Source organism: Anabrus simplex, chromosome 13 (assembly GCF_040414725.1).
Source record: "Anabrus simplex isolate iqAnaSimp1 chromosome 13, ASM4041472v1, whole genome shotgun sequence".
Lineage (NCBI taxonomy): Eukaryota > Metazoa > Arthropoda > Insecta > Orthoptera > Tettigoniidae > Anabrus > Anabrus simplex.
Genome location: NC_090277.1, coordinates 56,413,383 through 56,701,740, shown reverse-complemented (window position 1 = coordinate 56,701,740; position 288,358 = coordinate 56,413,383). Strand labels below are relative to the sequence as shown.

General features: G+C 41.3%; 1 protein-coding gene across 1 annotated transcript; it reads left to right on the top strand.

The window, feature by feature from the left end:
- The first annotated feature begins 72,497 nt into the window (after positions 1 to 72,497).
- On the top strand, positions 72,498 to 206,308 carry LOC136884744 (uncharacterized). The gene is made up of 10 exons (XM_068230017.1): positions 72,498 to 72,604; positions 95,881 to 95,929; positions 119,998 to 120,095; positions 121,515 to 121,595; positions 153,115 to 153,247; positions 167,013 to 167,197; positions 183,457 to 183,585; positions 187,669 to 187,869; positions 189,489 to 189,571; positions 204,637 to 206,308. Exons 1-10 carry the CDS (start codon positions 72,521 to 72,523, stop codon positions 204,938 to 204,940), a joined length of 1,347 nt encoding a protein of 448 aa, XP_068086118.1. The 5' UTR covers positions 72,498 to 72,520; the 3' UTR covers positions 204,941 to 206,308.
- The last annotated feature ends 82,050 nt before the right edge of the window (positions 206,309 to 288,358 follow it).

Genomic DNA, 288,358 nt, shown 5'->3' with positions numbered 1-288,358 from the left:
AAGAAAGGAAGGACAGTGAAATAGGTCTGCAGAAAAACTATAAAAGAATAATACACTAAGCAATGGATATCTCTGTAAACAAACTAGCATAAATATGGCAAGCTGAGAATGGCTGGAACAAACATCACCCAGAGAAAGGATAAATAGAATAAATGCTTCGAGACTGAAGTAGTCATATTCACGACTCTAAACTTTGAGAGCCATTTAAGATAATGTTTAAATCGTTTATAGTACCATCTGTACGAGTTGAAAGCTACCTCACAGGTCAACGTCTCCATTTTTTTTCCAAATCTTATTACAATCAGATGACCAGGGATAACTTGAATCAAAGGTAAGCTAGAAAGAAATGCTCTGGCAATCTTCCGTTACATGAGGTGCCATCTGTCTGATCGGGACGAACTACACGTCAAGTCTGGCATAGAGAATACTAATCAGCCATAACAGACTGACCTATGATATAGCAAAGATTGCGATATCTGTAAAATACAAAAGCAAGATAATTATGGAGGTAATGAAGTGCGGCTCCTTTTCATCGCTTTCTCCATCATATTATTATCTGTTGAACATCTCACAATCGGTCGCAATCCTGTAGGCTTACCTCATTTGCTACTATATAGTCTTGAGGGATAATTTTAAAACAAACCAGAGCTGGCGGATGAGTGGTCAAATTCAACATCTGGAGCTAAATCCAACTCGAAAACTGAAGGGATTCGACCTCCCAAGAAAGCGATGGCGTCGCCTCAACAGACTGAGAACTAGGCATGGGCGCTACAATTTATTACGCCATAAGTGGGGTTGGATGGAATCTCCAATGTGTGAATGCAGTGAAGAGGAGCAGAGCATGGGACCATGTCATCCTGCGCTGCCCTTTTCATGCCTACTCCGGAAGCCCCAGCGACCAGTTTAATCTTTCAGAAAGTGTTGTAGGGTGGCTGAAAAACCTGGACCTGGACTTATGAATTTGTTGTTATAATCACTACACGATTAAATAAATAAATAAATAAATATTCTAACAGTGTAACATTATGCGCAAACAGCCTTATCTTGATTCCAGTTCTTTACTATATCATTTATATAAGGAAACATAAAGGTTCAATAATATTGCTCCGTGGGACCCTCCTCTTAATCATTACACTTCACCTACTCTAATTCTCTGAGTTCTATTTTCCATTCACCCACTATTTTGTCTAGTCTATTTGTCCTCATTTTCGTCAGTATTCTCCCATGATCTACGCTATCAAAAGCCGTGGCTACAGTCCATTTTACCTTCTGAATTTAAAATGTCAGCTGTACCTTGCTTGAATCCTACAAGTCACATCGAAAGTCCAATGATCATCAACAGACTCGAATAAGGAGCTAGTCCACTTGGAGGTCGAAAAAGCACATCTTTTGATATTGTTGAAAGTTTCACACAACGTCTAATTCACGTGTCCAGTATTGGATGCTTATGGAAATCCTCCTGCGATGATAACTAAATCAGAATGACGGAGGTGTTGTGCAGTCCCTCACAGATTGCCATTTAGTGCTTTCATCAGCAAGGTGTCATGCAGTACATGCAAATCAGGTTCCACATTACGCTGCGTGACAGGTTACAAATTGAATTATGGATTTAGTAGGAATATTAGCATGTGGTAATGAGCATCTAGTTCACGTTAATTGTTACTAACACAGCCCTACAGTGATTTTTACATTAATATGCTCGGTTAGTGTAACTGAGTTGGAAGAAAATGTTTAGCTTCGTTACATGTAATTAATCTCATAATAGAACCGTATTGAGGACAATATATTAAAATTATAAAATCCTTTTAATAACAACCACCTACTCAATACATTATATTACTCATTGAATTATAAAATAATCATGAGGTGTCTTAAATAACGGAACATGTTTCTTTCGACATAGCGAACATCATCAGCCTTAATTTACAAAGATTAGGTCAGGGCCCTGAGCTGAATGATAAAAATTGTTGATTCACGCAGCCAACGTTAGCGAACACCTCACACTAGTCCCAAGGATTTCTAACTCCAATTGTGCCATAATCTGCTCCATCTGCTGGAACTCTCCCTACTTTCAAGTTATAGTTACTTTTTAACGAGTCTACATTGGTGTCCTACGTTGTATAAGATTAATTCTACTGCTAGCGTGTAAATACGGACTAGTTCAACTTGTATTTCCTTCTGGCATTGTGTTGGCTCTCCTACAGAATTCCTAACTACTGAAGTTCACGCCATTTCAACCTTAGTGTCGTCGCCATGCGCCTTTTAACTGACTCAGCTTGACTCGTGCTATTCAATAAACTCTATTTCAACTTTTGTTTTGCTCAATTTTAGAACTCCATAGTCAATAATTAATCCACGCTTCACGCATTGACATATATCTTAAGATCCACTATATCTATATCTTTTTACTTTAACAACCTCATGTTTGTTTTAACTTTATAGACTGCCATCGTTCAAAGTATTCCTCTACAAATGCTTGCTGTTAATTTGTAAATATTGTTATAATTTCAAGTCTAGTGTTATCATTTTACTTTTTATTATGGCTTTGTCACTCTTTTAACAATTTTTATCATTCAGCTCAGGGCCCTGACCTAATCTTCGTAAATTAAGGCTGATGATGTTCGCTATGTCGAACGAAACATGTTCCTTTATTTAAGACACTTCATGATTATTTTATAATTCAATGAGTAATATAATGTATTGAGTAGGTGGTTGTTATTAAAAGGATTTTATAATTTTAATGTTTAGCTTCAGAAGAAATTTAGAAAAACCTGAATCAATCTTGACTTTACGCCTGATCTTAGAGGATGGAATTAAGGAAGACAAGCCTATGCACATGACACTCGTAAATCTAGAAAAGACATTCGATGATGTTGATTGAACCAAGCTATTTGGAATTATGAAGCTGATCGGGATCAGATACCATGAAAGATAAGTTATTTAATGTACAAAAATCAGTCTGCACTGATGAGAATCGAAGTCTATGAAAAATAACCAGAAATCTAGAAAGAAGTGAGGCAAGGCTGAAATTTGTTCCCTCTCCTTTTCAATGTTTAAGTAGAACAGGCGATAAAGAAAATCAAAGAGGAAATAGGAAAAGGCATCACTATCCAAGAAGAGGAAAATCAAAACTCTGAGATTTGCCGATGATATTATTATTCTCTCTGAGTGTGCAGAAGATCTGGAGGAATTGCTGAATGGTATGGATAGTGTATTGGAGAAGAAGTACAAGAGGAAAGTAAATAAATTCAAAACAAAAGTAATGGCGTGCAATCAAACGAAATGAGGCGATGCAGGAAATATTAGATTAGGAAGTAAGGAGGACATAAAACGCAGCGTAGCGAAAGCAAGGAAGGCCTATCTAAATTAAATAAATTTGCTCACTTCGAAAATTGATATAGGCATCTGTTTTTGAAGACTTACATCTAGAGCGTAGCATTGTATGGAAGTGAAACATGGACGATAACTAGATCAGAAAGAAAGAGAATAGAAGTTTTTGAAATGTGGTGTTACAGAAGAACGCTGAAGATGATGTGGGTAGATCGAATTACAAATAAAAGAGATACTGGACCGAATTGAGGTAGTTGCGTGAGGGTTTGGTTGAAACGTCCCGATTTTTGGCAGAATGGGGACTGGTTCTTTCATCATGACAATGCTACAGCTCACACAGCCATTTCTGCGCGTGAATTTTTGGCGAAAACCCGCATGTCACCACTTTCTCACCCACCCTACTCACCAGATCTCCCACCTTGTGATTTCGTTTTGTTTCCCCGGATGAAAAGAGAGCTGGAAGGGAAACGTTTTGGGGGCATTCCGGAGGTGAAAAGAGAATCGAAGGCAGTGCTGCAAGGTATCCGAAAGGAGGAGTACGAAAGTTGTTTCGCGTAGTGAGAGAAAACGTTCGAACAAATGTATAAGTTAAAGAACGTAGGTTTTCGTGACTCATTGTATTAAAATAAATAATTAAATATGATTATCTGGATTAAATCCACTTTTTATTACTAAAAAATGCGAGCTTTCCGCCAAATTACATTGGCCTTCAACAGGGAATGGAAGGTCTGCTTCTGACAGTGATAATAGAAATTCCTAAAAAACTTGGGAAGTCACGACCATACTATCCACGGCCTCCTCACTGACTGGACTCAGGTATCATCGCGCTGTGTTGTGGTGGTTGGGAGTGAAGTTACTGATTCACCGTCCTCTGTCGACATTTTCTTGAGTGCGTCGCGCTGTGCCATGGTGGAGTTATGGATGTATTTATGGAATACAGGTCTCCAGGTATTTGATAATTTGAAGCCGTCTTGGCGTCTTGCCTGTTGAAGTTATTTGGGCGCAGCTCTGTCTCTATTACCCGGGTGCGTCAACTTAGGTTACGACTTAACCGTGGCAAAATGGTGGTGGTGATGATGATGATGCTTGTTGTTTTAAGGGGCCTAACATCGCAGGTCATCGGCCCCTAATGGAGCGAGATGGACGACATGATATATGACAGTTAAAATTTTAAAACGTATCCACTGACTGGAATTAGAAAGAAATGGTGATGAAAAATGAGTATGACTTAAAACAATCAGTGGATCAGATTCTCAATGCCTTATTTTCTAATAAAATAAGAGAAAATGCAGGAGACAAAGGAATAAGGCATTGCCTGCCAGTACAGATATATATATGTATACTGTAAGTTAGATGTTAAAATAACACATTAAAATACGCAACACAAACTAAAATGAAGTCAATAGGATAAGGACACAATTGATTGATTGATGTTTGTTGTTTAAAGGGGCCTAACATCGAGGTCATCGGCCCCTAATGGTACGAAATGAGACGAAATGAAATGACAACTTAAAATTCCAAAATCCTCCACTGACCAGAATTCAAAGCATGAGGACGAAGAATGAATGGATGGACGGAGATGAATTTAAAACGATCAGTGGATCCGACCCACAGTGCCTCACATGCACAGAAGCTGGCACAAAACAATCGTGTTGCCGACCAAGGGACTGCTTCTATAATACGATGCTGAATCGATTACGCGTATAGTCGAAAGGAGTCCAAAATCCAGGTCATCAGCCCCTCATAATGGTATTTATCGCTAGGAAAGTAGAACCATGCTATGTGTAATGTTGCGGTACTAATCAAAACTAGCGGAGACTCGCGGTATTCCACACATTATGGTACTATTCACAGGTAGTGTAATGCGCACATGTAACAGAGACCTATGGTGTTTCGCACATTGCGCCGCTATTTACAGGTAACGCAAACCTATGGCGTTCCTCACACAAGTGGACTAACCACAGGGACCCGTACTATCCCGTGGAATTCCTCACACAGTGGGAACTGAGCATAAGTAAGGCAGAAACATGGTGTCGCTCATCCCATGGTGTCGCTCATATAGGGGTACGAAGCACAGGTACTGTAGGACCCACACCCTGATTCACACACTGTCGCTACTAATCACAAACCTATTGCGTACCTAATAATAATAATAATAATAATAATAATAATAATAATAATAATAATAATAATCGTATGGCCTCAGCTACCGTGTACAGACATTTCAATTTGACGCCATCTGGCTATCTGTTCGTCAATTTCGACGTTCCGTTTTACTCTAGGACCCCACTAGATGGCAGACCGAGTAAACCGAAACTCTCTTGGGCGTCTATGGCTGAGATTTAATTAATTTTGTCGGGTAAACACCAAATGTGTCACCAGAGATCTTTTACATGCCAACATCGTACGACATGGAGTGTCGAATGGACTTTTTCCCGCCCTTCAAAAATCCGACTACCTCTGCGTGATGGTACTAATTACAAGTAGTTTCATGGTTCTAATTGGATCATCCCTTGATCGCCCCTTTTAGTCGCCTCTTACGACAGGCACGGGATACCATGGGTGAATTCTTCGTCTGCTTCCCCCACCCATAGTGGGTGTGTGTTTTGTCCGCGAGAGGTATTTTATTTCCCTGAAGTCCGCCACCTGGGACGCGCCACGCGGGAATATCACCTCTCCCCCTGCAAAAGGAGAGCTTATCGTGGTTAAATTGATTTTCTGCTGCATCAAACCCGGTTTTGAAATTTGTGACGTTTTAGCATGGTTAAAACTGAACAGGTCGTGAACGAGCGATATAATGTCACATTGCGTGTATCCAAAGTGCCCTGATGTTATCGTTAAAATGGATTTGGCACCACCGATCGTATATCTACAGTATCTTGAGGATGATGAACAGAGAAAAAGAGACCGTGGCGTCCTTGTTACAATTAATAGGCGACTGACTCGATTTCCCAACTCAAAGAAATAATCCTCTTTCGCCAAGAAGTAATCTGTCAGTGAGCATTTCACTTTCAAATGTACTAAAATTTGGCGTTCTCATTCGCCCTTCCTTTTCCACATCGCTTGAATCTGATAACCTAAAATGGTGGTGGTGGTGATTATTGTTTTAAGAGGAAGTACAACTAGGCATCCATCCTCTATATAACAATAATCAGAGAGAAACACTTGAAGGGATCTGAAACTTCGAAAATGAAGGTATCGGCCAAAGGAATGCAAGAGGCACGAAGGGCGTGAAAATGAAAGACTCCTTAGCCCTCGCAAACCTAATAGCGTCGGGGTCGGAAAAGAACAAGAGTTGACCAAGGGAGGTCGGATAGGATAGATGAAAGTGAGGAGCCTGGCGTAAGTAAGTGGAAGCAATGCCAGGATTCAGGTAAGGGCCCCGTGGTCGCCAACCCGCGCTCCAAAGTTCAGAGCCCCTGGGTCCCTTTTAGCCGCCTCTTACGACAGGCAGGGAATAGCGTGGGTGTTATTCGACCGCCCCCCACCCATAGTGGGACTGATGACCTAAACCAACCGAAAGAAACAAAATTAATTAATCTTAGAAATAAAGGACTTTAATAAACGATAGCTAACAATTACTAAAACGATGCTGACAAGAAAAAATGATTATAAAACATGTTTATACAAGCGTAAAATAATTTAAATAATATTCGTCCTAGAAATATAAAGATACATGACTGTCGAAAATATCACTGCCTTCTGGATAAATTAAAGACAAGTGACTGTCAAACTCATCACTGTCTGTTAAACACTGCTTTGAATTACTTCCGAGGGGAATAACAGCGATAAAAACGGGCGTCAAGAAACCGCCGTTGCAAAACCAAGGATTAGCAATGGGGCAACAGGTTAATGACAATACCACGGTAAGTGTTCCACCACGGTTTCGTAACGCCTGATATTTACCGAGAATGGTGCACCCAGGCGTTAGACTTCCCTCGCAAGTCGAGCATAGAAGTCTATGTTATTCTCTATAGAGTAATAAATAAGTTACAAGATTGTGAGCAACTGCAACGTGACCTCGAAAATGTTGTGAGATGGACAGCAGGCAATGGTATGTTGATAAACGGGGTTAAAAGTCAGGTTGTGAGTTTCACAAATAGGAAAAGTCCTCTCAGTTTTAATTACTGCGTTGATGAGGTGAAGGTTCCTTTTGGGGATCATTGAAAGTATCTAGGTGTTAATAAAGGAAAGATCTTCATTGGGGTAATCACATAAATTGGATTGTAAATAAAGGGTACAGATCTCTGCACATGGTTATTAGGGTGTTTAGGGGTTGTAGTAAGGATGTAAAGGAGAGGGCATATAAATCTCTGATAAGACCCCAACTAGAGTATGTTTCCAGTGTATGGGACCCTCGCCAGGATTACCTGATTCAAGAACTGGAAAAAATCCAAAGAAAAGCAGCTCGATTTGTTCTGGGTGATTTCAGACAAAAGAGTAGCGTTACAAAAAAGTTGCAAAGTTTGGGCTGGGTAGAACTGAGAGAAAGGAGAGCTGCTCGACTAAGTGGTATGTTCCGAGCTGTCAGCGGAGAGATGGCGTGGAATGACATTAGTAGACGAATAAGTTTGAGTGGCGTCTTTAAAAGTAGGAAAAATCACAATATGAAGATAAAGTTAGAATTCAAGAGAAGAAATTCGGGCAAATATTCGTTTATAGGAAGGGGAGTTAGGGATTGGAATAACTTACCAAGGGAGATGTTCAATACATTTCCAATTTCTTTGAAATGATTTAGGAAAAGGCTAGGAAAACAACAGATAGGGAATCTGCCACCTAGGCCCTTAATGTAGATCAGTATTGATTTATTGATTGATTGATATTACAGGCGCGATTAGCCACGCCAGGTCAAAGAGGATTTGACGCTCTGTATCGTGGAAATGTTCTGTTATGGCAATCTCGCTTATAGAATTTTACGTGGAGGATGAAGAAGTGACATTCTTGACTGACCTGATGTGTTCTTTCACCCTGGTGCTAACAAGCCTTTTTGTAGTGCCAATATATGAGCAACCACAACCACATGGAACTTCTTAGACGCCCGATGTTTCAAGAGGTGGTTTTTCTTTGACTGGTCGAAACAGGGATTTGAGGTTCCGGTCTGTGGTGAAAACTTCCTAAGAATGCGCTTTATTCTGCCAGTTATACCTGTCAGGTAAGGAAGGAATACTTTTTTCTGTAGTCCTGGCTTGTAGCATCCCTGTTATGCTCCTTGATCTTCACAGCTCGTGCTATTTCTCCTGATTTATAGTTTTCTTCATGGATTTTGTCAGTTCTATTAATGCACTCGAGCGGTTTCAGCGGCTGCAACGTTATTCACCCTAGTAAATAACTCACGAAGAACTGCGTTTTGGCAGGGGTGGTGGTGTGAGGACTATTCAAGGTATATTTCAGAATGTGCAGCCTTTTAACACATTGCATAACCCAGTGTGTTATCGTCCTTCTTGTAGACTTGCACGTCAAGAAAAGATAATTTACCTTCATTTTCCATTTCTATTGTGAACTTGATCTTCCCCTTAATTTAGTAATAAATAAGTGACTTTAATCCAGATAATCATATTTAATTGTTTATTTTAAAGGTGTAAGTTTTGATGGAGCGTACTTCGAAGGTGACTAACGTTTGTAATTCCAAAACCATAAATTTTGCATTTTTTAATAAATGGTGTCCGGTTATTTTTGGGTCTCCCTTGGTATCTATAGGTTCATTTGGTTCTGAGAAAAGTGTACCTGCGACAAACATATTATTCACAGCATGTGCTCATTATTTTTTTGAGCAACTGTACACATTGGTCTTAATTTATGTCTTTGTTATCATGACGAGTGCTCTCTGTATTGTGGGCACTGTACATGACTAATATCAAGGGAGTGAATTGAATTAGCGCTGAATGAATTACTTGCACTTCCTTCTTTGAACTTGGCAAGCCTCCTCGTCGCTTCTTAAACGGTTCTTTCGAGGCAAGTGAACCGTGCGAACTACCTTCTCTTCATTTATCTTCGTCTTGAGTGGCCAAAAGTCACGGGAGGACACTGAATGTGATGTTAATGAAGATTTGCTCCTCCGCGAGCCCTCAACGCGACAGCAATACGGCAAGGTATCGACTCTACAAAGTGTTGGAATCGTTCTGGAGGGATCTGGACCCACGCATCTTGCGCTGCTGCCCACAATTCGTGTTGTGTACTTGGTACGGGGTTCGTGGAGCGTACACCAGCATGGACAGCATCCAATAAATGTTCGATTGGATTAAGATCGGGGGATCTGGAGGGCCAATCCATGGTCGTAACTTCACTGGAGTGCTCCTCCAACCACCTGCGTGCCACCACGGAACGGTGACATGGCGCATTGTCCTGTTGAAACATGGCGTCACCATCAGGGTACTCTAGTGCCAGAAAGGGATCCAGATGGTCTGAAAGAATGTCCATATAACGTGCACCTGTCAGCGTTCCCTGCATCCAGAAAATGGGGCTAATTGCGATTATAAGAACGCCGCCCAGACCAGAACTGTGTCACTTTCTGCATGGACACAATCTTGTTGACACTCTGGATCAGGGCCTCTCAGGGTGCATGCGCGTGGTGCATGCACTGTGCACGGTGCAAAAGACGACTTGGCTTGGTTGACCAGAGAGCAGACCCCCACTCCTCGATTTGGAGCAATAGCGCTTACTCTCTCTTTCCTCACGCCTGTCTCGCTCGCTCCGCCTGTCTCCCTCTCCCCCACTTGCGCCGTAGCGCTCCAAATCCGGGCTGAGTTGAGCCGACTATAGCCGAGTAGAGCCGAGCATAGCCGAGTAGCCCAGAGACGAAGCGTTGATCCGAGCCATACCGAGCGGCACCGATGCACAGTGCACGGAGCTCTTGCGCCTCGCTCTGCACGCGTGAGATTTTGGGCGTTTGAATGGCCCTGCTCTGGATCCATAGCTTCATGCGGCATACGCTACACTCTCACGCAACCATCAGCTCGGTACAACTGGAACCGGGAATCATCGGACCATGCCATACGCCGCCACTGTTCCATGGTCCATTGCTGATGATTGCGGGCCCATGTGTCGAGCTGTCAGCAAAGGGACACCACGAGTTGGTCGTCAGCTGGTGAAACCTATGCCGTGCAGTTGCCTCTTTACAGTCCTGGTATAAACGGGTTACTGACTCCCAACATTCAACTGGACGGTGATCTGACTCACAGTAGACCGTCGGGCACCCAGTACGGTTTTGCGAAGGCATCGTGCAGTCCGTTCATTAAACACCTGTGGTCATCCCGTGTGGCGGTTTCCGCGGTACTGGAGATCCACCCTGGACATTGTTGACATCCGAAACCCGAATTCGCCTGTAATCTGTGCAATGCTATGACCCATGCGCTGTGAGCCGAAGATCATTCCACGTTCAAAGCCGGTTAATTCGCGACGTGTTGCCATCTACACGACACTGGTGCCTGAGACACACTGCTCAGCTACGCCCCAGCTAGTCGCAACGCTCAGGGGTCATACACGGTATATTTTCTAATGTGACTTTTGGCTACTCAGTGTAGTTCCTCGCCATATATCGCACTTCTCGCTCCCCTTCAGCATCTCTTTTATCTTAAATAATAACGTATTTATTTATTATTTCATTAAATATTTAATGTAAAACAGATGTATGCCCTAAAAACGTACAAACCGGGCGAGGTGGCCGTGCGGTTAGGAGCGCGCAGCTGTGAGCTCGCATCCGAGAGATAGTGGGTTCGAACCCCACTGTCGGCAGCCCTGAAGATGGTTTTCCGTGGTTCCCATTTTCACACTAGGCAAATGCTGGGACTGTACCTTAATTAAGGCCACGGCCGCTCCCTTCCCATTCCTAGGCTTTTCCTGTCGCATCGTCGTCATAAGACCCATCTGTGTCGGTGCGACGTGAAGCAAATAGAAAAAAAACCGTACAAAGATAGTTTAGTGTGATTAGCTGCCACCCCCGGAGGTACGGGTTCAATTACCGGCTCTGCCACGAAATTTGAAAAAGTGGTACGAGGACGGGAACGGAGTCCACTCAGCCTCGGGTGGTCAACTGAGTAGAAGGTTCGATTCCCAATTCGACCATCCTCGAAGTGGTTTTCTGTGGATACCCACTTCTTCACCAGGCAAATGCCGGGATGGTACCTAACTTAAGGCCACGGCCGCTTACTTCACTCTTCCTTGCCTATCCCTTCCAATCTGCCCGTCCCCCACAAGGCCCCTGTTCAGCATAACAGAGGAGGTACTCGTCCTCCTCCCCAGTTATATCCCCGACCAAATGTCTTACGCTCTAGGACGCTGCCCTTTAGGTGGTAGAATTGGAATCCCTCGATGAGGCCGAGCGAAATACCAACCCTGGACGGTAAGCAGATAAAGAAATAAAAAAGAAAGATTTAATGCATTTAAGGGTTAATACTGTTGATCTGTAACGACACAGATTGTTTGAAGTTTGAGCTCTTTATACGTTGGCATCAAACTTCACATGGTGTCGGGTTGCAACTAGTGAAGCATACATAAAGACTTGCGAAGGCGAAACAGCTACTTTTTGCTTTCGTTGCGAAGAACGTGGGCTAAGTTTGAACTAGTAGCCGCATGAACTAATTCTTCCGGCTCATGTAAAAATTCCACCAGTCTTCCTTAATTTAAGGTGGTCATATAAGTACGACAAGGATGAGTATTATCTCCCCTGCTGTCCGGCTCCATGGCTAAATGGTTAACGTGCTGGCCTTTAGTCACAGGGGTCCCGGGTTCGAATCCTGGCAGCGTCGGCAATTTTAACCATAACTGGTTAATTTCGCTGGCACGGGGGCTGGGTGTATATGTCGTCTTCATCACCATTTCATCCTCATCACGACGCGCAGGTCGCCGAACTTGTCCTCGGACACAACCGGCACTAAAAGCCATACGTCATTTCATTTCATTTCCCCTGCTGTTTAATCTGTAATCTGAGCAGATCTTCCAAGCTGCTCTTCAAGAAGCGGAAAATGAAGTCATCTTGGCTGACAGTCAGCGTCTGGTAGACAGAATCATAGCAGAAGGGGATTTAAAAAAATGCTATCTGTTCGGGGCGTCGACCTATAGAGATCTTTTGCACCTAATTGCACCATGCATAATTATTATTCTTTATAATTATTTTTCTCAAGATCACAGTAAACAAATACCCAATCGATCCGTTGAATGAGAAAAATAACATCGTTCATCTTAAGCTACACACACAAACTACTACTAACTTTAAAACCAACAGACATACATAGTTAATATACATAAAAGAAATAAAAGGACACCACAGTTTATAAACAATAAAACAAAAAGAACACCACATAATAACCTACCGTCCGGCCAAGTCATCACCCCTGGTGAGGAGAAGGCCACCCTCCCAGTGATGACTCGACCGGCCCTTCCCGTGGAGACCTCCTGAAGGTCCCAAGATCTAACCAGATGACAATTTTTTCCTACTCACCATTCCACTCCTAATAGGTATATTGGTCTTGGGCCCTTCCCACCCCGACTTCTTACGGGTGAGTCCATCTCACCCATTCCCCACTTTCCTTGCCATCTACACCATCATTTCTCCATACTTCTCCCTCACCACCTTTCAACATACATAATAAACGACATACATACTTAGAAATAAACAAATATTACCACCTATGCAATCCCGGAGCAAGACTACACCATGCATCCAACTGTCCTTGTTGACACATCACATTCCATCACCGCCATTGCACCATGTGATATGAACCTGCGTGTAATTGGAATGGTGGAAGTGTAGAGTGTTGAATGTGAGGAAAGGAACGTTAAGGACGACACAAACACCCAGTCCCCAGGTCAGGGATATTAATCATTTACAAGTACCCCTGACCGAGCCGGGAATCGAACCCGGGGTCGCCGAGTGACAGGCGGACGCGTTGCCCCCTACACCGCGGGGTCGGACATCAGAAGGGGATAAACTTGGACTCAAAATTAACACCGATAAGACAAAAGTGATGGCCTTTACTAGAACTCGTAACATGCACATTCTTATATGACCACTTATCTATTGCTCAACAGTTATATAATTTACTGTTCCCAAAGGGAACTGACACCAGAAGCACTTACTGAATTAACAGGTGCATGGTTGCCCATACTAAATGGCCTTAATGACAAAAGAAAAGGTTGGTTGTAACCGGCCATACACAAAATATAAGGACGCGTAACACCTGAACTCCTTCTAGAAATAGTTGATCAAAAGCGAATTTTAAGTACCTTGGCAACTGGATTACTGAAGACTTAGAGCTTGATTTGGAGATCTGTGTACGAATAGAAATGGCTCGTGCTAGCTTTCTGAAAATAAGAAATCTTCTGTGTGACAAAAGCGTCAGCTTTGTGACATGTCACAGATTCTTCAGATGCTATGTATAATTCAGTGCTTCGGTACGGAGCTGAAACGTGGATTCTGAAATTTAACACTGTTAAAAGAATAAATGCCTTCGAGATGTGGGTGTTCTGAAGGATGTTATGGATCCTGTGGACTGACCACGTCCCCACTACTGTTGAACTCAGGCTCATGAGAAGGGAGCGAATATTGGTGTGTACAATCAAGAAGAGAAAGACAGACTACCTTGGGTAAATTGTGGGGAATGATAAGTGTTCCGTGGTTTCCGTGGATCATAGAAAGATAATAATCACCTTGAGTGAATGGGTGGACAATAAATTAACTAGAGCAGAACTTAACAAATTTTAAAATTTTATATGTTTCCCTTTTTTTTCTGAGTTTAAGAAAATCTGACTGAATAACAACTATATAATAAGTTTGTCAGCTCTAACAGTATATTGGACTTAGAAGTCCGAATGTCAGGTACAAAATTGGGAGAATTACCAGTGTTAATTTACACAGAAAAGAACTGAATAGCTCTTGGTAGGTACAACATTTACAAGAGCACGATTTGCTCCTATCATTTATACTACAGAGGAGTCGGGTTTCCAAATGTAGTCCAGCCTCGCAGAGGAATCAGTTTCATATGGTGCACATAAGTTTCACCTGACAACCTACCGGTTGTCCTCCATTAGAGTATTTACACAGAGCTTCCCCGATGTAGGCTTATCTAGTTCTCAACAGTTATATGATTTACTGTTCCCAAAGGGAACTAACACCAGAATCACTTACTGAATAAACAGGAGCATAGTTGCCCATACTAAATGGCCTTAATAACAAGAGAAATTATTGTTTGCAACCGGCCATAAACAAATTAAAAGGAGGCGAAACACCTGGATTCCTTCTAGAAATAGTTAAAATCCTAAGTGGGCTTATGGCCGAAAGATACAGAGGCTAATCCTATACTACACCGGGGTGACTAAATGAAAACATTAATGGCAAATAGGTATTAAGAAATTTACAGGTTTAGAAACTTTAGTCACCCCATGGCAAGTTGAATGGGAACCAACAGAGGGTAATCACTCCTTCTTCCCTTACATTACACATTTCCGAGTAGGGAATAGCACCGAGTCCTCAGACTTGCCGAAAATTCTACATTTAAACCACCAAATTTAGATATTTACATTAAATAAATGAGGTTGAAACCTTCCCCTCAAAGTATCTGCAGGAGCTATCGCATGTTTATGAAAATTCTGCCATTACCTTGAGTCGCAGGGTCTTCCTCACGCAGGCCACGCCCCTGCCTCCTGGTTCACGTCAATTCACCCTCCTCACACGGGAGCAATTCAGACCATACGGTATTCTTAAGGGGAAGCTTCCAGAACTCTTTACTGATAGGTCGGATTCCTGTACGCACCCCCAGTTTTAATTGCCTAGGGACCGAGCTCGATAGCTGCAGTCGCTTAAGTGCGGCCAGTATCCAGTATTCGGGATATAGTAGGTTCGAACCACACTGTCGCCAGCCCTAAAAATGCTTTTCCGTGGTTTCCCATTTTCACACCTTAATTAAGGCCACGGCCGCTTCCTTCCCACTCCTAGCCCTTTCCTATCCCATCGTCGCCATAAGACCTATCTGTGTCGGTGTGACGTAAAGCAACTAGCAAAAAAAAAAAAAAAAAATGCCCAGGGAACAAGTTTCTGATAGGTTGAATACTATTGAAGAAGGAACCAGCCGGAGAGTTGACAACTTTGATACAAATATAAAACAATCCTCAAAACCTAAGGTTTGCCAACTGCAAAAGTAAAAAAATAATTAGACTTCGTCCCGCTAGAGGTAGCAATGAAAGCGATGATAGAGACATCTAACAGTTGAATACCAAAGTATTTGTATTACACCGGTTTAAGTTCGTTTACGCAGATGGCCTTATAGAAGGCACGCAGTTTAACTGGTCGGGGAAGGCGTATCCCCGGTACAATAAGTACAACCTACTAAATCTGATTATGCAGGGTAAAATTGAGGTCGGCGGATGCAGAGTGAGTCTCGGCCCACAAGTGGCCACGGCTGGTCCGTGGTCCGACAGCTCTGCAATCTGACCGGCCAACTGAGCAGAGTAGGGGTGACTACGGCTCTACCGTGGCTCTACGCCTTTGTATTCTGGAGACACCGTCGGCTGTCCTGAGAATGGTTTTCCGTGGTTTTACGTTCTCCTGCACTAAGGTGAATGCCGGGGCAGTTCCTAGTATAGGCCACGGCCGCCAAGCCTCTCACCTTGACCGCACATCTCCTTCTCCGATACAAATCTTCTGGCCGGAGAGACGGCATTACTGTCTAGGAGGCCCGCCTTCCCCCTTCAGGGCAAGCAAAGCAAAGCAAAGCAAAGTCACCTCCGTACAGGCCATGAAGGCCCTTGGAGGAGTAGAAGGTAAAGGCTTCCACCATTGTTAACCTCGGCACAAGATGGGGTAGAGTGGTTAGCTCTACGCCCGGCCGCCTTTGCCCCCAGGAATTAACCTGGTACTTTTTTTTTGTGTAGGCTGAGTGAACCTCAGGGCCATATGCACCTCCGGAAGTGGAAATCTCGTTTCTTAAATTTTACGACTTCCTGACGGGGATTCGAACCCACGTCCTTCCGGGCGGACCGAGCACTCCTTTACAGCCTCGGCCAGACAACCCCTCCCCCTTCAGGGCAGGAATGTAAATAATTTAGTAGCAGTAAAATCACCGCCATCTCGATCCTCTTACACTGTCTGCTCTATGCCACTATAGTTGGGCCCACGAGAGTTGAAGTCTGACGTTTGAGCGGCTAAAGCAGTAACTACGAAGTACGCTGCGTTTTCATAGTTACCTCAGTCTGCGGCATATCACCCTTTCGTACAGGCTGAATATTTAATCAATTATGCTGGCCAAATGCAATCTTAGATTTTCCGTGTTGTCTCCTGTTCGCGAGAAAAAGAACAGTTGCCATGACTTATGATTCGACCTACGTATTATTATTATTATTATTATTATTATTATTATTATTATTATTATTATTATTATTATTATTATTATTATTATTATTATTATTATTATTATTATTATTGTACCAGGGGTACACCTTCATCCCGTTGAATTGCGTGCCTTCCAGAAGGTCATCTGTGCTGTGAATCCTGAATTAATAATTCAAAATACTTTGGCCTTTAACCTTTAGATGTCTGAACTATCGGCCTATGTGCCCCCTCTGGCGGGATTAAGGACAATTCATTTTAAGGGAATTTTCAATGTTTGTAAACCTTAAGTTTTTGTAGATTTTTTCATATGCTAAGGTTGTCCACACTCCTACGGCTCTCTAGCCAATTAAAATTGGGGGTGTGTACAGGCAATCTGCCTAGCTCAAGAGAGTTTTGGAACGTTCCCCTCTGAGATGCTATAAAAGCTGGGCGCTTTAGAGCCGTATTGCCATCTTCATCACTCCGGTCTAGTGAGTGCGGCGTATTATTAGGAGGCAGGGGCTGCCTGCCGTCGTTCGGAAGGCCCAACTACTCAAGGTAATGGCAGACATCTCTTAACATGTGATAGCTCCAGGTAGATAATTTGAAGGAAAGATTTCAAACTTCTTTGATTAATATAAATTCCTAAAATCTCTGTTTAAATGTAGATTTTCACCAAGTCTAAGGACTCTGTTCAAGTCCCTGCTGGGAAATTTAGGGAACAAAGAATGTTCACCCTCTGTTGATTCCCATTCAACTTTGTATGGGTTGACTAATATTTTCTAAAATTCTAAATCCTACACACTGCTTTGGTATTTAATATTTCGTATCTAGTCATCCCTCTGTAGTATAGGCTTAGCCTCTGCAACTTCGGGCCATAAGTCCATTTCAAGCGTTTTTCAAAACGAGTGCAAGAGTTTCGCCTCCTATCTTTCTGTTCATGGCCGATCGTCTGAAATCTTTTATTTTTTGCATTAAGGTCATTTAGTATGGGCATCCATTACCCCTGTTTAAAGTGTAATTACTGACTGACAAATGTGTAAATGACTGATGAGCAGAAGCGACTGTAAACACAATTTTTGAAGTTCATCTGGCGTAATTCTGTCACCTCAAAATTAAGTTGATAGGGAACACGAAAGGGTAGCGCACTCTCTATTCCCTGATTACGTCTAAGTTCCTTTGGTTTGTTTGAGATTCCCACTAGAAGTTTGAAATGTACATTTTAGAAAATCGAAGTTACATTATTAATGGAAACCTTCCCCTTGAGTTAGCTGTCAAAAAACTATCACTTAGTTAAACCTGGACTGCCATTACCTTGAGCTGATGGAACACACACACACACTACTGGAGCGATGAAATAAGACAACCTGGCCGGAAAATGTGCCAGCTCTGCGAGGCTGGACTGTAGTAAATTTTGGAGCTCAGTCTCCTAGAATGTAAATGAGTGGAGCAAATGTGCTCTTGTAAAAGAATGTACCTTTAGATCTACGATGCTCATTCCTTGTACACTATTGTGTCGATATTCTTCTCTATTGTACCTGACTTTTGACCTTAAGTCATTGTTATTGTGAGAGCTGGCGATCTTATGTTATATTATTGTTGTTCACCCAGATTTTCTAACTACCAAATTTTAAAATAAAAAAGGGGGGAAGAAATGCAATTTTCAAACTTTACTGCTTTAACTTATGCTCTGATTATTTTACTGTCCCCCCATTGACCCCAGCATCTTCTTACACCTTCCTGGTCCACAAAATCACGGTAACAATTATTATTATTATTATTATTATTATTATTATTATTATTATTATTATTATTATTATTATTATTTAATGATAGGCCTATTAATGTTTGATGTTTTACCTTAGAGGCATTCTGTTGTATTATTTTACTCATTACATAGTCTTCTTTTTCTTCTTAATCTGTTTACCCTCCAGGGTTGGTTTCCCCCTCCGACTCAGCGAGGGATCCTGGTGTCCTCCAGATTGAGAACAAGTGGGAAATACCAAGTTGCCCAACCCGCTTGACTAGAAATCTTGACTTGGATATGAACAAAATTCTAATTTGACAGGCTGCAGAAAAATTAATCCTCACTTGGTACACCAAGTTCTGGAAGTTCTGGTACACACAATTGGAATATTGGATAATACCAAAAAAAAGAAAAAAAAAAGTAAAAGCATGTAAGAAAAAACCCAACTTGTTTCCAAATAAACTGACTATTTCACTTCTTATGTATTATTTTGAATAATAATATTAACAATAATAATCAATATTCTAAAGGCTAATGCCTTGTCGATGCAACCACTCACTTCTTTCATTGGCATAATAATAATACCGGGCGAGTTGACTGTGTGGTTAGGGGCGCGCGGCTGTGAGTTTGCATCCGGGAGATAGTGGGTTCGAATCCCACTGTCGGCAGCCCTGAAGATGGTTTTCCGTGGTTTCCTATTTTCACACCAGGAAAATGCTGGGGCTGTACCTTAATTAAGGCCACGGCGGCTTCCTTCCAACTCCTAGGCCTTTTCTCTCCCATCGTCTCCATAAGATCTATCTGTGTCGGTGCGACGTAAAGTCACTAGCAAAAAAAAAGAAAAGAATAATAATAATAATAATAACCTATTAATAATACAACTCTCACTAATCCACCATAAACAATTACCTTCCTAGTTATGTTATACAATAAAAAAGATAATCTTCTAAATGGTAAGGGGATTACCTCAAACTAAATTATTAAACCTTTTCAATAAGAAAAATATTTTTAAAAAATATGGTTAGGTTGTCCGAAACAACCCAATGTACCAGTTAATGTTAATACTACTAGAACAAAAATTACATATGAGACTGTTTTGAAAATTGTATCTGTTTTATGTTTCTCACGTCAACACCAATCTGTTATTTTCGTCGCCATAAGACCTATCTGTGTCGGTGCGACGTAAAGCCCCTAGCAAAAAAAAAAAAAAAAAAAAAAAAAAAAAAAAAAAAAAAAAAAAAAAAAAAACCAACTGTTATTTGCAATCTGGGCAGGGAAAATTTAGTTGTTCGGAATCTGCACGGTTTTTGCCTTGTTCGCAATCTGGACCGTTCGTAATCAAGACACAACCGGATCCTACCTCTACGGCCTCAAGGGCATTGTCTTGGAGCACGAGACTTTGGGTCGGGGATAAAATTAGGAAGGAGGACCAGTACCTCGGCCAGGCGGTCTCACCTGCTATGCTGAACAGGAGGCTTGTGGGGCGATGTTACGATTGGAACGGCTAGACAAGGATGAGGGAAGGAAGCGGCCGTGGCCTTAAGTTAGGTACTATCCCGCCATTTGACTGGAGGAGAGGTGGGAAACCACGGAAAACCACTTCGAGGATGGCTGAGGTAGGAATCGAACACACCTCTACTCAGTGGACCCCGTGACTCGTTGGCTGAAAGGTCAGCCTACTAGCCTTAGGTTCAGAGGGTTCCACGTTCGATTCTCGGCCGGGTCGGGGATTTTGACCTTCATTGTTTAATTCCATTGGCTCAGGGCTGGGTGTTTGTGCTGTCCCTAACATCCCTGTAACTCCCACACCACAGATAACACTATCCTCCACCACAATAACACACAGTTACCTACATATGGCAGATGCCGCCCACCCTCATCGGAGGGTCTGCCTTACAAGGGCTGCACTCGCCTAGAAATAGCCATACGCAATTATAATTATAGTGGACTCTGCTCCAGCCCTCGTAGCACTTTTCAAATTTTGTGGCATAGCCGGGAATCGAATCCGGGCTTTCGGGGGTGGCAGCTAATCACGCTAACCACTATACCACAGAGGCGGACATAAAAATAATAGTAATTGCAATTTTGCCTTATTAAGTTTAAGGAAGGGGAGCGCAAAATTATTTGTGCCTAGAGGCGTTGCAGTAGTTAAATTCAGCTCTGGCTGGACTTGACTGTACATCCTGCCGGTCCAGAAGCCCAATTAGCTTCCCGGGAAAAGTCAATTCTTCCTTCCAAGGAGATAAATCTTGAAGACAGTGACGTCACGGCGATAGAGAGTCGCCGGTTAACCAATAACCGCCCTCACAACATGGCCATGAGCTTCAATAACACGACTGTCTTCAATTACTTTTTGAGTGACTCTGCTACTGGCTGATACTTTAAATTGCTTTGAGGGCGATAACACGCACGCTAGAGTGCCGGACGCTGTATCCACGAGTACTAGAGGAATCTGAGAGGAAGAAAGCGTTCCCGTAGTGTCATAAAACTGTGCATTCAGGTGTCCAGCACCATTGTTAAATGGTTAGCGTTCTGGCGTCAGGTCCAGATGATCCCGGGTTCGCTTCCCGCCCGCGTCAAGGATTTTAACATTTTCTGGCTCGGGCGCTGGATGTGCGTGCTATCTTAGTAATCAGAAATTAACTTAGGTAGGGCCCCATCCTTATAGACATGCAGGTCGCTTATAGGCCTTCTACTAGAAAAAGACCTGCACCAAACGCCATTATTATTATTATTATTATTATTATTATTATTATTATTATTATTATTATTATTATTATTATTATTATTATTATTATTATTATTATTAATCTGTTTTCCCTCCAGGGTTGGTTTTTTCCTCGGACTCAGCGAGGGATCCCACCTCTACCGCCTCAAGGGCAGTGTCTTGGAGCGTGAGACATTTGGTAGGGGATACAACTGGGGAGTATGACCAGTACCTCGCCCAGGCGGCCTCACCTGCTGTGCTGAACAGTGGCCTTTGCGGGGGGATGGGAAGATTGGAAGGGATAGACAAGGAAGAGGGAGGGAAGCAGCCGTGGCCGTGGCCGTAAGTTAGGTACCATCCTGGCATTTGCCTGGAGGAGAAGTGGGAAACCACGGAAAACCACTTCCAGGATGGCTGAGGTAGGAATCCCCGAGGCTGAGTGGACCCCGTTCCAGCTCTCGTACCATTTTTCAAATTTCGTGGCAGAGCCGGGAATCGAACCCGGGCCCCCGGGGATGGCAGCTAATCACACTAACAACTACACTACAGAGGCGGATATTATTATTATTTTCTTTCTTTCTTTCTTTCTTTCTTTCTTTCTTTCTTTCTTTCTTTCTTTCTTTCGTAATCTGTTTACCCCCCAGGGTTGGTTTTTCCCTCGGACTCTGCGCTGGATCCCACCTAGACCGCCTCAAGGGTAGTGTCCTGGCGAATAAGACTTTGGGTCATTGTAAGCGAGGCCATAAAATCGTGTTTTATTTGTCCTTTTTTTTTTGCCTTTTTCGCCGTTGTTGGCTTATTGGCCCCATTTTTAGTCCTTTTCCTTAGGTCTTAACGTCACCTTCTTTCGGCTAAATTTCTACAGCGCATTCTCAGTTCGAATCATCATTCGTTCATCCATTACTTCTTCAACGTATTTTCTCCAGTAAATACATATATTTAAATCATATCGGAGAGAGAAAATTAAATGGAAAATGAAACCAGTGCTTGAAACATCCAATAGATAAAATTATGTGCAAAGTCAGATATTGGAAGGAGAACATTTTGATGATAGTGTTTTTGAAAAGGAAGATGTGACATGCTTCAAGTGTGAAGTGGGGAGAAGTTCTTGACTACATGTACCGACTGAAAACTGACGATCCTTTACTACTAAGAACCTGGAGATGACTATTGTGATATACTGTAAAGCGAACTGAGGTGCTGTTCCGAATTCCAATTTCTGTAACCCTAGTATAGTCAAGCAAAATGTGATTCAGTTGTGGTGGTGGTGATTATTGTTTTTTAAGAGGAAATACAACTAGGCAGCCATCCTCTATACAACAGAAAAAAGAAGAGATCCGACACTTCGAAAAATGAAGATATCGACTAAAGAAAGACAAGGGCCACGCAGGGCGGGAATATGAAAGACTCCCTAGGCCTCGAGTGCTCTAATGCCGTCGGGGTTGGAAAAGAACAAGAGTTGACCAAGAGAGGTCGGATAAGATAGATGAAAGCGAGGCGTCTGACACAATGAAGTGGAAGCAATGTCAGGAATCAGCTGAGGTCCCCGTGGTCACCAACCCACGCTCCCAAATTCAGATACCCTGGGGTTCCTTTTAGTCGCCTCTTACCGACCCCACCTACAGGAGTAACCAAATATGATTCCAGTTATACTAATTTCAATGTCTTTCCCGAGGATATCCATTTCGGGTTCATTGAATTCATTCTAGGTGGAAAAAAATATTTCATTCTAAATTCTACAAGTACTTTAATAGTACATCATCGACCCCGCTGTTCGCTTTGAAAACCATAAATCGCAGCCTTCAGATGTCAACCTCGAGAAGAGGAATATTTATCTACGAAGAGTTCCTTACTACAGGGAGAAATACCAGCTAGAGGAAATCGACACAGTGGGTCTGATGATTGGAGCGAGGGGAACAATTCTCGTTTTGGCCGCCAATTTTTGGAAACATATATCTCTGCCAGTTACAACGTTAGGGGAAATCGCCATCATAGCCTTAAGGGGTTCATTAATAATTCTAAGAAATCGTTGTTATAATTAGGTTACCATCAAATTTTCTCTCAAATATTTCTACTGTATTTCTGTTCTAAGAATGTAAAAGTATACTTTGTCGCAAGGCAGCCTCTGCTTAAGAGGAAGTATTTCATAAAATAAAATAAAATGAATAATGTCCGATAAAAGAAGTATTTCACCCATTTTTGCTACTGTTTCGCAATTTTAAACCTTACATTCATTATATATGCGTCTGTGGTGTAGTGGTCAGTGTGATTAGTTGCCACCCCCGGAGGCCCGGATTCGATTCCCGGCTCTGCCACGAAATTTGGAAAGTGGTACGAGGGTTGGAACTGGGTCCACTCAGCCTCGGGAGGTCAAATGAGTAGAGGGGGGTTCCCCCCTCAGCCATCCTGGAAGTGGCTTTCCGTGGTTTCACACTTCTCATCCAGGCAAATGCCGGGATGGTACCAACTTAAGGCCACGGCCGCTTTCTTCCCTCTTCCTTGTCTGTCCCTTCAAATCTTCCCATCCCCCACCAAGGCTCCTGTTTGGCATAGCAGGTGAGGCCGCCTGGGCGAGGTACTAGTCATCCTCCCCAATTTTATCCCCCGACCCAATTTCTCACTGTCCAGGACACTGCGCTTGAGGCGGTAGAGGTGGGATCCCTCGTTGAGTCTGAGGGAAGAACCAACCCTGGAGGGTAAACAGATTAAGAAGAAGATATGCAAGATGAACCGAAATTCGCGCACTCGGGCGTCGCAGCGCGACTTCTCACATGCCAGCATTAAAAAATGTCTCTCACAAAAGTCCTGCGAGTATATCCGGCAGAAAAAAAAAGACGTTGAAGTGTGGCAATCTGGCAACACTGTAACCATATGTAGGGTAACTATCTCTGCCAGCACATGTCGGTCGTGCTGTACAGTTGGTGCAGGGGGTAGAGGTTTGGGTTTAGCGTGCAGGAGGTCGCGGAGTCGATCCTGGTTTGAGCCATATGTTTTTTATTTCGTAAATGTAGTCCAGGTGGTATGGTACCTGACATCTTAATCATCAACAGCGATTGCAGCGGGTCCTTTAGAAACCATTTGCACTTACACTACGATTCTAGAAATGGTCGAACAATTGTTTTCATTGGTCAGCTTTGAAGGACGCCCTTTCCACGTCTTCTTCTTCTTTATCTGTTTACCCTCCAGGGTCGGCTTTTCCCTCGGACTCAGCGAGGGATCCCACCTCTACCGCATCAAGGGCAGTGTCCTGGAGTTTCAGACTCTGGATCGGAGGATACAACTGGGGAGGATGACCAGTACCTCGCCCAGGCCGCCTCACCTGCTATGCTGAACAGGGACCTTGCGGGGGGGGGATGGGAAGATTGGAAGGGACAGACAAGGAAGAGGGAAGGAAGCGGCCGTGGCCTTAAGTTAGGTACCATCCCGGCATTTGCCTGGAGGAGAAGTGGGGAACCACGGAAAACCACTTCCAGGAATCGAACCCACTTCTACTCAGTGACCTACCGAGGCTGAGTAGACCCCGTTCCAGCCCTCGTACCACTTTTCAAATTTTGTGGCAGAGCCGGGAATCGAACCCGCGCCTTCGGGGGTGGCAGCTAATCACATTAACCACTACACCACAGAGGCGGACTTTCCACGTCGTGGGCGTGAATTTATTCGCTGTTGACGATTGATATGCCAGATACCATAGAAACTGGACTACATTTACGAAATAAAAAACATACGCCTCAATCTAGGATCGACCCCTCGATCTCCTGCATGTTAACCCAAAATTCTATCCACTGCACCAACTGTACAGCACGACTAATATGTGCTGGCAGAGATAGTTACCCTACATGTGGTTACAGTGTTGCCAGATTGCCACTCTTCAACGCAGGACGAACTTTTGTGAGAGACACTTTTATTGATGGCATGTAAGGAGTCGCGCTGCGACGCCCGAGTGCACGAATTTCCGTTCACCCTGTATGTCCGTTTTAGGTCTTTTTTGTTGGTATTTTAGGTCCTTTTGTAGGCATTTTTATGCAAATTATAGTTCTTTAGCTCCCGAGCCCTAGTTATGGCACACGCGTCATATGGGATATGCAGCAGTCTTTCTTCACATGCATGTATCTGTAATTTACACCCACACGAGTTGCTCTTTCTGAGAATGATGAAACCACTTAGCGTATGCTGTCTTATTCTCGTCCTTAAATTTACAACAGACAGATGTAAATTAGCACTACCGAGGTGTGGTAACAGCTCGCCATTCAGTAGGTGAAATCATGAAGTGCCGGAGGTATTGTAACCATAAGGCGAGAAATACTTGCAGAGCAGAGCAAAAAGTTGTGTTGGGGCTGGTTACAGTTAGTCTGATCATTAAGCTGAGGATATGGTTTCGTACAGCAAGCTTGGGCTAAATTTAGAAATGGGGAGTCTAGGACAGGCATGGCAAACCTTTACCGACTGGCGTGTAAATTAATAATAATAATAATAATAATAATAATAATAATAATAATAATAATAATAATAATAATAATGTTATTTGCTTTACGTCCCACTAACTACTTTTACGGTCTTCGGAGACGCCGAGGTGCCGGAATTTAGTCCCGCAGGAGTTCTTTTACGTGCCAGTGAATCTACCAACACGGGGCCGTCGTATTTGAGCACCTTCAAATACCACCGGACTGAGCCAGGATCGAACCTGCCAAGTTGGGGTTAGAAGGCCAGCGCCTTAACCGTCTGAGCCACTCAGCCCGGCAGCGTGTAAATTAAGGTTCTGTTTACTACTTTTCACTGTCTAGTGTGCCACCGGTTATTTTCCTTCAAAATCATCATGAAACCCCTCATTTGACTTTAATTAGGTCACAGGTGCTCACGCTGGGCATTCCATCCCGCGGCCGCCCAGTAGTGATGGGATATTCGATTCATTTTACTGATTCGATTCATTTGATTCTGTTCACGTTACTCAATCGACACAGTGATCCGATTCACGGCACATCAGAGTCACCGTTCCTATTGCATCTGTGTAGTGTGTACTGATAAGACAGCAGCAACAACAATGAATGCTTGCTGCCGCCATCTGGTCTTCATTCTATGAACCGTTTTCCTACGCCGCGTCATCCAGCTTTCAATCAGGTTTCTCTTGCAGCCATCTCTTCGCATCAAATTTTGATGTTACAAAGCCTTTCCCCCACAGTGACAACTCCATTAAATAAGTACACAGAATTAGTTGAAAATATATCGGTAGACACAATCATCAGTGATCTGCATTTTAGAGCTGTCGCACCGGTGGGGGGTTCCATATGAATTGTTTGCCTAGTCTTATCTTAAAATATCTCAAAGAACATGGCAATTTCATTTGTATTCACCTTAACTACATAATACAAAAGAAGTAAGTTAAAAATGAAATGCAGGAAAAAGTAGGTATAGTTGGGGACAAATCATGACGACCTCGCCTCACACCACTACTATCCAGCGGCAGCTCGGTGTCTATTAGCGACTTATAGGATTTACTACCTCTACTGCAGCCAGAGTTGTCAAATCAGCTACTGCTCTCTACACGAAGAAAGGATAAATACTACAGAGAGTAAGCAAGAAAGTGGTTTGGCAGCCTCTCCAAAACAAACAAAGATAAGTTAGAACACATTAACTCAGCAGGGTGCAGGGTGTGATTGACTACTGGCTTCCAGCTCGCTTCTAGGAACTGAAGCCGTCATGTTTTGTCCCCAACTATACTTGTGCAGTAGTATACATGCTCCTTATATTACAGTACAAAACTTCTGAAAGTCACAACTCTGTTATATATAGGCCTACATAATTAGTTGTAAAAATGCATGTGTTCGCAATAAGTAGCCTACATATTAAATATAAATCAAACAAGTTGCTTTATCTCGCACCGACACAGACAGGTCTTATGGCGACGATGGGCTAGCCGTGGAAAGGAAGTGGCCGTGGCCTTATTTAAGGTTTAACAGCAGCATTTGCCTGGTGTTGGAATGGGAAAGCATGAAAAATAGTCTTAACGGCTGCCGACGGTAGGATTCGAACCCACTATCCCCCGAATGCAAGCTCATAACTATGCGACCCTAACCGCATGGCCAACTCCCCCGGTCATCTTTGGAAATATGTCCCTTTCTATCAGTAGAGGATTTTTTTTAAATCGTCATATTTTGTATAGAATACCCGAGATATACAGTTGCCTTGTGGTTTTCTGATTCAACATCTTTTTATTTAAATTATGCGTCAGTCGGCTCACTTACTGTCCACGTACACCGGTGATCTCGTGATTCAATGATTGAAGTCTTGTGCAATGGCAATTTCGAGTGGTCGTGAGCATGGCTTTCAGTCATATGGTAGGTTGGAGAGTTGAGCTGAATTAATTGTTGACTGTCAACTAAGTTATACCGTAATACTGATTCCTTAAACTAATAACGTAAACAGGGATGAAAGTTGGGGAAAAAACAGAGACGGCACGGACGAATAATTGATGTTTATTTCAAACCGATATGCAGGTTACACAATGCGCACGGCATCGACTCAGTAGGATGTAGGACCACCGCGAGCGGCGATGCACGCAGAAACACGTCGAGGTACAGAGTCAATAAGAGTGCGGATGGTGTCCTGAGGGATGGTTCTCCATTCTCTGTCAACCATTTGCCACAGTTGGTCGTCCGTACGAGGCTGGGGCAGAGTTTGCAAACGGCGTCCAATGAGATCCCACACGTGTTCGATTGGTGAGAGATCCGGAGAGTACGCTGGCCACGGAAGCATCTGTACACCTCGTAGAGCCTGTTGGGAGATGCGAGCAGTGTGTGGGCGGGCATTATCCTGCAGAAACAGAGCATTGGGCAGCCCCTGAAGGTACGGGAGTGCCACCGGCCGCAGCACATGCTGCACGTAGCGGTGGGCATTTAACGTGCCTTGAATACGCACTAGAGGTGACGTGGAATCATACGCAATAGCGCCCCAAACCATGATGCCGCGTTGTCTAGCGGTAGGGCGCTCCACAGTTACTGCCGGATTTGACCTTTCTCCACGCCGTGCCGACGCCACACTCGTCTGCGGTGACTATCACTGACAGAACAGAAGCGTGACTCATCGGAGAACACGACGTTCCGCCATTCCCTCATCCAAGTCGCTCTAGCCCGGCACCATGCCAGGCGTGCACGTCTATGCTGTGGAGTCAATGGTAGTCTTCTGAGCGGACGCCGGGAGTGCAGGCCTCCTTCAACCAATCGACGGGAAATTGTTCTGGTCGATATTGGAACAGCCAGGGTGTCTTGCACATGCAGAAGAATGGCGGTTGACATGGCGTGCGGGGCTGCCACCGCTTGGCGGCGGATGCGCCGATCCTCGCGTGCTGACGTCACTCGGGCTGCACCTGGACCCCTCGCACGTGCCACATGTCCCTGCGCCAACCATCTTCGCCACAGGCGCTGCACCGTGGACACATCCCTATGGGTATCGGCTGCGATTTGACGAAGCGACCAACCTGCCCTTCTCAGCCCGATCACCATACCCCTCGTAAAGTCGTCTGTCTGCTGGAAATGCCTCCGTTGACGGCGGCCTGGCATTCTTAGCTATACACGTGTCCTGTGGCACACGACAACACGTTCTACAATGACTGTCGGCTGAGAAATCACGGTACGAAGTGGGTCATTCGCCAACGCCGTGTCCCATTTATCGTTCGCTACGTGCGCAGCACAGCGGCGCATTTCACATCATAAGCATACCTCAGTGACGTCAGTCTACCCTGCAATTGGCATAAAGTTCTGACCACTCCTTCTTGGTGTTGCATTTGCTCTGTCAGTCAGTGTACTTCCCTGAAAGAAGAGTACAGTGAATGCAAGTGTGGTTTATTTCCAAATGAGCTGAGAGCGGGAGACCGTTATATCGTACGATTCTTTCAGTGTGCTATGGCTTTGTACGTCTCGCTGCAGCGGAAGTTCGGCTCCCCGCCAGTGTCCAGTGTGCCGATAATGAACTGTGTGTGTTTTGAGTCTCACTGATCCGTGAGTGAGCCACTCAGCACTGCATGCTACGAGTCAACTGAATCGCGTGCCGTGAGATCGCCGTTCCTGTGAATCGATTCATTCGGACACTTGAATGAATTGATGCACTGCTTCGAATCATACACTCGGTAGCCAACACTAGCGCCTAGCACTGGAAGCGGGCGGGCGGGCAGGCGATGAGCGTATGCTATTCAAGCACAGTGAGGTTATCGTTACGTCACAGGACGTGAAGGTTGGGCAAAGTTCTCCCAGTCACTCTTGATCACTGTAGCGATACCGAAAGAAAGAGGGCAGAAATCCAAGTCAGTTTCAATTTACGCTGTAAGAAATAAGTTATTTATGTTCATTGTTGTTTATGTATTTTGACCAGATACAATAAAGTGTTAAGCCTACAATCTCAAATACTTTCATAATGTACGTAATGAATTACAATTTTCACTACTAACATTTTAAGATTTGGTTTAGAAATAGTCCTAATATAATACGGAGTTAAGGTGGATATTTTAAGCTGTGGCTTGTGGTTGTTTGGGTTTAAATTATCTGATAAACTCGCCAACAATGCAGGCTATTTATTTGAAGGTATACTGTACCGGATATTGAAATTGTTGTTGTACTTTACTAGCTATTATCATCCGACGTTTGTTAAGTTTTAAATACTATTTTCAGAAATTCAATGAACAGAGAAAGTCACCCACCACCACAACACTATACAAAATCAACCAGTAAATTTGTTAAATTATGCAATTATATTACTTTTTGCTTAACGAATAACAGGAATTTTACTGTTTTAAAAATCGTAGCTTGTACACTTAAACCCTGTACCTTTGTAGACAGTAACACAAAAATTATAACGTGTGCGCTTTCTTTGAATGAATAAATATAAGAAAATAAAACTGAATATTTATAATCGAGCGCAGTATAAATCAAACCTGAATATATTGAAATGGTCGGTTTTTCTTGCAATTGTAGCATTTTATTTTAAATACTGTATCCCAATCAGCATTTCGCTGAGTAGTGTGGGAGAGCTTCGTAATCAAAATCGAACGTCAATGCTCTCTCCCTTCCCTTCAAAGTGTGTCCGCTCTCTCGCTTCGCTGTGACGTACGCTTGCTACGTAAGCTGCCCGCATTTACGTCACGCCAGCCCGGCCGCACTGGGCTAGCCTCAACGGGCGCCCAGCTGAGCACCTCTGATTTAGATATTAGATTGCATTACATTTAAATGCATTCGAAGGAATGTTTCATGATTTTATTATGCAAACATCACAGAAAATTGCATTTAAAAACAGATACACAGGTGCGCCATCCCCGGTCTAGAAGATCCGAGACAGAAAATGTGTGGTTAATTTCATTTACAAAATAATAAATTCGCAAAATGATAATCCTGAGTTCCTTTCCCTCCTCAACTTCCATTTGACGCGCCAAAATTCAGGATTCATTTTAAGATACTACTACTAATAAAAATGTTTTCATTCCTCCCCTGAAGGGGGTAGGCGGGCCCCTTAGACGGTGACGCCGTCTCTCACGCCAGGAGATTTGTATCGGAGAAGGTGAGAGTGTTGTCGGTCGTGGCCAATACTAGAAACTGTCCCGACCTTCGCCTTTGTGCAGGAGAATTGAAAACCACGGAAAACCATTCTTAGGGCAGCCGATGGTGGAGACCAGCCGCTCTCCGTGTTCCGAATACAGAGGCGTAGAGCCACGGTAGAGCCGTGGCCAGCCCTCCTCTGCTCGCTTGGTCGGTCGGAGTGCAGAGCTGTCGGACCACGGACCACCCGTGGCCACCTGTAGGGCGATCCACTGTGCATCCGCAGGCTCAATTTAACATTTTAAAATAAAATGGTGTCCGCTTCTGTGGTGTAGTGGTTAGCGTGATTACCTGCCACCCCCGGAGGTCCGGGTTCGATTCCCGGCTCTGCCATGAAATTTGAAAAGTGGTACGAGGGCTGGAACGGGGTCCACTCAGCCTCGGGAGGTCAACTGAGTAGAGCCATCCTGGAAGTTGTTTTCCGTGGTTTCCCAATTCTCCTCCAGGCAAATGCCGGGATGGTACCTAACTTAATTCCACGGCCGCTTCCTTCCCTCTGCCTTGACTATCCCATCCAATCTTCCCATCCCTCCACAAGGCCCCTGTTCAGCATAGCAGGTGAGGCCGTCTGGGCGAGATACTGCTCATTCTCCCCAGTTGTATCCCCCGACCCAAAGTCTGAAGCTGCAGGACACTGCCCTTGAGGCGGTAGAGGTGGGATCCCTCGCTGAGTCCGAGGGAAAAACCGACCCTGGAGGGTAAACAGATTAAGAAGAAGAAGAAAAAAATAAAATGGTTAGAACATCTAAAGCAAAGCAAAGCAAAGTCATCTCCGTACAGGCCATGAAGGCCCTTGGAGCCGTGGAAGGTAAAGGCTTCCACTATCCGTAACCTCGGTACTTGATGGGGTAGAGTGGTTAGCTCTACGCCCAGCCACCTTTGCCCCCAGGAATTAACCTGGTACTCATTTTTGGTGTAGGCTGAATAAACCTCAGGGCCATGTGCACCTCCGGAAGTGGAAATCTCGTTTCTTAAATTTTACGACTTCCTGACGGGGATTCGAACCGAGCACGCCTTTACCGCCTCGGCCAGGCAGCCGCTGGTTAGAACATCCGCCATTCGAAATTCACCACTTTACAGACCATATAAACAGTGCATCTCGGAAAAATAATGCTCTTGTTTTCATGACAAATATGGCAATACTTATAAAATAATTCATGGCTAATATTGATAGATTTAATATCGTGTGGCCTCCGGAGAGGCCTCGTGCAGGTATTTTGATTTGACTACTTGTTGTTTTCGGAAACGGCGAGGTGCCGGAATTTTGTCTCTCGGGCGTTTTTTTACGTAAAAATACCGACACGAGGCTGTCGTCTTGGAGCACTTTCAAATACCAACGAACTAAGCCAAGTAGGGTTGCCACTTTTTGCTATAAGAAATAAGAGCGATTTACCTAAAAAAATACGGGAATTTTCCCCAAAATACGGGACAGTTCATAAATACTTGAAAATCAAACGTTAGATACCAATTTCAATTAGATTATAATTAGTTTCATTAACATAATACGGTAATTATTGCAATTTATAAAATAACCAAACTCTTTCTTTCTCTTTCTTTCTTTCATTTCTTTCTTTCTTTCTTAATCTGCTTACTGTCCAGGGTTGGTTTTTCCCTCGGACTCAGCGAGGGATCCCACCTCTACCACCTCAGGGACAGTGTCCTGCAGCTTCAGACTTTGGGTCGGGGGATACAACTGGGGAGAATGACCAGTACCTCGCCCAGGCGGCCTCACCTGCTATGGTGAAGAGGGGCCTTGTGGGGGATGTGAAGATTGGAAGGGATAGACAAGGAAGAGGGAAGGAAGCGGCCGTGGCCTTAAATTAGGTAACATCCCGACATTTGCCTGGAGGAGAAGTGGGAAACCACGGAAAACCACTTCCAGGATGGCTGAGGTGGGAATCGAACCCACCTCTACTCAGTTGACCTCCCGAGGCTGAGTGGACCCCGTTCCAGCCCTCGTACCGTTTTTCAAATTTCGTGGCAGAGCCGGGAATCTAACCCAGGCCTCCGGGGGTGGTAGCTAATCACACTAACCACTACACCACAGAGGCGAACCAGAAACTAACCTACACCCTCTTAACTGTACATACAGTACAATGCATTAGGTATGACAAAAAAATATTAGAACTACCTTATTTTCTCCATCTGTACTTCACATTTGACATAGCTGATTTTAAAAGTACGCTGTCTAACTGCATCATGCCACGGAACTCTCTACAAGACATGTTCATCTTTACAGTAATTAGTAGTTCACTTTTAATCAGTCCGACTCGTTAGCTGAATGATCAACGTACTGGCCTTCGGTTCAGAGGGTCCCGGGTTCAATTACCGGCCGGGTCGGAGATTTTAACCTTCATCGGTTAATTCCAATGGTTCGGGGACTGGGAGTTTGTGCTGTCCCCAACATCCCTGCAACTCACACACCATACATAACACTATCCTCCACCACAATAACACGCAGTTACCTACACATGAGACTTTAAACAGCAAGCATAATCAGCATCATCATCCTCGTTGATGTCCGACTCGTTGGGTGAATGGTCAGCGTACTGGCCTTAGGTTCAGTGGGTCCCGGGTTCGATTCCCGGCCGGGTTGGGGATTTTAACCTTAATTGGTTAATTCCATTGGCCCGGGGGCTGGATGTTTGTGCTGTCCCCAACATCCCTGCAACTCACACACCACACATAACACTATCCTCCACCACAATAACACGCAGTTACCTACACATGGCAGATGCCGCCCACCCTCATCGGAGGGTCTGCCTTACAAGGGCTGCACTCGGCTAGAAATAACCACACGAAAATAAAAACTTTTAACTGTTAGACATTAAGAAGAAAATGCGTTCAACAAACGCATTTGACCCAGGAACACTCACTGCAAAAGACACAACTTTTCTAATTTTATTAGTTGCTGTTGTCTTTGATGACTACTAAACATTGACAGCCACTTGTTTGCGGCATCTTCTACACTCTCCAAAATACTGACAGGAATGTTCCCAACAAGATAAAACTCTGCACCATATCAATTATTTCAGTTAATTGGAGGGATTGATAACTTCATAATTTACGTAGATTTAGTTTAAAACAGCATGAACAATCACGTTAGAAAATGGAATGGAAGAGTTATGGAAGTACGCGGCGGAATACGAGGTAAATAATCCAGCGTGCTCAGCTTTACCAGCAAATGGCGAGACATCACGAGATTCCTTTCTTTTGAGACTCCAAAGAGAAAAAAAAAAATACTAATGGAACTACCTTGAACTTTAATGGCGCTCAAATCCAATACGGATTTAAACATATTTAGAGACAATAAAAGGGACAAATACTTGTTTTCACGGGACAAGAGTCAATAATATGGGACGCACAATTTTCACCTCAAATACGACCAAGGGGGAAGTTTTCCCGAAGGGAAGGGGCGGGCCACCTAGAAGGTAACGCCTTCTCTCTGGCCAGGAGATTCGGCGGGTTTGGAGGATTGCTGGAGTTGGAAAAGAGGGACGGAGCTTTGTATTGGTGAAGGAGTTGGGAGGGAAATGTCCCGCCAAGTTGGACTCAGAAGGCCAGCACACCACCGTCTGAGTCATTCGGCCAGCGGTGGAAATAATGGTCGACACAGCTAGAGTCACCGTAGTCGTTAACCCCCTGTGGCTGGGGTACGTAGACGAAGAATACACCTACGGTATCCCCTGGCTGTCGTACGAGGCGACTGAAAGGGGCGACTAAGGGTTGATTGAATTAGAACCATGAGACTACTTGTAATTAGTACCATTACACAAGGAACACTATGGGTCGCCTTTACTTGCGAGTAGTACCACTATGTTAGGTACACAATGGGTTAGTGATTAGTAGCAACAGAGGGTGAATCAGTATGTGTTTGACAGTACCCTTGATTAGTACCACAATATGCGGAGCTTACGTTGCCCATTAATACCATTGTGAGAAACACCACGCGTCTGGGCGTTGCCCGTGATTAGTACCATTGTGAGAAACACCACGGGTCTGGGCGTTGCCTGCGATTAGTACCATTGTGAGAAACACCACGGGTCTGGGCGTTGCCTGCGATTAGTACCATTGTGAGAAACACCACGGGTCTGGGCGTTGCCTGCGATTAGTACCATTGTGAGAAACACCACGGGTCTGGGCGTTGCCCGTGGTTAGTACCATTGTGAGAAACACCACGGGTCTGGGCGTTGCCTGCGATTAGTACCATTGTGAGAAACACCACGGGTCTGGGCGTTGCCCGTGGTTAGTACCATTGTGAGAAACACCACGGGTCTGGGCGTTGCCTGCGATTAGTACCATTGTGAGAAACACCGCGGGTCTGGGCGTTGCCTGCGATTAGTACCATTGTGAGAAACACCACGGGTCTGGGCGTTGCCCGTGGTTAGTACCATTGTGAGAAACACCACGGGTCTGGGCGTTGCCTGTGATTAGTACCATTGTGAGAAACACCACGGGTCTGGGCGTTGCCTGTGATTAGCATCATTGTGAGAAACACCACGGGTCTGGGCGTTGCCTGTGATTAGCATCATTCTGAGAAACACCACGGGTCTGGGCGTTGCCTGTGATTAGCATCATTGTGAGAAACACCACGGGTCTGGGCGTTGCCTGTGATTAGCATCATTCTGAGAAACACCACGGGTCTGGGCGTTGCCTGTGATTAGTACCATTGTGAGAAACACCACGGGTCTGGGCGTTGCCTGTGATTAGCATCATTGTGAGAAACACCACGGGTCTGGGCGTTGCCTGTGATTAGTACCATTGTGAGAAACACCACGGGTCTGGGCGTTGCCTGTGATTAGTACCATTGTGAGAAACACCACGGGTCTGGGCGTTGCCTGTGATTAGTACCACTATATGGGCGACACCGCGCATTTTCGTTGCAGATGAGAGGTGCCGTAACGTGAGTGCGTAGTACATTACCTGTGAGTAGTACCACAATGTGTGGAACACCGTGAGACTACGTTACTTACTAGTACCGCTACTTGAGAAACACCATGGACATAGTTCTACTTTCCTAGCGATAAGTACCATTATGAGGGGCCGTTGACCTGGGTTTTGGACCCCTTTAGACAGCAAGCATCATGGTTACCTGTTTTATCCGACATCCATTCCCCTCACATACGAAGAGAACTGGCTCTTGTAAGAGAATGGCAGAAATGTCGCAGTAATCCTCAACTGTCCTTACATGAAGACTGTAACCCTCAGAAACCGAAGAGATTAAAGTCCAGAAACCCATCATGGAACTTAGGCGAGAAGCTCCTGGAAAAACATTTTGATGCTGATGAATGGACCTCCTCAAATCCTGACCACCTGGGTTTAATCCACCATCCTTGTAGAGCTCCTCCTGGTTTCAATTTACCGAGAAGGGAATCGACATCTCTAAACAGAATCAGGACAAACCATGGAAGGTGTAAATTCTGGCTTCACAAGTGGGGAAAATCTGAAGACCCATTCTGCGACTGTGATAATGTGCCTCAGACCATCCAGCACGTTGTCATGGACTGCCCAAAAAGAAGATTCAGTGGATCTGTTCAAGAATTACATAGCGCCTCGACAGAAGCAGTGGACTGGCTGAAAAGTCTGGACATTAAGTTTTGAATGCTGACCTGTAAATTACGTACTTATTTAAGAAATATGTATTTATATGTATTTATAATGTATCCTTGTTTTGCCATACGAAATAATAATAATAATAATAATAATAATAATAATAATAATAATAATAATAATAATAATAATAATAATAATAATAATGATAATAATAATAATCGATTCAGAATTGGTCTTTAGAAGCAGCCCCTTGTTCTAAGATAGTTTCTGGAAACGTGGGGCAGTGCGGGTCGAATCCACTGATTGTTTTAAGTTGATAATCTCTGTTCATCGTCTCTTTTTTAAAATTTTAGTCAGTGGATTAATTTTGGCCTCATTTTTTACTTTCAATATTGCGAGTTGGATCCGCTGATTATTTAAAAATCATATTCATCCATTCATTCTTCACCACCACGTTTTGAATTTTGGTCAGTGGATGAGTTTTGGACTTGTAATATTGTCATTACATTTCGTGTCATTTCGTACCATTAGGGGCCGATGCCCTAGTTTTAGGCACCTGTAAACAACAAATATCATCATCATTATCATCATCGTAGTCGTTAACTCCACGCACACTTGTGGAGAGCCACTGGGAGGAGATTGTAAGAGAGAAGTGCTCATCGCACCACCATCTTCTTCTGCTTCCCGACAACGGGTCGAATGTGTCCCTCAAGGCCCACATGTAATCTTTGCCAGAGCTGGTAATCGAAGCCGCATTCACCAGGATTGGTACACATTGATCGGCTACAGATATTCACAGTGCAGGATTTACCAGCCTGTGACCAAAGTGTGGCGGAAAACAAGCGAAGGTCGTTCTGCACATGTGATTTACAAGGTCTGAATAATCCACAGAAAGGAAGTATTGCATAGGTATGTAATATTACCTCACCGTTGTCACTGAATTTGAGAAACCATTTCCCATCACATTAATGACACTTAACTTCAGGTTGCTTGGAAATATTTTTCAGGAGAAAATGAAACACAGCTTGAATAATAATAATAATAATAATAATAATAATAATAATAATAATAATAATATAAAAATGGCGTATGGCTTTTAGTGCCGGGAGTGTCCGAGGACACGTTCGGCTCGCCAAGTGCAGGTCTTTTGATTTGACACCCGTAGGCGACCTGCGAGTCGTGATGAGGATGAAATGATGATGAAGACGACACATACACCCAGCTCCAGTGCCAGCGAAATTAACCAATGAAGGTTAAAATTCCCGACCCTGCCGGGAATCGAACCCGGGACCCCTGTGACCAAAGGCCAGCACGCTAACCATTTAGCCATGGAGCCGGACAATAATAATACAGATATTGGTCCAGTGGAAAGAGTAACGAAATTCAAATATCTGGGAGAAATAATTCAAGAAAATGGCTTAGACGAATCTGCAGTAGAAGAAATGGTGCACAAGATGGAAAGAACAGATTGTATCACAAAGAATTTTCATAACGAAAAAAGGTCTATCTAAAAATGTTAAAATAAGACACTACACTACAGTGGAGAAACCGGAATGCCTATATGCAAGTAAATGCCTGGTACTAAACTATAGATTAGATAAACTTGAGGTACTGGAAAGGACAATCATGAGAAAAATCTTAGGCGCTGTGAAAACAACAGAAGTATGGAAATTAAGATCTAATGATGAAATATACAGGAACATAGAAAACATAACAGAAACCATAAGAAAAAAGAGATAGCAATTTTTCGTACATATTTACAGAATGGAAGCTTCCGTGGCTCAGACGGCAGCGCGTCGGCCTCTCACCGCTGGATACCGTGGTTCAAATCCCGGTCACTCCATGTGAGATTTGTGCTGGACAAAGCGGAGGCGAGACAGGTTTTTCTCCGGGTACTCCGGTTTTCCCTGTCATCTTTCATTCCAGCAACACTCTCCATTCTCATTTCATAGCATCTATCAGTCATAAATAAATCACTGTGGGAGTGGCGACCCCATCGTACTAATAGCCTACTAATCCCTGACCCGGTCAATGACTGGAAAACAGGTTGTAGGTTTTCATTTACAGAATGGATGATTCTAGATTAACAAAAAGGATTTTCATGCACCTTTGGGACAAAAAGGCAACAACTAGTTGGATTCAAGAAGTAAAGAACGATTTAGAAAGGAATAGTATAAGAGAAAAAGAAATTATGCACAGAGAGATTTTTAGAAAGAAGATAGTAAGTATGGAGGGATTCCAAGGAAGAATGAACATGAAACCTGGTGCGAAGTGACCCGAGGACAGAAAGAAACATCAGAGTGAAAGGATGAAAGAATATTAGAAGGAACGGAAGTGTATGTTGTTGTGTGTATGTTGGGTATTCAGCCCGAAGGCTGGTTTGATCCTCTGCAGCTCCGACAACAGCAGTCATAAATAGCCTAGGCGTCACTGAAGAGGCGTACTAGGGAAACGAGGAGTGAGGTAGTTTCCCGTTGCTTTCCTCACCGAGCCAGCCGTTGCTATTACATATCAGTCTGCCAAGCCCACTTGAAATGCATGCACCAACCGACACTATGTGTGATATTTTCACACCATTCATAACAGGGACTGGCTGCATAAGCAATGGTATTACTAGCATCACTTTCAGTCACTTTCATATTGTCAAAGCCAAGGATGAGACTGAGACAGGTCAATGAAAATAACAAAGTTGATATAGCCCATACCAGAAGACACAGCGCACTGTAAACACTACATCTTGCCAGCAAAGGCATAACGGAAGTGAAAACAACAAAAACAATGTATGAAGAACTGAATTGAAATTCAGGCCTCATCGGAAAGTAATAATAATAATAATAATAATAATAATAATAATAATAATAATAATGATGGGTGTTTGAGTCATGATGCAGCTCTCCATGCCACCCTGTCCTGTGCTAACATTTTCATTTCAACATAACTACTACATCCTATATCTGCTCTAATGTGCTTGTCATATTCATATCTTGGTCTACTCCTATCGCTCTTCCTGCCTATACTTCCTTCAAAAACCAACTGAAGAAGTACTGGATGTCTTAAGATGTATCCTATCGTTCTCTCTCTTATTCTCGTCAAATTAAAACAAACTGATCTTCTCTCACCAATTTGATTCAGTACCTCTTCATTCGTGGTACTCAGCATCTCATCTTCAGCATTTTTCTGTAACACCACATTTCAAAAACTTCTATTCTCTTTCTTTCTGAGCTAGTTATCGTCCACGTTTCACTTCCATACAATGCCATGCTCCAGACGAAAGTCTTCAAAAACATCGTTTTAATTCCCATATCAATGTTCGATGTGAGCAAATTTATTTTCTTAAGAAAAGCCTCCCTTGCTTGTGCTAGTCCGCATTTTATGTTCTTCTTACTTCTGCATCGTTAGTTATTTTCTACCCAAGTAACAATATTCATCCACTTCTTTTAAGACTTCATCTCCTAATCTAAAATTTTCTGCACTCAGTTACTTTTGTTTTAGACTTATTTATTTTCGTCTTGTACCTCTTCCCCCAAGACTCTGTCTGGACCATTCAGCAATTTATTCAGATCATCTGTCCGACTGGTTGGCTGAACGGTCAGCTGGCCTTCGGTTCAGACGGTCCCGGGTTCGATTCCCGGCCGGGTCGGGGATTTTAACCTTAATTGGTTAATTCCAATGACACGGGGGCTGGATGTATGATTTGTCTTCATCATCATTTCATCCTCATCACGACGCGCAGGTCGCCTACGGGAGTCAAATAGAAAGACCTGCACCTGGCGAGCCGAACCCGTCCTGGCATATCCCGGCACTAAAAGCCATACGACATTTCATTTCATCGGCAAATCTCAGGGTTTTGATATCCGCTCCTTACTTCTCTTACTTCTTTTCCCAAATTCTCCTTTGATTCATTTACCGAACGTTCTATATGAACAATGGAATGGAGTGGGGACAAAATGCAGCCTTGCCTCACGCCTTGCTGTACTACTACTACTACTACTACTACTACTACTACTACTAATAATAATAATAATAATAATAATAATAATAATACGAGGGTTGGGACGAAGAGATTTGGGAAGCTCCGATACATTGCCGCATGATGTTCTCCGTCCCCCAGAATCCAACGACCGAGAAAACCTAGTGCAATCGCTAGAGCCTGGGGTAGTTTCTATGTCAGCTGACACTTCAGTCATGCTAAAAGGTTGGAGGTAATGGGGAGACCGCCAGTTGTCGATCTCGCTGTTACAACTAAGGTAATGAACCTTAGAGGTTGCCTCAAGATGGTTTTTGGCTGTTCTACGGCTTCTGCTCGTCAGCCACCTGTAATATGTGTTTGTTCCGCGAGAGCTACTTTATTTCGCTGACGTCCACCGCCAAGTCGGTTAGGACCCCACTATTCGCCACCTGGGACGCGCCACGTTACGACAGCGTAGTAGGTTCGTCCCAAACGCAAGCATTTTGTTGGTACCATCAACATAAATACCCTTCTCAAAACTGGCAAACTGAAGCAATTAACGGACATGTTGGACAGACTAAATATCCAAATTTTAGCTCTTCAAGATACCGGATATATGGATGACAATCACTTCGAGTCAGGCAACTACAGAATATACAAAGGTAACCCAGCATTCCCAGTCCTTAACACACCATTGCAATTTGGCACTGGGTTTGCAGTAAGAAAGAATATCATAAATTCAGTTATGAGTTTCACATCTTTCTCTGATAAAAAATTCAGAGCTAGCAATCAAATCAGGGAACAAAGCATATTCACTAATCAGTGCTCATGCATCGACAAATATTTACAACCAAAAAGACCCAGAAAAGGTGGAAGAATTCTGGGAACTTGTAGAAGAAACAGTATCCCAAATTCCTAAACATCACGTCAAAATTTTGATGGGAGATTTCAATGCACAAATAGGCAAAGGAAAGAAGTACAAAGCCACCGTAGGACTCTACCATGCCCATAAAAGAACCAATACAAATGGAGAAAGATTAATCAACTTCTGTGAGACCTTTGATCTGAAACTGTCAACTCATTTTCTAGCACGCCCGCAGAATAAAACATCCTAGAGGTTCCCGAACATCCATTTAGGAGAATTTCAGATAGACCATGTGGCTAATACGAAGAGAAACCAAAAGGAGATCTTGAATGTAAGAGTCAAGAAGTGCATCATCAACTCTGATCACCACCTATCTTTAATCAAAGTGAATTTTCAACCTAACAGACCCAAATGTAGACAACGGCGAAACCCACGACTTGATCCAGAGATTCTGAAGCAAACCTCAAGCTCTTTACTGGCCAATATCTCCGAGCAAAATGCTACTATTTGGTTAGAACTTAAAGAAGAACTTGTAAAATCAGCCGAGTGCACTAACACGCCACCAAGGAAACGTAAACGTAACTGGTGGAACTATAAGAGTGATAAGGCCTTAGAACTCCGCAAAAAAGCATGGCAAGATCAGAATTCGCAGAAAAATACAGGGAATGGCATGCCTTCATTAAAATCCAGAAGGAAGATCAAAGATTATAAAATTCCAAAAACGTCATTATGGCCAGATCAGACTGGCAGAAATCGAGCAAGAGTTCAAGGAAAACAATACTAGGAACTTTTACAGAACATTTAAAGAAGAGATGACGAGTTATTGGGCACCCAATCTATGTTTTAAACGACTGAATGGGACTTCAGAAATAAATAATGAAGAAAACTATAAACTTTTGGCGGATCACTTCAAAGACCTTCTGAATTGCGAACCTCCTACTGACCAACTCACTTTTGAAACATCAGAACCGAATCCAAATTCAGAGCCTCCAACAATAGAAGACCGAACTCGATAGCTGCAGTCGCTTAAGTGCGGCCAGTATCCAGTATTCGGGAGATAGTGGGTTCGAACCCCACTGTCGGCAGCTCTGAAGGTGGTTTTCCGTGGTTTCCCATTTTCACACCAGGCAAATGCTGGAGCTGAACCTTAATTAAGGCCACGGCCGCTTCCTTCCCACTCCTAGCCCTTTCCTGCCCCATCGTCGCCATAAAACCTCTCTGTGCCGGTGCGATGTAAAACAACTTGTCAACAAACAAATATCTTCTCCGTTCCTGCCCATCCCTTCCAATACCCCCCCCCCCCCCCCGTCGCACAACAAGGTCCCTGCTCAGCTTAGCAGGTGAGGCCGCCTCGGCGAGGTACTGGTTCTGCTTCCCAAATGTCTCACGCTCCAGGACACTGCCCTTGAGGGGGTAGAGGTGGAATCCCTCGCTGAAATCGGGGGAATAACCAAACCTCGAGGGTAAATAGATCAAATAAATAAATAAAAAGCAGATAGTAAAATACTAAGTAGTGTGGTCAGTGAGCATAATAAGAGGGTTGGTCATACTGGTAAGTAATTTGAAAAAAAAAAATCTCGTGCCCTTATTTTGTCAGCTGCTGAAGTAAACCAAGCAGATCACTTCGCGGGCGAATTCCAAAGCGCTTTGTAACGCGGAATTGCTAAATTTGAACATAGCTTAAGGGTGGCGTGAGGGCCACGCTCGCTCGGACGCTTTCATTCCCCACCCTGACGGGGTGGGGCGGGCCACCTAGAGGGTGTCGCCTTCTCCCTGGCCAGGGGATTGGACGGGGTTGTTTTGGATTGGAGGAAGAGGGAGATGGGGAATGAGAGGCATGCCGAGAAACAGCATCAAACATAAACAGCCTTTGTCACCTTAAGTGTACTTGCTTTGGCGCAATCCTGTCAGGTTCGTGTTCAAATCCCTCTCCTGGTGAAGTGAAGTGCTTCTCTTTCCTTTCACTATAGTTCATTCTACGTTAAGAAAACAAATAATGACGAAAGCTGTAAACTTTTGGCAGATCGTTTCAAAGACCTTATGAACCTACAAGGAGTGAACACACACCCTCTGAGACACCCATAATTCCTCGTCATTAAGAGACCCCGTTCCAGTCCTCGTAACACTTTTCAATTTTTATTTCATTCTTAGAATTAATTTGGACCATGCATGATGGCCAAGATCGTTAAGACATAAAGTCTATATGGTCTGACATCGTGGTTAGCAGATTCGTGTCCCTTTGGTGGAAAAAAATAATTACCATCAGAATTTTGGCCAGCAGGGTAGGAGAGGTGGTCGTACACAGTTTCTAATAACGTAAATTTCGTGCCAAAAACCTGGATTCAATTCCAAAACTCTCCAGAATACTCATATGTGACGCTGGTGATGTGATTCGTCCGTCGAATGGGGACGTTAAACCTTGAGCAGACGCCTTGGTGTTATTCAACAGGAAATAAATAAATAAAATATCATTATAGACCGTTATGTCTTTCAGCGTTCAGTCTGCAAGCCTCTGTAAATTTACTACACGTCGCCACAGTCCTCTATTTGTAACTAGTGCTGTGGCCTCATTTAGTTCTATACCTCTTATCTTTAAATCGTTAGAAACTGAGTCTAACCATCGCCGTCTTGGTCTCCCTCTACTTCTCTTACCCTCCATAACAGAGCCCATTGTTTTCCTAGGTAACCTATCTTCCTCCATTCTCCTCACATGACCCCACCACCGAAGCCGGTTTATGCGTACAGCTTCATCCATCGAGTTCATTCCTAAATTAGCCTTTATCTCCTCATTCCGAGTACCCTCCTGCCATTGTTGCCACCTATTTGTACCAGCAATCATTCTCGCTACTTTCATGTCTATTACTTCTAACTTAACCGAGCTCGATAGCTGCAGTCGCTCAAGTGCGGCCAGTATCCAGTAATCGGGAGATAGTGGGTTTGAGCCCCACTGTCGGCAGCCCTGAAGATGGTTTTCCGAGGTTTCCCATTTCCACATCAGGCAAATGCCAGGGGCTGTACCTTAATTAAGGCCACGGCCGCTTCCTTCCTTCTTTCCTATCCCATCGTCGCCGTAAGACATATCTGTGTCGGTGCGACGTAAAGCAAATAGAAAGAAAAGAAACTTCTAACTTATAAGATATCCCGAGTCCACCCAGCTGTCGCTCCCGTAAAGCAAAGTTGGTCTAAAAACACACCGATGTAAATAAATAAATAAATAAATAAATAAATAAATAAATAAATAAATATTTGCTAAACATGTTATCAATTTAATATTGAATGGGTTTCTCAGTACTGGGAAGTCAGGCAAGTTGTGTTGAATATAGGTATGAACAACGTAATTACCGTTTTCATAACTGATAATTACATAAACACGTGCATCTATCTCTAGTTCTTATCCGGTCTATTTAAAGGGGGACTAATAGGAAGTAAACTGATGTATTGTCTCTTTATTGTCAATGTCTTTCCAAAATTCTCTTTCCAAACTTGATCATCGATTTGAAATGTCTCACTTTTAGGAATTAACTAAAGTTTAACCTCAAGGTCAAATGTCAGTGAGAGTTAAAAGCCACTTCTCGATCTCATGACCTTCTATTTAATCGTTCCAGTTACTTACCTAACAAGCATAAAAATAGAACATGTACTTCAACTTTAATTAGCATGTTAAGCTTTTAAAAGCTTATCTGATTCTGGAAACAATGCGACATATAATCCCTGGCAATATTTCCTTCACTTACCTTGACGAAGATGGTGATATCACTGGTTACAAGCACAGCCACTTGAATATTGACTACACAAAAAATTAACACATACACACTAGGATAAATTTCTTTCACCAATAATACACACGATTTTATGTTTTAAACGCTAACGAAACAGTCTTCAAAACACGCGAACGAGAACACACACACACGAAAATTTACTGGAACACGCCGCTATGTTGTCATCGTACAATCGCATTCGACCGGACCGCGTCAAAGAGATTCATAGCGCACTCGCACGACTGCTACTGTCGTGGCGTGCCATCCTCATGCTTGCTTTGGAGTGACACAGGAGGCCCTGGAGCGAGCATGCAGGCAACAACAGCGTGTGTTTTTTCCTGCTCAGTGTAGTGTTTTTTTAAATTGGAGTTAATAACTACGCAGGCGACTTCTGTTAGCACTTATAGTCTCCGTTTTTACCCGAACATTTCTATTGGAAGCTTTTAATTTGCATGTTACTCGTTCACAAGGTATGATTGTATTTCATTTCAGATAAATTCCTGCATGTGTTAGGAGGGAATGTTGCTCTGTTAACAATGACACTGTCGCATAGCTTTTATCGCCAGCAGAGGAGGAAAAGTTCGTTTGTATATCATGAGCAGGCCCTGATTTATAAATGGGCGGACTGGGCATTTGCCCAGGGCGCCAGTTTTTGTAGGGCGGCAGCCGGCGGATCGAGTAATTATGGCCTGAGTGAATTACGTCTTAAATTAATTCCACTCAAATTACTTTTACATTCCACAAATTATTCCAATTATTTTATTAGCCTATATAAAACCTTTGAACTATTCTAACTTTAAAACCTGAATTTAATCTATATATTTAAATTTTGTGAAGAAAATGTGTCTTATTTCCAAAATTATTCAGTTACATGCAAACTATCAAACTGAACCAACGGCTTTTTAAATAAAAATAAAAACAGCCTGATTCTTATTTGGCTTGATAACTTTAATTATGAGAATTAACTGTATTTGCATAATGTGCTGTTTTAAAACTCATAATCTTGAAAACTGTAATATTTAATTTGTAAACAATTATTTTTTAGAGGAACAGGAAAACGAGCAGAGGTGGGGTGGGGGGTGGTGCTAAATATTGTTTGCCGAGGGCGCTAACTACTTGAAATCGGGGCCTGATCATGAGCATGTAAAATTAGAAACGTGATAGTCTAGTCTCTCAACGAGAACGGGCAGGATTTGACTCTTGGTAACGGCAGTCATTTCCCACAATTTCTAAGATCTATTCTTTTTCCTCTTACTTTTTGCCGCCGCATTGCTCTAGTAGCTTCCTGTCTAGTCGACCTAAGTTCGGTTCCCGTCTTTGCGACTATGCCACAAATAAATTGCTAGTTTGAGGGTTTGAAACGAAACAAACTCAGTTTTTGAACACAACGTAAAAGATAATCTAAATCAATTCCGACTTCCACAATCCCTGAGGCGTTTTAGTTTTGTGGTTCTCACACAATTATACTCCAGGGGAGTGCTAGGTTGGTTCCTAATTAATTAATTAATTATTTATTTACAGGTATAAGCAATGAATGTCATTATTATAGTCCGTATTGATGGATATGACGTATTTCGTAATGAAGGTTATTTTTAATAACTATCTAATCGATACAATATTTGCATTAATAAAAACCCTTCATTAAGAAATAAGTTATTTACAGCGTGTAACGAAATCCTAGGTAAAATGCCTCTTTTTTTCTAGATGGATATATCGAAGTGTCAAATAAATAAATAAATAAATAAATAAATAAATAAATAAATAAATAAATAAATAAATAAATAAATAAATAAATAAAGATGTTTCTGAATATTTGGGAAACGTAAGACTAGTTATTATTTTGCCTGTTTTCCTAATTTACCTTCCATTTCATATTTAGAACTTAAATACTTTAAATTGTGTTTTTTAAAGTTATTATTGGATATTTGATGCTGTTATTTATTTATTTATTTATTTATTTATTTATTTATTTATTTATTTATTTAATCTGTTTATCCTCCAGGATTGGGTTTTCTCTCGGACTCAGCGAGGGATCCCACCTCCACCGCCTAAAAGGCAGTGTCTTGGAGCGTGAGACATTTGGTTGGGGATACAACTGGGGAGGAGGACTAGTGCTTGGCCAAGGTGGCTCCACCTGCAATGCTGAACAAGGGCCTCGTGGGGAAGCGGAGGATTGGAAGGGATAGGCGAGGAAAAGGGAATGAAGCGGCCGTGGCCTTAAGTTAGATACCATCGCAGCATTTTTCCTGGAGAAGAAATGGGAAACCAAGGAAAATCACTTCAAGGATAGCTGAGGTGGGGATCGAAAACCCTCTACTGAGTTGACCTCCTGAGGCTGAGTGGACTCCGTTCAAGCCCTCGTACTGCATTTCAAATTTCATGGCAGAACTGGGAATCGAACCAGAGCCTCCAGGGGTGGCAGCTAATCACACTAACCACTACACCACAGAGGCGGACCTGCTATTATTTATTTCAATCTTTCTTAATCCGTTTACCATCCGGGATTGGTCTCTCTCTCGGACTTAGCGAGGGATCCCACCTCCACCGCCTCAAGGACCGAGTCCTGGAGCGTGAGGCATTTGGTCGGGGATAAAACTGGGGAGGAGGACCAGTACCACGGCTAATCTGTTATGCTGAACAGGGGCCTTGTAGGGGATTGGAAATTACAACTATTCTTCCCATATTTTGAAGAGTGGATGTGATACAAGGCCAAATCAGCTGCATGTCTAGTTTGATACCTGTGGTTGTCTGAATTAGTAGAGTTGTGAAATACTATGTTCCTGCATCGCAGTATTTCATAACTTTACCCCAGAAATTAACAGATTCTTGGCTTGAGACCCTTTTATAAAGGACACATTTTTCTAACTGATATATTAATCTTTGCGCTGGCGTCCAAGTTGAGATTCAAGAAGCGGAATAAACGACTCTTTAACACTCGTAAGTGGAAGAAGTTGCACTTTACAATGAAAGAAGGAAGAAAGACTAACTGACACGTTCCTTGATTATTTTTAAAGGAATCTCCTACAAGTCAGTTTCGCCTGCAGTTCAGGTCTTTCCCGGCTCAATTTTTGATGGCATCACCATTGTCAATGTCAGGATATTAAATTTGTACTATTACATTATTACACTCTCTATCATATTGCGGCTTCTAGGGACAACATGACTTCGACGGTTTGGGGGCTTGTGTGCTTGTTGATTCCGAGGGCTGTGCCAGCTCGAGGATACCCATGCTGGATTGGCCTCTGTGTAGGGCCAGACTTAAAAGATGTCCCCCGAGTTGCCTGAGAAGACTGTACTCTTCTTAATTTCTGTTTCCACTTTTACTATCCTAACCTTCTTAATTTTAATTTCTCTGACTATTTAGCAAGCCTCTCTCCCTCGGGTAGCCTTCGGTGTATGGGGGCAGTAGAATACATCCACGGTATCCCCTGCCTGTCGTAACAGGCGACTAAGCAGGCTCTAGGAGATCTTAAGTTGGGGAGCCTGTGTTGGCGACCACGGGACCCTTAGCTGAGTCCTGGCATTGCTTCGACTTAATTGTGCCATTCTTTCCGATCCCGACGGTATTATGTATCGAGGGCTAGGGAGTCTTAAATTTTCACGGCCTTCGTGGCCCTTGTCTTTCTTTGGCTGATACCTTCATTTCTCGAAGTGTCGCATCCCTTCCATTGTTTCTCTCAGATTAGTGATATAGAGGAAGGTTACCTAGTTGTACTTCCTCTTAAAACAATAATCACCATCACCATCATCACCACCACCACCACCACCTCTATCACATTGCTAGAGCTAGGAATTTTAGGTGCTGCACCTTAATCCTTTTTCGCTACCGTATTGAAATGCCCAAATTAGCTTTTCTTGCAAAGAAAACATAAAATGAATACCCCTAACTGTGTTTTAGTTGCATTTGTGTGCACCTTTTCTCAATGCAAACACCTTTTCTTAATGTCCGCGTCTTTCCCCACTTGTTTAATATCTGTTTGGATCCTTTGCCACATCTTATTCCTAAATAATATAAACATGAATTACCGTACGTTTCATCTGTAAAGCTTGGTTCTATGTACTTCCTCAATTCGCCGCTAGGATCGTAGGCTCCCTAATCAGAAACATAAGTACGAAACTGGTGATTGTTGAACAATTAGCTTGCAGTTTTTTGGGCGTGTGATTTTAATAATATTGAGGCCTAAGACTGGTTTCAGGCAGAATTGTAATACATGATGATATGAGTGAATGTTATGTCCTTATATATGATGTGAAATTTTTAATTTTTTTGCACCTTTTTAAACCAAAATTTTGCACCTTTAATTCCTAGCTCTACGCATTGCATATAGAACTTTAATTGAAAAACCACCAAAATATCTACTGACATAAGCATGGGCAAGACTATATTTCCCACTGTCCACTGTGAGTTAAAATTTACCTACTTTCAAAGAGTGTAAAAACCTATATTTAGTGGGAAAACCACCATATTGGCAACACTGTTACACTGCTCGTTACACGACGATACTCTGACTCCGGTGGGACACTGACGACAACCAGCAGTACAGCCGTCCCAGTCCAGCTCCTCCATTACAACCACACTTCGTTCGCGGCGGCCCTGTATTTATATCTCAGGCGATGAACTACTGGAACCTTCGCGATGTATTTAGAGAGGGAAGTTTCTCGTTTCCCTTTCCAGAAGGCCCACGGTGAAACCAGTCGTAAGCACAATGTAACGAGAGGCCGGAATGTCGCTGGTCAGACTTACTAATCCCTTCCAGACAGTACCGAAGGAGCTACGACAGGGCTGGTACGTAACAAAACTTTTATTCCCCTAGAGACAGTTCATGGCTTGCCATTCTTGAAAGCCTTCTCCATGTGCTTCAAAAAACACAAATTTGTGATACATGTTACCAAAGAGTGCATACTGACCCTAAAGAACCTAAACGAAGAAATCCCAACTATTACATTATACGATGCTTTACTTCTTTTAACATGGATATGTTTTGGGGCCGAGGGTCTTTATGAAATTAGCGTAAGCAATTCAGCGTCGACAAAGAAAGCGATACCGGGCGAGTTGACCGTGCGGTTAGGGGCGCGCAGCTGTGAGCTTGCAGCCGGGAGATAGTGGGTTCCAACCCCATTGTCAGCAGCCCTGAAGATGGTTTCCCACTTGGCAAATGCTGGGACTGTACCTTAATTAAGGCCACGGCCGCATCTCTCCCACTCTTAGGCCTTTCCTATCCCATCGTCGCCATAAGACCTATCTGTGTCGGTGCGACGTAAAGCAACTTATAAAAAAAATAAAATGTGTAACGTGACGCGACAAAATGTGTGACGGAAGTGTAACCGTAGCAACCGTGTAAGCAGTGATGTAAGGTATAGATGGATGGTCAGACAGTGTTACCTAGCAACCGTGCAAGCAGTGGTGTAAGGTATAGATGGATGGTCAGACAGTGTTACCAGGCAACCGTGTAGGCAGTGATGTAAGGTATAAATGGATGGTCAGACAGTGTTACCAAGCAACCGTGGAGGCAGTGATGTAAGGTATAGATGAATGGTCAGACAATGTTACCTAGCAACCGTGCAGGCAGTGACGTAAGGTATAGATGGATGGTCTGACAATGTTACCAGGCAACCGTGTAGGCAGTGATGTAAGGTATAGATGGATGGTCAGACAATGTTACCTAGCAACTGTGAGGCAGTGATGGTCAGACAACGTTACCAAGCAACTGTGCAGGCAGTGATGGTAGGAGAATGTTACCTGGCAATCGTGCAGGCAGTGATGGTAGGAGAATGTTACCTGGCAATCGTGCAGGCAGTGATGTAAAGTATAGATGTGGTCATTATTTTGATTTTCCCAAAGGTAGATAAAATTATTGTATGCAACTAGTGTGGCGTGAAGTTTTGGACTCGTATAATAAGATGTTTCAAGTGTTGCACTTAGAGAAAACAGTGAATTTTACAATACTGTTGTTTGTTGCTATTGACGAGGGGAATTAAACGAATGAACGACGTTTTCATTGTTTTACCGAAAGGAGTTGGTTCCATTTAAGAGAGGCGTAATGGAACTTCGTATAAAACGTGTGAGAAAGTGGTGAATTATTCTGAGAAACCGGAAATATCAATTTACTTGAAAGGGAATTAAGAATGATTACACAACAAAGAGGGCGGTTTGGTATACATAGGGGTTGTTTCAAACTTCCTCAGTCACACCCTCGCATACTATGATAAATTATATAAAGAGTTCTGACACATTCTTTCTCACATGCTTTGACGTTAATTTCTTCTCCCTTAGTGAGAGCAAACACTTTTTTATTATGGGCCAAGAAGGCCGCCGCGGGAGTGGAGCGAACGAGGGGGTCGCCACAAGTTAGGAGGCACCGCGAGACGCCCCTATTAAAACAATTTTTTCCTGTTAAGACGGCCTCCTACCGAATATTTTTAAAGTCACCATAAACTCCAGTTAACACTGATTTAATTCTATATCATATTAAAAGAGTTCATTAATAGAGCTTTGGCAAATCCGTCAGTTCGTTCTACTGGACCGATATGCTTCATTTTTATTTTATTCTATCTGGAATTATCTGCCGATGAATCATGAAACATTGATGTGTCTCTAAGATCAGCCAACTTTGAGTAATCATAAAATCAAATCCTTAAATGATCACTCCAATAATTACAGGCGAAGGCTTACCCTAACCCGCAATACATTCTGTACTTAGCAGGTTGCTAAGCGACTAACACTTAATAATCTGATTAAATGATCTTCATTCTTAGTAATGTCTTTGCATGCAGCCATGTTTGATTACTACCTGTCAAGCCAGGGAGTATGCATTTCCTCTAATCAGGGAAGAATACTATTACCTGCTAGATACTCTTTGATTCTCTAACCTTTAAGTTTGTTCGGGTCTCTTCGTTCTTTATATATGAACAAGTTGTTAACAAATAGTACACCAAATTAATAGTCCTACACAAATTCCAAATAATGTTTCTGAATTTTTAAAAATTAAAAATTTAAACAAAATGTCCATTGTTAAATTTGGTTCTTCTTCTTAATCTGTTTACCCTCCAGGGTCGGTTTTTTCCTCGAACTGAGCGAGGGGTCCCACCTCTACCGCCTCAAGGGCAGTGTCCTGGAGTTTCAGACTTTGGGTCGGGGGATACAACTGGTTAGAATGACCAGCACCTCGCCCAGGCGGCCTCACCTGCTATGCTGAACAGGGGCCTTGTGGAGTGATGGGAAGATTGGATGGGACAGACAAGGAAGAAGGAAGGAAGCGGAGGAAGCGGCCGTGGCCTTAAGTAAGGTACCATCCCGGCATTTGCCTGGAGAAGTGGGAAACCACGGAAAACCACTTCCAGGATGGCTGAGGTGGGAATCGAACCCACCTCTACTCAGTTGACCTCACGACGCTGAGTGTACCCCGTTCCAGCCCTCGTACCACTTTTCAAATTTCGTGGCAGAGCCGGAAATCGAACCCGGACCTCCAGGGGTGGCAGCTACTCACGCTAACCACTACACCACAGAGGAGGACTAAATTTGGTTCACTGAAAATATATTTCATTTTAATTAGGTGCATAGAGCGCTTTTAGGATTTCATAAATCATCGGTCGGTTAAAATTAATATCTCCAGAACCATAACGTCTATAAGGCTGCGGTTTGATTTAGATTCTATGCTGCATATGTTGGTTGGTAGTACTGGATTAACAGATTCGATTATTGTTTACGTTCTGCATGCGATATTCTTGGTGTAATGTGTGTGATTGTTTCCATTCCTTGTGCTCTTGTGCTAGTGTACTATATTGACCTTGTGTCTTAACTTATCTTTTTCAGACAAATACACCTTTTTCCCAGGAACTGTAAAAGATAAGGCTCTTGATTTTTCACAGTTCATTTATAATATTCTTCTGATACCATACCTCTAGAATGGTAGAGTTACGTTTGTATATTTCAGTAAAATGCACAAAAAAAAAAAAAAAAAAAAAAAAAAGTAAAACATGTTTTTAAAAATACAACAGAAAAATAATCCTAAGTCCTGGAACATGTACTTCAATCAAACTAGAGGAGCAAGTACATGAGTCATGTATGAGCAACTTGTAATGAGTTGAAATAAGCAGCCTAGTTCTTGAGGAAATGGGCCATGAACTTAACAAATTTAACATTAGCGGGATACTCCCCTTAAATATCGATACTCTACATCTCTTTCTTAGTCTTCCAACCGATCTTCTGCATGTTAGTCCTCTTTCTATATAAGCACTTGATAATATGGTGATATTCGTTCTTTTAATATGTACACACAGTTTAAGTCTCGATGACCTAGATTCAGTTAATCATAAGTTTGTTCAAGTTTCTTCGTACGTTATATATGATCAAGTCGTGTTTTCTGGAGGCCAGTTCTAAGACACTTCATCGCACAAGCTTGCTAATGTCATTTGATGTTAGCAAGCAAGTTTTCAAAAAATATGTAATGGCAGACTGTGCCGAAAACCCGCAGTCTAATATCTTGGAACTTGAAAAAAGGTGCAATGAGTATGGTATGAAAATTAGCCTCTCGAAGACTAAATTGATGTCAGTAGGTAAGAAATTCAACAGAAATGAATGTCAGATTGGTGACAGAAAGCTAGAACAGGTCGATAATTTCAAATATTTAGGTTGTGTGTTCTCCCAGGATGGTAATATAGTAAGTGAGATTGAATCAAGGTGTAGTATAGCTAATGCAGTGAGCTCGCAGTTGCGATCAACAGTATTCTGTAAGAAGGAAGTCAGGTGCCAGACGAAACTATCTTTACATCGGTCTGTTTTCAGACCAACTTTGCTTTACGGAAGCGAAAGCTGGGTGGACTCGGGATATCTTATTCATAAGTTAGAAGTAACAGACATGAAAGTAGCAAGAATGATTGTTGGTACGAACAGGTGGGAACAATGGCAGGAGGGTACTCGGAATGAGGAGATAAAGGCTAATTTAGGAATGAACTCGATGGATGAAGCTGTACGCATAAACCGGCTTCGGTGGTGGGGTCATGTGAGGCGAATGGAGGAGGATAGGTTACCTAGGAGAATAATGGACTCTGTTATGGAGGGTAAGAGAAGTAGAGGGAGACCAAGACGACGATGGTTACACTCGGTTTCTAACGATTTAAAGACAAGAGGTATAGAACTAAATGAGGCCACAACACTAGTTGCAAATCGAGGATTGTGGCGACGTTTAGTAAATTCACAGAGGCTTGCAGACTGAACGCATACCAGTCTATAATGATAATGTATGTAATGTATGTATAAGTATGTATGTAAGAATGGGAATGAGATATGACTTGTAGAGAATGATTTTGTTACTTTGAGCAAATTTTCTGTCCCACTGTAAGTTTCGCACGGACTGTATAGTCGTAATATTGAAAGATGCGTTCTGGCAGTTCGTAGAAAGAAGTCTGGTCACTTTCTGCCTGGGTGGGGAGAAGGGAGTACAGGTTATGGTTGCCAGGGAAACGAAGGCTGACCCACTGCGGTTGCCATGGAGATAAGCCTGCTAGCCGGCTCGTGTTGCTTGGAGTTGTCAAACCTCTCACTTCTTAGTTACGTACAAGTGGTGATGATTATAGTTTTAAGAGGAAGTACAACTGGGCGACCATCCTCTGTATAACACTAATCAGAGAGAAAATAATGGAGGGGAACCGACACTTGGAAAAATAAGGGGATCGGCCAAAGAAATGCAAGAGCCACGAAGGGCGTGGAAAGGAAAGACGTCCTAGCCGTGACTGCTCTAATACCGTCGGGGTCGGAGAAGAACAAGAGTTGACCAAGGGAGGTCAGATAGGATAGATGAAAGTGAGGAGCCTGGCACAAGTAAGTGGAAGCAACGCCAGGACTCAGCTAAGGGCCCCGTTGTAGCCAACCCACGCTCCCAAGTTGAGAGCCTCTGCGGACCTTTTAGTTACCTCTTACGACAGGCAGGGGATACCGTGGGTGTAGAGGTGGGATCCCTCGCCGAGTCCGAGGGAAAAACCGACCCTGGAGGGTAAACAGATAAAGGAGAAGAAGGCGAAGAAAAAGAAAGAACATTGATGCTTTAACGGCCCGTACTTATAGACATGATATGGGCTTTTGAGCTTGTATTGTGTCGATAAAACAAGGTGAAAATCTTAGGTTTGTCTTCTGGACACGGCTTATAAGCCCAAAAACCCATATCATGTCTATTTTTGCAATGTCCTATGTTGATATGGTAAAAAAAAGAAAAAAGAGAAAATGTATTGGATCCCCTTGCACGACGCCGTTCGTGTTTGTTAGCCTACCTATGACTTGTGAACGTTGTTGTTGTTGTTGTTGTTGTATACAAGTTGTCCAGGTGAGTTGGCCGTGCGGTTAGTGGCCCGTAGCTGTGAGCTCGTATCTGGGAGATGGTGGGTTCGAACCCAACTGTCGGCACTAGAGAAATGCTGGGGATGTATCTTAATAAAGGCCACGGCCGCTTCCTTACCATTCCTAGGCCTTTCCTGTCCCATCGTCGCCATAAGATCTATCTGTGTCGGTGCGACATAAAGCCGATAACAAGTTTACAAGTTGGTTTGCGGCGCACCGACACAGGTAAGTCTTATGGTGACGATGGGGTAGGAAAGAAGAAGGACGAGTCCGTGGCCTTAATTGCCTGTTGTAGGAATAGGAAAACACCGAAATCCATCTTCAAAGCTGCGGGCAGTAGGGTAGGAACACACTATTTCCCGAATGCAAGCTCACAGCTGCGCGCCCCTATCCGCCCTAAAGGCACGGCTAACTCGATCGGTATATTTCTTTTCAAATAGACATGCCATCACTAATATTGGTTATGTTACATCCCAGTATATTCTTTAATATTAGAGTGATACTGTGGGATTCTTCCATCATTCGTGTTAATTTCTCTAAAAATCGATTATTTTTTTCTTATTAGGCTTTCTAGACTTTCTCAATTGTTTCCGTCTTGCAACATGTAACGAGATGTACTTATGCGCCATCTATTAGCGAGAATGGTGGACGAAAGCACCACCTATCCGTCAACGAAGTGTTACCTAGTGAGTGCTGGTACCTAACGGAGAGAGCGTCAACTTCGTTCAGCATGGCTCCAATTCCACACGAGCGCATTCTGTCTGTCAACACGCTACACTGGCTCAAAATGAATCTCGTACTGTGAACCACCATACTAAATACAATATCTTTCTTTCTTTCTTTCTTTCTTTCTTTCTTTCTTAATCCGTTTACCCTCCAGGGTTAGTTTTTCTCCCCGTACTCAGGGAGGGATCCCACCTCTACCGCCTCAAGGACAGTGTCCTAAAGCGCGAGACTTTGGGTCGTGGGTTACAACTTGGGAGGAGGACCAGTGCATTGCCCAGGTGGCGTCCTCACGTGCTATGCTGATCATGGGCCTTGTGGGGGCGGGAGTTGGGAAGATTGGAAGGGATAGACAAGGAAGAGGGAAGGAAGTGGCCGTGGTCTTAAGTTGGGTAGGTACCATCCCGGCATTTACCTGGAGAAGAAGTGGGAAACTGCGGAAAACCACTTCCAGGATGGCTGAGGTGGAAATCGAACCCCGTCTACTCAGTTGATCTCCCGAGGTTAAGTGAACCCCGTTCCGGCCCTCGTACCACTTTTCAAATTTCGTGGCAGAGCCGGGAATCGAACCCGGGTCTGTGCAGGTGTCAGCTAGTCAGGTGGTGGTGGTGATTATTGTTTTAAGAGGAAGTACAACTAGGCAACCATCCTCTATATAACACTAATCAGAGGGAAAAATGGAAGGGATCCGACACTTCGATAAATGAAGATATCGGTCAAAGAAAGACAAGGGCCACGAAGGGCGTGAAAATGAAAGACTCCCTAGCCCTCGCAAACCTAAGAGCGTCGGGGTCGGAAAAGAACAAGAGTTGACCAAGAGAGGTCGAATAGTATAGATGAAAGTGAGGAGCCTGGCACAAGTAAGTGGAAGCAATCCCAGGACTCAGCTAAGGGCCTCGAGGTCGCCAACCCACGCTCCAAAGTTCAGAGCCCATGAAGGCCCCTTTTAGTCGCCTCTTACGACAGGCAGGGGATACCGTGGGTGTTATTCTACCGCCCCCACCCACAGGGGGTTGTCAGGCTAACCACTACACCACAGAGGTGAACTGAAAAAATATATAATTCATATTTAAGATTCACTCCTTGGAAGTATACTATGTAATGTTTTGTCTCAAGTAGAACGTTTCCCCTCTCAAAAGTAAAACTCGTAAACACTGATTGCAAGTAAAGGTATATTTTGCCAAAGCAAATCGTGTAACTAGGCTACAATTTAAATGTATTATTAATATGTGGGGAACGTTGCTGTTTTGATTTCCACGTAACTACCACATCTCTTCTAATCTGCTTGTCATATTCATACATGCGTCTACCTCTACCATTCTTATCACCTACACTTCCCTGAAAAACCAATTTTGAAAAGTCCTGGGTGTCTTAAAATGTATTCTATCATTCAAACCCTTGTTTTCGTCAAATTTAGCCAAATCGATCTCCTCTCATCAATTTGATTCATTCGTGATTCGATCTATCCATGCACCCTGCAGCCTTAAAAGTTTCACTTGGAGTTCCTTATTTTTGGCTGATGCCATACTCATCAGGGAAAAGAAGCGTTTTCCAGCACTTGTATTTTCTTCTCAACTCATTTCTCACTGTTTCAGTGTTACATTTCTTACCTAATCACTTTTCTCCTCTAAAGCCACCGTACAGTAGATGCAGATAATATTGGATCGGTCCTCACTTTGTTGAGCAACCAGCGTGCATCCCTATTACTGAACAGGTGAACAGTTTCATAGAGTGAGGTCTGTTCACCAACCTCACGATTTGTTTTGGAGATTTTCCTGCCGATGATGGCCGGTAATCGGTTTACTTTTGCTTACGGAACTTACTGGGGAACACTGTGATCATTTGTGGATTGTTTACCATTGTTTTGCGTTCTTAAAAACGTTTTATTGGCACCTTTTCATAGAGTGAGGTCTGTTCACCAACCTCACGATTTGTTTTGGAGATTTTCCTGCCGATGATGGCCGGTAATCTGTTTACTTTTACTTACGGAACTTACTGGGGAACACTGTAATCCTATTAACGAGGGGTTGTTAAGAAGGGAACACACTTCTTTTCACATGGTTGGAACTATATAGGGGTTGTAGTAAGAAGACAAAAAGAGCAGAATTGCGCAAGAAAAAGTAGCCTTCAGGACAAACGGGTGCCTCTTACATCAAGGAATTTAAATGCAGAGTCCAAAGAAGCATTTATAAATGCTATGTCTGGAGTGTGGCACTGTACGGGTCAGAAATTTGGACACCTGGCACATGCGATAAGAGAAGACTAGAAGCATTTGAAATGTGGTGTTGGAGGAGATTGCAGAAAATCTCGTGGACGGCAAGGCTTACAAATGAAGAAGTTCTTAGAAGAGTTGGTGAAAAGAGAGCCCTATTGAAAACAATAATGAAGAGAAGAGACCAGTTAATAGAACATCTTTATAGGCACAACGATTTTATAATCAATGTTATGGAAGGAATGGTACAAGGCAAAAGAGGCAGAGGAAGATACAGATTACAATACATGAAACAGATTCAAGGAGATATAGAGGAGCAGAATCATATCAAAGAATGAAGAGACTATTGGAGCTCAGAGAGGAGTGGAAGAGAAGAATTGCTGCCACCCAATCTTCGAATTGGGAATGAGAGAGTAAGAAATTAAAGGAGAGGGCATGTAAGTATCTGGTAAGACCCCAGTTAGAGTATGGTACCAGTTTGTGGGACCTACACCAGGGCTACTTGATTATTATTATTATTATTATTCTCGTGTCAGATACATTAAAAAAAAGAACAGTTACAATAATTTCAAGTAACATTTAAATAATCTTGGACCAATACAACGCTACTTCGAGTCCTCTCTTCGTAGCTCGATGCAGGTCATCTTGCGTGCACAAAGATGGACACAGCGGGCACTGAAGCATATGCTGGATGGTTTGATCTTCTCCGCAGTCACACTTGGTGTTGTCGCCATTGATGAAGCCCCATCTTGCCAAATTAACTTTGGACCTTCCCACTCCTGATCTCAACCTATTGAGAGTTTTCCAGATTGTCCAGCTCTCATTGCAACCGGGTGGCAAACGTTCCTCAACCGCCATCTGCTCAGAGCCTTGGGGGATCTTCGTCTTCCATAGCTGTATCCTTGCCTTCTCAGCTGGTACTATAAGTTCCTGAGATGTTCGTAGGAAGCTCTTCCTAGTTTTCAGTCTCTGTACTGGAAGCTCATGTCCATGCAGTAGATGAGTACTTTCGTGCTTAACCTTTGTCCTTTCCGTATTTGCAGCTACTTCTCTTCGCACACCGGGTGGTGCTATCCCTGCAAGACGATAGAGTTTTTCAGTTGGAGTAGACTTTCGACAACCTGTAACAAGTCTGCAGGTCTCATTAAGTGCTATGTCTACCTGTCTGGCATGAGATGAATTGTACCAAACAGGGCAGGCATATTCCGCTGCAGAATAACATAGTGCCATGGCGGAAGCACGAATAGTTTTTGGTTGACTGCCCCATTCTGATCCAGATAATTGATAAGAGAACTGGAAAAGATCCAAGGGAATGTAACACGATTTTTTCTGGGAGATTTCCTATAAAAGAGTCAATCAATCATTGCCTAAAGGCAATGCCTTGTCGATTCAACCATTGTCCTCTGTCTTCAGCTGGTCGTTTCATCTCATAGTAGGAACTACATCCAACGTTCTTCATCAATACTTGAAGGAATTGCTTCCTAGGTCGACCTCTTCCCTTCTTTCCTAAGATCTTTCCTTCTAGTAGATTGGTTAGAAAGGTATTATGACGCACTGTGTGTCCAATTAATTTAGCTGTTCTTCTATGTATTGTTATCATCAGCTGTTTGTCCAGTTCCATGGCTAAACGGTTAGCGTGCTGGCCTTTTGTCACAGGGGTCCCGGGTTCGATTCCCGGCAGGGTCGGGAATTTAAACCTTAATTGGTTAATTTCGCTGGTACGGGGGCTGCGTGTATGTGTCGTCTTCTCATCATTTCATCCTCATCACGGGCATCAAAAAAAAAAAAGACCTGCATTTGGCGAACCGAACTTTTCCTCGGACACTCCCGGCACTAAAAGCCAAACGCCATTTCATTTCATGAGCTGTTTCTTCTCCTGTATTTCTCGCATTCGCCTCCAGACCCATATCTCAAACGCTTCAAGCCGTTACTAAAATACTGCAAACTTCGGGGTTGGAAGACTTGAGAGAAAGGAGACAAGATGCTCGACTAAGAGGTATGTTCCAAGCCCGGGGACTGGGTGTTTGTGTCGTCCTTAAAAACAAAAAATACAAGACAAACAAAGAGAGAATTATAAAAATATATCGGTAAAAAGTCTAAAAAATATAAATTTAAAAAAAGAAGTAAAAAATGGAAAAAATATAGAGGACGGGTGTGGGGAATAATTTAAAAAGAAAAAAGGCTTATAAAAAACTTAAAAAAACGAAAAAAGAAAAAAAAGGCTGTCAGTGGATATATGGCTTGGAATGACATGAGTAAACGAAGTGGAAAAGGATTGAGCGGAGCTTTTAAAGGTAGGAAATATCGTAATACGATGATCAAGGTGGAATTCAAGAAGACAAATTCGGGCAAATATTAATTTACAGAACGGGGAGTAAAGGATTGGAATAATTTATCAAGGGAAATGTTCCAGAAATTTCCAAGTTCTTTGAAAACGATAAAGAAAATTCTAGGTTAACAATTAATAGGGGATCTGCCACCTGGGCGACATTGATTGGCCCTCCAGATCCCCCGATCTTAATCCAATCGAGCATTTATGGGATGCTGTCGATTGATTGATTGATTGATTGATTGATTGATTGATTGATTGATTGATTGATTGATTGATTGATTGATTGATTGATTGATTGATTGATTGATTGATTGAGTGATTGATTGAAAATGATCTCTTATATATTCATGACGTATTTTGGAAATATCCATGTGGAGGATGGATGACAGGGGAGATGGTGGTGGTGATTACTTTTAAGAGGAAGTACAACTAGGCAACCATCATCTATATAACACTAATCTGAGAGAAAAATGGAAGGGATCCGACACTTCCAAAAATGAAGGTATCGGCCAAAGAAAGACAAGGGCCAAGAAGGGCGTGAAAATCAAAGACTCCCTAGGCCTCGAGTGCTCTAATACCGTCAGGGTCGAGAAAGAACAAGAGTTACCAAGAGAGGTCGGATAGGATAGATGAAAATGAGGAGTCTGGGACAAGTGAGTGGAAGCATCTCCAGGACTCAGCTAAGGGTCCCGTATTTGCCAACTCAAGCTCCCAAGTTTAGAGCCGCTGGGGCCCCTTTTGTTCGTCTTTTACGACCGGCAGGTGATACCGAGGGTGTTATTCTACTGCCTCCACCCATGGGGGTGTGGTGATTATTGTTTTGAGAGGATGTACAACTAGGCAACCATTCTCTATTAACACTAATCAGGGGGGGGGGGGGGGAGTGGAAGGGATCTGGCACTTCGAAAAATGAAGGTGTCGGCCAGAGAAAGAGAAAGACCGCGAACGGCGTGAAAATTAAAGGCTCCCTAGGCCTCGAATGCTCTAATACTTTCGGTGCCCTGACACAGAATCCAGTTCTGTTCCCAAAGCATGAATATGCTCTTGAACGAGAGCGAATCTCACCCTTCGTAGAATTATACGGGTATGTGGAAGTTCAATAGGATGTTTTAGCACCGCGAATTTAGGGACGACGTTGTTGTCCCGAAATCTAACACAAAAGATTCGAGACGAAAATATACGAGCCATTTTCATTCGAAGACGTCCAGACCGTTTCATGTCGTTGTAAATACTCTCCCCGTAGAGTTCCGTAATCTTAAATTGTTAGATTTTCACGGCCACTAAATGACGTAATAATATTTTATGGATGGTAGGTCGTGTTATAATTATTATTATTTGCTGACGCGTTTCAATCTTGCAGAGCAGAGAAGTAATACCGACTCTCGGACTCAGCGAGGGATCCCACCTCTACCACCTCAAGGGCAGCGTCCTGGAAGAATAAAAAGCACAACTGGACTGAAGACAGACCCTGTTAGAAATATAGTTCATTCCAGGGCCTCCAGAGTCAAGGAGAAAGACGTTGAAGAGTTACCTATGGAGGGTTGCCATGATCTAGCGAGAGCAATAATGCTCTAACGGGAGCAACTACAAGACACTGATAAAACACGGCTGTTGTACTACGCCAAACCTTACAAGGCCAGGAATAACCTAATAATGGTCGTGAGAATTTTGTAGAACGAACGTGTTTATCGACAATTTTAAAAATTAAATATGTGGCATATGAAAGAACAATAGTAATTTTACGTGCACTTTATCCAGGAGATTGTTGTTGTTGTTAGGGGCTTTACGTCGCACCGACACAGATAGGTCTTATGGCGACGATGGGATAGGAAAGGCCTAGGAGTTGGAAGGAAGCGGCCGTGGCCTTAATTAAGGTACAGCCCCAGCATTTGCCTGGTGTGAAAATGGGAAACCACGGAAAACCATCTTCAGGGCTGCCGATAGTGGGATTCGAACCTACTATCTCCCGGATGCAAGCTCACAGCCGCGCGCCTCTACGCGCACGGCCAACTCGCCCGGTTTATCCAGGAGAGTAAGATGCCTTGAGCGGATTAAAAAAAACATGACTTCAAAGATCAATACCTAACAAACTTCACTTAATGAACATAAATGTGGACTGGTTACTGGTTGCGCTGAAAAGGACAAGTTAAAAATAATCTTTCTTTCTTAAGCTGCTTACCCTACAGGGTTGGCTTTTCTCTCGGACTCAGCGTGGGATCCCACCTCTACCGCCTCAAGGGCAGCGTCCTGGAGCGTGAGAGGTGGTGGTGATTATTGTTTTAAGAGGAAGTACAACTAGACAACCATCCTCTATTGGAGCGTGAGACATTGGGTCGGGGGATACAATTGGGGAGAATGACCAATACCTCGCCCAGGCGGCCTCACCTGCTATGCTGAACAGGGGCCTTGGTGGGGGATGGGAAGATTGGAAAGGATAGGTAAGGAAGAGGGAAGGAAGCGGCCGTGGCCTTAAGTTAGATACCATCCCGGCATTTGCCTGGAGAAGTGGGAAAATTTAAATTCAATTTTCAGATTTATATATTTTATACGTGAGTGGAGAAGTCGTAGTGTGCTGTAAAGCAGGGAAAGTGAAATTTCAAACGATTTTCAGAAAGAACACAGACTGCCTCGATAGAGAACACTGTGCTCCTCGGGGTGCTGTTTTAAAAGTCACATCAGAGGACTATCAGTAGTTGATGCTGACATTTTTCTCCGCATAATGAACAGTACAATTTCTTCTCAACTGTTCTTAATAAATAGCCATCAATCATCGCCAGTGAGGACAGCTCCATCGTTACTGGTTGCACTCAATAGGATAAGTTACAAATAATATTCAACAAAATTTATGAACATTTGTATAGCAATATTTGAAATTTTCCCACAAAGAAAATGTGTCGGGAAAAGTCGACACCATCAATAGTTGCGGAACGATTGTCCTTTGTTTACTTCTCGAGGAGGGCGTATTCGGGCGGTGCAAGAGGCTGCCGACGCTTCACTTAGGAACTAAGTCCCCCGATCAGAGCCGCGAAGCCTGGACAAGACCAATGGTGTGGACTGGATAGGATAGGGCCTGGACAAGACAATTGGTCTGACACCATATGGATGTAGAAATATAATGGCACCGCCCGAATACGCTCTCCGCGATAAGTAAACAAAGGACAATCGTTCCACGTGGTGAAAGTTTGGTAGCCAGGAAGCAAAAAAACGGTAGCAACTATTGATAATATGTCATTAAGTACAGTATCATGATTGTAGTCTACTTTGCACCTACAAGCTGTGGGTGGTAGGTGTGAAAATATCGTTCATGTCACATGAGTACCGTAGTTTTCAAGTTTACCCTTCCGAGAATTTGAAGTGAATTTGCAGTCTTAAATAAACATTCCAAGGAATAAACTGTCATAACCAATGAACTAATAATAGTTTGCAATGTTTATTCGTTGCATATAACAATTTTTCCTCCTTAATTAGCATTTCTGTCCAAATTATAATGGTAAAAATAATGATTTTTCACTACTTTACTGTGGTTTTCACAGCCAGGTGTCCTTAATCAAATGGTTAAGTTGTAGGTTGATTTTAATATTAAAAATAATCGAAGACCTCCCCGAAATAAGGATGAAAAGTGAGATTTCAGTGGAAATAGCGTGTATTATCACGCTTCTATACTGTGGCGCCATCTTGTGTCTTATGTTTAAACTTCAAGCTTGTTTTCAGCTAGTGTTCTCTGTGCTGTAAGGATGGAACATAAGTCAAGATGGTGAACAGTGCTTGTGTTGTTGGTTCATCGCTAGGTGTAATAAATAATTTAAATGAAGGCTGTAAACAAAATCACATCTACATTTTGAAATATATTCTGTCATAATAATTTCCTGACATTTTTATTGTTGGTATTTTTATTATTACATTAATATTATTTGGTGTCATTTTTGTATTCCAAGTGCTTGTGCAGGATTTCTCTTCTGTTATATAAACATCTAAGAAATATTTCATACTTGCAGATTATTTTGTGGAAAATTATACAATACATCATTTTTTCCATGGTATCACTTTCAGTTCATATGTTATTTTTAAAACCTTAAGCTGTAAAAATGCAATATAATTTTAATAGGTGAACTCATCTGTGCGCTTGCATGTGGTTCAAGTGGTGTATACTATGAAATAAGCGCCGAAAATAATTTTTCACTCCCATGAAAAGTTACTGATTTTTAGTAACATCCTTATTCCGGGGAGGTCTTCAATTTAGTGTCATCCTACCTACCAGAAGCTCGTCAAGTAAATTCAACATTTCCGTAGGAGGACTATCGGAACTGGAGACCTTTCCATCGAATCTTTTTTGGCGGATACTGCCTAATATTGTAAAGGTCTTGCTTTCCACATTTGATATATCAGGGATTAAGTTTTCAAAGTTAATTTCATTGCATAAATACGAGATCTCACATCCATCATACCATCGCATCCTCACCTCCTTCGTACGGTATTTCTACCTAGAATGGAGTGGAAATGAATTGATGACAACTACAGTACTTGATGCATTTCACTGTTGATTTAGTCGTGAGAGCTAGAGCTTCATACGTTTCTTGCCCCATTGGATCATACTCTTCTTCTTCTTCTTCTTCTTCTTCTTCTTCTTCTTGGGCTTCGCGTATACATTATACCACCCAGCCACTAATCGTCATATCACTTGGATCTAAATCTACGCAGGATGTTATATAACTGTGAGTGAAAGATATAACCAGTGGAATAAAATAAATGTAGATAACGTATACTGTTCCGAGAAAAGAAAACGAAGGAAAAAACAACAAAAGTCTAGGAGTTATAAAACACAGGGACACGAGGTTCTAACCTTCAGGCCAGCGAGATCCATCACGGCGGCTATCTACACCAACAAAACAAGACCGAATCAACATATAGGCAATGGGGCCTTAAATTCCAATATTAGCTCCCGATGAAAACATAGAGAGGGATTCAGCAATATGAGGGCCCATTACCAGACAAGAGATTTGAGTAAGAAGAGGAATTTTTTTAACGTAGGAGTGTATTTAGTGTACGTTTGCGATTGGTTCAAGGAAGGGACATAGACAAATAATGTGATTAATCGCACCTATTTCTGTTCCACATTTACATTCGTTTGACTTCACCATTTTTATTCGAAACAAGTGAGACAGTTCACATGTGATTTAATTCATCCGTATCAGATTGGTGGTATGACGTCTAGTGTAGCCTAATAGTGAAATAAAACCAAGTTTTTTCTTGGAATCGTTGGTAGTATCATAAACAAGTGTCGACCTTTCCCCATCGCGAGTCTACTCCAACCCGATTGCCACATCTGCCAAATATGCGATTTGCAATAGTCCCAAAAGTTAGTGTATGGTGAAGCCAAAATAAAGGATAGCCCGTGTCCATTAGCTGCTACGTTAGCGAAGGTATCGGCCTGACAATTACCTGTGATGTTGGAATGACCGGGGACCCAATCTGACGCCTAGATTTAATTGTCAAAAACATACTTGTAGAAATCTATTCCGCTTCCCATCTCACCATGCAACATTTCAATTAGCTGCCATCTAGCGGAGAGATTATGAACTCGATGAGCTCGGTCACAGCGAACTAGTTCTTTGCTGGGCTTCTTGGTGGAGCTAGCTACAGCGATGCATTAAGTCTGCCGTAGCCCGCTTTCTATGATCGAATCTGCGCCTCCTTTCCTGGCCTCCTGTATCTCGGAGGCAAAGGTACCCAATGCCTGTATCGAGTGTGTAATGTGAAAGCAATTTATAAGAGCGACTATGCCTGTCTAAATTTACTCCATCAAGATTATGTTATGAGCTCACAAGAGATCTTTTCTACACGCAAGAACTCCGAAACGAAGTACTTTTCCCATCTACAGCCGCATTCTGTCAACTACAGGTAGAGCTTCAAGCCAAGAAGAATGAAATATGAGTACTTTTAATACCACAGAGTCCATGTAACTATAGAAATAAAGTGACACTGTGACATGTAACTTACTAAGAGGCCGGCTGGACTAAAAATTTTTGTTTAACATTTTTTCTTTCTTTCTTAGTCCGTTCAGCTCGGACTCAACGAGAGATCCCACCTCTACCGCCTCAAGGGCAGTGTCCTGGAGCTTGAGACTTTGAGTCGGGGATACAACTGGGGAGGAGGGCCAGTACCTCACCCAGGCTGCCTCCCTTGTTATGCTGAACAAGGGCCTTGTGGCGCGATGGGAAGATTCGGAAGGGATAGACAGGGAAGAGAGAAGGAAGCGGCCGTGACCTTAAGTTAGGAACCATCCCGGCATTTGCCTGGAGAAGTGGGAAACCACGGAAAACCACTTCGAGGATGGCTGAGGAGGGAATCGAACCCCCATCTACTCAGTTGATCTCCCGAGGCTGAGTGGACACCGTTCCAGCCCTCGTACCACTTTTAAAATGTCGTGGCAGAGCCGGGAATCGAACCCGGGCCTCCGGGGGGGTGGCAGCTATTCCAGGGGCGTGGCCAAGGGGTTTACTTCGGGGTTAGACTCCACCCCTCGCCGCCCCATCAAACGTTTACAAAAATAAAGTAAACAGAAAGTGGCAATAAACTAAATAAGCGTTCAGATTCATGTTCAGACATAGTCGTAGAACCAACGGATCTGTTGAATCTATTTACTAAGAAGCGTCGGATTTTAGATAGTAAACTGATCATAGCCTACTAGTGTGATTAGCTGCCACCTCTCGAGGTCAGTTGAGTAGAGGGGGTTCGATTCACACCTCAGCCATCCTCGAAGTGGTTTTCCGTAGTTTCCCACTTCTCCTTCAGGCAAATACCGGGATGGTACCTAACTTAAGGCCACGGCCGCTTCCTTCCCTTCTCCTTGCCTATCCCTTCCAATCTTCCCATTCCCTCATGAGGCCCCTGTTCACAATAACAGGTGAGGCTGCTTGGACGAGGTACTGGTACTCCTTCCCAGTTTTATCCCCGACCCAAATTCTCACGCTCCAGGACACTGCCCTTGAGGCGGTAGAGGTGAGTTCCCTAGCTGAGTCCGAGGGAAAAACCAACCCTGGAGGGTAAACGTATTAAGAAAGAAAGAAAGAAAGAAAGAAAGAAAGAAAGAAAGAAACTGAGCATAGCTACCATTCGCTGTAAAACTATTAACCTTGATCGTATTGTTCTTGTTCGGTATTTTAATGTAAGATTTTGTAGTGTACTGGAATCTGAATATCAACATAATTTCTTAGCATCATTGTCCTTACAATGACAAGTCGTGTATGCATGCACTACACACGCACAAGCACCTTCATTATGTTCTATGATTATTTATTACTAGCTGATGTACCCGTGCTCCGCTACGGGATTCTCAGAAAGACTGATTTCTTGGTGGTTTTCCTAACTGAATTCAACATAGGTCATTACAAAAACGTCAGTAGGAATGCAGCGATTGAAAGCAATGTTATCATATAAAATACTCGATCAAATGAAAAACTACACACTTTCTCACTTTCAACGAACAGTACTACGGTGCCGATCTAAGAGTCCAAAGTTCCAGAGCTGGAATAACCAGGTCGCAGACTGCCGTGAACACTCCTCTGTCATTATTCCGTTAAATATGCACACTACTCATTCCAATCAGTGGCTCAGAGTAGGGATTGTATAGCTCGAATACTATGATGAACCAGTGTGTTACGTACCAGATATATCAGAAAATGTATGAACCAGAGGAATGGCATGCTAAAGAAGAAAGTTATCTTACTCCCCAGCTACTTCCCGCCAATATACAGGCAGGCTGTTACAGTCGATACGACCAGGCGAGTTGCCCGTGTGGTTAGGGGCGCGCAGCTGTGAGCTTGCATCCGGGAGATAGTGGATTCGAACCCCACTGCCGGCAACCCTGAAGATGGTATTCCGTGGTTTCCCATTTTCACACCAGTCACACCAGGTTGTACCTTAAAGCCAAGGCCACTTCCTTCACACCACTATTCATTTCCTATCCCATCGTCGCCATAAGAGCTACCTGTGTCGGTGCGACGTCAAGCAAATTAAAAACCTCGGTACGCTGCAGTATTCCTATCTATCGGGTATGAGAGAAAACAGAAGACAAAAAACACATCACAACAAACAATGGTCAATGTATTGTTATTGTTGATAAAGTTTATGAGCTTTCTATATTGCAGGCCTTCACATTAATTTTCTTTCAACTCTGTGATATTAGGGTGTCTTACAAAATTATTTATATCGTAGACTGCAGTTCCTTATTCTCAGACTTTACATACCGATTTTCACTCAATTCCGTTTACCCATTTTCTCGTGACTCGGCGCTGATATGGACTTAGTAACAAAAATCCAAATTCATGAATATCTCTGATTATATGCGGTGCGGTAACAATGTATAAGACATAAGTGATCGGAAATTGAATAACTTCTTACATAACTACTACTAACTTACGACATAACTAAAATTATGTTAGTTATGTAGTATTTATCGATACGACCACTAATAACATAAATAACTTATTTGAGAATTACATTTCAGGCCTTCCCCTAAACTACCATTTCACTCAGCGTGATTAAAATAATTTATAGCCTAGATTGTAGTGGTTCATCACCCGACTTTACATTCCGAATTTCATAAAATTCTCTTCAGCCGTTTTCTCGTGATGCGTGTACAGACAGACAGACAGACAGACAGACAGACAGACAGACAGACAGACAGACAGACAGACAGACAGACAGACAGACAGACAGACAGACAGACAGACAGACAGACAGACAGACAGACAGACAGACAGACAGACAGACAGACAGACAGACATTACGGAAAAGTAAAAAATGCATTTTCTTGTTACTGTGGACATGACCGATACAGAAATACCATTCTTTTCAAATTCTGAGCAATGTACAGACAAAACTCTTATTTTATATAGATAGATAGATAGATAGATAGATAGATAGATAGATAGATAGATAGATAGATAGATAGATAGATAGATAGATAGATAGATTTTGTAACTATAACCCCCACTGCCCCCATCGGCCAATCACACTAACCACTACACCACAGAAACGGACGTTTAACGTAATTATGTAATTTTAAGAGTAATTTATTGCCATTGGCTGAAATAAATTCTTTAAATGTGAATGGGATCAAATGATCGAAGCAGTAAAATCAAACAGATGTCCTATAGACGCCATAGGCTACATCGCTGTTTCCCACACGTCCCTATAAGGAATGGCGGCACTTTCTCCACTAGGCTTCAACCAGGGAGTAAAGAATACAGGGAGATCACTTGGAGCTCTGAGAGTGAAGTCCAACGACTGAGCTCTACATAGGGAGCGTGGTCGTATATACTGTAGGCGTGAGAATGCATGTTGACAGTCAAACCCATCACAGTTCACTGAAGTGAAACGAAATGGCGTATGGCTTTCAGTGCCGGGAGTGTCCGAGGACATGTTCGGCTCGCCACGTGCAGGTCTTTTGATTTGTCTCCAGTAGGCGACCTGCGCGTCATGATGAACATGCTAGGGTCTTTAGGTCGCACCGACACAGATAGGTCTTATGGCGACGATGGAATAGGAAAGGCCTAGGAGTTGGAAGGAAGCGGCCGTGGCCTTAATTAAGGTACAGCCCCAGCATTTGCCTGGTGTGAAAATGGGAAACCACGGAAAACCATCTTCAGGGCTGCCGATAGTGGGATTCGAACCTACTATCTCCCGGATGCAAGCTCACAGCCGCGCGCCTCTACGCGCACGGCCAACTCGCCCGGTATGATGAAGATGACACATACACCCCCCCCCCGTGCCAGCGAAATTAATTATGGTTAAAATTCCAGACCCTGCCGAGAATCGAACCCGGGACTCCTGTGACCAAAGGCCAGCACGATAACTATTTAGCCATGGAATACAGTGAACGCAAATATATTGTAATTGGGGGAATTTTCAGACGTGAACACTGTAAGAGACACTAAAACGTAAAAGAGATACCCCTACTAATATTAAGTTGGTGTTGTAGCTATTATAATGTCGTGTTGTGCGTTTGATTGCACGAATTGGAAACCCAAAAATATTCCTGGAACAACATTTCACAGCTAAGATTATAAGTATGATTTATAATAGTAGTTTGTTATAGTCTATTGCCTCCATTGTTACTGTGATAGTATTTTGGAGTTCCAGAAGCACTGTCCACATTTCGTGAGAATTTTTAGGTTAGACTCTACTTACCACCTCTGAAATATGTATCACGTTGTGGGTGGTGGCAGTAGGAAAAAACCCAACGTATCACCTGCTTGTCGTTAAAGGTGACTAAAAGGGGCCCAATGGGCTCTTAACTCAAGGAGTGTGTTGGCGACCACGGGTCCCTTAGCTGAGTCTTGCATTGCTTCCACTTGTATCAGGCTCCTCACTTTCATCTATCCTATCCAAGCTCCTCTGGTGAACTCTTGTTCTTTTCCTACCCCGGCGATATTAGACTACGTGTGGAGGCCTAAGGGAGTCTCATTTTCACCCCTTTAGACCCTAGTCTTCCTTTGGCAAATACCTTCATTTTTCGAAAAGTTCGACCCCTTCCATTTTTTCCCTCTGATTAGTATTAATAGAGGATGGTTTACTTGATGGTTGTACTTGCTATTAAAACAATAACAACCACCACCACCACCACCACCAAGCCCCATGGCGCAACAGCCCCAAAGAGCCATGACCTACCAAGCTACCGCTGCTCAGCCCGAAGGCCTGCAGATTATGAGGTGTCGTGTGGTCAGCACGACGAATCCTTTCGACCGTTATTCTTGACTTTCTAGACCGGGGCGTCATTTAACCGTCAGATAGCTCCTCAATACTAATCACGTAGACTGAGTGGACCTCAGACTAGCCCTCAGATCCAGGCAAAAATCCCTGTCTTGGCCGGGAATCGAACCCGGGGCCTCCGGGACCACCACCATCACTTGAAAATATGCAGTATCGTTGGCGATATATTGCACATTCCCCTCAAGCATTCAGATTGCGGTATGCTGTTATTAATTGCCTATTTCTTGTCTTTACCAATATCTGGTGAAGATTTACATCTCCTATTTTCGAGATGCTCAATTTATAGTACAAATAGTCAACTACCGGGCGAGTTGGCCGTGCGCGTAGAGGCGCGCGGCTGTGAGCTTGCATCCGGGAGATAGTAGGTTCGAATCCCACTATCGGCAGCCCTGAAGATGGTTTTCCGTGGTTCCCCATTTTCACACCAGGTAAATGCTGGGGCTGTACCTTAATTAAGGCCACGGCCGCTTCCTTCCAACTCCTAGGCCTTTCCTATCCCATCGTCGCCATAAGACCTATCTGTGTCGGTGCGACGAAAAGCCCCTAGCAAAAAAATAGTCAACTAGCGCGAGTGTGGATTTAAGCCTGCGAGTGATGAGAAACTCTTCTGTAGAGCTTGGTAATAAATCATTAATAGGTCTGTTGGCCAGAGAATTTTGTTACAGTTAATCGCTGTGTTATTCTGAAAACAGTTATACATAATTGTGCGATTCGAAGTTTTCATACTCTCGAGAAAATGGCTTAGTTTGTATAATATCCACAACGTAAGAACTGCTACGTTTGCTCTACATAGGGGGCGTGGCCAATAGCTTTAGGCGATAGCCTTTACTCCCTGGCTTCAACCAACTTGAACAGCAGTGATTCCGTGTCCTGCAACGACATTAAAATGTCGTTGGTGTCCTGCATACGTAGTCATTGCTATATAGAGCGGGTGATGGTGCCAAAATCACGTGACTTGTAAAATGCTGACACTTGCGCAGTAGACCGAAAGCAGGTTCTGTTTATCTTTATTCTAGGGTCCTGACGGGTTTTATAATCTACACTGTAGTGACTGTGTTTAGACAGCTGGAATGTGGCAGGAAAATGCACACATATGAAGTATCATTCGCCTGCCAGTAAAATATATTTACTAATAGAGTTATTTTTTACTGCTCCTTTTTATTTCATTGTAATGCTCAAGGTTATGAAGAGAAAACTATACATGCGTTATTCGTGTATTCGGCGAAGACTGTTGTATGAAATGTAGGTAATATTTCTTAACTTCTACAAGGTAATAGAGTATTTTAGTGAGAAGACCGCTATATACTCTCCTCTTATATTCGTACTTACAGGTTATGAGCGACCATCGTGCAATTTCGATATGCTACTCATTTTACTGTTGCTTTTCTGCGCCTTGACCCCTGAAGCACTTGATAATCCTTGTTTAGAAGACTTGAAAGTTGTGGTAAGTTTCTACAAGTTCAATTAATTATTTCGTAAGATTGAATACCAATGCAAGAAGTATTCACGTTTTATTTCGTGAGGTTTAATATACATTATTTGTTTGCACGTGAAGGAACGGCATGGTTACTTAGAAATCAATGAATTTGGCATTGCTTCCACATACGCGTATGTTAATTACTCTCTCGACCAATTCTTGTTCTCTTCCGATCTAATAATAATAATAATAATAATAATAATAATAATAATAATAATAATAATAATAATAATAATAATATTTTTAACTTCCCAATTTTCTGAAGTATGTTGATGTTTAGACTACCAATGAAAGTCTTAGATTTTGGGCAAAGAGATTTGGGAAGCTCCGATACATTCCTGCATGATGTTCTCGGTCCCCCAGAATCCGATGACCGAGAAAAACTAGTATGTCTTCTAGTGCCTGGGGTAGGTGCATCGTTGATAAATGACATCATACTAGGTTGAAGGTATTGGGGAGATTGATTGTGATCAACCTCAATGTTACAACTAGGGTACTGAGCCTTAGAGGTTGCGTTAAGATGTTCTATGGCTGTCATTTTACGGCATTGAGCCAACCCTCCTCCTTTCACCGGGCTTGGGACCGGCAACAACAATTACTGAGTTACTCAATGGAAGAAGCTCAGCGAGAGGATGAAGAGATTTTGGGAGGAGAAGAAGGCCAACACATCAGCTAAGCTGATTCAATCGAGCTCCTAAGTAGGGTATAACGATGTAAAAATAATAATAATAATAATAATAATAATAATATGTCCGCCTCTGTGGTGTAGTCTACTGGTTAGCGTGATTAGCTGCCACCCCCGCAGGCTCGCGTTCGATTCCCGGCCCTACCACGAAATTTGAAAAAGTGGCACTAGGGCGGGAACGGGGTCCACTCAGCCTCGCGAGGTCAACTGAGTAGAGTTGGGTTCGATTCCCACCTCAGCCATCCTGGAAATGGTTTTCCGTGGTTTCCCACTTCTCCAGGCAAATGCCGGGATGGTACCTAACTTAAGGCCAAGGCCGCTTCCTTCCCTCTTTCTTGTCCATCCCTTCCAATATTCCCATCCCCCCACCCACAAGGACCCTGTTCAGCACAGCAAGTGGGGCCGCCTGGGCGAGGTGCTGGTCTTCCTTCCCAGTTGTATCCTCGCGACCCAAAGTCTCACGCTCCGGGATACTGCCCTTGAGGCGGTAGAGGTGGGATCCCTAGCTAAGTCCGAGGGAAAAACCAACCCTGGAGGGTAAACAGATTAAGAAAGAAAGAAAGAAAGAAAGAAAGAAAGAAAGAAAGAAAGAAAGAAAGAAAAAGAAATAATAATAATAATAATAATAATAATAATAATAATAATAATAATAATAATAATAATAATAATAATAATGTTATTGGCTTCACGCCTTGCCAACTAATTTTACGGTTTTCGTGGACGCCGAGGTGCCAGAATTTTGTCCGCAGGAGCTTTTTTTATGTGCCAGTAAATCTACCGATACGAGACTGACATATTTGAGCACCTTCAAATACCAACAGACTGAGCCAGGATCAAACCTCCTGAATTTGGGTCAGAAGACCAGTGCCTCAACCGTCTGAGCCACTCAGTCTGGCAAAATTAAATGATTGACGTGTTATCTAGGTTGCCTGGGAAAACAAGTATAAGTCAGAAAATGACTTCTACTCTTCTACCCTAGATAGATATTTACAGTTTTTTTTTTTTTCTACTTTTAGGATCGAATGAAATATAGTTTAGTTCTGAGTTATAGGCCTACTACTTAGATCAAAGATCGGAATCCCTTCCAGGATTCACACCGTACGCTTACCTTACTTTGAAAATCTTCGGACTTACACTCGTTTTAAAAAGTTTCTTACAAGTTGCTTTACGTCGCACCGACACAGATAGGTCTTACGGCGGTGATGGGACAGGAAAGGTCTAGGAGCGAGAAGGAAGCGGCCGTGGCCTTAATTAAGGTGTGAAAATGGGAAACCACGGAAAAACGTCTTCAGGGCTGCCGATAGTCGGGTTCGAACCCACTATCTCCCGAATGCAAGTTCACAGCTTTGCGCTCCTAACCGCACTGACAACTCTCTCGGTATTATTATTATTATTATTATTATTATTATTATTATTATTATTGAAATGAAATGGCGTATGGCTTTCGAGGACAAGTTCGGCTCGCCAGATGCAGGTCTTTTGATTTGACTCCCGTGGGCGACCTGCGCGTCGTGATGAGAATACAATGATGAAGACAACATATACACCCGGCCCCGTGCCAGCGGAATTAACCAATGATGGTTAAAATTCCCGAACCTGTCGGGAATCGAACGCGGGAGCCCTGTAACTAAAGGCCAGCACGCTAACCATTTAGACATGGAGCCGGACATTATTATTATTATTATTATTATTATTAGGATTACTTGATTCGAGAACTGAAAGAAAGCAGCTCAATTTGTGCTGGGTGATTTCCCACAAGAAAGTAATGTTACGAAAATATTGCAGAGTTAGGGCTGGGAAGACTTGGGAGAAAGGAGACGAGCTGCTCCAGTAAGCAGTATGTTCCAAGCTGTCAGTAGAGTAATGACGTTGTATGACATTAGTAGACGAATACGAATTAGTGTTGATTTTTGATTTGAAGATAAGGTTGGATTTCAAGACGAGAAATTGGGGCAAATATTCGTTTACAGGAGGAGTTAGGGATTGTAATAATTTACCAAAGGAAATACTGTACACCATAAATTTCCAAATTCTTTGAAATTATTTAAGAAAAGAGTGGGTAAGCCACAGATAGGGAATCTGCCATCTGATCAACTGCACTATAAATGCAGATCGGTGGTGACTGACAAGGCCTGCAAACATAAGGACTGTAAGCAAATACAATACGCGACACTTACGGATTTCGCCTTGCTAAAATGGGAGACAATTCGACGGTGGCGCTCCTAGTGACTTGACCTGAACAAATCGCGCTAAATTCAAATATCAATGGAAATGTATATACGGAAGTGGATAAATAAATTACGTCTAGAAAGAAAGTGGTATTGAGATATTAACTTCGAAGTTGCTGAAGCACTTCTGGATGAGTGAATTAAGAATTATTTAAAAGGTTATTATTCAAAGACTGAAATTAGACACATAAACAAGATATGAAATGGGCTGCTGTGAAATGGCTTGATCTTTCATTTATGCGTTACTTTTTCAGCTTTAGCATTCCTGCCTGAACTTTTACGGTTGGATTTGTCTTTTTTCTCATTTAAAAACATTGTATGATTACATTAAAACACTTCTCAATAAAAACATCGACACATTCCTTACACACATGATGCAATGGATTAACATTTAAAAGCTGGACAATTTTCCTCTTAACATGAAGCCTACTAAAAAAACTATAAAATTCCGGTTTTAATCTGAGAAGAGGGATTAAAGAAAGAAAAGTATGAAAATGTTATCGATAGTGATGCTTTGAGGAATATTTACGTACAATTAGAGTACAAATGTAACATACCCTTCGCTGTGTAGTCGAGGATTTTTAAAGTCGCTGGCATGGAAATGATCTGAACAGATCTTATAATTCTTATATAAGCGTAACGTTCCTTCTTTCTTGTACACCTTATCCAAATCACTTCTGTGACATTTCAAAACCCACAGATCACACCTACAACAACACATCGGTATTGAAGGTTAACTGCTGCACTATACAATAAAATATGCGTATTACATTTTATGCCAGTTAAAATATGTGTCGAGCAGGTCAGAAGATTATGAAGTAATATAAAAATCTCTGTCACTGGAAGAATATATATGCAAACACAATATTACTTACATGTTCTTGTCACGAGGGAACCTGAAGAACGACCGCGCATTTTTCTCTACTTCGTAATTACTGCAGCCAAACACAGCACATACCTTTCCCCTCGTGTTGAGAGGAGATATCAAGGAATGACACACACTACTATTTAATTATGTCAGATCACTGAAAACGCATAAAAAACACCAAAAACTTCACACAAAAATACACGTGCTCTTATGACAGAATCAGTACTGTTCAGGTCTATCCGCTAGAGTGAGCTCCAATAGCTGTCCCTCGATATCTCGCTCAGTGTCGCGTATTGTCTCTGCTGTATTTGTTGTAAGCAATATCTTGCTTGCTCGTCGACAAACTAAGGACGGATGTCTGAATTATGCTGCCATCTAGCAGCGCAATATAAAACTATTTCCGCCATTGCCGGTAAAGTAACCATGCAGCTATATCGACAGATGCGATTGAGATCAAAGCAATTGTTTCTTCAGCGACCACGACCGTGACTGGGACGGCAGATATTTAAAAGAAACATTTTTTTTACATCTCTATTTTATTTTTTAAATCTGTGCATTTCACTTAATCAAAATGAAGTTTGTATGCCAAATATACATTAATTAATGTCATTGGCTTTACGTCCCAGTAACTATTTTTACGGTTTTCGGAGACGCCGAGGGACGGAGTTTAGTCCCGCCGGAGACCTTTTACGTGCCAGTAAATCTACCGACACGAGGCTGACGTATCTGAGCGCCTCCAAATACCACCGGACCGAGCCAGGATCGAACCTGCCAAGTTGGGGTCAGAAGACCTGCGCCTCAACCATCTGAGCCACTCAGCCCGGCTATTATTATTATTATTATTATTATTATTATTTGGGGCTGCCTGGCCGAGGCGGTAAAGGCGTGCTCGGTTCGCCCGGAAGGGCGTGGGTTCGAATCCCCGTCAGGAAGTCGTAAAATTTAAGAAACGAGATTTCCACTTCCGGAGGTGCACATGGCCCTGAGGTTCACTCAGCCTACACCAAAACTGAGTACCAGGTTAATTCCTGGGGGCAAAGGCGGCCAGGCGTAGAGCTAACCACTCTACCCCATCAAGTGCTGGGGTTACGGATAGTGGAAGCCTTTACCTTCCACCGCTCCAAGGGCCTTCATGGCCTGTACGGAGATGACTTTGCTATTATTATTATTATTATTATTATTATTATTATTATTATTATTATTATTATTATTATTTACATCGTTATGCCCTACTCAGGAGCACGGTTGAACTTGCTTAGCTGATGTATTGGCCTTCTTTTCCTCCCAAAATCTCTTCATCCTCTCGCTGAGCTTCTTCCTTTGTTCTTCTGACCAAGTTCTTGTTATTATTATTATTATTATTATTATTATTATTATTATTATTATTATTATTATTATTATTACGGAGGGAGTTGGCCGTATAGTTAGGGTCGCGTACCTGTAAGCTTGCATTTGGCAGATGGTGGGTTTGAAACCACCGTTGGCAGCCCTGAAGAGGGTTTCCCGTGGTTTCCTATTTTCACACCAGGCAAGTGCTGGGTCTGTATCTTTATTAAGGCCACAGCCGATACCTTCCCTTACAATGTACCGATTCTCGTTTTACCATCGCACTGCTCGACTCTGTAATAACCTTCCTCAGTCAATCGTTCATTCATTCAATCAATCAATCAATCAATCAATCAATCGTCTGCATTTAGAGCTGTCGCCTAAGTGGTAGAGTCCCTTTCTGTTGTTCACCTAGTCTTTTCTTAAATAATTTCAAAGAATTTGGGCATTTATGGTACATTTCCCTTGATAATTTATTCCAATCCTTAACTTCTCTTCCTATAAACGAGTAGTTTCCCCAATTTTCCTCTTGAATTCCAACTTTACTTCATATTGTGATCTTACCTACTTTTAAATTAAAGACACCACTCAAACTTACTCGTCTACTGATGTCATTCCATGCCATCTCTCCACTGACATCTCGGAACATACCACTTACTCGAGCAGCTCGTCTCCTTTATCCCAGCCCAAACTTTGCAACATTTTTGTAACGCTACTCTTTTGTCGGAAATCACCCAGAACAAATCGAGCTGCTTTTCTTTGGATCTCTTCCAGTTCTCGAATCAACTAATCCTGGTGAGGGTCCCATACACTGGAACCATACTCTGGTTGGGGTCTTACTAGAGATTTATACGATCTCTCCTTTACATATTTACTACAGCCCCTAAATACCCTCATAACCATGTGCAGAGATCTGTACCTTTTATTTCAACCTCATTTATGTGATTACCTCAATGAAGATCATTCCTTATATTTACACCTAGGTGGGCCTATTTACATTGTTCCCGACAAGGTACTATCACTTCAACAACACTGTAACTGAGAGGACTTTTCATCTTGATGAACTTACCACCAAACTTTCCACCCCGTTTACCTTCGTACCCTTATCTGCTGTCCATCTCACAACATTGTCAAGGTCCTTTTTACAGTCGCTCAGAATCTAATATATTTATTACTCCATAGAGTAGGCCCTATAACACCATCCGAAAAAACGCCTTATCTGTGATTTCGAGGTCAAATAATACTGCCCTCAGTTAAAATAGTAGAATCACAACCACTACTCTTTTCTTAAAGTACAAAGAAGGCGGTAGGCAGGCGACGGTCTTAGAAATTGCAGAAATCTTTGTCTGTTACTTCTTGTTATGGAACACTCTACATGCCACTATTCGATGTGAGGGAAGGCGATATAAGAAATAGACTCACCTTTTCAATACAATATATCAAGTAAGTGATATTACATCAGTCTTGGGACTAGTTTCAGCCACTTAATGGCCATCTTCAGCCAAATAAAAATTAAACAGATCATGTGATAACTAAAACACATGTATAACAGACAAAGACAATGTTGCAGGAATAATTATAACATTAAATTATTATTATTATTATTATTATTATTTTATTATTATTATTATTATTATTATTATTATTATTATTATTATTATTATTATTATTATTATTATTATTATTATTATTATTTACATTTTATGACCTTCATCGGACCACTCTAGCTAACTTTATACAAAGAAATTTTCAGTTTCCTGTCAGCCCAGTATTTCTTTATTCTCTCTGATCTTATCCTTCTTTCTTTATCGGAAATCACCCTTCCTATTGTCTGTTTGTTGATTCTGATTTGCAGTCTGGTTTGCTTGTCAACGAGTTTCCTGATTTTGTTGGTTTTGTTTCTTAGGTCTTCCACTGTAATTTGTAGTTTATCCACATCTTCCTTGATTTATGTAATCCACTTAATGTTGCACTTACTATTCCATAATTTTTCTATTATTTTCTTGATGATCCTGTTCTCTGGTGTCCTGATTAAACTGCAAAGAGGCCTAGGGGACGGCCTAGAATGAGATAAAGGAGTTATGTTGTGGACTCTATTGAAAATAGCAAAGTCGGTAGCAATAAAGTACTAGAAGAGGAATGGTGGAAATATCGAGTAAGATGGAGGGCTTTGGTACATTACCCAACCCAGAGAGAATCTGGAAAATGGAATGGATGAAGATTAAGAAGTGTTTTTTTGGAATCGATGTAAATAGTGTATTTGACTGAGATCAAGCGGCATATAAACTGTATATTATATTTGTAAGGGGCTAGGAATTGTGTATGTTGTTGTGTATAACCGATATTTTGGAACGAAGGAAGTACCCAGTACTTCGGGTTATTTTATGAATCAGATGGAATATTTCTTTTATGCAAGGAGATAACGCTTGGGTTGCACTAGCTAGTTCTGCAAACCTAGACCGTGTCCGTGTCTACAGGCATAAAATAAGGAACGTGTAATCAGGAAGTGACTTATGGCACTGTAACAGTGAATGAGTGAGGTTTTAACGTTGCTCACGTATTACATACTTCTTTGTGGAACAGTGCAGGCAAATGTGAGACGATGGAAACTTTTTATTTTGTGAATTCATGTTGTTTTTCAAGCATTTTTGCGTAAAACATAATTCTACAGCGCGAAAGTTAGTTTGCTCTCATTTAGCGAAAAGCATCATGTAACCGCATTTAGTATATGCCAATAATCTTCAATATTAATATCTCATTTTTGGACAACCGTCTGTATGTGTTTCAATGAGCTGCGAGGATCTTTTTTTTCCCTAGTTGCTTTACGTCGCTCCGACACAGATAGGTCTTATGGCGACGATGGGACGGGAAAGGGCTAGGAGTTGGAAGGAAGCGGCCGTGGCCTTAATTAAGGTACAGCCCAAGCATTTGCCTGGTGTGAAAATGGGAAACCACGGAAAACCATTTTCAGGGCTGCCGACAGAGGGGTTCGAACCTACTATCTCCCGAATACTGGATACTGGCCGCACTTAAGCGAGCGAGGATCTTAAAAGGCCGAAGTTTTCAGTCAGCAGTAGGTAAAGAGTGTTGGTTACAAGGATAATATCCAGATAGAGGAGGAGACTAAAACTAAAGAGGTATTAAAATTTACCCATGACAACAATGACATTTACAGTAAGATACAAACGTTGAAAACCAGAAAAGCGGTTGGAATTGACAAGGTTTCGGGGGATATACTAAAGACAAATGGGTGGGATATAGTACCATATCTGAAGTACTTATTTGATTATTGTTTGCATGAAGGAGCTGTACTAAATGAATGGAGAGTTGCTATAGTAGTCCCTGTGTATAAAGGAAAGGGTGATAGACATAAAGCTGAAAACTACAGGCCAGTCAGTTTGACATGCATTGCAGGTAAGCTTTGGGAAAGCATTGTTTCTGAATATATTAGACATGTTTGCGAAATTAATAACGGGTTTGATAGAAGGCAGTTTGGGTTTAGGAAAGGTTATTCCACTAAAGCTCAACTTGTAGGATTCCAGCAAGATATAGCAGATATCCTGGATTCAGGAGGTCAATTGGACTGTATCGCGATTGACCTATCTAAGGCATTTGACAGAGTAGATCATGGGAGACTACTGGCAAAAATGAGTGCAATTGGACTTGACAAAAGAGTGACTGAATAGGTGACCTTGTGAGATGGACAGTAGGCAATGGTATGATTATAAACGTGGTTAAAAGTCAGGTTGTGAGTTTCACAAATAGGAAAAGTCCTCTCCGTTTTAATTACTTCGTTGATGGGGTGAAAGTTCCTTTTGGGGAACATTGTAAGTACCTAGGTGTTAATATAGGGAATGATTTTCATTGGGGCAATCATATAAACATGATTGTAAATAAAGGGTACAGATCTCTGCACACGGTTATGAGGGTATTTAGAGATTGTAGTAAGGATGTAAAGGAGAGGACATATAAGTCTCTGGTAACACCCCAACTAGAATATGGTTTTAGTGTATGGGACCCTCACCAGGATTACTTGATTCAAGAACTGGAAAAAATCCAAATAAAAGCAGCTCGATTTGTTCTGGGTGATTACCGACAAAAGAGTAGCGTTACAAAAATGTTGCAAAGTTTGGGCTGGGAAGACTTGGGATAACGGAGACGAGCTGCTCGAGTAAGTGGTACGTTCCGAGATGTCCGTGGGGAGATGGCGTGGGATGACATCAGTAGACGAGTAAGTTTGAGTGGTGTCTTTAATTTAAAAGTAGGTAAGATCACAATATGAAGATAAAGTTGGAATTCAAGATGACAAATTGGGGCAAATATTCGTTTGTAGGAAGGGAAGTTAGGGATTGGAATAACTTACCAAGGGAGAAGTTCGATAAATTTCCAATTTCTTTGCAATCATTTAAGAAAAAGCTAGGATAACAACAGATAGGGAATCTGCCACCTAGGCGATTGCCCTAAATGCAGATTAGTATCGATTGATTGAGGTTAAAAAAATTCTTATCGAGTCTGTTGTCGGGCATTCTTGAAATACAGTATATCCAAAACCCTTCCTTTACGTTATGTACGTGAAATTCTGCCTCATGTTTTATATACTTCTTTGTTACTGCGTAATCGATATTTGTGGGCACATTTTTTGTCCGAGAATTTTAAAAAAATTCCTTCTTCTCGATTTCTTTAATGCTTTTTTGTTGTTAAATAGTCCTAGTCATTATGAAGCATACAGGCATTCTGGTTGGATTACTGTATTATTATTATTATTATTATTATTATTATTATTATTATTATTATTCTTTTACAAATGACGCCCAACTGTTGGGCAAGTGTTAAAGTTATAATTTTTGCCTACTACAATTGATGAGCTTATTTCCAAAGCGACGTAACTTCAACGTGTATTTATTTTCAATGTGCCTTATATTCGTTTTGACTAATCCGCGGGCTCTCTGGACGTTACGTTATATGACACAGAAACATGGCTGCCTAAGATGGTGGATGTATATAGTGTTTGTGACTTATGTACATCCCGTATTTGAAAGAATTGAAAAGAAGGTGCGGAAAACTGAAATTGTCCATTTTACCTATTGAGTATAACAATATTTTGCAGTAGTTGCCACTGTACGTGTTCTTGGCAGGGACTGGAATCTCTACACGTTGAAAAACTTAGTTAGGGAACATGTTAAATCAAAACTGTATTTTAATATATCAGGGTTTTAATCTATTGAGGTAAATACAAATAAAATGTTCTGGAAATCCACGTTTTTCAGGGTTGACAGATTGTTTTTATACATTGTTGAAGAGGGGGTAAAAAATGGTCGTCTATCGTGCCCAGTCTTAAACAGTTAAGAACATTCTGTGAAAAAGGAGAAGATAAAAGACATAAAAATTCTTCTAAATGAACATGAAATACCGGAGCACCATCCTGCAATGCCGTTTTATCAATGTGTATTCGTATTTGCTCCAGCGGGCAATATTCATAAAGATAGTGACAGTGATGGCGATTTTTTGAACATTATTTTAAAATTTATTTTACCCGTGTAAGTGTTGTAATAACAGTGGTGATGGTGGTGATTATTGTTTTAAGAGGAAATGCAACTAGGCAACCATCCTTTATATAACACTAATCAGAGAGAAAAATCGAAGGGGTCCGACACTTCGAAAAATAAAGATATCGGCCAAAGGAAGACAAGGGCCACGAAGGGCGTGAAAATGAAAGACTCCCTAGCCCTCGCAAACCTAATAGCGCCGGGGTCGGAAAAGAACAAGAGTTGACCAAGGGAGGTAGGATAGGATAGATGCAAGTGAGGAGCCAGGCACAAGTAAGTGGAAGCAATGCCAGGACTCAGCTAAGGGCCCCGTGGTCGCCAACCCACACTCAAAAGTTCAGAGCCCCTGGGGCCCCTTTTAGTCGCCTCTTACGACAGGCAGGGGATACCGTGGGTGTTATTCTACGGCCCCCACCGACAGGAGGAGTTGTAATAACAGGTGTATTTTCTTTATAATCAGTATTTTAAATTTAGGTAATAATCGTTATGTTTAAGCAATTTCAGTGTTGATCAATATCACTAGCCGCCTCTGTGGTGTAGTGGTTAGCGTGATTAGCTGCCACCCCCGGAGGTCCGGGTTCGATTCCCGGCTCTGCCACGAAATTTGAAAAGTGGTACGAGGGCTGGAACGGGGTCCACTCAGCCTCGGGAGGTCAACTGAGTAGAAGTGGGTTCGATTCCCACCTCAGCCATCCTGGAAGTGGTTTTCCGTGGTTTCCCACTTCTCCTCCAGGCGAATGCCGGGATGGTACCTAACTTAAGGCCACGGCCGCTTCCTTCCCTCTTCCTTGCCTATCCCTTCCAATCTTCCCATCCCTCCACATGGCCCCTGTTCAGCATAGCAGGTGAGGCCGCCTAGGCGAGGTACTGGCCATTCTCCCCAGTTGTATCCCCGACCAAGAGTCTGAAGCTCCAGGACACTGCCCTTGAGGCGGTAGAGGTGGGATCCCTCGCTGAGTCCGAGAGAAAAGCCGAACCTGGAGGGTAAACAGATGATGATGATGATGATGAAGATATTTTGAAAATGCAATGTCAAGATGTGTATAGAAGTAATGAATGAAACTACGTTAAATTCATAATCATATCTACATGCAATTATAAGAAAATAAAAATATCGTGATTTCTGAAGTTTTGCATTTCGAGGAGTTACGTCACTTTGGACATAAATTCTTCAGTTGGCGTTCGAGCTAATAAAAGTAATATTTCAACCTTAAACTCTAAACCTCAGTACAACTTTCTTTAACTGTGATACCTGGTATTATCTTACGAAAACAAAAAATAGTAAGACATAAGAACTTAAACTAAATATTGGAGCCAGAACTTTCTAATTCTGAGATGCTCTGTCTCGTGTTTGAATCTCTTATGTAACGGTTCTCTTTGTTAAGAGCTCTAATTTGGCTTTTCCTCTCTCGACCTGAAGAAAGAATACTGTATAATATGTAATTCAGCGATCATGGCCGAACACAGTCCACAGTTAATCACACGCCACAAGCGCTGTCAATCACAGCAGATCGAAGTGAAGCCCTCTTATTGGGCGCCTGGGGGTTGACATACTGCACGCAATGGACTAATAACGACCATTAGAAGATGCCTTAGTCAGATTACTACTTACATTGTGTTTTGTATTATTTTTTTAACGAAAAGTGGAACTATAGACTGTTCCATATAAAATGTTGTTGTAGCACTTTTGATATTTATTTCTTCTTCTTCTTCTTCTTCTTCTTCTTCTTCTTTTCGATTTTGGCCGTGTAAGGATCACTGACAGTAACCCTGTGAATGCATCTTGACTCTTCTTTTCTTGACTTTCAATAGTTCTTCAACTTTGCTGTTTCCCCCTCTCTTGTGTCCAGATGTTATTACCTTTCCTCTTAATAATAATAATAATAATAATAATAATAATAATAATAATAATAATAATAATAATAATAATAATAATAGCCGCCTCTGTGGTGTAGTGGTTAGCGTGATTAGCTGCCACCCCTGGAGGTCCGGGTTCGATTCCCGGCTCTGCCACGAAATTTGAAAAGTGGTACGAGGGCTGGAACGGGGTCCACTCAGCCTCGGGAGGTCAACTGAGTAGAGGTGGGTTCGATTCCCACCTCAGCCATCCTGGAAGTGGTTTTCCGTGGTTTCCAACTTCTCCTCCAGGCGAATGCCGGGATGGTACCTAACTTAAGGCCACGGCCGCTTCCTTCCCTCTTCCTTGCCTATCCCTTCCAATCTTCCCATCCCTCCACAAGGCCCCTGTTCAGCATAGCAGGTGAGGCCGCCTGGGCGAGGTACTGGTCATACTCCCCAGTTGTATCCCCTGACCAAGAGTCTGAAGCTCCAGGACACTGCCCTTGAGGCGGTAGAGGTGGGATCCCTCGCTAAGTCCGAGGGAAAAACCGAACCTGGAGGGTAAACAGATGATAATAATAATAATAATAATAATAATAATAATAATAATAATTATAATGTTATTTGCTTTACGTCCCTCTAACTACTCTTTTACGGTTTTCGGAGACGCCGAGGTGCCAGAAATGAGTCCCTCAGGAGTTCTTTTACGTGCCAGTAAATCTACCGACACGAGGCTGACGTATTTGAGCACCTTCAAATACCACCGGACTGAGCCAGAATCGAACCTGTGAAGTTGGGGTCAGAAGGCCAGCGCCTTAACCGTCTGAGCCACTCAGCCCGGCACCTTTCCTCTTCTCCTTCTCCTGGAAGCCCTTGGCATTTTGTATATCTTCCGAAAGTTGCCAACGGCCGTAGCCATGTTGAAACACCGGATCGCGTGAGATCTGCGCAGTTAAGCAACGTTGGGCGTGGTCAATATTTGGATGGGTTGCCACGCACGGGAATGGAGGAGCGGAAAGTAACTGGCCACCCTACCGTCCGTAAACTCCGGCTCAGTCACACCTCTGCGGAGGCTCGGACGTGCGTTTGGGTAGAATGTATCCTTACCTCTGAAAGTTGGTCAATCTTATATTATATCGTCTCTTAGTCCAATCTCTGTCATCATTTTTTACTCCTTGAATCCACTGGTTGCCATTCTTGCTCCTGTAAATGAGGAGTGCCTGTTTAAAAGGCACTGTTTCACCCTAAGAAATGTGTGTAAAAACGCAAGGGAACGTATAATACAAGACACGTGCAACATGCCCTGGTGCTATTTTATTTTATTACCTGTTAATTATGTACGAAGCGGATCTTTGTAGATTTCTTTAGTGGGACGTTAATTGGCATATTACGAACTATTTTATAGTTTTATGTGTTTAATATTTAGTTAAAATTTTAGATTATTTTGTTTCACGTTCATTGAATGTTGTCCTTATGGTAATCCAAATTCCCCGTGATGTAGGAGTATTGTGCTTGCCTCTTACCCGAAAGCCCCGGGTTCGATTCCCGGCCAGGTCAGGGATTTTTACCTGGACCCGAGGGCAGGTTCGAGGTCCATTCAGCCTACGTGATTAGAATTGAGGAGCTATCTGACGGTGAGATAGTGACCCCGGTCTAGAAAGCCAAGAATAACGGCCGAGAGGATTCGTCGTGCTGACCACACGCACTCCAACCCCTCACCTTTAGAGGTGATGAAATGAAATGGCGTATTGCTTTTAGTGCCGGGAGTGTCCGAGGACATGTTCGGCTCGTCAGGTGCAGGTCTTTCGATTTGATCCCCGTAGGCGACCTGCGCGTCATGATGAGGATGAAATGATGATGAAGACGACACATACACCCAGTCCCCGTGCCAGAGAAATTAACCAATGATGGTTAAAATTCCCGACCCTTCCGGGAATCGAACCCGGGACCCCTGTGGCCAAAGGCCAGCACGCTAACCAATTAGCCATGGAGCCGGGCTCTAGAGGTGATTAGCAGTGTCTTATCCCCACAATATTTTTTTTCCAGATAGTAAGTAATATATTGTAACAAGTCTTGTTGAAATCGCTCCTGTGGTTTAGGAGGAGATATGGAACAAACCCAGATATATACATACAAGCAATGCCTTTTATTTATTTTATCACATATGAAATTGAGGACTCGGGAAAAATTGTGCGTCGGCTAATAACAGACTCAGCTACGGGATCCGTGATTACCACTACAGTCTCTTCATTTGAGAGATGCTGGGGAGTCACCCTTTTTAAGTCGACTCTTTTGAGAAGCATGAGATAATATGATGTGTTCCATCCTTGCCACAGGGCGTAATCGTAGACACTAACATGAAGGTATTAGGTGTCGAGGCTTGCGTAGTCTTTCATTTTAACGCCCTTAATGACCCTTGTCTTTCTTTGGACGATACTTTAATTTTTTCTCTCTGTTTAGTGTTAACAGAGGATAGTTCTGGAATCTGAAGGATGGATTAAGGGAATTAGAGAGAATACGGAAGACCTGCAAAACTCTGAACGATTTGAAAAACAAAACATAAAATTTAAAGTAACTGAAAAAAAAAAACAACATAAAAATAAGACGTAAACCAATAACAGACAAACGACATACATTGAAAAGGGTATTTACAGGTGGTGGTGATTATTGTTTTAAGAGGAAGTACAACTATGCAACCATCCTCTATATAACACTAATCAGAGGGAAAAATGGAAGGGACCCGACACTTCGAAAAATGAAGATATCGGCCAAAGGAAGACAAGGGCCACGAAGGGCGTGAAAATGAAAGACTCCCTAGCCCTCGCAAACCTAATAGCGTCGGGGTCGGAAAAGAACAAGAGTTGACCAAGAGAGGCCGGATAGGATAGATGAAAGTGAGGAGCCTGGCACAAGTAAGTGGAAGCAATGCCAGGACTCAGCTGAGGGCCCCGTGGTCGCCAACCCACGCTCCAAAGTTTAGAGCCCCTGGGGTCCCTTTTAGTCGCCTCTTACGACAGGCAGGGGATACCGTGGGTGTTATTCTACCGCCCCCACCCACAGGGGGAAAGGGTATTTACAGATGAGGAACGTCAGGAAAGATCAGACCGAATGAATAGCTAATGGGCAATTCGGAAAGAAAAAACATATCGAAGAAGATGACTAGAAAATGCTTGACTGAAGTAGTCCAATGTGGTCGTAAAAGGAGAAGAAGAAGAAGAAGAAGAAAAAGAAGATAGTTACCTAGTAGGCGTACTTCCTCTTAAAACAATAATCACTACCACCACCACCTCCCTCCATCTTGTTCAGTCTTACGTTCTGTTGTCTTAGTTCCTCCTGCGCAAGCTACCAAGTGCGTCTTCGTCTTGTCCCCACCTCCTTCTGACTTTTTCTGGTAACAGGCCGTTTCTGTTGTGATATTCTCATGGTCTCGTCTTCCACTTGGGTAGTCCTTTCTTGCCATCTATTTCTCTCAAGTATTCTTTCAATATTTTGCTTGATGCTTTTTGCCGCATCTTCGCTTTGAAATGTACTTCTCTCATATTGAAAAATCCACAGCCTGTTTTCCAGTCATTCCATCGGGTCAGGAATGGAATGAACGAAGCCCCCATCTAGCGGCGATGATATGAATTGTGCCGGCTGCCGAAGCCTGTCGCACTCCCCTGGTGCAATGATTAATGACTGACAGATGGAATGATATCGGAGAGTGTTGTTGAAATGAAAGATGTCAGGAGTATCCAGAGAAAAACCTTTCTCGCCTCCACTTTGTCGAGCAAAACTTCTCACGTGAATTGACCCTCCTGTGGGTGGTGCGGTAAATTAACACCCACGGTATCCCCTGCCTGTCGTAAAAGGTGACTAAAGGGGCCCCAAGGGCTCTGAACTGGGGAGGGGGTTTGGCGACCACGGAGTCATTGCTTCCACTTACTTGTGCCAGCTATCCGACCTCACTTGGTCAACTATCGTTCTTTTCGATCCCAACGGTATTAAGTTGCGAATCCTAGAGATTATGTCATTTTCACGCCCTTCATGGCCCTTGTCTTCCTTGGATCGATATCTTCATTTTTCGAATTGTCAGATCCCTTCTATTTTTTCTCTCTGATCAGTGTTAATAGAATAGCCTCCGTGGCTCAGGCGGCAGCGCGTCGGCCTCTCAGCGCTGGGCTCCGTTGTTCAAATCCCGGTCACTCCATGTGAGATTTGTGCTGGACAAAGCGGAGGCGGAATAGGTTTTTCTCCGGGTACTCCGGTTTTCCCTGTCATATTTCATCCAGCAACACTCTCCACTATCATTTCATTTCATCTGTCAGTCGTTAATTATTGCCCCAGAGGAGTGCGACAAGACTCGGCAGCCGGAACAATTCCTATCCTCGGCGCAAGACGGGGGCTTCTTTCATTCCATCCCTGATCCGATCACTGACTGCAAAACAGGTTGTAGGTTCTCATTTTCAGTGTTAATAGAGGATGGTTGCCTACTGTAGTTGTACCTCCTCTTAAAACAACAATCACCACCAACACCACCACCATCACATGGATTGACTGGGATTTGAAACACGGAACCCAAGCGGCGAGAGGCGGCGTGCTGCCGTCTGAGCCACGGAGGCTCTTATTGCTCTCTTATTATATTCCATTCGTTTACCCTGCAGGGTTGTTTTTTTCCTCGGACTCAGCGAGGGATCCCACCTCTACCGCCTCAAGGGCAGTGTCTTGGAGTGTGAGACAACTGGGGAGGAGGACCAGTACCTCGCCCAGGCGGCCTCACCTGCTATGCTGAACAGGGGCCTTGCGGGGGGGGATGGGAAGATTGGAAGGGATAGGCAAGGAAGAAAAAGGAAGCGGCCGTGGCCTTAAGTTAGGTTCCATCCCGACATTTGCCTGGAGAAGAAGTGGGAAACCACGGAAAACCACTTCGAGGATGGCTGAGGTGGGAATCAAACACCCTTTTCCCCCTATGGGTGGGAACGGTAGAATAACATCCACGGTATCCCTGTCTGTCGTAAGAGGCGACTAAAAGGGGGCCCCAGCGACTCTTAAGTTGGGAGCTTTGGTTGGCGACCACGGGGCCCTTAGCTGAGTCCTGGCATTGCTTCCTCTTACTAGTGTCAGGCTGGTCCCTTTCATCTATCCCAGAGCCTCTCAGAGTGCATGCACTGTGCAAGTTGCAAAAGACAACTTTGCTTGGTTGACCAGAGTGTAGACCCCCACTCCTCGATTTGGAGCAATAACGCTGTCTCTCTCTTTCCCCACGCTTGTCTCGCTCGCTCCGCGTGACTCCCTCTTCCTCACTTGCTCCGTAGCGCCCCAAATCCGAGCCGAGTTGAGTCGAGTAAAGCCGAGTAGCCCAGAGACGAAGCGTTGGTCCGAGCCGAGCCGAGTGGGATCGATGCACTGTGCACAGGAACTCTGCGCCTCAATTTGCACGCGTGAGATTTTGGGCGTTTGAGAGACCCTGATCTATCCTATCCGACCTACCTTGGTCAACTCTTGTTCTTTTCTGACCCCGACGGTATTAGAGCATTCGAGGCGTAGGGGGTCTTTCATTTACATGCCCTTCGTGGCCCTTGTCTTTATTTGGTCGATACCCTCATTTTTCGAAGTGTCGGATCCCTTTCATTTTTTCTCTCTTATTAGTGTTATATAGAGGATGGTTGCCCGGTTGTACTTCCTCTTAAAACAATAATCACCACCACTTGAACCTCCTGTACTCAGTTGACCTCCCGAGGCTGAGTGGAGTCCGTTCCAGTCCTCGTACAACTTTTCAAATTTCGTGGCAGAACCGCGAATCGAACCTGGGCCTCCGGGAGTGGCAGCTAATCACATTAACCACTACACCACAGAGGCAGACTGCTGCTGTCATTCCAGAGTCTATTCTCATGTCATCCCGTTTGCATTCTTCCAATACGATATAATTCTGGCATGCAGCTGTCAAGTTCCAGGATCCACTTTAAGAAACACGCTTGTGTTCTTTCCAGCTTTGATTGCTCTTCCCATCCCCATATCTCTGCTGCATAGAGTACGATGCTCTTTACTAGATGAAGTCATGAAATTCATCCATTTTTCAGTATCATTTGAATTGGATCACCCTATAGTCTGAGAATACGAGCAGAGGGAAATGCAGCAGTAATTACATTGTAACAACGAAGAGTTTATTTTTTTCCTTCCTTCTTCCCTTGAAAGGAAGACTGGGAATTGTGCAGTAATAATACTAATATTATTATTACTCATAGTTGTTTTGGTGGCGCATGTTTTTCTCTAAAAAGAAGGGAAAATGTGAAGCGAAGTGGATTACAGGGGGCCTTCCTCTCTGACGTGTCCTCGCTTCTGACAGCTAAATAAGGGGGCGGTGCCCAAAGCCACCTGAACATAGCTAGTCCTTTCTTCCATCAATACTCTTCAATAGCTTGCTTTTTTCAGTGTATCACAACGATATATTCATCATCATCATCATCATCATCATCACCATCATCATCATCATCATCATCATCATCATCATCATCATCATCATCATAATCTTCTTCTTCTTCTTCTTCTTCTTCTTCTTCTACGAAAGCCAATGCCTTGTCGCTGTAGCCACATCTGACGATTTCCTGCTAGCCTCTTCACGTTGCTGTATGAACCACATGCCAGTTCACCGATGGAGTTCCCAGTCCTTTTTTCCATCAATACTCTTCAGTAGCTTGCTTTTTCAGTGTATCACAACGATGTAGTCGACGTCGTCATAATCATCATCATCATCTTGATGTTCTTCTTCTTCTTTTTCTTCTACTAAAGGCAATACCTTGTCGCTGTAGCCACATCTGACGATCTCCTGCTAGCCTCTTCATGTTGCCATATGAACCACATGCCAGTTCACCGATGGAGATCCTGATGTATGACTTCCATGTCGTACTCTGGGTCTCTTTCCCATTACTTTACCTTCGATGATGGTTTGGTGAAGAGCCTCATGTCTCAGTACGTGTCCAAGGAACTTTGTTTTCGTTTTCTTTATCGTATTTAATAAATATATCTTCCTTTGCGTTTTTTAAAACAAAGTCACTTGTTTTTAATCTTTTCAACTTTTTTTTTTATAATTCTTCTCCAAAACCACATTTCTGCAGCCTCAAGTCCAGGTTTCGCACCCATACAGTAACACACTGCAAACAAAGGTCTTGAAAAATGATTTTCTGGTCTCCAAGCTGAGATGGTTGTCTAGCAATAAGTTTTTCTTATTTCGGAAGGCTTATTTTGCTACCATTATCCTTTTTCTTGATTTCCGAAAGGGACATATTATCAGAGGTAATTACACTACCTAAATAGGAGAATGCTGTGACTTGTTCTATCGGCGCGTTATTTAATTTGTTTTGTAGCTGTAGGTTTCTTTTTGTCTACTATCATGAATGCTGTTTTCTTTATATATTTTTTAGTTTAATCTTTCTAACGATTTGTTGAATGTTCTTAGCACCTTAGCATCTTTTCAGAATTAGCTAAAACAGCAGTATCATCTGCGAAGCGGACACTGTGCACATGAATACCGTTAAAAATTCACGCCTTTAGTATGTCCTTTCATATCTCTAACTGCATTTTCTCTGAGCAGGTTAAAGAGATATGGTCACAGTGGGCAGCCTTGTCGCACTCCTCTTCCAGCTTTTGCTTCTCTTGTAGTACAGTTAATATTAACGTCCGTCTTTTCAGCTTTAAATAGATTCAGAATAAGTTGCCTACCTTTCCAATCAAGTCCCATATTTCTCATTACTTGAAAAAGCAATTTCCACTCAACATTATTGAAGGCTTTTTCCAAGCCAATAAATGTTACATAAGTTTACTTCCATCCTTCTTTCCAAAATTTGACGTAATGCCAATATAGCCTCCCTAGTTCCCTTTTGTGTTCTAAAGCCTTATTCATCGTTGTGCAATTGCTGTTCTATTTTTCTTCTAATTCTCTCTGTAATGAGGATAAGCAAAAGCGTGACAGTGGATCGCTAATATCCTATAATTCGAGCAATTGCATTAATTTCCTTTCTTATGCAGTGTAATTGTTCTACTTCTAAATAAAATCAGTCGTATATAGTAGTCTGTGCCTATTATCAAGCGGAAGTTGTGTGGGTAAACATTCATAGACATTCACCAGTCCTGACTTAGACCCGACTTAGGTGGCACTAATTACAGACTAAGGGAACGTTATTATTGTTCGTTTCCTTGACAAAAATAGTCAATATCACGTAAAAAGGGATCCAGGAATACGAATATGACATCAGAACACTAGTTTTAATAACAAACGCAAGTTGTTACAGATGTCTCAATAGTACACTGATAACATTGGTCATTAAAGACAGAATTAGAAGAAAAATAGAAAAATTGCACAATGATCAATATGGAATCAATCAATCAATCAATACTGATCTGCATTTAGGGCAGTCGCCCAGGTGGCAGATTCCCTATCTGTTGCTTTCCTAGCCTTTTCCTAAATAATTTCAAAGAAATTGGAAATTTATTGAACATCTCCCTTGGTAAGTTATTCCAATCCCTAACTCCCCTTCCTATAAATGAATATTTGCCCCAGTTTGTCCTCTTGAATTCCAACTTTATCTTCATATTGTGATCTTTCCTACTTTTATAAACGCCATTCAAACTTATTCGTCTACTAATGTCATTCCACGCCATCTCTCCGCTGACAGCTCGGAACATACCACTTAGTCGAGCAGCTCTTCTTCTTTCTCTCAATTCTTCCCAACCCAAACATTGCAACATTTTTGTAACGCTACTCTTTTGTCGGAAATCACCCAGAACAAATCGAGCTGCTTTTCTTTGGATTTTTTCCAGTTCTTGAATCAGGTAATCCTGGTGAGGATCCCATACACTGGAACCATACTCTAGTTGGGGTCATACCAGAGACTTATATGCACTCTCCTTTACATCCTTACTACAACCCCTAAACACCCTCATAACCATGTGCAGAGATCTGTACCCTTTATTTACAATCCCATTTATGTGATTACCCCAATGAAGATCTTTCCGTATATTAACACCTAGATTCCGTACTTACAATGATCCCCAAAAGGAACTTTCACCCCATCAATGCAGTAATTAAAACTGAGAGGACTTTTCCTATTTGTGAAACTCACAACCTGACTTTTAACCCCGTTTATCAACATACCATTGCCTGCTGTCCATCTCACAACATTTTCGAGGTCACGTTGGAGTTGCTCACAATCTTGTGACTTATTTATCACTCTATAGAGAATAACATCATCCGCAAAAAGCCTTACCTCCGATTCCACTCCTTTACCCATATCATTTATATATATAAGAAAACATAAAGGTCCGATAATACTGCCTTGAGGAATTCCCCTCTTAATTATTACAGGGTCAGATAAAGCTTCACCTACTCTAATTCTCTGAGATTTATTTTCTAGAAATATAGCAACCCATTCAGTCACTCTTTTGTCTAGTCCAATTGCACTCATTTTTGCCAGTAGTCTCCCATGATCCACCCTATCAAATGCTTTAGACATGTCAATCGCGATACAGTCCATTTGACCTCCAGAATCCAAGATATCTGCTATATCTTGCTGGAATCCTACAAGTTGAGCTTCAGTGGAATAACCTTTCCTAAAACCGAATTGCCTTCTATCGAACCAGTTATTAATTTCGCAAACATGTCTAATATAATCAGAAAGAATGCCTTCCCAAAGCTTACATACAATGCATGTCAAACTTACTGGCCTGTAATTTTCAGCTTTATGTCTATCACCCTTTCCTTTATACACAGGGGCTACTATAGCAACTCTCCATTCATCTGGTATAGCTCCTCCGACCAAACAATAATCAAATAAGTACTTCAGATATGGTACTATATCCCAAGCCATTGTCTTTAGTATATCCCCAGAAATCTGATCAATTCCAGCCGCTTTTCTAGTTTTCAACTTTTGTATCTTATTGTAAATGTCATTGTTATCATATGTAAATTTTATTACTTCTTTGGCCTTAGTCTCCTCCTCTATCTCGACATTATCCTTGTAACCAACAATCTTTACATACTGCTGACTGAATACTTCTGCCTTTTGAAGATCCTAACATACACACTCCCCTTGTTCATTAATTATTCCTGGCTCTAGATCACAAAATAACTACTTGTTTAAATACCCCTTCCTCATTTAGAAACTGGAAATTATTTCAGTTCTGTTCTATTAAATAAGTCGCAACTTTCTCTTTCGTTCAGAAAATAATAATAATAATAATAATAATAATAATAATAATAATAATAATAATAATAATAATAATAATACCGTGAGGCCTCTGGAGAGGGCTGGTGCAGGTTTTTAGAGTTGACGCACTATAGGCGACTTGCTCGTCTGTGAGAAGGGGGCCCTACCTATGTTGAATTCTAATGATAAAAATAGCTTAAAGACCCATCCCTCAGTAAGAGGAATTAACCATTAAAAGTTAAAATCCCAACGTGGCCGGGAATCGAAAGTGGGTCCCCTTAAATCAAATAATAATAATTTTATAGTTTTTACGTCTCACTAACTACTTCTACGGTTTTCGGAGTAAATGTACCGATATGAGGTTGACGTATTTGAGCACCTTCAAATACCACCGGACTGAGCCAGGATCGAAACTGCCAAGTTGGAGCCGGAATACCAGCGTTTCACCGTCCCTTGGACCAAACGTCAGCACGCTAACCATTTAGCTATGGAGCCGGACACAGAATATAATAATAGCGGAGAAGTGTCAGTCTCTTCAGTCCTCTAATATATTCCTCTCCTTTGTTTCAGGATGCTGGGTATGGAGATATCAGGCGAAACGACGTGGGAATCGTATTTTGTAAGTTATAATTGATTCATGTATTTTAGGCTTATTATTATTGCATTTATTTATTTATTTATTTATTTATTTATTTATTTATTTATTTATTTATTTATTTATTTCGTTAGAGCCATCTATCTGTTTCTTGATGTCATCGTCGTTGTTTGCCACAATTGGTGTTCTTAGCGGTTGGTTTGGCAGCTGTTTTTTTGTTGGTACCTCGAACTTTTCTGATGGCCCAGTAGTCCTTCATTTTCCGGCTAAATTCAATCTTACGTTCCTCAGACTATTTCCTGGTCTCGTCTTTTGGTCTGAGGGTAACTTCTGTGAAGGTTGTTACAAAGGATTTAGTTTTAAGAGTTGTGTGATAGTTACTCCGATCAGCTATATCGTTTTGATTTATATGGAGTTCCGTAAGGTCCTTCTCCACTTGCTTCATCCACACGAATCCAGTAGCTTTGCCCTTGTTAGCAGCCTTGAAGATCCTATGGGATAACCTATTTGAGTCCATTATTTATTTATTTATTTATTTATTTATTTATTTATTTATTTATTTATTTATTTATTTATTTTAAAACTGTCTCCCATTGGGGTATACTTTAAAAATCATGTAAAAAAAAAAGAATCATTTATGTATGTAATGGACTAAAATTTGGTGCGACATTTGCGTCTCGTAAGGACTGAGGTAATCCAAATTTCTCCCGAAACAATTCCAAAAATTTCGGAATAATACCTCGAGACTTTATTGGAAGTCCTATTATTTTAGATGTTTCAGGTGACATTTTCCTTGAAATAGCCAATTGTTAGCTCGTATACGTTTTTCTTTTCGCCATTTATTTCTTCTGGGCGATTTTTTTTCAGATGCAAATCTTCATTGTTGTGTCTATAATGATTCCATTTCTGATGACCTTTGAATATGTGATATTCTGTGTCATATAATAATATTTTAAACTCTTTGATTAAATGTATAAATTATGAGTATATTGCACTATGTCAAAGCTTTTATCATATATTATGACGCAGTTCTAGCAAGATAGATACACAACAGTTCTATCCATATGCGGAAACTGTTGAGATTGGATAACGAGAGGTGACACATAGGGCATCTATCAAACTATCCTATACTAAGTCAGGTCGTGAGTTTCACAAATAGGAAAAGTCCTCTCAGTTTTAATTACTGCGTTGATGCGGTGAAAGTTCCCTTTGGGGATCATTGTAAATACCTAGGTCTTAATATTCTATAAGGAATTATCTTCATTCGGGTAATCACATAAATGTGATTGTAAATAAAGGGTACAGATATCTGGACAGGGTTATGAGGGTATCTAGGGGTTGTAGTAAGGATGTAAAGGAGAGGGCATATAAGTCAATGGTAAGACTCCAACTAGAGTATGGTTCCAGTCTTTGGAACCTTTACCAGGATTACTTGATTCAAGAAGTGTAAACAATCAAAAGAAAAGCAACTCGATTTGTTCTGGGTGACTTCCGACAAAAGAGTAGCGTTACAAAATGTTTGCAAGGTTTGGGCTGGGAAGACTTGGGAGAAAAGAGACGAGCTGCTTGACTAAGTGGTATGTTCCGAGCTGTCAGTGGAGAGATGGCGTGGGAGGACATCAGTAGATGAATAAGTTTGAGTGTGTCTTTAAAAGTAGGAAAGATCCCAGTATGAACATAAAGTTGGAATTCAAGAGGACAAATTGGGGCAAATATTAGTTTATAGGAAGGGGAGTTAGGGATTGGAATAACTTACCAAGGGAGATGTTCAATAAATTTCCAATTTCTTTGAAATCATTTAAGAAAAGGCTAGGAAAACAACAGATAGGGAATCTGCCACCTGGGCGACTGCAGACTTGAAGCAACGTTCTCTGCGAAACTACAGAATATCACCTTGTTTTCTTGACACGGCATAAGCCCAACAGGTACATTATTATATTTATAATCAAAGGCCATGGAAGCCTCAATCTGAATATCACAAACATGTCGTTAAATGCCACTATCTTTAAGGGATTGTTCGACCCCGTTATTAACACATTGACCGCCGCAGCGCGCACAGAGCAAAATTTTAAAAAGTGGTGCCCAACGTGGGCTACGTTTTTGTTCAAGGGGTCCTGGTTTCGATTCCGTTTCGTGTGTCAGGGATGCAGTCAGAAAAGTACTGCTCGGGCTGATAATATCATAAGAACCAGAATTATTTTAACAATGCCTACATGGGGAAACACGGAAAACTGATGAGAGTATTACCCACTTAATTCGGTCAATAATCCTCCTAGAAAATGTTTGACCAAGCTCGAAAGCTGCAGCCGCCTAACTGCGTCCAGTATCCAGTAATTGGACGATGGTGGGTTCGAGCCCCACTGTCGGCAGCCCTGAAGACTGTTTTCCGTGGTTTCCCCATTTTCACACCATGCAAATGCTGGGGTTGTACCTTAATTAAGGCCATGGCCACTTCCTTCCCATTCCTAGGCCTTTCCTATCCCATCGTCGCCATAAGACATATCTGTGTCGGTGCGACGTAAAGCAAATAGCAAAAGAAACAAAGAAGAGAATGTTTGTGGGCATACAAACTTTGCACTTCCTTATTTAAGACGCACTAACAACCAGTGTGACGTGTAAAGTATTGAAGGCATTAGGAATTACACTTGGGGTGAATAGCATATGAAAGGGAAATGAAAAAGCAGGCCACAACAAGTCTGAAAAGAAAACCAAAAAGGAGGCTTTTAGGAGATGAAGAAAAAGACTCCCGCAACTCATCCTACAAGGCAAGAATATACTGACAAACTTTAAATGTTATTTCCTGAAATATAAGAATTTCAAGAGTCCCCTTCTGCTGTGTGGTTGTTAGTTCGATTAGCTGCCACCCCCGGAGGCCCGGGTTCGATTCCCGGCTCTGCCACGAAACTCGAAAAATGGTACAAGGACTGGAACGGGGTCCACTTAGCCTCAGGAGGTCAACTGAGTAGAGGGGTGTTCGATTCCCACCTCAGCCATACTAGAACTGGTGGTTTTCCACTTCTCCAGGCAAATTCTAGGATGGTGCCTAACTTAAGCTACGGCCGCTTACTTCCCTCTTCCTTGTCTATTCCTTCCTATCTTCCCATCTCTCACAAAGCCCCTATTCAGTATATCAGGTGAGACAGCATGGACGAGATACTGGTCCTCCACCCCAGTTGTATCCCCAACCAAATGTCTCGCGCTCCAGGACACTGCCCTTGTGGCGATAGAGGTGGAGTCCCTCTGGAAGGTAAACTCTCTAAATAAATTTAAAAACTTAAAAAGTTAAGAAACATGTTCTAAAATGGAACTTACATTACTGTAGACGAATTACATTTTTATAGAACCATGGTCTTGAGCTCGCATCCGGGAGGTAGTGGGTTCGAATCCTACTATCGCCAGCCCTGAAGATGGTTTTCCGTGGTTTCCCATTTTCACACCACGCTTCCTCCCTATTCCTAGTCCTTTCCTGTCCCATCGTCGCCTTAAGACCTGTCTGTGTCGGTGCGACGTAAAGCAAATATTAAAAGAAAACATGGTCAATATTTTAGTTTTAACACAGTTATTTTGCAAAAATTTAAGTAGTTTAGATGAGATATAAGAATAATGTCACCTTTAAAATGAAAAATTCGGCTCATAAATTAAAACAATGTCGTATACACAAAAACTAATAATAATAATAATAATAATAATAATAATAATTTCGTGTGGCTATTTCTAGCCGAGTGCAGCCCTTGTAAGACAGACCCTCCGATGAGGGTGGGCAGCATCTGCCATGTGGAGGTAACTGCGTGTTATTGTGGTGGAGGATAGTGTTATGTATGATGTGTGAGTTGCAGGAATGTTGGGGACAGCACAAACACCCAGCCCCCGGGCCATTGGAATTAACCAATGAAGGTTAAATTCCCCGACCCGGCCGCGAATCGAACCCGGGACTCTCTGAACCGAAGGCCAGTACGCTGACCATTCAGCCAACGAGTCGGACACAAAAACTAATAATAACTAATAAAAAGATTTTCTTCCATCAAAATCACAAAAATGAACCTCTGTGTATGCTACTGTATAAACATTTCAAATTAATGTTTAATAACAATTTATACATAAATGTTGCTTAAAATGTAGTAATTTTACATGGTAAGCAAGGGAACTTCCGGATTCTCTTATGTGATCTTTTAATTAGTTCACAACAGACATTGTTAACTTGTACAGAAGTTCTGATCATAGTTCCCACATTGTAGAAATTCTAATTTATTAGGTCATTTTTTTTGACATTTTGTATTTTTAGGTCATTTTCTTAAGATATACGTCATTATTTGGTCATTATAGAGTCATTTTCTTAGATGTTTGAGGATTTTTGAAGCATTTACGCGCGAGTTATTAGGTATTATCGCAACTTAAGTCAGCATGAATACAGAGACTTGAGAATCTTCTCAACGCTTTGTCAATCTGGGGACTAGTGGAACTTTGTTCACCACTTACTTTTTGGAAATGTCCACGTTACAGGGGAGACACCTCCAACTGGAGAAGTCTTCCTCGTAAACAGTCGAGAATTTCTTCTGAAGACGTGGAGCAAAGTTCTCTGCGAAACGTAAAGAATTTCACTTTGTTTTCTCGACACGGCAGAAGCCAAAACGCGTATTATAATGTCTATAACATAAATATAGGCTCTACCAACTCGATTAGTAAATTGACTGTAACATTTTATTTACAATGTATGTCTTTTTAAAGTTTTCGGATCTTTTTACCGGATTTTTGTCGTAATTTCATAGATCACTAGAGGACCCGTGCTGCTTCGCAGCATTCATTATAAAAATGAATGGATGAAAACCATAACGGTATACGTGACATTCTTTAAAAAATGAGTTACGTGCAGGATGTAACTCCGGGAGGATGTATCCTTTCACCAGCAAAGAGGTACAAGTGATAGCGGTAATGTTCTGCGCTGTAGAGATGGGTGGTATAACTACAAATAGCATGCTTTATATGAGTGTTGAAGATGTTTAAATGCCTTTTTTTCTGAATGACCAAAATGCTACTTATACCGTTATGGTTTTCATCCATTCAAGGTGTTCCCAGATAATGTCTAAGGCGTATGCCACGATGGGGGTCTGTTTGTACGTAGACTTTTTTTCTGTTAGCAGCATGTAAGTTATTAGAAACGCTCTATCATCTATTGAATATATTTGGAAGCTGGGAAAGGTTAGAGAATCAAAGAGTATCTAGCAGGGAATAGCATTTCTTCCATGATCAGATGAAATGTATACTCTCTGGCATGATATGCCGGTCGAGGTCATATTGTTTTCAATGGTTTTTATGAACATTTAATAAGAAGCGAGTTACGGTACGCCGCAGTTCGTAGTCAGAATTAATCCATTCTGACATCATCATTCCGTCTGTTTGGTAAAAATCTACCCATATAATCGCTTTTTTTTAAAAAAAATCCTGAAGTTGTTGGTGTAAAGCTTGGTGGAATTGTGTCGTAGAAGGCAATGGTATTTTCTATATGGAACGGTTGTCTTGTGAGCTCATAGGTTAGTCTTGAAGGAGTGTTATTTGCCAGGCAGAGAACTTTTTATGATACATGGCCTTCATTCACTCTTTCTAATGTAGCTAGGTTATCTTTCGATAGTTGTTCCCAGATAATGTCTAAGGCGTATGTCATGATGAGGTCTGTTTGTACGTAGACTTTTTTCTGTTAGCAGCCTGTAAGTTATTAGGAACGCTCTGCCATCTGTTGAATATATTTGGAAGCCGGGAAAGGTTAGAGAATAAAAGAGTATCTAACAGGGAATAGGGAACAGGAAGTGTATACTCTCGGGATTGACAGGTAGTATTTAAACATGGTTGCATACAACGACATTATTGTGCATCAGAATATTCATGAAAGTGTTGTCACTTAGCAACCTGCTAAATACAGAATGTATTGCGGGTTAGGGTAAGCCTTCGCCTGCAATTATTGGAGTGATCATTAAATGATTTGATTTTATGATTACTCAAACTTGGTTGAACTTAGAGACCTATCCATGTCTCATGATTCAGCGGCAGGTAATTTCCGAGAGAATATAACAAAAATGAAGCAAAACGGTCCAGTAGAACGGACGGATGAATTTGCGAAAGCTGTTTCCAGTGAACTCTTTTAACATATAGATAGAAATGATCTTAGGCACCATCCGGAAGAGAAGAGCCATGTTCTTAGGACTCATCTACAGAATGGACCCGAGAAGACTGACCAACCAGATAGTAAGGCTTTTTGAAACCAGGAAAACTGTGGTACGCTGGTATCAGGAAGTGAAGAAGGACCTGACAGAAATGGGAATACAAGGATCGGAAATAAGCAACAGGGAAACTTACAAGTCGAAAATAAAGAACACAAAGAGTTTCCAAGAAAAAATTAGTTTGCGGACCCAAACACCATGGACGGAAGAGAGAAGAAGGTTGCAGAGTGAAAGAATGAAGGATTACTGGGCGCAGATCAAAGCCCAGAAGCAGCTGAAATCGAATTAACGTGGTCCACACTTGGCCTAAACGAAGGAAAGAAGATATAGAAGGAGAATTGCGTATCATCCCAGATGCAGCAGTAGGGCCTATATCAGGAAATATAACCTATAACGGATTTGATAAGAAAGAAGAAAATATCATTCTTTGGCCAACTGTTGATAACAGCTGTATACAGCTCCAGAATTTTGGAGAAGCTTTGGAAACAAAAAGAGCAACCTGTCTGGTTAAAATAAGATGCATAAGAATTAGACATAACATTGGAGGATTTAAAAAATAAATCAAACAAATAAATAAACTGAAGAATAGTAAAATCAAATTCCTACCAAAAATTGATAAAGGAGAAACAACTAAAAGGGTATTTTCAGAAGAAGAACGACAACGAAGATCAGATAAAATGAAGAAATGCAGGAAGAACAGAAAGGAATAAAACATCACAGAAGACCGGACAGAAATTGACTACATTGGTCCAATGCGGCCGTAAAAGCGCAATAATAATAATAATAATAATAATAATAATAATAATAATAATAATAATAATAATAATAATAATAATAAAATAAAATTCTGGCCCTGATGATCTGTTTCTATCTTACACAGCATAAATCGTAGAAGAGTTTCTGTAGTGGCAGCAGTGTTAGCTGGAGAAAATTGTTGTTTTATGTCAAGCTTGCTATTTTGCGAATTGTGATGGCTTGCGAGGCGAGAAATTTTCTGTGCGTGTCCAAGGGTGGATGATGGACTTCGTGTGCGTGAGTGTCGGCGTGGTGTTGGTGGTCAGGCCCCCAAGACGAAGAAGAGAAGAATCATGTGAAAAGACGTTCACTTCCTAGTGTCCGCAAGCTCTCTTGTATCGTGCATGCACGCAGCGTCCAAGCATGACATGTCATAGAATAATGTGAGGAAGGAAGACAGGGGATTGGTCGTGTGTGTGTGTGTGTTGGGATACTAATAATTAAGGTTCGTCCATTTCGTTTTCCACGGAATAGCAGTATATTATCATTTGACATTATCCCCGCTATCCACAGTATTGAAGGATCCGGCATTTGGTTTACTTCGTTCGGTTCTACTACTTGGTTTCCTGCCGCCAAAGCATTGTGTTTCAAGTCAGTGTGCGAGCTGGTTTCTTAAAGTGAATCAGTGAGAACTTCGTGTATTGAATGTGCTGCGTGATGAATTGTCGTAGTGACAAGAGGAATTACTTCTGTGTTCTCCTCAGCAGGATGTGAGCAAGATAAATACGGTCAGGTTGACATTAACGTACATTATTCGGTTTGATATAAACTCAGTACACTTATTACCAGTAGCGACGATTGGGAATTGGAAGTGTGTGTGGGTCGGGGGGGGGGGGAGAAGAGGCTGAATATTTATAGAATATTGCGGGAGCTAGACAAGAAAATGAAAAAAAACTAGGGTCAACGTTCCATCAGTCACTTATAAATTAACATCTAATTTAGTGAACCCCGTTTGAGTATTATCTCCCGTTGTATTTTCATCGTAGTTATTTTATAAGTTTTAATTCCCCAACCTGAGGGGTAGGGCGGGCCACCTAAAGGCCAAGAAATGCGGACGGGTTTAAGAGATGTGATAGAAAATTGAGGTGGGTAAAGGATGCGAAAAGTGAAGGAGATAGAGGGAGGCTTTACCCTTTGGTTAAGGTTTTTAATTTTTTTAAATAACAAAGCAGAACATTTGTTGATCAAATAATGTTACAAAATGGTAGGATTTTGACGCTCTCTGAGCGAATTTCGATAGAGAAAGAAAGGTTGACCAACTAAACTGCGATAATATATATATATTTGAGATTTTGATTCAATAATATACAATAAAACTTTCACCAAAGGAACCATAACACATGTGCGCAACTAAGGTTTTGTACCATCAGATGTTAATCGCACTTCCACACGTTGTTGCGCGAGTCTCCACTACTTGCTGTGGCGCTGTACGAATTGGTTAGTTGCGTCGAATGATATTTTGTGCGTAATTCCGCCAAGTATTCTTTAAATATTTTAGTAAATTAAGGGAAAGAATTAGATAAAAGACTAGTGTGTTTGTACAAATTGCTTTTTTTTTATAATTCCTAGTTTTAGTTGGATAAAATGGAATGATTTTTTTAACGTAGACTGATGTTCCTTGACAACGAGTATATGGACATAAATAGTGTTTGGGAATAGCGCGTATATCGCTGAGAATATTTAACTTACGATTATGTTTAATGTCTCAATTGACAGATAAAAAAAGAGGCTACATGTTACGAAAAATAAATTGAAAATATGAAACTTAATTTTCGTGAAATAGCGCTTTAAAGTAATGCAAAATTTGTACCAAGTATGTGACGTCACACGGATACTCTGCTATAAGATGGCCCTGTGTAGATTCGCGCGCTCAGGTGGAGGTTAGCTGAAACGGCGAAAACAATTGAAACCCTCAAAAGTCTGCCTCCGTTTCAATAGTGACAGCCTACCGCCAATATTTTTTTTTCCTCCGTAAATTGCGGGGGAGCGACTGCACCCCTGTCGGCCCCGTAATCCCCGCCACTGCTTATTATTTCGTAAACCTAGTACAGTGACATCTGCTGTAATGGAAACTAAATTCATCCACTGTGGATGAGGGTGGTCTTCCTTTATGTCTGATACGGGGAACTCCCAGGCTTTGAGAGCGTGAATTGGCGACGTCTGACTTCCCTTGGTCAGCTCTTTCGATGCCGACGGTATTAAGTTTGTGAGGTCTCATGTCCCTGCCCTTTGATTTTGCCGATACCTTCATTTTTGTGAAGAGGAAAAAACGCTTGCACTTTTCATTTCTGATTAAGAGACAATAGTTTTTAGATTTACTACCTCTTAAAACAATAATTACCACCAGCAGCATCTCACACCTGCCTATAACGGACAACAGTATTCAAAGGAAACCAGCCCAAGACGGAACCGGACCTGTATTCCACGGAAACCTGTCTAAAACGGAATCTGTATTCGGCGGAAAACTTCCCTTAATGGAAAATTTATCAGTGTGAAATAACATGTACTCTACGGAATCTTTATAACATGGAAGTGCACTGGATTCTTTATCCTACGGCACTGCATTAATGATTTCACGGTCAGAAAAAATGTATAAAATTACGAACCGATATCAATAATTCACAATAAGTTCAAAAAGTTATCAACTGCAGAGGAACAAATCTAATTCTGTTTCCTTTAGTGATATATTTTCAAGTGTTTGTTAATATTGGAGAGGAGCAAAAAATAACACAACAGTTATTTTGGAACTGTTACGGACTCGGAACTGTTCTTAAAATGAACAGTACGCCACAACATCCTGTTCCGAAATAACAATGTTCCGTATCGCCTGCATTCCAGCGGGATTGGTCTAGCAACATCCTGTTCCGAAATAACAGTGTTCTCTATCACCTGCACTCCATTGGGATTGGTCTAGCAACATCCTGTTCCGAAATAACAGTGTTCCGAATCACCTGCACTCCAGCAGGATTGGTCTAGCAACATCCTGTTCCGAAATAACAGTGTTCCGTGTCACCTGCATTCCAGCGGGATTGGTCTAGCAACATCCTGTTCCAAAATAACAGTGTTCCGTATCGCCTGCACTCCAGCAGAATTGGTCTGGCAACATCCTGTTTCGATATAACAGTGTTCCGTATCACCTGCACTCCAGCGGGATTGGTCTAGCAACGTCCTGTTCCGAAATAACAGTGTTCCGTATCACCTGCACTTCAGCAGGATTTGTCTAGCAACATCCTGTTTCGATATAACAGTGTTCCGTATCACCTGCACTCCAGCGGGATTGGTCTAGCAACATTCTGTTCCGATATAACAGTGTTCCGTATCACCTGCACTCCAGCGGGATTGGTCTAGCAACGTCCTGTTCCGAAATAACATTGGTCTAGCAACATTGTGTTCCGATATAACAGTGTTCCGTGTCGCCTGCACTCCAGCGGGATTGGTCTAGCAACGTCCTGTTCCGAAATAACATTGGTCTAGCAACATTGTGTTCCGATATAACAGTGTTCCGTGTCGCCTGCACTCCAGCGGGATTGGTCTAGCAACGTCCTGTTCCGAAATAACATTGGTCTAGCAACATTGTGTTCCGATATAACAGTGTTCCGTATCACCTGCACTCCAGCGGGATTGGTCTAGCAACGTCCTGTTCCGATATAACAGTGTTCCGTATCACCTGCACTCCAGCAGGATTGGTCTAGCAACGTCCTGTTCCGTAATAACATTGGTCTAGCAACATTGTGTTCCGATATAACAGTGTTCCGAATCGCCTGCACTCCAGCGGGATTGGTCTAGCAACATCCTGTTTCGATATAACAGTGTTCCGTATCACCTGCACTCCAGCGGGATTGGTCTAGCAACGTCCTGTTCCGATATAACAGTGTTCCGTATCACCTGCACTCCAGCGGGATTGGTCTAGCAACATTCTGTTCCGATATAACAGTGTTCCGTATCACCTGCACTCCAGCGGGATTGGTCTAGCAACGTCCTGTTCCGAAATAACAGTGTTCCGTGTCGCCTGCACTCCAGCGGGATTGGTCTAGCAACGTCCTGTTCCGAAATAACATTGGTCTAGCAACATTCTGTTCCGATATAACAGTGTTCCGTATCACCTGCACTCCAGCGGGATTGGTCTAGCAACGTCCTGTTCCGATATAACAGTGTTCCGAATCGCCTGCACTCCAGCGGGACTGGTTTAGCAACATCCTGTTCCGAAATAACAGTGTCCCGTATCGCTTGCACTCCAGAGGGATTAGTCTAGCAACAGCCTGTTCTGAAATAACACTGGTTTAGCAACATCCTGTTCTGAAATAACATTGGTCTAGCAACATTGTGTTCCGATATAACAATGTTCCGAATCGCCTGCACTCCAGCGGGATTGTCTAGCAACGCCACAGTCTAGGTGTCTTCAAGCACCACTGTTTGGCTGATTATTCCGACTCCGGAAGAATGTGAGTGCTAGTTCTCTACTTTGGTTTCGATGTTCTTTGAAACTAATGTAGTCATTGGATGTAGTGAACAGCAGTGGACACTCAGCGACCAGAAAAGGGAACCCGCGTAATATGAATAGGCCTATGTAAGAGAAGCACGTCTTAGTCAGCAATGCGATAGACAGCGAATTCGCGGTAAAAGAATAATAATAATAATAAAAATAATAATACTAATAATAATAATTCACGTTAAGTATCCAGGGCATATACTGATTATTAATGTTTGTTCCTTTTAGTTCTGCGTTTAGCCACGTGCATCGTCAACCAGCGCTGGTTTTTACTGCGGTTTATGGCTGTTCCTGTTGTACTATCCACAGCAATTTGTAAATGAGAGGTATTAGAACATATTTTAAATTTATTTTTCTTCTTCAAGTGCCATCTTCTCTCAGAAGGTCGGCTACTCTCATAGAGATTCTTGTTTTAGATGATGCATTGCGAAACAACTCAACAGTGGAACTGTTGAACCAAGTTTCCAGATTATCAGTCCAAGAAATGTGTGTTCTTCCTGGTCTTCTTTTGTCTTGTATCTTCCCCTGAAAGACCAGCTCCAGTAGATGATATTTCTTTCCTTGAATCACATGACCGAGATACTGCAACTTTCTGATTTTTACAGTATTTAATATTTCCTTTCTCTTTCCCATTCACCTCATTGCCTCATCGTTTGTGACCTTATCTGTCCAACTCAACCGCAGTACCTTTCAGTACGTCCATAGCTGAAATGCCTCTAATCTGTCCATTTCTCTTTTCGTTATGGTCCAGATTAAATGCATAAATACCGTCAGATTAGTAAAGGTAATTATGTGAAAGGCATATTTCTTGTTCCACAATTGAGCTTCGCCTAACAAGTCTCACGTCATCAGTTAACTATTCGCTCTGAATTCCTGTGATGCTACTCTTATTGCTCCTAGTACCCTGTGGATTAAAACAGGTACCATTTTACCTTGTTCAGGCTCAACTACCCTCAAGTGCATCCAGTTAAAGCAAAGCATGACAATTGCAGTGAGAATTAGGATACACGAACACGGGGTTTGCTGATATATTCTAATTCTCCACCTCCTAAAAGCGGGACTGTGTTATTTTGGAACTGTTATTTGGAACATAGTACTTTTCAGGAACAGGTACAACTGGAACTGTTCCACAAGAGGAACAATTTCGCCCATCTCTAGTTGATAACTTATAATATTACATTCTATTACCACAACAGATCATGCATATTATTCCATTACATCGACATTTTGCAACTTTGCTATATGAATGACGTAATACACTGTGGGTTAAGTCTGCGGGTTAATAATAATAATAATAATAATAATAATAATAATAATAATAATAATAATAATAATAATTGTAATTGTAACATTTCATTGCCACTTCAATCAACTAGGGCTATACAAAGAAAATTTAACTTTTCTATCCTTCCAATATTTCTTCCTCCTCTCAGATTCCGGCGTCCTTTCTTCACTTGAGAACACTCTAACTTTTCTATTTTTATTAATTTCGTTGAAAATCTCAATTTTTTCTGTTTTGTTCTAAAGATCATTTAGTGTTATTTGTAAATCATTAATATCATTCTTAATTTCTGTGATCCATTTAATTCTGGTATTGCTATTCCGTAATTTTTCTACTAATTCTAGTTTCCGGTGTTCTAATGAGATGTCCAAAAATTAGATGCGCTTCTTTGTGCTCAATACTGGTTCGATTTCCTTATAAACTGTGTTATTTGAAGCTATTCTCCAATAGCCATTAACATGATTTTGTTTTAGATTATAAGTTATAATCCATCACAAGTTTGGTAGCAGACTATATACAGTATATATTTTATTTTCTTTATCTCCTTTTCTTGTCTCCATTTGGCCCTTCATCATGGCCCATTTTTCAGACAATTTTTCCCCTCTATCAGTCTGATACTTTGCCTACATCTCTTTCACCTGCTTTCAATTTATCGGCACCAAATTCGCGTTGTGATTATGATTTATTGTCCTGCATTTCTTCTTCCAATATTGATTCTACGTTGTCTTCTGATCCGCCCTCTTATGTTACCTCTTTTCCGCAAATTGAACCCTCTTTTGATCACACAACCTTTCTTTCTGAGACCAAACCAAATATATGCCAGTCTCCTCCTTCTTCTCTCAACCATTTCAAACCGGCTTCTCAATTTGATCCCACACCACCACCCACCCCTTCTTCACAATTTCTATGTGGATCTCCTGTCGCTTCTCCCACTTCTTCCCCTTCTCAAGCCTTAGATTTTCATCTTATAAAAAACAATGTTTAGATTCTGTTCCTCATCTTACTTCCTCCCATCCCAAAGATTTAAACCTTTGGTTGTTGGTCCCTCGTAAATTTCTCAAAACGAATTTGGCTCCATTTTCTCAACTACTCTCTCTTTTATACTCAAAAACTTCTGGTCATTTCAGTAATTTCTTTCTACAGCATACGTCTGACTTTCAAGACTGACTTCAGTTCCGTTCTGTTTTGCATAATTATTTTTTACCATATGAAATCCGTCAGCAGTTTCTAACTGCCCCTCAATTTTTAAATTTATCAACAATTTCATGTTCATCAGTATTCATTTTATTTTCGAATGATGGATCAGTTAACATGATTTCATTTTTCAAAAATACTAAGACCTATTTTCTGTGCTATTTCCTCCAGAGATGTGATCTGATGCTCAGTTTCCTGAATAATAATAATAATAATAATAATAATAATAATAATAATAATAATAATAATAATAATAATAATAATAATAATAATAATAATGCCAACGGTCGTAGCCGTGTTGAAACACCGGATCCCGTGAGATCTCCGAAGTTAAGCAACATTGGACGTGGTCAGGAGTTGGATGGGTTGCCACGCGCTGTTGGTGGGGGGTAGGGGAATGGAGGACTGGAAAGGAACTGGCCACCCTACCGCACGTAAACTCCGGCTCAGGAACACCTCTGCGAAGGTTCGGACCTGCCTTCGGGCAGAATAACCCCTTACCTTACCAATAATAATAATAATAATAATAATAATAATAATAATAATAATAATAATAATAATAATAATAATAATTCCGTGTGGGTATCATGAGGTTGATGGGCTAGGTTTGCTGTATTATAGAAAATGGTGCGCTAATGTGGTGTAGGATAGAGTTGTATGTGGCGCGTGAGTTATAGAAATGTGTTGGGAACAGCACAAAACACACAATCCTTGACACAAGGATGGACGTTTGACGCTTTGAAGATATCACCGGTTCTCTCTGACTAAGTGTCAACAAAAAATGATGTTGCCGACCGTCAAAACGGGCATCGGTTCCTGTTTCTTGCGTTTAAATTCACATGCAGAAATCAATTGCAGATTATTTTCACAATTACATGCCAAAGAAATCTTCTGCGAATATCTTTTAAAGGTGAAACAAAAATGGTGAAAAGCCAATTAAGTGGACAATGTTTTTCTTATGTGAAGATCTGTAAGATGTAATAAGTGTGGAAGTGTTTCAATCGTAATATAGGTGGACTTAAACAGCAAGTCATCAAGTATTTAGGAGAGCATCTCATGGAACTCTTTGGAACTTCAGTACATGAAAGGTATGTAAACTCTATGTTAAATTATAATTATTTGCTTCCACATAACGGAAAACTGTGTACAGCGGATATAAAACGTGACAACAGAAAATTCCATTATGGACAGGTTTAATTGAATTTTATTAACATGCCACTATCAAAGAATCACAATTTAATAGGCCTACTTATTTGAAAACCAGAATTATTTAATTTCAATTGTTCCTATTTATGAATCGTATTAGCCTATTATCCGAAGGCCATTTCTCTAATGTAATAGGGCCCACATTGCTTTGACAAAAAAGGGTCATGTTTGAATCTCTAACCATAAAATTGTATTACGATTTTGGCAAATAATAATAATAATAATAATAATAATAATAATAATAATAATAATAATAATAATAATAATAATAATAATAATAATAATAATAATAATAATAATAATAATTTATATTAATAGTATTTATGTTTATTTATGATATAATAATGCATAATTTATAAGACGTTTTGCATTTCTATCAGCCCAATAGTAGCCTACTTCATTCTGAGAGATGCTGCTTACCTTTCTTCAATTGAAACTTTGAAGACTTTTTATTAATCTTGGTCTGTTCCCTGATGTGTGTGTGTCTTGAAGTATCTTAATTCTGTCTGTTTTGTTCTTAAGATCATCTATTGTTATCGTCCTTAATTTCCTCAATCCATTTAATCTTGGTCTTGCTATTCCATAAATTTTCAATTATTCTTCTGCTAATTCTGGTGTCAGGTGTTCTGATACAATTTCCAAAGAATTACAAGCCTGTGCATTTTTTCCTAATCATGTTCAATTCCGGTTCATTTTCCTTATAAACTGTTTTATTTGATGATATTCTCCATTGTCCATTGTCCGGCTTCCTGGCTAAATGGTTAGCGTGCTGACGTTTGGTCGCAGGGTTTCCGGGTTCGATTCCCGGCAGAGTCAGGAATCTTAACCATCATTGGTTAATTTTGCTGGCGTGGGGGCTGGGTGTATGTGTTGTCTTCATCATCAGTTCATCCTCATCACAACGTGCAGGTCGCCTATGGGCGTGAAATCATGCCCTCGGTCACTCCCGGCACTAAAAGCCATTTCCATTGTCCATTAATGTGATATTCTTTATGCATGTTCTCAGTTTACAAGTTATAATTTCTCCTAAAGACTTAAATTAAATACTTAAGATACTTTTAGCAGTTTTTTCAAAGCATATTCTAAGACCTAATTTCCGTGCTATTTCTTTTAGAGATTTAATTTGGTGTCGAGTTTCCTGAATATTGTTGGACAATAGAACTAGGTCATCAGCAAATCCTAAAATGTTTACACTTAAATTTTGTTTGGAACTTCCAATTTTTATGTTCTTTGGGTTGATCTTGCACCGTTCCCTAATTATATATTCTAATGCACAATTAAATAATAAAGGTAATAAACAGTCTTCTGTCTTAAACCTGTTTTAAAAAAAAATGGTTCAGAAACTTCTCCTCTAAACTTTACTTCCAATGTGGTATTAGTTAAAGTAAGTTCTAGCAGTTTAATTAATTTTGGATTGAGTCCAAAATCCTTTAAAATGTTTAAAACTGAAGGTCTATATAAACAATCATAAGCCTATGCCTTCTTAAAGCCAACAAATGAATGTTATTATTAATATTGGCTTGCTTGTTTTAAATGTTATTATTAATTATTTGAGTGATAATCTGTTCAGCACAACTTCTATAGGTTCTAAAGCCCAATAATAATAATAATAATAATAATAATAATAATAATAATAATAATAATAATAATAATAATAATAATAATAATAATAATTGGTTAATTCCCCTGGCACGGGGGCTGGGTGTAGGACTATGTGTCGTCTTCATCATCATTTCATCCTCATCACGACGCGCAGGTCGCCTACAGCCGTTAAATCAAAAGACATGCACCTGGCGAACCGAAGTCCTCGGGCACATCTCGACACTAATAAAAGCCATACGCCATTTCATTTTTCATTTAATAATAATAATAATAATAATAATAATAATAATAATAATAATAATACATTAGGTTTTCCGATCGCGTAACGATTAAGTTGCGGGGAGGGGGAGGTGAATTCTCTCAAGACAGTGTATTATTGGGCCTTATTATTTTCTTATATCAAATCCTCACTGTCCTCTATTTCCTATACTACATCTTAAACCATATTATTTTCTGCGTGGGTAAAGAACTGGAATCGGAGACAAGGAATTTTGCGGATGATTTTAAACTAGCCTACATAGAGAAGTAAATACGTTGTAGGATTTTGAGCGACTGCAAACAGGTCTCAGCAATGTAGTGAGATGGACAGCAGATGGTAAATGGGGGTTAAAAGTCAGATTGAGTGTTTCACAGTGAGGGAAAGTCCTTTTGGTTTTAATTACTGTGTTGATAGGGTTGATAGTACCTCAAGTACTTAGGTGTTAATATAAGGAATGCTCCTCGCTGGGGTAATCACATTAACGAGGTTGTTAAAAAAGGTTACAGATCTCTTCACATGGTTAAGGGGGTATTACGGCATTGTAGTAAGGATGTAAAGGAGAGGGCATATACGTTAGAGCAGGGCCTCTCAGGGTGCATGCACTGTGCACGGTGCAAAAGACGACTTGGCTTGGTTGACCAGAGTGCAGACCCCCCCCCCCCACTCCTCGATTTGGAGCAATAGCGCTTACTCTCTCTTTCCTCACGCCTCTCTCGCTTGCTCCGCCTGTCTCCCTCTGCCCCACTTGCGCCGTAGCGCTCCAAATCCGGGCTGAGTTGAGCCGAGTATAGCCGAGTTGAGCCGAGTATAGCCGAGTAGAGCCGAGCTTAGCCGAGTAGCCAAGAGACGAAGCGTTGATCCGAGCTATACCGAGCGGCACCGATGCACAGTGCACGGAGCTCTTGCACCTCGCTCTGCACGCGTGAGATTTTGGGCGTTTGAGAGGCCCTGCGTTAGAGTATGGTTCCAGTGTATGAGACCTACTTGATTACTTGATACAAGAACTGGAAAAGATCTAAAGAAAAGTTGCGCTGCTTGTTCTGGGCGATTTCCAACAAAGGAGTAGCGTTACGAAAATGTTGCAAAGTTAGGGCTGGGAAGACTTGGGAGTAAGGAGACGAGATTCTCGACTAAGCGGTATATTCCGAATTGCCAGTGGAGAGATGGCGTGGAATGTCACTAGTATACGAATAATCTTGAGTGGGGCTTGTAAAGGTGGAAAAGATCACACGCACTATGAAGATAAATTTGGAATTCAAAGGGACACACTGGGGCAAATATTCATTTGTGGAAAGAGGAGTTAAGGATTGGAATAATTTACCAAGGGGGGATTTTTTGAAATAATTTAAGATAAGTCTAGGTATACAATTTATAGGGAATCTGCTACCTGGGCGACAGTCCTAAATACAGATCAAGGATGAATGATTGCAGTAAGAAGAAGAAGAAGAAGAAGAAGAAGAAGAAGAAGAAGAAGAACTGGTAGCATATAAGATGTATTATCATGGCGAGAAAGAAGGGGAAAATAGTTTCTTATATAGTAGAGAAGATGGCGGCTTAGAAACACCTGTTAATGCGTTGAACATTGTAGCGATTCTCTGCCTAATATAAAGCCAGAGACAAAATATGAAATCGTTCTCGAAATTTCAGCAGGAATTCTCCTCCAGCAGAATCGTCTATGGAGATAAATATTTCAGAGCACTAAATTACTTCACTGTAAAGATAACAATCTAAAATATAATTCATTTATTGTTGGTTGCCAAATTAAATAACCTAACACGTTATTAAATTATCACATTCCCTGTCATCTTTCCAAGCGATAAGTCTGAGGGTTAAAAACAGTGTAATTTCCATTTAAACTTTCTTCAAATTTGTTTTGATAATCTATGAATAACGTTTCTTTGTTTTGAATCTCACTTTATTATTAGCAATTATTCGGAAACGCTGCGACGGGAGAGGGCTAAAATTGGGAATGTGGTGGTAGTGGTTTTAATTAAGTCATAGCCACAGTTTTTGCCTGGTATAAATGTAAAAACCACGGAGAATCATTTTCAGACCCATGATTTCTTGAATGAATGCTTGCAGCTCCACGGCCCGTATCGTACAGCCAGGTCACTCGGTTACTTACATTTTTCTTAGATTAAGAAGGGGAGATATCGATTCATAAGTAACCTAAAGTTATTCATAAGAAAGTGCTGGAAGGCGTATCTACTTAAGAGTAATGACACTAAGAACCATCCTCAAAAGTTAGATTATTAAATCAATATTAGGCCTATGCAAATATAAGGTTAGTAACAATACAGCTTAAATTTCGTTTTTAATCATAGTAAATACTCCATTTTCATTTAATAATTTTAAAATGAGTTTTATGATCATTTATATTTCAATTAAATTCCATTTCAGGCTAATTTTAAATGTTATTAAATTTAATTTTAAATAGTTTTAATACTCAGTATATTCTGTTTATGCACGTGTATAATTATATGGTTTGGCATAATAGCAGGCTTCGTAGCCTGAGCCCAGCCATGTTCATAAATAAATAAATAAATAAAAATAAATAAATAAATAAATAAATAAATAAATAAATAAATAAATAAATAAATAAATAAATAAATAAATAAATAAATATTTCGCTAAAATTCTAATTACTGCCTGGATATTTAATCAAATTTGTATATTGATTGTTTAAGCTAAGTGGGGTTTGAACTAATTGAATACTTACATATTATTTTTCTGAAGTGTTTTAAGGACTTCTCTCAACAGTATTTTCTAGGGTCTCCAATGCAATCGTTCATAAAAGAGTGAATTTCTTAAACAGTTACCTTTTCAATTTAAGAATCTCATATTTATTCCGTATTGAATTTACGGTAAAGAAAATAATTTAATCAGTCCACCTTGACCAATACATTAAAAAACTAAAAATATCTATAGATGGTACATGTTTCGACGCTATAGGGCCCTTTTCAGCTTTGACAAAGGAATACAAAGTTTATAGAAACACTCAGGAAAAACACCACACTAAAAGTCCATACGAAATATTTAATTCTGAAACGTAATATTTTTAACGCAAAAACAAACCAAACCAAAAAATTACATAAAATAATATAGAAATATAGAATGTAGAAATGTTTCCAGGACGATAATTTTGATGCTATCGATTCTTGTCATCAAGACTTCAAGAATAAGTGTTTTTGTATCAAGGTGTATTTCATTAAAATATATATTTCTTTTTCCGAAGCTGAAAGAAGGCTCAGTAGGACCGAAACACGTACCATTAATGTGTTTTTGGTTAACGTTTAATGTATTCACCAAGGAGGACTAATTACTGTACATTATTTTTTCCGTTACCTTTTATATTGAGCGTTTACGACCGCTTTGGACCACTGTAGGCAATTTCTGTCCGGTCCTCTATGATGTTTTATGGTTTTTTCTTTATGTTCTTCCAGTATTTATTCATTCCATCTGATCCTCGCTGTCGTTATTCTTATGAAAATATCCTTTTAGTTGTTTCTCTTTTATTAATTTTTGGTAGGAATCTAATTTTATTATTCTTCAAGTTATTTACTTTGATTTATTCTTTAAATCATCCGGTGTTATGTCTAAATTCTTTCATGTCTTCTTTTACTTCTTTTATCCAGACAGATTGTTGTTTTTGTTTGCAAAGCTTCTCCAAAATACTGCCTATTAACCTGTCTTGAGGTGTTCTCAACAATGACCAAAGAATGATATTCTCTTCTTTCTTATGGAATCCGATGTAGATTCTATTTTATGATATGTTTATTTATTTATTTAATCTGACCCACAACATTCCAGATTTGCTAAGTGACACAGAATAATACACAGTAAAAATGTTGATGAAAGATGATTAAATTTTTAACAAATAAATCAGATTCATCCTTAAAAAGTTATGTTACAGTTGACAGTGTTAAATGCTCTGAACTCCGTATAAATGATGTCGAAGAATCGAGACGGAGTATTTGATATTAAGACGACTGTTTTATCTTACAGGTGTCCCCCTAATTTGTACACGATTTAATTTAAAGAAGTTGGATTACTAGGGTCTAGTGTCAAAGAAAAGAACTTAAAGCCATGGTTTGTAAATAAAATACACTAAGTTACCGTTAATATGTTAATACAAATGTATTCAATAGAATTGTGATGAAATCCATGGGTAAAAATGAACATTATGAAAAAGATCAGAAAACCTTACAGTTGTTAATTTGCAATCTCTGCCATGCTCAATTATTATTATGTAACTCTTAGGTTCTTCAGTCTGTTGAAGCTAATTTATGAACAAATAAATTTATATACTCCATGAAAAAAGGAAAACTTAATTAAAAATAGAATGTTTCGTTCTTGAAATAACATCATCAGATCCTATCGAATCATACTCAAATATATAGGTTTAAATCCTTAAATACTTGTAATTTGGAACTTATCTTAATGCAGTTTCGTTTATTTCCAGACCACTTCATTACAAATTTCAAGTATTTAAAGATTTAAAGATATTTGAATAATTCCGAGTGTAATTTTATAGAACATGATGATGTCGTTTCAAGAACGAAACATGTCATTCTATTTTGAATTGAGTTGTTCATTTTTCAGTTAGTTTAAAAATGTATTTGTTCATAAATTAGTTTCGCCAGGCAGACTGAAGAACGTAACAATTATCAATTAATTGATTCGAAACTGAAAGAGAAATGGCTTCAAATATCACAATTACCATTAATTGCGAATAAGATAATTTAACACTACGAGTACTTAGAGGAATACTTTTTGTACCTTCCTTCTTGCTTATAGTATTTCTTTCGTTCTTTTGCTGTGGACTTCTTTTCTCTCTCTTTGGTTTAGGCTTTTCCAGTCGTTTTCTTCATCATCTCCTCTTGGTCAAGTTCCCACTTGTGAATTTTGGATCTAAAACTATCCGTGTATTGGATGTCTTCTCGTAAGATTCCTGCTAATTTATGATCGTCTTTGATTTCGCCAGTCTATTTCACATTATGCTTTACTCCTGATGTTTTAGTAACATTCGATTATTTGTTTTATGAGTCTATCACGGTGCACTGTTTTGATGTGTGCGTCAAATTTTAATCTGATTTTTGTAATTTCGTTTTGAATCTGAGTGTATTGCTTGATTTCCTATTTACTTCCGAGTCTTTATTGTTCGTCTGTGTGTTTTAAGCCTAGAATTGTTCTTATAAATGAAGTGCTTATTTGCAAAGTGACTTAAGTCCAAAATTGATGATATTTTCACTTTTAGCTTTCATACAATTAGTTATAGATCCTCTCATTGTATAGAGAATATGTGAATATATTTGCAAACAGACGTAACTCCAACGTGTATTTCTTTACAATGTGTCTCATATCCATTTTAACCAACCCGCTGGCTCTCAGTATAAAATAATATTTTTGGAGAAGTTGGCACTGTGTGCGTGGAAAACCTCAGCTAGCGAATATGTTAAATCAAAACTGGATTTCAGCATCTCAGAATTGAAATCTATTCAGATAAGTGCAAACCAAATGTTCTGCAAATCCACATTTTCAGGGCTTTTGGTCTCAACACTGTTTCGCGTAAAATGAATTTTGATCCCACAATCATAAAATGAAGGTTTATATAAAGTGTCGAGCCATCATTTCTGAGTCTTAATTACACATCAGAATTGCAGACATTTATGAAAGAGGTCTGTAGACGAATACGATCAATATAATATATGATATTTGAAAGAATATAATCCTGCAGGGTTACTTATTTGAACAATATCATTTGTTACGGCACTGAATTGTTTAAAGTTAAATCGAATCACTAAATGACAATTTTGTTGGATGGTCAAGTGATGAAAAACAAAGTAACTAAAGGAACCGAAATAAATCATCAAATGACCAAGCAACATCATCGCAGATTACGAAAATATATTTAAAATATCAGTAATTTTTATACATTAATAAGAAAATAAATATTTTATCTTCATTTTGGTATATAATACTTTACATTTCACACGGAAGATGAATTGATTTGAAGAATGTTACGTTTGTATAAATATAACCAGTTTTGGCGCTTGTCAAGTGGTACATGACACCGTCGAATTCTTTTAATTTTTCTGCCCTTAGACATTCTTCACCGATGTATTTTACTTAGATTATAGGGTTAATCTTATTATAACCAGGGCTAGAGTTTATATGTAATAAAATACATACAGATGGGCTAAGGAAATTCAAAATATGGAATGAAATATGGAGTAAATGTTTCATTAAAAATGTGAAAAATAAACATATATGCTCTATTTTGTATTAAATTTTAATACTAGTCAAAATAGTAAGGTTTAAATATGTACTGCTTAAACATGAAAGCCACAAAAAATAGGAATTTAAATTGAAGTCACAGATTTTAACCCTTTGGATGTAGGTCACAGCGGATTGAGTGGAAAGGCCAAAGTCAGCAAGAAAAAAAAAAAAAAAAAAAAAAAAAAGCACATGCATGGAGCAGAACTTTCTTTCCATATTTCATGGAAATTATGTTCCACAAACCAGCTTTGAATTATTGATGCTACTAAAATAAATGTTACGTTATTTCCCGAGAAAAATAACTTTGAAACCATAAACTATGGAAGATATTTAAAATAAGACTTTAAATTATGTAAATATTTGTGGATTTTCCTCAAATATATAAAAACATGCAATGAAGCTGGCAATATGGACAAATATTGAAAATAAAATATGTTTTAAATCACTTCAAATATCCTAATTCGTGAAAAATTTCAACTGTACCTAAATATTTATGGAACCCTTTGTGATGTGTCGTATCAGAGCCACGAATTAGTGATCTAGGCGCAGTATTTACATAAAAATTCTAGCCCTGGTTATGACTGTACAACTTCGAAAAGTGTAGTTGTCTCAATGAGACCTTTTAAAATGGTCTCGCTTGAAAAAGAAAGAAGATAGGCGTATTACCGCGTTCTAAAAGTTTTAGAATATTTACAATACTAAAACTAACATCTCATTTTCGGGCTGATATTTCAGTAGAGTCCCTCTTCAATCCATTTCTTTTCATCTTTCCAGATCTCACGGTTAAGAACAATGGGCTGCATCCGTATCACGTGATCACTAAAATGGATGAATGCTGTGAGACTCATGAGAAGGACAACACTGATTGTTCGGTAAGTTCATAACTGATTTCTATAATTTTAGTACTTGAAGCTCTTTATCTACAGGGTGTATCCGAACAATTACCGACATGCTCTTCGTGTTATGTTAAGAATGATGGTGCAATCGAATTGGTGGATAAAATTTTTCTTTTCGAGAAAACGAGATTGTTTTGTTACTTCCGGGCGCGCGATTCAAATTGACGAACTTGCCGTATTTGCTATGCCAGAGAGCCAGTCGTTGTGCGTCAGAGGAGGGAAGGGAAGGGAGGAGAAGTGGGAAGTGGGAGACAGGGGTAATGCTGGATCTCGTTCATTTCGCATAGTCGCTTCGCAGCCCCAGTAGGCAGTGTACAGTTTGACTTCACAAATCGACTATTATGCGAACCCCGTAGTAAGAGAAGATGAATTTGTACCAACAATATAGGCATTTTTCCAGGTCATTTGTGACACACCATACATCCAGATTAGAGTCCAAAGGTCATTACTACACCGATGTGAACTGTACATCGAAGTATGAGGGGGCATATTGAACATCTACTGTAATCAAACCATTGGGCGTATTGTTTCCTTCGATCAGTATTTTATTCCATTTGCAACGCTGTGAGTGAAGGAATCGTAGAGCGGCAGCATTGCATATGCGAGCGTGTTAAATAATAAAGTCGGGCTGAGTGGCTCAGACGGTTGAGGCGTTGGCCTTCTGATCCCAGCTTGGCAGGTTCGATCCTGGCTCTGTCCTGTGGTATTTGAAGGTGCTCAAAAAGTCAGCCTCGTGTCGGTAGATTTACTGGCACGCAAACAAACTCCTGAAGGACAAAATTCCGGCACCTCGGTGTCTCCGAAAATCGTAAAAGTAGTTAGTAGGACGTAAAGCAAATAACATTATTATTATTATTATTATTAAATAATAAAGAACATTACTGCGGCCAACAGACGAAAGGAGAAACGATCTGATGCATTACGTGACTGACATGTGTGTCTTAATTACAGTGTGTTCTTATTCTGTGTGTACAGTTACGGCTGTTTAATAAACGACCTGTGGATATTGCCCGTAAGAGACAAGGATAATCCCGTACGGGTAGAACGAGGAACCTTGTACATACGCGCGGAGCATTTTCTCTGTCTCCATCATATACCGCACTTCCCCTCCCTCCCCTTCTCTTCCCTGAAGTACGGCAGCGGCTTGTGGTCTGGCATAACAAATACGGCGAGTTCGTCAATTTGAATCGCGGACCAGGAAGTAACAAAATAAACTCATTTTCTCGAAAGAAAAAAAACCTGTTCTCCGCCAATCCGTTTACATAATCGTTCTTAACATAAACACGAAGTGCACCCCTGATTTTTTTTGTCGATATAGTTCTGATACACTCTGTATATTCTAACTTAACTTAACATTCAACTATACTTTGACACTGTGTGACGCTCTACTTACAGTATATGCAGTTGATTGGAGGTGACATGGGTCTCATATATCCACAAGATGTTAGAAATCTCACCCTTATCTATCCGAATTTGGTAAGTAAGGTTACATTACTCATTGACAAATTCATCGGCGGAAAATGAAATTCTAACACCAAGAATATATTAGTTTAGAGGAATGCAATTTAGATTTATCAATTGTCTAGGTAACATATGCATTTGATTAAAGTTTCTATACTAGACTTAACTAAAGTTGGCGTTTGACAGGTAAGGTTGGAGGGAGGAGCATTGCACGTGCCATTTCACGATGTTGCCACATTCCAGCATTCTTTTCTACATGCTCTTACCCCTCGCTTCCGGCTCACTTCTTCCCTCCTTCATTCTGACCGCTGTGATCTGTTGTAGACTACCTGGCCAGGCGGTGTCGTCCCATTTGCGATCACTCTTATACAAACAATCAGGTTCTTATCAGTGACAGTGACAGGTTTGGCAACTCCCAGCAAGACGAGCTGCCCTGAAGTTTTTTTATCTCCATGGCAACCGCAGTCGCCCCACCCTCGTTTCCATGGCAACCACACAGCCACTCCCTTTATCCCGCCCCGGCAGGCAGTAAACGGACCTCCCTCTAAGAAATGTCAGACGCCAACTCTTATTATTAGCAGTATAGGTTACGAGGAATCATGTGACATGTTGGTACATTAATAACCACTGTAGCCACGACGCGATTTTCAATGCAAGAATGCAAAAAGAAATGCATTGTGTCGTATGTCATTTTGTGGGATAGAATTCCACGCCAGTTGTATTTGGTCAGTCAAATCAGCAGCGGTTAATGCTTGTATTGATTAGTCTTCTCATAATCGTTCCATACGTTTTAAATGGGTGGAAGGTCTGGTGATCTCGCAGTCTAAGGCAACTGGTCGACGCACTGTCGACACCAGCGGTATGAGGACGTGCGTTATCCTGTTGGAAAACAACCCCTTAAATGAATGGCAGCACAACTGGTTCAGTCACCAGTCTGATGTGCAAATCCGCTGTCGAGGTTCTTGGAATAGCAACGAGAGTGCTCCTGCTGTCGAAGGAATTCGCTCCCCAGACTTTAACTCCTGGTGTACTGTAAATCCAGTGTATCGACGCCGCAGAGAGCTTGGTACCAAGCACTCACCTGGCCTCTTCCTTACCAAACGACGCCCATCACTGGCACCAAGACTGAAACTGCTCTCATCTGAGAACACAGATGTTCATTCAGACCTCGAATGAGTACTATCTTGACACCAGTGAAGTCGCAGATGGCATTGATTCGGAATTTTTGTCATGAACGCTACAGGACGTCTGGCTCGGAGCTTTCCCTCAAGTAATCGATTTGTTACAGTTCTCTGTGTCACTCTGGTACTAATTGAAGCTCTAATAGCTGTTGCAGATACAATACGATCTATTTCAGCCATGCGGCGATTACGGCGCCTTTCCCTCTCCGTAATGGTCCGTGTGTGGCCAGACCTCTGTCTTCTTGAGCCAGTACCTTCCCGTGACCATTGCTGCTGACACCGATGCACTGTGGATACATCCCTGCCAAGTCTTTCTGCAATATCTAGGAAAGAACATCCACCTTCTCGTAGCCATGCTACACGGTCTCATTCAAACTCAGTGAGCTGCTGGTACTGCCTTGTTCGTCTTCTTAAAGACAGGTTTGACACACAGCTACCTCCCAACGTCAACACTGGACGAGACTAACGACAGACAGACAGACAGACAGACAGACAGACAGACAGACAGACAGACAGACAGACAGACAGACAGACAGACAGACAGACAGACAGACAGACAGACAGACAGACAGACAGACAGACAGACAGACAGACAGACAGACAGACAGACCACGCGTCTCGACAGATTGTGGGTGGAGCCCAAATCCATGGAGCAATTTTAGCCCTTCGGCCTTGTGGGCCTTGAATGCACTTTCGACATATCTTTAGCTAGACTGCATAGATGTAGAAGTGGTAGAACTTTGTGAACGATATTGAGTTGGTCAGGGTATGACCTTCACCCTGAGGGGTTGTTAATTTAGAAGGGACTTGGATCTTTTGTAGCGAAGACTTCAGTGTCATAATTACTCAAGTTCAAAATGAGGGGGTTAGGGTTGGTGTCTATACCAGAGTAGAATTTCCTGGCGGACCTCTGAATTCTGGTATACATTTCATCAATATGAATTGAATTTCTCGACTCCGTTCGTACCATTGCGCACCTATAATCATGCAGAGGGCACGATTTTGGATACGTTGGACTTGATCCAGTTGCGTTTTGGCTGCGATCCCCCAGACGGGACTGGCATATTCGAGGATTGGCCGAACGGAGGTTTTGTACAGCAGGAACATGTTTTCTAAGTTACGTCCATTGTCGGCTTTCATAATAGGAATAATTTCATAAAGGCGTTTGAACTTCTCAGCCGAAATTCTAGATACGTGATGCTTGAACGTCAATCCTATGTCGAGGGAAAGACCCAAATATTTAGTAACATCAGACCATCAGATCACATCGCCGAATAAAGGCAGTGGTTGAGGGCCAGATCTAGTACGTTTGGAGAAGAGCGTAGCACTGCTCTTCGTGACATTTATGTTGATTCTCCAGTGTCGAAACCAAGGTTTGAGAGTGGAGAGGTCTTCTTGGAGATAATTTTGAACTCTGGGTGGTTGCCAAGAGACAGAGGATATGGCGGTGTCATCAGCGTACATGTATACATTCACGTATAGTGGACGGGGTATGTCAGACATGTCTAAATTAAATAGCACAGGAGAGCTAAGTGTACTGAGCGTATTTAAAGCAAACTTGCTTTGCCAGGTCATAGTGGCGCTATTACCGCCACCACTCATCATCGAGTAGCGCGCAAATTTGAATGGGCGTCATATTTTAGATGTGCAAACACGCCTCCCGATTTTTGTGTATCTTGCTGAATTCCTTCTTGGTGGTGGGATTTCATCTTCCAGCAATGTATTATAATCCTTGGTTAAACAAAAATATACTTGCGCCAAACATGTGACATAATCATGTAGTTGTTATTGATGGAGAAAACGTGTGATAGACTATGTCGATTTTAAAACAACCTAGGTGTGGATTTCCTGAAGAAATAGCAGAACAATTCTTTTGTTGTTCAAAATCAGATGACACTTGAACTCCAAGATATCACGGATGAGATAAAGTGAAACGATATGAAATGATGTTACATGATCAGTTGACAGAGTACGGTATAGTAAATGTTTCATACTATAGTCCAAATACTTAGTAAACGTCCTTGCGAGTGATCGGCGGGGCGTGATCATGTAGGTAGTGTGGGAGATCTAATTAGCACGCTCTCTCTCTTTCCAGTTCGCTATTTCTTAATTCGCTTGTTGACACGTTGTGATCATCCATTGGGTACAGTGCTTAACACGATGTGTAGACGAATACTGGGCAGCGAAAGGAGTGGGGGACAAGGCAGCCCTCTTCGATTGCCCCTTGCCATGTGCTCGGCCGAGGACGTTTACAAAGTATTTAGACTATAGCTAAAGCACCCGTTCTTCATAGGGATTTCGGAGGAAGGATTTAAGTGGTTAAATGAAGGTTGTCCAGTGAGTAAATGTGTGTCTTAAACACGCTCTTGTAGACAGTATTCACGATCTTAGGCCTAAGCTTATACTGGGTGGGCAAAATAAAACTGTCCCAGAAAAAAATGTACAATATTGGACTGACGCGGGATGGACCCTTGTTAATGAACTTCACAGAAGATGCTGGAAATGACCTCATCTGAAGAAATGAAGAACTGAGAATCCAAAGGTCCTGACTTTACTCAGAAACCACCGACAGAACACGCGAAGGTTCGCCTGGACGCTTTAACGCAAGCACAACTGTAAATTTGTAATGATACAGATGCAGGTCCTTTTTGGTAATATCTCGACATGAGGATCACTTAATTCCCATTTGCACAGATAAACGGCGCTGAGATTTCGTTGAACTTCTTTCCAGGCTTTCCTTCACTCGAGCAATGTTTTCTAGTGTTCGAACTCTTTGCGGATAGACATGATATAGGCTTTTGGGCTTATGCCGTGTCAAGAAAATAAGGTGAAATTCTTCACGTTTCGCAGAGAACTTTGTTCTGCGTCTTCAGAAAAAAATCTCGACTGTTCACGAGAAAGACTTCTCCAAGAATGACGTTGACGCGATACAGCGCTAGCGTTCGATGTGGAAGCTGATGGAACCATCAGAATCAGTCTGAGAGGGAATCACATAACAGATGTACACACATATGAAAGTATGACATTGACACAAGCCTGGAATGAAACATCTGGTGATGAGGAACGTACAAATTTGGAAAACACCGAAATGAGATAACAATAATGAAGGGACAGGGAAGGGAACTACCTACGTAAAGCCTTCATGGCTGGCAACAACGTATTATTTAATTGATAGCCAGTGTCTCTGTTGAAATTGTTAGGATTTCTACGTATTTCCACAGCTTCTTGTATACGGCTTTTATTCGCTACAGAGCCCGATTCACGCCATTTTGCCACTATGTTTTGCATTGCGATGTTTGCTGGAGATTTTGCCAAAGCACTTTCAGTCTTAAACTCGTGCGTAAACAGTTCTGCGCAGGTTTCCCACGAATTGTGCTTCGCATAACACTCGACAACGAACACGTGCTGTTTTATCGTGAGAACTATTTTGTGTTGCCTTCAACTGGTCGCTAAACACGTCTGTTCCTCTCACTCACTCACACGTAATGACACATCGACGTACAATCGCGATCACAAGAATTCCGGGTGGGTAAGGAAACAGTTAACGTTTGGGCGAAGATTTTGGTCAACCCTGAGGATGAAGGAGAGGTAACCAAGGCAACGTCACATGTGTTCATCTTCCAGGAGGTGCGGCTTGCGAAGTTGCGCACTCAGAGGCCATTCCCAACTCAATTTTTCGGGAAATGATTATGATGTTTCTATGGTTAAACATTCTAGCTTTTCCTAATCAAGGAAAACAATTAATTAAGTGTAATTTAATTGCGACGAAGTGTTCACGATGTAATCCCACCCCAATATATGGCATTTAATTGTTATATCAGCGTTGACAATAACTTCATAGGATCGGTTTTCCAAACGCCCTTGCGTCTCTGATAATCATAATTATTTGATGCCAGGTTGTTTTTACTTTGGTATTTTGAGGACAAAATTTAATATTATTATTACCGTTATGGCGATTCCGTGTTTGGAAAACACCGAAACGAAATAACAATAATGAAGGGACAGGGAAGGGAACTACCTACGTAAATTCTCAATGACTGGAAACCACGTATTACTGTTGAAATTGTTAGTATTTCTATGTATTTCCACAGCTTCCTGTATACGTTTCTTATTCGCTACAGAGCCCGATTCACGCCATTTTGCCACTATGTTTTGCATTGCAATGTTTGCTGGAGGTGAAAGAAGGTGCGGTCATGAATGGTGGATATAGAAATGCCAGAAGATTAATTTAGAACTTTAAAATTTAGGCTATATTTCTCTCTCTTCTATTTTTTCATTTCTATTTAAACTATACACTTTGCTAAGCAAATAACTAATCAGGCACAAAACTAGCTCGTGAGCTAGGGTAACAATATTAGGAAAAAAAAATCAAAATAATCAATTAATAGCCAATTAACAACCTGAGCTTGAAGCTCCGTAATTACAAATTTTACATTAGTGCTACTGCTCCTTTCAACCAACAGTCAAAGAGATGGCTCTTCCAATTTTTTACATCAGTGGAAGAACTTCTTTGCTCCACAAATATGCACTTTCCAGGCCTATCAAAGGCACAACCTACATTTAACAGAATTAAACAGAATCCACTGTCTTAACTGCTCAACAGTCTGATTGCCTTAATATGAAATGAATAAGTTTAACTGTAACAGGGGTATAATAATTTCGTGTGGCTATTTCTAGCCGAGTGCAGCCCTTGTATGGCAGACCCTCCGATGAGGGTGGGCGGCATCTGCCATGTGTAAGTAACTGCGTGTTATTGTGGTGGAGGATAGTGTTATGTGTGGTGTGTGAGTTGCAGGGATGTCGGGGACAACACAAACACCCATCCCCCAAGCGATTGGAATTAACCAATGAAGGTTAAAATCTTCGACCCGGCCGGGAATCGAACCCAGCACCCTCTGAACCGAAGGCCAGTACGCTGACCATTCAGCCAACGAGTCGGACGTAACAGGGGTAACAAGTACCCATTCTACCTGGGCTTTGGTAAAAATAAAAGGTTAAAGTTACTGGCCGAAAATCAAAATGATTAGGAGGCGAACACTTGCTCCTCCCCCCCCCCATGGCACTACAGCTCTTGAAGGGCCTTGGCCTACCAAGCGACCGCCGCTCAGCCCGAAGGCCTGCACATTACGAGGTGTCCTGTGGTCATCACGACGAATCCTCTCGGCCGTTATTCTTGGCTTTCTAGACCGGGACCGCTATCTCACCGTCAGATAGCTCCTCAATTTTAATCACGTAGGCTGCGTGGTACTCGAACTAGCCCTCAGGTCCCGGTAAAAATCCCTGACCTGGCCAGGAATCGAAACCGGGTCCTCCGGGTAAGAGGCAAGCACGCTACCCCTACACCACGGGGCCGGCGGTGAACACTTGTACTCGTTGAAATTTACATGAAATACTTAAAACCCTATTTGGGCTTATGGCCCGACGCTATTTAAGTTACAGAAATTCCTAGATAGATTTTAAAGGTTACAAAATCTTAGTCACCTCAATATCAAGTTGACAGGGAATACAGGAGGGTACCTCACTCTCTATTCCCTGATTTTGGTTAAGTTCTTTCGACTTGTGTGAAATTTACATTGAGAAAATAAATATTAACATGACTAAAAATTTAAACCTTCCCCTCGATCTAGCAGAATCTGCCATTACCTTGAGCTGGTGGACCTCCCGAAGATGGACGAATCAGCTCCCACCTCCGTTACCAACACATTCAAGACTGGAGCGATCAGAAAGACGACATGACCCGAAATGTCACTGCTTTTATAGCGGAGAGGAAGGTTACAGATTTCTCTGGGTCGAAACCCTGACACACCCGCCATTCCTATTGGTTAATTTAATATATGTCAAAAATTTATGATTGGTTACTTAAATAAATTTACAAATTTTCTAATAGGCTAACAAATTAATTTTGCGGGAAGATGTAGAAGTGTTGATAACTTTAGAATACCAAAAGCAATCAATAAACAATTCAGTTTAGGAAACCTTGACATACAAAATTACTTTAAAAATTAATATTTCATCTTCACCCCAGAGGGCGCAACCTAAGTTGACAGTCGAGAAAAGGTAAAACTATTTCCAAAATGAGTTTCAGATTTCCTGATCTAGGTGGCCTTCTACAAGGCGTCAGTTTTAAATGCACGGAGCGGTTGTACTTCTAGTACAATTATTATTATTATTATTATTATTATTATTATTATTATTATTATTAGTAGTAGTAGTAGTAGTAGTAGTAGTAGTAGTAGTAGTAGTAGTAGTAGTAGTATTAGTATTAGTAGTAGTAGTAGCAGTAGTAGTGTATTTAGCAGGGCCTATATTGACGAAAATAAGGGTCATTTTTCTTACAGTGGTTGAGCGCGATGCCATTTGATAATGAAGTCATAGTCCAGGCCGCTAACATTTCAGGCAGACTTAGCACACAAGTATTGCAAAGAAACTGGAGAATTTGATCCTCAATGAATTGACATACACATTACGTCTGTTGACTTGAAGGAACCGTGTGGTTCTTCCCTTCATTCACCTCTCCCTTCATTGTCGAGCCAGTGGGACGTGTGGGCAGGCGGGGAAGCAAGTACCTTCCCCTCCGCGTGTGTTTCGTTCATGCTAGATATCCTCGTACTTCCGTTTTCTCCACCTCCCCTCACTCTTCAGATGTGTGCATGTGTTAATGCGTCTGACTATTGTGATCAATGAGAAAGAGAGAGAGAGAGAGAGAGAGAGAGAGAGAGAGAGAGAGAGAGTAAGCAGGTACTGGGTGGATCTGAGGGCTGTACTGATTTCTTGCCTGAAATAAATATTTTTGGCCACGAGATACTAAAGATTTCGATTGTACAATATATACAATTTACAACATTAGGACCAAAAGGAAAATAACCTAAAATATGGATTGCTAGATATTTCATCCATTCAATTGCTTCTGGATTGGCTGCATGAAGATCTTCCGACGACCCAGGATACATATGTCGAGGGGACTGCTGTATGCCATGCTTGATGGTTTGCACTATATATCCACAGTCACAACGAGGCGACTCTATCCAGCCCCACTGATGTAAGGTTGCACCGGTTGGAGCAGTGCCACATCGAATTCTGTTCAGTTGTGACCAGATATCCTGAAGGAAAGGAAATCCAGTTAGGTTTATGGTAGGGTCATGGATTTCAATCAGACCACGAGGTGGAGATTTAGACCACCCATCCTTCCATATATTTTGGGGGTCAAGCCGAGTTGAAGTAAGTTTTGTAGTAGGCTGGTTTTCGTGATTTCAACCTGGCTGTAGTGATTTGGTTGGCGTCATGGTGGATTGGAAGAACATCATTCTTCATTATTCTACGCCAGACGTCATCACGCAGTTTCTCTAGGGAGCCGGTGTTACTTGCTCCTTTCGGGACGGCTGTCGGTCACGTGACAAGAGAGCAGCGGACAGGCGGGTTGCATACCATGGTGGTACTGTACTTGCCGCTCGGAAATGTTACCACCTGAACAACAGCAATGAAATACATACCGGTACATAAATAAAACATCTCTGAGGAATTATCAAACATTATAAATAAATAGTTGAGTAGGGTAATATGAAATGTACGTAAATCCTCAAATGTGTTATTTTTAAGTTTTTCTAGTAACGCTATGCTTTCCCGGCCTTCATATTTATCATACATGTTGGAATGACACAAGGAACAACGGCGCTGCAGATTAAATTTTTGATGTGATTCAATATTTTATTACATATTAAACATTTTGTGCGTTCTTTTTTTGAAGTATCAAATACTCTTCTTCCTAAGAAGGTTTGAAACTTGTTGACGTCGATGATCTAGGCTGTGCTGAACTCTCTTCCACAGTCAATGCAACATTTACCGACTAGGCTTGAACGTCTTGTGGTGTGAGGATAAAGGTGGGAACATACCACAGTCACCTCACATGAGTTCAAGCGTATCGTGTCGCAATCTAACCTGCCCAGAAAGATGTGCTACACCTTTGCGTCACTGACCTTCAGTGCGTACTACTCCATGCACTTCCCCTACTTGTTCGCAAAGCTGCTCTCGTTCCTCAAGAGCGGAGAGCAAGCTGGCTCCGAAGGCATTTCGCTCTCGATTGACGATGGCTGTTCTACGCCACAGACGGACAAGAGCTTGCTGTCTCCAGATGTGTGTGTGGGGGGGGGGAGTACAGGTACCGTACAGGTAGCCACTGAGATGCAGTGTAGTGAACAGTGCCAGAGATTATCCTCATTGTCTGGCGGAGTTGGATATGAATGAGTTGGCAATGGGAGCTGTTCAACCATATTCCTGCACAGTATTCAGCTGGAGAGTATACGACAGTCAAAGCAGTAGTCTTGAGAGTGCTGACACCAGCGCCCCATGATGTTCCGGCTAACCTACTAAGTAGGTTATTACGGCTTTTTTAGTTTTGCAGCGGTTATTTTCAATATGACGGCTATAAGTCAATGCTCTGTCCAATATCACTCCTACTGTCGGCGCAGAAAGTTTGTGCGGTCGAGTTTAAACGCTAATAAAATTTGAACCAGTCCTCCAATCTAAAATATAATCACACCATCGTAAAGCTTGTTTTATTCTGCGTTCGTTAGTGATATTTGCATATTTTTATTATGTTTCTTGTGAAAGTTATATTGGGCGGATTGAAAAAAGTACTGATTTTCTTGCCCGTTTCTTGTAAACAACAATTTTGTAGTACCATTACATGAAAAACGCACAGTCCGATGTTCATAAAACTTAGGTGGATTATGGAATGCACTATTATAAATATATTTCTGAAGTCTAATAACTTTACACACTTTGGCAATGTTTTTTTTTTTTTTTTGTGAAAGGCTGTTCTTTTGTTACTGGGTGGTCTTCCGAGTTCATCAGAAAGGTTTGAAGTTATTTGTTGCTGAGGTGAAATGCGGTTACCTCAAATTTGGAAGGACTTGGTCAAAGTCGCCAGTTTCTGAAATAAACATCCAGCTTCTGAAGGTCTTCATTCAAAATATTCTCTGATTCTTCAAAGGAGGTACTCTGGACTGTAAGATGTACTCGTATATCGTCTGCATAGACGAACTTACGGGATACTGTTTCTGGCAGATCGTGAATATGCAAGAAGAATCGAGGGAAATGAACAAAAGAAACCTCTCCTGCTTCTGCAAGGCACATTGAGGGACCGTTGCATCTCTTGGAATGTAATAATTATAGCGGTATAACTGCTTGTGTAATGAGGTCGCAATTAGAACTCAAGAATTGCTTCCTGTAAAGGAAGAAACATTGCAAAAACTTAAGCAAAGACGATGAACTTTATAAAGATTACTTCTAAGAAACTCAACCACAAACTTCTTGTGGGTGAGGGTAGTAGAATAACATCCGCGGTATCACTGCCTGTCGTAAGAGGCGACTGAAAGACGGACAAGGGCTCTTAACTTAGTTGGCGACCACGGATCCCGTAGCTGAGTCTGGCATTGATTCCTCTTACTTGTGCTTGGCTTCCCACTTTCTTCTATCCTATCCGACCTCCCTTGGTCAACCCTTGTTCTTTTCAGGCCCCGACGGTATTAGGTTTATTAGATCTAAGTTTTTTTTTCATTTTCAAGCCCTTCGTCGCACTTGTCTTTCTTCGGCCGATACCTTCAATATTATGAGTATCGGACCTCCTTCTGTAGCCGGGCTGAGTGGCTCAGATGGTTGAGGTTCTGGCTTTCTGACCCCACCTTGGCAGGTTCAATTTTGGCTCAGTCCAATGGTATTCGAAGGTACTCAAGTATGACAGCCTGGTGTCGGTTGATTTTCTGACACGCAAAAGAACACCTGCAGGGCAATATTACGGCACCTCGGTATCTGTAGTGTACCTAAAAATACATTCTTTTTCTTCTTCTTCTTATGCTTGTGTGGATTCATTGGACCACTTCAATCATTTTCTGGTCATCTTCTTTGGTAAGTTTTCTTTCCGAATTGCCCAGCAGATTTTCATGCGTTCTGATCTTTTCTGTCATTCCTCACCTGTAAATAACTTTTTCATTGTATGTCGTTTGTCTATTGTTGGTTTAATCTTATTTTTATGTTTTCCAGTTTTTCTTTAAATTTCCTGTTTTGTTTCGCAAATCGTCGCGAGTTATTTCTAGTTCTTCCATATCCTGTCTAATTTCCGTAATCCATCCTACTTGTTGCTTAAGATTCCAAAGTTTCCCTATAGACTAATTATTCTTGGTAATATGGTTTATGCTGTGCTCATCTAATGTGTCCAAAAAACGAGATCCTCTTCTTCCATATAGTATCTGTGATGGGCTCTAGTTCTCTGTACACACTTCATTTGGCACTGTTCATCTTTTTTGATATTTTTATTATTTATGCATGTTCTAGCTATTCTTTTCTCTACTTCTATGATTTTGTCTATTCTGTTACTCTGAGTGTCTAAAAAGAGTTTCGCTTCCGCATGTCACCTCTGGTTGAATCAACGTCTTATAATGTTTTAATTTTCTTTTAATCGATAGCCTTTTTGTATTATATGTAGACCATGTTAATTTTTGAGCTTTTATCATTTTATTGGTTCTTTCTTGCCATGCATGTTTCTTATCCAAGCTGTAGCCTATGTTATAATTTTCTCCTAAATATTTAAATTGTTTCACTATTTTTAACTTTCCTGTTATTTAGGCCTACTGTTATGTGGTTCATTACTAGTTGGATCTGCTACAATTACCTTAAATAATATCTTAATAATAATAATAATAATTTATGACTAATATTGGAAATATTCACCTACAGTTTTAATAACAGAATATGAAAAATTCGACAAGGTAGAAAAATTTAAGTACTTAGGAGAAGTAATTCAAATTAATTGTCTGGACATAGAAGTAAATAAATCAAGAGCAAGGAAATTGGAACAAGCTTACCAACTGGCCAAAAATACCTATAATAAGCAGAGTGGTTCCCTCAAATCTAAAGTCAGGCACTACAACACAGTAACTAAACCAGAATATCTTTGTGCTACACGGAGAGAAAAATATTAAGAACAATCTGGGGCCCATTTAAGAATGAATTTGGGGAGTTCTGACACAGGAAGAATGCAAACCTCTACAAAAATAAAGAAACTGAAGGAATGTCCGATACGATCAGGAAGAGGAGAGTTAAGGTTGATACAACATTTCAAGTGTTTCTAGGAGAAGGGAAAGATGGTAGGCTACGGAACAACATTTGGACAGAAGAAAGGAGGAAAAACACAGTGAAATAATGAAGAATTATTGAAAAGCAAGAAAGGTAGCAGGAAACAAACGGTAATGAATCCAGTGGGTTGTTTTACGCCGTTTTAAGATGGCCAAAATCGATATAATAATAATAATAATAATAATATGCCAAGAAAATGAACACTGGGGACTAGTTTCTACCGGAACAGTCTACAAAGAAATATAACCGGTAATGAGTAGGGCCTTCTACCAGAAAAATACGAATCTCATTCTTAGGTCACCTAATTAGAACACCCGAAAGGGGCCGATGACCAGATGTTATGCCCCTTAAAACAACAAGCATCATCATCAAGAACGCCCGAAAATAGAATCAGCAGGATAATAATAGAAAAACTATGGAACAGTAAGAGTAATTTTAAGTGGATTGCAGAAATCAAAGAAGGTATGAAGGAACTACAAATCACAGTAGAGGATTTAAAAAACAAGACCCGCAGAATCAGGACACTCAAAAACATAGACACCAGACTACAAACCAAGATCAACAGACAAACCATGGGAAGAGTGATTTCAGACGAGGGGAGAAAGTCAGGATCCGAGAGAATGAAGAAGTTGGCTACTGGGCTGAGAGAAAATCGAAAAATTCAGTGTATAATTGACTAAAGGATAGCGTCCGTGGCTCAGGCGGCAGCGCGCCGGCCTCTCACTGCTGTATACCGTGGTTCAAATCCCGGTCACTCCATGGGAGATTTATTCTGGGCAAAGCGGAGGCGTGAAAGGTTTTTCTCCGGGTACTCCGGTTTTCCCTATCATCTTTTATTCCATCAACACTCTCCACTATCATTTCATTTCATCTATCTGTCATTAATCATTGCCCCAGAGGAGTGCGACAGGCCTATGCAGCCGGCACAATTCATAGGCCTATCCTCGCCGCAAGTTTGGGGCATCATTCATCCCATGCCTGACCCGGTCATTGACTGGAAAACAGGTTGTAGGTTTTCATTTTCAACTGACTAAGTGGTCCAATGAAGGCCATAAAATGTAAAATAAATAAATAAATAAATAAATAAATAAATAAATAAATAAATAAATAAATAAATAAATAAATAAATAAATAAATAAATAAATAAATAAATAAATAAATAAATAAATAAATACGTACATAAATAAATAAATAAATAAATAAATAAATAAATAAATAAAGTCAAGTACTTAGGAGAATGGATCTCAGCAAGCGAGAGCGATACTTTGGCCATAGACACCAGTCGCACCAAGTCAGAGAAGGCCTGTCATTCTTGTCAAAGCATCTACTCCTCCAAGTAGGCCTACCTCTCCAAGAACCTAAAGATGAAGCATTACAACTCTGTAGTAAGACGCTCTGTACTCTACGCCTCTGGGTGCCTCTTGATGAATCGGAAGAGCCCACTCAGGAAACTAGAACTTAAAGAGAGGAAGATCTTGAGGAGGATACTAGGATCATAAGAGAAGAGGATGGCACCTACAGGTTCAGCCATAACAACGAGCTCTACGAACATCAAGAAGAAATAGTCACATGTATGAGGAAAAGGCGACTGAATTTCTACGAGGACATGACCCGCCTGAAACCCTGCGGGCTCACCAACAGGACCCTCGCAGTGATAATTAGGGGAAAGGCTTCCAAGACCAAGTGCATCACCTCAGTAAAATCAGACTTGGAGGAACTACAGATCCCATTAGAGACCACAGAGAACCGATCTCAGTACCGACAGGCTATCCTACAGGGAGTCTTCCCACTGTCCCTCACAAGCAAAAAGAGTACAGGGACCACCTGACATAAGTGGACGGAAGGAAGGAAGCAGGCACACAGCCAGAAAATGAAAGCGTAACTTATTGGGCCCTGAAAAAGCAGAAGACCTTAGCCAAGAATTGAACGAGCCCCGTGGTCCCTGGTAGGCCAAAACAAACCAAAATAATAATAATCAAAGCCCGGATTTTCATGGCGTAACAGGTTAGATTGCAAAGTAAATTTGGTTAATAGGAAGTGTCGGCCACCCGCTCTTCCATAACGTATCAAGAGTAACATAAATTATAGGAGTTCTGATGGGCCGTACCCCTAATGTTTATGCAAACCCCATAGCATAATCGTCGGGAAGGTAGACTATACTTGCTGCTCGCTTCAGAAACTTTGTATTCTAACCTATTAATGGATAAAAATCCGGGCTCTAATAATAATAATAATAATAATAATAATAATAATTCCCTGGTAACTTAACGTCAAAAAAGACCTGGAAGAATAGGGTTTACAACCAGATGACTCGCACAAACGAGACCTTTTCAGAAAAAGCATTGTGACTTATCGGGACTTTCCGGGATGTGATGTGGACAACTGGTGCAAAGAGGTCGGATGAGCGCCATGCTCGACACAGGAGCTAGTGAAAACCTAATGGATGAATCGAAAACTAAAGTGCTGGACTCTCCCACGTGTGAGTATGACCCTCCGTGTGTCGCAGATTTGAACCACGTTGTATTTGTTTGTTCACAGTAGAGTGCTGCACGAACTGTAATGCTCTCAAATTTGATTAAAATTGGAACTCCATTTCCAACCAGTGTGCCAGTTCTTCTTTCTTCTGCCAACCAGAGGGTATATGCGAATTTAGCCGAATTTCTCCAAATAGTGATCTAAATATATATGTAATTCGTGTGTCCTTCTTCTCTTTGTTTTTACCTCTCTTAACCAAAAATTTGTAATGGTTTTCGTCACATTCAAAAAAAAAAAAAAAAGAAACGAAAAGAAAAGAAAAGAAAAAGCATATCATGAATTGTGAGTGTCAGAACAGCCAAGGAGTAGGCCTATGTGGTGCGAAAGAGACTTGTCTCCAACCAGCGTGTCAGTTCTTCTTTCTCCTGACAAACAGAGAGTTTAAAGCGACTTCAGCACAATTTCTCAAATTTAGTGTTTTAAATACATAATTTGTGTAAGGCATTTCTATTGATTTTAGTCATGTTTAAAAAACAAATTGTAAATGTCAGAACATCCAGGGAGTTTGTGGAGTGAAAGAGACTTTCAGGTGATATAATCTGTCTGCCATTTATGTCATTTCATTCCTGGAAAAATGAAATGGCGTATGGCTTTTAGTGCAGGGAGTGTCCGAGGACAAGTTCGGCTCGCCAGATGCAGGTCTTTTGATGTGACGACCGTAGGCGTCGTGATGAGGATGAAATGATGACGAAGACGACACATACACCCATCCTCCGTGCCAGCGAAATTAACCAATTAAGGTTAAAATTCCCGACCCTGCCGGAAATCGAACTCGGGACCCCTGTGACCAAAGGCTAGCACGCTAACCATTTAGCTATGGAGCCGGACATTTCATTCCTGTGTCTGTCATATTAATGTGTGACTTGTGAAATTTTAATGTTTTGCTGGCCGTATGGTTGATGGACCAAAAGCCAAATAAATTTGTTTTAAAAAAATCGAAAAACTGAGTAAACGCCGGAATGACGTATAATGAAACTTATCGTGGTCGCTAGTTGGCCGATTAGCGAATAATAATAATAATAATAATAATAATAATAATAATAATAATAATAATAATAATAATAATAATAATAATAATAATAATAATAATAATCCGCGAAGCAAATAAAGAAAGAATTTCCAAATTACAGAAAGCATATAGGGTCACTTGGAACAGGTAGGCCTATAATAAAAAATCAGTCTGTAATACAGTGATCAAACCTGAAGCGTTATTTTATATGACTCAGAGACCTTAATCACTGGTGGCGGATCTTTAACCAAAGACTTGAGAAACAAGAAAGGAACATTTTACGAAAAATGTTTGGCCCATTTTATATAGATGGAATATGGAGAAAAAATATCATCCCAGGAGATTGTCATTCTGAAAAAAATTCTCACAGTTTTCGGAAAAGACGATTAAAATTTTATGGACACATTATCAGAATGAACACTAACAGGCTACGTAAGTAAAAAAAAAAATTCTCAACCTGGCCCTTTCATTAAAAACCAGGAACAGCTGGCTTCGTGAAATTGAAACAGATCTCCAGGAAATCAACATCTCAGAAGACATTGTACAGGACAGATGTAAATTCAGAACCAAAATCGACAATCACCACTTTGAAGACAAACTCAACACCAGAGCTACTATAACTTGGACAGAAGAACGAAGGAAGAAGCTCAGCGAGAGGATGAAGAGATTTGGGGAGGAAAAGAAGGCCAATACATCAGCTAAGCAAGTTCAACCGTGCTCCTGAGTAGGGCATAACGATGTAATAATAATAATAATAATAATAATAATAATAATAATAATAATAATAATAATAATTTGGTTTGAAATGGTAAAATGTTCCGAAAGAGGAGTTTGGAATCGAGAAGCAAATTTGCTGTCGGAAGTAGCCTACTGTTCATATGTAAGTAAGTTAATATTATTGGACTGATACTTAATAGAAGAAAAACAATGTAAGAACTTTTTACTCTGTTGAATATAAAATAGTAGATAGCATTAAACTTATTTTTCTTTTTGATAAGAATAGATCTATGAGTAATCACTTGATCCACTTGTTAATAAGAGTGGCCGCAAAAATGGTTTTAATCTCGATAAGAAAGGTTATGCACCTTATTTCCCTTTTCTTTTTTTCGTCTGGACGCTTTGACGTCGTATTTCGGTTGACCACTGCCTTCATGATCTTCATTTTTCTGAGATGCCTGCTGCAGATAGTAGTTGCGCAGTACAACTTGGTGGGGTCATGGACACACATTCTCTTTCTCTCTCTGCTGATGGGCGGTGGGAAGGAAGGTTGACATAATGTCAGTGGGTGGCGACAACTTGTCTGAAGTGGGAGGAGCTTGTGATGGACGTCGAAGAGGGGAGAGCAATTGATAAGAGTTAAAAAAAGAAACCTAGAGACTAACAAATCTTTCTCTCACTCCAACTGGCGAACAGCCAATCATAACGGAGCTGTATAAAATATGGCTGGCGTATAATGTTATTATCCTCAAAATATTCGTATTTTAGACGTGTTTCTTTTTTTCTTTCTTTCCATAATTATAATTATCTTCCTTATTCAGTCAGTTGGGAAGCCATTTTGATTTCTTTTTAAATTTTGTTGTGTTATTTTATAGGCCTATTGTAAGCCTGTAGAATGTTAATATCTCGCATCGGATCTCAGCCTTGGTGAATTCGGTGGCCGGCAATGCCTTCTACAGTAGAAATAGGATTAAGTCTTGGTGTTAGGAATGAACATTGTTTACAATTTTAAGAATGAATTGTTTATTGCGTTATTATTATTATTATTATTATTATTATTATTATTATTATTATTATTATTATTTCCCCCTGTGGGTGGGGGCGGTAGAATAACACCCACGGTATCACCTGCCTGTCGTAAGAGGCGACTAAAAGGGGCCTCAGAGGCTCTGAACTTTGGAGTGTGGGTTAGCGACCACGGGGCCCTCAGCTGAGTCCTGGCATTGCTTCCACTTACTCGTGCCAGGCTCCTCACTTTAATCTATCCTGCCCGACCTCCCTTGGTCAACTCTTGTTCTTTACCGACCACGACGCTATTAGGTTTGCGAGGGCTAGGGAGTCTTTCATTTTTACGCCCTTCGTGGCCCTTGTCTTCCTTTGGCCGATATCTTCATTTTTCGAAGTGTCGGATCCCTTCCATTTTTTCCCTCTGATTAGTGTTATATAGAGGATGGTTACCTAGTTGTACTTCCTCTTAAAACAATAATCGCCACCACTACCACAAGTCTATTATTATTATTATTATTATTATTATTATTATTATTATTATTATTATTATTATTATTATTATTATTATTATTATTATTATTATTGCATTATGCCTGCCTGTGGAGCGCGATAGAACTATTTAGGGCCTAGCTGTTGTTGATTTTTTTCTTCTCCCAAAATCTCTTCATCTGGGCACTGAACATTTTCCTCCTTTCTTCAGTCCATGATTTAAAGGTCCTGGTATTCATTTTCTCAGCAAAATGATGTACCTAGAGATGTACTTCCTCTTAAAACAATAATCACCGCCTCCTACTTTTTTGAACTGAAGTCGATCTTGAATAATTTCCTGAGGAATGCCAATTTCCTGAAGATCTTTTTTTAATTTCACTACCGAGCTCGATAGCTGCAGTAGCTTAAGTGCGACCGGTATCCAGTATTCGGGAGATAGTGGGTTCGAATCCCACTGTCGGCAGTCCTTAAGATTGTTTTCCGTGGTTTCCCATTTTCACACCAGGCAAATGCCGGGGCTCTGCCTTAATTGAGGCCACGGCCAATTCCTTCCCATTCCTAGGCCTTTCCTATCCCATAGTCGACATAAGACCTCTCCGTGTCGGTGCGACGTAAAGCAAATAGTAGCTATTTCACTAAGCCTGTTGTTCTTGACTTTCATTGAGGGAGCAAGGTTGAGAATACTTTTGGTGAGGCTGTCATTGTTCATTCTGAGGATGTGGCCATAGAACACTGGTGTTTTCAGAATGCTGATGAAGTTCTCGAGACTTCCGTTTCATCCAGATTCCCTCTGAGAAGAATGGACCAAGATTTTCCTCAATATTTTTCTCTTCTGTTTCTCTGTGTCTTTAATAAGTGATCTCCCTCCAATGATCAAGGTTTCTTACAAGGCGAAACACTACAGCTCAGTGGTAAAGCTTCAGAGAGCCTGACAATGAATAAAAAGGGTGAGCTTCAAGATCTCGAAAAAAAAAGGAGAGGAGAATCTTAAGGAAAATTTTAGGACCACAGAAAAATGCTGATGGGGAGTGGAGGAATAGGAAAAATGATGACCTCTATAAATACACCGAAAAAAATCACTGTCACCATGCGAAAGCGAAGGCTAAAAGTCTATGGGCATCTAGAAAGAATGGATGAGAAAAGGCTGACTAAGAAAATATTCAAGTACATCACTGGACTAAAAGCTTCGACGAAGTGGGTGGAAGAGGTAAAAGGAGATGCAATAGAAAGTGGACTTACAGTGGATATGGTTCACAACAGAAAAGAATTTAGAAGTCGAGTGGACAACATCAAAACATTCCAGGAGAAACCACCAAAATGTAGACCCAAACTGGTCGTATCTGAGAATGAAAGGAGGATCAGAAGTGAAAGAATGAAGAGGTTCTGGGAGGAGAAGAAGAAGAAGAGAAAGCCTTAAGTTCAATGCGGTCCACAGGCGGCCAAATTCGGAAACAAGAAGAAGAAGATCAAGGTTTCTGAGGCGTATAGTGCTTTAGGCTTTGATATTATTATTATTATTATTATTATTATTATTATTATTATTATTATTATTATTATTGAAGCCTCGGTGGCTCAGGCAGCAGCGCGCCGGCCTCTCACAGCTGGATACCGTGGTTCAAATCCCGGTCACTCCATCTGAGATTTGTGCTGGCAAAACGGAGGCGGGACAGGTTTTTCTCCGGGTACTCCGGTTTTCCCTGTCTTCTTTCATCCCAGCAACACTGCCCATTAACATTTCATTTCAACTCTCAGACATTTATCATTGCCCCAGAGGAGTGCGACAGGCTTCAGCAGCCGGCACATTTCCTATCCTCGCCGCTAGATGGGGACTTCATTCATTCCATTCCTGAGCTGGTCGAATGACTGGAAAAAGGCTGTGGATTTTATTATTATTATTATTGTATGTATGTTTAGTCCTCAGCCCGAAGGCTGATTGGATCCTCAACAGCTTCGCCATCAGCTGTCATAAATGGCCTAGGCATCACTGAAGAGGCGTACTAGGGAAATGAGGAGTGAGGTAGTTTCCCGTTGCTTTCCTCACCGAGCCAGCCGTTGCTATTACATATCAGTCTGCCAAGCCCACTGAAATGCATGCACCAACTGACCCTATGAGCAACATTTTCACACCATTCATAGCAGGGACTGGCTGCATAAGGAATGGCATTACTAGCATCACTCATACCTCAGTCACTTTCATCTTGTCAAAGCCAAGGATAAAGCTGAGACAGATCAATGAAAGTAACAATATTGCTCTAGCCCATACCAGAAGACATAGTGCACCGTAAACACAACGTCCTATTATTATTATTATTATTATTATTATTATTATTATTATTATTATTATTATTATTATTATTATTATTATTAGGGTCTATTATTATTATTAGACTATTATTATTATGCCTTTTCTGGCGGGACCTAGTGTTTACAGTGCACTATGTCTTCTGGTATGGGCTAGAGTAATTTTGTTACTTTCATTGATCTGTCTCTGTCTTATCCTTGGCTTTGACAATATGAAAGTGACTGAGGTATGAGCGATGCTTAGTAATGCCATTCCTTGTGCAGCCAATCCCTACTATGAATGGTGTGAAAACGTTGCTCATAGGGTTGGTTGGTGCATGCATTTCAGTGGGCTTGGCAGACTGATATGTAATAGCAACTTCTGGCTCAGTGAGGAAACCAACGGGAAACTAGGTACCTCACTCCTCATTTCCCTAGTACGCCTCTTCAGTGATGCCTAGGCCATCTATGACAGCTGATGGCAGAGCTGTTGAGGATCCAACCAGCCTTAGGGCTGAAGACTGAACATACATACAGATTATTATTATTATTATTATTATTATTATTATTATTATTATTATTATTTTATTTGCGAACTGACCACTTAGGAGCACGCTACAATTACATTGTTTCTTTGTCAGAAGTTTCCTCTTCCTCGAGTAGGCCTACTCTTTTATATGGGCGCTATGCTGTTTCTTCTGTTCATCCGTCCGGTCTCTTCCCGTCTTTGCAGTTCTTTCGACTTGAAACCCTTCCAAATTTTGAATCATGGTCGAAATGTTTTCCTGTCTAACCTCTGAACTTCCTTGATGTTTTTTTTTTTTTTTTGCTAGTGGCTTTACGTCGCACCGACACAGATAGGTCTTATGGCGACGATGTGATAGGAAAGGCCTAGGAGTTGGAAGGAAGCGGCCGTGGCCTTAATTAAGGTACAGCCCCAGCATTTGCCTGGTGTGAAAATGGGAAACCACGGAAAACCATCTTCAGGGCTGCCGATAGTGGGATTCGAACCTACTATCTCCCGGATGCAAGCTCACAGCCGCGCGCCTCTACGCGCACGGCCAACTCGCCCGGTCTTCCTTCATGTTGGACTTCTCTAGTTCTTTACTACGAACTTCCTGAATCCAGCCCGTCGTTTTCTTCTTTGTTCCACAAGTAGACGAATAATATTTCCTGGTTAGTCTCGTTTTGTCCATTCTGTAGGTACAAATGTCCGAGAAGTGATAACCTTCTCTTTTTCATGGTCTCTGAAATTTTATCCACATTTTTGTAGACTTCATTGTTGTTCTGAAGTTTCGAGCCGGTTTCAGCCTGGATTGGGCCCTAGATTTTCCGCAGTATTCTTCTTTCTAGGATCTCCAGCTTCTCAAACGTGTAATTCATTGAGAGGCATTAACTGGCATACAGGCATTCTGTTTTTACTGCAGTGTTGTAATGCCTTATTTTGGCATTCCATAAGATGCATTTCTTGTTGTAGATGATTTTTTTTAGTCTAGAAGCTCTTTCCATTTTTGAGATACGATCGTCTACAGTAGCTTTCTCTAGTCCGTTCTCTTGTATGATTTCACCAAGGTATTTGAAATCTTTAACCTTCTGAATCCGTCCAATCTCTGTTTCAAGGAATTGTGTTCCATGTTCGTTATTCATCATGAACTTGGTCTTCTCTTTCGAGATCGTAAGTCCCGTCTTGCTAGCGATGTTTTCTAGGAGGTTGGTCTGTATGGTTGCTTCCTCCAGATCTTCTGAAAGTATCTCTTTTTTTCTCAAGTTGCTTTACGTCCTACCGACACCGATAGGTCATATGGCGACGATGGGATAATAGGAGAGGGCTTAATGAAGGCACTGCCCCACCATTTGCCTGGTATGAAAATGGAAAACCATTTTCAGGGCTGCGGCTGCAGCTACCAAGCTCAGTCTGAAAATTATTATATATATATATATAATTCGCTGGGGCCATCAAGGACCACGTTAAGTCTTGTTGCATTTGACACTGAACTTGGCCTTCTTTAGAGCCCAAATTTCCCTCATTCTTTGTGAGTGGGCCTGCTTACGCTCCTCTGTCCAAGGGGCACCGTGTCTTCTCTTCGGTTGCTCGTCTCGGTTTAGCCCGTTCGTCAATATTTTCTTGCTGAAGAGATCTCTGTTAAGGGCGTCTTCAGCTGAGATATGTAGCATTTGCAGGTCTTCTTTGGTATTTCTAAACCAGGGAATTGTGGTTTTGGGGTTTGAATAAAAAAAAAAGTGAAATATTTCTTTAGTTAACTTTCTTCCGTCCATTCTTTTCAGATGACCGTAAAATCGTGCCCGTCTTTTTCTGATTGTGTCGGTAATTTTCTCTATTTTGCTGTAGACTTCCTTGTTGGATCTCTTTTGATGGATTCCATTTTTGTACTTTGATCCCAAGATCCCTCTCACAATTTTGCGTTCTCTTTTCTCCAGTTCTTCAAGGAGTCCTTTGTTGGCATTTAGAGACAGGGTTTCGGCTGCATATAGAACTACTGGCTTTAGAACTGTTTCATAGTGACGTATCTTGGTGTTTTGGGAAAGGCATTTTTTGTTGTAGATTGTGCGGGATGTTTGGTAGGCTATTTCCAGTTTGCGTACTCGCTCCTGAAGTGCTTCTTTGTCCAGTCCATTTTTCATGATTATCTCACCCAGGTATTTGAATTTGTCTACTCGGGTGATGTCCCCGTATTTTGTATGGAGTTTTGGTGGAGCCTCTTTGATGTTAGTCATTACTTCTGTTTTCTCAAACGATATCTGCAAACCAGTTTGTTCGGCAATTTCCTTTAAAATTTCAACTTGAGCTCTAGCGGTTTCTATGTCGTTTGAGAGAACAGCAATATCATCGGCAAATGCTAAGCAGTCTGTTGCGATCCCCTTGGATTTGGTTCCTATTCTCAATGGACTGTAGTTGGTTTCCTGTAATCTCACCCGCCAGGTTGTGATGATCTTTTCAAGAACACAGTTGAAGAGTATCGGGGATAGCCCATCACCTTGTCGGACTCCGGTTTGGTGTCAAAGGAATGCGAGAGACATCCGTGGAACTTCACCTTGGATTTTGTATCGGTCAGGGTGGCTCTAATTAATGCCAGCAGTTTTAAATCAACTCCAAATTCATTTAAGATGTTTAGCAGGACTTCCCGGTCATTGGAGTCGTACGCTTTCTTAAAGTCCACAAAGACAGACACATACTGCTTGGACCTTAGTGTACAATATCTGATGATCGTTTTGAGATTTTGGATCTGTTCAGCTGTTGAGCGACCTTTTCTGAACCCACCTTGGTATTCACCTATTTGATGTTCGACGTGTGCTTCCAAACGCTCCAGGATGGCAAGTGATGGAATTTTGTAAGTCACGGGTAGCAAAGATATTCCTCTGTAGTTGTTGATGTTCTTCATGCTGCCTTTTTTGTGTAGTGGATGGATCAAAGCTATTTTCCAATCTTCGGGTAGGGTCTCCTTGTTCCAAATTTATTCTATTTATTATTATTATTATTATTATTATTATTATTATTATTATTATTATTATTATTATTATTATTATTATTATTATTATTTCATAACGTTGTGTCCAAGCAAGGAGCGCGACTGAACTTATTTAGCAGAATAGTTTTTTTTTCTCTTCAGTGCTTCTCTGTTAAGGGCGTCTTCAGCTAAGATATGTAGCATTTGCAGGTCGTATGTGATTTTTCTTTCCTTCTTCCGTTCATGGCATGGTGGTTCTCATCTTTGGCTTTTCAGCAAAATAATGTTTGTTCACCAACGTTCTAAAGCCTGGCCTGTCTCATATAATTTCACCTGGTATGTTGTTTTCTTGATGGACTGTTTCAACTTCGATTAACCAATTATTATTCTTGACTTTTATTTAGGATTCATAATTAAATATCTAACTTATTTAGAAAGCATTTTATTGTCCATTTTATATGAATAAAATGGTACCGACCGTGTGTTTGTACATTTACTATTTTGGCGAAGCTTTCATTCAGTTTTCCGTTTCAGCTGTAATAATGACCGTCTGCATATTTTTTTAGTTTTGGTGTCTGTCTGTCTGTTTGAGTTCTTATAACTTGAAAACTAGTTGATACATTTCTACCAAACTTCATATTATTTAGAATCCGCTTATCCTTGGGTAGGTTTTAGGATCAATATTGTTTCTAACTCCCTCAAATGATTGGGGATTTATACGAAACCGAAGCCGTGATTTTGCACTCCGTTAAAATATAGGCCTACACAACAAAACTTAATGAAAATCAGTTTCTAAAACTTTTTTTCTATGTGCATCATTACGATATGAGGATTAGTAAGGGAGATATCATTAACGAACCGTTTTTCAGCCTAACTTCGAGCGGAAGTTATTTTAGCTTTTTTGTCGATTTGTCTCTTCGTCCGTTTGTTGAGTTCTTATAACTAAGAAACTACTCTATATATTTCTACTAAACTTTATATCTATCCTTGGGTAGGTAGGTATTAGAGTCAATATTGTTTCTAAATCCCGAACTGGTTAGGGGTTTATAGGAAGTCGAAACAGTGATTTTACCCTCCTACAAAATAGACATGACCAACCTTAATGTAAAACTATCAGTCTTAAAGGAAATCACTTCCAAAAAAGTTTTTTCTCATGTGCACCTTTTCGGTAGGAGGATTACAAGGGAGTTATCATTAATGGACTATTTTACAGGCTGTCATGTCGTTTCAAGTTGGGTTAATTGGTTTAACTAAAGAGCCATTTTACTCTTTTCGACAGAACAGATAATAAGAGAGGTTATCGTCAACGATTGGTTTCATCAGTGCCACTCCCGGTTTCAGATGAACAACAATATATATCCGAGAAATAGGAAGAATTACATACAAGAAATTCAGAATAAGACACTCAGATTGATGTGGTCTAACAAGAGGATACGAGCTGAAATTCGCATACCGACTCTTAGAACTGAGATAAATAAAATAGTAAAGATGACCAAAACTAGAATCCTCTCTAGTAATTCAACCGACCCTGGTATCCTACTCTAAAACAGATGGTGAGGGCCAAGAAGTCGCGAACTCCTCTGAGGCATCACGGCTCTTGGATCAATTAGAGTACATCAGGGGAAGATGCCATACTTTTTGGTTCTACAAGAAATTTGGATTTGAAATATTAAGATTTTCAAAACGAGATTTATCACACATGTGTGGCAAGGTTTTCTCAAAATGAAAAACACGGTATATGTTAAAAGAATAATATCTGTATCCTGTAATATAATATTTTTATAGGTTAACGTACTAGGCATCTCACCCCGAAGACTAGGGTAAGATGGCAAAATAAATTTGATACAAATATATGAATGTTACTAATTCTAATATGCGATTTATTGTACAATAATTCAAAATAACAATAATGCATTATAATTATCAACCCTTCTACGGTTGATGTTCACCTTTTCCAGCACAGTCGTTACACATGTTTGTGAAGCTATTTCTTATAGTGAATGTACCGAATCCAGTCCACTTGTGGTCCGTTTCTTTCTTAATAGTTTCTTTTGCACACAGCACACTCATTTTAGGTTTTCCTGGTTTATCAACACAGATGCTGTTTTCTTCCTTCCTTTTTCTAGTGGTTCCAAAATTGCTATCGGTGGAATCTTTTCAAACGTGGTCCCTGGTTTAGCTGCAACACTTGTACTAGATGCAATTCCCGAGCAGGCTGTTGAGAGTCATTATTCTGCAAGAGAACATACCGTACCCTAATAATTTGAAATAATTTCCAGTGTCTTCTCTTTTGGGTCCCATTGCCGTATCGATGGAAAACATCTCATGAATGACTGCAACCAATTCCAGCCTGCCTTGCAAGCATCCTTGTTGAAGGGATGAGGAATAGTATTCGCTTCGGCAAATTGAAATGCTAGCCTTCGCAAACCTTCTCCAGTACTAAAAAGTAAAATTGTTTTATCGTAATTATCATTAATTGATTTTTTATTTTATCATGTATATTTATTTATGTATAGTTTGAAACTTAATTAAATGTCTTACTTTGAGGTCCCATTCCTCGTTTTTTCTCATTGTTTTTCTCTATCCGCCTTTTCAAGGCCCGATATGGAATGTCATACTCCTGAGAAGCTCGGAAACAGTTCTGCTACCAGGTTCAATATGTTCCATTGTTCAATCGAGACTTTCTTCACTCCACTGACTTCTATTTGTGTTCTTACATAATTTCTAGGCATTGCCTGCAAATAAAAACATATATATGGAAAAGTTATTATGAGTGTCCATCTTACCCCGAAGAAAATATGGCGTCTTCCCCAGGGATCGGGGTGAGATGCCAGTTGAAATATGTGATCCAGTATGGCAGCAAACAGGTAGTAACTTGACACACACACACTCTTCAAGATATACAGTACATGATAAACACTTAGTTTTATTTAAAAATCGCATCTTACACTAAATATCTCAAAATTAAACCCCTGAAGTGGGTCGTTTGTTAAGAAGACTTCTCCTTGAAACTCATAGCTCTCCGACTCATTCATTTGAATTCTTCTCCCTAAGCGAAGAAGGGGGTTTCATCTCTGACGGGAGGCAAATGCCGCCCCTCAGCTAGATCGTTTCCCCCCCCCCTCCCACTAGTGCAGCAAATCAGATAGTTTCCGACTCATCAGCAACCTCGGAAACAGATGAGTAGAGGGGCTTAGTTTTCGCCCCGGGACTCTCGTGGATTTGCCCTCAAAAAAAAAAAAAAAAAAAAAAAAAAAAAGCACAACTTCGGACCAGGGCTGTACCGTTCAATAAACTCTGTGATCTACCCCATTCTGTCTCCACTTTGCTCAGCTTTATTGTACTTCACGTTACTGCCATGTGCTTTCGTAGAAGAATATCAGTTTAACATGCCGTATTAAGGGTTTGAATACAGGCATGTAACTTCGCATGAATTCATTAAGGAATAATAAAATCGATTATTATTCCCGAGCGAAGACCGGGTACATAGAATTTCCAATCTTTTTTTCGTAATAGTGTCGGCTGTTTTCTCGGAATTCTGATATAATTCAGGAGATCTCCTTTTCATCCGCACTCCTTTTACGCATACTGGTCCAAAGATTTTCTTAATTATTTTCATTTCTTGTTTTTCTAAATCTTCAGTTAGTGACCTGCCGCCAATGATCAAGGTTTTTGATGTGTATAACGCTTCAGACTAAATTAAAGTGCTATCAGAAATGGCTAATTACTTCAAAAGCCTTGTTGATTGTTGTGAGTGGCAACAAAGGATGGTTATTATTGGAACAGCATGAGAATCCCACGTTCTTTCAGATATTGATATTTTGTTACAGGCTACCTGTTCCATGTGATTCTATAGGCTTTTTATAATTTAGATATTTTCTCTCTGTTTACTTCATGCTTTAATTTGGATGGTTGGATGATTTCCCCCAAGTATTTGAAATTATTTACCTGAGTTACCCGAGGTTCTTTGTCTAATTGTAAGTATAGAGAAGATCCTTCCATGTATCGGGTTTTTCTCATATGAGATTTGGAGTCCACTTTTAGATGCTGTTGGTATTGGCTTTACGTAGCACCGACGATGGGACAGGAAAGGGCTAGGACTGGGAAGGAAGCGGCCGTGGTCTTAATTATGGTACAGCCCCGGCATTTGCCTTGTGTGAAAATGGGAAATCACGGAAAACGATCTTCAGGGCTGCCGACAGTGGGGCTCGAACCCACTATCTCCCGAATACTGGATACTGACCGCACTTCAGCGAATGCAGCTATCGAGCTCGATCACTTTTAGATGCAACTGCATGAAGTTTTTCCAGGAACACAACTGCTTCTTGCCTATTATTGGATAGAACTACCAGATCATCTGCGAAGGCCAAATATTTGTTATGAATTTTTAACTCACTTGCCGATATTAATCACTTTTGTTTCGTTTACCGAAGTTCGGAACACTTTATTTAGCACAAGATCGAACAACAATGGATATAAGCTTTCTTATTGTTATTCTTCTGTATTATTACTATTTTTACAATTTGTTTTACGTCGCACTGACACAGATAGGTCTTATGGACAGTGGCGGCAGTAAGAACCCCGCAGACCCTGCGGGATGGGGTTGGGGAGTCGTGGAGGGCATGGTTTGTGAGGGGCCCATGGCTGTTTCTTAATTCAGTAGCTGAAGAGTGATTTTACATATTGATAAAGCTACAGCACACAACACAGTATTAATTGTATTACAGAGGGTTACTCCAAACTTAGGCCGTCGTAGTGCAGAGCTTCTTTCATAAATAAGAGTACGGTAGTTATTTCTGAAAGAATGTGGGTTTCCCAACCTGCTCCAATAATAACCATCCCTTGTTGCCACTCACAACAATCAACAAGGCTTTTGAAGTAATTAGTCAGTTCTGAAAACCCAGTAGTCAGCGAAGATGCGGTAACAAAGACATCCTCCTTATCTAAACTACAAATACTGAATTCTCGAGTCTATTTATAACTCTCGGCAGTCAGTGTAGCTGAAATGGCGTATGGCTTTTAGTGCCGGGAGTGGCCGAGGCATGTTCGGCTCGCTAGTTGCAGGTCTTTTGATTTGACGTCCATACGCGACCTGCGTGTCATGATGAGAATGAAATGATAATGAAGACGACACATACACCCAGCCCCCGTGACAGAGAAATTAATCACTGGTGATTGAAATCCCCGACTCTGCCGGGAATCGAACCCGGGACCCCTCTGACCAAAGGGCAGCACGCTAACCGTTTAGCCATGGAGCCGGATAGTGTAGCTAAGCAGGTTTACGATGGACGGTTGAGTTGTAAATAGTAGTAAATTATTTGATCCTAGGAACGAGATTATTTCTCAATATTGTGACGGTCAGTGTGTTTTGGTTACTATAATTGGAATATTCATTTCGCATGTGTGTGTGTGTGTGCGAGCGCGCGCATACCGTATAAGTGTATTAATTTAATTCCTTCAGATTTGAAAACTAAATTGTATAAATTTATGTTCATTTCAATAATAATAAACCTTGAACTACTAAATAACCTTGTATTTCTAATTTCTATATCAATGTGCGAAGTGAGTGAATTTATTTTCCTAGGAAAGGCCCTCTTTGCTCGTGCTAGTCTGTATTTTATGTCCTCCTTACTTCTGCCATCGTTAGTTCATCGTTATTCATCTACTTCCTTTATGACTCCATTTCCTAATCTAATGTTTCCTGCATCACCTCACTTCGTTCGACTGCACTCCATTACTTTTATTTTGGACTTATTTATTTTCATCTTGTACTCCTTACACAAGACTCTGCCCATACCATTCAGTAATTACCCCACATCTTTTGCAGTCTCAGATAAAATAACAATATCATCAGTAAATCTCAGGGTTTTGATTTCCTCTCCTTGGATTGTGATTCCCTTCCCAAACTCCTCTTTGGTTTCCTTTACTGCCTGTTCTATATAAACATTGAAAAGTTGAGGAGACAAACTGCAACCTTACCTCACTCCTTCCTGGATAGATGCTCCTTTTTTAAAGCCCTCAGTTGTTATCACTGCAGACTGATTTTTCTACAGATTGTAGATAATTCTTAGTTCTCGGTATCTGATCGCCATCACCTTCATAATCTCAAATAGCTTGGTCCAATCAATACTATCAAGTACCTTTTCTAAATCTACGAACGCCATGTATGTGGGCTTGTCCTAATTCGATCCTCTAAGATCAGACATAAAGTCAGGATTGCTTCACGTGTTCCTACATATCTTTTGAAGCCAAATTAATCTTCTCCCAACTCAGTTTCAACGTGTCTTTCCATTCTTCTGTAAATAATGCGTGTTAAAATTTTGCAGCATGATATACTGAACTAATGGTGCGTTAGTTTTCACACTTGTCAGCACCGGCCTTCTTGGGAATAGGTATAACAAAATTCTGCCGAATATCGGATTGCACTTCTCCTGTTTCATATGTCTTACACACTAAATAGAATAACTACGCCGTGCAGGTTTCTCCTAAGGCATTCAGTAATTCAGAGGGAATGTCATCAATTCCAGGTGCCTTATTCCTATTTACGTACAGACGGAGAAAAATCGCTGGCTGACGTCTTAAGCTAAAATCACCGTCCGAACTGGGAAGTGAGTTTAGTGAAAAATGCAGAAAAGATGACCTTGTGATACTTTCGGCTTTCACTGAAATATACACTCTTCGATAAATATTTAGAAAAACTAATTAGTCATAATACCTGCTGTAGTTTAGCGAACAAGGTGGCCTTTACACCCAAAAGTGGGGTACTTTTATTGGTTCTCAAAAATGATTAAAAAAGTATATCTCATAAACTGCTCGCGATATTTTAACGGTTCTTTTTCATACATTGTATATCCACACTAATAAACCAAAAAATATTTGAAGACCAATGCGTAGCATAATTTTAGGACCAGGAGTTCATTAACTGATTTTCGTACTCGTTTCCTTCTTTATTCAAGGCAAGTTTAAATCGAAATTTACTTATTTTGCGGTAAGTGCGAAAATGCCGCGAAATTCGTGGAAAATAACGAACTTGAAATTGTACTCCAATATCGCGTGTGGGAAGGGAAACAGAAGACATAATAAGGATTTCTCATTTCGACAGAAGTATCTCTTCGTATGGTATGGTCATGTAGTGTGAAAGCTATGGCTACGTAGGGTGAGAGAGTGATTCGTTATGTAATCTTGATTAAGGCTATATTACAGTTCTAATCTAGACTATATAAGGAATCATGAATGATTATAGCCTAAATATTTCTTCTCTTTATTTAGCTATATATCACATAAATAAACATAAATACCGGTAATTCACAAATTACACTTTTTATTAATAACTTTAGGAAAGGATTAAAGCGAAATTAAAGCGATAGTGTTACCCCTATTTCGTGAAAAAAAACAAAAATTATTTCGTTTTCGCGAAATCGAACATAAATTATTGCGAAAAAATCATGCCTCTAGTTATATGTAATTAGGAACCTTAAGACACTGTAGTTTGTATATATCACATGTAAGATGGTTTGGCATAACTGCGGGCTTCATAGCCTGAGCCACGCCATATAAAATAAGTCAATAAATAATAATAATTTTTCTCTCTGAATGAAATTCCTCTTTTCTATGTTGTAGGTAAAATATTACAAAAATGTAGCCTAATTTTATTTTTTAAATGTTATGTTTCATAGCAGTTACGGAGTGTTTAATAATTTATTTAATCTCTTTGGCAGTATACCTATAACCGGCACGGCGAATGTGTGATCTCCGTCTGGTATAAAGGAAACAACGTGTCTGGATCTCTTAGACATCGCATAATGTTCAACACTATGATCAGCTGCAGGGAACAACCACCGCATATGCAGCGTAAGTAATAATACTAATTTATTCTTGCCTGTCAGATAGAAAACAGTTTGTAACGTACTTTCAAACAAAATCTTTTGTGTATATTGTTATTCCGGTGTACCGCAAGGTTCCAACTTAGGACCTCTTTTTCAGACCTAAACAAACATTGTTATTAAACATTCAGGTTGTCTATTATATGCTGATGATTTAAAATTATACACAACTCTTACTACTGTACTTGTGAAGATTCGTTGAAACTGCGGAATCTCCGTCAGTCTGCCTCTGAGCTACTGTGAGACCTCGTTGGAAAGTTAGTTTATAGTAGCTTTTGTCAACTGTTGAGAGACTGATAGACTACAGCCCGATGAATTAGGAAGTTTCAAAGATCTGAATGAGGCATTAGATGTTTTATAGGATATTTGATTCAGTAATGGAGAGAAATGTACCTAAATGAAAATGTTTCAAGAAAACAACGTATCCATATTGGTTTGCAAAGGAAATTACACTCATGTTCATAACAACCAGAACACCTTGAAAGACTAGTGATAGGAAGTTCATATTCACAGGACATGTGCATTAGTATGTTCTGAATAAATAATTATTTACCATTTGAACCATGTCGGCCCTCAAGTTCAAGGTCCACATCGATATCTCGGCGCACCACCACAGACTGATGAAATGTGCCTGCGGCTCTCGTTGTCGCTATAAACCAAAGGTAATGGATCAATGTCACTTGAGCAGACGTGCAGGATGCCTCGCAGGCGTAGGCGAGAACCGTACCGTCAAATGAGTGAGTTTGAAAGAGGACGCATTATTGGCATGAGAGAACGTGAGGCATCCATCCGGGAAATTGCTCCTCGTGTAGGACGAAGTGTGTCGGCAGTGCAACGGGTGTGTACAGAATGGTTCACAGAAGGCTGTGGAACAAGACGCGATGGGTCTGGTCGTACCACACAGACCACCTCCCGAGAAGGTCGGCACCTCATCCGAATGGCATTGCAGGACAGATCTGCGTCCTCCTCGGCTCTGGCTCAACAGTGGAACAGTGTAACACATCGTACACTATCAGGAGTGACAGTCCGTCGGCGTTTATTACGGTCTAAGTTACCGGCGCATCGTCCACTTCTCCGCCTACCCTTGACTAATGTGCATAAACATGCTAGACTGCAATGGTATATGGAACGAGGAACGACGTCAATGGAGACAGGAATGGCAATAGATAGTATTTTCAGACGAATCCAGGTTCTGTTTGTTTGAAAATGATTGCCGCATTTTGGTTCGCCGCAGACAGGGTGAGAGGTGTCATATTGACTGCATTTTCAGAAGGCATACAACACCAACTCAAGGCCTTATGGTGTGGGGTGCTATTGGTTACAACCACAAATCACAGTTGGTGCGTGTCCAGGTCCAGGGCACTGTGGCCAGTCTGACGTACGTGAATGGCATCCTGCGACCCGTAGCTATACCCTTTCTGCACGACACCCCAGAGGCCATAATATTTCAGCAGAACAATGCGCGACCACATGTTGCTGCACGAACACGTGCCTTCTTGTTGGCACAGGATGTCAGACTGATTCCCTGGCCCGCCCGATCACCGGACCTGTCACCAATCGAAAATGTATGGGATATAGTGAAACGACGGATGCGGCTCTGTGACCCAATGCCACCCACCAAAGATGAACTGTGGAATCAGATGAACGCGGCATGGGTGGCTATACTCCAGGACGCTATTCGCGCCTTATACGCGTCGATGCCATCACGCATGGAACAAGTTATCAGTGTCCATGGAGGACCCAGTAACTATTAGGCAACATTACACATGCTGAACCTAGTTCACGGAAATCCTAATCGCTTCTGCAGAACATACTAACGAACGTGTCCTGTGAATATGAACTTCCTATCTCTTGTCTTTCAAGTGTTCTGTTTTTTATGAACATGATACAACTGAAGGAGTATGTTTACCGAGGGAACGTTAAAAATTTTCCGAATTTTTTAAATATAAATATAGTATTAGAAGAGAAACTAAAGCATGTATTGGTAAGGTATATGAATAATATGTTTTAGAATCAGAATACATTAATTTTGTAATTGTAGAGAGGAAACCAATACTCTTTAAAATACAATACAATGAAGTTTAATGGAGCTATTTTTAATAATAGTTAAGAGATTGCTGACAGCATTCTCCATTTTTTAAAGGAGTATATTTTCAACCGGTACCTTGTTATCTATTATACAATCGGATATTTTTCCTGAGATTTTGCCCGTTTTTAATATTGGTGAAAAACGAGTATTCAAAAGTAGTAAAAAAACTGAAGCCTAGTAAATCAATAGCGCCGATGGTATACCGCTATATGTAACTTATTGAAAAGTTGTGCTGAAGTAGTAAAAAACATTTATGACTTTAATTCTAAAAACACAAATCTTTCCTGACATTTGGAAACTAAGTAGGGTTTTTGTCCGGTCCTTAAATCAGGGGATAACATTATACAATTACCGCTCGAACAAAGGTATTTAACAAAATCATATTCTGTACGATTTTCAGACAAATTAAATACTACATCTCCCCTCATCAACATGGCTTTTATGCAGGAGATCCACTGTAACTAAACTTACAATCTTTACTCAAGATATCTCTAATGCACCGAACAGTCAAATATAATTATGATCCATATAGATTTTTCAAAAGCGCTTGGTAGACTGGATCATAATATATTGTTACACAAACTGTCGAATTATGGATTATCATACTCGTTACTGACCCTAGTTTCTTCTCACCTATCAGGTAGAAAAACAGTTCGTAACGGTACTTCTAAATCAAATCTTTTGTGTATGTTGTTGATGCCAGTGTACCGCAAGGTTCAAACTTAGGACCTACTTTTTCAGGTCTAAACAAATAGTATTGTTATTAAACATTCAGATTGTCTCTTATATGCTGATGATTTAAAATTATACACACCTATTACTACTGTACTTGTAAAGATTCGTTGACACTGCGGAGTAATATTGATAATATTTATGAATAAAATAATGCTATTTGCTTTACGTCCCACTAACTACTTTTATGGTTTTCTGAGACGCCGAGGTGCCGGAATTTAGTCCCACAGAAATTCTTTTACGTACCAGTAAATCTACCGGTACGAGGCTAACGTATTTGAACACCTTTACATATCACAGGACTGAGCCAGGATCGAACCCAACAATATTTATATTTTGAGCATCAACAATAAAATGCAGTTTAATATGACAAAAATGCTTCAGTATTACATTACTATGGAAAATAACAGCAATTTTATTTTAAAATGAATAATATAACTCTTCGGAATATAAACTTAGTAAATGATCTAGGGCGAATAATGCAAACTGCAATTTATTACAATTGCACATTGAAAAGATCGTTAATGAAGGATACATAATACGAAACTTTTGAGAACAAAAAATCATACGTACATCGACCACCATAATACATTTGTTCGAAGCAAAGTTGAATATGGATGTGCTGTGTGAAATCCGTGTTATCAGTATTAAAGTTCAGAAGAAATGTCTTCTTTACTACAGAAATCTATCAAAAATGCTTTAGCTGTGTTCAAGTAAAGGATTGAAGATCGGATTGGTTTGAAACCAGAAGAGGAGTCCAGCAGGGAAGTGCCCTGTCACCACTCCTGTTCATCATCGTCATGGATCGGATCATAAAATCTACCAAACAACATTGCAAAGAGTCTAACACTCTAATATTTGTAGATAATGTCCTGATCTAGGGAGAAAAATAAGCAGAAGTACAGGAGAAACTAAATCTTTAGAAAGACAAGATTAATTAATATGGACTAAACATAAGTGAAACAAAAACTGTTGAAAAGACTGTAACAGGAAAAGCAGAGTTTAAAATATTTTCCTGAAGGGAATTCTGTTACAATTTGTTTCTAACTTCAAATACCTTGGACGTGTCATTTCAAAAGATAACACCTTAAACCAAAAAATACGTAATAGGACTCGGAAAGCTTCTCATTTTATTTTCAAGTGCGAAATCTACTATGGGATGATAAAATAACACCACCATCATCATCATCATCTTGAGCAGTTCTCCACCACAGACTGGGTCTGCTTGCAACATCAGTAAATCAATCAATCAATACTGATATGCATTTAGGACAGTCGCCCAGGTGGCAGATTCCCTATCTGTTGTTTTCCTAGCCTTTTCTTAAATGATTTCAAAGACATTGGACATTTATTGAACATCTTCCTTGGTAAGTTATTCCAGCCCCTAACTCCCCTTCCTATAAATGAACATTTGCCCCAATTTGTCCCCTTAAATTCCAACTTTATCTTCATATTGTGATCTTTTCTACTTTTAAAGACGCCACTCAAACCTGGTCATCTACTATCATTCCACGCCATCTCTCCGCTGACAGCTCGGAACATACCACTTAGTCGACCAGGTCGTCTTTTTTTCCCAATTCTTCCCAGTCCAAACTTTGTAATATTTTTGTAACGCTATTCATTTTTCGGAAATCACCCAGAACAAATCGAGCTGCTTTTCTCTGGATTTTTTCCAGTTCTTGAATCAAGTAATCTTGGTGAGGGTCCCATATACTGGAACCATACTCTAGTTGGTGTCTTAACAGGGATTTATATGCCCTCTCCTGTACATCCTTACCACAACCCCTAAGCACCCTCATAACCATGTGCAGAGATCTGTACCCTTTATTTACAATCCCATTTATGTGTTTACCCCAATGAAGATCTTCCCTTATATTAACACCTAGATACTTACAATGATCTCCAGAAGGAACTTTCACACCATTAACGCAGTAATTAACACTGAGAGGACTTTTCCTATCTGTGAAACTCACAACCTGACTTTTAACCCCGTTTTTCATCATACCATTGCCTGCTGTCTATCTCACAACATTATCGGGGTCATGTTGCAGTTGCTTGCAATATTGTAACTTATTTATTACTCTATACAGAATAACATCATCCGCAAAAGGCCTTACCTCTGATTCCACTCCTTTACTCATATCATTGATATATATAAGAAAACATACAGGTACAATAATACTGCCTGGAGGAGTTCCCCTCTCAATTATTACAGGGTCAGATAAAGCTTCGCCTACTCTAATTCTCTGAGATCTATTTTCTAGAAATATAGCAACTCATTCAGGCACTCGTTTGTATAGTCCAATTGCACTCATTTTTGCCAGTAGTCTCCTATGATCCACTATATCAAATGTTTTAGACAGGTCAATCGCGATACAGTCCATTTGACCTCCTGAATCCAAGATATCTGCTATATCTTTCTGGAATCCTACAAGTTGAGCTTCATAAGCCTCTCCATCGTTTTCTGTCCATCCACCGCTTATCTTCTGTCTCTGTAGTTCAGGTCCCACCTCTTGCCTCGATGCTCTTCTTTACATCTTTCAACCATCTGTCCCTCGATCTTCCTCTAGGTCTCCTTCCATTTAACTCTATTTCTAAATCTTTCTTCATATCCTTTCTTCTCCGATTTTCTTAACATGTCCGTACTACTGCAGGCTTGATTTTTCTCTTGTCCTGTAGGGGTACATCATTGAACATTTCCCGAACTCTCTCATTTCTTAGTCTGTCCATTCTTGTTAAATCTACTCAACACCTTTGAAACTTCATTTCCACTGCTTCTATTCTACTTTTATCCCTCTTCATCATCCACGTTTCTGATCCACACATCAAAATTGGCACAAAATAAGTCTTGTAGATAATTCCGTCACATCTCTGTGGTACAGCCCTGTTCCATATAATTTCTCCCACACTCTTAAAGAATCCATTTGCACACCTTCCTCTTTCATTGATTTCCATCCTGTTTCCTCCATTTTTTTCAGTTACACTTCCCAGGTATTTAAAGCTTTCAGCTCTTTTCAATTGCTCCCCTCCTAATGTCATGCCATTGTATGCTCGGTTCTTGTTTCGCGTCGTTACCAGCACGCAAAATTGACCATGGTTCATACCTACTTCATTCCAACTATCACCTATGGACTCGAGACATGTATCCTGCATAACAAGGCTAATAGTGAAATCCAGTCAACAGAAAATGGAATTCATCACAACAATGAACCAAAAGACATTGGAAGACAAGATCAGAAATGAAGCAAACCGGAATTAGGCTGGCATCAAAATACCTGTCACCAAGCTTTTATGAAGACGCAGGCTACAATGGTTACTACATGTTATGAGGATGGATAGACAGAGAACAGCAAGGAATTACTTTGACAGAGAAATTAATGGGGAGAGGCCAGTAGGGAGGCCAAGGAGTAGATGGATAGACACAGGGAAATCGGAGGTCAGCAAGAAGAATGCCATTTGGGAGGACACAGAGGAACAGAAACTATACTTTGACAGGAAGAAGTGGTGAGCGCTGGTGCACAACACTACATCCGGGAAACTGGAACTGGAAAATGATGATAATGATGATGATAAAAATCATGAAAGAGTCTCCTATAGAAACATACTCCAGGAAGTTAAATCCTCCAACATTAATCAAAGAGAAGTATATTTTTTAATGGTGTGTGTCCTCTGAAGAGGTCTGGGGCAGGTCTTACGATTTGACTCCGTATGGCCGATCTACACGTCTGTGAAGATAGGACCCTTTCTATGATAAATTTTAATGATGAAGACGGCACACACTCCCAGCCCCCCCCCCTCTAACCATCGGAATTAAACAATGAAATTTAAAATCCCCGACCCGGCCGGGTCGGGGATTAGCCATGGAGACAGACTAAAGAGAAGTTAACCAGCAAGTATTTCCATGAGTTATAAAATATTAAATGATATAATAGATGATAGCGAATTGCTTGTTAAAGTGAACTTCAGTGCAAAATGAACTAATTCGAGGACACGGCAACCATTCTACAGTAGACGTTCCACGTCCGCCAATCAAAAAATTCACCACTGGTTAGAATATGTGAACGGTTTAATAAAATAGCCTTAAATGTTAATGATATTGATTTTGCAATACCAATTCGCGAAATTCTGTTTCAATTAGTTTACACATATGTACCAAATTTGTAAGTTTCTCTGTCGTTAATATTAAGCTGGTCTTACTAAATTTGCAGTAATTGTTAACAGAGTATCAGTCCGCCTCTGTGGTGTAGTGGTTAGTGTGTTTAGCTGCCAACCCCGGAGGCCCAGGTTCGATTCCAGGCTCTGCCACGAAATTTGAAAAGTGATACGAGGGCTGGAATGGGGTCCACTCAGCCGCGGGAGGTCAAATGAGTAGAGGTGGGTTCGCCTCCCATCTCAGCCATCCTCGAAGTGGTTTTTCGTGGTTTCCCACTTTCGCCTTGGGCAAATGCCGGGATACCTAACTTAAAGCCACGGCCGTTTCCTTCCCTCTTCCTTGTCTATGCCTTCCAATCTTCCCATCCACTCACAAGGCCCCTGTTCAGCATAGCAGGTGGTGCCGCCTTGGCGAGGTACTGGTCATACTCTCCAGTTGTATCCCCGACCCAATGTCTCACGCTCCAGGACACTGCCCTTGAGGCGATAGAGGTGGAACCCCTTGCTGAGTCCGAGTGAAAAGCCAACCTGGAGGGTAAACAGATTAAGAAAGAAAGAACATTTGTGGCCTATATACCTCCCCTCAAAATACACTGCCTTTATTTCGTTAAGTATTTCTGTTTACTGCAGTTTCGTTTTTTATTTTTATTTTACTAAATACAATTGACAGCACCAGTCCAACTAACGGAAATATATTCACCACCCTGCCATGCTTTCACTAACGCTATCCATATTTTTTGGTACGAGGGCTGTACATAAAATAGTGACAATATTGATAGAATTAGAACGCAATATTCTATGAACTGACAAGTACAATTGCATCACATTCCTTCAATATAGTCTTCCGCAAAGACTACTACCTTTTGCCAGATATTGCGAAGTCGTTAGTGTCCGCTGGCAAGGCGTCCTCTTTTGACGACCGCGACAGAGCGCTCTACTACCAGGTCAGCATATCGGTGGCCTCGGAGAGATCCTTTCAACTTCGGAAACAGGTCGAAGTCACAAGGACTCAACACGATAGGGCGATCGTCCCGCAATAAACGTGGACGTTTGCACCACATAGCCGGACACAGATGTCACTCCAGAAATCGGCAATACTAGTCACTGCCAACGGTTTGTTCTTCAGGCACAGCATGCGTAAGGATAACACCCTCGTAGTCGTATGTCACAATCAGCATTAACTTCACCCGACTGTGTTCCTGTCGAAATTTCTCTGGACGTGGTGAACCTGGGTGAAACTGTTTCTTCGATGGACGTTTTAATTCAGGCTCGTAGGCTGGTGCCCACGTCACAACATTGTTGACAATACGCTGCAGAAATGTATCTCTATCATTGCGGTATTTTTCCAGTGGATGTCAGCCAGTGCATACCGGTGCCATTTCTGTACGTCGGTGAGATGATATGGAAACCAACGGGACGCAATTTTCCTTTTGTTAAGACATTTCGTCATTATGTCACACCGTTTAATGACTGAGACCAACTTTTACGGATAATTCCCCGACAGTCCATCAATGGTCTACGGAAACACCACCACTCACGACTGGGGTTGGGCACTATGTCCCTGTTTCGGCACTCTGTGCCGGTGCACAGTTATGTTCTGCTGTTCCGGAACACGGAGCGTCATATTTTCCGAAACATTCTCAAGCGAGACCTAAACAGTGACTCGCTATCCCGTCAGAAGCGTCACTGTGCACTGCCCTTCGCCCACTAGCTGACTGTCGATACCGGCAGTGTGCCGCCATGTGCTGGAGTGTTCCGTGTTCCTTCGTATCCTCTTTGTTCTGTGAGTTCCTTTGCACCGGCAACTGGCCTTCGGTACATGCGGATAACTTAATGTGTTCTGTTTTGTAAGTGTTTTCATTGAAGCCTAGTAATACCGTACGAAAGACGGTAGACTTTGAATAATGTCGCACCGGAGTCCTGTTTACGACTTTTTTTTACTAGAATAAAACCGGACAGAGTGAAATGCAATTTATGTTCTTCTATTTTGTCTGCAAAGTGATCTTTAAACGGCACAATGACGAGACATTTGAAACTTAAACATCCCACAATATTTTCGTGTTCTGCTTTTATAGTTTTATTTTTAATCTCCTGTTCCGCTTGTATATAGCGTTTAATTTTTATCTTTGTGTTTTGATTCTATGGGTTATTTTTTTATTTTCGTGTTCCGCTTGTATATTGTGTACGTAGAGTACTGACGAATGTTTCTTCAACTGTGCGAGTATATTTTTAATTGGTGAAAATAACATTGTGACATTTGTGAACACATCTACTGCCAGTGAAATTGTGACAGGTGTATTTCAGAATGAATGGAAAACATTCTTATCCTAAAAAACAACATTTAGACATGATTTTCTGGGTGCCTATTTCAGAGTTCCGACTGCTTTTCCACGTGCCGTGAAGTTTTATCTTGGCTCTAATTACTCACAATATAGGCTGATCCATTCAACCGGTGAAAATATCCTTGGGCTACTTACTTTTAAACACATGTACTGCCATTGTGACCGTGTTGTGTGTATTTCATATTGACCGAAAAAACTTCACCTAAAAACAGCCTTTAAACGTTATTATTTGGCGTGAATTTCAGTTTTCCGACTGTTCCTTCACGTTCCGTGCAACTTTACGGTGGCCGTAACTACACACAGCACGTCCGGTACAGCAGCACATTCCTGCCTGACACGGAGCATGTCATATTGCCTCACGAAGTTCTATCTACTGCGCAGTCAGTCTCGTGTCCAGTGTGCCGTGTGCCGGCACGCTGTACCGAAACATTCCACCTCAAACTCATGTTCCGGAACAAACGGCTGTTCTGATCTGCCCAACCCTAATCACGGCGTCCTGGACGGCCGACCTGTACGGTGCAAAACACGATTTTAATCCACGAACGCTGATCACCTTTTGAAAATATGCTTTAGAGCGGTAAAGTCGACACTCTTCACTTCAACGCCACACATCGACAACAGCGCCACCTGACCGATCTTCAGCGGGTGTCTGGACTACGTTTCCAGAACTTTATTCACAGCCCTCGTATAAAAATGGCACGGATGTAACACATTATGTTTTCCAGACATGACCGTGTATAGAAATTATACTACTGCTCCGTGTCTGATTCGTTGGCTGAATGGTCAGCGTACTGACCTTCGGTTCAGAGGGTCCCGGGTTCAATTCCCAGTAGGGTCGGGGATTTTAACCTTCATTGGTTAATTCCAAAGGCTGGGTGTTTGTGCTGTCCCCAACATCCCTGCAGCTCTCATACCACACATGACACTACCTTCCACCACAATAACACGCTGGCCCACCCTCATCGGAGGGTCTGCCTTACAAGGGCTGCACACGGCTAGAAATAACCACACGAAATTAATTAAAATTATTTACTTTTCCGTTACTTCCACAAAAACACGACGGGTTCCGTACGTTTATAGACAGAAACACCTGCCTAATTCCATGTCTCCATAACTGATTTAATCTAGCAGAAACGGAACAAAATATTGGCCATCGTAATATACCGTAGGCCAGTGGTATTTAAAGTGTTATGCGGGGGTTCGTCTCAAGTGGTACGCAAATTTATAGTAGCTCCTAAATGTTTTCCATGAGCAATCCAGAAAAGAGTTGAGCTAGCTCATTTTCAGTAAAATCTTATAAGAGATCACCGAGGCTTATCCTGTGCGGAATGGAGAGAGGCCATCAAGATGCCAGCGAAAGTGTGCGGCGTTCGCTCCGTGCCGGGAAGGTCCCAGGGCAACATCCTCTGTCGGTGTTGCCACAGAGAGCACGAAACTCTTGCCCATGTTCTGGGTGCCTGTCCTCACGGGGAGGTGTTGAGAAATTCCCACCTTCATTCAAACGGCACATGATCGCCACCTCGCTGAGGGATCACAGTTTCACGGTGCACGAAAGTTTTCTGGCCTAACTACCGGTGGGTGTAACAGGCGTATTGACATGATAGCCTTTCAATCAGATATCAATCAAGGATTAATCTTAGATCAAACAGTACGCCTCGAGTCGTACGTTGACCAGGCCGAAGAGGTGGACGCCGAGAAGAAGTCGATTTACCAGCGAACAGCGAATTACTATAGACAAATATCACCTAGACAACTTCTCCGTTCATGGACTCATGATCGGAGCTCGAGGCACAATCCCTAAATTTCTCGTACAGCTATGGGATTGTCTCGGTCTCAACCGGACACGACTTCACGACATGGCTATCGCCGCAATACGAGGTCCAATAACCATACTCCGCAATCAACTGTATAACATTTGAAGAACCATACATCATGCCACATTCCAAATTTATTCCTGAGCCTTGTGTTGGTTATTTCTATCTGGCGCACTAGCAAACTCACCAATGACTTAGAAGACAAAATGCTATGTAATCCTTGTGGCAACCACCTCATGGGGGAAGTTGTATTAATCAAATCAATCAAATCATGATAATAATTTTAGGGAAAACTTTTGTGTACGTGTACTGATTTAGCGGTGACGAAGATATTTTTGTAGTAGATTCTTTTCTTTGTCACAACATTTTATTGTTCAGCAAATTCGAATGTGTTCTTCATCGCTCACCACGCCTCCTCCGTAATTTTCTAACGCCTCGCCCGGGGGGCGGGGAGCCCCCAGGCTGAGAACCTTTGCTCTAGAGCGGGGCCTCTCAGGATTCATGCAAGCACTTGCACGGTGCAAAAGACGACTTCGCTTGGTTGACCAGAGTGCAGATCCCCACTCCTCGATTTGGAGCAATAGAGCTGTCTCTCTTTTTCTCCACGCCTGCCTCGCTCGCTCCGCCTGTCTCCCTCTTCCTCACTTGCTCCGTGGCGCACCAAATCCAAGCCGAGTTGAGCCGAGCTTCGCCGAGTAGCCCAGAGACGAAGCGTTGGTCCGAGCTGAACCAAGTGGGACCGATGCACTGTGTACAGGAACTCTGCGCCTCAGTTTGCACGCGTGAGATTTTGGGCGTTTGAGAAGCCCTGCTCTAGAGTATGATATGAGGCCTCTTTGATAAAAAAAATCCTTCCGTATGTCTCTCAGTCATGGCAGTCAATCAATGCTTCACATCACAGGTTGGACGGTTGCTGGGTAACATCACGTCACACATTTTGTATCGCTAATGCCAGACGATACCCAGCCACAAGACATAATTATGTCAACTGTTCCTCATCTGCAGCCGAAGCAGTGTCCAGAACGTGAATCAGCCGGCAGCTGGATTAGAATTTTAACACTGGGCGAGTTGGCCGTGCGCGTAGAGGCGCGCGGCTGTGAGCTTGCATCCGGGAGATAGTAGGTTCGAATCCCACTATCGGCAGCCCTGAAGATGGTTTTCCGTGGTTTCCCATTTTCACACCAGGCAAATGCTGGGACTGTACCTTAATTAAGGCCACGGCCGCTTCCTTCCAACTCCTAGGCCTTTCCTACCCCAACGTCGCCATAAAACCTATCTGCGTCGGTGCGACGTAAAGCCCCTAGCAAAAAAAAAAAAAAAAAAAAAAAAAAAAGGAATTTTAACATACTAGGGGACCCGTGCAAGAAATCTCGCCTGTTCATAAAGTATGTGGTGGAGTAGCCCCCAGGCGAACTAAGGAATACACAAATCATTACAATATTAGACAGTTTTACTTGCCACTTAATGGAATATTTGACTTTTAACATTTCCACTTGAACGGAAGCAAATGCAATTGCATTATTGTACTGGCGAAAGTTCCGGAGGTAATTTTTGGTTTTAATATCATTATTTTCTTAACTGATAATTACATCATACTATAGTGACATAAAGCAGGCGTCCGAGCGGCCAAAATGTGAAGTGGACAGCAATGATGGCGCGTATTTTCCTAGAGCAACAGTATTTGCAAATCGCACACTTTGTACAATTTTTATACTAATTTTTTAAAGAAATTATCGATATTTACGAAATGAGAGTGCAATTCATCACTGCTAATGTCTATTTTCTTTCTTTTGAATGCTCCTTTGTCACGATTTGTTACTTGTGAGAGCCGCAGAAGGGATCTATACTACTAAAATAATATATATGATCAGTATAGTGGTAAGCAGAAACGTTTCGGAAAGAAGAAGAAGAAGAAGAAGAAGTGTAGTGGTTCCTGTTTTGTAATCATCATAATAATCACCATGAGGAGTCACTCGCTATTTGGACTTCGACCGCCTCCTAAACGATTAAAATCAAGAAAGAGCTTCCTCAACATCTGTACCACTTTAAACAAATCACCAGCAACACCACGCCGAAGTAGAATACAACACCTTTCAGAGTGGATAGTAGCACCTCCTGGACGTCATCTGGGTTACTTGGAGGTCACTTAATCGTTTGAGGAGTGGTACTGGAGGTTCTAGGAACAACCTCAAGAGGGGTGGGGGGATTTAGAAAAACAGACAGAAATTTACGATTGTGGGGAAATACAAACTACCCCACACATGTACTGTATGCCCTTCAAGACCTCGTTTAAGCAACCAAAGAGGGAATTGCTGTCGCCGATTATTGGACTGACTCAGTGTGACCACACAAATTCTATATCTGTAAAGTGCTGTGCCGTGTATTTTGTGTAATGTAATGCATATTTGTATTAATGTATATTTGTACTCTTCATATTGTATTAACGCTCTGGCACGAAATACTAATAATAACCATCATCATAATCATCTCTCATCTCTCATTACGATATTTCAGTCACCGATATCGGACATACCTGAAAGGGATTAAGACCCTAACATTGTACAGTATTTGAACGTTCAAGTGTACGATTGTCTTTTGTTGCAGAGTTCTACGATTTGAGTGAGGTGACTACATGTCCTTCGCTAGATATGGATCCTCTGGACAAATGTGAACCGGTTAACTGCCACATGAAATACGATGGCTACAGGAATTACTACAACTCCAAACTTCGCATCTGTCAGCCTGTACCGATCTGTATCGCCAACCCGAACAAGGAACTACCGGACGTGGTGAGTCTCTACAACTCTCTTATCTGAAAATTTCTTAAAAGGGTTGGGATGTTCAGAGGATGCCATACTTCTTAGGTCTTCCTTTTTGGCTATTTGTTGGAATTTAAGGAGGAATAGAACGTTTCCAAATAATGTAGCGTTATATGACAATGTTGAGGGGAGAAATACTGATCCACAAAACATGTTATCACTCAGAACGAAAATTCGTTGATATATTTCATGCAATCCTGAACATTTCTGGGCAGGGTTCTAAGCTGAAATATTATCACATAGCGGTTTTTCTAGGGGCAACGACGATATTTAGACTTATTTTATAGGGAAAATTATTTATTTATATATTTAACACTTTGAAGACGAGCGCTGTGCGCCGTACGTCGATGTTAATGTTCCGTGTGGAACGAGCGACGTACGCCGTACGGCGTTGAGTTCTAGTGCTTATATATCCGCTTCAGCATACTACAAACTTTACCAGAGTGCTGGAAGTCATTCTGCAGTGCTTGTAGTTCATTAAAAACATCAGTTAGCGGCCCATCATCGGAACCTAATTCTGTTTTGATACTAAGTTGGTTCTACTGAAGCAGCTTCATAGCCGCATGGTCTCGTGCTGCCAACGACTAGAGCCCACTTCCAAAATTAATGCATATTTTTTTCATTTCTCAACGATGAGTATGTATGTTGTGTTTCATAAATGTGGTATGTGTGAATACGTAACTTTTCATGTTTTTAATATGCATTGTGGAAATGTCAAAAACTGAAAGTAGAAAAATGTTTTTAATTTATTTAAAAGTTAGTGGTTTTGCTCCAATCCTGAAAAAAAAAGGTATGCATATGTAGCTCAAACGTTGCTGAATCCAAAATAGGTTTGTGACTGTAAGTAAGTTTGTCAGATATTTTTGTACAAAAATGTGAAAACGCACTAAAATGCTCAGTCCACGGCGTAAGATCTAACTTCACCTGCTCAGTCTTCAATGTGTAACGACCAAATTGGAGCACTTAAATCAAACCGTATACATCTAAAGTCTTCAAGGAATGAACTGGAAATTTAGCTTTCATCATCTTCCTCCTCTCCCAAAACTTCTTCATTTTTTTCCGACCTGACTGCCCTTTCTCCATCAGTAATGACATTTTTCGTTGCGAAATTTTTACTATAAGTCTTATATGTTTGTTCTTCAGAATCCTTTTCTCTTCCCTATTTGCAATTTGTTGCATTGCAATATTCAACTCTTCGAAATCATCTTGGACTTCTTTGAACCAATATTATGGTTTGTCTTACGTTTCCAAAAGTAGTTAAACAACTGTTTCAGCAACCTGGTTTAATCGATGACAGAAGAAAGGCCATTCTACTTTCTGGTAGATGGGGGCTTCATTCATGCCATTCCTAACCCGGTCAAATGACTGGAAACCGGTCGTGGATTTTCATTCATTGACTCATTTTCCCGGTGTACAACTGCATTGGGCAACAATGTCCATTTATGAACGTAGGTTTTCGTGGCTCATTGTATTAAAATAAATAAATAAATAAATAAATAAATAAATAAATAAATAAATAAATAAATAAATAAATAAATAAATAAATAAAATTAACTGGACTAAAACCACTTATTTATTACTAAAACAAAGCAAATTTATTATTTTAAAAAACCGAGATTTCCGCCAATTTACATAGGTCTTCGTCAGGGCATGTGGTTTCCACCTTCTTTCAACAGTTTCTATTATCGTTGTCAGAAGCAGAACTTCATATGCCCTGATGAAGGCCAATGTAATTTTGCGGAATAAATAGGCTTTGTTTAGTAATAAGTGGCTTTAATCCAGTTAATCTATATATATATATATATATATATATAAAAGTCATTGTATGTATGTGGGTGGGTGGGTGGGTGGGTGGGTGGGTTTGTACCACATCTCCTCCAAATCATTGGAGCGATTTCAACCAAATTTGATACACGTATGACTTGGTATCAGGAGACAAACCGCGTAGGGGTAAGACATCCCAAACACCCCTGGGGGCGGGGGGGGGCGAGGGGGGTCATATATAAAAATAAATGAAAATAGTGTCGAATCCATACTTTTCGGGGTCGCTGAGATGAATAGTGACACTCCAATTTTTTTAAAGTCCAAGTTCAGCCCCCCTTTGTGGTGGTGGCGAGGGGGGAGTGATATATACAAATAATCGAAAATAATGTCGAATACATAGTTTTCGGGGTCGCCAAAGTGAATAGCGACACTCCGTATTTTCAGTATCAGGAGACAAACCACGTGGGGGTAAGACACGCTAGGAACCCTTAGGGGCGGGGGGCGAGGGGGGTCATAAATAAAAATAAACGAAAATAGTGTCGAATCCATACTTTTCGGGGTCGCTGAGATGAATAGTGACACTCCGATATTTTTAAAAGTTCCAAGTTCAGCCCCCTTTCGGGTGGGGGCGAGGGGGGAGTGATATATACAAATAATCGAAAATAGTGTCAAATACATAGTTTTCGGGGTCGCCAAAGTGAATAGCGACACTCCGGATTTTTGGTATCAGGAGACAAACCACGTGGGGGTAAGACACCCCAGGAAACCTTAGCGGCGGGGGGGGGGCGAGGGGGGTCATATATAAAAATAAATGAAAATAGTGTCGAATCCATACTTTTCGGGGTCGCTGAGATGAATAGTGACACTCCAATTTTTTAAAGTCCAAGTTCAGCCCCTTTGGGGTGGGGGCGAGGGGGTAGTGATATATACAAATAATCGAAAATAATGTCGAATACATAGTTTTCGGGGTCGCCAAAGTGAATAGCGACGCTCAGGATTTTCAGTATCAGGAGACAAACCACGTGGGGGTAAGACACACCAGGAACCCTTAGCGGCGGGGGGCGAGGGGGGTCATATAAAAAAATAAATGAAAATAGTGTCGAATCCATACTTTTCGGGGTCGCTGAGATGAATAGTGACACTCCAATTTTTTTAAAGTCCAAGTTCAGCCCCTTTGGGGTGGGGGCGAGGGGGGAGCGATATATATAAATAATCGGAAATAGTGTCGAATACATAGTTTTCCGGGTCGCCAAAGTGAATAGCGACAATCCGGATTTTCAGTATCAGGAGACAAACCACGTGGGGGTAAGACACGCCAGGAACCCTTATGGGCGGGGGGCGAGGGGGTCATAAATAAAAATAAACGAAAATAGTGTCGAATCCACACTTTTCGGGGTCGCTGAGATGAATAGTGACACTCCGATTTTTTTAAAAGTACAAGTTCAGCCCCCTTTTAGGGTGGGGGCGAGGGGGTAGTGATATATACAAATAATCGAAAATAGTGTCAAATACATAATTTTCGGGGTCGCCAAACTGAATAGCGACGCTCCGGATTTTTGGTATCAGGAGACAAACCACGTGGGGGTAAGACACCCCAGGAACCCTTAGGGGCGGGGGTGAGGGGGGTCATATATAAAAATACGAAAATAGTGTCGAATCCATACTTTTCGGGGTCGCTGAGATGAATAGTTCTACTCCGAATTTTTAAAAGTCCAAGTTCAGCCCCTTTTGTGGTGGGGGCGAGGGGGGGGAGTGATATATACACATTATCGAAAATAGTGTCGAGTCCATACTTTTCGTGGTCGCTTAGGTGAATAGTGACAACACGGGAATTTTTAAATTCCAAGTTCAGCCCCCTTTAGGGTGGGGGACAAGGGGGGAGTGATGTATAAAAATAATCGAAAAGAATGTCAAGTACTCTTCGGGGTCGCTGAGATGAATACTGACACTCCGGATTTTTACTATCAGGAGACAAACCACGTGGGGGTAGGGCACCCCTGGAACCCATAGGGGCGGGGGGCGAAGGGGTGCGATATAAAAATCATCGAAAGTAGTGTCGAATGCATCCTTTTGGGGTCGGTTAGATGAATAGTGACACCCCGGGATTTTTTAAAGTCCAAGTTCATCCCCCTTTGGGGCGGGGAGCAAGGGGGGTGAGATATAAAAATAATAGTATTTAGTGTCAAATATACAGTTTTCGGGGTCGCCGAGGTGAATAGTAACACTCCGGAATTTTAATATCGGGAGACAAACCACGTGGGAATAAGACACCCCAGGAACCATTAGGGGTGGGGGCGGGGGGCTTGAGATATGAAAATCATCAAAGTAGTGTGGAATACATACTTTTTGGGGTTGCTGAGATGAATAGTGACACTCCAATTTTTTAAAGTCCAAGTTCAGACCCTTTGGCGTTGGGGCGAGGGGGAAGTGATATATACATGTAATCGAAAATTGTGTCGAATACGTAGTTTTCGGGGTGGCCAAAGTGAATAGCGACACTCCGGATTTTTAGTATCAGGAGACAAACCACGTGGGGATAAGACACCCCAGGAACCATTAGGGGCAAGGGGGGTCATATATAAAAATAAACGAAAATAGAGTCGAATCCATACTTTTCAGGGTCGCTTAGATGAACAGTGACATCCCGGGAAATTCTTAATTTCAAGTTCAGCCCCCTTTAGGGTGGGGGGCAAGGGGAGTGATATATAAAAATAATCGTAATTAGTGTCGAATCCACAGTTTTTAGGGTCGCTGAGGTGAATAGTGGCACTCTGGACTTTTAAAGTCCAAATTAAGGCCCCTTTTGTAGTGAGTGGTTAGGAAGGGAGTTAGATATAAAATAATCGAAAATAATGTTACATCCATGGTTTTAGGTGTCGATTAAATGAAGAGTGACACTCCGGTTGTCGTTTAAGTCCAAGTTGATCCCCAATTGCCAGGCGGGTGAGAAGGAGTCAAGAACAGAAAATATCCAAATGACCGAGATTAAGGATGTTTTTGTACGTTCCAGTATAACTGTCAGCAGAACTTAATGCAAATATTACCTAATACCTGAAAAAAATACTAAGGGGGAAAGACACCCCTTGAAGCCTTAGATAAGGGTACGAAATGTAATTAAGACTGAAAATGCCCGATATTAGTGTTGAATCCATACGTTTCGGGACTACGGGAACAATTTCAAACAAACTTGGTCACTTATGACTTATTATCAGGAGACAAAGTGCGTGGAGGTATGACAACCCTAGCACACCTACGACGGGATGAGATGTAGAAATAATCGAAAATAGTGTCGAATCCATTCTTTTCGGGGTCGCTGAGATGAATAGTAACGCTCCAATTATTTTAGAAGTCAAAATTCTGCCTCCTTTCGCATAGCGGCGAGAAAAAGTGAAAAACAAAATTTCGAAAATGACCGAGAGAATTGACGCATGTGTGTATACTGGACCTACTGTCTGGAGAAATATACCCTAGGGGTAAGAGACTCCTAGCATCTAAAGTAGGGGCGAAATGTAAATATTAACCAAAATGACCGAAATTTGTGTCTAATCCATAGTTTTCGGGGTCGCTGAGATGAACTGTAACACTCTGGATGCCGTTTAAGATAAAGCTCAGTCCTACTCGGCAGGCGGATGAGAACTGGCAAAAAATTGAAAACGTCCAAAGGGACAGAGTTTAAGGATGTGTGTATGTTTTAGCATATCTCTCAATCAAACTTGGTATACACATGACTTACTATATAGAAAACATTACTGTGGTGGTCAGATACACCTAGCCCCCGCTGGTGTTGGGGAATGAGAGGGGCTGACGTGCAAAAATAAGGAAAATAACCAATATTAATGTCGAAATCCATTGTTTATGTGTCGCTGATACGACCTGTGACGCTGTGGATAGCGTTTAAGTCCACGTTCAGCCTCCATCGAGGCAGGAGCTGAGAAGGGCTTAAAAGTAAATAGTATAAAATGACCGAGATTAGTGTTTACTCGATAATTAAATAATCTAAAACTTGAAGTCAGATACATCTAAATAACTATAAAACTACATGATAAGTCGTAAAATCAACATCTCAAAAAGAATTCTATAAGCATTCACTTCACACTCAACTAACTGGTAATACAAATATTAAAAGTAAACATTCAAAAACTATCCGGGCAACGCCGGGTACTACAGCTAGTTATATTTATTTTAACACTCTCCATTGTCCATCTACATGGTGCTTTTTATTAATGATTGTTCTGATAATCCTTCTGTCAACCTTCTGCAGTCTACCCGTTGTAGATTTGGTGAAAATTTAAATATTATTTCACTACAATAATAATAATAATAATAATAATAATAATAATAATAATAATAATAATAATAATAATAATAATAATAATAATAATAATGCATAGTTTTATAATTTTTATCGCTTTGGTCATATTTCGGTCATTTAAATTGTTTAAGGTCATATTTGGACGAAAAAATGTACTGTACTTTGAATGTGATGCCCGATGTTACTTTTGTAAATGTGCTTGTGGCATTATGAAGAAACTTGAAGCTCGGACCTCAAAGCTGAATATTTGACCCTTGCCGTACCTCATCTAGGTTTACATCACTAGTTCTAGAGTAAGACATTGCATTACGGGTATTTACGTCCAGTGGAATGTCACCCTCGTTAACCTTCAACTGGTATCATGCGTCTGTGAGACGGCTGCCGAATATTCTAGCGGCCAATGCCTCTCCTTGCTGGGTCCTACTTATTTTTCCCTTTGTGTATCTTTCAGTTTGAGTGTTTGCTTCATGCAGGGAAGGTGGCGTGCCGTTCACTCTTTTTGACCCTCAGTAAAAGCGCGGCAAGGTCGCTGCGCCGTCTGTCAGACGTATGATATCAGTTACGTGACTATTGCTAGTGAGCCGTGTTAATCAATATTTGGCGATTATTATGGTTTAGTATTATATAATTATTCGTGATAGTGCTGTGTAATTAGTTCGTAGAATATGGAGCCGCAACCAGGATGATATCAACAATCAGAACAGACTGGCAACGTTGAAAGACAAACCGATTACTCTCAACTACTTCTGAAAGCAATTACACAAAAATCCGGATCAATATCACTGTCGTCCAACATATAATAACCATTCCTTCTATACCTATTTCGAATTTTTGTTGAATTACAGTATAGAACATGATGCGGCTGGTAATGATGGAGAGGAGGACATATAAACAGGTGCAGATGATCTAAGAAGGATGAATATTGGACGCCGAAATGTGAATTTATGTTTTGAGCTTTGCAGTAATTTGTTTATTTTAACAAACATAGGTTCTTTGTAAAGGACTGACATAGCAGAGAATTAATCATTGAAATTTTTAAATATATTTTTTTTAAATATGAAGGTGCACGTTTTCGGAGCTTCATTTTAGTAATTTTGTATCTTCTTCTGGATTTGTAACTTTTCTCATAAATTTTCCTGTGAGATGTTTGAAAACATACGTTCCAAGTAATTAAGTTTAATAAACAACAACGAGGTAAGAAATTATTGTATAATTAAACAGTAATTGTATGGAGTCTGATAGACACCATGATACCAGTCGTGTTACAAAAATATATTGTACCCGTTGAGGGTTAAGTGATATTTTTTTCTTTTTTTTTTTTGTTTGGTCCAGAATTCGAACAACTGTGGACCGCACAGAATTTAAGGCTTCTTGGCCTTTCTTCTCTTCTCTTCTCTTCTCTTCTCTTCTCTTCTCTTCTCTTCTCTTCTCTTCTCTTCTCTTCTCTTCTCTTCTCTTCTCTTCTTTTCTCCTCCCAGACACTCCTCATTCTTTCGCTTCTCATCTTTCTCTCCTATTCGGTAATGATTCATTTGGTTCTCCTTTTTTTAGTGGTTTCTCTTCAACAAATGATTTTCACTGTCGACTTTTCTTCTGAACTCTATTCCATTGTGGATCATCTCTAGTGTGATTCCAACTTCATCCGCATTCTTCTTTATCTCTTCTACCCAGTGCAGTCTGGTGCAGAAAATCAGTTGTGTGCTCTAACCCATTCCCCCACCCCTCCAAAAATAAAAATATTTAGAAACATATATGCGGTTTTCAAGAGGCTCACCACTGATTTTTCAATACTGAACAAACACGCAGACGAACCCAACACATATATACATTCCTCATACAAAACTAATTAACTCACAATAACACCTCCAATGAACTCAGAAACACTTGGTGTAAGCGCGCAAAAGTAGAACTTCTCAATGTTACCAAAATCATTCAAATAAAACCAGCAGCGTTGTATTGCAAAATGACATGTTATGTTGTTATAGTGAAATGTATGAACTAGACATTTTGTAATGAAAGAAAATCACAATATCATGTACTTATTTTGACAACATAAAAAAGTAATTTTTTATAGACATGATATAGGCTTCTGGACTTATGCCGTGTCAAGAAAATAAGGTGAAAATCTTCACGTTTCGCAGAGAAGTTTGCTCTGCGTCATCTAACGAACTAGAATAACATAGAGAGGCTGTATACCTGATATCAGCGCTCCCTGCTTGAAGCAAGTTGATAAAAGTCAGCCATGTTAACGGTTGTTAAAACAAAGCGAACTGGCGCAAGAACATAATGTTGAGGTGACAGGGAGATTGTGCATGCCAATTTAATTTCCTAAGTTTTCGTAAGTTTTAAGAAGTGAAAAGATAGATTCTTGCTTCCAAGAATGCCAGCCGTATGCTCAGCGTACGGTTGTAGCCTACTAACCGGAGTAATAAAACTAAGGATATATCGTATTTTAAGTAGGTATTACCAAATACAGTAGAGACAATACGCGACACTTACGGATTTAGCCTTGTTAAAATGGGAGACAATTCGACGGTGGCGCTCCTAGTGACTTGACCTGAAAAGTCGCGCTAAATTCAAATATCAATGGAAATGCATAGACGAAAATGGATAAATAAATTACGTCTAGAAAGAAAGTATTATTGAGATATTAACTTCGAAGTTGCTAAAACAATTCTGGATAAATTAATGAAGAATTATTTAAAAGGTTATTATTTAAACACTGAAATTAGACATATAAACAAGATGTGAAATGGCCTTCTGTGAAATGTGTTCATCTTTCATTTATGCATTACTTTTTTTTTTTTGCTTTAAAATTCCTGCCAGAACTTTTACGGTTAGATTTGTCTTTTTTCTCATTCAAAAAGCATTGTATCATCACATTAAGGCACTTGCCAATAAAAACATCGACACATTCCTTACACACATGATGCAATGAATTAACATTTAAAAGCTGGACAATTTTCCTCTTACCATGAAGCCTACTAACAGAAAGAAAATCTATAAAATCCCGGTTTTAATCTGAGAAGAGGGATAAAAGAAAGAAAAGTATGAAAATGCTGTCGATAGTGATGCTTTGAGGAATATTTACGCACAATTAGAGTAAAAATGTAACATACCCTTGACTGTATAGTCGAGAAATTTTACAGTCGCTGGCCTGGAAATGATCTGAACAGATCTTATAATTCTCATATAAACTAACGTCCCTTCTTTCTTGTACGCCTTATCAAAATCACTTCTGTGACATTTCGAAACCCACCGATCACACCTACAACAACACATCGGTATTGAAGGTTAACTGCTGCACTATACAATAAAATATGCGTATTTTATTTTTAGCCAGTTAAAATATGGGTCGCCGGGCTGAGTGGCTCAGACGGTTGAGGCGCTGGCCTTCTGGCCCCAACTTGGCAGGTTCGATCCTGGCTCAGTCCGGTGGTATTTGAAGGTGCTCAAATACGTCAGCCTCGTGTCGGTATATTTACTGGCACGTAAAAGAACTCCCGCGGGACTAAATTCCGGCACCTCGGCGTCTCCGAAGACCGAAAAAGTAGTTAGTGGGACGTAAAGCAAATAGCATTATTATTATCATCAAAATATGGGTCGAGCAGGTCAGAAAATTATGAAGTACTATAAAAATATCTTTGTCACTGGAAGAATATATATGCAAACACAATATAACTTACATTTTCTTGTCACGAGGGAGGCGAAAGAAAGAGTGCGCTTTCTTCTCTACTTCATAGTGATGAGAGGAGATATCAATGAATGACACACGCTACTATTTAATTATGTCAATTCACTGAAAACGCACAAATAACACCGAAAACTTCACACACAAATACACGTGCTCTTATGACAGAATCAGTAGTTCTCATTTCTACCCGGTAGAGAGAGCTCTAATAGCTGTCCCTCGATATCTCGCTGAGTGTCGCGTATTGTCTCTACTGTATTTGGTATTACTGAATAATAGCCGAGATCACTTTTTGTAATTTCTGTTTGTAATTAAACCCATTTTATTGTTTACACAGCGAAAGTACGGTAGCCACGGTAATTATTTGTCGGATTATGTTTCAGGCTTCCTTTAAAGAACAAGGAATTAACGGAACAATACGTTGCGAGGACGAAAAGAGATAAATGTTATCCCACTCAATACAGTCGCGTATTCTCTGTACCTTTCGAAGATAAGTACATGTATGAAACAAATGATCAACGGCGATTACTGACAAATGCCGTTCCCACCCTATTTAATTTTCATTCACATTTACAAACCAAGAAAATGGAGCGCCCACCGTAACCACGAAAAGTCATCTATTTCGGTCAAGCGTACACCAAGTATGGCAAATACGGTATTTTACTGCTATTTGTGAAATTTATTCAGCCTCTATTGTAGATGTCAGTTGCATTAGTAATTTAAACTATTGGTTCCGTCAGCTTCCGCTTCGAAGGCTAACACTGTATCGCGTCCGGTGAGCCATCTGGTGAAGAATGAACGTACCACTTCCACTTCTATTATAACGTCTAATTTCAAACGTCATTCTTTGAGAAGCCTTTCTCGTGACCATTCGAGATTTTCTTCTGATGACGCAGAGCAATGTTCTCTGCGAAACGTAAATAATTTCACCTTATTTTCTTGACACGGCATAAACCCAGAAGCTTATATCATGTCTATAAGTACGGGCCATGAAAGCATCAATGGCAACAATTTTTATAGTTCACCAATTTACAAATGTGGCTATGGAATTGGCAAGTTGGGAGCATTAAAAGTCCTGGCGGGAACAGCTGATGGCTTCCTCTACACTATTTTGTTTTCCCGTTTGCTTTGAGTGATGCCCTCAAGAGGGTGCCGCCTGCCACGTTCTCATTTCGGTCGAAATGCAAGTGTGTCTAGTGCTACCTGTCTGTGGTCGAACGAAGACTCCATGTGAAGTGATGTCTTGGCGGTATTGGCTATTGTTTCCACAGCACATCGGAAAAGTAGGGCACGCATGCGCAAAAGCCAGAGTTTCTGCTTTCTGGCAACAAGCTTAGAAATTCTCGCCGAGCTGTGATCTGCACAGCACCCGGCGTGTAGTGCACGACTGGTTGTGGGGGAGTTGAATGATTTCCTGTTCCTTGGCTGACGTCTTTTGGAATGCACTCTATTTGATTGTAGATAATATTAAAGTAATTCATTTTTCAAACAGACAATGTGCTGCAGCACTTCAACACATAAGGTACGGCCACGATACAGTTCGGCCGCCCCTGCTTGCACGGACTTGGAGATGGCCTATATCCCCATGATGGATCTGAATATATATTTGGTCGGTCGTTTGTCATCTATTCTTTCTAGGTGTCCGTAGAATGTCAGCCTTATTTTACGGATTATTTTCTATATTTTACTTCAATTAAATTTTATGTCGACGTATTCTTAATTCTGATAAATAATGTGATATTCATTGATTTGCAGGAGCAGTGATATGGTATCTGTCACCATTGTGTAAGACTGCAATATTAATTAAAAGTATTGTTGGTACTGACCACAGTTTAACGATTTTATGATAGAGAAGAGTAAAATTAAGATAAAAGAACTAGTAAGGATATTAATTGAGGTAGTGCAGTAAGATTGTAGCAGGTGGGCAAAATAAAACTGCCCCGGAAATTATTTACAATAGGACTGACGCTCGTTTGACCCTCGTTAGTGAACATCACGTAAGATGCTGGAAATTGCCTCATCTGAAGAAATGAAAAACTAAGGATCAGAAAGTCCTGACTCCACTACACTCAGAAACCAACATCGTAAAGGTTCGTCTGGTTGCACAACTGTAAATTTTGTAAGGATTCAGATGCAGGTCCTTTTTGATAACGTTTCAACACGACGATCTCTTAATTTCCACTTGCACAGATAAACGGCATTGAGATTTCGTCGGATTTCCTTCACTCGAGCAATGTTTTCTGGTGTTTTCGGATAGTCACGGTTTTTTTTTGCTACAGAGCCCGTTTCGCGCCATTTTGCCACGAAGTTTTGCATTGCAGACTTCGCTTGAAGTTTTGCCAAAACACTTCCTATCTTAACCTAAGTTTTGCATTGCAGGCTTCGCTTGAGGTTTTTCCAAAACACTTCCAAGCTTAAACTAAGTTTTGCATTGCGGACTTCGCTTGAGGTTTTGCCAAAACACTTCCAATCTTAAACTAAGTTTTGCATTGCAGACTTCTCTTGAAGTTTTGCCAAAACACTTCCTATCTTAACCTAAGTTTTGCATTGCAGGCTTCGCTTGAGGTTTTTGCCAAAACACTTCCAATCTTAAACTAAGTTTTACCTTGCAGACTTCGCTTGAGGTTTTGCCAAACCACTTCCAATCTTAGACTAAGTTTTGCATTGCAGACTTTGCTTGATGTTTTGCCACAACACTTCCCGTCTTAAACTAAATTTTGCATTGCAGACTTCGCTTGAGGTTTTGCCAAACACTTCCAATCTTAAACTAAGTTTTGCATTGCAGACTTCGCTTGACGTTTTGCCAAACCACTTCTAATCTTAAACTAAGTTGTGCATTGCAGACTTCGCTTGAGGTTTTGCCAAAACACTTCCAATTCTAAACTAAGTTTTGCATTGCAGACTTCGCTTGAGGTTTTGCCAAAACACTTCCAATCTTAAACTCTTGCACTAACAGTTCCGCACAGGTTTTTCACGAATCGTGCTTCGTATAACACTCAACGACACGTCTGCTCCTCTGACTCACTGACACATAATTATACAACGGCGTACTCGTGAGATGCGCTCGTGCGGATATGCGACAGCAACCGATTGGTGCATCGGAATTACGGTTTCCAGCACTTCCTGTGATAGGAAATTCTCCTGTTTGTTAACAAGGGACAATTCCATGTCAATGTTATAAATATTTTCCTGGACAGTTTCATTTTGAATTGTATCGTTAATGTAAAACAACTGGCACAAACCTTTCTTTGGAAGTCAATATGTTTGGACATATTTTCATTTTTGGGTCATATTTAGCCATTTTAAAAGAGCATATTTATAGATTTTTAGGCCCTGAACATCCGAACTCTGATTATCAATTTTAATGACCTTAAGTGAAGACAAGTGCGTAGACTAAGACATGTAGTGTTGAAGGGCGTTAGTGTGCACACTACGGTTGGTACATTCCCTACATAGACTTATTGTAACCCGATGTATTTATAGCGTTGGCCATCGTCTTCAGCATAAAAACAGTGCCTCGTCGCTGGAGCTATATTTGTCTTCTCCATCCAACGATTTCATCTCCTAGTCGTATCAAGAGTGAACATGGAAAAGGGTACAAGTGCCATAATGGTGAGTTCTCTTTTTTTTGCTCGAAATTGGATGAAAGGATTACAATGTCATCTTCAAGTCTTCACAATGGTACGCCGTATGGTCCTTTCAGCCAATTGCGAGCAAAAAAAGATAACTCACCATTATGGCACTTTCATCCTTTTCCATTGTCACTCTTCATATGACTAGGAGATGAAGTCGTTGGATGAAGAGTTCTAGCCGGAGGCTATGTAAGTTTACAACCTTCATATGAACGAAGTCAGTAAAGAAAATTTATCAAGTGATAGAGCCATGCAAAGCAGATAAGATGAGACTAGAGAGCTTACCCTGAGGTGAAACCTCCAAGCTAGCGTTAGTACACCAGTTCGGTGCACATTTTCAAGAGGCGTGCCCTCAGGTGTGGTTGGATTTTCTGGTAACTCGCCTCCAGTAACTTCGATCTTGTACTCGTATTTTCATCAGCATTGGTACTATTCAGGTTCTGATGCAGGTTTTCCCTCTTAATTTCAGTCCGTCCAGAGCTGGCTGGCCTTTTACTGCCTGTTTCTACATTCTGGCCTTCCCTGAGGTCGACCGAAGCATCTCAGTCTATTTCCCCTCAGTTTCGGAGAGATCGGTATTACTCTCAGAGATTGGCGAATGGTGTCATTTGGAATTTTGTGTAGCCTGGTTACGCCACGCGCCCATCGGAGCATTTTTACATCAGCCACATGGAGTTTCTGTTCATCTTTGTAGCCCAGCGCTCCGAACCATATACCATGGCTGGACGGGCAACCATTTTTTAGAGTTTGCCCTTCAAGTGAAGAGGGACATTCCTATCACATAGAACTCCGGCAGATGCCTGCCACTTCATCCAACCTCTGTTGAAGCAGTTGGTAATATCCCTGTCGGTGTCTGCATTGTCCTGTATCACAGATCCAAGATATTTGGAAGTATCCATTTTTCCTTCCTCCTCATTTCCGATTCGTTTAACCATCCTGACCATCAAGGTCTTGTATCCCAGCACTCTGAACCATATAGAATGGCTGGATGGACAACCATTTTGTAGAGTTTGTCCTTCAGGTGAAGAAGGACATTCCTGACATAGAACTCCGGCAGCTGCCTGCCACTTCATCTAACCACTATTGACCCTATTGGTAATATCTCTGTCGATGTCTGCATTATCCTGTAACACTGGTCCAAGATACTTGAAGGTATTGGTTTTTGCTACCTCCTCATACCCAATTCTTTTAACCATCCTGACCATCAAGAACCTGTAGTCTAGCACTCTGAGCCATATAGAATGGCTGGACGGACAGCCATTTAGTAGAGTTCGCCATTCAGGTGAAGAAGGGCATTCCTGTCACATAGAACTGCGGCAGCTGCCTGCCACTTCATCCAACCACTATTGACCCTATTGGTAATATCTCCGTCGATGTATGCATTATCCTATATCACTGGTCCAAGATACTTGAAGGTATTGGTTTTTGCAACCTCCTCATACCCAATTCTTTTAACCATCCTGACCATCAAGAACCTGTAGTCTAGCACTCTGAGCCATATAGAATGGCTGGACGGACAGCCATTTAGTAGATTTTGCCCTTCAGGCGAAATGGGACCTTCCTGTCACAAAGAACTCCAACAGCTGTCTTCATTATCCTGTATCATTTATCCAAGATATTTGAAGGTATTGCTTTTTGCTACCTCCTCATTCTCAATTCTTTTAATCACCCTGACCATAAAGATCTTGTATCTCAGCACTGCGAACCATATTAGAATGGTTGGACGGACAGCCATTTTGTAGAATCTTGCCATTCAAATGAGGAGGGACCTTCCGGTCACATAGAACTCCGGTAGTTGCCCGCCACTTCACCCAGTCACTGTTCACTTGATTGGTAATATCTCTGTCGACGTCTGATTATCCTGTATCATTGGTTCAAGATATTTGAAGATATTGGTTTTTACTACCTCCTCATTCTCAATTCTTTTAACCATCCTGACCATCCAGATCATGTAGCGAAGCACTCTGAACTATATAATATGGCGGACTACCATTTTGCAGTCTGCCCTTCAGGTGAAGAGGGAAGTTCCTGTCACTTACAACATCGTTACTGCCCACCAAATCACCCAGGCACTGTTGACGCAATTGGTAATATCTCTGTCGATGTCTGCATTATCCTGTATCATTGGTTCAAGATATTTGAAGATATTGGTTTTGATGCCTTCTCATTGCCAAATTTTTAACCATCCTGACCATCAAGATCTTGTAGCCCAGCACACTGAACGATACAGAATGGCTGGACGGACCATTTTGTAGATTTTTCCCTTCAGGTAGAACTCCAGTAACTGCCCACCACTTCATCCAGCCACTGTTGACCCGTTTGGTCTCTGTCGAAGTCTTCATTATCCTGCATCACTGACGCAAGATATTTGAAGGTATTGGTTTTGCTACTTCCTCATTCACAATTTGTTAACCATCTTGATCGTGTAGATGTCCGCCTCCGAAGTGTAACGGTTAGTGTTATTAGCGGCTGTCCTCGCGGACCCGGTTTCGATCCCCGTACTGCTGGTATGTGGTTAAAATGGTACATGCAGCTCACCTCCATTGGGGATGTGCCTGAAAAGAGCTGTACCACCTCAGGATGAGGACACGAGTGGAGAATCTCTCTTTTAGTCCTGGTTACCTTGATCCCATTCCTTTCCAACACATCCTCCCAACTGTTCAGCCTCTGCTGTAATGTCCCTAAGCTTTTACCCACAAGCACTATATCATCTGCAATTTACCATGCTATATGTTGTGTTAGTGCCTTGTAACGTGAAAATATTTTTCCACATTCTGTCGATGAGGAACAGGTTTCATGCTGAATTTGTAAATTATAATTTGTTTTCTAGGCGTACGTTCCGACGAGTAACACTTGTCGGAACTTGGAATCTGACATTACGGACGATGACGTCAAATTCCTCACGAGAGGTACTTTCGACAACCAGGAGTGGCACAGCGAACCGACTCCCAGATTAGCGGTAAGTATTGTGAAGGTACCCTGATTATTACTTTGTGTAATATTTCTATATGGCGAGCAGCCTTCGATCTGAGTTACTTTCGTAAAATATGTGAAATGTTGTGAATTATGCAGTAGAACATCCATATTTTAGTTTAAAATATTTGAAAGTGTATTTAACAATTTATACAGAATGTAAGAAGAAGGTATGGCCAGACTATCAAGGCATATTCCTCACACAAAATAAAATATCTTATATGGACACGGGTCTGGAAATACTAAATTTCTCTATTAATACTCATTTTCACAACTCTACATAGTACATACACTCATGTTCATAAGAAACAGAACACCATGAAGGACTAGAAATAGAGAGTTCATATTCACAGTATGTTCTGCAGAAACTATTAGCATTTCAGTCACCTTGGTTCATCATGTGTCCTGTTTTGCCTAGTAGGCACCAGGTCCTTCATGGAAACTCATAACTTGCTCCATGTGTAATGGTATCGACGCTTATAAGGCCCGAATGGCGTCCTAGGGTATAGTCATCCATACTGCATTCACCTGGTTCCACAGTTCATCTTTGGTAGTTGGTATTGGGTCACACCTGTCATTTCACCATATCCCACACATTTTCGATTGGCGATAAGTCCGGTGATCGGGCGGGCCATGCAATAGTCTGACATCCTGTGTCAACAAGAAGGCACGTATTCATGCAGCAACATGTGTTCGCGCATTGTCCTGCTGAATTATGGCGTCTGGGGTGTCGTGCAGATAGGCTATGGCTACGGGTCGCAGGATGTTATCCACGTAGGTCAAACTGGTCACAGTGCCCTGGACACGCACCAAATGTGATTTGTGGTTGTACTCTATAGCACCCCACATTATAAGGCCTTGAATTGGCGCTGTATGTCTTGTGCGAATGCAGTCAATGTGATGCCTCTCCCCCTGTCTGCGGCAAACCAAAACGGACTTGTCCGAAAACACTGCCTGCTGCCATTTCTGTCCCCAAGGACGTCGTTCCATACACCATTGCAGTCTAGTATGTTTATGCACATTAGTCAAGGGTAGGCAGAGAAGTGGACGACGCGCCGCTAACCCAGACCGTAATAAACGGCGACGGACTGTCACTCCTAATAGTGTACGATGTGTTACACTGTTCCACTGTTGCGCCAGAGCCGAGGAGGACGCAGATCTGTCCTGCAGTGCCATTCGGATGAGGTGTCGATCTTCTCGGGGGGTGGTCTGGGTGATGCGACCAGACCCATCTCGTCGTGTTCTTCGGCCTTCTGTGAACCATTATGTACACACACGCTGGACTCCCGACACATTTCGTCCCAGGCGAGCAGCAATTTCCCGGACGGATGCATCATGTTATCTGACGCTTTCTTTCAAACTCACTCATTTAACGGTACGCTCCTCGCATAAGTCTACGAAGCACCCTGCACGTCTGCTCAAGTCACATTGATCAATTATCTTCGGTTTATAGAGACAAGGAGAGCTGCAGGCACATTTTACCAGTCCGTGGTGGTGCGCCGAAATATCGATGTGGACCTTGAACCTAAGGGCCGGCATATTTCAAATGCTATTAATTTCTTCAGAGCATACTATGCACATGTCCTTTGAATATGAACATGGGTATACTAAAAAAAGCAATATTCCAGGGATACATCAGCGCATTTGGGATTCGGTTTATGTGGTGGATGAAATAGCGTTCCAAAATACCATTGCCATTTTAACGCCATAGAACTTATTTGCAACTCTTAACTGTTTCGGAAGTTGAAAGACTTCTTTAGAAAGCCGTAGGCCGTGTAAATGTGGAAAACTGGAGCTAGGTTGTGAGACACAAACCGAGATAAGTGAAACCTAGGCCTATAGTGTATTTGGTCAAACTTGAGAGAAGGAAAGTATCACAGAGGATTATGTTGAAGACGTTATTATCTCGTTAAGGTCAAGCGAGAGTGAAACCTCAACAAACAATGACAATGCCGATGATGACTCAGAATTTCGGAGAAATTGAATCGATTAGCAACGCGAGTTCTTCTAGATGGTGAGTGGAAATATCATTTCATTTTCTCGCGTTTTATCTGTTCGAACGTTGACATATTTTTATCTTATAGCCTTATCCTAAATATGAGGTGTGTTATTGTTAATTTTATGTGAGTTATGGAAGTTGTTACAAAGAGTAATTGATTCTGGACTTATATTCGAGTATATACATTTCCGTTCGTGTTGTGTGTCGTGGATCAGCTGTTTGTATTCGTAACAATTTGGCGCCAATGTCTGGCTTCCGGTTAACTGTCAAGTCGAAACTCATGAAAACGGAACTATAGATGATATGATCAGGGGAAGCAGAAGGAGTTCATGTAGACGCAAGAATGAACACAAAGCTGTTTATTGATGAAATTGCTGTTTGAGGAAAGGATATGAGGGAATCCAAGGACGGCCTGTTGGAGAAGCTGGAAGATTGAAGGATGAGAAACAGTGTGGCAAAAAGCAGGACAAATGTGATGGCAAGGAAAGAGGGAGAATAAAGCTGAAGAATATAAATTAGAAACGAATATATTTAACTGTGGAGACCGTATTTAGAAAGTGGATTAACGAGTATTCAATATCCCAGAGTTTGGAATTACTATGGAAAAAAGAGGATATAACAAAAGAAGGCTATAAACTCACCGCACAAGGTATATTATATATAGGGAAAGGATTTTAAGGTGGAAAATGTTGTCAGAAAGCTGGAGGGGATGGTTGTGAAAATACATACAAAAAGGTGAAAAAACGGTGTTGATGAAATCGCGTTATTAAGGTTTAAACCAGTTACATGAACTCTCCGTATCCCATTTACTGGTTTCGAATAAATAATAAATTTGTACTGGATTCCGCACAACATTTCAATGTTTTTGACAGTAAGTCGCTGACGCTTTGAGCGTGGTAGATTCTTATATACAGAGAGAGAGAGACTCCACTCGACATCTAAAGAAACAAATGGAGCATATCTTGTCAGCACTCGTAAAGGGAGTTTCTTCAAATGTAATTCGAATTTGTCTTTAGCAAATCCATCAACGTTCTCCCTAACACTCATCAGCTTCTTCCAAGCTCTGAATCACATCACTTGTAGCTATGCACTGCAAAAGTTCCAACTCTAGGTCTTCGTTGTTGAATAATTGTTAGCCTGCCTGACGACTTCTGCTTCCATTGAGTCTAGGGCACAAATGAAGCATTCGATTTTATCCAAAGCCCAAGAAGTGTTGACTATAAAACGTATTCTGTGCAACCAATTGGGTTTACATCGCTTAATTTCATGTCCGCAAATACATATATTGACCTATCGGTATGTACGTAGGAAATTTTTTGGAAAAGTCCTGCGCTTTTAAATCCTTTCACTACTTATAAATAAAGACATATGGAGCTTAAAATTGTGGACCCAATAGTTAGTAATCCATAGTCAAGTACAGTTGTACTTATGAATATGCTATATTTTCCACTGATCCTCCCTTTCCAAGGAGTCGAAAAATTACTTGGATCAACTGAACCCTCTCACTTTTGATATAGTTCTCTCAATGTCCGAGTTAATGACCACCCTCCGCGACATTAACCATATTTTTCACTGTCTACAGTCGCCTCTGTTGTGATCAATAGCAGATGGCTCTTGGCCAATTGCATGCTTGCTTTATCTGTGATAGTCCATGTGGAGTACTTCAGAAACATGCCGGTCCTGAAGCCGACTCCCTTGTCAGGTCTCCAGTGTTGCACAGCTGCGCGTAGTTCTGTCCAATCTCACTGCTCGCTCTCTGTGGCTATATAGTTACAAGTTAAGTGTTGACAGCGCTGTGTCTCGAGATGGGGAAATCATGGCACCCCGCGAACAAGGAATGTAAACACAGCCGGCCAACTAGGCCTCAAAAGCGTGCCGGTCGTTATCGAGGAAATTGCAAGAACTACACACAGCCCTACCTTAGTCGACTCTCGTTCAATTTTATAAATTGTTCAGAACATAAGTTGTTGAAAACATGTTTTCATGTGCGTATTGAAAATTAGAATTCAATAATTTTCTTTTACAAAAATCTCATTGGGTGAGTATAACAACTTTGTTCTTGTCTGGTAGCAAAACATCCGGTGTCATCATGGGAAGGTGGACAACACCACTGGTTTCTGTATCTGTGACGAAGGCTGGACGTCAGCTCCGATGGACCGGGACCAGCTGGAGCCTGGTACTCAACTCTACCACATGTGCACAGTCCAGATGAGACAGTGGTCATCAGCTCTCAGCATGCGCCACGTTCACTCCAGACCACTCTTCTTATTTGTATCCTTTTCTACAGCACCTCGACATCTTACATCACAGGAGGTAGAAGTACTCTTCACTTTGTGATATTACGCATACTTGCAGGATAAATTTAAAGAATGGGTCTACACAATTCAAACTAAGGCAAGGAATGACCCCCTTTGAACTGAATATCCCATCTTGGGATGTGAAAATTCTTTGAAAACAAGTTGAAATATGCTACGATATCCGCTTCTTTCAGATGGCGCTGGAATAAACCGTGCCCGCATGTATGCGTGGGTGCATCCGCTTACGCTGACTCTTTCGCACACAGCGGGTAAATTAGAGTCGCTCAAAATCCGCGCGCTATTCAGCAGATCCCTTTCAGTGTAGGTAATAAATACGGACCACCATCGTCTTCGCTTACTCCACCTTCTACACTTATGTAAAATAAACGAAGCCGGAGAATATGGGTACATCCAGTCATAGGACAGAGAAGTCAGGTGGGAGGATTTGTCACACTGTTTTATAACTTGAAAATGGACAATGACTACTTTAGGATGTCAATAACATCCCTTGATGAACTTCACTAGAGATTTCGCAGCACCTTTATCACCATGCCTCTGTTGTGTTCTGGATTTGTATTCTTCCAGAGATTGATCCCACAACACTGGTCTTTCCAACGCTGAATTATCACTTCTCAAGGTTTATTTCAGGCTACATAACAACCGCAGTACATCATACAGAAAAAAACCCGGGAATAAATTGGTAAATTGAAAATAAATAATTATACCAAATTTAGCTACGCTTTCGATGAGTGGGCGCAGATCTGACGACGCGGGCGCGGTCGACCCGCTGTGTGTGATGATCTGAAATACTAATGTCCAATAAGAACTAACCCCGGGCGCAGGACCGCGTCTCACTCCGGACCCCCGTTCAAACATTTCTCCCCCGCGCGGTTGTTCTCCGTCTCCGCGAAATCTGAAAGATTCTATGTAAACAATCGTTTCTTAGTTTAGGCGAACCCGCGGCTAAACGCGGAGAAGCGGTTCGAACCGACGCTGTCTGAAAGAGGCCTTAGTAATACTAGTTCAATTATAGTGTTTGAATCAATCTCTAAATAGGCTTTAAATGTATTAGGTCGTGTTCAATATATATAGTACATACCACAGAGGTGTTAAGTACAGAAGAAGAATGGCCAACCGGACACCAGTGGGATCCGAAACCAAAACTTCCCGATTCCGCGTGGATGCTCTTACCAGTTGAGCTCCTATGTTATATTATCGGAAAGGATCTAAGCTACTACTGCCATCACACGCGCAAGTCGCCCCTTGTGGACCAGACCAAGGAAAATGTAATTTTCACGACCACATTGTACTCGAACGTATCAGGTCTGATGGTCACAGAAAGGAGGCCTTAAGAATCTGAATATTTGGCCATATTTTCTATATCTTAGTCGCATTACCACAGGATGGTAAGACTGGTATGGGGTGCAGTCAACTAGCGGTGAGGGGAAACAGTGAGAGCAGGGAAACACGATAGAGATGATTGTTACTTCCATTTATTTTGGTAATGTTTACCACTTCTTTAGATTAGTTTTTCTCTCCTGGTGAAATATTATCGGTAAATGGTATGTGAAATCTTTCTTTAACTAGAAATAGCTGGCTGCTCTTTCCGCAGCGTTACTACTTCTGTTGTGCGCACTCCTGCTCTACGTATTTCTCTGCTGGATATACAAACCCAAGTAAGTCATTACACGTGATGATGTGTCAGGTCATAAATCTATAGGCTTCTATGTATGTATGTATGTATGTATGTATGTATGTATGTATGTATGTCACTCATTGTAGACCAATGGAATGTATGTATTTATTGAACCCATTACTCTGTTTTAGTTTAAGAAAAATGTGGTGGTACTATCCAAACTCCTTCATAAACAAATCTCACACTTTGTTGATATCTTCAGATACCGTGAGGTACCTCTTCCAAAGGTACTGCTTTTACTACTGACCCACTCTGAAGAAATGTCCACTTCCATCTGTTTTTCTGGCCCTACACGTCTTGTAAACTCTTGGCACACCTTGCAAACTAACACTGTATTTTTCGCACAAAGCCAGTCGTTTCTCAGGAAGAATTTTTTTTTTCTCAGTTAATGTCCAACAATCGGGCCCTTCAAGGTCGGAATAGTTTCCCGCTTGAATCGAAGTAAATCTATTGGTACTTGCGATGTTTTCTTCACATCCACTTAATTTACTGTCCGCTGGTTCAGGAGATATTTCAAACAAATCGTTATGCTTTCTTTTATTGGGCATCGGAACAAAGTAATCAGTTGCCTTGGCAACACAAAAGTGGTGGTGATGGTGGTGGTGATTATTGTTTTAAGAGGAAGTACAACTAGGCAACCATCCTCTATATAACACTAATCAGAGGGAAAATGGAAGGGATCCGACACTTCGAAAAATGAAGATGTCGGTCAAAGAAAGAAAAGGGCCACGAAGGGCGTGAAGATGAAAGACTCCCTAGCCCTCGCAAACCTAATAGCGTCGGGGTCGGAAAAGAACAAGAGTTGACCAAGGGAGGTCGGATAGGATAGATAGATGTGAGGAGCCTGGCACAAGTAAGTGGAAGCAATGCCAGGACTCAGCTGAGGACCCCGTGATCGCCAACCCACGCTCCATAGTTCAGAGCCCCTGAGGCCCCTTTTAATCGCCTCTTACGACAGGTAGGGGATACCGTGGGTGTTATTCTACCGCCCCCACCCACAGGGGGGTGGCAACACAAAAGTGTTTAATGCTTTTCAAATTATTTAATTACAAAGAAAGCAGTTAGATTTAAAAAACATTAATCCCACATTAACTATGCTGTTTAGGTATTTACTGGTGATTTGCTGCTACGTTGGTATTAACGGCAATTGGTGCAATACCGTTAGATTGCCAAGAAGAGTTTTTTACTGAAGAGTGAGAAAACTACCGATATTCAGTCGTGTTGAAATTAAAATCTACAGTCTGTTTCCTGTCATTCGACCGGGTCAGGAATGAATGAAACCCCATCTAGCGGAGAGTATAGGAATTGTGCCGGCTGCCGAAGCCTGTCGCACTCCACAGGGAGAATAATTAAATGCTGACAGATGAAATGATATTGGAGAGTTTTGCCGGAATGAAATATGACAGGGAAAACCGGAGTAACCGGTGATAAACCTGTCCCGCCTCCGCTTTATCCATGCATGGAGTGACCGGGATTTGAACCACGGAACCTACTGGTGAGAGACCGGCGCGCTGCTGCCTGAATCACGGAGGCTCTTCTATCGTATTCCAGTAGCTCAAAATGTGGAAGGATAAGAAAGAGCAAGGCAATGTCTTCCTTTTCTCTTAACTCCGAACTGACGACACGAAATGCTTAATAGGACAAGCATGATAGTTTTAGAACGGCAGAGTCGGGAATTTTAACCTTAATTGTTTAATTTCGCTGACACGGGGGCTGGGTGTATGTGTCGTCTTCATCATCATTTCATCCTCATCACGACGCGCAGGTCACCTACAGGAGTCAAATCGAAAGGCCTGCATCTGGCGAGCCGAAATTGTCCTCGGACACTCCCGGCACTAAAAGCCATACGCCACTTCATTTACAGAAACACCAATTATGCGCTCATTCGCATTATATCTATAGAAACGTAATAAAAGCGGACATACAAGCTTGATTTTAAGCTATATGCCAACACTTCATAGTAAATGTGACAAGAATATTTCGAATAATATATAATTCATGTTTTTCATTCGAGAAAATTATGCTGGCACTGCGTATCGTTGCGTACTGCAAAAAAAAAAAAAAAACAAGGCACTGTATGTATGTATGTTCCAACATATCTCTGGAACGCGTGGAACAATTTCAACCAAACTTGGTACACATGTGACTTACTATCTGAAGGAAGACAGCCTCACTTCCCTCGGGGCGGCGGTGTGGAGGGGGTGTCATGAAAAATAATAAAAAAAATCGATATCAGTGTGAATCCATAGTTATCGGGGTTGCTGAGATTAATAGACACATTCCGGTTGTCGCTTAAGTCCAAGTTCAGCCACCACCAGATACCTTTCTGAGAAATATTTGAAGTGAAAAGGGCAGCATATAAAAGATTTATCACTCCGAAATATGAGGGTCGCGTCAATCACATGGCACTCACAACATAAGTGGATTGCAGGGATTACATAATATTCTATTAATAATGACACTGCTGTTGTTTGAGTCATCATTCCATAGATTGGTTTGATGCTGCTCTCATTTCTCATTTTATTTCTTCGTAACTGCTGCACCTTACATCTGCTCTAATCTGTTTGTCATATTCATACCTTGGTCTACCCTTACCGTTCTTACCGCCTACACTTTCCTCAAAACCCATCTGCACAAGTTCTGGGTGTCTTAAGATGGGTCCTATCAATCTATTTCTTCTTCTGCTCAAATTTAACCAAATCGACCTCCTCTCACCAATTCGATTCAGCATTTCTTCATTTGTAATTCGATCTATCCGCCTCACCTTCAGCATTCTTCTGTAACACCACTGCCACGCTCCAGACGAAAGTCTTCAATAACATCTTTCTAATTGCTATATCAATGTTCGATGTTAGCAATAGTCTACAGTTTACGTCCTCCTTCCTTTTGTCATCGTTAGTTATTGTACTACCCAAGTAACAATATTCATCTACTTCCTTTAAGACGTCATTTCCTAATCTAATATTCCCTGCATCACCAGACTTCGTTCGACTGCACTCCATTACTTTTGTTTTGGACTTATTTATTTTCATCTTGTACTCCTTACCCAAGACTCTGTCCCTACCATTCAGAAATTTCTCCAGATATTCTGCAGTCTCAGATAAAATAACAACATACACATGATACTGTATAGGCTTTTGGGCTTATGCCGTGTCAATAAGGTGAAATTCTTTACGTTTCGCAGAGAACTGTGCTCTGCGTCATCAGAAGAAAATCTCGACTGTCCACAAGAAAGGCTTCTTAAACAATGACTCTTTAAATTTAGACGTTATAATAGAAGTGGTAATGGTACGTTCATTCGCCACCAGATGGCTCCGGACGTGGCACAGCGCTAGCGTTCGAAGCGGAAGCTGACCAAACCAGGTGTATCATGTCTATAAGTACGGGCCGTGAAAGCATCAATGGCAAAATAACATCATCAGGACCTCTCAGGGTTTTGATTCCTCTCCTTGGATTGTGATTCCCTTTCCAAATTCCTCTTTATTTCCTTTACTGCTTCTTCTGTATAAACATTGAAAAGAAGAGGAACAAATTGCAACTTTGCCTCATTCCTTTCTGGATTGCTGCCTCTTTTTCAAAGCCCTCGATTGTTATCAATGCAGACTGATTTTTATACAGATTGTAGATCACTCTTCGTTCTCGGTGATGCTAAGTTATTTTGCTTGTAACAACTGCATTTGTATAAAGGACTGAAATATTATTCCCTCAGATGTTTCTGTATCTATTCTTCTTCTACTACTTGTTCTTCTTAACATTATTTTATTATACTTATTAATTGTATTCACTTAATTACGAGTTAAAGGTAACGTGGGCAGTAAATATACCGATATTTACTGTTTTGGTTGAACATACATTTTGTCATTCGCGTCGGGCACATGGACAACAATAAAACATGATGAAATCAGAATCCAAGCAGCCAAGATAAAATTCCTTAGAGGAATAATTAGGAAGCCACGATGGGATGAAATCAGGAACATAGAAAACAGAGAGAAAATTGGATTCCTTAGACTGCAAGACGAGGTCGAAATCAATAAGCTGAAATGTTATGGACGCATGATGAGAGTGAAAGATGAGAGTATTCCAAAGCGAGTATTTACGGAGAAAATAATATTAGGAAGACAACGGGGAAGTCCCAGAAAGAGGTGGATGGATGCGGTGAAGGAGACTATAGAGAAGAGAAGAGCAAAGGTAGAAGAAATGTTGGAGGAGGGAAAGGAGTTGTGGAGAGATAGAAACCTCTGGAGGTCCTTGATTCACAAACCGACCCAGAAGACTGGAAACTGGAAATGAATAATAATAATAATAATAATAATAATAATAATAATAATTGTTACCGTGTTTTAGCGGTAGGTAGAGGCGTAAGAAGGTGCGGGCGTGAATGGGTTTCAAACTACGGAATCAAAGTTAATGTAAAAGTAATTTAAAATTTAACTAGGTTATATTTTCTTTTCAAAAACAAAGCAATAACAGACATGGCAGGTACAATGTAGCAAAACAAGGGGAGATACAATATTTACAGGTTTTGGGCTTCACGCCCTGACTTCAGCGATCAGCTCAGTTTTACCACAAACACAAGTTTTAACAGAGGGGCAGAAAACCCCATTCATCCCTAGGAGCCCCTGGCTCCGAATTACACAGAAAAGCCTCCACGAGGCATATGACACTCCATTTTCAAAAGAGCGATCCGCTCTTGAAATTTAAGCCTCTCAAAGGCCAAACCAAACTCTACCTTCAAGCTGTCCTCTAAGGACGTGTTCACAGGGGTAAAATACCCAACCTACAGAGGTCTATTACATGAAAAGAAGGTTGATTACATGACCTCTAAAATAACAATTTGAGAGGAGGCGATCTTGCACTCCTAATACACTTTGTTTTTTTTTTTTTAAACCTAATCTGGCTCTGGGCCGCTAACGCAAGGGCTAATCCCATACTACAGAGGTGACTTAGAGAAGAACACTTTACATTACATAAACGAAGAATAGTTTGAGAAAATAAGTTCACCTCAAAACAAATGTGAGTGGGAGCTCGAGAGGGTTAGCACTCTCTATCCCAATATGTAGCCTTACAAGAAAAAGATGAAAAGAGTAATTACATTTTAGGAAAAGGTTACATGATGGAAATGCTTCGAACCCGCCGCGAGTGTTAAACTGCCGACCTAGCAAGAAAAGAAGTTATTAAAAGGCCATTACCTGGTGTTGAACGGCTGAAGAAGAAAGAGGCGCTTCCCGCCTCCTGCTATGTACTTAATACACTGAAAGATGGAACAGAAGTGGCCCGGAGACCCCAAAATCAGCAGTTTATATCCTCTCGCGGAAGATTCTAGGCGTTAGGGGAAATAAAACACCCTCCCTCAAAGTTTTTATTGGTTCGGGAAAAGAAACCCCTACATAGAGGAAAAAGAAACACATTATTGGTGGAACATTAATTAAAGAAATTCGGGATTGGCTAGATCCAAACTAAGGGGAAAAAGAGGGGTATACAGCCAACTTAAACAATGACAGAAGGAAATTTAACAAAGAACAAACTCTTGAAATAAAAATTTCTCCAACAAAATAGTTCTTTGATTTCGCACTAGGTTGCACTATTGTAATTCTTCAGTAGTGTCCTCTAGAAGAGAAAGTTCACACTTCTTACTTCAAGCGAAACAAAAACACATCAAAAGTGACACAGTTCAAAAACTCAAAATGTTCCACATGGTGACATCTTCTGAGAAAGTAGAGAATTAATAGAATAGATAAAGTTCAACCTTCCTCCAGAAGAGGAGTTTCAACTGGCGCAACTTTTAAATAAACGGTGTAGAGGTGTACCGCCCGGTACAGACCTCCCCCCCCCAAAAGTTCCTCCAGGGGTGACACATGAAATCAGTTTGAAACAAAGTCCAAGTAATGATGTTGATACGAAGATAGATAGCAGAAGCATTTACAAGATTTCTTAATTCAGTTTCAAAATATTGTTGTTGCAGGTGAATGAAAGTCTTTATGTTTGTAGAATTTGAATTTCTGAAGATAAACTTTTAATACTTAAAGGTGAAGAAAAATTTTGCAATATCCACCAAATATTGTAGTTGAATCCCCAAGTGTAGTTATTGCTTATGGTGACTGTCCATATAGTTGATGTAGATTGAGTCGAATGGCCGGACCGGCCGTTGCAGCTTGCGTCCAACGGAGGCCGCTCGGACCCCTCAAGTACCCTAAGATACCGCTCGCCCGCACTATGAGGGGAGCAGAGGTGTTGAAGTACGCCGCGCCCGCGGTGAACAGATACAGGCTGCGGGCATGTAGCAGGTCGTGCGCCGCACATCAGCCTTGGCCGGGAGGAGAGCTCCGGCTCGCCGTGCACATGTCGTCCTCGCTGGAGAGGAGGGGGCCCATCCCCCTCCCCAGTTACTGCACGGCGCCGCGCGGCTGCGGGGGCACTGAAACATTAAAGCTAGGCGGCAGAATTGTGTTGGACAATCATTTTCTTTGAGGGTACAGGCTTGTAGAGAGAGTGAGGGGCCAGCGGCGTGCAGATATTCATGGTATTCGTTAAGCCACTGTGTAGGGTGGAGCAGGAGACGGGAGCGTGGTAATGGCCGTGGCAAGAACAGGATGGCAGTTTAATGGGTCGGGGCAGGTTTTACACAAGGCTTACATCTAAAACCAAAATATTACAGAAGGGGCAGAATGCCTTAAAGTGAAACTCAAAAAAAAAAATATAACCTTCATATCCTTTCAAAATAATATGAAGCAAGTTAACACAGAAATTACACCGGTTTCACCTGGGACAGGTGAACTCTAAATATCCTCTCGGTGGCTGGATTACTTAGCAATAAGGTAACCGGCGTAAGAAAATCGAGAATGATACAAGGCCCATGAAATCTGGGGGCAAGCTTGCCCGCGGGAACAAAATTTTTGACCATAACCTGGTCGCCTACCTTCAAAGGGGTGGGTCTCCGTCCACGATCATACCTTTCCCTAACCTTTTCATGAGACACTTTAAGATTTGCTTTAGCCTTCTTCCAAAGATCTTTAATGTTGTCCGGATCTATTGTCTCGGGCAGAATGTCATTCAGAGACCAGAGGTTAGAGAGCGGCGTGTTGGGAACGAACTTAAACATCAAAGAAGCTGGAGTAAATTTGTGAGATTCATGAACCGCCGAATTCAAAGCAAAAGCTAACCAATGCAGGGACGTGTCCCACCTAGAATGATCTTCATGATGATAGGCAATAAGTGCGGACCTGAGATTACGGTTAACCCGTTCAGCCAGAGATGGTTGAGGGTAATAAGCAGATGTAGTTACATGAGAGATGGACAAGTCAAAACAGAATTTACGAAACAGATTAGATGTAAAAGCCTTAGCATTATCAGATACAATATATTGGCACGGACCAAAAGAAGCAAAAATAGAATTTAGGCAAGTAATGGTGGACTGAGCGGTAGCCAGCTTAGTCGGAAATAACCAAGAAAATCTTGTAAAACCATCTACACACACAAAGATGAACTTGTTGGCATTACCCTTTGACTGGGGGAAGGGTCCCACATAATCGATATACAGGCGTTCCATGGGGCGCGACGCTTGATGAGAAGACAAAAGGCCTACTTTAGTGGACATGGTGGGTTTACTGATCAAACAAGATTTACAAGCTTTTACAAGTTCCCGAATTTCACCGTCCATACCTTTCCATATGAACATTTCACGAATCTTTTCACGAGTTTTAAAGATTCCAAGATGCCCCCCCAATGGGGTCTCATGATAGTATTTGAAGATCATAGGTACAAGAACCGCTGGAACAACAACTTTCATCAACTTATCATGCCTCGAAGGGCAACATAGAACACCATTCCTTAGAACATAAGGGACAGCATGTTCCCCAGAAGAAAGGGTTTCCATTATCGGAGCCAGCGTCGGATCTTCACGTTGGTATTTCTCAATATCCCTAAAAAGCATGGGAGCATCTGTTAAGATGGTATTAACACCAGATAGTATGGACTCGGAAGGTGATGAACTGTCGACCGGTTCGTGGGTCTCTACGTCGTTATGAAACATACGGCTGAGTCCATCGGCGACAACATTTTCAGTACCTCTGATATGCCGTACATCGAATTGGAAGGCAGAAATACGGATGGCCCAACGGGCTATACGACCTGTACGACGCGGCCTACCTAAGACCCAGCTTAAGGCTTGATTATCTGTCTCCAGATCGAATTTGACGTGTTCCAGATAGAGACGGAACTTTTCTAAGGCGAATAAGACTGCCAAACCTTCAAGCTCATATATGGAGTACTTTGCTTCTTGAGCTGACAATGTCCTAGACGCATAGGCGATGGGTCGCCTCCCTAGTTCAGTCTCTTGAAGAAGAACTGCAGCCACTGCTGACGACGATGCGTCGGTTTGGACGATGAATTTCTTCGAGAAATCAGGCATAGCAAGTACAGGGGCATTACAGAGAGCTAATTTCAGATCTTCAAAAGCGGCTTGTTGAGAAGGTCCCCACTCGAATTTGATGCCTTTCCTACGAAGAAGGTTTAAGGGCGCCGCTCTATTAGCAAAATTAGGAATGAACTTCCTGAAGAAATTCACCATGCCAATGAACCTGGCGATACCTTTAATGTCCTTGGGAGGTTTAAAATCACGGATGGCCAGTGTTCTAGAATGATCGACTGCTACACCATCAGGTGACACAATATGCCCTAGGAATGACATAGAGGGCTTAGCAAAGGCAACCTTGGACAACTTAACAGTTAACCCAGCCTTACGAAGGCGATTGAGAACTTCTCGCAAATGATCTAGATGTTCTTCAAAGGTTTCGGAAAATACGACGACATCATCCAAGTAGTGATATAAGTACTCAAATTTGATGTCGGAAAAGACCCTATCTAGTAGCCTAGTGAGCACAGCTGCCCCCGTGGGGAGCCCGAAAGGCACGCGGTTGTATTCATATAAATTCCAGTCCGTGGCAAACGCTGTAAGATGTTTAGACTCTTCGGCAAGGGGAATTTGATTATAGGCCTGATTCAAGTCCAAGATGGTGAAGAACTTGGCCTTACGAAACCATGAAAAGCAAGAATGAAGGTCGGGAAGGGGCACAGATTGCAACACCACCTTCCGATTGAGAGCCCTGTAATCAATGACAGGCCTGAAGCCTCCTTGGGGTTTCGGGACTAGAAAAATAGGCGAAGAATACGCTGACTTAGAGGGCCTAATAATACCATCCTTCAACATCTGATCGATGATTTCTTTCAGAGCCTTCATTTTAGGTGGAGATAGCCTATACGGTGGAAAACGGACAGGAATTGAATCCGTGACCTCAATTTTGTATTCAATAAGGTCAGTAACACCAAGAGTATCAGAGAACACCTCGGGAAACGACTGACACAATTTCCGAATACTATCAGCCTGCTCCTCAGGTAGATGTTTAAGGTCTAACAACATCTCATCCTGGGTAGGCGAAATAGATGAACATGATACAGAATTACACTTTAACAAGGGAATTCTACAATTGGACGCAAATTTGAATGTGCACGACCTACTCTGGAGATCGAGCACAAGACCAGTGTGAGAAATGACGTCCGCTCCCAATATGATGGGGCAAGACAAACGCTTGGCCACAAACAATTTGATCTTCCATGTAAATTTAAAAACCCGAATTTTGACATGTAAGGAACCTAGAATTTCTAATGGAGATGAATTAGCCGAAACATATTTAACAGGAGATGAGTCATAGTCAGGGAGTTTACAAACAGATTTCAATTTAGAATACCAATCAGCCGAAATAATGGAACAAACACTGCCTGAATCTAAGAGAGCTGTTATAGGCTCGTTATTTAACTCAATCTTAAGAAAAGGAACAGGTGCGGGGGTATCCGCCGCAATCCTAAGACACTCTTTAGGGCATTCAAAAGATGAATTTGAAGGCTGGTCGATCTCTGCATTTACAACCTGTTTACTAGGGGCTGAGTCTCGGGAAGATGGATTAGTCGGCTCAGCCGACGCCACTAGTCACTTTTTATTATTGGCATAGCTGGAATTTGCACCAGAAGTTGAGCAGGAGGGGGTGCTATTTGAGTTTGGGCAATTCTTGGCGATATGTGAGAAGGCCCCACACTTAAAACAGCCTTGTGATGACCCTGCTCCATTCCTTGTCCCACTTGACTTGATCAGAGGACACTTATTCCGCAGATGGTCAGGCGACCCGCAAGCATAACATTTACGGGGATTGACTGGTCGGCGAGGTGGAGGCCGAGTGTTACTAAAGGAAGGCGGGGGTTCTTTCGCGACACGCAAAGAATCGGCGTATCTAACTCCTTCCGCTGAGACTGCCAATGCTTCAAGTTCAGAGAAGGTTTGCGGACACGCCGCGAAACACAAATATGACCTGTAGGATGGCGAAATACCTTCTACAATAGCCTGCACAATCTGATCTTCAGGAAAGTGCAGAGCAAACACCCTAGTGTAGAATTTGATATCTTGTATGAAATCAGCCAAGTTTTCATCCAAGCGCTGTACACGATAATAGTACTTCTGAATCAGGGAGGACCTGGCCCTAGCCGGGATGAAGTTAGCTAGCAAATGGGCATGGAAATCCTCAATAGATGATTGCTCGGCAATGGCTCTTACGATTTTATCAGAGAGAATACCAATAGCATACGGATAGATAATCTGCAAAATTTGACATGGCGAAAGAGAAAAAACAAGAGCATGATCCTGAAATTCCACTAGAAATCTTAAAAATGAAATTACATCACTGGTGGTGTTGACGGAAAACTTAGAGATACCTCTAAGCAACATTGCCAATGGATGAGGCAAGCTACTGAACCCAGGTGACATAGTCGTTAAAGGTTTCAATGGCAAAGAAGTTAATTCAGAGCGGATGTTACCCAATGACGCACGGCGTTCAGATTCGTTGTTCGATGGGGCAGAGATAGTTTGAGCAGCAACAGTTATCCTATTGACTTCTCCCTGAGGAGGCTCTTCATCACTACCTACGTTCGCTGTGGCGGGTTGATCAGTTTTGGGAGGAACTTCGCCGGTTAGCAATTGAGTGACCTTATTAGACAATTCAGAAATAGTTTCAAGGAGCGTATTAGCGTCCTTCCTCTGAACGTCATTCACCTTTAGAGACAACAGATCATTAACTCTATTTGCAAAGTGATACAGCCTGCCTTGCACACGCTTAATTTGATTAGGAGACGGATCGTTTTCATCAAAAAAGCTGACTACAGATGCTAGCCCAGTAATATTCTCGACGATCGTGGAAAGAGAATCATCAATTTCTTTCTCTCCCAAATTGGGGATGGAAATGGGCAAATCAAGGGACTCTCTAAGCTTGTTGGTGTCGATTGCAACCGTGCCTCCAGATTGCACATTTCTGATAGTTAACTCATATATCAACTCCTCTTTGCGCAAGTAGTTAAGGAGGAGAACATCGCGAGGGCCGGGCATGATGACAGAACAATTTTGAAAAACTCAAAAAATTCCAGCAACTGAGAAAATTGTTAGAGTTCGAATTAAAGCAATGTTTAGCCGTCAAAAGGGGCTAAATTGAGACCCATTCAACCACGCTCTGCTACCACTTGTTACCGTGTTTTAGCGGTAGGTAGAGGCGTAAGAAGGTGCGGGCGTGAATGGGTTTCAAACTACGGAATCAAAGTTAATGTAAAAGTAATTTAAAATTTAACTAGGTTATATTTTCTTTTCAAAAACAAAGCAATAACAGACATGGCAGGTACAATGTAGCAAAACAAGGGGAGATACAATATTTACAGGTTTTGGGCTTCACGCCCTGACTTCAGCGATCAGCTCAGTTTTACCACAAACACAAGTTTTAACAGAGGGGCAGAAAACCCCATTCATCCCTAGGAGCCCCTGGCTCCGAATTACACAGAAAAGCCTCCACGAGGCATATGACACTCCATTTTCAAAAGAGCGATCCGCTCTTGAAATTTAAGCCTCTCAAAGGCCAAACCAAACTCTACCTTCAAGCTGTCCTCTAAGGACGTGTTCACAGGGGTAAAATACCCAACCTACAGAGGTCTATTACATGAAAAGAAGGTTGATTACATGACCTCTAAAATAACAATTTGAGAGGAGGCGATCTTGCACTCCTAATACACTTTTTTTTTTTTTTTAAAACCTAATCTGGCTCTGGGCCGCTAACGCAAGGGCTAATCCCATACTACAGAGGTGACTTAGAGAAGAACACTTTACATTACATAAACGAAGAATAGTTTGAGAAAATAAGTTCACCTCAAAACAAATGTGAGTGGGAGCTCGAGAGGGTTAGCACTCTCTATCCCAATATGTAGCCTTACAAGAAAAAGATGAAAAGAGTAATTACATTTTAGGAAAAGGTTACATGATGGAAATGCTTCGAACCCGCCGCGAGTGTTAAACTGCCGACCTAGCAAGAAAAGAAGTTATTAAAAGGCCATTACCTGGTGTTGAACGGCTGAAGAAGAAAGAGGCGCTTCCCGCCTCCTGCTATGTACTTAATACACTGAAAGATGGAACAGAAGTGGCCCGGAGACCCCAAAATCAGCAGTTTATATCCTCTCGCGGAAGATTCTAGGCGTTAGGGGAAATAAAACACCCTCCCTCAAAGTTTTTATTGGTTCGGGAAAAGAAACCCCTACATAGAGGAAAAAGAAACACATTATTGGTGGAACATTAATTAAAGAAATTCGGGATTGGCTAGATCCAAACTAAGGGGAAAAAGAGGGGTATACAGCCAACTTAAACAATGACAGAAGGAAATTTAACAAAGAACAAACTCTTGAAATAAAAATTTCTCCAACAAAATAGTTCTTTGATTTCGCACTAGGTTGCACTATTGTAATTCTTCAGTAGTGTCCTCTAGAAGAGAAAGTTCACACTTCTTACTTCAAGCGAAACAAAAACACATCAAAAGTGACACAGTTCAAAAACTCAAAATTTTCCACATGGTGACATCTTCTGAGAAAGTAGAGAATTAATAGAATAGATAAAGTTCAACCTTCCTCCAGAAGAGGAGTTTCAACTGGCGCAACTTTTAAATAAACGGTGTAGAGGTGTACCGCCCGGTACAATAATAATAATAATAATAATAATAATAATAATAATAATAATAATAGGCAAAGCAAAAAGCAAAGTCACCTCCGTACAGGCCATGAAGGCCCTTGGAGGAGAGTGGAAGGTAAAGGCTTCCACCATTGTGAACCTCGGCACGTGATGGGGTAGAGTGGTTAGCTCTAGGCCCGGCCGCCTTTGCCCTCAGGAATTAACCTGGTACTCATTTTTGGTGTAGGCTGAGTGAACCTCAGGGCCATATGCACCTCCGGAAGTGGAAATCTCGGGGATTCGAACCCACGTCCTTCCGGGCGAACCGAGCACGCCTTTACCGCCTCGGCCAGGCAGCCCCTATTAATAATAGGAATAATAATAATAATATATTTTGCTTCATATTTTTAGGTAATTTTTCGGCATTTATTAAGTCGTCAATGTCCAGGTCCTGATTATCACACAATACGGGAAGATAACTGGGGGTCTGTTCGGATTATCCGTATTTTCTTCCGAAATCCAACATTGCAACGATGCTCCACAGTGGAACATCTGGCCCACCATCACAACAGCAGGCAGGTACGTCTGGTTTCCACAATGACCATCCGACGTACATTACGTCGGGAGCCGTAGATCGATAAGTGTGCTTCGGTTGATTCCACTTCATCGCAAACAACGCCTCGTCAGTGGAGTTTGGACGCATGGAAGAAGGTTGTCAGGAGTGACGAGTTCTGTTTCATGTTGCACCATGGTGACGGCCGAATCCGCATCCTGCGTAAACAGCATGAGGCTGCCTCTCCCGCCTATACCATGGGCGTCCAACAGGCCAGTGGCGGTGGTGTCACGGTCTTGGGAGTATTTTCCTGGCTTTTGTCATCGTACCACACACGTTGATTGCTGAAGACTACAGGAACCTGTTAGTCAAAAATATGCACCCGTATCTCCACGCAGTTTTTCCCGCTGCCTATGTTAATTGTGCTGTTTAATTATGGTATAGTGATGGAGTTATATAGGATGTCTAGTTGTTTAGTGTATTCTGCCCAGTCAATACGTGAGGTTTTGATGAGTTTGATTGTGTTTTTGTGCTGTATGTCTGCCCATAGTTTGATGAGTACTGGTCTATGGTTGTTAAATTGTGCTGAATGTGTTAAGTAGTACTATGGTTTCTTCGTGAAGTATATTATTTCTAGTGTAATATAAGGTTGTTTCAAGTGGTCCAATAACAAAATAATTGTTTTGTATGCTATGATTGTTAAGTATGTTGCCATGTGGATTAGTTGTGGTGCTGTTTCAATATGGGTGTTTTGAGTTGAGGTCTTCAGCAATATTTACCTGATCGTAGTCGAGGATTGTGTCAATATCTTGAGTTCGTAGTCGCTTGTTAGGAGATAGATAAGCAGATATTAGTGTAGTTTTAGTGTTATTGTTGTTATCTATTTCAATGGCAGTGGTTATTATGTGTGCATGTCAGGAAGATAGATGTGTGTGATGTTTCATTTAATTGCTATCAATGTTCCTTCTCCTGCATCATGAGGTTGTGCGCCTGGTCGATCAGTCCTAAAAATCAGATAGTTGGGGAGGGTGAAGCGTTTATGTGGACGTAGTTTAGTTTCTTGTATGAGCATGATGTCAGTGTGATTGTTTGTGATGTACTCGTATTGTAGTAATCCTGTCTTTTTGGCTGGTCCAGGTTGATATGCCTAACTGCTTTGTACCCATAATTTGTTGAACGAGGTCATGAGGTTTGTAAGTAGTTGATCGATACTTTGTAAGAGTGGAATGAAATGAGCAACAATAGACTTGAACTGATTCTGAAGTTGTTGCATGATTAGTTGATAGGGTTGTGGCATATGGTTGTTGATATATATTGAAAGTGACTATAGGAGTAGTATTGGGTGTACTGAGGGGTGAGATTTGGGTTGGAGGGAAGAGTGGCGGGGATAAGTCAGTTTGTGAAGATGTAGGGGGTTGAGTACATTTTATTGTTCCAATGCTATAATTGTATTGTTTTTGTTTTGTTTTTCCAGATACAGCGCCAGCTGCGGCGCCTCCAGTTCTCGGTACGGTTCAACGGAGACCATCTGTTTGTGTTCCGAGAACGACTACTTGTCCGACACAGGCAGCGAAGGATCTCGAGGATCTCGAGGATCTCGTTGCTCCCGTGGCTCAAGGGGATCTCGTGGCTCTCGTAGATCTAAGGACTCGCGAGGCTCTCGTAGATCTAGGGACTCTCAAGGGTCTGGATGCTCCCGTGGCTCTCGCGGCTCTGGCCGCAGCTCAGGAGGGTCCGAATCAGACTACGATACTAAATGTCACGCCAAAAGATCTTAAACATTTTTATTGCTGTATGGCTTGTATTTCTTAAACAATGCACCGTCTCTCATTACGGAAAGGGGGCAAGAAATACACGAAAGATGAGCATAGATAATTGACGTGTGGATAGAGTAAAGCGCTCATCGTTCTCGATGTCTTTTAGGCGAAATTTTATTCGTCTCAAGAAGTATTTTTTTAAATGTAAAGTTCTTTTGCTGGTAAAAATGAAACAAAAATTTTCGTTTGACCTTTCTGGTGACCTATTGATTAACATTAGACACGACGAAAAAATCCAAAAATATTTATTATTTTCTGAGTAAAAATGCGTCCTTTAATTCCACTCCAGAATAAGTAAAATTTTATTACAAAAATGAAACCCCGTTGTGGTTGAAATTTTTACTGTATTAGCGTATTAATCACCACTAGTTCAGGAAGGAAAAGGCTGAATAATAATAAAGAACACTATAATTATTTTCTGAGAAAAAACTTGAAATTATTTTTCTTATAGAATTCACTTCTCATTCCTTAAATGTATGAATTGCGTCCTTCAAAATGCATATGATTGAAAAACGTTAAAGGTTTCAAATATATTGGCGAGACTGCACAGTTGTTCAGAGACATGAAATTTAGATAGTTTCAGTTGTGGACAGAGTAAAAAGTTGGCAATTCTCGATGTCACTTAGGCGAAATTTTATTCGTCTCAAGAAGTTTTTTTTTTTTTAAGAAAGCCGTTTTCTTGGTACAAATGAAACCAAATTCTTGTTCGAACTTTCTAGTTACCTATTAGTTAACAGTGTCTTAAGACGGAAAAAGCCGAAAAACTCATAAATATATTACTTATTTTCCGAATAAAAATGTCATTTTATTCCACTCCAGAGTAAGTATATAATTTATTATAAGAAATGAAACCATATTTTGGTTTAAAATTTTTACTGTATTAGCGTATTAATACTTATTTTCAGAGTAAAAACTTCAAATTAATTTTTCTTATAGAATTCAATGATGATGTAAGATTTGCGTCCTTCAAGATGCCAATGATTAAAAATTTTAAAGATTTAAAATATATTGGTGAGAATGAATAGTTGTTCAAGGACGTGACATTTCAGATTGTATTCTATTAGGGAGCATGCCTACCGATTTCAACAGCAATTTTGATATAAATGAAGCAATTAAACAATAGTCTTCCTATTAATGAAATTAATTAGGTAATTATAACCTTTCGAAAAAGGGGAAAGGGAATATCAGATATCATAATTAAATTTGGAATTTTTTAGCAAGCTCTATCATAATTTCCATAATTTGTGATATTTTTAATGTTTTGTTATCTATTGACTCTTATTTAACTTTGTATTGAACTGAAATTTTGTTTTAAATATATAATTATGTTTTCTGGCAATAAAATATTCATTTCAACATTTTATGTGAAAGGCTGCGTATTTCAGTCACTCTCTCTCCACGGTTCGTTCCCTCAACCTGGGAACCGTGATCTCTGAGAATATTAGGGCCTACTTTGTATCCGATACCATACTTCGCGGCCTTCTGCCAGAAAAAATGCTCACAAAGCTCGGAAATTCCAAGTAACACCACGGAAGAAATGCGAACGCCTGCCCTTCTGTCCCTAGTCATGCAAGGTACGAGGGCAAGTCAAGAAGTATCTGCAACCATTTTTTAATAATTTATTACAAAAGCAGTAAGCTACACATTCTTTATTGATATAATTTTTCAACATAGTCACCCTGCTCTTCAATGCACATGATCAACCGTTTTACAAGATTTCTGATACCCTCTGCAAAAAAAAAAAAAAAAAAAAAAAAAAAGCCACGTATGCAACGCATTATTTCATATACAGAACCATGGCTAATGTGCATATGGTTTTCCATGTCATCAACAGTCACTCGTCTGTTATTCAGGATCATATCACGCACTTGTTCAATATTGGCATCAGTTACAGCTGAAAATGAACACCCGGATCTTTCCTCATCCTTCACGATAGTGCGACCGCTTTTGAACTGTTCAATCCATCGGTAAACACTTTGCTGTGGCAAAACGTCCCCGTACTGTACTGAAAGTCTTCTATGAATTTCCGCTCCTGGTACTCCCTCAGACCACACAAAACGGATTACGGTACACTGTTCTTCTTTGGTGCAAACGGAGAGTGGTGCGTCCAAATTCACGTCGCAATAGCGCAAGCTGTACGGATCTGATAACGCTGAAACATACCAAAGACGTAGACAGTGGTGCCATCTAGCGGATGATGAACACACATCGTCACAGGAGTTTTCTATTGAAAAGCGGTCTTAAGTGAGCCAAGGGCATCGGTGTTTAAACGTTGCATTCGGCTTCTTGGTCCTTATAAGTAGGATGCCGGGGTCAGCTGAGTGGCCAAGGAGGATTCTAGATTTAGTAATCTTTAATATTGTATTTATCTGAGATGTAATAAGCGGAATAAGAAGTTCACCCCATATATTATTCATTTACATATTTTACGCCCGCCATACACCTAAATCTTCAATAAATAAATAAATAAATAAATAAATAAATAAATAAATAAATAAATAAAAAAATAAATAAATAAATAAATAAATAAATAAATCGTCCCTGATCTGCATTTAGGGTAGTTGCCCAGGTGACAGATTCCCTATCTGTTGTTTTCCTAGCCTTTTCTTAAATGATTGAAAACAATTTGGAAGTTTATTGAACATCTCCCTTGGTAAGTTATTCCAATCCCTAACTCCCCTTCCTATAAACGAATATTTGCCCAAATTTGTCTTCTTGAATTCCAACTTTATCTTCATATTGTGATCTTTCCTACGTTTGAAGACACCTCTCAAACATATTCGTCTACTGATGTCATTCCACGCCATCTCTCCAATGACAGCTCGGAACATACCACTTAGTCGAGCAGCTTGTCTCCTTTCTCCCAAGTCTTCCCAGCCCAAACTTTGCAACATTTTTGTAACGCTGCTCTTTTGTCGGAAATCACCCAGAACAAATCGAGCTGCCTTTCTTTGGATTTATTTCCCCACTTCTTGAATCAAGTAATTCTGGTGAAAGTCCCATACACTGGACCCATACTCTATTTGGGGTCCTACCAGAGACTTTATGCCCTCTCCTTTATATCCTTACTACAATCCCTAAACACCCTCATAACCATGTGCAGAGATCTGTACCCTTTATTTACAATCCCATTTATGTGATTACCCCAATGAAGATCTTTCCTTATAGTAACACCTAGGTACTTATAGTGATCCCCATGAGGAACTTTCACTCCCATCAACGCAGTAATTAAACTGAGAGGACTTTTTCTATTTGTGAACCTCACAACCTGACTTTCAACCCCGTTTATCACTTTACCATTGCCTGCTGTCCAAAGAATGAACTGGGAATTTACCTTTCATCATCTTCCTCCTCTTCCAAAATCTCTTCATCCATTCAGACCTGGCTGCCCTTTCTTCATCAGATATGACATATTGTTTTCGTTACAGGTTTTAATCTAAGTCTTATATGTCTGTTCTTCAGAATATTTTCCTCTTCTCTACTTGCAATTTGTTGCATTGTAATATTCAACTCTCCTAAATCATCTTGGACTTTCTTGAACCAATAATTCTTTGTTTACTTTTCCAAAAGTAGTTATATACTTGTTTCAATAGCCTGGGTTCATCTAATCTTCATATATGGCAGAGAAAGGAAATTCTCTTTTTTCTCATTCTATTATTGATACACATTTTCGGTATACCACTGCATTAGGCAACGATTTCCATTGTCCGTTTACCTGGTGTTTCTTATTAATAATTGTTCTGATAACCCTTCTGTCAACTTTCTGCAATCCATCCGTTGTTGATTTGGTATTAAATTTACTAAGTGTTTCTCGTCGTATATTTTTATTAGATATCAGTGTGGAGACTCTATTAATCATTCTGAGTGTAATTTTGAAAGTGGAGATTTAGAAATATAGCCCCAGGCCTCACAACCATACAGCAGCATGGGCCTGATACATGTTAAGTAAACGTTTCTCTTCATAGAAAGATCTTATTACCCATCAGAGGTCTCAGACTGGCCACCCATGCCTATGCTCGTTGCAAGGTCAGCTGCATATTATGTCCACAGGGAAGACTTCTGTCCATTATTAGGTCAAGATAGTTCTTTTTGATGGTCCAGAATAGTGGACATTGGTGATAGTAAGATGACCAAATTTAGGCCATCTTTTGGTGATAATAATTGCTTGAGTTCTTGTGACATTAATTTTCATCTTATTTTGGACACACCACTGCCAAAATGAGCCGGCCCCATAGTTTAGGTGTAGCGTGCCTGCCTCTTACCCGGAGACCCCGGGCTCGATTCTCGGTCAGGTCAGGGATTTTTACCTGGATCTGAGGGCCGGTTCGAGGTCCACTCAGCCTACGTGATTAGAATTGAGGAGCTATCTGACGGTGAGATAGCGGCCCCTGTATAAAAAGCCAAGAATAACGGCCGAGAGGATTCGTCGTGCTGACCACACGACACCTCGTAATCTGCAGGCCTTCGGGATGAGCAGTGGTTGCTTGGTAGGCCAAGGCCCGTCAGGGATGTAGTGCCATGGGGTTAGTTTTTGGTTAGTTACTGCCAAAATGACGTAATCCATTTTTTCTGCGGGAAGACAGCTTGTCCATTTCTCATCTTAGAGGTGTAAATGGCAATGTCATCTGCGTACTGCTGGATCTCCATTCCTTGACGGGTTGGAAGATAATTTTATATAAACCGTATAGGGTTGGGGACAGAAGTCCACAATGTGGGACACCAGCTTTAAGTACCCGAGGGTTGTTGAGGGAAAGTAAATTAGAGTTCCAGGGCAAAAACTATGCCCATTTACTCATCTGCTTCCCAGAAATACCCGATTAGTCGGAAAAATCTCTCTTTACTGCTGTGGCGTGGAAAATCAATCGGCATGAGAGGCGGTATTTTACTCTTAGCTGAAATTTTGGGATAACATTTAGTGCCAGAGTAATAGAGAGAAGGGGTGGGAGAACTTCACTTGTTTAGAAACAAATTTCTAATTGTTAGTGACGCATTTTTGTCACTTGGAAAAGGCCGAAAGATAATTATTGTTTTCGCATTTAAAACAGTAATAAATGAGACAAGAGCCTCGAAGTTTGAATCGTGTGTTTGGCTTTTTGGTCCTTACGACCCGTTTTGAGAGTAAGATGCCGGAGTCGTTTGAGTGACTAAGGAGGATTCTGAATTTGGTGAAATTTACTATTTTCTGAACCTGAGATCTAATAAACGGAATACGAAGTTCATGTACCTTTTTATTAGATTTCAGTCTAGGGGCTCTTGTCATCATTGTAAGTGCTTTATTTTGGAAATTTGTTATTTTGAAAGTGGATTTTTGGGAATATAGCACCAGGCCTCACAACCATACAGCAAGATTGGTCTGAAACATGTTACGTAACTATTTCTCTTCATATTTGTAGAGATATAGTATATTAATTTCCTAGCAGGGACATCAGGACTGCCCCACGTGCCGTGGCTTGTTGTAGGGCCTGTTCATATTGTGTCTCCTGGACAAATCACGGTCCGTTATTAATCCAAGGTAGTTTATTTTGTTGGTCCAAGACAATGGGGCATTGTTAAAAGTAAGACGACCAATTTAGGGCCACGCTTGGTGAAAATAATTGCCTGTTTTTTTATAGGGTTTATTTCCACCTTGTTTTTGACACACCTCTGCTAAAATGACGTACCGGTAATCCATTGTTGGAGCGTGAAGACACTATATCCATTACTCCTCTTAGAGGTGTAAATGGCAATGTGATCTGCTTGCTGCTAGACCTTCACTCCTTGACGGATTGGAAGATCATTCACATAGAATCCATATAGGTTTCGGAATATAAGTTCACCCTGTGGGTCACCGGATTTAAGTGCCCGAGGGGTGGATTTCTCTTCTGCAGCTTTCTAATTTGTAGGGAGAGGTGTCCCGTCACGAGCCAAACGAAGTGAAGATTGTCCGAAGTTGCCGAGTAGTGACCGCAGGTCAGTGCTCGCTTAGCTCTCACGGGAGACGTTTTTGTAAAGCTAGCTTTGAATTACTCTTCTCCGTGCTTTGTTCGTCACTGCACACAGCTTGGCAACACCGAGGTGCGTGCTTCCGGGAACCAGGCCTGTGCTGCCGGCTCTCGCACGCTGTGTGTTACACTTTATTGAATATGAGATTTTCTCTGGTTTTTTATTTGGAATATGATGCTTTATCCTATCGGAAGTACAGGGTCATTCATATAAAACCAGACCGAACGCGCGGTGTTTGTATTCTGCGCTATGGCAGCTGCAATTATTATGGGAGGCGTGTGCATAGTTCTTGACCTTGTAAGCAACTTGCACCTGTTTGACCTGGCAAGCATGAGTCGCCAGTCTAAATCTCAGCTGTTAACATGGTGATAATGCTATCATTGCAACACCCTATTTTTATTTTAAGTACGAGTCGGCTCGACGGGTACACGATGCATTTGTTCAGCAATTTCCTGATGAAGTGCCGCCTTCACGAGCAGAGATTCAAGTAAATGGAAATAAATTTGAAACTACTGGCTCAGTACTCAATAAAAAACATGCGCGCACACGAACAGTTTTAACAGAGGAAAAGCTAGATGACATTGGTGCGAATCTTGAACGGTCACCGAACAAATCACTCACAAAATTAGCACAAGTAGGGATTCCGGTTTATTCTTCACACAGAGCTACAAAGCCGTCAAACATGAAACCGTACAGGTTTATACGGGCGCTTGTTTAAAACTTGCTGATCCAGCCACAAGAGTTAGATATTGTGAGAGGTTTCTTGCATCATTGAATGATAGTTTATTCGATGTTCTTTTCGGATGAAGTCTAGTTCCATCCTAATGGTCGTGCGAACAGTCATAACTAGGGCCCGGATTTTTAGGTTTTAAACTATTTGATTCCTTGCTGGCTAACTGCAGTATTTTAACTTACTTATCCATTTCATTACTATTGGAGTAAATTACTCGAATCTTATAAAACCTAAAAATAACTAAATGGGCTATTCAAGGCAGTATTACGTTATTTTGAAATGTACCAAATATTAATGAAATTGAATGATTTTTTAAAAATAAACATTATGCGCGGCTTTTTGAAATGGCTTCATGGTTTGGAACTGGAAGTGGTTTGTAAGTATAACTAGTGAGAGCGAAACAACGTGATACGATACTATTCCACTAGGGTACAGCACAAACCACTGACCTGTATCTAGCAGGTACTAGCCCGCCTAACTTGCCAGCTTCAGTGCATCTCTCATTGTGTACGGTCGACTACCGCCAGCTACGGCTGTTTAGCTCTATACACACTATTATGCGACAGACTAAAATTAATTTTCCCTATAAATCAAGTTATTATTGAAGGCAGTTTAAGAAGCTTAGGCATCTCAGAAGTAGCGATGTCTAAAGGCAAGTCATCATTTGCTTTACGTCGCACCGACGCAGATGTGTCTTATGGCGACGATGGGATAGGAAAGGCCTAGGAATGGGAAGGAAGCGGCCGTGGCCTTAATTAAGGTGGGCCTACAGCCCCAGCATTGGCCTGGTGTGAAAATGGGAAACCACGGAAAACCATCTTCAGGGGTGCCGACAGTGGGGTTCGAACCCACTATCTCCCGATTACTGGATACTGGCCGCACTTAAGCGACTGCAAAAGAAAAACGTTTGAATGAATAGTATAACTTTAGTAATGATTGAAATGATCATTAAAACTATTTCAGGAGGATAAAAAACTTTAAAAAAGTATTTTGAGCTATTAAAAAACTAAAACGTGGTTTTTAAGAACCTAAAAATCCGGGCCCTAGTCATAACTTATCGCAATTGGTGAGCAGAAAATCCAAATGGTGTTCATGAAGTACCTCCTATGATAGGAATATTGGTGATTGGTGTGCTGTTAGTGCAAGACGAATAATTGGGCCTAAGTTTTTCGAGACGACAGTAAATACAAATAGGTGCCAAGATGACATTTTGATGCCTTTGTTCCATCAGTTAACGGAAGAAGAAAAATCGCGTGGGTGGTTTCAACAAGATTCTGCCCGTGTTCATACAGCAGAAGATTCCCTTCTTACAATCTCGCAAGTGTTTAAAGACAGAGTGCTCAGTGCTGTTCTGTTTCCCCCTAGTTCTCCAGATCTAGATCCAGATCCAGATTTTTACTGAAAAAAAAGGTGTATCGAACAAATCCTCACAGATTTTAGGAAACTGAAAGAAAACATTACGAATGAAATCAGAAACATTTAGGATTTACTCGCGTCAGCCAGAATCTTTTCCGTGCTTTGTAAGTCACTGCACACAGCTTGGCAACACCGAGGTACGTGCTTCCAGGAACCAGGCCTGTGCTGCCGGCTCTCGCACGCTGTGTGTTAATGGAAAAACTGCTGGAATAGATGAAATTTCAGTGGAGATGATAAAGGCAGCTGGAGCTGTAGGCCTGCAGTGGACATATCGGATTCTCAGGAATGTCTGGGAGAATAAGGAGGTCCCTGAGGATTGGCAAAAAGGAATAATCATCCCAATTTTCAAGAAGGGTGATAAGAAAGTTTTGACGAACTACAGGGGAATTACTCTAATATCCTATGTTGCTAAGATAATGGAAAGGATACTGGAAAGTAGAATAAGGTTGAGGGTTGAGAAGCAGATACAGGAAAATCAGTTTGGTTTCAGAAGTGGAAGGTCAACAATAGAGCCCATTTTCATTATGAGACAACTAATGGAAAAGCATTGGGAGTACGGGAATGATATGGTGATGACATTCATTGATATTGAAAAGGCATATGACAGTGTCCCTAGGACGAAAGTTTGGGACAGTCTGGTGCAAAAAGGAATTGGACAGGGATTAATAAAAATGATCATGGCATTGTATAAGGAATGTTGTAGTTGCGTGCAAACACAAGTTGGCAGGACAAGTTGGTTCAAAATAACTAGTGGGCTGAGACAGGGAAGTGTTCTATCACCAATCCTGTTTACAATAGTAATGGATGACATCATGAGAATGGCAAAAGCAGCATATGGAGGAAGAGAAATGAACATGATGTTATTTGCAGATGATATTGTGATTTGGTGAGAAGACGACAGGAAGGTTCAAGAACAGTTGAATGTGGTGAATGGGAAGATTGAAGAATGTGGATTGAAAATAAGTGTAGAAAAGAGTAAAACTGTTGTTATGACTAGAGGGGAGACAGAAGGGAAAGGTCAGATTAGACTTGCAGACAAGTCCCTGAAAGTAGTGGAAACGTTTAAATACCTGGGGAGTGAATTAATGGAGAATGCTCGACTGGATGCTGAGATTAGTAAAAGGATTCAAGCTGGAAGTTGTTTCTATCATAGTGTAAGAAATATGTTATGGGACAAAGATGTGCCAATGGAAGCAAAGGATACTATGTACAAGATGTATTACGTACCCATAACAACTTACGGAGCAGAAACTTGGACAATGACAAAGAAGGATGAGAGTCGAATACAGGCAGCCGAAATGAAATTCTTGAGGAGTATGATACAGAAGAGTAGACGAGACAAAATAAGGAACGAGAAAATCCGGGAAGAAATTGGAGTGGAAAAAATAGAGAAGAGCCGACTAAGATGGTTTGGGCACATAAAGCGAATGAGCGACGAAAGAATGCCAAAAAAAGGTGATGGAAATGCAAATTCAAGGAAGGAGAGGCCGTGGACGACCACGATTGAGATGGAAGGATACCATCCAACGCAGCATTATAGAAAGAAACCTGGACTGGGACACAGTGTTGGAAGAGGAGTGGTGGAAAGACCGAAGAAAGTGGAGAGGAACCATATTTGCCCCTACCCGGCTACAGCTGGATAAAGGGAAATGATGATGATGATGATGATGCTTTATCCTATCGGAAGTACAGGGTCATTCATATAAAACCACATACAGTGTCTGTATAACACAGGAAGGACGACACTTCCAGCATCTTTTATAAGCTAAGATTTCATGTAAGATTGTATACACGCTTAAAGCAGGGCGGTCGCGCGCGACATAAATTCGACTGAGGCAGCTGCAGGTAGCGCAGAGTACGAACGTTGTGCGTTCGGTTTTGAGTTTATATGAGAAACACTGTAGCCTATATCATCTCCGTACGTTAAGTAATGGCAGGTGCTAAAATCTGAGATGTCCATAGCGAAGACAGAGGATATAATAACAACGCATTCACAGTCAACTCTCTCATACTTTTTTTTAAATATCAAGTTTATTACACCGCAAACCTACTTACATTTTCATACTTTATAAAAATATGTGATGAAATTGACAAAAAATGTGAATACTCGCCCTTCTCTCTTCACACGAGCTCACGGAACTAGCGCTCATATCGCTTTTCTTCCAGGGTCTTATGCCTTTTGTACACGCACGCACATTAATTGTGTCCCGACATAAACAATCAACACTGCCCCACTCCAGTACTGAAAAGGAGGGGAAGGGAGTGAACAGGTAGTGCTGAATACACAGTGTGTGTATTCCCGGCGTTATACTGTACCATTGTAATAAGATGGCTCCTATCCTATCACAGGTGAATCGAGGACGTATTATTGGCGTGTGGGAGGCTCACATGGTCCCCCAAGCAATAGCACAAGCAATACCATGCAGTCTTAGGACAGTTTGGAGAGGATAGAAATATGGCAAGAACGAGGTGAAGAAGGATTGGTAGACCCGATATAACGCAGCTACAAAATATTCCTAACTAGTATAAAATACTTTTCGGTTAAAAACCTCCTTTACCTCTTAATACTGTAATTATCAGAGTAGGTTACTTTTTAATTTGTTTATGTTAAAATGCTATTTGTTCGGGGCGTCGACCTATAGAGTTCTTTTGCCCCTGCTTGCACAATATATGAACCTGCATGTAATTGGAATTGCGGAAGTGTTGAGTGTCGATTGTGAGAAACGTTAAGGACGACACAGACACGCAGTCCCCAGGCCAGGGATATAATCATTTACAATTAAAACCCCCTGACCCGGCCGGGAATCGAACCCGGGGCGGCCGGACGCGTTGCCCCGTACACCGCGGGGCCGGACGAGTAGGTAACCTAATGCTATACTTTAATACATCCGCCACTGTGCCCATTTCGATCACAACGAAGTCTTGTAGCGGGCTGTCTTCATGTAGTCCATGCAGCAATGCGTTAAGCGAGAAGATGAGTCTATTGGCCTTCAAACACTACCCCTTCACTCTCTCTCCTTCTTTTCAGTACTGGAGTGGGGCAGTGTTGATTGTTTATGTCGGGACACCATTAATGTGCACGTCTGTACACCATCAAATTCTTCTTTCAGTTCAATACTTCACAAAAAACAATTGTCAATTTGTTTAGGATTGTTCAACATTGCTTACGGATTGACAAGAGCTGAAAATATTTGGCAAGGTTTGATAGTATTTTGTTTTAAAATGGAGGAAAGGCAAGGAAAAGTTCCTGGACAAGCAGTGGAATATAAACCCAGACCGATCGCGCGGTATTTGTACTCTGCGCTACAACAGCTGCCTCAGCCTAACTTACGTTGTGGGCGGCTGCCCTACTATAAGCGTGTATACAATATTATATGAAATATTACCACAGTCTAATACACTGACTGACAGAGCAAATGCAACACCAAGGAGGAGTGGTTCGAAAGGGATGAAAGTTGGAGAAAAAACAGAGACGGCACGGACGAATAATTGATGTTTATTTCAAACCGATATGCAGGTTACACAATGCGCACGGCATCGACTCAGTAGGATGTAGGACCACCGCGAGCGGCGATGCACGCAGAAACACGTCGAGGTACAGAGTCAATAAGAGTGCGAATGGTGTACTGAGGGATGGTTCTCCATTCTCTGTCAACCATTTGCCACAGTTGGTCGTCCGTACGAGGCTGGGGCAGAGTTTGCAAACGGCGTCCAATGAGATCCCGCACGTGTTCGATTGGTGAGAGATCCGGAGAGTACGCTGGCCACGGAAGCATCTGTACACCTCGTAGAGCCTGTTGGGAGATGCGAGCAGTGTGTGGGCGGGCATTATCCTGCTGAAACAGAGCATTGGGCAGCCCCTGAAGGTACGGGAGTGCCACCCGCCGCAGCACATGCTGCACGTAGCGGTGGGCATTTAACGTGCCTTGAATACGCACTAGAGGTGACGTGGAATCATACGCAATAGCGCCCCAAACCATGATGCCGCGTTGTCTAGCGTTAGGGCGCTCCACAGTTACTGCCGGATTTGACCTTTCTCCACGCCGACGCCACACTCGTCTGCGGTGACTATCACTGACAGAACAGAAGCGTGACTCATCGGAGAACACGACGTTCCGCCATTCCCTCATCCAAGTCGCTGTAGCCCGGCACCATGCCAGGCGTGCACGTCTATGCTGTGGAGTCAATGGTAGTCTTCTGAGCGGACGCCGGGAGTGCAGGCCTCCTTCAACCAATCGACGGGAAATTGTTCTGGTCGATATTGGAACAGCCAGGGTGTCTTGCACATGCTGAAGAATGGCGGTTGACGTGGCGTGCGGGGCTGCCACCGCTTGGCGGCGGATGCGCCGATCCTCGCGTGCTGACGTCACTCGGGCTGCGCCTGGACCCCTCGCACGTGCCACATGTCCCTGCGCCAACCATCTTCGCCACAGGCGCTGCACCGTGGACACATCCCTATGGGTATCGGCTGCGATTTGACGAAGCGACCAAGATCACCATACCCCTCGTAAAGTCGTCTGTCTGCTGGAAATGCCTCCGTTGACGGCGGCCTGGCATTCTTAGCTATACACGTGTCCTGTGGCACACGACAACACGTTTTACAATGACTGTCGGCTGAGAAATCACGGTACGAAGTGGGTCATTCGCCAACGCCGTGTCCCATTTATCGTTCGCTACGTGCGCAGCACAGCGGCGCATTTCACATCCGGAGCATACCTCAGTGACGTCAGTCTACCCTGCAATTGGCATAAAGTTCTGACCACTCCTTCTTGGTGTTGCATTTGCTCTGTCAGTCAGTGTACATACAGTCGCGAAGCTCTAATACGAGGAAGGTTCATCCACTTGGCAGCTGGAGCGACACTAGCACCTCTAGCGGCGAGGTAGAGGCAACTTGCTAGCAGACAACAGGGACCGAATTACCACTACAGTCTAAAATGGTCATAACTTCTGAACCATTCATGCAAATAATGTCCTGACAAGGTTATTATAATGCTTATGAAATAGCGGAAGAGGTCAAACAATTGATCTCGATGAGGAGTTCGAGGATAATATCGAAATATTTATTTAATCTTAAGGAGTTACGTTTTTCTGTCGCGGACTATAACATAAAATCGCTTCTAGAGGGCGACCGGTTCGAAATAGGTATATACGATCACGGACTTTTTTGTAGAGGTTTTTATGCTCTACAATTCGTACGCTTACACTTGGGGTCTATCGTTGACGGTTCAGGCAGCGTAAGCCAAGAAAGCAAGTGACCGACCATGGTAGAGCTCTGGCCTTCTTGGACCAACTTGGCAAAAAACTCTACAAAAAGTCCGCGATGGTATATACCTATTTCGAACTGGTTGCCCTCTAGAAGCGATTTTGTGTTACAGTCCACGGTAAAGAAAATCGACTCCTTAAGATTAAATAGATATTTCGATATTATCCTCGAACTCCTCATGGAAATAAATTGTTTGACCTCCTCCACTATTTCATAAGGATTATAATAACCTTGTCAGGACATTATTTGCATGAATGGTTCAGAAGTTATAACCATTTTAGACTGTAGTGGTAATTCGTTCCCTGTTGTCTGCTAGCAAGTTGCCTCTACCTCGCCGCTTGGAGCGCTGTAGTCGCCTCGGATGAAAAATATCATCAGAGCTTCGCGACTGTATATATTAGACTGTGATATTACCTTATAAAAGAATCTGGAAGTGTCATCCTTCATAATGAGGGACTTCGGCTCCATGACTAAATGGTTAGCGTTCTGGCCTTTGCTCACAAGGTTCCCGAGTTCGATTTCCGGCAGGTTCGGGAATTTTAACTATCATTGGTTAATTTCGCTGGCACGGGGGCTGGGTGTATGTGTTGTCTTCATCATCATTTCATCCTCATCACGACGCGCAGGTCGCCTACGGGAGTCAGATCAAAAGACCTGCACCTGGCGAGCCGAACTTGTCCTCGGACACTCCCGGCACTAAAAGCCATACGCCATTTCATTTTAAGAGGGATTTCATAAACACCATTAGGATTTTCCGCACACCAATAGCGAGAGTTCACACGACAATTAAGGTGAAACCAGGCCTCATCCAAAAACAATAGAAGCTGTGGGGTCGAATAAACGATCATTCAGTGATGCAAGATACCACTCAAAATATCTAACTCTTGTGGCTGGATCAGCAGGTTTTAAACAATGGGCTCGTGTGAACCTGTACGGTTTAATGTATAACAGTTTTGTAGCTCTGTGTGCAGAAGAAACCGGAACTCCTACTTGTGCTAATTTTGTGAGTGATTTATTCGGTGACCGTTCAAGATTCGAACCAATGACATCTAGCTTTTCCTCTCTTAAAACTGTTGTTACACGCATGATTTTTATTCAGCACTGAGCCAGTAGTTTCAAATTTATTTCTAGTTACTTGAATCTCTACTTTTGAAGGTGGCACTTCACCAGAAAATTGCTGAACAAATGCATCGCGTCCCCGTCGAGCCGACTCGTGCTTAAAACAACTTTTAAACCGTGAGATTTACCGATGATATTGTTATTTTATCTGAGACTGCAGAAGATCTCGAGAAGTTGCTGAATGGTATGGACGAAGTCTTAGGTAAGGAGTACAAGATGAAAATAAATAAATCCAAAACAAAAGTAATGGAGTGCAGTCGAACGAAGGCAGGTGATGCAGAAATATTAGATTAGGAAATGAAGTCTTAAAGGAAGTAGATGAATATTGTTACTTGGGTAGTAAAATCACTAACGATGGCAGAAGTAAGGAGGACATAAAATGCAGACTAGCACAAGCAAGGAAGAGCTTTCTTAAGAAAAGAAATTTGCTCACTTCAAACATTGATATAGGAATTAGAAAGATGTTTTTGAAGACTTTCGTGTGGAGCGTGGCATTGTATGGAAGTGAAACATGGACGATAACTAGCTCAGAAAGAAAGAGAATAGAAGCTTTTGAAATGTGGTCTTACAGAAGAATGCTGAAGGTGAGATGGATAGATCGAATCACGAATGAAGAGATGTGTTTGAGTCATCAGTCCATAGACTGGTTTGATGCAGCCCTCCATGTCACCCTATCCTGTGCTAACCTTTTCATTTCTACGTAACTATTGCATCCTAAATCTGCTCTAATCTGTTTGTCATATTCATACCTTGGTCTACCCCTACCGTTCTTACCACCTACACTTCCTTCAAAAACCAACTGAACAAGTCCGGCGTGTCTTAAGATGTGTCCTATCATTCTATCTCTTCTTCGCGTCAAATTTAGCCAAATCGATCCCCTCTCACCAATTCGATTCAGTATCCCTTCATTCGTGATTCGATCTATCCATCTCACCTTCAGCATTCTTCTGTAACACCACATTTCAAAAGCTTCTATTCTCTTTCTTTCTGAGCTAGTTATCGTCCATGTTTCACTTCCATACAATGCCACGCTCCACACGAAAGTCTTCAAAAACATCTTTCTAATTCCGATATCAATGTTTGAAGTGAGCAAATTTCTTTTCTTAAGAAAGCTCTTCCTTGCTTGTGCTAGTCTGCATTTTATGTCCTCCTTACCTCTGCCATCGTTAGTTATTTTACTACCCAAGTAACAATATTCATCTACTTCCTTTAAGACTTCGTTTCCTAATCTAATATTTCCTACATCACCTGCCTTCGTTCGACTGCACTCCATTACTTTTGTTTTGGACTTATTTATTTTCATCTTGTACTACTTACCCAAGACTTCAACCATACCATTCAGCAACTTCTCGAGATCTTCTGCAGTCTCAGATAAAATAACAATATCATCGGCAAATCTCAAGGTTTTGATTTCCTCTCCTTGGACTGTGATTCCCTTTCCAAATTTCTCTTTGATTTCCTTTACTGCCTGTTCTATGTAAACATTGAAAAGGAGAGGGGACAAATTGAAGCCTTTCCTCACTCCTTTCTGGATTGCTGCTTCTTTTTCAAAGCCCTCGATTGTTATCACTGCAGACTGATTTTTATACAGGTTGTAGATAATTCTTCGTTCTCGGTATTTGATCCCTATCATCTTCAGAATCATAAATAGCTTGTTCCAATCAACATTATCGAATGTCTTTTCCAGATCTACGAATGCCATGAACGTGGGCTTGTCCTTCTTGATTCGATCCTCTAAGATCAGATGTAAACTCAGGATTGCTTCACGTGTTCCTATATTTCTTCTGAAGCCAAATTGATCTTCTCCCAACTCAGCTTCAACTTGTTTTTCCATTCTTCTGTAAATAATACGTGTTAAAATTTTGCAGGCATGAGATACTAAACTAATGGTGCGGTAGTTTTCACACCTGTCAGCACCGGCTTTCTTGGGGATAGGTATAACAACATTCTGCCGAAAATCGGATGGGACTTCTCCTGTCTCATACATCCTACACACTAAATGAAATAACCTTACCATGCTGGTTTCTCCTAAGGCAGTCAGTAATTCAGAAGGAATATCATCAATTCCAGGTGCCTTGTTCCTATTTAGGTCACTCACAGCTCTGACCTCAAAATTGGGTCTCCCATTTCATCAGCATCAACAGCCTCTCATGTTCCAGAACCAAATTATCTACATCGTTACCTTGATACAACTGTTGGATATGCTCCTGCCATCTTTCTGCTTTGTCTTCTTTCCCTAGAAGTGGCTTTCCATCTGAGCTCTTAATATTCATGCACCTAGATTTCCTTTCTCCAAAGGTTTCCTTGATTTTCCTGTATGCAGCATCTACCTTTCCCAGGACCATACAGTCTTCGACATCCTTGCACTTCGCCTTCAGCCATTCTTCCTTAGCTACCTTGCACTTTCTATCCACTTGATTCTTTAATCGCCTGTATTCTTTTCTGCCCTCTTCATTTCTAGCATTCTTGTATTTTCGTCGTTCATCAATCAGGTCTAGTATCTGCTGAGTAATCCACTTGTTCTTAGTTGATCTTTTCTTCCTTCCTAACATTTCTTCAGCAGCCCTACTGACTTCATTTTTCATGACTCTCCACTCTTCTTCTATTGCGTTTCCTTCAGCTTTTTCATTTAGTCCTTGTGCAACATGTTCCTTGAAACGATCCCTCACACTATTTTCTTTCAACTTGTCTAGATCCCATCTTTTTGCATTCTTTCCTTTCTTGAATTTCTTCAACTTCAGGTGACATTTCATGACCAACACGTTGTGGTCAGAGTCCACGTCTGCTCCTGGGAAAGTTTTGCAATCCAACACCTGGTTTCTGAATCTCTGCCTAATCATAATGAAGTCTATTTGATACCTTCCAGTGTCGCCAGGTCTCGTCCACGTATACAGCCGTCGTTTGTGGTGTTTGAACCAAGTATTGGCAAGGACTAAATTATGATCAGTGCAGAATTCAACCAGCCGACTTCCTCTTTCGTCCCTTTGTCCCAATCCAAATTCTCCTACTGTACTACCTTCTCTTCCTTTGCCTACCACTGCATTCCAGTCTCCCATCACAATTAGATTCTCGTCACCTTTTACATATTGTATTAAATCTTCTATCTCCTCATATATTCTTTCAATTTCTTCATCATCCGCTGAACTAGTAGGCATATAGACCTGCACTATTGTGGTGGGCATTGGTTTGATGTCTATCTTGACAACAAATATTTCTTTCACTATGCTGGTCGTAGTAGCTTATCCGCTGCCCTATTTTCTTATTCATTATTAAACCAACTCCTGCATTTCCCCTGTTTGATTTCGTGTTGATAATTCGGTAGTCGCCTGACCAAAAATCCTGTTCTTCCTGCCAACGTACTTCACTACGTCTAACTTTAGCCTATCCATCTCCCTTTTCAGATTCTCTAACTTACCACAACGATTCAAACTTCTAACATTCCACGCTCCGACTCGTAGAATGTCAGTATCCATCTTCCTGATGATCGCCCCCTCTCGTGTAGTCCCCACCCGGAGATCCGAATGGGGGACTAGTTTACCTCCGGAATATTTTACCCGGAAGGAAGCCATCATCAGTACATCATTCATACAGAGAGAGCTGCATGTCCTCGGGAGGTAGTTACGGCTGTAGTTTCCCGTTGCTTTCAGCCGTGTAGCAGTATCAACACAGCTAAGCCATGTTGAGTATTATTACAAGGCCGTATCAGTCAATCATCTAGACTGCCGCCCTTGCAACTACCGAAAGGCTGCTACCCCCCTTTCGATGAACCATTCGTTAGTCTGGTTTCTCAACAGATACCCATCCGATATGGTTGCACCTGCGCTCGGCTATCTGCATCATTGGGACACGCAAGCCTCCCCACCACGTCAAGGTCACATGGTTCGCAGAGGAGGAAAAAGAGAAGAGATACTGAATCGAATTGGTGAGAGGAGATCGATTTGGCTAAATTTGACAAGGAGAAGAGATAGAATGATAGGACACATCTTAAGACACCCAGGACTCGTGCAGTTGGTTTTTGAAGGAAGTGTAGGTGGTAAGAACAGTAGGGGTAGACCAAGGTTTGAATATGACAAGCACCGGGCGAGTTGGCCGTGCGCGTAGAGGCGCGCGGCTGTGAGCTTGCATCCGGGAGATAGTAGGTTCGAATCCCACTATCGGCAGCCCTGAAAATGGTTTTCCGTGGTTTCCCATTTTCACACCAGGCAAATGCTGGGGCTGTACCTTAATTAAGGCCACGGCCGCTTCCTTCCAACTCCCAGGCCTTTCCTATCCCATCGTCGCCATAAGACCTATCTCTGTCGGTGCGACGTAAAGCCCCTAGCAAGTAGCAAGAAGAATATGACAAGCATATTAGAGCAGATGTAGGATGCAGTAGTTACGTAGAAATGAAAAGGTTAGTACAGGATAGGGTGGCATGGATGGCTGCATCAAACCAGTCTATGGACTGATGACTCAAACAACAACAATAACATACGAAAATACGGTGTTGCAATAACTGTCTCACCATGTTAACAGCTGAGATTCAGACTGGCTACTGATGCTAGATCGAACACGTGCACGCTGCTTGCAAGGTGAAGAACTACGCGCGCGCCTGCCGCACAACTGCTTCGGTATCCGAGAGTAAACACCCCGCTGGACGCTCTGAGTTTATAAGAGAGACTCTTGATTCTTAAGAGGAAGAGAAACGCGCAATAACGCATAGTTTACATGGGCAAATTATTAATCTATTTACTGCCAGAACATTATTTGCAAATGTTGTTGAATGGAATGAAAATTATAGCAGTGCAACGGAAATTCACCGTATTACATGAAAACATGTTAGGAATTTAATAATAATAATAATAATAATAATAATAATAATAATAATAATAATAATAATAATCTCGATGGCTGCAGTCGCTGGTTTTCTGTAGTTTCCCATTTTCATACCAGGCTTGGGGCTGCACATTAAAAAAAGACCACGATCGCTTCTTCATCACCCACTCCTACTCCTTTCCTATCCCATCGTCGCCATCTAGGCCGACTAAATAGCAGAGTGAACCGAATCCTCCCTCCAGGGATCTATGGCTGAGATTTTAATTAATTGTGTGGGGTAAAAACCAAATCTGTTACCAGAGATCTTTTTACATGCCGAAATTGTACGACATGGATTGTCGAATCGACTTTTTTGTTCCGACCTTCAAAAATCCGATTACTGCTGCCGGGTTTGAACCCGCTATCTTGGGATCCGGAGCCCGACACTCTACCACTGGTCCATGGAGAGAGCTACTAACTATAATAATAAATAATATTATTTGCTTTACGTACCACTAACTAATTATACGGTTTACGGAGACGCCGAAGTGCCGGAATTTAGTCCCACAGAAATTAATTTACGTGCCAGTAAATCTAGAGACTGACGTATTTGAGCACCTTCAAATATCACCGGACTGGGCCAGGATAGAACCTGCCAAGTTGTGGTCAGAAGGTCAGTGCCTCAACCGCCTGAGCCCCTCAGCCCGGCCATATTCAGTTGTTGTAAGAGAATAATAATAATAATAATAATAATAATAATAATAATAATAATAATAATAATAATAATAATAATAATCTGTTTAGCCTCCAGGGTCGGTTTTTCCCTCGGACTCAGCGAGGGATCCCACCTCTACCGCCTCAAGGGCAGTGTCCTGGAGATTCAGACTTTGGGTCGGGGATACAACTGGGGAGAATGACCAGTACCTCGCCCAGGCGGCCTCACCTGCTATGCTGAACAGGGGCCTTGTGGAGGGGTGGGAAGATTGGATGGGACAGGCAAGGAAGAGGGAAGGAACGGCCGTGGCCTTTAGGTGGTACCATCCCGGCATTTGCCTGGAGGAGAAGTGGGAAACCACGGAAAACCACTTCCAGGATGGCTGAAGTGGGAATCGAACCCACCTCTACTCAGTTGACCTCCCGAGCCTGAGTGGACCCCGTTCCAGCCCTCGTACCACTTTTCAAATTTCGTGGCAGAGCCTGGAATTGAACCCGGACCTCCGGCGATGGCAGCTAATCACGCTAACCACTACACCACAGAGGCGAACTACAATAATTTTCTTTCTTTATCTGTTCACCGTCCAGGGTTGGTTTTCCCCTCGTACTCAGCGAGGGATCCCACCTCTACCATCTCAAGGGCAGTGTCCTGGAGCGTGAGACTTTGGGTCGGGGGATACAACTGGGAAGGAGGACCAGTACCTCGCCTAGGTGGCTGCACCTGCTATGTGAACAGAGGCCTTGTAGGGGAATGGGAAGATTGGAAGGGATAGACAAGAAAGAGGAAGTTATGTACCATCCCAACATTTGCCTAGAGGAGAAGTGGGAAGCCACGGAAAACCATTTCTAGGATAACTGAGGAGGGAATAGAAGCCCCTCTACTCAGTTGACCTCCCAAGGCTCAGCGGACCACGTGCCAGTTGTCTAATGTTACAATGGATAGTCCAAAATGCACTTTTCAAATTTCGTGGCAGAGCCGGGAATCGAACCCGGGGGTGGCAGCTTGTCACCACACCACAGAGGCGGACAATAATAATTTTATGACTACTTTTACGGTTTTCGGATCCTCCGAGGTGTTGAAATTTTAGTTGCATAGGACTTGTTTTACGTTCGGGTGAATAGGCCTATACTGAGGCAAGGCTAAGCAAACGTCATCTCCGAACAGGCCTTGAAGGCCCTTGGAGGGGTGGAGTTAAAGGCTTCCACTATCCGTAACCTCGGCACTTGATTGGGTAGATTGGTTAGCTCTACACCCGACCGCCTTTGCCCCCAGGAATTAGCCTGGTACTCATTTTTGGTGTAGGCTGAGTGAACCACCTCCGGAAGTGGAAATCTCGTTTCTTAAATTTGACGACTTCCTGACGGGGTTTCGAACCCACGTCCTTGCGGGCGAGCCCGAGCACGCCTTTACCGCCTCGGCCAGTCAGCCCCTTGAGCCAAGGCTGGCGTGTTGGTAAATAACACCAGATTGAGCCAGACAAGCCTGTCAACTTATGCTGTACCGTCTGAGGCCGGCTTCTGCATCCAGAAGAGTAGGGAGAGCGAAATTACTCTCATCTTGCATATCAGTGGCGCCAGCAACCTGTTTGCTGGCTGGCAATTATATTTTGATCAGCATTGTTATTATGTTTACAAAGATATCATCTTTCCGCTCTTGAATTTAGTTGTAATACCGCGTTTTGTATCGCTTCTATCAAAACAAGAGCTCAGTAGAAGCAAAACGCCTTTCCAGCACGCTGGCAGATGACGGTGTCATTGGCATTATAATAAAATTCCCTGCAGCCATTCTACAGAAGCATGGACTTCTCTTATAGGTTATTGTCGATAGTCACTTGTCTCCGGGCAAGCACGATTCACTGGACAGTTGTCAGACCAGGGATTGTCAATCAAGGCGGCCGTGGATAACACGCAAGGTTTGGGAGAGCGAGCGACAGTCGTTTGTCTTTGAACAGTGTGTTCCGTTCGTCATGGCCGCGAAAGACATGTGATTGATTTTTTAGTGATCTTTATAACTTGTTCTAGTGTGTTGTTACAATCGTTGTGTTCTATTTTCAAGTATTCAACGCTACAGGAACTAAAAACCCTGCATTCTCTCCTACAATTCGTCAGGTAATGTAAGTATTTGATCAACCTGTTGCTTTTAATTTCACTGAACTCCAAGCATCAGCAGTTATTATTTTATCTGTTAACATTGTACCGTGCCAGTCAGTATTTGCTGACCCTCGACAGCTTTAATCTATATGATTATATCATTTGACTGAATCTCCAGCGGTGATCGATATTTGTTTAGTGTTACGAAATTTGCATACAGATGTATTATATTGCGGTGTAGGGACAGCGTGCCTGCCTCTTACCCTGAGGCCTCGAGTTCGATTCCAGGCCAGGTCAGGGATTTTTACGAAGATCTAAGAGCTGGTTCGAGGTCCACTCAGCCTACGTGATTACAATTGAGGAACTATCTGACGGCGCGATGGCGGATAATACATAAGTTACATGTACTTACAAAATGTCAGTGTGAAGATCATGTACAGTATAGCCTACTTCAGTAAGGGTTCCTACTGAAAAAGAAATGTAGGAAAATTCGCAGTGTAAAAAGAAAAAAGCTTACGTGTTGTTATGGCAACGAAGAATTTAACTTAAAAGGGAGGCTAGTCGCTGAAAATCTTGCTGTCTTCAAAGTTATGTTTGTATGACCTTGAGGTTGCTTAGCAAGCAGTGATTTGTTTCTGTTGAGGGGAGTGGTGGGGGTGGGGGTGTTAGAGGTACGAGTGACGTCCTGTTTATGTACCGTAAGTGCAATTTGACGTCCATAATCGTCCCTACGCATGTCATACAAGGTTTATTATGCTTTCAATGCATTCATCGCCGATAATATTCTGTAGTAGCATATTACTGTGGTGAAAGAGCTACCCCGTTTATTTTATGAACTGAGATTCTTTTTTTATGCATCCGGTTTGTTATCCCCACCTGTTTGTAAATGTGCTGGCTTCGCAGTGTAGGGGCTAGCGTGCCTGCTCGGGTTCGATTCCAGGCCAGGTCAGGGATTTTTACCTGGATCTGAGGGCTGTTTCGCGGCCCACTCATCCTACGTCATTACAATTGAGGAGCCAATCTGACGGTGAGATGGCTGCTCCGGGCTAGAAAGCCAAAAATAACAGCCGAGAGGATTCGTCGTGCTGACCACAGGACACCTGATCCAAGTAGATTTATCACTAGCATGTCATCAACTCGGCTGCGGATCAAATCCCGGCTACAGCACGTAGAATTTTTTTTTAAATTAACACACACGCTCAGTGGTTCTGCTTCCACATAAAACTGGAGTTATGAACACGATATCAACAGTCACTCCTAGGTAGATATTATTATTATTATTATTATTATTATTATTATTATTATTATTATTATTATTATTATTATTATTATTATTTTCTTCAGTGATTTGTGAGGAATAGATTATTCTGAACCGTGAGACAAAATCGCTCTGGTTCAACGTCACCTAAAACTGGAGGTCTATTCAAGATACCAGGTAGGCCTAAAACTGATTTTTTTTTTTTTTTTTTTTTTTTTGAACCCAGTTCTGTGAGGGACTGGTGCATGGCAGGACTGGGAATGGTTCTATTATGGACCTTGGTGACATTCAGAGGTTATTTCTCGGTTTATCTCTCCCCAGCGCTACTGAGCTTGAGACGTGTTTGACCATCAAGGTATTTCCAGCTATCATTGCTCCTACCTACTGTATTAACACCGAGTTGAGTGGCGCATTTGGTAAAGCGTTGGACGGACCTGTTTCATTTTATCCTAGGAACATATTACCAATTTTCCTTGAGAATCACATTGTTTATAAATACATGTGCCACCAGGATCCAGTCTTTCTACCTTTATGCAAGTGATCACTTAGGCGAGAGTCCTTGGCGGGGGGTTGCCCCTTTTAGTGTCCGCCTCCGTAGCGTAACTGTTAGTATTATCACTAGAGCCTGGAATTTCAGACATTTATTGTTGCTAAAATAGGCGGGCAACTAAGCACTTAACATTTAGGAAATAGCCAGTAAAATAATTAAAATAGGCATTGATAATGACAAAAATGGGCACTAAAATAATAAAGATGCTTTAATGTAAACTACGTAACACACATCTGCATAACATTTTAGTACTTAATCGTACATCCCTCTGTGGGTGGAGATGATAGAATAACATCAAAGGCATCCCCTGTCTGTCGTAAGAGGAGGCGACTAAAAGGAGAACCAGGGCCTCTTGACTTGGGAGTGTGCATTGGCGACCACAGTCTGAGTCTGGCGTTGCTTCCACTTACTTGTGTCAGGTTCCTCGCTCTTACCTTTCGTGTCTGACCTACCTTGGTCAACTCTTGTTCTTTTCCGACGCCGACGGTATTTGATAATGATGATGATGCTTGTTGTTTAAAGGGGCCTAACATGTAAAGTCATCGGCCCCTGGTATTAGATTTGCGAGGCCTAGGGATTCTTTCATTTTCGCGCTATTCGTGGCCTTTACCTTTCTTTTGACGATACCTTCATTTTTCGAAGTACGGTATCGGACTTCTTCCATTTTCCTTCTGATTGTTGTTATCGGAGGATGGTTACAAATTTGCTCTTCCTCTTAAAACAGTAATCACCGAGCTCGATAGCTGCAGTCGCTTAAGTTCGCCCAGTATCCAGTATTCGGGAGATAGTGGGTTCGAACCCCACTGTCGGCAGCCCTGAAGATGGTTTTCCATGGTTTTCCATTTTCACACGAGGCAAATGCTGGGGCTGTACCTTAAATAAGGCCACGGCCGCTTCCTTCCAACTTCTAGCCCTTACCTATCCCATCGCCGCCATAAGACCTATCGGTGTCGGTTGGACGTAAAACAACTTGTTAAAAAAGTTATAATCACCACCAGCACTTAATTTTACGTAACAAGGACGGGACCTGGAAACCCTGTCCACCATTTGGCTTGTGGAGTTTTCAGTAGAGCTTTGTGTAATATGAAAATCTCGTTTATGTAGGTGTTATTTATTAAGTTAAAATTATTTTTTAAAATTATTAATAGGGCTACAGTTTATCGGAATCATATATTTTCTTTCCATTGATTCAGTTTTGCACATAAATAACAGCAGAAAACATCCACAAGAACTTAGACAAGTCATTGAACTATCAAATAGGCTACGGAAGCTAAAATAGGCATTAAAAAGGCAAAATAATAACTCGTCCTTCGATGTATACACTTCTTCTTCGTAATCTGTTTTTCCTCCAGGATTGGTTTTTCCCTCGGACTCAGCGAGGGATCCCACCTCTACCGCCTCAAAGGCAGTGTCTTGGAGCATGAGACATTGGTTCGGGAGTACAACTGGGGGGAATGACCAGTACCTCGCCCTGGTGGCCTCACCTGCTATGCTGAACAGGGACCTTGTGGGGAGGGGGGATGATTGGAAGGGATAGACAAAGAAGGGGGAAGGAATCGGCCGTGGCCTTAAGTTAGGTACCATCCCGGCATTTACCTGGAGGAAAAGTGAGAAACCACGGAAAACCACTTGCAGGATGGCTGAGGAGGGAATCGAACCCCACTGTACTCAGTTGACCTGAGGCTGAGTGGACCCCGTTCCAGCCCTCGTACCACTTTTCAAATTTCGTGGCAGAGCCGAGAATCTAACCCGGACCTCCGGGGATGGCAGCTAAGCACACTAACCACTACATCACAGAGGCAGACTCGATATATACATCCGGATTAAAAAGGCATTTTGCCTAAATTCTGGGCTCTAATTATTAGCTACCATCCGGTTCCATGGCTAAATGGTCTTTGGTCCATGGGATCCCGGATTCGAATCCCGACAGGGTCGGAGATTTTAACAGTCATTAGCTCATTCTTCTGGCTCGGGGTCTGGGTGTTTGCGCCTTCTTCATCATTATTATTCATCATAGGTAGAGTCTCATCCTCACAGACACGCAGGTCGCCCATACGGAGTCAGCTAGAAAGACCTGCACCAGACCTCTTCGCAGGCCACACGCCATTATTTATTGTTATTAGCTACCATCCTTGGGGGCTCGGGTTTTATTCCCTGTACTGCCAGAAATTTAAGAGCAGGGCTGAGTGGCTCATATGGTTGAGGCGCTGGTCTTCTCATCCCAACTTAGCAGGTTCGATCCTGACTCAGTCCGTTAGCATTTGAAGATGCTTAAATACGTCAGCCTCGTGTCGGTAGATTTACTGGAATGTAAAAGAACTTCTTCGGGACTAAATTCCGGCACCTCGGCGTCTCCGAAAACCGTAGAAGTAGTTAGTGGGACGTCAACCTATTATTATTATTATTATTATTATTATTATTATTATTATTATTATTATTATTATTATTATTATTATTATTATTAGACACTTAATAATGTCAGGAGGGCTTATAAGTGGAGGGCGTGATTGGCTCAGTGGCTTAGCTGCCGGCTTCCCACCCGGAAGGCTGAGGTTCGAATCTCGGTCAATCCTGGGTCGAGAATTTTCATCTCCTGAATCACGGTCTTAAACCTCCGGCCAAAACCAATTTGAGCCTGGGTTGCTCCAGCGTCCCCAGGTTTTAGGAGGGCTGGTAAATAATTGAAAAGGTACATGCAACTCACTTCCATTAACGGTGTACCTGAAAAGAGCTGCACCACCTTGAAGTGAGGACACGAGTTTACTTACTTACCCCTTTTAGTCAGCTGTGGATAATGTGGATGCATTTTACCACCCCAACCCAGAGAAGGAATTTACTCCTAGGAAAGGGGTAGGTTTGAAATCGCCTAAGACAAGTAACAATCATAATTTAGTGTTCTGCCAAGACCTAACGGCAGGTTACCATTCTTCTCTATCTTCAGCCTCCCTCTTCTTTCTCTCATAACCTGCTTCTGTTCTGCTTATATCGTCTAACATCCGGTATCTTCTTCTTCTTCCTCTGACACTCTTTCCAGGTACCAAACCTTCAAGTACCTCTACTGGCAAGCATCCCCTTCTTAAATTGTATTCTATTCAGTCAGGGAATTCGCGAGTGAAGCAGGGGAGAGGGACTGTACTGGGTGTTAGTCGTTCCCCACACATGGAATTTTTACAAAAAGAAAATAAGCAGAAACTGACAATAAGCTAAATAAACATTCAGAGGCATAACTGCAGAACCAACAGATCTGCTGAATCTATTTTCTGAGAAGTCTCGAAAGTTGGATTTGAGAATGTAAATTCAACATACCGTTCCCTGTAAAACTTTTGATCTTAATCATATTTTTCTGGTTCTGTATTTTAATGTAAGATTTTGGAGGGCAGCAATATGAATATCAACATAATTTACTTGAATTAGTACCCTAATGACAAGTTTTGCATACACGTACCACACATGTACAAACACCTTCATTGTGTTCTACGAATCGACCGATCCTGGCTATGCTACTGCAACCAGTTCCTTTTTCTATACTTCACGATTTGGCTTCTTTCCTCTCCACCGAGATCGATAGCTGCAGTCGCTTAAGTGCGGCCAGTGTCTAGTATTCGGGAGACAGTGGGTTCGAACTCCACTGTCGCCAGTCCTGCATATGGTTTTCCGTGGTTTCCCAATTTTATTTCAGGCTGTACCATAATTAAAGCCACGGCCGCTTCCTTCCCGCCCGTAGCCCATTCCTGTCCCTTCCCATAACACCTATCTGTGTCAGTGCGACGTAAAGCAACCTGTAAAATAATAATAATATTTTTATAACAAGAAGTGTCTATCTGAAGTGAAAATCCACAGCCTGTTTCCAGTCTTTCGACCGGGTCAGGAATGGAATGAATGAAACCCCCATCAAGCGGCGAGGAAAGGAAGTGTGCCGGCTGCCGAAGCCTGTCGCACTCCTCTGGGGCAATGATTAATGAATGATAAATGAAATGAAATGATACTGGAGAGTTTTGCTGGAATGAAAGATGACAGGGAAAACCGGAGTACCCGGAGAAAAACCTGTCCTACCTCCGCTTTGTCCAGCACAAATCTCACATGGAGTGACCGGGATTTGAACCATGGTATCCAGCGGTGAGAGGCCGGCGCGCTGACGCCTGAGCCACGCAGGCAAGAAGTGTCTATCTAAAAAAAAATATCTTTTTTTCGTGTGGCTGTTTCTAGCCGAGTGCAGCCCTTGTAAGGCAGACCCTCCGATGAGGGTGGGCAGCATCTGTCATGTGTAGGTAATTGCGTGTTATTGTGGTGGAGGATAGTAGTATGCGTGGTGTACGAGTTGCAGGGATATTGGGGACAGCACAAACACCCAGTCCCCAGGCCATTGGAATTAACCAATGAAGATTAAAATCTCCGACCCGGCCGGGAATCGAACCCGGGACTCTCTGAACAGCCAATGAGTCGGACGCTACAGTGGTGAAACCGGAATGCCCGTGTGCAGGTGAATGCTGGTACTGAACTATAAATTAGATAAACCTGAGGTACTAGAAGGAAGAATCATGAGAAAAATCTTAGGCCCTGTGAAAACAACAGTAGTATGGAAATTAAGATCTAATGATGAAATATACAGGAACATAGAAATCATAACAGAAACCATAAGAAAAGGGAGATAGCAATGTTTTGGACATATTTACAGAATGGATGACTCCAGATTAACAAAAAGGATTTTCAAGTACCTTTGGAACAAAAAGGCTGGATTCAAGAAATAAAGAAAGATTTAGAAAGAAATAATATAAGAGAAGAAGAAAATATGGACAGAGAGATTTTTAGAAAGAGGGTAGTAAGTATGGAAGGATTCCAAGGAAGATTGAACAAGAAATTTGGTGCGAAATGGTCCGAGGACAGAAAGAAACAGCATAGTGAAAGGATGAAAGAGTATTGGAAGGAGCGGAAGAGAAAACAACAAAGTTATGAAGAACTGAACTGAAATTGGCACGTGGTCCTTAGCAGGCCTCATCGGAAATAATAATAATAATAATAATAATAATAATAATAATAATAATAATAATAATAATAATATAAACGTCCTCTTCAACCTTAATTAACACCTATTCATTCCTCACTCTACCGGTTCAGCTGATTTTTTGCATTTTTCGCCATATCCAAATCTCAACTACAGGTACTTCAACTCTTCTCTCGTCCTCTCTCTTCATCGTCCACGTTTCTGCCCGCAAAAAGAAATTCAACCCTCCACATCAGCCACTTCGCCAGACGTTTCCTCAGTTCTTATTCAATCTACCACAAAGCAGTCTCTCTTTCCTACTAAATGCTTTTCTAGCCATTGCTATCCTGACTCTGATTTCTTTTCCACATTTCATATCCTCCCTTGTCAGCTTCCCAGATGCTTCAAGACCGATGCAAACAAACGTTAAACAGATAACTCCATTATATACATCTATAACAATGTTGTTTATTTCAAAGAAATATTACTGTATGTCCCTTTCCTGAGCAGCCTACTTCGGCAACAGTTCTACCAGGTAGCACAGCTGTTCCTTTCCGGTCAGGTGGGGACGATCTGCCGTTCGGAAGCTTTGTGTGCACGTGCTCTGTGGAGTCGATGGAGTGATGTTTCTACCGCTTTACTGAACTAAAAATAGGAAGCCCAGACGAATAAAAAAAAACACAGGATGGGTAAACTAAAATGTTCTCCTAAAGTAACTTGTGAAGTGTTAAAGATAGCGGAAGTTTGTTTTCACAAAGATTTCACAACCATACTTGCAGTGATTTTCCAGAGTCGGTAACTTATCTAGTGACATAGTGGCATTAACTTTTACCTTTTAATAGAGTTACAGTATTGTGTACACGTAGCATTTGAGTTGTGGACAATGCAAATTCAGAGGTATCATTATAATCAAAATTCGACAAGTAGGCTACAGTGGCTCATAATGAGAATGGAAGACTTGGAGCAAATGATACTACTATTACTACTACTACTACTACTACTAATAATAATAATAATAATATTACTAATAACAATAATGCCGGGCTGAGTGACTCAGACGGTTGAGACGCTGGCCTTCTGAACCCAACTTGGCAGGTTCGATCCTGGCTCAGTCCGGTGGTATTTGAAGGTGCTCAGATTTGAAGTAAGTAGCATCAACATGGAAATGAAGATTATTTATCGAGATTAAGTGGTATGTTCCGAGCTGTCATTGGAGGGATTCAGAAGGTCAAATGGACTGTGTCGCGATTGATCTGTCTAAACATTTGATAGGGTGGATCATGGGAGACTACTGGCAGAAATAGTGCAATTGGACTAGACGAAAGAGTGACTGAATGGGTTGCTATATTTATAGAAAATAGATCTCAGAGAATTAGAGTAGGCGAAGCTTTATCTGACCCTGTAATAATGAAGAGGGGAATTTCTCAGGGCAGTATTATTGGACCTTTATATTTTCTTATATATATAAATGATATGAGTAAAGGAGTGGAATTAGAGGTAAGAATTTTTGCGGATGATATTATTCTGTATAGAGTAATAAATAAGTTACAAGATTGTGAGCAACTGCCACATGACCTCAATAATGTTGTGGGATGGACAGCAGGCAATGGTATGTTGATAAACGGGGTTAAAAGTCAGGTTGTGAGTTTCAAAAATAGGAAAGTCCTCTCAGCTTTAAATACTGCGTTGATGGGGTGAAAGTTCCTTTTGGGGATCATTGTAAGTATCTAGGTGTTAATATAAGGAAAGATCTTCATTTGGGTATCACATAAATGGAATTGTAAATAAAGGATACAGATTTCTGCGCATGGTTATGAGGGTGTTTAGGGGTTGTAGTAACGATGTAAAGGAGAAGGCATATAAGTCTCTGGTAAGACCCCAACTGGAGTATGGTTTTCCGTGGTTTCCCATTTCCACACCAGGCAAATGCTGGGGCTGTACCTTAATTAAGGCCACGGCCGCTTCCTTCCCATTCCTAGGCCTTCCCTATCCTATTGTCGCCATAGACCTATCTGTGTTGGTGCGACGTTAAGCAAATAGCAATAGCAACTAGAGTATGGTTCCAGTGTATGGGACCCTCACCAGGATTACTTGATTCAAGAACTGGAAAAAATCCAAAGATAAGCAGCTCGATTTGTTCTAGGTGATTTCCGACAAAAGAGTAGCGTTACAAAAATGTTGCAAAGTTCGGGCTGGGAAGAACTGGGAGAAAGAAGACGAGCTGCTTGACTAAGTGGTATGTTCCGAGCTATCGGCGGAGAGATGGTGTAGAATGACATTAGTAGACGAATACGTTTGAGTGGTGTCTTTAAAAGTAGGAAAGATCACAATATGAAGGTAAAGTTGGAATTCAAGAGGGCAAAGTGGGGCTAATATTCGTTTAGTGGAAGGGGAGTTAAGGAGTGGAATAACTTACCAAGGGAGATGTTCAATAAATTTCCAGTCTCATTGAAATCATTTAAATGCAGATCAGTATTGATTGAATGAAATACGTCAGCCTCGTGTCGATAGATTTTTTGGCACGTGAAACAACTCCTGTGGGACTAAATTCCGACACCTCGGAGTATCCGATAACCGTAAAATGTAGTTAGTTGGACCTAAAATCAATAACATTATTATTATTATTATTATTATTATTATTATTATTATTATTATTATTATTATTATTATTAGCCTTACCCTATCAATGGAAGTAAAAGCAACTGGCTGCTCAAGCTGTTGAAGATCTTCAGGAAATAGGCATCACAGATGGCATTGTATAAGACAAAACTAAATTCAGAAAATTACTTGACAATCACCACTTTACACACCATCCATATACTACCACCAACAAAACCTGGTCAGAAGATAGCAAGAAAAGCCACAGCTAGAAGACTTTGGGAGAAGAAAAAGCCAACGACATCTGCTAAATAAGTTCAATCGCGCTCCTTAGTCGGGCATAACGATGAAAGGAAATAATACTAATAATAATAATAATAATAATAATAATAATAATAATAATAATAATAATAATAATAATAATAATACCGAGCTTCTGATGATACAGTCTATAAGGAAATGGAACCGGTAATTAGTACGCTAAAATCGGGTAGAAATGAATCTCATTCTTTGCATATCTGCTCAGGACAACAGAAAACAGATTCATCATGAAAATTATTGAAACATTGTGGAGCAGTAAGAGCAACATTAGTCCACCTCAGTGGTCTAGTGGTTAGTGTGTTTAGCTGCCACCCTCGGAGGCCCGGGTTCGATTCCCGTCTCTGCCACGAAATTTGAAATGTGGTACGAGGGCTGGAACGGGGTCCACTCAGCCTCGGGAGGTCAACTGAGTAGAGGGGGGTTCGCCTCCCACCTCGAAGTGGTTTTTCGTGGTTTCCCACTTCTCCTTCAGGCAAATGCCGGGATGGTACCTAACTTAAGGCCACGGCCGTTTCCTTCCCTCTTCCTTGTCTATCCCTTCCGATCTTCCCGTCCCCCCCCCACAAGGTCACTGTTCAGCATAGCAAATTAGGCCGCCTTGGCGAGGTACTGGTCCTCCTTCCCAGTTTCATACCCGACTGAATTCTTTATGCTCCAGCTCTGCCCTTGAGGCAGTACAGCTAGGATCCATGGCTGAGTCCGAGGGAAAAACCAACCCTGGAGGGTAAACGGATTAAGAAAGAAAGAAAGAAAGAAAGAAAGAAAGAAAGAAAGAAAGAAAGATCAACATTAGATGGAGTATACAAATGAAGGAAGAAATGAGAGAACTACAAATTATAATAGAAGATTTAAGAAACAAACCAGACTACAACAAAGATCAACAGACGGACAATGGGCCGAGTGATTTCAGATTAAAAAAATGAAAGTTAATTACAATTGGCTTTACGTCGCACCGACACAGATAGGTCTTATGGCGACTATGGGAGAGGAAAAGGCCAGTAGTGGGAAGGAAGCGGCCGTGGCTTTCATTAAGGTACAGCCCCATCATTTGCCTGGTGTGAAGATGGGAAGCCACGGAAAACCATATTCAGGGCTGCCGACAGTGGAGTTCGAACCCACTATCTCCCGAATGCAAGCTCAGAGCTGCGCGCCCCTAACCGCACGGCCAACTCGCTCGCTGAAAGAAACTTAAGATCCGAGAGAATGAAGAAGTACTGGACCGACAGGAAACAACAAAACCCTTTTTATAAACTTGACTGAAATGGTCCAATGAAGGTAATAAAATGTAAATAAATAAATAAATAAATAAATAATACCGAGCGAATTGGTCGTGTGGTTAGTGTTGTAAAAAAGATAAGGTTTACGAGAACACAAGTTATTTATTTGCTTCACACAGAATTCTACAGTATGTAGAAGAATAAAACATAAAATTGTCTTGAAGCAAAGTAGATGATTAATCTTGAGAGAGTTTATGTTTCTATACACTATGTACACTCTGAATGTATTTACACTCACTGCTATCTTGATAAGATAGTTCTTGCGAAAGATATAGTTCGTGATAGTTGAAAACTATCATTTGCACTAGCATAGATTAGCTAAGAGAGTTCCTTCTAACTTGAATTGTCTGAGTTCATAAGCTTGTACTAAATGAAAGCTATGTTCACAATTAGAGAATCTAATGTGTGTGTCGGAGCTTGAGTGAGCTTGGGGATGTGTGGCATACAACATCGGGGCTCGACATGGATGAAGGAACGGGAAAGTGGAGTAGTGACCTGAGGTGAAACCTCATACTACCAGAATTCCGTCCACCTGGTCGAGACACATTTTTAAGAGGAGTAGCCTTCGTGATCGACGTTCAGTGTATTCTGGAGCAGGACACTGGGGAGAATCCTCATGAGTGACTTTTTTTTTTTTTTTTTTTTTTTATCGGGGGGGCCCCCGAAGCCCGCTCCCCCCGCGTGACCATCGACTCAATCTACATGGCCTCCGACATGCTATTATTTCTAAGAAGAAGAAAGAGATAGCAGGGAGGAGTGGGAGGTGATACAAGGAGTATCTGCCGGTTTCCGAGTCAGACTCGCTACCACGGCAAAGTTTGTATTGGTTGGATAGTGTTAAGGTATGGTATTGAAGGGTCAGGGAAAAACCACATAGGCAGAAAGAAGAAAGAGCCTACATGTAAAACCTGACATCTTTTGATAGCACATGCAAGGATGTGGGCTGGAAAAAGACCAGAGGTTATGTTAGTTAGGAACAGGTAACATGCACAAACATAAACCAATTCCTTGCAATTTTTTGTTATTATGGGGATCTGTCCTTCTTGTCACTGCCGGGTCGGCTCGGGTCTGCTAGCGTCTGGGCTTTGGGCCACAGGTTCGTCCCATTGTCCAGCAGCCAGCAGTCCCTGGTGCCAAGTCTCCTTTTGGAGAGGGGGGAATTAGAGCCAAGCCTTGCATGCAAGGGGCTATCTTCTTCCTCCTGTCGATGTCCCTCTATGCGGTGTTGTTTGAACACACTTGTCACTGCAGATCTAAAACTAAGATTATTAATAACATATGTATATACAAGTTCTCATTGGAGTGCCGGCTGTTTGCCTGCTCTCATGTCCAGCTTACAACCTAGATAGGAAAGAGATAACAGATAGATATTAGTGCTGTTTATAGGGCGCGGGCTGGTGTTCCGCTCCCATGTCTCTGTAGGGGGGCGGGGGTGGATTGACACGTCCTTGGCCGTCTGGCTGCGTTGCCGTCGTCTTCTTAAGTTGTACTTTTTGTCAATCTTCCTCGCCTGGTCCCTGGGTCTAGGACAGCTGAAACATATTTACATATTTACATAGGTGTCTGCAGTGTGTGGGTGTATGTGGTATATAGGTGTCAGCTTGGCGGGAGTGGGTTGGCTATCGGCCCCTCGCCCACCCAACCCTGTGGCTGAACAGAATGTGCTTCGGTGTTGGATACTTTTTGTACAGATCAACGTCGTAGCGTCCGATCCCGCTTATTAACGGGTTGATCTTATTACTCCATGACTTTCTGTACATGTTTAGTGTCTGTTTACGTATTTGGTGCCTTATTGAGCTGACTTTCGCAATACTGCGTAGTTGGCGTATTGGCGTGTCGAAAGGGAGTCTGGTCGCTGCTCTTAGGCATTTATTTTGTATTAATTCCAGCTTATCCAGGTTCGTCATTGCAGTGTACCCCCACGCTGGGGCTGCGTACATGATTATTGGTCTGATTAAGGCCTTATACATGTTTATGGCTACTTCCGTTTTAATACTGGACTTTTTGTTCAGTATAGGATATAGCTGGTTAAGTCGTATGTGTGCTTTTCTTTGAATATCATTGATGTGGTGTAGCATGGTGAGCTTTCTGTCTAGGACTACTCCTAGGTATTTGACTTTGTCATGCCACACTATATCTTCGTTGAAAAGCTTTAGCGCTTTTATGTTGACTGGTTTGCGTGTGAGTCTGTTCTTCTTAGTGAACAGCACTGCTTGGCACTTGTCAACATTGACCTTGATGCGCCATTTCGTTAGCCAAGGCTCGAGAGTTCTTAGTGCTACTTGGAGCCTCTTTCGAGCGCACGCTAGCTGTGGATGTTGAACTGAGATAGCGGTGTCATCAGCGTAGAGGTGTGTGGTAGTGAGTTCTGTCGTAGGCATGTCGTTTGTATACAGGACGAAGAGGATTGGGCCGATAAGGGACCCTTGGGCTACGCCCGCTCTAATCCTGCGAGTACTTGACAGCGTGTTATGTACGTCTACTTTGAACTCTCGGCCCTCCAGATAAGATTTAATAAGTCTTATATAGCCTGGGTGGAATTCGTGGTCTATTAGTTTCGCTAGTAGGCCTTCGTGCCAGACTTTGTCAAATGCTTTCTGGATATCAAGGAAAATCGTTCCTGTGTCTCTTCGTTTGTTGAGACCTATGGTGGCTTGTTCTATGAATCGAGTGAGCAGTTGTGGGGCAGAATGTGCGTTCCTAAAGCCAAACTGCTCGTTGCGAATTATACCTTTTTCCTTGATATGCCCTATTAACCTTTTCAGTAGTATTTTCTCGAATACTTTACTGAGGGCGTCCAGAAGGCTGATGGGTCTGTAGTTGTTGGGGTCTGACTTGTCTTTGCCTGGTTTTCCAAATACGAGGATCCTAGCCCTTTTCCATTGTTCAGGGTAGTATTGTAGTCTGAACATTGCGTTGAAGATGCTGGTAAGTAGTGTTAGGGCTTTGTGAGTTAATTTCTTAATTATTATGTTCTGGATCTCGTCTGGGCCTGGCGCCTTCTTGGAGTTAAGATGACCTATAATCCACTTAATTTCGTGTATATTTGTCCTCTTAACCTCCGGCTTAGGTGCGTTTTCAAGGAATTCTGCTACCTTTGCCTCAGTTTGCCTGATGAAGGCTGGGTCAGATGGTATTTCGTTTGGGGTGAAAGCCGCCTCTATGGAGTCCGCTATGATTTCGGCTTTGTCACGGTTCTCGTATACCGGGCCGTTAGGTCCCTTGATGGTAGGGATGTTGTGTGGTTCTCGCGTGAAGTGTCTCGCTAAGTTCCACACTGGCCTGGTGTTGGTGTCGAAAAGTTTGAGGTGGTTGTTCCACTTTTCCGACCTGTATTCGAGTAGTTGCTTTTGTATTTCCGTGTTTAGTTCGTTCCTCATGAGTGACAGACAGGGAGCTCCTTATATACTGCACACGACGTAACAGACACGCGCACAGAAGACTGCGCGTCGAGTCTCGAATGATCCACGCTTGCGTGCGTGCGGCTGGCTGGCGCTGAGCGAAGAGAGCGGAGGACATACAACAGTTAGTGTCATTTAGCTGTGAGCTTGCATTCACAGTGGTTTCGAATCCCGCTGTCGGCAGCTGTAAAGATGTTCATCCGTGGATTCCTATTTTCACACCAGGCAAATGCTGTAGCTGTACTTTAATTAAAGCCACGGCACTACCTTCCCAATCTTAGCCCTTTCCCATCTTTGTGTCGCCGTAAACCTTCGATGTGTCAGTGCGACGTTAAGTCAGTAATAATAATAATAATCATAATAATAATAATAATAATAATAATAATAATAATAATAATAATAATAATAGTACCGGAGGTACACCTTCTCTGTGCATTTCAACTGAGCGCCTTTTGGAAGGTCATCTATGATGTAAAACCTGAACTGTGTATTGGAAGAAGTTGGGAATTTTAATCTTCTGATGTATCTACTGTCGACTTCCGTGTCCCCTCTGGTGAGGGGACGGACAATTAATTTTCAAAGGAATTTTATATTTTCTGAAGTGTTTGTAGATTGTTTTTTTTTTTTTTTGGTGTGCTAAAGTTACTAACACTTCTATCACTTCCTTCTTAAATTATTAGCCAATCAGAAATTTCTGTATATATATTTTTTCTTCTTCTTAATCTGTTTACCCTTCAGGGTCGGCTTTTCCTTCAGACTCAGCGAGGGATCCCACCTCTACCGCCTCAAGGGCAGTGTCCTGGAGTTTCAGACTTTGGGTCGAGGATACAACTGGGGAGAATGACCAGTACCTCGCCCAGGCGGCCTCACCTGCTAAACTGAACAGGGGCCTTGTGGAGGGATGGGAAGATTGGATGGGAAAGGCAAGGAAGAGAGAAGGTAGCGGCCGTGGCCTTCAGTTAGGTACCATCCCGGCATTTGCCTGGAGGGGAAGTGGGAAACCACGGAAAACCACTTCCAGGATGGCTGAGGTGGGAATCGAATCCACCTCTACTCAGTTGACCTCCCGAGGCTGAGTGGACCCCGTTCCAGCCCTCGTACCACTTTTCAAATTTCGTGGCAGAGCCGGGAATCGAACCCGGACCTCCGGGGGTGGCAGCTAATCACGCTAACCACTACACCACAGAGGCGGACATATATATTTTTTACCAATCAAAATTGGGGTTTTGTTTACGCCCTCGACCTAGAGAGTTCTGGAACTTCCCCTCTGCTATAAAAGCTGGGAGCTTTTGGGCCATGTTGTCTTCTCTAAAATTATCACATCAGAAATTACGTAAACAGATGTTATTAAGATAATGATACCTCATAGTTTAGGTTAGGTATGTTATCTTCACGCGATGAGTAATGAAAATTCAGAAGACATGATAGGCCTACTTCTCTTAGAATTTATTCATTGAATTGTTATCATAGAGCACGTTTTTATGGAAATATAATTTGTTGCGAGTTTAAATACAGTGTGTGAATTTCGCAGTTGCCATAATGCTAAGAACTTATGTTCAGTCACTACTGATCTGCATTTAGGGCAGACGCCCGAGTAAAACCCTCAAGCTATGACCACGTGGATCACTCTTCAAACCTACTTGTCCTAAAATTACGTTGACCTAACTTACGGGTTATGATGCGATTACAGGTATTAACGATCTCTCCTGTTATATTAATATAACATTTGTGAATATTTCGTAATTACAAGGTACAGACGCATCATGTCCTTGCATTGCACGGGTCGGACGGAGGAAACAGTTTGCCTCTTTGCATGACGTCATCGGAGCTACAGTACGAGCTGTACATCACGAAGGCAGTGCCAATAACAAAAACAAAATTTCTTCAGCAATTACTTTGTGTCTAGCCATTAGATGTCGCTAGCAAATAGGTGGTAGAGCCATCTAACCTTCGAAGAAGAAAGTTTCTGAAAGTTGTTAAAAGTTCATGTCCACTGGCATAGATCGCCGTAGAGAAGGCGCGCAGTTTAAGTGTACCGCTGGAATAATAATAATAATAATAATAATAATAATAATAATAATAATAATAATAATAATAATAATAATGGCGTTTGGTTTCAGAGAGGCCTGACGCAGATTTTCAGGTTGACCAGTGCATTTCACTGTCCCGCTAGACGTTTTACTGTAGAGGCGGCGTGATATTGGGTCAAAAATTGGGATTGCTGGCCATATTAACCATGCATGTTAGAAGAACTTTTTGTGAGATCCGAGGTACCCATTGAAGGTCGGACATTTTCACACTGACCTTGTCAGAATAGACAAGAGAGTGACATTTCAACCTTGGCTACTTAGTACAGGCACGTGATAATGAATTTTATTGGACAGTGGTGCGGGCAGGCTTCGTTAAATAATTTCTCCTCGCAGCTGGTCAAACCCCCTCCCCCACAACCACCTCCACTTATCCCTTCTCTCTCATTACAAAGAAAAGAGGCTCCACCTCTGATATCTGTTGTGACTGACGTAAATACCGCCCACGCATTCCATTGTCTGTTAGACAAGGATGACGACTTAGGAGAGGGGAAAGAAGTAAAGTACACTTTGTCGATCTCACAGCTGCCGGAGTGGATAAATTGTTTCTCTGTCGTAAAAACAAAGCTTCGTGAATAATAATAATAATAATAATAATAATAATAATGATGATGATGATGATGATGATAATAATAATGGAGGAGATGGATTGTCACCCTTCCTCTTCAACCTCGTCCTAGACAAGGTGATGAGGGAATGGGAAAAGTAACTAAAAGCGCAAAATAGGTGGAAGCCCGTAAACACCGGGACACCGAAAAACAAGCTTGAAATTCCATGCTTAGCCTTCGCGGATGACCTGGCCCTTTTGTCCAGCGATAAAGTCACAGCGATAAAGAAAGTTAAAATTCTCCAAGAATGTGCCATAAAGGTCGAACTTAATATCTCCTTCCAGAAATTTGAATTTTTCTGTTCAAAAGTAGACACCCATAGTCTCAATACAAAATACGGACAAATCAACAGAGTCCCTCACTTCAAATACCTGGGCGAAATCCTCAAACCAACCGGACAAGAAAAAATAGCCCAAAACAACCGTGTCCAAAAACTCAGGAAAGCATATGGGAGAACAAGAGACACTACAACAAAAAATGTATGTCTCTCCGCGTTAAGATTAAACATTACAATACTGTAATCAAACCTGAGGTTTTATATGTAGGGGAAACTCTAACGCTTCATAAAAAGTGCGAGCTTTAAAATATCCTAAATGAAGAGCGAAAAATCATGAGGAAAATTTTAGGACCAAGACACACGAAGAAGGGTACCGCCTCCAATCCCGGAAATCAACAAAAAAGTTATCTAATATTGCGGCAGACCTCAGGAAAAGAAGGCTAAAATTTTATGGACATGTTTAAGAGGCTTCCAGAAACGTGACTAACCCACCAAATTCTTGAAGGAGTTGATAAACTGAAGAATTTTCCTTGGACACAACAAACAAAAGAGGACATAAAGAACGCACAAATTCAACCCGAAGACATTTTAAATCGAAATATGTATAGAAAGAAAATTGACAAGTGGGCAGTTACTCCAGAGAATTAAGTACCAAAAAGAGCAGGTACCAAGTGGACGGAAGAAAGGAAGAGGATCTTTAGTGAATAGATGAAAGCATCCTGGATCCTCCGCAAACGAAATATTAAATGATTCCGAAAAGGACTATTCAAGCGTAATAATAATAATAATAATAATAATAATAATAATAATAATAATAATAATAATAATAATAATAATAATAACAACGTGCGGTTTCCGAAGAGACCTTCCGGGTTGACCTGCGCGTCTAGGAGTATGTGTAATTCTAATGCTGAAGACGGCACACACACACACACACACACACACACACACACACACACAGAGCCCCGGAGCCCTTGGATTCAATCAATGAAGGTTAAAATACCCAACCCGGCCGGGGATCGAATCCGGGACCCTCTGGACCCTAATCATTTAGCCATGGAACCGGAAGATGTTCTTGCTGACAGTCCCTATCATTTAAGTGGCTGAATATCTATCTCATTCCAGCAATAGCCTACTCTTTACCCCAATAGTTTCTATAGGGTCTAGACCTACTTGATATTCAGGCAAAAGTAATCCATAATATTCATGTCGGATATCGCTTTGCTACGCTTTTCTGAGGTTAATATAAAGCACTCTGAATAATAATAATAATAATAATAATAATAATAATAATAATAATAATAATAATGAACGTAAACAGGTTGACAAAAACGATCTTTCACTTTTTTATTCAAAACCTAAAACCACGATGGCTTGGTTTAGAAACACCAAAGAAGACCTTCGAATGTGCAAAGTGTAACGAGATTTAACGGGGTCCTCGATGGCTCCAGAGAATGAATTATTATTAATAATAATAATAATAATAATAATAATAATAATAATAATAATAATAATAATAATAATAATAATAATAATAATAATATAAGTTGTTAAATTCAAGTACCTTGGTGAGATCATACAATAAAGATGCAAAAAAAACGAGAGAACCAAGGAAATGGAGCTTGCATTCCACCTTACAAAAAACACATAGGCTACAACAACGAAACGATCTCATAATAGAGGTAACTTAAGGGGTCCACCTTTTCAATACAAATGAATGTTATGTTATAATGGTTAAGTTACAACATGTTTACCTGGAACTACTGTAATTTCAACGCTATTTAGCGTCATCTTCAGCCAAAATGTGAGAAATAAGCATAGGTACATACATACAAACATATACATTACACAAAATATTATAACATTGATTAAATAAGTGTAAAAATGGGAATAAAGTAGTGAATAGATATTCAATCACAAGTTCATAACTTGGCAGTCATTATCAAAACAACCCATGGAGGGTGAATTAAAATAGTAGACGAATCTAATTGTATAAACACGAGTTACAAAGCGATGTCAGTTAAGATTAAGCTAAGGTGCTGTAAGACAGTGATTCAACCGAAGTATCTATACGTTTCAGAACGCCTAGGATTAACAACCAGAAAAGCCATCGAAGAAATCAAGAAAAAAAATTCTCGGATCCAGAAAATGCGCTAACACTTACCGATTACTTAGTTACAAAGAATTGTACTAAAGATGCGACATGAATTTCTCATATTGGAACAAAATATTGTTGGTAGTACCGACTTCAGTTCAATTCAATTCAATTCAATTCAATTCAATGGTTTTTATTCCCCTCCTCGAGGGGAAGGGGCGGGCCACTTAGGTGATGCCTTCCCTCTGGCCAGGAGATTCGGCGAGTTTGGAGGGTTGCATTAGAAGGCTGATTCGTGGTGTGGTTTTACTTGGTAGAGGAGGGTGAGGAGGTTTTCTTTGACCTCTCATTGCTTTATTTCCTTTAGTTGATTACAATTTATTTTACAGAGTTGATATTAGTATTAGATATCGTACGAAAACGAAGGACAACAGGCTCGCTAAAAATAAATTCAACCATTTTAACAAGTCCAATAGAAAAGGCAACTCTTATGAAGTGTCTTCTATTAACACGAAGGACCTACGAAAAACGTACATCATGGGAAAAGTCATCCGCGACAGAACCACATTCAGAAAAATGATACAAGCATTTGAGGGGCTTAGTGGTGGTGGCTATGGTAGTGATTATTGTTTTAAGAGGAATTACAGCTGGGCTACCATCTTCTATTAACACTAAACAGAGGGAAAAAGTGGAAGAGGACCAAAACTTCGAAAAAGTGAATGTATCGGCCAAAGAAAGACTAGGGCCATGAAGGGCGTAAAGATGAAAGACTCCTTAGATCCCCATACGTAATACCGCCGGGATCGGAAAAGAACAAAAGTTGACCAAGGGAGATCGGTTAGGATAGTTGAAAGTAAGAGGGAGGAATGCCAGGACTCATCTTAAGGGTCCCGTGGTTGTCAACCCACGCTCCCGTAGACAGTGGGTCCTCTTTTAGTCGCCTGTTACGACAGGCATGGGATACCGCCCCACCCACAAGGGGTTGTGAAAATGGGACACCACTGAATTCCACTTCAGTGATGCCGACTGTGGTGTTCGAACCCACCATTTCCCGAAACTTACAACTATTTGACTAAATGGCGTATCTAACTCACTCGATTGGTACCGTAAAATACCATCTTCAGACACTCTTTTAAATAGCTTCTGTATGTCTTGACTAATTCCAAACTTGATTTTGATCTGCTATTGAAGGAAGAATGCTTTTGCTGGCAGGACCTAGTGTTTACAGTGCACTATGTCTTCTGGTATAGGCTAGAGCAATTTTGTTACTTTCATAGATGTCTCTGTCTTATCCTTCGCTTTGACAATATGAAAGTGACTGAGGTATGAGCGATGCTAGCAATGCCAATCCTTATGCAGCCAGTCCCTGCTATGAATGGTGTGAAAATGTTGCTCATAGGGTCGGCTGGTGCATGCATTTCAGTGGGCTTGGCAGACTGATATGTACTGTAATAGCAACTCTGGCTCCGTGAGGAAAGCAACGGGAAACTACCTCACTCCTCATTTCCCTAGTACGCCTCTTCAGTGATGCCTAGGCCATCTATGACAGCTGATGGCAGAGCTGTTGAGGATCCCACCAGCGTTATCGCTGACGGACTGAACATACGTACATTGAGGGTAGATTTCACGCACTAGACTACGTAGTTCTGTTGAACTTACTACTCCATTTGGTGATTTTACTATTACTCGTGACACTTAATGTAGAGTGTCATTCTCCTTTCTTGAACATTAAGACAGCACAACCCAAATAGAGTACGTGGAAATGAAAGTGAAATGAAAATTCTCTGAAGACTTTGTTTCAGGTTACTTCATCTTCTATCATTTTCTCCTTCATGCTCGCTGGTCTACAATGCGTGGCACTGAGTGTACACTAGGGCCGAGCTGTCAAACAGTGACGAGTAACCCGTGACAGCTAGGGCAATTACGGCGCCTGCATAACGGTCTGCCGGGGAAATTGGGGCCCGGTTTCAATATGTTTCCTTACTGCCGCTCCTAGCCTCCTTCAATTGCCTTGTTTGCTTCGTACCAGTTGACTACATTCGACCTTTTTTGGGCTTTTGCTCTTCAGTTTCGAAATTGAAAGTTATCACATGCGTAAAAAAAAAAAAAGTGATTGTACCGGGCGAGTTGGCCGTGCGCGTAGAGGCGCGCGGCTGTGAGCTTGCATCCGGGAGATAGTAGGTTCGAATCCCACTATCGGCAGCCCTGAAAATGGTTTACCGTGGTTTCCCCATTTTCACACCAGGCAAATGCTGGGGCTGTACCTTAATTAAGGCCAAGGCCGCTTCCTTCCAACTCCTAGGCCTTTCCTATCCCATCGTCGCCATAAAACCTATCTGTGTCGGTGCGACGTAAAGCCCCTAGCAAGAAAAAAAGTGATCGTACTCGAAATAATGTTTATAATAATTTAGTGGTTGATTATGTCTCTTAAAGAGACGAAGCATGTCCCATTAACTTTTGTTATTCTGAATGGAATAAATAATTATAGTATTGTATAGGTTGAATTTCACACATCCAAAATACTGCTTAATGTAATTAAGAAAAGGATTAAAAAGAAAATTGAACACTATACATAGCAGATCAGTTTGGTTTTACAACAGGGAAGGGAACAAGAGAAGCTCTTCTAGCATTAAAAACTATTCTAGAAAGAGGACTGAATGTGAACAGGAAAACATACATTGCATTTGTGGATATAGAGAAAGCCTTTGACAAAGTAAACTGGAAACAACTCTTTAGGAACATGAAGAATATAGGACTGGACTGGAGGGACAGAAGACTCATTTTACTCCTGTACAAAAGGTTGTGCGCTATCTCCATTTTTGTTCAACATGTTCAACTTGTCTTCGGACACTAAAAGCCATACGCCATTTCATTTCATTGAGGAGGCCATAACAAAACTTAAGCAAAAAACCAAAGCAATTAAAATTAACGGACAACAAATCCACTGTATAAGGTTTGCCGATGACATTGCATTAACTGCAGATCCAGAGAGGGAAATAAGTAAAATGCTACGAGTTTTAACATCAACACTACAAGAATCACAATTGAAACTGAACACCTGGAAAACAAAAGTATTAGTTGTCAAGAAATCAACTGAGGAAATACCAATAAACATTAAGGTAGGTGATGAAAATATACAACAAGTAGGTCAATTTTGCTACTTGGGAAGCATTATCACTCAGGACAAGAGGTGCACCACAGAAATAAAGAGGAGGATTGCTCTAGCTAAACAAGCCTTCAGTAACAAGAAACAGCTTCTGACAAGCAGGAGCATTAACATTAAAGTTAGGAAAGAATTTGCCAAAATGTTTGTGTGGAGTGTTTTGTTGCATGGTTGCGAAACATGGGTCTTAGCAAAACAGGATATAAAACGCCTGGAAGCAATGAACATGTGGATATGGAGGAGGATGCTGAAAATTGTTGGACAGAGAAAATATCAAACAATACGGTCCTTAAGGAAATAGACGAAACAAGGGAATTGATAAACACTATAGAAAAGAGAAAAAACAAATTCCTTTGCCACACACTTCGACATAACACATTCCTCACGACTCGGCTGGAAGGAAAAGTTCTGGGTAAGAAGGGAAGAGGAAGGCCGAGAAAGAAGTATCTGGATTCCGTGATGGACAGGCTGAATTTGAAAAAAGTATGTTGACCTGAAACGCTCAGCAGAGGAGAGACAAATGTAGTTGCAGCGACAAGGCCTTGCCTTTAGGATATGAATGAATGAGTTGGAATTTCCTCGAAGAACCGAAATACTTGCATTAGGTTGACAGTACGGGTTTTAATAATTAAAATTTGTTTGATGTACCAATCGTCTTAGTTAAAGGGGTTTGACATTCTCACTAGCAGATGTCTTCTGGTGCCGAAGTGTCGGAACTTCACAATTAGTTCCAGTTATGGAGGATTCACACTTACTCAGGATCGGCTGTACATCTCTTTCGTAGTTTGAGATCGAGGTTGTTCTAAACGGAGAGTGTATGTAGTGGATAATCAATAGACATGATTCTGTTGAGCTTTGGTAAGTTTAAATACAACTGCTACAGTAATGTCAATATCGTGACTCCAACTACCGTACGGGGTAGAATTTCCTCTGAAACTCCTTTCCCCTTCTTGTTTACCAGTCACTTCGATTTCCAATGACATGTTCCCTACAAGCCTATAGTAGTCTTGTCTGAATTATACAGCAGATGCTCAGAGTAGTACTTGTTAATCAATACTCTAACAAGGTTAGGGTGATACAAGATCTCGTATACTTGGTGGTGAAGACTTGTCTTTCCTTTATATTCACTGCTTACCAACAAGTAACTGTCATAGATATCTACAGTTATTAGTTACTAGTTGAAGTACCCCTTCTCCGTACGGAATTATAAGCAAGGATTAAAGTGGAAGCAAAAATGAGTGCAACTGAACTAGACAAAGAGTGACTGAATGGGTGGCTATACTTCTAGAACAGGGGTTTCCAATTAGAATTAACTCAAGGGCCACATTGGAAACCTTAAGCATGATCGCGGGCCGCACTTTAGTAATAGGCCAATTTTCGTAAAATTCCGCAACTAGGGCAAGGGTACCAGTATATAAAATAATATGCATAGTTCAATTGAAATGGAGGTTTAATCATTTTAATTGGCTTAAAACACTTATCTTATAATTGCATAAAAGAGTGAAATTAAGAATAATCGCTATTATACCCAGGACGATTGAATTTTGAAGAAGAACACCCAACAATATGTTAATTTGAATTAATATTTGAGAAATTAAAAAAATTAAAACGAAAGACAAACTAAAATTAATAATGTAGTCAAAACAAAAAGGACAGTTTAGTGGGAGTAGTGCGAAGGGCACAATACTATACATTTGTAAGAGCCTAAAAATCCCAACACCGGGCGAGTTGGCCGTGCGCGTAGAGGCGCGCGACTGTGAGCTTGCATCCGGGAGATAGTAGGTTCGAATCCCACTATCGGCAGCCCTGAAAATGGTTTTCCGTGGTTTCCCATTTTCACACCAGGCAAATGCTGGGGCTGTACCTTAACTAAGGCCACGGCCGCTTCCTTCCAACTCCTAGGCCTTTCCTATCCCATCGTCGCCATAAGACCTATCTGTGTCGGTGCGACGTAAAGCAAATATTTAAAAAAATCCCAACAATGTACTTCCAGGAGTACTTCCCTGAAAATGTTCACTGTGTACCAGCCAGTAGGCCTACTGCCAACGAGAGAAGAATGAAGAAATGAAACCGCTCCTTACACCAATGGCTTTTAAAGTATTTCTTGGTATTCATTGCATGCTACGTTGAATAAAAAGGCCACAGTGAGGTTGGTATGGAGTTCAAGAATTGGTTTTGATCCCATTGCCATTTTAAAAATGGTTAAGACCTAGAACTGGTATTTGTGAGGGCTCATTTTCCGGCGAAGTTTGGATTTTAATTTTATTAAATCAAAGAATCTATCCAGCCTAAATGAATACTAAAAACAGGAAATAATATTAAAGATCGAATTAGTTCTGACTTTGGTCTATAAAGGATTTAAAAATGAATGGTGGTGGTGGTGGTGGTGGTGGTGGTGGTGGTGGTGATTATTGTTTTAAGAGGAACTAGGCAACCATCCTCTATGTAACACTAATCAGAGGGAAGAAATGGAAGGCATCCGACATTTCGAAAAATGAAGGTATCAGCCAAAGAAAGACAAGGGCCACGAAGGGCGTGAAAATGAAAACTCCCTAGGCCTCCATGCGTAATACCGTCGGGGTCTGAAAAGAACAAGAGTTGACCAAGGGAGGTCGGATAGGATAGATGAAAGTGAGGATCCTGGCACAAGTAAATGGAAGCAATGCCAGGACTCAGCTGAGGGCAACGTGGTCGCCAACCCAGGTTCCAAAGTTCAGAGCCCCTGGGGCCCCTTTTAGTCTCCTCTTACGACAGGCAGGGGATACCGTGGGTGTTATTCTACCGCCCCCACCCACAGGGGGATTAAAAAAATGAATACATTTTTGAACAAGCTATCAAATATTTTTCGTAAATTTTCTTCACATTTCTTAAAATACATGTTTTAAAGCCCTCGCAGGCCGCAAGATGTAGCCGCCATTTGGAAACCCCTGTTCTAGAAAATAGGACTCAGAGAATTACAGTAGGTGAAGCATTATCTGATCCTGTAATCGTTAGGAGGGGTATTCCTCAAGGTAGTATTATTGGACCTTTATGTTTTCTTATTGTATATAGGGCCTACATGATGTAAGCAAAGAATTGGAATCAGAGATAAGGATTTTTCCGGATGATATTATACTGTGCAGAGTAATAAATAGGTTACAAGGTTGTGAGCAACTGCAAAAGAAGCTCAGTAATGTTCTAAGATGGACAGCAGGCAATGGTATAATGATAAACGGGGTTTAAAGTCAGGTTCCCTCAGTTTTAATTACTGCGTTGATGGGGAGTCTATAAGTCTCTGTTAAGACACCAACTAGAGTATGATTCCAGTGTACGGGACCCTCATCAGGATTACTTGATTCGAGAACTGGAAAAAATCCAAAGAAGAGCAGCTCGATTTGTTGTGGCTGATTTACGACAAAAGAGTAGTGTTACAAAACTGTTGCAAAGTTTGGGCTGGGAAGACTTGGGAGAAAAGAGACGAGCTGCTCGACTAAGCGGTATGTTCCGAGCTGTCACTGGAGAAATGGCGTGGTATGACATTAGTAGACGGATAAGTCTGAGTGGTGTTTTCAAAATAGGAAAGATTACAATATGAAGATAAAAATGGAAGTCAAGAGGATAAATTAGGGCAAATATTCATTTATAGGAAGGGGAGTTAGGGATTGGAATAATTTACCAAGGAAGATAATCAATAAATTTCCAAATTCTTTGCAGTTACTTAAGGAAAGACTAGGTAAACAACAGATAGGGCATCTGTCACCTGGGCGACTGCCCTAAATGCAGATCTGTGAGTGTGATGGTACTATCGAATGAAAACTACCGAATTATTCGATAGTCTTCAACTACCCTTACAACCGATTGTTTCCGTTTGCATTCGGTTTTTCATTCGGATCGCAAATTCCAATTGTTTCCCCTAGTCAGCGCTCAAATCGGCCTCCTCTCTCGTTATGGAATGAAGTCAGAGTCATTTATTATAAATGAATAGATATCTGACTCAAAGCTGTATAATGATTAGTGCAATTTGATTATTGTACACTTTATCAACAGATAATCATGTTACCGATTTTATAAATACTTTCCTTATACTAACCATGAACCTCTAATGACTGAACACTAACCTTAAATGAATGGAATTATTTTAAAATTAATATATGCACTATTACTTTTTTTTTTTTTGCTAGTTGCTTTATGTCGCACCGACACAGATAGGTCTTACGGCGACGATGGGACAGGAAAGGGCTAGGAGTGGGAAGGAAGCGGCCGTGGCCTTAATTAAGGTACAGCCCCAACATTTGCCTGGTGTGAAAATGGGAAATCACGGAAAACCATTTTCAGGGCTGCCTACAGTGGGGTTCGAACTTACAATCTCCCGAATACTGGATACTGGCCGCACTTTAGCGACTGCAGCTATCGAGCTCGGTTACTATTACTTGGTCCTAGGAAAATATGATGTCTTTTCATTTAGTTTAGTTTGTTGTAATGACATTACTTTAATATGTGGTGTCATTACAATGAGGCATAAACCTAACCTTCGTCTGAAATTACCTAACATTTGTTTATTTTATGATAAGACGATCTTACGTTCATTAACTTGTGGTTAGGGACACAAAAATGCATTTTATTTAAAATCAAACATAATGACCACAATTACTTTAATCGGGACATTTGATATTATTTTATAGACCAACGCATTTCAGTTTCCAATCACTTCACTCGAACGTTATGTAACTTTTGTTACTAGTCTCAATATTTCAACAAAAGAAACACGCCATAAAAATCGGTAGTATATTACAACAATTCACATTTCGGTAGTTACTAGCAAATGACTTATTACTAGTTTCTAGTTCTGTTGTAACCACGGTTGAAATTTACAAACACAACTTTTATTGCTTCACTTTATGATATTTACACAAATAACTGAAATTTATTTTGAAGCAAAAAGGAATATTGAATCTTGAGAAAAGTCTGTCTTTATACAATATGTACAGGTTTACAGTCTTTATATACACTTCTATCTTGAAAAGATAGTCTTTGTGAATTGACACGTTGATAGTCGAGGACTATCTGGCACACTAACATAAATGTCTTTGAGAGTCCTTGTTTGTTGAAGTGCCTGAATTCCTAAAAAGCAAGTTCAATTGATTGAAGAAATTCCACCTAGCGAAACTAAGGGAGCGTGCATAAATTAGGGAATGAAAATGGCTTGTAAAAGAATTACGGAACATAGGCAGTGGAAACAGGTAAGGGAGCGGTGACCAGAGGTGAAACCTCGTACTGCCAGAAATTCAGTCCACCTGGTCGAAGCACATTTTCAAGAGGAGTAGCCTCCGTGCTCGACGTAGGGTGTATTCTGGAGCTGGACACCGGGGCAAGTGGGCCAGTGAGCAGGCAGGGAGCTCCTATTTATAGTACACTCGATGGTCAGGCACGCGCACTGAGGGCTGCGCGTCGAAGCTAGCAGAATGATACACAGGCGCGCGTGCAGCTGGCTGGTGGAGCGAGAAAGGGAGCGCCGGACATACAACAAGTTCTACAGCAGTACAAAACTTATATTACTACTGTATAACCGATTTCAAACCGAATGAAAACTGTCGAATGTTTTCATTCGATAGTCACGCTACACAATCGGTAGTCTACCGATAGTTTAAAACATTCGATATTCCCGTCACTAATCTGTGATGGTTGGTGGTTGCTGAAGTGTTTAAATTAAGGTGGCCCGCATGTATATGTGTGACTTACAACAGGCTCTTGCAGATAATGTTTACGACCTTCTCATGGGGTATATACATATATAGATTATGCCCCCTCAACTCTCGGGACCAGTGGCGTATCCTGGAATCTCCACTGAGGCATGCAACTAGTAACCATGCAGTTAACACAATGTATTAAGTAAATGTCAATTCTACTCACACTAATTACATGAAGGTGAACTCGAGCCAAAGAGTTTTACTGTAAGTTTCTGGATTGAACGTGCGTACACAATTCTTGTTTTCTGTTTTTAAATTTACGAGGGTCCGCCTCTGTGGTGTAGTAGTTAGTGTAATCAGCTGCCACCCCCGGAGGCCCGGTTTCGCTTCCCGGCTCTGCCACGAAATTTGAAAAGTGGTACGAGGGCTGGAACGGGGTCCACTCAGCCTCGGGAGGTCAACTGAGTAGAGGTGGGTTCGATTCCCACCTCAGCCATCCTCGAAGTGGTTTTTCGTGGTTTCCCACTTCTCCTCTAGGCAAATGCCGCGATGGTACCTAACTTCAGGCCACGGCCGCTTCCTTCCCTCTTCCTTGTCTATCCCTTCCAATCTTCCCATCCCCCGCAAGGCCCCTGTTCAGCATAGCAGGTGAGGCAGCCTGGGCGAGGTACTGGTTATCCTCCCCACTTGTATCCCCCGACGCAGAGTCTGAAGCTCCAGGACACTGCCCTACCCTCGCTGAGTCCGAGGGAAAAGCCAACCCTGGAGGGTAAGCAGATTAAGAGGAAGAAGAAGTAGAAATTTACGAGGGAAGGTAGAGGTCTCGCGGCTTTAACTACACTGACTGACAGAGCAAATGCAACACCATAAAGGAGTGGTTCGAAAGGGATGAAAGTTGGGGAAAAAACAGAGACGGCACGGACGAATAATTGATGTTTATTTCAAACCGATATGCAGGTTACACAATGCGCACGGCATCGACTCAGTAGGATGTAGGACCACCGCGAGCGGCGATGCACGCAGAAACACGTCGAGGTACAGAGTCAATAAGAGTGCGGATGGTGTCCTGAGGGATGGTTCTCCATTCTCTGTCAACCATTTGCCACAGTTGGTCGTCCGTACGAGGCTGGGGCAGAGTTTTCAAACGGCGTCCAATGAGATCCCACACGTGTTCGATTGGTGAGAGATCCGGAGAGTACGCTGGCCACGGAAGCATCTGTACATCTCGTAGAGCCTGTTGGGAGATGCGAGCAGTGTGTGGGCGGGCATTATCCTGCTGAAACAGAGCATTGGGCAGCCCTTGAAGGTACGGGAGTGCCACCGGCCGCAGCACATGCTGCACGTAGCGGTGGGCATTTAACGTGCCTTGAATACGCACTAGAGATGACGTGGAATCATACACAATAGCGCCCCAAACCATGATGCCGCGTTGTCTAGCGGTAGGGCGCTCCACAGTTACTGCCGGATTTGACCTTTCTCCACGCCGACGCCACACTCGTCTGCGGTGACTATCACTGACAGAACAGAAGCGTGACTCATCGGAGAACACGACGTTCCGCCATTCCCTCATCCAAGTCGCTCTAGCCCGGCACCATGCCAGGCGTGCACGTCTATGCTGTGGAGTCAATGCTAGTCTTCTGAGCGGACGCCGGGAGTGCAGGCCTCCTTCAACCAATCGACGGGAAATTGTTCTGGTCGATATTGGAACAGCCAGGGTGTCTTGCACATGCTGAAGAATGGCGGTTGACGTGGCGTGCGGGGCTGCCACCGCTTGGCGGCGGATGCGCCGATCCTCGCGTGCTGACGTCACTCGGGCTGCGCCTGGACCCCTCGCACGTGCCACATGTCCCTGCGCCAACCATGTTCGCCACAGGCGCTGCATCGTGGACACATCCCTATGGGTATCGGCTGCGATTTGACGAAGCGACCAACCTGCCCTTCTCAGCCCGATCACCATACCCCTCGTAAAGTCGTCTGTCTGCTGGAAATGCCTCCGTTGACGGCGGCCTGGCATTCTTAGCTATACACGTGTCCTGTGGCACACGACAGCACGTTCTACAATGAATGTCGGCTGAGAAATCACGGTACGAAGTGGGCCATTCGCCAACGCCATGTCCCATTTATCGTTCGCTACGTGCGCAGCACAGCGGCGCATTTCACATCATGAGCATACCTCAGTGACGTCAGTCTATCCTGCAATTGGCATAAAGTTCTGACCACTCCTTCTTGGTGTTGCATTTGCTCTGTCAGTCAGTGTATTTGCATCTTTTCATCAAACGAACGGCCAGTAAATGGCTTTTCAAACTGATTTACAATTATATCCGTTTTAGACTCATCCATCGTTAATACCACATGTGCGCAAAATATAATAACACACCGAAAACGACGAATAGCACAGGAACAGCACACACAGAATGAACTCACTAATCAGCAAAACACACAATGAATTAACTCACTAGTTGGGCTCTCGCTGGGGGGTAATCTGTGTGTCCCGTTCGCTGTAAACATGTCGACTTCTTCAAGTTGCTAACAGATGGCAGAGGGTAGCACGGGTATGGGGTGACAAATTCTGACCAAGTTTCAATTGCAGCGAAATCGTTCGGAGGGTTTCAGAACTACGTCTGCCACTGAATGCAATTTTAAGATTGAATGCCTTACGTCCGTAACTCCTACATTTGCTGTCTCTTTCTTCCGAGAGTGGAGTAGACGGCGAGACTACACCAGCACCACATGTAATCAAGCAACGGAACTAGTACAGTTGCGCGGACCTTTTGAACTTCTGAGAGATGAAATCGTTAATATTTGACCTGAAACAACCTAAAATCGTAAATCAGACAGTTCTTTGTGTTTCGCATGCAATGAATGCCTTGCATTCAAGGAGAATACGCCCCAGCTCGGGACTGAAGCACTGTTTCTCTAGATAATGACGCAAAATGAAGTGAAAATTATAAACCCAATAAATAGGAGCTTTGGCAGTGTTGATCGAATTGTTATAATCTTCGAATCTCAACGAGCCCTCTAGTGTTCTGTGGAGTGTCGAGAACCGAAGTGGTCTACGACGGATACGGCAGTTAGTGATGTTTGTGTTGGGCTCTTTTCCTTTAAACGAACCTAATGAATTTTTGGGAGGCGGCTCATTTCGTTTCAGAACATGAACACAAAAACAGGTCCCGCCCACTATTCTTAACGTTATTGTTAACGATACAATAAAGCAGCTTACTATAACAAACAGATTAACCACTTCAAAATACAAATCTGTTTTCTCGTGAAAGGTTCCAGTTGACTGATTAATGTTTAGCCGCTTCCAAACAAGCCAGACTCTTGAAATTTGGCATTCTATGAGATTTTACCGTGTAACCGACGGAAAAATTCCATAGAGTTCAAATGTTTAAATTTTTACCCTCGTAAAAATAAAAATGTCGGATGCAACTTAAATTTCGATCATTTTCTGTCGGTGTATTGTGGCTGAACGGTAAGTCATATAATAAACTGATTGCACCACGTTTGGTCCTATGACATTTTTGTCTTATCTCCATCGGTTATACCATAAAGAGAGCTACACTGTTTGATTTCAAATAAATTTTGTACATTTTACTCAAGTTATTAAATTTTCTAACTCGCTTGTAGGTCAGATAGAATCATCAAATTTAGTTAGTATATTGGAACATTGAACTGCCATAAGCGTGCCAGTCTGGATGATCTTTAGCTGCCTTGCAAGTAAGGAAAAGCTAAACCAATGTGCAAAAAATGTAGCTCAATCTATGATATAACCGATGGTGATACGACAAAACGTTATAGGACTAAAATTGTATAGGCCAATATTTGTATCGCTGATGAGAAGCCTACCAAGTTTGAAGACTAGCTGTCCATTAGGTGGGGAGAAAAATTGAAAAAATATGTGAAGAATTTAAAAAATGCTCAGAGGACTGACAATATAGCTCTATTTAAGGTATTAGTTGTGATGGCGGTGATTATTGTTTTAAGAGGAAGTACAACTAGGGAACCATCCTCTATATAACACTAATCACGGAGAAAAATTAAGGGATCCGACACTTCGAAAAATGAAGGTATCTGCCAAAGAAAGACAAGGGTCACGAAGGGCGTAAAAATGACAGACTCCTTAGCACTCGTAACCTGATACCATCGGGGTCGGAAAAGAAAGAACAAGAGTTGACCAAGGAAGGTCGGATAGGATAGATGAAAATGAGGAGTCTGGCACAAGTAAATGGAAGCAACGCCAGTACTCGGGTAAGGGCTCCGTGGTCGCCAACCCATGCTTCAATTTAAGAGGCCCTGAGGCTGTCCAAGGTATAAGGCTATTACCTATGACAAAAATCATAGGGCCAAACCTGTTGATCTCTCAAAATCCGACGGCGTTGGTGCAATCCGTTTTCTGATACGACTTACCGTTTAGCCAGACTAAACTCACGGAGAAATGTCTGCCCTTGATTTGGTTGCGTCCACCGTTTTGAATTTTTTTTTGTGTGAAATTTTTTTAAAATTCGCTCTTCGGAATTTTTCAATTGGTTACACGTTAAAATGCATAAGTGTGCTGAATTTAAAATTGCTGACTCATGGAGGATTGCGATAAAATGAGATTAAAGAATGGCTGTTGGTTTTGATCGTGGTCTTGGTTATTGTTTCAAGAGGAAGTACAACTGGCCAACTATTCTCTATTAACATTAATGGGATTAAAAAAATGGAAGAGGTCCGACACTTCGAAAAATATAGGTATCGGCCAAAGGAAGACAAGGGCCACGAAGGGCATGAAAATGAGACTCTCTAGGCCTCGTGACCTAATAAGGTCAGAGTCTGAAATGAACAAGAGTTGACCATGGGAGGAAAGATGAACGTGAGGAGGTTGGCGCAAGTAAGTGGAAGTAATAGTCCCTAGTTGAGAGATCCGAGGTTTCCCCTTTTAGTCTTCCCTTACGACAGTTAAGGGATAACATGATAGTCTACCGCCTTCATCCATAGAGGGATTCTGTGTCGAGGATGAATTAGAATGGACTTTTTTTGTTTTGTTTTAAGATGTACGTAGAGAAGAGGAGCGATCGGAAACCCTGTGGGAAGGCCAAAGGGAAATACGTACTCGTTTTTTAAAAATCATGTCGGTCAGTCTCGTCATAAGAACAACATATATATTTAATGATGATGATGATGATGATGATGATGCTTGTTGAAAGGGGCCTAACATCGAAGGTCATCGGCCCCTGATATATATTTAATACAAAATGGCATGCATTGTGTGTCTAATCCAGAAGTAAATTCTCGAGCGTGGGTGTTAGAGCATGGTAAACGAGTTGTGAAAGGCAGAGAGGGACATGCAATACTTCACTCGCTGAGGCATAGTAAACACTCCGTGCATCATTTATGTCGCAGAAAACATACCTTACTTACCTGTTCCTGTGGTTTCCACAGCGTCTTCGTTTTTCGGACATCGTGCATTTCCTCAGCTACTTATCTGGATATTAATAAGAATGTTTGCCGGGGGGAGTGACTCAGATTGTTAAGGCTCTGGCTTTCTGAGCCCAAGTAGTCAGGTTCGATCAGCCTTGTGTGGGTAGATTTACCGGCATATTAAAGAATTCCCAAAGAACAAAATTCCGGCACATCGTCTTCTCCGATAAAGTAGATAATGGGATGTAAAAACATTAACATTGGGCTATATAATTTTAATATGATACATTGATTTTTTCTGGCAGATCGTCTGAAGGAATGGTTTTAGCTGAATGCATCAGCATTTGAATGGGAATCTCTTGTTAACTAGGTGGTGGTGGTGGGGTGGTGATTGTTTTAAGAGAAAGAACAAATTGGCCAACCTTCCTCTGTATGCATGTTTAGTCATCAGCCCGAAGGCTGGTTGGAACCTCAACAGTTCCGCCATGAGCTGTCATAGATGGCCGAGGCATCACTGAAGAGGCGTACTAGGGAAATGAGGAGTGAGGTAGTTTCCCGTTGCTTTCCTCACCGAGCCAGAAGTTGCTATTACAAATCAGTCTGCCAAGCCCACTGAAATACATGCACCAACCGACCTTATGAGCAATATTTTCACACCATTCATAGCAGGGACTGGCTGCGTTAGGAATGGCATTACTAGCATCGCTCATACCTCAGTCACTTTCATTTTGTCAAAGCCAAGGATAAGACAGAGACAGATCAATGAAAGTAACATAATTGCTTTAGCCCATACCAAAAGACTTAGTGCACTGTAAACACTAGGTCCCACCAGCAAAGCATTGACATTAATCAGAGTTAAGAAATGGAAGGGCCTACTCTTCGATAAATGAAGGTATCGGCCAATGAAAGACAAGGGCCACGAAAGACGTAAGCATGAAAGACTCCCTAGGCCTCGATACCTGATACCGTCGGGGTCAGAAAAGAATGAGCGTTGATGAAGGGAGGTCGGATAGGAAATATTTAACCGAGCATATTTAACCGCGCGGCTGTGAGCTTGCATTCGGGAAATAGTGGGTTCGAACTCCATTGTCGGCAGCCCTGAAGATGGTTTTCCGTGGTTTCCTATTTTTTTGCTAGTTGCTTTACGTCGCACCGACACAGATAGGTCTTATGGCGACGATGGGACAGGAAAGGGCTAGGAGTGGGAAGGAAGCGGCCGTGGCCTTAATTAAGGTACAGCCCCAGCATTTGCCTGGTGTGAAAATGGGAAACCACGGAAAACTATCTTCAGGGCTGCCGACAGTGGGGTTCGAACCTACTATGTCCCGAATACTGGATACTAGTCCTTTCCTCTCCCATCGTCACCATAATGCCTATCTGTGTCGGTGCGACATAAATCCAATTGTAATATATATATATGTAGTCCATCTCCAAGATCTTTGCCACCTTATTTTTGGGCCCCCAAAAATCCTCTAAAAGTTATTTTAACCGATATTAAAGAAAAGTATGATTCCTAAACACCAGTATGTAATTTTGCAACCAAGTAATGGCTTGTCTTCATATACTCTTTATCATCACGGTAACTCGCACATTTTCAGATCAAAATGATAAATAATCTTATTTCCATCATATCTGATGATTTATTTTGTCATTACTGTTACTTTACTGATGTTTATATTGTAAAATATATGTTGAAATTAGAGATAATGTGGTGGAAAGTGTGTATTGATACGGTATGACCCAGCTGAGTTACTTCGTTCAATTGTGTAATGCCAGTTTCCTATATCTGTCCTATCCAACTTCACATGCCCGGGTCCTGTTAGCTTACTCGATGATATTATTTCTGCGGTGTGTAGTTCAGTATCATTAATGAAACCCAGGTTATAGAGACGCTTTACCTTTGATTTACTGTTGCAACAGCAATGCTCATGTTGATGTGGCGTGCTATATTATCAGTACAAGCAAAGAGTTGCCCAGAGGCGTGTATTTTGTCAGGCGGATGGGCGTGTTCATTACCTGTGTCAATATTTAGAAACGGTGGGAACTGGCTGTTTCTAGACAGACCGGCTAGAGGAAGTGCTTGTCAGAAGTAGTTCCCACGGGGCTTTTTACTCCTTACTACCAACTGCAAATAAAATTTCTTTACTTGCCCTTCTCCTGAAGTGTAGCCTATAGAAAACAGTTGGCCGTACAAAATATATAGCGCGATTCACTGGAGACAATTGAACTTCTATAACTGGAATGTTTGATATCTCGAAGGAATTCTCGATGGAATCTTATAGATTTTACGTACTATGTATATATTTCTATAACTTGAAGTTATATTACTTGAATTCTTCGATATCTCGAAGAATAGTAGCCTATTTCAAGCCTAGATGTAAAATACTTTCCTGTAACTCGACAAGTTTTGCGGAACGCTGCACTTACTCGTACTAGATTATCCCCTGATAAAACTAATTCCTGTAATAAGATTTCCACTGTAGATGGGGCGGTAGAATAACATCCACGGTATCCCCTGCCTGTCGTAAGAGGCGACTAAAAGGGGTCCCAGGGGCTCTCAACTTGGGATCATAGGTGGGCGACCGCGGGGCCCTCTGTCTGAGTTCTGGTATTGCTTCCACTTCCTTGTGCCATGTTCCTACTTTTCTTCTATCCTATCCGACCTTCCTGGATCAACTCTTGTTCTTTTCCGATTCCGATGCTATTAGGTTCCGAAGGCTAGGGAGTGTTTCATTTTCACGCCGTTCGTGACCCTTACCTTTCTTTGCCGATATCTTCAATTTTCAAGTGTCTTTTTTGCTTTCTGATTGCTATTATATAGGAGCAGTTGTATTCAAACTTTCTGGATGGCGTACCCCCAAACTCCAATTGTTTTATCTTCGTACCCCCGAAGTACGAGTGTATTGCGATTATACCAAAAATAACAAACGATGGTTGCCGGATGCCAAATAATAATAATAATAATAATAATAATAATAATAATAATAATAATAATAATTATTATTATTATTATTATTATTTATTTATTTATTTATTTATTTATTTATTTATTTATTTATTATCGTTCCGGCCATCTATGGACCACGTTTTACAGTCTTTACGTTATTTTTCACCAGTCCTGACTTCACATTCTGCCAGTACTTCTTCATCCTTGCACTGACTTCTTTCTTCTGTTCTTCTGTGTAGGTTCTCTTCTTCTTCTGCTTCTTCACAAGTTCTTCCCCAGTCTCCTGGAAACCCTTGAACTCCTTCACTATCTGTCTAAATTTGTTTCTGTCCAGTACGTCCTCTTTTTCTACTCCTATCCTGGCCAGGTCGGTCCTTACTTCCCGAAACCATTTTGGTTCCGTCTTCCTTAGGCTGAAGAAGCTGAAAATCCTTTTTGTCAGTCGGTTGGTGTCTATTCTCTGTAGATGTCCATAAAATTGAAGCCTTCGCTTTTTCATCAATACGACGACTTCCTCTGTCTTCTGGTATAGTTCTTTGTTGGGTCTAAGTCTCCTCTCCCCACCTTTCATTTTCGGGCCCAAGATCTTCCGGAGCATTTTCCTCTCTTTCTTTCTGATGTTCTCTAGATCTCCCTTTCCAATCATGTCCAATGTTTCTGCTGCGTATAAACATTCAGGTCTGATGACTGTGTCCAGATGTCTTAATTTGGCTCCATATGACAAAGCTTTCTTGTTGTAGGTGTCACTAGTGAGCTGATACGCTGTTTCCATTTTTCTCGCTCGTTCTATCAGAGCTAGCTTCTCTGATCCATTCTCTTGAACTATTTCTCCAAGATACTTGATGCTCTTTACTCTTTTAACTTTCCCCTCTTTCAACTTTAACATTTGGGGAGCCTCTTTGATGTTGGTCATAAATTCAGTCTTACTGTATGATATTTCCAGTCCAGTCATTTCTGCTATGCTATGGAGTTGTTCCACTCTTTTCTTTGCTATTTCTATGTCACTGGCAAAGACTGCGATATCATCAGCATATGCCAGGCAGTCTATCCGTATAGCACCTGCCCCTCTTCCAATACGGAATGTTTCTTTGTCTAGGATTCCTTCTTTCCACTTCCTTATCACCTTTTCCAAGACACAGTTAAAGAGAATTGGTGAGAGTCCATCCCCTCGTCTCACAACAGTCTTGACTTCAAAGGACTCCGATATTTCACCCATGAACTTAACCTTTGACTTGGTGCTGGTAAGTGTCTGTTTGATGATATTCCTTGTTTTACTGTCCACACCAAATTCTTCCAGTATTCCGAATAACGTCTCTCTATCTACCGAATCGTAGGCCTTCTTAAAATCCACGAAGACTACAACATATTTGCTTCGTCCCAGCATCTTGTACTTTATGATGTTCTTGAGATTAAAAATCTGCTCAGCGCATGCTCTGCCTTTCCGGAATCCAGCTTGGTACTCGCCCAGTTCTTCATCGAGTCTTTCTTCAACCCTGGTTTGAAGGGCTTTAGACAGCATTTTATATGGGACCGAAAGCAGCGAAATTCCTCTATAATTATTTACATCCTTCTTGTTCCCTTTTTTGTGTAATGGATGTATTAAAGCAGTTAGCCAGTCTTCTGGAATTCTTTCCGTTTCCCAAATAATTTTAAATAAATGGGTCAATGATGAAATTAATTCTGCATTTCCCATTTTGAACAGTTCTGCCACAATACCGTCTTCACCTGCTGCCTTGTTATTTTTTAGCTCCTGGATGATTTTGGATACCTCACGTTCGTCAGGTGGCTTTGAATCTGGCATTGTTACCTGCGGTCGTTTAATTGCCAGTCTTTCTTGTGGACCGTCGCAATTCAGTAATCTTTTGAAATATCTGGCGAGAATTTCACAGTTTTCCTTATTGTTCATTCCTAGTTTACCCTCTTCATCCTCGAAACATAGACCAGGTGATTGATATCCTTTTAACCGTGACTTAAAGGTCTGATAGAAATCTCTGGTGTTATTTTTCGGGAAATCTTCTGAGGTCTTCTTCAGCTGATCTGTTTCATATTGTCTTTTCGCTTGCCTGAAAGTTTGTGCTGTCAATTTTCTTTGATCTCTGAAGGCAATCAAGTCACAGTTCCTTCTGGTGGAACTCCATTTCTTTCATGCCTCCATTCTGCGCAAGAGTGCATCTTCACATGTTTCATTCCACCATTCACGTTTCTTTCGTTTCGCTAAGAGAATGGTTTTACTTGCAGCATGTTTAATATTGTCTCGAATGTCATCCCAGTTTACTGAATTAATGTTTTCCAGCTCTTTTTGGTACTGATGCTTTATTTCCTCACTGTTTTAATCTTCCCACATCGTATCTTGGTACTCTTTTCCCCTTTCGTCTTTTCCTGACTGGGAGAAGTCTCATCTTTATTTTGGTTAAATAATGATCAGAATCAACTTGGGCACCTCGTAATACTTTCACGTTCATGATTTCTTTTTGTGCTTGTTTAGAGATCGCCACATGGTCAATTTGGAATTCACCCAGAATCGGATTGGGAGATCTCCACGTTTTTTGTTTTCTTGGCAAGTGTCTGAATTTAGTTGACATGAGTTGTAGATTAAAGGCTCGGCACAACTCAATAAGCCTCTCTCCATTCCTGTTTGTCCGCCTGTGTGCCGGATATTCCCCTACTATTTTTCTGAACTTTTTTTCTCTTCCTATCTGAGCATTGAAGTCCCCCATTAATACCTTCACATTTCTTTCGGGAATCCGGGAGATCTGATCTTCCAATTCCTCCCAAAAACTATCAACTTTGTCTGCTTTTTTGCGGTTGTCTTCATTGGTCGGGGCGTGGGCATTGATTAATGTGTACGTTTTGTTTCCATATCCTAAATGCAGAAATGATAGGCGTTCGGAGAAACTCTCGAAACCTACAACGGAATCTATTAAACACTTGTCTACAATGAATGCTGTTCCGAATAGTGGGAGAGATTTAGTGTGGTCCACTATGATGGCTGGTTTTCCTTTAAATATCCTAAACTTTCCAGTATCGAGTAAGTCCTCGTCTCTGTATCTTGTTTCTTGAACTACCAAAACTCTTATTTCCCTTTCTTCCATTGTCTTTGTTCTTTCAATTTTCCGACCTTAAGTAGTGAGTTTACATTCAGAGTTCCTAGCCAGAACTTGCGTTTCATCTTGAGTCTGTGGTTCCCAGGGGACTCCGACTTCCCCTCGCGTTGTGGTGCAGGCTCTCCAGAACCCTTTGGCCTGCTTGCGCCACTTATCGTGGCGGTGGATTTCCCTTTTGGGCTGCCACCTGGAGTAGTTTCATCAATGCACTGGTAGTCCATAACGCGTTAACTGTCTAATCATTAGACGTGGCGAAGCAAGAATTGCTTCGCAGATATAGAACTGAGATTATAAGTCCCAGAGCTTCCATTAACAGCCGCCCCTAACATGGGATAACAGACGCTGACCAGCAAGTCGCCCGATGCGGCAACAGACACCATAGCTGGATTTGTGGTTCATTGCCCCTTCCGCCTCACTTGCCATACCGAAGAACTTCTTCTCTGCCAAGTCAACCGTTGAGGTCTTCACCATAACCCCGGCAAGGGCCCTCCATACTTATTACCCATCATTATCTTCTGCAGCTTATCCCGCTTGATTAGGGTCTCTACACGCACTGAGGCAACTGAAAATCCCACTTCGCAAACACCAGGAATCAACCCAAGGTCGCCGGAATGACAGGCAAGAAGCTAAGCTGCTACACCACTTTGTTCCCCAATAATAACAATCTTGTTCTTCTTTTGCTACCGCTTTTTCCCACCCTGTGGAGTCGCACCACCTTGTTCCCCAATAATAACAATCTTGTTCTTCTTTTGCTACCGCTTTTTTCCACCCTGTGGAGTCGCGGGTGCGAATTGCATTGCACATGTGGATTTGACCCTGTTTAACGACCGGTTGCCCTTCCTGACGCAACCCTAAATATAGGGATGCGATCACTATTGCGTGTTTCAGTGGTCGTTGGTAGTGTGGTATGTTGTCTGAATATTATGAGGAGAGTTTTGGAACGGACACATACACCCAGTCCCCAAGGCAAAAGAATTCCCGGCCGGGAATCGAACCCGGGACCCTGAACCGAAGGCCAGTGCGCTGACCATTCATCCAACGAGTCGGACTCCCCAGTAATAACAATGTATTGTATACAGAGGGGTCCGGAAAGATATAGACACTCTTTGATAGTTAACATATTTGTTACAGAATGACATATCGTTGCAATTCTTGCACGGTAGCGTAGTCCATTGTTTTCTCAACAGATGATGAAGCAACGAGCTAGAATAACATAGAGAGGCGGAAGCGCTGCCTGGGTGAAGCTAATAGAACGAATGTCCGCCATGTTTCCTGTGGTCAAACAAGCAAGGGAGCATGGCTCTTGAATGGAGAAAAGTGTAGAAAATACGCACTTTAGAATAACTTGGGCTGAATTAAAGACCGTTAGCCGAAAGCTTTAAAGCATTAAAAATCATAGACTGCGAATACCACCACTTTATCACATTGCGGCACGAGGCCAACATGACGATCAGCTGATTGTAGGGTAGTTCGAAATCGTTGCAATTTGACATACGAATAGGCCTCGAAATCGGAACAAGAGCGTTACCCTGCTTGGTTGTTGTGGTTAAGTGTAAATTACAATAAAAACCGTGGACATAAATATTTATGACAGAAATCCTTAGAATGAAAATACTTTACAACCTCATTCTGATCATATTTCAAAAGGCGTTATTCTAGCTCGTTGGGATGAAGGTAACGTGAATGGCGCGACAACCTTGGCGCACGTTTTTCCAGCAGATGATAGTGCAGCAATGAATTGAGTAAGATTGTTGTTTGAGCAACGCAAGGCCGTATTGAAGTGGTACTGGAAGTACGAAAACATAATGGAGGTACAACGGCAATGACGTAATGTGTACGGAACTCAGCCACCAACACATACAACAATTTATCGTATTCGGGATAAATTTGAAGCCGGCGGTAATGTTCAGGATGTGCATAAGAAAAGGTCTGGGCGACCAAAAACATCAACAAGTCCAGCTTCCAGCTGTGTTGCAACATTTTACTAGGTCACCTCAAATATCTGTGAATCAGGGTGGACGTGAAAGCGGGGTAAGCTGATCAACCGTACGATGAATTCTGAAGGCTGCAAAGTGGAAAGTGTACATTATAAGATTGCTGCACGCTATGAACGAGGACGGCCCGGATCGAAGGTTAGAGTACTGCGAGTGGTTCGAAAGCATGCTTCGCGAGGATGAACGGTTTGTAGTTGGATGGTTAACTGGTGTGCCAAGGCGCATTTCAAACTGAACTGTACTATGAACCGCCACAACTGCGTGTACTGGGCTCCTGAAAATTCTCACGTTCACGTAAACAAAAATGTTTATCTACCCAGTGTTATTGTGTGGTGTGGTCTGTCATCGCGTGGTTTGATTGGCACATTCTTCTTTGAAGGTATCATAACTGGTGAGTCGCATCTTCATATGCTGCAAACATCGATTTTACCTGCCATTCGAGAGGTGTTTGGAAATGAAAAGATTTTACCTGCAACAAGATGGTGCTCTGCCTCACTATCACAGAGATATCAGAGCCTTCTTGGATAAAAATCTACCTAGACGATAGATAGGTGAAAGAGGAGCTGCTGAGTACCTACCACGGTCTCCAGACCTTACACCTCTTGACTTCTACCTATGGGGGACCTTGAAAAATGAAGTTTATCGACAGAAGCCAGCTACACTGAACGAGCTACGAGAAACGATCGAGACGTCCTGTGCGGCTATCACACCGGCAACACTGACCGCCTGAGTTCGGTCAGCAGTTCAGTGGCTTCGACGTTGTTTGGCTGCTAATGGGGGTCGCTTTAGACACATAAAATAACCTCTCCCTCCCGCCCCAGTGTAAAAATTGTAACGGTATGTCATGTTGTTCCATTAATACTGACTATCAAAGAGTGTCAAAATTTTTCTGGACCACTCTGTATATATCGACGCTGGGCGAAGGAAACCCCTAACTCCTGTGGAGTAAAGTTCACAGAAGTCCAAAACTGAGCGGTCAGCAATGGCCGGAGAACAGTTTCAGGCATTTTTATTGCTTGATGATAGCCGAGTTATTCGACCATTGGAGTCTTTTGTTCCCTTCTCAGGCAACGCGGCAAGCCTTCACAAGACAGATGGAGAAACGCGGTTTTCTCGTGATTGGAATTACGAAGTTTTCAGGAGGTGGTGGTGGTGATCTTTGTTTTAAGAGGAAATACAACTAGGCAACCATCCTCTATATAACACTAATCAGAGAGAAAAAATGGACGGGGTCCGACACTTCGAAAAATGAATGTATCTACTAAAGGAAGACAAGGGCCACGAAGGAAATGAAAATGAAAGACTCCCTAGGCCTCCATACGTAATACCGTCGGGGTCGGAAAAGAACAAGAGTTGACCAAGAGAGGTCGGATAGGACAAATAAAAGTGAGGAGCCTGGCACAAGTAAGTGGAAGCAATGCAAGGACTCAGCTGAGGGGCCCGTGGTCGCCAACCCACGCTCCAAAGTTTAGATCCCCTGAGGCCCCTTTTAGTCGCCTCTTACAACTGGCAGGGGATACCATGGGTGTTATTCTACCGCCACAACCCACAAGGGGGGGTACGAAGTTTTCATTGCCTAACAGCGATATATAGGCCTATAAGAGTGTATAATGCGACAATAAATATAATGCTGCATAAGTAAGCATTTTTACATACCAAGTGAATGGGAAGTACAAACTGACACATATTTTAGAGTGAATAGTTCGGAAAGGGGACTATGTGCAATGGTAGACAAAAACATTAAATCGAAACAAGATTTTATTGAAAATCAACAGGCTCGACTCTTTTCGGAACTGGTCACTGAATACAAGAGCTACGATAAATGTGCGTACCCCTTCAGACGACCCCGCATACCCCTAGTGATATGCGAACCACACTTTGACTGTCACGGATATAGAGGATAGTTGCCCAGTTGTGTTTCCTCTTAAAACAATATCACTACACCACCATCTGTAAATAAGAACCTGAATTTAAGTTGTCTCCTTATGCAAGAATGTGCTATGTATTCTTCATCACTTACTCAGAGTGTATTGTTCGATTAGTAGCATATCATAGCGTTGGCTACGTCATTCCAGCCATAGATTTAGTAAATAATATACTAGAGGTACCACTGGTGCTGCAGTCGCGTGCGAAGTTGAACGAGCGCGCTGTTTGGCAAAAGCTGGGTTGTTTGGCACTGTCACTACTGGAGCTTACCGATAAATTGAAGTATTATACTTCTCTTTTAAGGAAAATGTCAGACTCCTGGGCAGCTTATGGCTGAACAGGGAGGTTCATAAAGGGCAATGGCGTATCAATTCACAGATATGTTTATTTGAAATTCATTTTCGTGCGAATAAAATAATAATTTGTGTGACACTTGCGCTGACTTCGCGGTTTCTTTCCCTGTTAGCGTGAATGAGATTCTTTGGGCTTTACTATGAAGACTAAAATTAATGTTTTAGGAAATATAAGGTGAAACATTTTTCTTTCACTGAATGGCCAAGTCTTTGAAAGCGATGATTATCCAGAAAATCCAGTGGAAGAGTATACGAATATAGGCCTATGTGTAGTCTACATCGTGTTGACAGATCATACATGATTAATCCCAATGTTAGAAGTAGATTCACCGGGCGAGTTGGCCGTGCTGTTTGGCACGCGCAGCTGTGATTTTGCATCCAGGAGATAGTGGGTTCGAGCCCCACTGTCGGCAGCGCTGAAGATAGTTTTCTGTGGTTTGCCAGGCAAATACTAGGGCTTTACCTTGTTTAAGGCCAAGGCCGCTTCATTCCCATTCCTCGGCCTTTCCTATTCCATAGTCGCCATAGGACCTATCTGTGTCGGTGCGATGTAAAGCAATTTTTTTTAAAATAAGTAGGTTAACAAAGACAATTTTGTTTCGTAACCAATAGGTTGATACACTGTTACTGTTCATTATAATCAGAAAGTAATGTTGATATCTCAACATATTTCTTACAGCGCTGATTACACTGACGGGTATAAAATTGGCTCATCGTGGTCATGATTACTCAATGTTTAGAGGTTAACCTGATGTATTTATTTCCCTTTCTTATAATGCCACTGATGTGCATGATGCCGAGCGAGTGGTTGTGGGATTTGGGCCGCGTAGCTGTGAGCTCTAACTCTATGATTTAATCAATCAATCATCAATCAATCAATACTGATCTGCATTTAGGGCATTCGCCCAGGTGGCAGATTCCCTATCTGTTGTTTTCCTAGCATTTTCCTAAATGATTTGAAAGAAATTGGAAAATTATTGAACGTCTCCCTTGGTAAGTTATTCCAATCCCTAACTCCCCTTCCTATTAATGAATATTTTCCCCAGTTTTTCCTCTTGAGACGAAGAGAAGTCCAAACGTGAACCGTGCAAATTCTATTACTATCCACTAGACAGCACTCGTATCACCTGCCTCGCACGGCCTCCAAGTTACGCGCGAAGAGTGGATTATGAATAGGTACACAATTACTTTCTCTAATACAACTAGAAAAATATATCAGTAAGTATTGTGATTATGGCTCACCTCATAAAATTTGACTGCTGGTGATCAAATTTTCAAATGATTGCAGTTTAAAGATGGACATCCAGAAGTGTTCATGCAGAAAACTTCGAAAATGAAGGTATCAGTGAAAAAAGGCAAGGGTCATGAAGGGCATGGCAATGAAAGACTCCCTAGGGTTCGACACCTAATACCGTCAGGGTCCGAAAACATTTTTGTTCACTAATGTAATAAGTCTGTACAGAGTTCTCCTCCACATTCAGCAGACATGATGCATGAATTGAATAAATTAATGGCCGCATGAATGAATGAGTTAAACACTTCTCTCCCAGTCACGTATAACCACCAACTGGGAAGATATATAACGTGTTCTGCCCTTAGGTAGGTCTTCACACAGCCACTCTCCACGCAGTCCTGTTAGTTTCTTCGCAATTTCCTGCTATTTTGACACTGTCTACCACAGTGCTGGATTAAGGTGTTTGGGGGCCCCGGGCTATTTAAAAATGTGGGGCCCCTTCTTCGTATCATCACGTAAGACTAGCATTCTGAAGTCGTTATAGAACTACTTCCACTAAAATTAATGAATAGGGAAGTGTTGAAATAGAGTACCATTTTTCTCTATTTTTCATGTTTATATTTCATAATGCCAAAACATATTTTACATTTGTCTCATCATCACTATCAAATCGGCATACAGAACATAACTTACGTTTTTCGGCACCACTAGGATATTTTCTATCCATTTTACAAGAACATTTACAGTTGTAAGTTACGAATGGTTGAATAATAATAATCAGAGGTGAACTGGAAGTTCTCTTCCTGAGGCAAAGATATAGTATAGCTTCCCCTGTTCCCTCCCGCTCACTTCCTAGACCTCTTCCCCCCCTTCCCCCTCTGCCCGTACTCGCAAGCTGCCAGATTTTAATTTTCGTCAACAATAACCTTTACAATAATTACAGTGCATAAGTAGCGAGGATTCGTGTCTCCGGTGGGTAATTGATTCCACCAGTGATGAAATATTAACACGGAAGGAAGAGTGCATGTACAACATTTTGCGAGCGTAAATACTCATATACATGCATGAAGGTGGAGCAGCAGGCGTTTTCCTAATACAATTTTAGGTTCGGCCAAGGGCCGGGGCCCCTTGGCACGCGGGGCCCGGGGCTGTAGCCCTTTTAGCCCCCACCTTAATCCGGCCCTGGTCTACCATCTGGTACCTTCTTCGTCCCTTTCTTCTCTTTCTATTTACCGATTCTTCTAGAGCTTCCACCAGCAAACACTCTCTTCGTAGCCAGTTCCTGTTCCTAACTAGGGAGAGAGCTTTCATAATTGAAAGTAGATGAATTAATGCATTAATTAATTAATTAATTTATTAATTGAAGGTTCTCGGCATATAGCCATGAAACCCCAGCAGCTAGGGAGAGAATATTCCATTCAAAATGAATTTATGGAAACATGGAAAGAAAAAGGAACTCTTCACTCCCAGTCACGGATAACCAGTAACTGCGGAGAGCGCACTCATTATTGAATGAATGAATGTTCTCATTCTACAGCTACGGAACACCAGCAGTTGAAGAAGAAACATTCCATCCATTGGACCATAGGAGTCGGAAAAGAGCAAGAGTTAACCAAGGGAGGTCGGATAGGATAGATGAAAGTGAGAAGCTTGGTACAAGTAAGTGGAAACAACCAAATGGTGGTGATTATTGTTTTACGAGGAAGTACAACTAGGCAACCATCCTCTGTATAACAGTAATCGGAGGGAGGGGGGGGGGTGTGAATGGAAGCGATCCGACACTTCTAAAATGAAGGTATCGGGCAGAGAAAGACAAGTGCCACGAAGGGCATGAAAATGAAAGATTCCCTAGGCCTCGAGTGCTTTAATATCGTCGGGGTCGGTAAATGAACAAGAGTTGACCAAGGGAGGTCGGATAGGATAGATGAAAGTGAGGAGCCTGGTACAAGTAAGTGGAGGCAATGCCAGGACTCAGGTAAGGGCCCCATGGTCGCCAAAGCACACTCCAAAGTTCAGAACCCCTGAGTCCCCTTGTAGTCGCCTCTAACGGCAGGTAGGATATACCGTGGGTGTTATTCTATCATCCCCACCCCACAGTGGGTGGACTCAGCCCTGGGCCCTGTGGTTGCCAACTGAAGCTCCCAAGTTAAGAGCCCCTGGGCGCCCTTTTAATCGCCTATTATGATGATTATTATTTTACGATTGGGCTTCCAATCATCCGCTCTTGACATTAATCAAAGGGAAAATACCAAAGAGTTCCAACCCGTCGAAGAATTCGTGTAGTCCTATTGGCAAAAGAAGAGGAGGGGCCGCGAAGGGCAAGGAAATGAAAGACACGCTTGGCGTGGAAAACCTAACACCGTCGTGGTCGTAAAAGAACAAGAGTTGGTGAAGGGAGTTCGGATAGGCAAAGTGAAAAATCGGAATCTGGCAAAATTAAGGGACAATAGTAAACATCCTCTAGAAATTCACTTATTATACCTTATTTATAAAATCCTTTCACCAGTACAGGCATCACATCATGCATGTTATCAAGAACTTCACGCACAAAATGTTATCTACGTGAGGTTAATGACCAAGCGCTCTCAAATCTCCTGCATGAAGCAACAACGATTATGATAATTACTCAGTTTCACTTTCTATGATACAGTACCTTCTGACGATTTAACCTCACTTTGACAGTTTCTCAAATTTGTGTGTATTTCAGCACTTTTTGAAAAGTCAGCTTGTATTGCAATGTACTTCATATGTTTAAAAAAAATGTATACTTGTTGAACCTTACATGCTGCGCTTTTTGAATGTATCAGTATTAAAATTCTTTATTCCAATCAATGAGGTAAAGACATATAAAAATATTAATATCATTTCTTATCTTTAGCTTCACGTTTAAATTTTCCCCCGTAGAATGGAATATAAGACACGACTACTTTCCAGTCAGTGAAATAAAGAAGTGTAAAAAATCCTGCAGTGCTATAAAGGGCCGCTGTAGGAAACCAACGTATGGCCATTTCCTTGTGTTTTGGACCCAAACGTCTGATATAATCTGGAAAAAATGGTAAAAAATATCCTCTTCTTGCGTCCCTGGCATGCTGGATCATAAGTTTCTTGAAGCTGATCATAATTTAAGATAGGCCAACGGAATTTAAAAGAAATGCCCGCACTTTTAACCTCGAAGATTTTCAGGCCATTGTCATTACGTCGTGGTAAACATCACCACAGAAATACTGAAAGATGGAGAACTCGAGAGTTCTTCTCGTGATAGTTATTAGAATACACTCCAGGAGGCGCTGTCTTCGTATAGAGATGGAGCAATTCGGATTCCGTCCAGATATATATGGGGACATGATTGAGTTGGAGGAAAGGGCATTAACTTAGTGGAATATCGTCCCAAACAAAATTGTCGCTCCTATTTTCCAGAATTAGGACTATCTGTAACTTATGATGTAAATTAATTTCCTAGCTGTATTATTATTTCAAACTTGAAACATTCAGTGTAATCAAAAAGCAGCAAATGAATGTAGATATTATTTAATCATTATTACCTATACATGATAGATGTCTTTCCCAGCAATTTTTACAATAATCACGTTACATAGAACAATGATAGGATTATAAATGTACGTTTACAAAACCGATATCTTCTCGTACCTCTTCTTGGCACTTTAAGATATATTTACACAAACAATAACTAATAATAATTTTAATAATAAATTAATTCTATTCGCTAAGCAGTATATATTCAAATAATGATATTAGTATTATTAATTCATCACAGTTCTTCCGATACTTTTTTCCAGATTTTTTTTCCCATTGCTTTAGATACACAGATGATTATGTGACGATAGATGAGCACATGGTTTTGATGTGAGTGATTGTGTCAATGACATAAATCTGTATGAGGTATGAATAATATGATTTCTACCCATTTATCCTTTAAGAATTTAATGATCACTTGATTACAGTTGTCATGTTATAGAAGAATTAAGTTTATAATGTTCACCTTAACGTAAATTACAATAATTTACCCTTTGCACTTCCAACACTTCACACTTAGGCTACAGAACACCACTTAGCTGCTCTACATATTCTCCCAACCATCTCTTCCTTTTCGGACACTGAATGCACATTAAAACATAGTCACTTACCTCGGACATTCTTTCGAGTTCACTGTAAGGCTCAGAATATTTCAGCACACAGTCGACATAGCAACCTAACTGTAACACGACAGCGGATCATCCATTCAGGTGCGATATATGTGTTCGGACGTCCAATGAAGCACTGCAGTCTGTTTAAATTTATTCCATGACGGTCGAATTTTTCACAAGTTGTAAGTCTGTGTTAGATTGTGTTTCTATGTTGACAGAAGTTGAACAAATCTGTCTCTATCATATGATGGTCGTCATACTATGCTATATTAGGCCTATATGTTTAGTTTAAATGGAATCCGTTATAAAGTTATGTATCAGCCTAATGTTAGTTACAGGTAAGGTAGGGGGGCCAAATTTCGTCCCCGCATCTAAATTCGTCAGCTTAGGGATATCCAAGTTGCACGGTTGGTACCTAATTTTCTAATTTTTAGCCGCGCGCATACGTGTAGCCTTATCCCGTTGTCTTGTTGTGGAAAATTGGTTGTGTGCACACGTATTATTTCCGTCTACTAGGAAGATTCATTTTTCATACTGAGCTGAGTTAGTGCAGGATTCAAATTAAGAACCTGTTATTCCTAGGGTGAGCCAGACTGATATGTGTATGAAATACTGGACTGCATTCCTGTCATGTGGTGTAGTTTCTGGTGTCTAATCGCTAAAATGAGGTGGTTGGCTTGATTTACTGTAGCGGCCATTATAATAAATCAGGGAATGTTCGTAATTTCGCCCCCCGTTCATTTTATTTGTTATTTATGAATATTATTATTTTTAGATGGGAAAACGCAAGCTGTGGGATAGGGAGGCTATAAAAACGCTATTAAGGCAGTGAGGGACAAGAAAATGGGTTGCACACGTGCAAGTAAAGCGTTTAACATCCCAGGAGCAACGCTAAAAGACTATGTTAAAAAGAATACCAAGAAAACATTTTTCATAAATACCCTTCAAGTAGTAAACCAGTATAGGGAAAGTGTTTAGTAAGGTTAGAAAGAAAAAATATATTAAAATTAATTGTTCTTTTCATAAATTTGGTTGGGGGACGAAATTACGAACATATATTTGGCAGTTTAGTGTTATAGTGTTTATGTCAAATATTGATTACCTTAGGTTATAACAGTTTCATTGTAAATTGCCCGTAAATGGGGAATATATTCAGTAATATATATATACCAATTTCTAGCGTTGTCCATAATATTCCTGAATTTATAAAAGTCCAAATCTGCTAAGGGGACGAAATATGGGCCCCCTATGTTATAGTTAACAATGATGTTTGTTGATGCAATTTAAAATATAGCCTATACAGGTTTTTGATATTTCTACCTGGTAGGCCCTATATTTAATTCTGAGATATGTATAAGACAATGCTTATGGAAGATCATCTACAGTTCGGACTGCCATTAACCCAGCCTAAGAAGAAATAGTTTCCGAACACCAGAGGAAAAATAAAGACATATGGATTGAATTCTACAGTACAGATGCAATGCTGACAAACGACTGGAAGGAAGTGAACTATGAGCTGAGAAACCTCGTCACAAGGTTCGCGATTCACGGCTTACATTTCAAAGTTTGTCGTACTAACCGATTCCATGAACTGTATGCTCCTTGTGTGGAAGGTCATGCAATCGGTACCACGTACTCTTCTGTGACAATCGCCGTATGTCGCTCAAGAAATTCTGCTTGAACGAGAATACAGCTTCCCAACTGACAACTGTCTAATTGCATATGTTACGTGTTTTAATGTAGTAAAGTATGTGAGTTTATCTATGGCAAGTGGCTGCAATAAACGTATTATTATTATTATTATTATTATTATTATTATTATTATTATTATTATTATTATTATTATTATTATTATTATTAATAGACACTACCTTAATAAATGGCAATCTGCTGATTCATCCTTGATGTTCCAACAACTCAAGGAAAGCGGCATACAATTAAACCCGAACAAATGCAAATTTCTACAAAACGAGGTCAGATTTGTGATAGTACATAGTAGACTATATATACCCAACGCCCACGCAAGTGAACAACTATGATGAAATCCACATTTCTGAGCTCTTATATTCCTAAATGAACAATATGTACCAATATTCATATTTTTTACTGTCAGACGTTTCTAATATAATTTGTCCACAAATGTGGACATTAGGTCTGCATTATGTCTATGCCTAATGTTCACTTTTGTGAATAAATGGTGAAATCCAATAATATTTCAAGTATGATAAAGGGTTAACTTCAATAAAGAGTGGGGTCAGCTTAAATAAATTGTAAATGTATTGGATTCTTTTGAATCAGCTGACATGAACACATAAAAAAAACACGTATTTACGTGTTATTTCAGTAACAGACTGTAAGTTTTCTTCCCTTTTGCGTATGGAAATGCACAAAACAATTCCTGTCGTTAAGACGGCACAAGTGGACTTTGCATGTTATGCAGAGAATGCGGCTTTTTTCATTGCAGCCAGGATTTTGGCATCTTTGCACGTCTTTAACATCCATGGCTAGAGGAAGATGACCGGCAAACCTAGAAACAAATTGATTGTGTAACTAAATAAATATGATTATATCTGAGAGTTTCCCCCCCTATGTGTTCTAGATTAATGTAGATTTAGTTAAATTAGATACCATGGCAACATGGTCTCTACATTACCTTGAGCAACTTATTGTTGGTAAGACCAAATGTCCACATGCGTGGACAAATAGTCTTATCCAGCTATTGTTATAGAGACCTAATGTCCACATGTGTGGACAAAATAATTTGCATGCACATACAGTCGACACCAAATAAAAACAATAATACATTTCTGCATTATTCGTCAGTTCGTGTCTTTGATTACCAGAAACTAACTGAAAGAGTTTTTCAGACAAGCCCGTAAATGAAGTATTAACAAGTATTTACCGGCAAGTCGGCTGTCCTGTGATGTATCCATGTCTTCACTTCCCGCCAACTTGCTGAGTGCTACTAAGGAGGTTATAGAATGTTGAAAAACTGTGAAGTTTAAAGAAAGATCTTTTGATAACACACTCAAAGTAAAATTGGAGGGAAATTCGAATTTCATTGTTAGTCAGAGAATAAAACATATTTGTCCACATATGTGGACATTGGGTCGGAAGAGGATATCACACCCTCGCACTGCAGTCACAAGTAAGAGATATTATTATTGCCATTATTCAAATTATTATTATTATTATTATTATTATTATTATTATTATTATTATTATTATTATTATTATTATTATTATTATTATTATGATTATTATTATTATTATTATTATTATTATTATTATTATTATTATTATTATTATTTCATTTGCATATTTATTCTTAATATTATAAACTGGAAGCTCCCCATATGTGATATGAGTAATTTGTTTTGTACAAGAGGATGGGAAAACACTGCTATTTACAAGTCGGAAAGATTCCGTGAGTCATGTAGAGCAGCTCAGAGTCCGATGACGTGATCATGTTGTTACTGTCTTGGGACCCGGAAGAGGTTCGGAGCGTGGTCTTGGTATGGCAAGAGGATCTTCCACTCGTCATTGGATGGTCAGGACCAATCTAGACGTACCTTGAGAGAGTAGGGGGAAGCTGAGGTCTATATATGCATGTGAGAAAACAGCAGAGGAAGAGATGATGTACTTTTTGTGGAACGAGGTTGACTTGAAAGTTTTGGTGGAACGTGATGTGTGGTACTCACCCACAAACTGTGGAGTGCTTAGGCACTTAGTATCATATCACTTGTGGCGGCTTGGTGTCTTATATGTCGATGAAAGGTATGGGGTACTGTATCTCAGACATTCCATAATTTATGTTCTGGAACAACAAGCATGTGTTGCTCAAGAGAAAGTATCTTTAAACCAAGTGCTAGAATCAGTGAACACAGAATTATAAAGGAACAATATCAATGTGATATAACAAGTGCCAATGGTGAGAATCTGCAAGTAGTGTTGGTGCATACAGACATATATATGATTTGCAATTAATGTTCATAGGGCTGACTACAAATGGTAGCGTGGTTCTCACTTGTGGTTTCCCACTGTTTTTGTTATTGGATAATAATTGTGTAAATATGGAGTCTTCCAGCATTATTTTGTGAGTTTATTTTATGTATATTTTGGTGTGTTGAAGAAGTGCACATGCAGGGATATTATTCTGAATATAGTTAGTTGTTTTAGAATCAGTGGAGTTATTGATAAACCTAGGTGCAATTCCTACCTATTTAGTCGTTTTCAGAAGGTTAGATAAGGCCTGAAGCAGATGTATCAGTACGCAGCCATATGTACAGGCCCTGGGAGAGAAAAATATCATGTTCTATTAAAATTTGAGGGATCCATTATAGTGAACTCTGGCGCCGGACTTTTCGATTAATTATTTTTATAAATTTATATTATTTCAAATAATTTATTAATTTATTTCAGTTAATGCATTTATAAAAATATTTCAGTTGACATCCAACAGTGGGGCAATGGCTATTAATTATTATTATTATATTAATATTACAGATTCCTAGGACATACTGTATGTAGTCAGGTGTTAAAAAGACAACTGAGAAAATAGAAGCCATCACAAAATGTTCGGGAAATCATATCATTCATGGGAATGGTAAAATTCTATCCCCGATTTTGCAAAAATTCATCCACTCTGGCTGAACCGCTTTACGAACTCACTCGGATAGGTGTAAAATTTAATTGGACCAAGCAATACCAAAAGAGTCTCGATGCAGTGAAATGTTAAATAGCTTCTGAATGGATCCTCGTACATTATGTCCCATCGCTGCCATTGTCTATGCTTCATGTATTGGACTTGGAGCGGTCGCCTCCCACAGAGTGCACGGTGCAGAAAGGCCTAATGCCTTCGCTTCCAGAACGTTAAACTCATCGGAATTTTTTTTATGAAATCTGTAAAGGAAGCGCTGGCAATTCGCTCGGGCGTTGAGAAATTTTACAACTATCTTTACGGCAGAAAATTTTCTTTGATCACGGACCATTTGTTATTATTATTATTATTATTATTATTATTATTATTATTATTATTATTGAATGTGCTAGATTTTTAAAAGAATAAGTTTTCTGTATAGTAATAAACAGCGACAAGATTTAGAAGATTTTGAAAATGTTACCAAAAAGTTTGAAGTCATATTTACTGTCATATTTTAATACATCTTAGGTCATAAATGCTTACATATTCATAACATTTTAAGTCATAATCATCCGGGCTCGAATAATAATAATAATAATAATAATAATAATAATCATTGTACCGGTTGGTACACCTATACGCCGCACTTTTGAATTTTCCGCAGAAACTCTGAACTTTAAAAACTGAATTATCTCAACAGTTTCTCAGAAGATGTCACTGTGTTAATTTCGAACTGCTTTTGTTTACTAATTATCAAGAAGTGTGGACATTCTCTGATAGATGTCTCTACCAAAAACTATGATCATGCACCCTGGTGCGAAGTGAAGGAACTTTTCTTGAAGATATTTTATGCTCATAAGTTTTCCTATTACTAAATTTCGTTATTTCATTTGTGGGTTGGCAATATTAAGATTTCCTTTCCGCCAGTTTTAAACTTAGCCAATCAGTAATTTCTGTCATTAATTTTCAGCCAATCGTGTCTTTCTTCTCCAATTTTGATGTGTAAATTTTAGTCAGCCGATAAACGCCTGTGGGGGTGTCTTAATTATTCATGGAAGGTCTCGAATCTTCCACGAGAGTTTAAAAACTGCTGATTTTCATGGCTCGTGGCCACTTCTACAACATCTAGCTTAGTGTATGGAAGTATAGCAGGGGGCAGGTAGCGCCTCTTCCTTCGGACAGCAGCTCTTCAACAAAGGTCATGGCCGTTTAACATCTTTATTTCTTGCTAGCTCAGCAGTTTATCCCGCGGGGAAGGTCCGAAACCTTTTCAATGTAACCTACCTGTCTAAAAATGTAACTTAGTGCCGGCTTATGTAAAATTTTCTTATTACTTTAACTGTAAATCGGGGATAGAGAGTGCTTTACCCTCTCGAGCTCCCCTTCATTTTTGATTTGAGGGGAGTACGTTTTCATAACCGATTTTCTACTCCTAATGTATTAAAATTTTCTTATACGAGTCACCTCCCTGGTGTGGGAATAGCCCCTGTTTAATCGGCCTAGTGCCCCTTAGGTTTTAACAAGTGTTCATGTAGGAGTGCAAGTACACGCCTCCATTCTGCTTTGCGTTTTGGGCCATTTACTTATCCTATTCTTTTTCAACGAGGACCCAGTAGGTTGGGTACAAGATACCCCTGTTTCTTTGTAGATGTGCCTTGAGGGCAGTTGATAGTAATGTTGGTTGTTGCCTTTGTTAGGCTCAGAAAATTGAGAGCGGGTTAGCTCTTTTATTTGTGGTAAAAGTGCTCCATGTTATTAGGGGTTTTCTGCCCTTTGGTAAATATGTGTTTGGAAGCTGATAGCCCAGGAAATGTAAAGTGAAGGCTTGAAACCTAAGTTCTGTTATACCACCAAATTTTGTCGTTCCTAGACTTAAATTTTGTTATTGGTACCTTTTTACTTGTTGTTATTGGTTAAAATTGGAAAATTCTATATCAAATCTGTTAAGTTTGGCTGTTTTGAAAAATATAACCTTTAATGAAATTTTAATTCATTTTTCGGTTTTGTAGTTAGACCCATTCCAGCTCGCACCTTCTTTCACCTCTGCTGTTCCACGGGTAACCCCGTAACAACAACAACAACAACAACAAAAACAATAATAATAATAATAATAATAATAATAATAATAATTTTACGTCCCGCGAACTACTTTGGCGGTTTTTAGAGTCGCCGAGGAGCCGGAATTTAGTCGCACAAGAGTTCTTCCACGTACCAGGAAATCTACCGACACGGGGCTGACGTATTTGAGCATCTTCAAATACCACCGGACTGAGCCAGGATCGAACCTGCCACGCTGGGGTCAGAAGGCCAACGCCTCAACCGTCTGAGCCATTCAGTCCGGTCGTAAATGATTCCTATATTAATCTTACTTCCACGTCTTTCCAACGATTGCATTGGTGAGATATTAAGGATGTTACGTCAGACTTCTTTCGTAACACAGGAATTCTACCCAAGAACTATGACCGTTATAGTCGCCACCAAAGCGGACTTGAGAGTTTCTCTTATAATTAAGAAACCACACAGGCAGACGCAGAGATAGTGAACTGTGGGAAACAGAGATCGTAATTGGTCTCCTCTTGGCTGTGATAAGCTCCAAGGTTTCTAGCAATTACATTGTCCGTCCGGAGTGAGTCAAGGGTCTGTTTCGTTCTTTCTCCGCGGCGGGCGGCGCCTTTCATATGCAGCACAGCCGCAAAAAAGTCCAACTGTAGGCCGAGCGCTCGCTGTATTAATGTAGCCTTTAGCTAGCCCTAGCGAATAGGTCAATAAACAACAACCGCACTAGCTTCCAAGAACACTTCAGAATGTGCCCCTTCTATTGTATGTTATTAATTCCCTCATCTACTCTAGTTACTAATGGCTACAGCTTCGGTGTCATATTTTGTTCCCCGTTCGTATCCCACTATCGGCAGTCCTGAAAATGGTTTTCCGTGGTTTCCCATTTTCACACCAGGCAAATGCTGGGGCTGTACCTTAATTAAGGTCACGGCCGCTTCCTTCCATCTCCTAGGCCTTTCCTATCCCATCGTCGCCATAAGACCTATCTGTGTCGGTGCGACGTAAAGCCCCTAGCAAAAATATATATATATTTTGTTCCCTGCCTTTAATTACTGTACATGTATGAAAATCAATCAATCATTCATCAACGATCTGCATTTAGGGCTGTTGGCCAGGTAGCAGATTCCCTGTCACTAGTCAGGAAGACTGTAGCTTCCTTCAGAAAGACTTCAATAGCATATCACATTGGAGCGTTATTAACAAGTTAGATTTTAAAATAACAAGTGTCATGTAATGGTATTTTCCAGGAATAAAAATAAAATTAGTCTCTCGTATAATATTTTGAATACTAATATGTCATCAGTGAATTCTATCAAGGATCTTGGTGTGCATTTTGAAGCTAAATTGACGTTCTCTCTACACATAAGCGAAGTTGTTACAGATACTTACAGAATATTAGGATTTATTAAGAGATGCACCCGTGACTTCACAAATCCCGAGGCAATAAAGCTATTATACAACTCCTTTATGAGAAGTGGTTAGAATATGCATCGATCATTTGGAATCCCAGCTTTAAACGATATGAAAACGAAGTTGAAATGGTGCAAAACAAATTTATTAGATACCTTACGTGCAAAATAACTAATAATTACCCTAAACTTGATTCGTATGATTACTTAATGAAACAACTTGGCTATAAGCCCTTAGCAAAAATATGAGTAATAGCAGTTCTTCTATTTCTCTACAAATAATTTAACAATCTTATTGGTAGTCCTAACTTGCTCTCTCTGTTCAACTTGTCTGTCCCTAATCCGTCTACACGCTCAAAACATGTTACTTTCTACTGGTCTAGATCAAGAACCCAACAACATAGTAATTCACCAGTGTTAAACTCAATGAAAATATTTAATAAATATAGCAATGAGTATAGACTGGATATATTTGCAACTATATACACTTCCATAGTAAAACAATGTAAACAAATTACTTAATTGTAATCTGTTGTAAGTTAAAATCCCAATTTGCTGACTGTTATTGTTGAGCTCACAACTTTAGTTCTCTTTCTAGTTTCTAGTAATGCCATCTACCTAATCATTAATATTCTTTTCTATAACATCACGACCATCATGTAGGCCTATAATTACAGTACTAATGCAGCTTTAAAGCCGTTAGTAAATTATTTTAATTGTAATATTTTAAGTACCTTGTTATACTCTGTGTGCACATGTAACTGAACATTTGTAATATTATGTTACTGAAGAAAAGAGTATTTTTATTTCATTTATAACTTTATGTTACAAGGACTCTCATAAGAGGTAACATAATTATAATATGACATTTGCTTTTTAAATGTAATAGTAGGCTATATGTGTTGCACATCATTAAGCTTATACCTGTCTGAAGCACAATAAATAAATAATAAATAAATAAATAAATAAATAAATAAATAAATAAATAAATAAATAAATAAATAATCTACCTAGCCATTTTTAAACATTTTCAAAGAACTTTGAACATTGGTAAATTATTCCCAACCCTTACTCCTCACCCTATAGGCCTAATTGAATATTTGTCCCAATTTGTCCTCTTGAATTCCAACTTTATCTTCATATTGTGGTGTTTCTTACTTTGAAAAGCTCCGCTGAAGCTTATTCGTCTTCTAATGTCATTCCACGCCAACTTTCCACTGACAGCTCGATACATATCACTTGGGCTCGTATTCTCCAACGCTAGTAAAAGCGTTTATCTGCGTTTGGAGGTAAGAAAACTGAGATAACAGTTAAATTTGTATTTGCCAACATTATATCGGATAATGAGTATTATCTCGGTTTAAAATTTTACCTGAGAAAGGTTGGTCAGTAAAATAGGAAATACCGGGCGAGTTGGCCGTACGGTTAGGAGCACGCGGCTGTGAGCTTGCATTCGGGAGATAGTGGGTTTGAATCCCACTGTCGGCAGCCCTGAAGATGGTTTTCCGTAAAGCCACTAGCAAAAAAAAAAAAGTAGGAAATGTAAGATTATAGTTTTACAAAATGGCAGCTCGTAGACGGGTGGAATATTTAACTGAAACAGCAAATCACAGCGATTAGGAAAATGACCAAGATTAGCGCGCTACATACTTTAAGGATTACGATGACAATTTTGAAACACATTGTAGGTTATCTAAAGCAAATATAGTAGAGACAATACGCGACACTCGGCGAGATATCGAGGGACAGCTATTAGAACTCTCTCTAGTGGATGGACCTGAGAACTACTGATTCTGTCATAAGAGCACGTGTATTTGTGTGTGAAGTTTTTGGTGTTATTTATGCGTTTTCGGTGAGTAGACATAATTAAATAGTAGCGTGTGTCATTCCTTGATATCTCCTCTCAATATGAGGGGAAAGGTATGTGCTGTGTTTGGCTGCAGTAACTATGAAGTAGAGAAGAATGCGCGGTCTTTCTTCCGTTTCCGTCGTGACAAGAAAATGTAAGTAATATTGTGTTTGCATATATATTCTTCCAGTGACAAAGACATTTTTGTAATACTTCATAATCTTCTGACCTGCTCGACCCATATTTTAACTGGCTTAAAATATAATACGCATATTTTATTGTATAGTGCAGTAGTTAACTTTCAATACCGATGTGTTGTTGTAGGTGTGATCTGTGGGTTTTGAAATGTCACAGAAGTGATGTGGATAAGGTGTAGAAGAAAGACGAGACGTTACGCATATATAAGAATATTATAAGATTGTTCAGATCATTTCCAGGCCAGCGACTTTAAAAATCCTGAACAAAATATGGGTGACTTAAGAAATGTACACATTTTGTTGAAGCAATATGATGATGCAAATTTGCTTTACCCTAATGTAATAGCAAGTATTGCTTATAGGGAAGTTTCGAATGTTTCTGAAGCTAATTTTTAAATATTTTCTTTCTGTTAGTAGGCTTCATGTTAAGAGGAAAATTGTCCAGCTTTTAAATGTTAATTCATTGCATCATATGTGTAAGGAATGTGCCGATACTTTTATTGATACGTGTCTGAATGTGATGATAAAATGTTTTTTAAATGAGGAAAAAGACAAATCTAACCGTAAAAGTTCAGACAGGAATGACAAAGCAAAAAAAGTAATGCATAAATGAAAGATCAAGGCATTTCACAGCAGTCCATTTCACATCTTGTTGATATGTCTAATTTCAGTCTTTGAATAATAACCTTTTAAATAATTCTTCATTCATTTATCCAGAATTGCTTTAGAACTTCGAAGTTAATATCTCAATAACACTTTCTTTCTAGACATAATTTATTTATCCATTTTCGTATATGCATTTCCATTGATATTTGAATTTAGCGCGACATTTCAGGTCAAGTCACTAGGAGCGCCACCGTCCAATTGTCTCCCATTTTAACAAGGCTAAATCCGTAAGTGTCGCGTATTGTCTCTACTGTATTTGTCTAAAGCTTCGACATTGTCAGTGTCGGTAGCGGCGCTAAGAAGCTCAGGGCTCCCCCGCAATAATTGAAAATGGGCCCCTCGTTTCCTGATAAGGAAAGTTACAAGTTTATTTCGTAATACAGGGTTGTATATTATTACAACGAACAGCAAAGGCAATAATAATAATAATAATAATAATAATAATAATAATAATAATAATAATAATAATAATAATAATAATAATGCTACAAATTTAGTTTTCAAATTCGAAGGAATTAAAGTAATACACGTATATTGTACGAACACACACACACACACACACACACACACACACACACACACACACACACACACACACACACACACACATGAAATGCATATTCCAATCATAGTAACCAAAACACGCTGATCGTCACAACATTAAAAAATAATCTCGTTCCGATGACTAAATAATTTACCACTATTTAGGCTACATTTCAACTGTCCATCGTAAGCCTACTTAGCTACACTGACTGCCGAGAGTTATAAACAGGCTCGAAACTTCAGTATTTAGTGTTTAGATAAGGAGGATGTCTTTGTTATCACATCTTCGCTGACTGCTGGGTTCTCAAAACTGACTGATTACTTCATAAGCCTTGTTGATTGTTGTGAGTGGCAGCAAGTGATGGTTATTGTTGGAACAGGCTGGTAAACCCACATTCTTTCAGAAATAACTACCGTACTCCTATTGATGAAAGAAGCTCTGTACTACGACGGCCTATGTTTGGAATAACTTTCTGTAATACAAATGATACTGTGTTGTGTGCTGTAGCTTTACCAAT

Coding starts and splice junctions, on each gene's coding strand:
- LOC136884744 (XM_068230017.1), top strand. CDS start 72,521: ATGCTACTCATTTTACTGTTGCTTTTCTGCGCCTTGACCCCTGAAGCA. Junction 153,248..167,012: donor ACAACCACCGCATATGCAGC/GTAAGTAATAAT, acceptor CTTTTGTTGCAG/AGTTCTACGATTTGAGTGAG. Junction 183,586..187,668: donor AACCGACTCCCAGATTAGCG/GTAAGTATTGTG, acceptor CTTGTCTGGTAG/CAAAACATCCGGTGTCATCA.